The sequence below is a fragment of the Apodemus sylvaticus genome, chromosome X (assembly GCF_947179515.1).
Source record: "Apodemus sylvaticus chromosome X, mApoSyl1.1, whole genome shotgun sequence".
NCBI lineage: Eukaryota > Metazoa > Chordata > Mammalia > Rodentia > Muridae > Apodemus > Apodemus sylvaticus.
In genome coordinates this window covers 31313641-31601998 of record NC_067495.1, presented here as the reverse complement: position 1 = coordinate 31601998, position 288358 = coordinate 31313641, and the positions used below count along the sequence as shown (strand labels likewise).

The 288358-nt window shown below is 40.6% G+C and overlaps 2 protein-coding genes and 1 non-coding gene across 7 annotated transcripts; all 3 read left to right on the top strand.

Annotated features, from left to right (window-relative positions):
- The first annotated feature begins 56073 nt into the window (after positions 1-56073).
- On the top strand, positions 56074-56208 carry LOC127675894 (small nucleolar RNA SNORA3/SNORA45 family). The gene has a single exon (XR_007975575.1). It is a non-coding gene; the product is annotated as a small nucleolar RNA SNORA3/SNORA45 family (small nucleolar RNA).
- Positions 56209-84090: 27882 nt separating this feature from the next.
- Positions 84091-196626, top strand: Adgrg2 (adhesion G protein-coupled receptor G2). The gene is made up of 27 exons (XM_052171661.1): positions 84091-84153; positions 130751-130795; positions 138336-138454; positions 154589-154624; positions 159548-159586; positions 161529-161570; positions 163767-163820; positions 168167-168222; positions 169069-169124; positions 170668-170707; positions 171145-171182; positions 172756-172850; positions 173657-173723; positions 176631-177025; positions 178746-178911; positions 179743-179899; positions 180953-181096; positions 182007-182129; positions 182798-182843; positions 182950-183053; positions 183846-183967; positions 185293-185561; positions 187824-187923; positions 188750-189033; positions 191453-191554; positions 192532-192684; positions 196152-196626. Exons 3-27 carry the CDS (start codon positions 138337-138339, stop codon positions 196334-196336), a joined length of 2991 nt encoding a protein of 996 aa, XP_052027621.1. The 5' UTR covers positions 84091-84153; positions 130751-130795; position 138336; the 3' UTR covers positions 196337-196626.
- Positions 196627-202159: 5533 nt separating this feature from the next.
- Positions 202160-281767, top strand: Phka2 (phosphorylase kinase regulatory subunit alpha 2). 5 transcript variants are annotated; one of them, XM_052170599.1, is made up of 32 exons: positions 202160-202291; positions 202776-202933; positions 222722-222880; positions 229519-229566; positions 230793-230961; positions 231814-231896; positions 233132-233212; positions 234508-234606; positions 236689-236835; positions 239387-239440; positions 240018-240140; positions 243513-243608; positions 247151-247258; positions 248710-248788; positions 253431-253565; positions 254206-254315; positions 255508-255652; positions 255875-255953; positions 258428-258597; positions 259979-260152; positions 265915-266003; positions 267015-267151; positions 267827-267983; positions 268720-268799; positions 268988-269066; positions 269173-269302; positions 269842-269943; positions 272447-272565; positions 277256-277426; positions 279348-279401; positions 280082-280282; positions 280905-281767. In XM_052170599.1, exons 2-32 carry the CDS (start codon positions 202856-202858, stop codon positions 281073-281075), a joined length of 3627 nt encoding a protein of 1208 aa, XP_052026559.1. In that variant the 5' UTR covers positions 202160-202291; positions 202776-202855; the 3' UTR covers positions 281076-281767. The 5 variants fall into 5 exon arrangements, with proteins under 5 accessions (XP_052026559.1, XP_052026560.1, XP_052026558.1 ...); XM_052170600.1 differs by lacking the exon at positions 202160-202291 and adding an exon at positions 202457-202667; XM_052170598.1 differs by lacking the exon at positions 202160-202291 and having other exon boundaries at positions 202676-202933.
- The last annotated feature ends 6591 nt before the right edge of the window (positions 281768-288358 follow it).

Here is a 288358-nt window from a genome sequence, read left to right as displayed (position 1 = left end):
GAGTTAAGGTCTCTCTTTCATTTTTTAAAAAATTCATGGTACAATATTTAAATATCCAGTCCCACTTACAAGGAATTCTTTGGGAAATTTCCCACCACTGAAGTCATGTTAGGATGCTTTGCTTCAGTCCCACTAAGCCCTTGTGGGAAAGAAAAACTTCAGCTTATAAATGGAAAGAGAAGAAAATAGATGGGAGAGGTGCTGGAAGGAATGAGGGAGTAATAACTCTGATTCTGAAAATAGCTTCTAATTTAAAATTCAACTGGAAATAAGACCTGGAAGCAAATTCAGAAAAAAAAGGGTATGAACTATATGTAGCTTACTTGTAGAGCATGTGCTTAGCAGTGTGAAATGGACCACTGGGTTCCATCACAGAACAAGAGAGGGCTTGTTTCTTAAGCATGAGAGAGAGAGAGAGAGAGAGAGAGAGAGAGAGAGAGAGAGAGACGGAGAGAGACAGAGAGAGACAGAGACAGGGAGAGATGGAGAGACAGAGACAGAGACAGAAAGGGAGAACCGGAGGGACGAAGAGATGGAGAGAGAGAGAGAGGAAGAGAGGGAGAAAGGGAGAGGGAGATGGAAAGGGGGAGATGAGAGGGGCTAGGGAGATGGCTCAGTTGGTAAAGTGGTGCTCTGCAAATATTAGGACCTGAGATCTAGTCTCCAGCAGTCATATAAAAGCTAGGTGTGGTGATGCATGGTGCATGTCTATAGCCTCAGTAATGGTATAGGGGAGCTGAGAGACAGATAACCCCCCGGGGCCCATTGCTGGACAGCTTAACTGAATGGATGAGCATCAGGTTCTTGGCTATCAAAGAGCCTGCTTAAAAAAATAAGGTGGATGAAGAACTTCGGATGGCGGAGAAGCATCTTAAAAAATGCTCAACTTCATTAGTCATTAGGGAAATGCAAATCAAAACAACCTTAAGATTTCACCTTACACCAGTCAGAATGGCTAAGATTAAAAATTCAGGAGACAGCAGGTGTTGGAGAGGATGTGGAGAAAGAGGAACACTCCTCCACTGCTGGTGGGGTTGCAAATTGGTACAACCACTCTGGAAATCAGTCTGGTGGTTCCTCCGAAAACTGGGCACCTTACTTCCAGAAGATCCTGCTATACCACTCCTGGGCATATACCCAGAAGACTCCCCACCATGTAATAAGGATACATGTTCTACTATGTTCATAGCAGCCCTATTTATAATTGCCAGATGCTGGAAAGAACCCAGGTATCCCTCAACAGAAGAGTGGATGCAAAAAATGTGGTATATCTACACAATGGAGTACTAGTCAGCCATTAGAAACAATGAATTCATGAAATTCTTAGGCAAATGGATGGAGCTAGAGAACATCATACTAAGTGAGGTAACCCAGACTCAAAAGGTGAATCATGGTATGCACTCACTAATAAGTGGATATTAGCCTAGAAAACTGGAATACCCAAAACATAATCCACACATCAAATGAGATACAAGAAGAAAGGAGGAGTGGCCCCTGGTTCTGGAAAGACTCAGTGAAACAGTACTCAGCAAAACCAGAACGGGGAAGTGGGAAGGGGTGGATGGGCGGACAGGGGAAGAGAAGGGGGCTTACGGGACTTTCAGGGAGTGGGGGGGCTAGAAAAGGGGAAATCATTTGAAATGTAAATAAATTATATCGAATAAAAAAAAAAGAAAAAAAATAAGGTGGAGCACAATTGAAGAAGACACCTTATGTCGACCTCTCACCTACACACACATACACACACACATACACACACACATACACACACACACACACTCACACATGTACACACAACCAACATATGAGTATAATTATACTGGGGCAATTTAAGCATCAATATAAGGAAGCAGAATGAATTAAATCAACCCCCACAGGTCCCTTTTAATATAATTTCTCCTCTGAATCTAATCAGCTGAAATTTTAAAGAAGTAGTTTCCAAAGTTCTTTCATATTTAATTATAACACTTCTGTCCTATGCATAGGATAAGGAATGTAATCACTTTGACTTAATGGTTTCAACTGGCAATGCTGCCAGGAAAAACTGGGGAGCCACATTTTGCCTAAAACAGGTGAATTCTGTAGTTATTTGATTATAATTTTTGATCTGTATTCAAAAATCCCTGCCCTATGACTCACTTGAGAGAACTTGGCTGAAATCATCAAGGGTAACAAACTATTTGTGTGGGCATGATTCTTAAACAAACGAAAGTAACTTGCCCTGGCAAAGCATTGCCTTTATGACAGTCCATGGCTTTTCACCGTCCCTTGCCCCTCTTAACCTTTCTTCTCTGCCTTGGTTAGTAGTTGATTCTGCTGGTGCCTGGTACTGTGACTTGTTAGAGAAGGCAGCTACTTTCACTCCTTCCAGTGAAGGGTGGCTTATCTGCAACAGACTTCTGGTTGAGTTGCCTAAATTTCCTTCTTGAAACTTCTATGAAACAACTCCATCTTCAGCTTCTGTTCTTCTTCATACCCATGTGAATGGCTATTTTAGAAGCCATAAGAGTCAGAGAACCAAAATGTGCTGTTCTGTTACCTCCTACCAAGCATACTTTCATCCAAAAGGCATGCAACTGGCCCTAGACTTGCCTCTGACTGCAGCTGGGCACCCACAAACACATTGAGCGAAGCCATCTGCCTGGTGTGGACCATCGCTTTCAGTTAAGTCAAACAGCAACCTGCTGTTTGAATAGAAAATGAAAAACTGAGGAGAACGCCAGAAATAGTTATTTGAAGATATGTCTCTAGATTCTATGTGCATGCTTTTGTGTACATCAACCTGGATATGTATGCATATATATGCATATATAGCCATATGTATAAAAGATACATTTATCATTTAACTATTTCTAAGAATGGGGCTCATGAGCTAAGGTACCCCAATAAAATGAATACATGTAGCTCTTCAATCCTGGAATCTAATAACACTTTTACAAGGATGATCTAAGGGGACTTTGTTAGTTTGAAAAGTAAGGATGTGTTCAAAAAATTAAGGGCATCTGTCAGGAACTACTTTAAAAGGGGCTCCTGTGGATAAAATCTGGGACAATTTGAGCATCAAAATAAGGAAGCAGAATAATCAATAATAAACTACTGGATAAAGTTAAGGATTTGTGAGTTCATACTGATCAATTTGATAGGTGATATACAGGTAGACAGATGATTAAATAGAGCAGAGGAGAAAGCTTCTACTTATAATTGAATATCAAGAGCCTCCTATAGCAAATGCTCCTCTTGCTATCTCCTTCAGTCAGCATCATGTTACAGTTCCACCCATCTTGCTTTTCATAGTTATAGATTATTCATCCTCTCTGCTGCATCATGTTATAAACATAATATTTATAAAAATACATATAAAATAATCATGTTATAAACAAAATGATTTATTCATTTTTTGTGGATGAACATTTGAGTAATACCCAGCTTGATGTCGTTATGAGTAGTGCTACTGTAAACCTTCAAGTTCACATTTTTCATCAACATGTGTATCCATTCCTTGTGGGTAGCTGCCCAGGAATTACTAGGTCACCCAGTAGGTACATTTAGCTTTAGTAGATATTGCCAAGCAATAGGTTTGAAGCTGTACCAGTTTACATTCCCACCAAAAGTGATGGAAGTGCCCGTAGTTTCACATCATCTCCTAAATCTCACCTAAATAGGGCTCTCCCTACTGATGGATATGGTATATTCTATGGTTCAAAGTACAGATCCTGGAACCAACCTTCCTGGGCTCCATTTGGAGTTTTATTGTGTAACATGTATTTAATGTTGAATTTATTACTTAACTGCTCTGTGCCTTTTTAAAAATTCTTCTCTCATACAATACATCCTGATGGCAGCCTCCCCTCCCTCCACTCCTTCCAGTCTCTCCCCACTAACCTCCTCTCTCCTCAAGATCTACTGCTCCTCCATTTTCCTTCAGAACAGAGCAGGCCTCCCAGTGATGTCAACTGAACACTGCAAAACAAAATGCAGTAAGACTAGGCACAAACCCTCATGTCAAGGCTGGATGAGGCAAGCCCGGGTCTCAAGAGCAGGCAAAACAGTCGGAGACAGCCTGGACTGACACTCTTAGGAGTCCAAATGAGAAGACCAAGCCACACAACCATAACATACATACAGAGACTCTAGCTCAGACGCATACAGGATCTGTGATTGTCCCTTCAGTCTTTGTGAGCCTGTATGAGATCTGCTTAGTTGATTCTGTGAGCTGTGTACTCCTGTGCATCCTCAACGTTGGCTGGGGGTCTCTGCATATACTCCCATCAGCTGTTGGATGACGCCTCTCAATGAGCATTGGGCTAGGCACTGATCTACGTGTATAGCAGAATATCATTAGGAATCATTTTATTGACTTTTTTGGGGTCAGTTATACCTAGGTCTCTGAGTTATGTAGCTTCTGGTTCCTCACCATCCAAGCCTCAAGTTAGATCAGTCATTGGTTGGCCACCCCCATGAGGGCTGAGCTGTAAAGTGAGACAGCAATTATTGGCTTAAGGATTAAATGAATTGATGCACTAAGAATGGTGTTAGATTCATAGAAGACATTTCATAAAATTTACATTATTTCTACTCGATTTTCTTGAGATTATTTGCCAACAATATTGTTGATTAACTGAGAGTGGAGCACTTGCTATGAAAGAAACGGAGCTTCCATACCACCCAAGGAGGCGATCAGGCGGCTGGCACAATGCAGTCTGTCTGCAGTCCCATTGCCAGATGTCTGCTTGTGTAAATCAATGTCAATTATTAGACATTTGAATGTATAAATTAAAGCAGAATGCCAGTACTCCAAAACACTTTGGAGGTAAATAAGGACCAGGTATAAAAACAGATTTTAATTTCTAATTGAGTTTTTTCTTTGTTAGTGAAGCCAGTGGTCTTTTCATAAGCTAACATAAGAAGTACCTTACAAATGACTCAGCTTTCACAGTTTAGCCCTTGGCAAACACTGTGTGGGGAACCGACATAAGTTTGGATTTCAGAACATAAATGTGGACTCAGCAAAGAAGCCAATGGAAGAAAGGGATTTGGCAAAGAAGGAATGATCACAGCAGAGTCTATGGAAGAAGTTCAAAGCCACACAAGGTGGAGCCACCCCCCATTGCCAGGTGTGGGTTATTTAGTGAAATGGAGTTTTAATACTAAATGTCATTAAATCCGAGGTTTGTATCTCATCTTCTAATTTAGTGTAAGCCAACCTGTTATAATTACCTTTTGGTGGGGAGGGTCAGGGTTTCTCTGTGTAGCTATGGCTGTTGTAGAACTCATTCTGTAGACCAGACTTGCATCAAATTCAGAAATCCACCTGCCTCTGCCTCCCAGATGCTGGGATTAAAAGCATGAACCACCACACCTGGCTAACCTGGAGACTTTGAAAACAACAGATGCCCAGCATTACACCTTGAAATCCTTAATCAATTTGACCACATTGCCTTAGGGTTTCTTTCCCTTGAAGTTCCTGTGTGATCTACTGTGAAGAGTTGCAAGTTAGCATTCCTTCTGAGTATGACAGCTACAGTATTGATGATGCTACTCTGTGAGGGACGAGGAATGAGGTCCTTGGTAGACTATGGTATTGGTGTACTTTGATCAAGGAATCATCCAAACACTGGCTCGACTTGTTTTTATCTGGTACATTTTCTCTTATACCTATAACCACAAACTATTCAAGTCCATTTCAAGCCTTCCTGTGGTTTCCACAGTAAAATATTTTCCAAGCTGAGGACTTTACCACTGCAACTCTCATGGGCTATATGACTCAATCTAGAGTAGAGCTAAATAGGACTAAGTGCCCCAATGAGTAACTGTATATTTTCTTATTCATGAGATAAGGTACATAAACATGCCTTGAACTGTAAAACCCTTCAAAAAATAATGAGTTTTTTTTTTTTTAAATGACGGGTTGCTCTTGCTGTAATCTGGAATGCAAACTGCAGGAAGTTAGGAAATACCATGGAATAATTACCACATATGAACATGGGCATATATAAATTTGAATTTTCAGTCCAGCCACTTATTAGGTGTGGTTATTGCCCTTTCAGGGCTGATAGTTCATGAAAAATGAGAATTTTTACAGAAGGAAATGTTGTAAAGGAGCTAGTATAAATGGTGATTGGTGAAAAGTGAGTCTAGAGTCGGGGGCTGTTAACCTATGGCATTAGTTAGCTAATGTTATGAAGGTGCTGCATAACAAACGCTACCCAAACCTTGTGGGTTGCCCAAATAGTAATTGTACCACTCATAAGCTGATGGATTGTTTATAGCTCTGCTAACCATTTTGTTCAAATCATATTGAGGTATGTAGTACTTGTGTCTCATGTTAGAGTCAGAAGCTATGAAGACATGTTCTCATAGATGTCTCAGATGACAAGTACACTAGAGGGGTTTGGTAGACACTTTCACTGTAGCATCTTGGCTCAGAATTTATTTATTTATTTATTTTTTATTTTATTTTTTTTGTTTTTTTTGTCCTTTTTTTTATTCGATATATTTTTTATTTACATTTCAAATGATTTCCCCTTTTCTAGCCCCCCACTCCCCGAAAGTCCCATAAGCCCCCCTTTCTCCCCCTGTCCTCCCACCCACCCCTTCCCACTTCCCCATTCTGGTTTTGCCCTATACTGCTTCACTGAGTCTTTATAGAACAAGGGGACACTCCTCCTTTCTTCTTGTACCTCATTTGATGTGTGGATTATGTTTGGGGTATTCCAGTTTCCTAGGTTAATATCCACTTATTAGTGAGTGCATACCATGAGTCACCTTTTGAGTCTGGGTTACCTCACTTAGTATGATGTTTTCTAGCTCCATCCATTTGCCTAAGAATTTCATGAATTCATTGTTTCTAATGGCTGAATAGTACTCCATTGTGTAGATATACCACATTTTTTGCATCCACTCTTCTGTTGAGGGATACCTGGGTTCTTTCCAGCATCTGGCAATTATAAATAGGGCTGCTATGAACATAGTAGAGCATGTATCCTTATTACATGGTGGGGAATCCTCTGGGTATATGCCCAGGAGTGGTATAGCAGGATCTTCTGGAAGTGAGGTGCCCAGTTTTCGGAGGAACCACCAGACTGATTTCCAGAGTGGTTGTATCAATTTGCAACCCCACCAGCAGTGGAGGAGTGTTCCTCTTTCTCCACACCCTCTCCAACACCTGCTGTCTCCTGAATTTTTAATCTTTTGGCTCAGAATTTATATTGCTAACCTCAAAGTCAGTAGGAGAGACCAACAGTTTCTCTACTAATGGCACAGCAAAAAGAATAGAAGGAATAATTGTTATCATGTAATATACTACATTTCCCTTCTTTTCAGTGGGATCCCAACAATGAAGAGAAGAGGGAAGAAAGAAGGAAGGAAAACAGATTCCATAGGAGTTCTGCCTTGTACCTCATTTATAAGAGTTGGTCCTGTGCCCTTCATACAGATAGCCCCACTAATGCCAAAATGACCTAGGGATGTTTGATAAAATGCAGATTCTCAGATAGATTTCAGATTCATAATCTCTAGGATCTAAGAAGCTTCATTTTTTAAAAATGCACATTGAGGTTTCTGTACAACATCAAATACAGACAGACATTCTACACATCTTTGGTTCTAAATTTTCAATATGGAAAACCGTTAAGTTTTCATAATGAAAGATTATGAAATATCACCCCGTGATAAATACAACTGGAGTCCCATTTTTCTTATTATTAATGATGAACTTTTAAAAATAGTACAGGTATAAGTAATGAATTTTTTAATAAATTAGTCTATTTTCTCCCCTGATGTATAAATTTGATAAATAGTCTGCACTTCTTGGTGGTTTGTTGGCTGTACAGCCTTTGGTGACAGGTTCTCATGTAGTCTAGGTTGGTTTCAAAGTCACCATGTCGTCAAGGATGACCTTTAGCTCTTGATCCTCCTGCTTCTACCTCTCAAGCACTGAAATCATAGGTGTTTTAGGTGTACAGACTGTCTACAACAAAAATAGCTTAATTGTATAGGTTAGAATTCTTTTTCCCTTTTCACTTAATGTTTAAGGTAAATGTTGATATTTTTAGGGGCAGGGGACAATGGAAAGCATCCAGCTCTTCAGTAGATGGACTCCTACAAGGATGGTTTTTGAACCTTGATCTAGATAGGAAACAAGTGACAAGGAGCCGATCTACACACTTCCTTTTCCTTTGGCCACCTTATTGCACCTCCAGTTCACTATGTTAAGGTCCACAGTTTCCCATGCTCGAGTGCGGAAGGTGTTGAAAATATCAGAACATGAAGATGCAGAATGGTGTGAGGACATTTGTTTTTCGAACTAGGTTTGTTACCAGGATAACTTTTTAAAATATCATGGCCATTGTTGCACGTTTTATCCAATTAGTGAATATGGGTTACTTAAAAATGGTGGCAATCATTGCTAGGTGAGAGAAAATTCTAGAGGAGATATCCAAAAAGAGAATTTTCAATGCCATGAGGGTTGAAGAATAACTGAAGGCCAGCAGGAGAGGTATCCACACTGCCTGAGCATTGAGGCTTTGGAGGGCTTAGGCTCGGGATGTTTTTCATTCTCTTTTTAATGACAAGCGAGATTTTTTTAAGAGGCAAGGAAAAACTAATATTATCTCCAAAGTGATTTCAAGGGAAAAACAGATTTGCCTGTAAAACTAGCCAACTCTTCCCTGAGTAACGAGCTGAAATGTCATTTGTTTCAATTTCAATAGTTTTCCTGAACTATTTTCCCTTAATACATCTTCCAGCATTTTTCAGGGAGCTCAGGGGAAAGCCCTGGGGTTGAAGCCAACATTAATTTTTTGGTTCACAAACAGATCCTAATGGCAAAATTTGAATGTGTGGGAATCTAATTGCATGCTGATTCTATTTTCGTCTGGTAGCTCTTAATACTATAATACTAACATGAGCATAGGTGAAGTAATATTGAAATACCCAGACAGGTATCAAACTCTATTTATCCTGTGAATGATTTGGAAAACCGTTTTTAAGAAGCCATGCACCTTGGAAGTTCATTCTCATATACTTATGTGCATAGGATAATAAAGAGCATTATCTCCTGCAATAAATGTATGAAATGGAAGGATGGTTTTGAAAGCTGGAAGAAATATAGAAAACCAATGCTTAATTCACTGATGCATACTTAAACTTTCTCCAGCAGTCTCTCAATATGTTTGTAAAATGAAGCCAGGCATTTAAAATGGACTGATACGGATATTTTCTCTAATTGAAGAATGAAATTTTTCGTTTTACCTTGACACAATTCACTTTCATAAAGGCTAGTTATTGCCTGAAGGACTCTGAGCTTGGGTAATGACAATTGTGACTAGAATAAACAGGGCTTAATCCCTGGTATGCATAATATGTTCTCATTACGTGCTGAAAGAATAAGAAAGGGAAATATTTGCTTTATGCTAGGCTAGAGAGCAAATCTGTGTGCACATTCACATTCAGGTGCATGAGCACACACGCATCTCCTCAGCTACTGTTGAGGAGAACTAGAGGGGTTCTTGTTTTCTTTTTGTTTTTTAGGATATAAAGCTTATTTGCAAATACACATGAATCAGTTGCCATTTCGTGATAGAAATCCCTCATGACACCAAGTGTGCACTGGAACACCTCTGTCTTCCTAGGAAATTGTAGACATTTGCTCTCACCAATATAGACTTGCAAATCTTTGAGGGCAGCAGCTTTTATTTTCTGTCACCTCTGAGGCTTTAGTGCAGTAATGCAGAGCAGTGGGTCTGCTATAGCTTTGAATATTGGCTGAATTGTATGATACAAGGTTCTTAGAAAACCCAAACTGTTGTGGCTCCCAGTTTGAGGGCATTGGCCTTCTAGGTGGGGAAGCCATAGCAGGAAGAATGTATGGCAGCTGATTTCAGTTTAGCTACAATTAGGAAGGAAAGAGAGAGAGAGAGAAGAGAGAGAGAGAGAGAGAGAGAGAGAGAGAGAGAGAGAGAGATGAATACTAGTACAGGCCCCTAGCTCATGGGTTGGTAGCACCCGTATTTGGGGTGGGTCGTTCCTCCTCAGGGAAGCCCTCTAGAAACACTCTTACTGACAAGCTCAGAGGCGAGTCTATTTTCTGAATCCAGAAAGGTTGGTAACTGAAATTAATTACCATAGTAGATTATATTGAAATAGTACATACTGAGTACTTAGCAATTACTTATTGTGAATGGTGTTAAAATAACAGGTAACTTTATTGCTACTTCCTGTGTGCCATGTAATGTATTCTCTATGGAGGAGATAGCATTTATTATCCCATGTTTTTTTTTCCTCAGTAGTACTTTCTCTCTCTCTCAAACAAACATAGAAAACCCCCAAACAAAGCAAAGACACACAGACACACACACACAGACACACAGAAACGCACATCATACACATTTTTTTTTCAGATGAGGATACTAAGGGAAAGTGACTCAAGTGGCCTTAAATTAAGACCAAATAGCTAGTAATCAAACAATTTCAGGAATGGTGTGATTCCTGTCTTTTCAATCTAGGGCAACATGGTAAAAGATAGTTTTGATCTATTTGTACGACCATAACAAGGATCTATGCTGAGTTATTTATAAACAATGAGTATTTTTCACAGTTCTTGAGGTTAGAAATCCAAAATCAAGGTGCCAGCAGGCTCAGAGTTTAATGTGGGCCTAGTCTCTCTCTCTCTTATTCCAAACTGTCAACTTGTTACTGCATCCTTCACAGAGAACAAATATTGTGATCTTACATGGCAAAAGGACAAAAAAAAAAATGCAAAAGACCTAAACTCAAAATCGCTGTCCTAGCCAGAAGCTGGAAAGAACCCAGGTGTCCCTCAATGGAGGAATGGATACCGAAAAAGTGGTATATTTACACAATGGAATACTACTCAGCAATTAAAAACAATGAATTCATGAAATTCTTAGGCAAATGGTTGGAACTGGAAAATATCATCCTAAGTGAGGTAACCCAATTACAAAGGAACAGACATGGAATTCAGTCACTAATAAGTGGATATTAGCCCAGAAGCTCTGAATACCCAAGACACAATTCACATATCAAATCTTTCCCAAGAAGAAGGAAGGAGAGGGCCCTGGTCCTGGAAAGGCTTGATGCAGCAATATAGGGGATTATCAGGACAGAGAAGTGGGAGGGGGTTGATTGGGAAACAGGGGGAAGGAAGAGGGCTTATGGGACTTATGGGGAAGGGGGAACCTGGAAAGGAGAAATCATATGGAATGTAAACAAAGAATATAGAAAATAAAATAAAAAGAAAAAAAGACTGAGGTTCAATATAGATACTGGAAAGAATAAACATTGAAACTCCATGAGCTAGTAGTCACTGCCTTTTCATAAAAGTAATAGAAACTGTAAACCATGAAATTATAACCACAGGCAGTCACCTACACATATCTCTAAGTTATTAAATTAACAAAACAGAACTAAGGCCCTAGAAGTGTCAAGGCATGCTCACACTGGAACAATCTAGACAGACATTGTGAAATTGCATTAGTTCCATTGTGGGGACTGACAAAATCCTGGCAAGTGCACTTAATTCAGGGTTTGGGGTGGTGATTCTGTTGGTAAAGTTCTTGCTGCATAAGCACAAAACGCAGAATTCAACCTCTAGAACCCAAGTTAGAAAGATCAACACAGTGGAATGTATTGTAATTTCAGTACTGGAGAAGCAAAGATAGATCACATGGTTTTGCTGGCCAGCCAGCCTAGTCCAATCAGCAAGCTGTAAGCCAACAAGAGAGCCTGTCTCAAAAAACAAAATAGATGGCACCTGGGGCATGATATCTGAAGTTGACTTCTGAGCTTCATATGCATAGGCACATATGTGTACCCATGATCACAAGCACACACACACACAACACACACACACACACACACACACACACACACACACACACGAGAGAGAGAGAGAGAGAGAGAGAGAGAGAGAGAGAGAGAGAGAGAGAGAGGGGGGAGATTCAATGGGGTCTCTTGATAATACCTCTCTAAAACTCCACATTCTCAAGTAACAAGGAAGATCCCCTCAAATGCTCTTTGTTGTGCTACATAGAGGGTATTAAGTAATGATATGTCGTCTAGATTTGCCAGCAGTGCTCCCAGCGACAAAGAGAGGCTTCTAGCCTAGTGCTAGCTAGTCCTTTGCTACTGATGCTCCTGCCCCCCCCCAGTCTCTTAGTAAGTTTGTTTCTCAAAGATGGTGAAACAATCTTTAAAAGCCCTGGTGCTTCCATGCTGCTACTTGCAATTTTGATTTGAGTGAATGGATGTGGGGAGCTTTTTGGAATCTGCAAGACAGGAACTCAGTGAGAGATAAATACAAGTGAGAAGTTGATAAAACCAATGATGGACGATGTCCTTGAGAAAGTCCGGGCATTAGGAAGGCTTTTAAAAACCAATCACTAATTCAATGTGATTAATTATCTTCAAGTAGCTTGTAGAGTGTTTCCTGAGCAGTGCAGGTCATTTCAAATGAAGTAAATAAACCACAGCTAATGTGCTGACATTTTAAAGAGAAAAGGCAGTTGCTAAAAATGCCCATCCAATTTCCCCTACTTACTACAAGTCATTAGAAGCTAGCAATGGCCTCATCGATCTGAAGTGCCTCCAGTGCTATCTACTTGATTCAAACTGATTTAGCCAAAGAGAAATTGGAGATTTTTCCATGAGACAGACAAAAAGACCTTGAGCTGAGAAGCTGCTGTGTCCCACACCTAGAAAAGAAAAACTCAAGAAGAATAACTGAGTGTCTTTCACAGTCAATCAACAGAGTGACTTCAAGGACATCATAGGTCAGCATCATGTGCAAACTCATTAAAAGTGTAGAATCCACCCCATCAAAGAAAATGTTGTGGTAATTCATATGCACATTAGTATTTTAGAAGCACTGGTTTATGCTACCATTCTTCATTATTTAAGCATCCAATAGAAAAATAGTTGCTGGATAAGGAAGAAAGTGCTGATTGATAGAAGTATCTTTCTCCAAAGATGTATGGATGGGAATAAACCTTCCACTTTCCACTAGCCCAGCCTAAAAGCAAAAATTTCATTGCCCACTTGGCTACATAGCCCAATAGTTGAGCACAAAGTGAATCTGAGGTTTGTTGAGTGAGATCCAAAATGTCAATGTGAGACAAACTTCAAAGGACAACTGGTAATCTGATTATTACACAAAAATTCTTTAAAAGCGTTTTTTATAGTTATGCTTCCCAGCAAGCCAGAGCTTGCCAGGGTGGGATAATGATCTAAGGACTAAGATATGCCTTTGGTCTTGGATGTATGGAGTTTAGGAAAACTCAGCTAGAGCAAACCCAGAAGGCTGGCCAGCTGAGGCAAAGATGCCATGAGGGAAGACTGATGCAAAACATCTGGGCCAGGTTTGGCAGCCACCCTGAAAAACCATTTGGGGAGAAAGGCTATGTGAAAGTGCTCACACCCACAGTATAATTTTGGGAAATTTCTTTTGCATTATATTTGATACCAAAGTGAACAAATTTGATTTCCCTACTGGGATAGTTTGATTTCAAAGTTCTGTAAAAGCAAACTTTGTTGTCTCCATTTTTCCTCGTGAACAGCTATGGTTGTTAAATTGCTCATTCTGAGACTTTAGAAATAAAGGACTGAAAACAGACACACACCTGACTCATCAAATGGTCATATAGGTTTACCAGCTAGAGCAAAGCAGGATTTGGCAAATTTATCAGCAAGCAAAGCATTTGAATTTTCTTACTTTAACTTTTTTTAATGAAAAAAATGCATTTTAAAACCCAGAAATTGCCTCCCTTTCCTTCCTTTCATGATGTAAATCTTGGAAAACATTGACCACTTTCATGGGAAAAGATCTGGATCATAGTTATTCTTTTCTCGGAACAAGGTTTAAATAAAATGGCCCATCAGAACCCATTGCATCGTCTCTCCTCAAATTTGACCAGGGGAAAAGTTACTTAGTTGTATGATGGAGATGGAGTTGAGAAAAAAACAAACCTACTTTCATTCTAGTCAAGGTCCAGATGTTTGCTTCAACATGCACAAATAGTCAGGTGTGGGAAAAACGCACCTTTTTCATTGAAAAAATATTTTTTCATATAATATATTATTCTGATCAGTTTCCCCTCTCTCAACTCCTCTCAGACTTTTAATCCCAGCACTTGGGGAGATGGAAGAAGTAGAATCCATTCAAGGTTATCATTGGTAAGTATCAAGGGATGGTAGTAAGTTCAAAAACTCCCTGGAATGCAGAGGTTCCACCTCTTAAAAAATGGCTGACACTATTACTGATGCTATGATGTACTCGCAGACAGGAGCCTAGCATGGCTTCCCTCAGAGAGGCTCGATGTCAGATACAGTACCCAACCAATGGACAGAAGCTGGGACCCCTGTGGTTGAATTAGGAAAAGGCTAGAAGAAGCTGAGGAGAAGGGTGACCCTATCAGAAGACCAGCAGTCTCAATTAACCTGGACTCCCAAGATCTCTCAGACACTGAGCCACCAACCAGGCAGCATACGCCAGCTGTTATGATGCTCCTAAAATATATACAGCAGAGGACTACCTAGTCTAGCCTCAGTGAGAGAAAACGTACCTAACTTTCAAGAGACTGGAGGCCCCAGGGAGTGGGGAGGTCTAGTGGGGTGGGGGCATTGGGAACAACCTCTTGGAGATGGGGGAGGAGGAATGGGATGAGGAACAATTGGTGGGTGGACTGGGAGGTGGATAAAGACTGGAATGTAATAAAAAGATTAAAAATAAACAGGTGTCCTCACACTTATCATAACCCTACCCCTACTGCTCTTGGGCCAGTCATCTGCCACCTATAAACATCCTTAGAAAGAGGCTCCCACTGAGGCCTCTGGTCAATAACTATCTGAATAAGCTTGGTAGAGGGATTCTCTAGCTGCCCATCTTCTCAGATACCAGGAGTCTCAGCTGACATCCTAATGTTATGTTAGCCTTTCAACATAATCTGAGCCAGAACCATACAACCAGTTTCCCAGATTCTTCACTCACTGAAATTATGAGATAAGGACTCTGCACTGCTTTATGATGCTAATTTTAGGGGCAACTTACTACAAAGCAATAAATAATACAGAGGGATAGTAGGCTTCTTCTAGATTTATTCTCTCCTTATTTCAGAAGGTATTTATTGAAAAACTACTACATTCCAAGTTGCTCAAATGGGGGTTGATCATTTACTCAACCAGGAAACATTATTTGACCCTCTTTGTTCCTAAACCTATGTTTATAGCACAAAAATGAATGATTTTACATGTGGAACTTTACACTGGAAATGCAACATATCACCTATAGTCAGCAGCATTAGTTTATTATATACTAATGACTCAGTAAATATTTATAGATTGAATTCTTTTCCATGACATGTTTCCTACTTGTATATGAGAAAATGAAAATGATGGTATGTATTGATTTCCACTTTATTTAAAAAAAAAAAAAAAAAAAAAAAAAAAAAAAAAAAAAAGAAAAGGACAGGTCTCCTAGGATTGTCAACCAAACATGGCAGATCATGTTGCAATAAGACTAGACATCTCCTTTCGTATTAAATCAGTAGGAGGAAAAGGGTCCCAAACAGGTGCTGTTAGGAGTCCCACAAAAAGACCATGATACTCAATCGTAGCTTATGTGCAGAGGATCTAGGTCAGATGCATTGCAGGCTCCCTGATTGTTGGCTTAGTCTCTGTGAGTCCCCATGAGCCTAGGTCAGTTGATTCTGTGGGTTTTCTTGTGATGCCTTTGATCCCTCTGACTCCTTCAATCCTCTTCTCCCTCTTCTGCAAGGTTCCCAAGCTTTGCCTAATGTTTGGCTGTGTGTCTCTGCATCTGTTTCCATCAGTTGCTGGATGAAGCCTCTCTGATGATGATTATGCTAGGCTCCTGTCTATGACAAACTACAATTCTTAGTTCATTAAGTTAAGATGATATGAATAAATCTGATTATTTTATCGCGAAAAAAAAAAAAAAAAAAAAAAACAGGGTATCTCATTGAATCCAGAAGTCATTGTATATACTTGCTTGCCAGCAAGCTCCAGGGATCTTCCTGCAATCCCCCAGCACTGGGTTTTACAGATATACATGGGTGCTGGGGATATGAACTCAGGTCCTCATGCATTTGCAACAAGCTCTTCACTAACTAAGCTGTCTCTTGAGCTCCTTAAGATATTTTTCACCTTTTATTCTTCCATTATTACCTTTCTTTTAATCTAAGTCACTCTGTCATATTTTGGGGGTATTTCTATTTGCTTCCTTTCTTGATACTCTGCTTCCATTTGCACTGTGATCCTCCATTCTGTAAACAAGGGGATATTTAAGGTATGAGAATTCCATTCCAATTTCATTTTGTTTGTATCTCTCCATTGTTCTTACAGTGTTTGTCTGACTCTATGATAGATCTTGACCTACAAACCTATCCTTATTCTTCCAGTTCTCCTGTGGCCTTTTGTACTCCGGGAATATTGAATGGTTTATAATTTCCTGAACATGTTTATTAGGTACCAATGATTTCATGTATGCAGTTCCTCTTGCTTGGAAGACCTGCTTGCAATACTCTTGATTTTCCTATGTACAAGAATGGGCATCTCTTGCTGTAAACATCTGATATCTCTGCTGTTGTTGTACTGGATGGTTTTTGTGTCAGCTTGACACAGGCTGGAGTTATCACAAAGGAGCCTCCCTTGAGGAAGTGCCTCCATGAGATCCAGCTGTGGGGCATTTTCTCAATTAGTGATCAAGGGTGGGAGGTCCCTTGTGGGTAGTGCCATCTCTGGGCTGGTAGTCTTGGGTTCTATAAGAGAGCAGGCTGAGCAAGCCAGGGGAAGCAAGCCAGTAAGAAACATCCCTCCATGGCCTCTGCATCAGCTCCTGCTTCCTGACCTGCTTAAGTTCCAGTCCCGACCTCCTTTTCTGATAAACAGCAACATGGAAGTGTAAGCTGAATAAACCCTTTCCTCCCCAACTTGCTTCTTGGTCATGATGTTTGTGCAGGAATAGAAACCTCAATTAAGACAAACTGGTACCAGCATAGTGGGGTATTCCTGGGACAACCTGATCATGTTTTGGGGAGGACTGTGGAAGGATTTTGGAATTTTGAGCTAGAAGAGCCATTAGGATGTTAAGAACTCTGTGGATGCTGGTGGGGTTGCAAATTGGTACAACCACTCTGGAAATCAGTCTGGCGGTTCCTCTGAAAACTGGGCACCTCACTTCCAGAAGATCCTGCTATACCACTCCTGGGCATATACCCAGAGGATTCCCCACCATGTAATAAGGACACATGCTCCACTATGTTCATAGCAGCCCTATTTATAATTGCCAGAAGTTGGAAAGAACCCAGGTATCCCTCAACAGAAGAGTGGATGCAAAAAATGTGGTATATCTACACAATGGAGTGCTATTCAGCCATTAGAAACAATGAATTCATGAAATTCTTAGGCAAATGGATGGAGCTAGAGAACATCATACTAAGTGAGGTAACCCAGACTCAAAAGGTGAATCATGGTATGCACTCACTAATAAGTGGGTGTTAACCTAGAAAACTAGAATACCCAAAACATAATCCACACATCAAATGACAAGAAGAAAGGAGGAGTGGCCCCTTGTTCTGGAAAGACTCAGTGAAGTAGTATAGAACAAAATCAGAACGGGGAAGTGGGAAGGGGTGGGTGGGAGGACGGGGGAGAGAAGGGGGCTTACGGGACTTTCGGGGAGTGGGGGGCTAGAAAAGGGGAAATCATTTGAAATGTAAATAAAAAATATATCGAATAAAAAAAAGTCATCACTAAAAAAAAAAAAAAAAGAACTCTGTGGAATGTTCTGTAGGAGCTTGGAAGATAATGTTGAGAACAGTGAAGAAGATGGAGGCCTGGTTTGGGAAATTTCAGAGGAAAGATTAAAGACTCTTATCAGGACTGTTGCTGTTTTCATTGTGAAGATTCTGTGGCTATTTTTTTTAGGGCTGAAGAATCAGCTGTAGTTAACAAGATACCAGAACTATTAAAGTGAAACCTTTGCATTACTGAGATTTTGATGCTGGTTAACTGGAGCTAAGAAATTAGTGGTGATTAAGAAGAGACCAGCATCATCGAAGTGAAATCTGGAAAGTATTTTCTAAGATCACACAGAGGCTGTGTTCCAGATAACCAAGGTAGTACCTTGTGCTGTGGCTGGACTTGGTGATGTGTAAGAGTCACTCAGGTGGTACTGATTTTGAAAACATGAAGGGGTCATGAAGAGCAGCTGAGGCTTAGCACTGTGAGAGGCCACAGAAGGCCATTGATGAAGGTGCAGCCTCAGTTGCAATTGATGATCCAGGACCGAAGGGGTCATGTAGAGGAGTTGAGACTTGTCACCATGAAGAGAGCCTATGAGAGGCTATTGGTGAAGCCTAGTTGCAGCGGAAAACAACAGGGTTTGGGAGATGCCAGTGCCATGAGATGACCACCAAGAACAGCAGCAGCAGTGGAGTCCAGGCAGCTGGAGCCTAGAAGACAAGGTGTGTGCTACAAAGGGCAGAGCTGGAAAAGTGACTCAAGCCTTTGGAGGAGCCTAGAAGATCATGAGTAGATCCCAGACATTGGATGTTTGGAATTTGATTTTGTTTTTGATTGAGAATGTGCCCTGATATTTTTCCCTCTTGAAGTAAGAAAGTATTTTAGTGGAGCCCACAGTTAAGAGACTTCAAATTTTTAAAAAACTTTGAATTTTAAAAGATACTGGATATTTTAAAGGAACTGAACATTTTTATTAGATATATTCTTTATTTACATTTCAAATAATTTCCCCTTTCCTGGTTCCCCTCTCCCTGAAAGTCCCATAAACCCTCTCCCCTCCCCCTGTTCCCCAATCAACCCTCTCCTGCTTCCCTGTCCTGGCATTCCCCCACACTCCTGCACTAAGCCTTTCCAGGACCAGGGTCCTCTCCTTCCTTTGATGTCCAACATGGCCATCCTCTGCTGCCTTTGCATCTGGAACCATGGGTAACACCATGTGTACTATCTGGTTGATGGTTTTGTCCCTGGGAGCTCTGGGGGGTATTGGTTGGTTGATATTGTTGTTTCTCCTATGGCTCTGCAAACCCCTTCAGCTCCTTGGGTCCTTTCTCTAGCTCCCCCATTGGGGACCCTGTGCTCAGTTCAATGGCTGGCTGGGATTGAACTTTTAATATGTAAAGACTGTCTGTCTTTTAAAGTTATTTAGATCTTGGGGATGAATAAGAAAGTAAGGATTGAGGCATAATAGTGATGTGTTTGTGTGTCAAATTGACCAGGGGCCAATTTTACTGGCTGGTTTTTGTGTCAACTTGACACAAGCTGGAGTTATCTCAGAGAAAGGAGCTTCAGGTGAAGAAGTGCCTCCCTGAGATCCAGCTGTGGGGCATTTTCTCAATTAGTGATCAAGGGGAAAGGGCCCCTTGTGGGTGGTGCCATCACTGCAATGGTGGTCTTGGGTTCTATAAAAAAAACAAGCCAGGGGAAGCAAGTCAGTAAGAAACATCCCTTCATGGCCTCCTCTGCATCAGCTCCTGCTTCCTGACCTGCTTGAGTTCCAGTTCTGACTTTAGTGATGAACTGCAATGTGGAAGTGTAAGCTGAATAAACCCTTTCCTCACCAACTTGCTTCTTGGTCATGATGATTTGTGCAGGAATAGAAACCCTGATTAAGACAATTGTGGTCAGGAAGCAATGGCTTACCTGATTTAGTTTAGAAAGGAAGTTTAAGCTGACCCAGCTCAATGTGTCCATTTTTGGTGTTTAGGATGTTTTGTTCCACTTGGTAACTACTACTAGTGAGATACAGGAAGAAGTGCATTACTATTCTCAAAACTTACCTACTGGATGTTTGGTTATAATAAAAAGCCATTCTTAGACTAATGCCTAACAAGTATGTATCTGCAAATAGACATAAACACAGTCATGCAAATATGTTCTTGTACACTTGTGGAAATTCCACTTTCTGTTCTTGTGCATCTTAACAAATTCCTTAAATGAAAAACAAACCCCAAAATGAATTCAGTAAAATTCTGATGGCAGGACTGGCCAATCTTATAGTTAATCTCCAGCATTGTCCTTTATGATATGGCAGCTCTGGGACCAATGATTGTCTAGGGTCCTACTCCAAATATATTAGATTGCTCAAATGGCCAGATTCGAACAGTTCATTTGTGTAAAGGTGACTGGGCTGGTGAGAATCTTTCCAGCTTGTGATATACAGGTGGCTTTCTGTATCCATAGGTTCCAAATCTACAAATTCAATTAATCTTGGCCCAAAATTATTTTTAAATAGCATCTAAGAAGTTAATAACCAGTTATTGCAATCTAAATAACCCCCAATTGTTAATATCATGAATCAGCAATGTTACAAGAAGAAACAGCTTACTGCATTTCCTTTAGCTGACCATTAAAGAAAATTTTAGCCACTTAAACACTTAATGTTAAAGCCTTCCAAGTGACTAGAACTATGTAACTTGCTTAGAAATAATCAAACAATCGGTTGCTAGGGAAAAAATGTGCATCTGTGCTGAACATTTACAGATACTCCCTTGTTATTTCCCCCCTCTTAGTTTGTGTTCTATTGCTCCGAGGAGACACCATGACCATGGCAATTCGTATAAGGATAATATTTAACTGAAGCTGGCCTACCCAGTTTCAGAGATTCAGTTTGTTGTCGTCATGGTTGGAAGCATGGCAGCATGCAGGCAGACATGGTACTGGAGACCACCTCTTGGTGACACACTTCCTCCAACAAAGCCATACCTACTCCAGCAAGGCCATACCTCCTCATAGTGCCATGCCCCATTAACCTATGGGTGCCATTTTCTTTCAAACCACCACAATCCCTAAACAAAATAGTATCAGGACTATTTCCTCAGCATTTACATGGCATTAGATATTATAACTAACATATTATTTAAAGAATATAGGAGGATATGTAGAGGTACTATGAAATAATATGGCATTTTATGTAAAGTACTTCATGTCTGCTGATTGGTATTAGCAGAGTTTCCTCGAGCCAATCCACTACAGTAGATGTAGATACCAATAATTGTAGTTCTTAAACATCTCTGATATGGGATTTCTAACTAGGTATTTCAGATGTTGAACATCCAGGAGTGAATGTCCATTTATATGCGCATACACATTTATATCACACTGCTCTCATCACACAATGTTATCCAACCATGCATTGTTTAATCTATCATTTCTGGATGCGAGCTTTCCTCAGAGTCACCATTCTCTCCCACTGCTACAGAGGCAAGTTCTACCCCTTACAATGGGCAAAGTCTTCACTGGTCCAAGGATGCTGAGAAGGTGATTCATCCTAATTTGAGAGTTCATCATCGGGAAGCCCCACTTGTTAAGAAATACAAGCTGCAGTTTTTGATATCAACTATATCAGAGTAAAGATAATATTTTGATCTCTATGCCAACTTCCTGGTCATAATCATCATCATCATTATCATCATCTTAAGTAGGCAGCTGAAAATTCACTTGTTAGAATAACTCTTAAGACAATTAGCTTCCATCTTTGGTTTACCTGCATCATTTCTCTGCCACCATTTGTTTTTCTTAGCTAAAGCATACATTCATTTCTAGCACCATAAGTTTAGAGAATGAGAAATTATGAATGCTAGGCCCCAAGACTTGACACCCATTGTGGTATGTGGCTTCAAGTGAGACTTCCCACTTCTCTGAATTCTTGTCTCCATTATCTCATGAGTAAAAACCTCAGTGCTTGTGCATGGAGTTGTTCATTCAGTGATCCTTAGGCCTAGAGTAAGGCAACTAAAGCAAGGCTAAAGGAAGCATCACACAACCTTCACAAGGACACCGATGACATGGCTAGGTCCCTACAATCTTCAGACATCCATGTTGTTTATAAGTGCCTTCCTACCAAAAAGAAGAAAATTGCATTTTAATACACTATTTAAACAAACAAAAAAGATACCAAAAATTCCTGCTGAGCAAAATGTTAACATTTTAAATAAAGACAGGGTCACCATGAATTTTTCCCTTTTGACTCAGGCTCTGATATTTGGGTTTGGATTTTGATTGTTTAGAATTGCCTCGAAATACTGTTCATCATGTTTTGAGGTTTTCTTTATTGAGCCCCTCTCAGGTTCTCACTGGATGTCTTGCCTCCTCTGCCTTCCCTGAGCATTGGTCCTTTGATATAGCTAATGAGCATCAGTTCAGGCTAAGCACTGTAGAGCTTCCAGCCTTATATGGAAAGGCAGGCCAGTTTCACAGACATGAATTCTTAACACTGGGACAAGTTGAAATACAACTAAACATGGAGCTGATGATAGGAGATGTGACGTGTCTAAACAGCACACTGTTTCATCCTAAGGCAGTATTGTACAGCCAGTCATCAATATATGCCAGAGCTGGATGCTATGGGTCCAAGCACTGACTCTCCAAATTCTTGGCTTCTGCTATCTTGCTGAGTTACACCTTAACTTCTGAGCATTTTGAGATATAAACGTGAGAACAATAATCATCCTTACTCCATAGAGTTCTCAGCCTTAACTGAAGTAAGATGTAGCTTGTCCCAAGGATAAAGCTCAGGCTGTAGCAGAAGTTGGGAAATAGGATTTATAACTGGAAAAGCCTCATTCTCAAGCGAGGAAATGCTTGACTAGGTAAGATGAAAGCAAACACTCGTCTAAGCAAGCTGTTAGGAGTAGGAGATTTTTATCTTTCCCTGACTTGTCACTCTCTGTCCCAAGCCACTTTTCCTTAGTTCCAGTTGAGCAGGAAAAGCTGTTTCATCCTTGGCGGTTCTTCCAAATTCAACAGACTGTGACCAGATCATTTACAAAGTTAATGGACAATTCCTGGCTCATGTACAAATGTACAAAACCTCATCATTGTTTTTCCGGAGCCTTTGATATAAAGGAGGACAAGTGGACACTGTGGTAATGTTCCTCTTTAGAATGTACAAGGAGTTTTATTCATATTGTCTCACAGGAAGACCAATATGAGCCCTTTGAGGTGGGTAGATAATGTCCTTCCAGTACTGTCTACATCCTGATTAGCAGCACAGAGTAAAAACAGAATAAGTTTTCCTTTTTTTTTTTTATTACTGATGAAAGTCTAAGGGGGGGAGTTTTTCCTTTGTAGCTTAATAGGACTCCACATTACAGTCTGGGTCACCAGGATAGTCTTTGAAGGTCTGAAGATAATCTTTGCATCACTATCCTGGCAGAAGAGAAGAGATTTTAAAGAGAGACATTTATGCCATTGGCCTAGTGAAACAATGGACCCCAAAGGGAAAATTGTTCCTAAGAACCTTATGTTGGGGAATAGGGAAGGCCAAAGCCCTCAAACAGCCAAAGAAAGACCCTTACCTTCCATGGCATTTCACAATCCTGACTATCAGACCACTCTAAAGAACAGACTGGAGTAGAGACAACAATAACTTAATAAGGGGTGGGGCAACATTAATCTGGACTATTCAATTGTATATACCACTTGCCCTCTATTTAAGCCTAAAACTCATGTTAGAACCACAGACATGGATCTGGGGAGTTAATGGACACTTTTGGTTGTTCCATCTTCCAACATAGCCAAAGTGACAAAACCTCTGCTTGTCACCCAGATTGGCATATTGAGGATAGGAAATCCAGTCTAGGATTTTAGGGCTGGCACAGTTTACATTGACCTCAAAAACTCCAGTAACATTTCCTTAATTTATTCCAAGTCATTTTTCTCTGATGTAGTCAAAAAAGGGATTTCTAATGATGGAATCACCCCATCATTAGAAATATATCCTTATATTTCCACAATTATATATTATCTGAATTATATATTTTCCCAATTATTATATTTTTCTCTGGAAATTTAGATGTGGACTGAAATATATATATATATATATATATATATATATGTGTGTGTGTGTGTGTGTGTGTGTGTGTGTGTGTGTGTGTGTGTGTGTGTGAATTTTTGTTAATTGTTAAAATAAGCATTGTGACCATGCAAGAAAAATCATTCTTTTTCTCTCTCTTTCTCTGGTTCATTCTGAACAAAAGGTACTGACATGACAACAGAGATTTGCTTCGCAGGAGCAAAAGATACAGGATAGGGCTGACAGGGACTTGAAAAATCCAGAATGGCAAAGAAATGTATGGCAGTTGTTGAACCCACCTGATGGTGATGGAAAACTTGCTTATATTCTCTGCTTTTGTGTTCCAATTAAAAGTTTTAAAGGCACATTGTTCTTTTTGAGGCATTGGTTCTTTGTCTTGCCTTGGTACCTTGGACAACATAGTGGCATCATCCTTTTCTTCACTGTGTAAAGAGGCTTCTTTGCCAGAGGTGCTGGTGTGAGTGATAGGTATGGATTGCTGATGTGGCTGAAACAAAGGCCCCTTATGAGCCCTTGGAGCCACTAATGTGGATCTAAGACAAGGAATGGAGCTCAGAGTAACCAGAATTCTGGCACCAGTAGCCTCCAGCCATGAGCTGCCTCATCTCTGTCCCAGGGTGCTATTCTGCTAAGTAGTGCCCTACACCTTCAGTTTCTAAGCATTTTTTCAGGATAAACAGCTTGTAAAATTCCATGACTCCCCAAATCCATTTTTGAAGTGGCATGATCTATATTGTTCATGTGTTTGTGGTTGCATCTAGTAACAGACCTAGGGCCTCATGCATGATAAACCTGCTCTTTCTATCCTTGGGCTAGATCCCTAGCTCTGTCATTACTATTATTACTATTGTTTTTAATATCAGTGTGTATTATTGTTTAGAGTTTATTTTTTAATTGTGTGCATGTGCATGTGCATGTGCACACACACACTTGCACACACACATACACACACCTGTGATCACCTGGTTTGCTTTATAGGTGTTTATGAGCTACCATGTGGATGCTGGGAACCAAACATGTAGGTGCTGGGTCATCTGGAAGATGAGCAAATGAACTATCTGTGTTTCCAAAGAAACTGACAGCCATTTTTTGTCTCATTTTTAATTTTAAGGGAACTCAAACTATGATTCTAGAAAAAACGAGACCGGAGAAACATTCAGTAGTTTTGACAGTCAATTCCACTGTACCCTGAGTGAGAGAGTTCAAAGACTAGAGGGAAGGCAGCTGCATTGCAGGAAGAAAGAAAATGGACAGGCAATGGGCAAGGTAGCTTTTTTCTCCATATCTTTGAGGGCTTGCCATGTATAGAGTCCGAACCTCTAATCTAGATTAACACATAAAGAAAGAAGTCCTTGGCATTGTGGTTTACTCGTGTCAGTCCAAGGCTAGGGGAGCGGAAGCTGGGCTGGGATTGTAAGTTAGTTATGCATGTAAGCCTTTAATTCAAAGAAAAGGAAGGGGGCCAGTGAGATGACTCAGTGAGTCAAGGCTGGTAAAACCGCTCGACTTGCTGTCAAGCCTGATGCCCTGAGATCATTTCCTGGCACTCACAAGCTGGAGAGAACTGACAACTGTAAGTTGTCCTTTGCCCTCCACATATGAACCAGGCTCTCCCAAGCCTTCTCTCCCTGATCCTTTCAACCACACCCTCAGCTTCAGCATCCCTAGTCCCAAACTTACAGGTGTACACCACAATGCCAGGGATTGCTTTCTTACTTTATGTGTTAATCAAGATTATAAGTAGGGACTCTACATGTTGCAAGCCCTCAGTGCATGGCATGAACACATGCACTTGATCTCGCTCTCTCTCTCTCTCTCTCTCTCTCTCTCTCTCTCTCTCTCACACACACACACACACACACACACACACAGGATGGGGAAGAGAGAGAGAAATGCTGGAGAAAACATCTCACAAACAAATTTACTGATGTGCTAATATTTTTGGAAGGTTAATTTTTCTCCTGCTAGAGGAAAGAAGTGTCTACCTCTTTGGGTGGATATTAGTGGGACAGTTCCCTCACCTTGATGCAGGTGACCTACATGTGACCACAAACGAGGAGACTTTCTCTCTAGTTATAGAAGCCTGAGAGATATCATAGGGATGCGGATAAAGGGCCAGTTATCACAGGAGCCCTTGGCTCACGAGGTTCTCCCAAACCTCCTTCTCTCCCAAATCTGTTCAAGTCAACTCTGCCCCAAGATCACCAAAGTTCTTTGTGCACCCTAGAGTCCTGGTTAAGTTAAGATCTTACATGAAGGTTTAAAGATAATGCAGTGACATATTTCTGCCCAAAAAGTACTCCTGATTTTAAAAGTAACTTATACCCAATGCAGAAGACGGACAAAAACCAATGTAGAATAGTATTCAGAAGCAGGAGACCCAAAAGAGAAAAAAATGAACCTGATAACCCTATTACTCAAAGGCACATGGTATTTAGCTGAGATGTGAATTCAATTTAGCATCCAGTTTTTGGCATAGTGTTTTGGTTTTTAACTTAACATGACACCATACATCATTTCTTGGTTTTCAATAACAGCCTCTCAAATACAACTTTAATAATTCATAATGTTCTGACTTATGGATATACTTTGGTTCTCTAAAATTTCCAGCATCATTTCATATTCTAGCTCTCTCAAAATTCCCTGTACAGTAATGAGTATTATCTTGAACTTCTTTGTTCATAAATCTTGATTCTTTCTGTAAGCTTGATTCCCAGAAGTGTACTCATCATTTCAAAAGGAATAGACATTTAAAAAGCTCCAGAGACCTAGCGCTAGAATCATCTTTGCATAAGATTATGCCAACTTATATTCCATTGGTGTCCTTTTTAATCTTCATTTTTTCTAATCTATATTAATAGTACAGAATAATGGGTTTATTTGTACCATTTCATGCATACAATTAACCCATTCTGTTCTTACTCATTTCTGTTCCTCTGTGCTTTTGGTGGGGGTGGGGTGAGAGAGGGTTTCATGATGTAGCCTGGTTGGTCTTGGAGTGACTAAAATAGGTACATTGACTTTGAACTCACAGCACCCCTTCTTCCTCAGCCTCCCAAATGCTGAGACTTTGACAAGCATTTGCCACCACTCCTGGCTTTCCTGCCAATGTTTTTTTTTAAGGAGAAGGGGATTTCAAAAACGGTTAATGAAAAGAAAAATAGTTACCTCATTGCTCATCTGCTGAATTTCATTGAGCTACATTGAGTCAGTTTCCTGAATTCTGAATGTACTTTGGATTACTGTTTTCTCAGAGATTTATGCCAAGTCTTCATATATTAAAGATATTAATCTTGTATTATGTTAGATCAAGTTCTTAGCTTATTTAGCCATTAGCTTCACATAGCCTTTCTCATGTCAAATGCTTTTTAAATTTTTACATGCCTATAATCTTAGTGCTTAGGAAGTGGAGGCAGATCAAGAAGAGCTCAAGGTCAGGCTAACTGATACAACTATTTTGAGTCCAGCTGGGACACTTGAGATCTTTCCTGAAAACTGATAATACCCCCAAAATATTTTACATTGTTCGAAGCTTGTGAAGTCCTCCCTTCCCACTCCCATGTTAGACAATTATTCTTTTGGGACAGTGTTTTGCCTTCCAACTCTGTGTCTAATAATAGCACCGCAGTGCTTTCTTTTGCTGCCTTTAATTGATGTAGTTTAATTACATTCGTTTATTTGTGTGCACATGCACAGGAAGGGAGCACACGCCACAGCATGCCCCTGTGGAGGTCAGTTCTCTCTTTTCACTGTGTGGGTTCCAGGGATCAAGCTCAGACACTAGGCTTTGATTGATATATTTTTAAATCTCTCTTTAAATTTTATCTTTTGGTGTATTTTTTTTGTTTTGGATTTTTTATAGGTAGCACAAGAGCTGATTTATTTGTACTGTGTGTGTGGTATTTGCCTATTTCTTTTCTTTTTTAACTCACTGGTAATTTAGTAGAAGGTGTTTTTTTCATTTTGTGACTGTTTCCTCTTCCTTAAACCTTGTATTGATGTGGTTACCATTCAGTCTATGAAATGTAGCACTAAAATCTATATTTTTCTAGTTTTGAAATGAAGACTAAAAGCAGATTTTAAAAAATCTAACTAATGATTAGGTAGGTCTTATTTTTGTTTGTTCATATCCCACAGATTTCGCTTCTTAACTCCCAACTATGCCATTTGTAAAACTGGTTGGTTCTTCCTAGGGTGATAAATATAGACTGCCTGTAAAGGACTGGGCACAGTGAAAGAGTGAGCTCAATACAAATGTTTATAACTTGATTTGCATTTCCCTAATGACTAAGGATGGTGAACTTCTCAGCCATTCTGTATTCCTCAGTTGAGAATTCTTTGTTTAGCTCTTTACCCCATTTTAAAAAAATATTTTTATTTTCTATATTCTTTGTTTACATTCCAAATGATTTCTCCTTTCCCCGATCTCCCCTCCCCATATGTCCCATAAACCTTCTTCTCTCCATCCCTTCTCCAATCACCTCCCTCCTTTTTTTCTCTGTCCTTATATTCCCCTCCAATGCTAGGTCAATCCTTTCCAGGATCAGGACCTTCTCCATACTTCTTCATGGGAGTCATTTGTTATGCAATTTGTATCTTGTGTATTCAGGGCTTCTGGGCTAATTAATATCCACTTATCAGAGATTGCATTCCATGTGTATTCTTTTGTGATTGGGTTACCTCACTTAGGATGATAATTTCCAGATCAAACCATTTGCCTAAAAATTTTGTGAATTCATTGTTTCTAATTGCTGAGTAGTATTACATTGTGTAAATATACCACATTTTCTGTATCCATTCCTCCTTTGAGGGACATCTGAGTTCTTTCTAGCTTCTGGCTATTATAAATAAGGCTGCTATGAACATAATGGAGCATGTGTCTTTATTGCATGCCGGGGAATCCTTTGGATATATGCCCAGGAGAGGTATAGCAGGGTCCTCCGGAAGTGTCATGTCCAGTTCCAGACTGATTTCCAAAGTGGTTGTACCATCTTACAGCCCCACCAGCAATGGAGGAGTGTTCCTCTTTCTCCACATCCTTGCCAACACCTGCTGTCTCCTTAGCCATTCTGACTGGTGTGAGGTGAAATCTCAGGGTTGTTTTGATCTGCATTTCCCTAATGGCTAATGATGTTGAGCACTTCTTAAGGTGCCTCTCGGCCATCCGAATTTCTTCAGGTGAAAATTCTTTGTTTAGATCTGTACCCCATTTTTTAATAGGGTTATTTGGTTCCCTGGGGTCTAACTTCTTGAGTTCTTTGTATATATTGGATATTAGCCCTCTATCAGATGTAGGGTTGGTGAATATCCTTTCCCAATTTGATGGTTGCTGTTTTGTCCTTTTAACAGTGTCCTTTGCCTTACAGAAACTTTGTAATTTTATGAGGTCCCATTTGTTAATTCTTGATCCTAGAGCATAAGCTATTGGTGATCTTTTCAGGAACTTTTCCCCCATGCCCATGTCCTCTAGGGTCTTTCCCAGTTTCTTTTCTATTAGTTTCAGTGTGTCGGGTTTTACATGGAGGTCCTTGATCCACTTGGAGTGAAGTTTAGTACATGGAGATAAGAATGGATCAATTCGCATTCTTCTGCATGCTGACCTCCAATTGATCCAGCACCATTTGTTGAAAAGGCTATCTTTTTTTCCACTGGATGTTTTTGGCTCCTTTGTCGAAGATCAAGTGACCATAGGTGTGTGGATTCATTTCTGGATCTTCAATTATATTCCATTGGTCCATGGGCATCTCTCTCTTTAGGTTAGGGAAGTTTTCTTCCATAATTTTGTTGAAGATATTTGCTGTCCCTTTAAGTTGTTAATCTTCACTCTCATCAATGCCTATAATCCTTAGGTTTGGTCTTCTCATTGTGTCCTGGATTTCCCGGATATTTTGGGTTACAAGCTTTTTTCATTTTGCATTTTCTTTAACTGTTGAGTCCATGGTATCTATGGTATCTTCAGCATCTGAGATTCTTCTATCTCTTGTATTCTGTTGTTGATATTTGCATCTATGTCCCCTGATTTCTTCCCAAGGTTTTCTATCTCCAAAGTTGTCTCCCTTTGAGTTTTCTTAGTTGTTTCTACTTCTGATTTTAGATCCTGGATGGTTTTTCTTAGCTCCTTCACTTGCTTGTTTGTGCTTTCCTGTAATTCTTTAAAAGATTTTTGTGTTTCCTCTTTCATGACCTCAGGCTGTTTACCAAAGTTCTCCTGTATTTCTTTAAGTGATTTTTGCGTTTCCTTCTTATTGGCTTTTGTATTCTCCTGAATTTCTTTCCATGATTTCTGTGTTTCCCATGTAAGGAATTCTAACTTTTGATCTGTTTTCTCCTGAATTTCTTTAAGTATGTCCTTCATGTGTCCCTGTTCCAGCATCATGACCAGTGATTTTAATTTCAAATCTTGTTTTACTGGTGTGATAGGGTATCCACAACATGCTGTTAAAGGAGAATTGGGTTCAGATGCTGCCATATTGCCTTGATGTCTGTTAGTGATGTTCCTGCGTTTGCCTTTTGCTATCTAGTTTTCACTGGTGTTAGTTGGTCTTGTCAATGCTGGAATCACCAGTGCAAGCTGCCTCTTCCCAGGTGGCCTCTGGTGCACAGCTGATCTCTTTCACTGCCTGGAGACAGGGTGCTGTGGCCCAGGCTGTTCAGATCCTGAAGCAGACACCTGAAGGCTCCCGCAGGGGCCTGCTGGACTCACCAGAGCATACTGACTCCTCCCAGCCGGCCTCCCGGATGCCCCTCTTGCCTCTTCCAGGACCTGGAAATGTGGTGTTGCAGCCCAGGCTGTTCTGGATACCGAAGCGGAGATCTGAGGGCTCCCGCCAGAGGCCTCAGGACTGGAACCTAAGCTCTGTGCCGCTGGAGCAAGCCTCTTTATTCCATTTTTAATAGGGTCATTTGGTTCTCTGCAGTCAAACTTCTTGTATATATATTGGATATTAGTCCTCTATTGGATGTAGGATTGGTAAAGATCCTTTCCCAATATGTTGGTTGCCATCTTGTCCTTTGCCTTTCAGAAATCACATGACAGCAGATATTGGCGTGGATGTGGACAAGGAGGAACATTCCTCCACTGCTGGTGGGATTGCAAGCTGGTAAAACCACTCTGGAAATCAGTTTGGTGGTTCCTCAGAAAATTGGACATAGCATTACTTGAGGACCCAGCTATACCACTCCTGGGCATATATCAAGAAGATGCTCCAACATGTAATAAAGACACAAGGCTCCACTATAGCAGCCTTATTTATAATAGCCAGAAGCTGGAAAGAACCCAGATGTCCCTCAACAGAGGAATGGATACAGAAACTGTGGTACATTTATATAATGGAGTACTACTCAGCTATTAAAAACAATGCATTCATGAAATTCTTAGGCAAATGAATGGAACTAGAAAATATCATCCTGAGTGAGGTAACCTAATCACAAAAGAACACACATAGTATGTACTTGCTGAAAAGTGGATATTAGCTCAAAGGCTCAGAATACCCAAGATACAATTCGCAGACCACATGAAGCTCAAGAAGAAGGAAGACCAAAGTGTGGAAACTTTGCTCTTTCTTAGAAGCGGAATCAAAATACCCCTGGGAGGAAATACAGAGACAAAGTATGGAGCAGAGACTAAAGAAAAGACCATCTAGAAACTGCCCCACTTGGAGATCCATCCAATATACAGTTTCAAAACCCAGACACTATTGTGGATGCAAACAAGTGCTTGCTGACAGGAGCCTGATATAGCTGTCTACTGAGAGGCTCTGCCACTGCCTGACAAATACAAAGGTAGGTGCTCTCAACCAACCAATGGACTGAGCACAAGGTTTCCAATGGAGGAGCTAGAGAAAGGACCCAAGGAGCTGAAGGGGTTTACAGTCCCATAGGAGGAACAACAATATGAGCCAACCAGTACCCACAGAGACCCCTGGGGCTTAACCACCAACCAAAGAGTGCACATGGAGGGACCCATGGCTCCAGCTTCATATGCAGCAAAGGACGACCTTGTTGGACATCAAAGGGAGGAGAGGCCCTTGGTCCTGTGAAGACTTGATGTCCCAGTGTAGGGGAATACCAGGTTAGAGAAGCAGGAGTGGGTGGGTTAGTGAGCAGGGAGAGGGGGGATGGGATAGGGGTTTACAGAAGGGAAACAAGGAAAGGGGATAACATTTGAAATGTAAATAAAGAAAATATCTAGTGGAAAATGGAAAACTGTTTGTAATTACTACTATACGGTTTGTATCTTTTGCTGTGGGACTTCCTCTTTCATGATATTCTGACTTTACTTTTTTGTGTTTTCTTTTTTTTAATTTATTGATATATTTATTTACATTTCAAATGATTTCCCCTTTTCTGGACCCCCACTCCCCAAAAGTCCCATCAGTCACCTTCCCTCCCCCTGTTTTCCCACCCAACCCTTCCCACTTCCCTGTTATGATTTTGTTCTATACTGCTTCACTGAGTCTTTCCAGAACAAGGAGCCACTCCTCCGTTCTTCTTGTACCCCATTTGATGTGTGGATTATGTTTTGGGTATTCCAGTTTTCTAGGTTAATATCCATTTATTAGTGAGTGCATACCATGATTCATCTTTTGAGTCTGGGTTACCTCATTTAGTATGATGTTCTCTAGCTCCATCCATTTGCCTAAGAAGTTCATGAATTCATTGTTTCTAATGGCTGAATAGTACTCCATTGTGTATATATACCACATTTTTTGCATCCACTCTTCTGTTGAGGGATACCTGGGTTCTTTCCAACTTCTGGCAATTATAAATAGGGCTGCTATGAACATAGTGGAGCATGTGTCCTTATTACATGGTGGGGAATCCTCTGGGTATATGCCCAGGAGTGGTATAGCAGGATCTTCTGGAAGTGAGGTGCCTAGTTTTTGGAGGAACCACCAGACTGATTTCCAGAGTGGTTGTACCAATTTGCAGCCCCACCAGCAGTGGAGGAGTGTTCCTCTTTCTCCACACCCTCTCCAACACCTGCTGTCTCCTGAATTTTTAATCTTAGCCATTCTGACTGGTGTAAGGTGAAATCTCAGGGTTGTTTTGATTTGCATTTCCCTAATGACTAATGAAGTTGAGCATTTTTTAAGATGCTTCTCCGCCATCCGAAGTTCTTCAGGTGAGAATTCTTTGTTTAACTCTGTACCCCATTTTTTAATAGGGTTGTTTGGTTTTCTGGAGTCTAACTTCTTGAGTTCTTTATATATATTGGGTATTAGGCCTCTATCTTATGTAGGATTGGTGAAGATCTTTTCCCAATTTGTTGGTTGCCGATCTGTCCTTTTGATGGTGTCCTTTGCCTTACAGAAACTTTGTAATTTTATGAGGTCCCATTTGTCAATTCTTGATCTTAGAGCATATGCTATTGGTGTTCTGTTCAGAAACTTTCTCCCTGTACCGATGTCCTCAAGGGTCTTCCCCAGTTTCTTTTCTATTACCTTCAGAGTATCTGGCTTTATGTGGAAGTCCTTGATCCATTTGGATTTGAGCTTAGTACAAGGAGACAAGGATGGATCCGAAACCAAGATGGAGGTGAGTCTCTCCTGACTAGGAGGCCGAGTTCTGAAGTGGCTTCTGTGCGGTGAAAGTCACCGTAAATCCGCAGCTGCTTGCAGCCTGGCTGGCCAGCGAAGGTCAGTGGTCGTGGGCACAGGGCCTAACTGGACCCTGTGTCACCTTGGTTCCACTGCTGATGGCCCTTCGGCTGGACCAGCCACTGCTGCACTGCCGCCACTGCCGCCGCCGCCGAAAGCGTAATGTGTTTTCTTAATTAGTCCTGACTTTACTTTTTGCTCTTGAAATAAGCAAAGGAACTCATTTCCTCCAAAGGAACTTGTTAGCCAGTATTTTAGCAAGCGCTGCTACCCAGTAGAACTTTGTACAATTATGGTAATGTTTTATAGTACAGAACATGTAACCCCCACTGCCACCATCTAGATGATGGCAATGGAGTTTTTAACTTTAAAGAATTTAAATTTAAGCTGCCATATGTGACTAGTGGCTACCATATTGGATGGCACAGCTCCACAATGTCTGTTTCCTGCTTCAAAACATGTAAAATTAATTGCATATTAGAAAGGAGAAAATTCAGTTAACTTTTGGGTTCCTACTTGAACTTTAGATATAATTTCATATTTTTTATGTTCAGATACAATTTAAGTTTGTTATTTCTTCTGAAAATGAATACCTTTAAATCAGCCCAATGAAGGTCAGGATGAACCAGGTTCTTTGCTTGAGGCATATTTAATAATATCTATTCTGGGGTAAACTTCATTTTGTTTGTTAAACCTGTCGAATTTCTTTTTTACTTTTCTTTTTGGTAGAGAAGCAGAACACCCAGCAGGAGTTAAGTGCGTGTTGAACCTTGCGTGGGGCAGAATCAAAGTAATTAGGGAGCTGGGCAGAGACCATGCTTGGAGTCCAAACAGGCTGCTGGCTTTATGTTTCCATCTCCATTATTGAAAGCATGAAATCCAACTTACAATATGATAAAATACACTTATATTATCCATATGCACACACACACACACACACACACACACACACACACACACACATATATATATAATGGAAATAAAGATTCACAAGAGTGAAATTCTCTATTTTACTATACCATCTTCTGTGTATTTGGTTATATTTCATTCACCTCCATTTTAATATACTACACTTGTCAAGATTCACTAAGTAAACTGACTTCACAACCCGTTATGATGGAAACACGAAGGTTTCAGAAACAGAAATATTGAAGAGGGTTAACACGGGAGTCATAAGCTCCCTATTCCCAGAGGGAATTAGTGTGTTATGGACATCACAGCAAAATGCTAACAAGCTGGATGGCTTGAGAAATAGAAGAACATGCAGAGGTTGTTCTAGAGGGTGTTTCTGGAGGTTGGAGGTCCAAGATGTGGGTGCCAGCAAGATTAGTTTCTTCTGTGGATGGCTACCCTTTGTAGTGCTCCTGGATGTACTAAGGCCTGCTGTAATGTCTTTATTTTAATTTAGTCATCTCCATAAATTCCTTATTCCTAAATATGACTTATTATGAGCTATTGGGGGTTAGAATTTCAGTATATGAGCTTATTAGATATGAGGGGAACCCCCCCAACAATTTGTAAAGCAGATCACGAGGATATAGATATAAACGTTGAGAGGTGGCTTTTGCTAGAGGGATCTAAAGGGACTTCTCTCCCACCCTTGGAGCTTTGAAGCCCCATACTCACCCTCAACTTGCAGTATCTGGTTGCCATTTTAATCTGTAACCGTTTTGTTTTAGTGTTGCTTTGAGACAGTAGAGATATAAATCTGCTTACACTCTAGAGTTAACATCTGGTGGAAGATTTGGTTTTTGTTGTTGTTGTGGTGGTTTTTTCCCCCTTTTATTAAATTACTCTTCTTGAGAGCTGGGAATGAAGCTCAGTTGGTAGAATGCTTGTCTGGCATACACAAAGCCCTAGGTTTGATCTCCAAAATTTATAAAGAACTCAGGAGTTAGACACCAACAACCCAAATGACCCAATTAAAAATGGGGTACAGAGCTTGACAGAGAATTCTCAATAGAGGAATCTTGAAGAGCTGAGAAGCACTTAAAGAAATGTTCAAAGTCCTTAATCATCAGGGAAATGAAAATCAAAACAACCCTGACATTCCATTTTACACCTGTCAGAATGGCTAAGATCAAAAACTGAAGTGATAGCACATGCTGGCAACGATGTGGAGTAATTTCTCTATTGCTGGTGGTAATGGTGGAGTTGGGATATCAGCAACTGCTCTGGTAGTAGGTGCTAAGGTATCAGCCACTACACTTGCGTGTACTATGTTCTTGCCTTCCACTTCCAGCACTCTTTGCACTGTGTGTAATATAAACAAATCTTCCTGGCTGTATTATTTTGACTTTCTGGCTTTGCAGAACTAGTCATATAGTCCTTAGGAACTTTTGAGGGTCTGACAGGTTCCTAAGGTTTTTTAAAAATAATTAATTTTTACACTCTATATTTTATTCCCTTCCTATTCCACCCTCCAACTATTTCACATCCCATACCTCCTCCCACCCCCTGTCTCCACGTGGAGGTCCCCATCCCCTGCCTCACCAGACCTCTAAACTCCCTGGGGCCTCCAGTCTCTTGAGGATTAGGTGCATCATCTCTGCACCCTCTACTGGATGTGTGTTGGGGGCCTCATATCAGCTGGTGTGTGCTGCCTGTTTGGTGGTCCAATGTTTGAGAGATCTCGGGGTCCAGATTGATTGAGACTGCTGGTCCTCCTACAGGGTCTCCCTTCTCCTCAGCTTCTTTCAGCCTTCCCTAATTCAACAACAGGGATCAGCTGCTTTTGTCCATTGGTTGGGTGCAAATATCTGCATCTGACTCTTTCAGCTGCTTATAGGGTCTTCTGGAGTGCGATCACAATTCTTGAGTTTTATTAGGAATATTCTATCCTTGAGGACTTGGTGGTTTCTAGGTAGGAAGATTTGTTCTTAGCAGTGTGCCAATTCTTTCAGGATTATCATTTCCATGCTTAACTCCATGGTCCATATCATTTACAGGTGTGTAGTTGATAGGTTTTGGGATATGACATACAGGGTGCTCTATATCTTCAGGTGCTATTCTCTTGTGAGTTCTTGATATATTCTTATTTATTGTCAAAATATCCATCTCTCTTCAAGACAATTTCTTTTCACAAACATTCATGATCTGTGAGGTATGACAGAATACTTCATTTGCAAATGCTAAGAGACTTTGGATGTCCAGCAACAGGAGTACACTCTTGGCCAATGCATATTTTTCAGTAAAGCAACAGTAGCTATAGATTGAGTTGTATATGCTTTGGTCTATTCTAAACTTTTCTTTTGTTCATAGTCTTTACGTAGGTGTTTTCATGGTAGCCCGTTGTCTGGTCATTTTCTGATAACTCAGAGCCCTCTTGCCCAATGTATCTCCTACTCTCTAGCAGCACCTGCAGCAATGCCCTTTTCTACCTATCTGCACTGCTTCTTCCTGTGTTAAAGAGAGACAGTAAGGTCCACTGAGGCTAGTTCTTATATTTCAGCCAGCAGATACAGTGTCTGGTTAATACTGCGTGTAGGCAGAGAAGAAGAAGCAGGTATAATTAATATCATCATTCCAGTAGTAGTGGAAGGAAAATGGATATATCATTTTAAACTTCATACAGAGAAACAATGCAAAACTTTATTCATCAACATTGATGGTTTTCAGACTAAAAGGACAATGAAAGCAGAAATATCACTATAAAGAAATTCCTGCCATTTGAATAAAAAGAAAAGGTTCTAGTAGCAAATTCTGACTTTGAAATATAAATGTATATTTATATGTAAGTTAAATGAAGTTTTACATTAAATGTAAGTTAATGTAAGTTAAAATGAAACAAAACCCCTTATGATCACATTTGGCTTACTGATTAATGTTGGACTCAAGGTTCACCTACCATAAATGAGAACCAGAGGTACTTTTGCAATTGAAGTGGGATGCTGGCTAGTGTTGATGTACTAGCTTTTGAGAACTCATGAAGAACAGACAGCATTTTCTGTGCAAACATTAACTTACCACATCTTATAAAAGTATTCTCTTCAGGCGCCTATATCAGGATAGCACCATCTCAGTTTTGCAGGTACAGAGTGGCTCACTTCTCTGTCCAAGGCTGTATAAAAACTCCAGCAATTAAAACTAAGGCTAACTTAAGAAATCTACTGATTTTGATCCAATGCAGCTAAACCAGATGGATGGCATTCACAATATCCAAGCCAATTCCACCTGTTTTCCATCCCAAATTTAACAGATGTGTGCAAAGCATGCCTTTTTCACTTGTTAGCCTAAGGAAGAAGAAAAGGTGTATATTTTGGTTCGCCCCTTTTCTAAGTGTGAAATAATGCTTTCCAGTTCATAAGGGTAAAACATTAAGTAAAAATGAAATAAGTCATGCATATCCCCATTACCCAACTTAAGGCTTTATAGCATATGTCTTTCTTATATTTTCTTCTGATGTTACCAACACATGTGATTATGAAAAGCATGCTATTTCTATGCAGAATTTTAAAATCTTGGATTCCTGTTTAAGACAATAACCACCCTACTGACAACTCCAAATATGCATTATTTATTTTATTGCTATGACATTTTTCTTTTCATGTGTCTAGAGGAAGAACAAAACTGGCCATGTGCGGTGTAACCAAAGCCTCATCCATGAGAGTAGTCTAAAACCCTGCTAAGGGCAGATGAGTGATGTAGAAAAGGTGGCCAGCAGCCCAAGAGGAGCTCCAAAGCTCTGGGCTGCTGAGCTGCCAGGTGGAATGTTGGGAGGAGAGAGCATGTTTCAAAAGATTAAATATATCAGAAAAGAGTGGACAAAATGTGCCATATGAGCTAAAAATCTGGAGCCAGGCCTGGTGGCATACCTCTGAAATCCCAGCACTCAGGAGCCTGAGGCAGGAGGGTCACAAATTCAAGCCAGCCTGGGATACACAGCAGGGAACTAGATAGAAAAAAAAAGAACTAGCTAAAAGAAGAAAAGGGAGAGACAGCAGGGGAAGATAGAGGAGAAGAGGAAGAAGATAGAAACCCCAAATCCCAGGCCATGTAGTTCATGGTACTGATAAAAATATCTATAACATGAATACATATATTGCATATATTTTGAGGTCCATTTAGAAATTCTAGTCCCCTGTGATGTCTCTTGAGTATTTAGAAGAAAAACATAGGGGTTATGGGACTGTTTAGATGGTTTATCTGATCCTGATTTAACTTTGTATTTGGTATCTGTCTAGAAAATTGTTCATTTTATCCAGATTTTTCAGTTGTGTTGGCAATAGGCTTTTGTAGTGGGATCTGATGATTTTTTGAATTTCCTCAGTTTATGTTGTTATAGCTCCCTTTCCATTTCTGATTTTGTTAATTTGGATACTGTCTCTGTGCCCTCTGGTTAGTCTGGCTAAGGGTTGTTGATTTTTCTCAAAGAACCAGATCCTGGTTTAGTTGATTCTGTGTATAGTTCTTTGGCTGATTTCAGCCCTGAGTTTAATTATTTCCTGCCATGTCTACAAAGACCAGATGGGTTTAGTGCAGAATTCTATCAGACCTCCAAAGAACACCTAATACCAATACTCTTCAAACTATTCCATAAAATAGAAACAGAAGGAACACTATCCATCCAATTAATTCTATGAAGCCACAGTTCCACTGATACCAAAACCTCACAAAGACCCAACAAAGAAAGAGAATTTCAGACAAATTTCCCTTATGAATATCAATGCAAAAATACTCAATAAAATTCTCACAAATGGAATCAAAGAACACATCAAAACAATCATTCACCACAATCAAGTAGGCTTCATTCCAGGGATGCAGGGATGGTTCAATATATGGAAATCCATCAATGTAATCCACGACATAAACAAACTCAAAGAAAAAAAAACCACATGATCATTTCATTACATGCTGAAAAAGCATTTGACAAAATTCAACATTCTTTCCTGTTAGTAGCCTTGGAAAGATCATGAATCAAACATACCTATACCTAAACATAGTAAAAGCAATATACAGCAAACCAGTAGCCAACATCAAACTAAATGGAGAGAAACTTGAAACAATCCCATTAAAACCAGGGACCAGACAAGGCTGCCCTCTCTCCCTATCTATTCAATATAGTACTGGAAGTTCTAGCCAGACCAATTAGACAACACAAGGAGGCCAAAGGGATACAAATTGGAAAGGAAGAAGTCAAAATGTCACTATTTGCAGATGATACGATAGTATACTTAAACGACCCAAAAACTCCACCATAGAAATCCTAGATCTGACAAACAACTTCATCAAAGCAGCCAGATATAAAACTAACTCAAACAAAGCAGTAGCCTTCATATACTCAAAGTATAAAAGGATGAGAAAGAAATTAGAGAAATGACACCCTTCACAATAGCCATGAACAATATAAAGTATCTTGGTGTGTCTCTAACCAAACAAGTAAAAGATGTGCATGACTAGATCTTCAAGTCTCTGAAGAAAGAAATCCAAGAAGACCTCAGAAGATAGAACGATCTCCCATGCTCATGGATTGGCAGGATTAATATAGTAAAAGTGGCAATCTTGCCAAAAGCAATATACAGATTCAATGAAATCTTCATCAAAATTCCAACTCTATTCTTCATAGAGTTAGAAAGAGCAATTCTCAATTTCATCTGGAATAACAAAAAACCTAGAACAGTGAAAAACATTCTCAACAATAAAAGAACGTCTGGGGGAATCAGCATCCTGGAACACAGGCTGTAGTACAGAGCAATAGTGATAAAAACTGCCTGGTATTGTTACAGTGACAGGCAGGTAGATTAATGGAATAGGATTGAAGACTGAGAAATGAACCCACACACCTATGGTCACTTGATCTTTGACAAAGGAGCTAAAACCATCCAGTAGAAAAAAAGAGCCTTTTCAAAAAAAAAAAATGGTGCTGGTTCAACTGGCAGTTACCATGCAGAATACAAATCAATCCATTCTTACCTCCTTGTACTAAGCTTAAGTCCAAGTGGGTCAAGGACCTCCACATAAAACCAGGTACACTGGAACTAGTAGGAAAGTGGGGAAGAGCCTCGAGCACATGGATACAAGGGAAAATTTCCTCAACAGAACACCAATAGCTTATGCTATTGACAAGTGGAACCTCATAAAATTACAAAGCTTCTGTAAGGGAAAGGACACTTCCAGTAGGACAAAACAGCAACCAACAATTTGGAAAAAGAGCTTTACCAACCCTACATCTGACAGAGAGCTAATATCCAATATATACAAAGAACTCAAGAAGGTAGACTCCAGAGAACCAAATAACCCTATTTGAAAATGGAGTACAGAGCTAAATAAAGAATTTTCAACTGAGGAATATCGAATGGCTAAGAAGTACCTAAAGAAATGTTCAACGTCCTTAGTCATCAGGGAAATGCAAATCAAAACAACCCTGAGATTTCATCTCACACCAGTCAGAATGGCTAAGATAAAAAACTCAGGTGACAGCAGGTGCTGACATGGACATGGAGAAAGAGGAACACTCCTCCATTGTTGGTGGGATTGCAAGATGGTAAAACCACTCTGGAAATCATTTTGGTGGTTCCTCAGAAAACTGGACATAGTACTACCTGATGACCCAGCTATACCACTCCTGGGCATATACCCAGAAGATGCTCCAACATGTAATAAGGACACATGCTCCACTATGTTCATAGCAGCCTTATTTATAATAGCCAGAAGCTGGGAAGAACCCAGGTATCCCTCAACAGAAGAATGGATACAGAAAATGTGATATAGTTACACAATGGAGTACTACTTAGCTATTAAAAACAGTGACCTCGTGAAATTCACAGGCAAATGGATAGATCTAGAAAATATCATTCTGAGTGAGGTAACTCAGTTACAAAAGAACAAACACTGTACTCACTGATAAGTGGATATTAGCCCAAAAGTTCGGAATACCCAAGATTCAATTCACAGACCATATGAAGTCTAAGAAGAAGGAAGACCAAAGTATCCATACTCTGGTCCTTCTTAGAAGGAGGAGCAAAATACCCATGGGAGGAAATACAGAGACAAAGTGTGGAGCAGAGACTGAAGGAAAGACTATCCAGAGACTGCCCCACCTGGGGATCCATCCCATATAGTCACCAAACCCAGACACTAATGTGGATGCCAACAAGCACTTGCTGACAGGAGCCTGATCTGATCTAGCTGTCTCCTGAGAGGCTCTACCAGTACCTGATAAATACAGAGGCAGATGCTCACAACCAACCATTGGACTGAGCACTGGGTCTCCAATGGAGTAGCTATAGGACGGACTGAAGGACCTGAAGGGGTTTGCAACCTCATAGGAAGAAAAACAATATGAACCAACTAGTACCCCCAAAGCTCTCAGGGACTAAACCACCAACCAAAGAATACACGGTGGAGGAACCCATGGCTCCAGCTGCATATGTAGCAGAGGATAGCCTTTTCAGGCGTCAATGAGAGGAGAGGTCCTTGGTCCTTTGAATGCTCAATAGATGCCCTAGTGTAGGGGAATTGAGGGCAGGGAGACAGGAGTGGGTTGGTGGGTGGAGGAATACCCTCATAAAAGCAGGGTGAGGGGGCATGGGATAGGGGGTTTCTGGGAGGGGGAGAAACCCGGTAAGGGGATAATACTTGAATTGTAAATAAATTGAGAGAGAGAGAGAGAGAGAGAGAGAGAGAGAAAGAGAGAGAGAAGCAGCATAGGGTACTTTATGTGTTTGCAGTCACCAGTTTGGCCCACAGTCCTCTGTTGGTTTCTGTAACTCCGCATTCTCTCACAGGCTTAGTTAGCCCTCTTTGGGAAGGATCTCTGCTTCACTCAGCCTCTATGTACAGAAGATAAAATTCTAAGAGAGTCATTGTGGCCAATCCTTAACATCCTTAATCACCCTGCAGCCTATTCTTGCTTGATACATTTTGTACTGGGCTATGTATTGGTTACATTTCTCTTTGTTGGGATACAACACTTGACATTCTGGCTTACCATTTGGAGTACAGTGCATCATGATGGGGCAATCACAGAATTATAAAAGCCTAAGGCAGTTGGATACATTAAATCTACAGTTAGGAAGCATTGATGAATATTGGTGCTCAACTTTCTTTCTACCTTTTATTCAGTCCAGGACCCCAACCCATGGAATGGTGCTACTTATATTTAGTGTGGTGGGGTCTTGCCACCTAAATTTACCTAAACTAGGAATGCTTTCACAGACATGTCCAGTCTGTTAGTCTCCTTGGTGAGTCTATATCAGTTAAATTGGTAATCAATATCAACTAGCATAAGCTTCTTTCTGCTGCATATTCCTTTAGAGGATGAGATACCACAGCAAAGTCCTCCATCCAGACATTAGAGAGGCAGCTCTCTGCATTCACAAACACCATCTTTCAATCATTAGTGCATTATGCTGTACCGGTTGTTTCTCTTAGAATCTCAAACTGTATGCTAAATCAACTTCACCACTCCCAATCTCTTCTTTTCTCTGATTAATTCTCCCTGTCTGCAAATCCACTTGCTGTGTAATCAATCAACCTGCCTGATATATCTGTATGTATTGTTTAAAGATTTATTTTTACTTCCTCTGCATGAGTGTTTTTACCTGAGAAGATATATGTGTGCACCACTTGCAGGCCAGGTGCTTCTGGAGGCCAGAAGATGGCGGAGCCCCTAGCCTTGGAGTTACAGACAACTAGCCACTATGTGGATTCTGAGACCTGAACCCAGGAACTCTGCATGCACAGCAAGTGCTCTGCGCCACTGAGCCATCTCCCCAGATCCCGTAGTATCGATTTTGAATAGATCTCACACTGTGAGCTTAAGTTGAAGCTTTTATTACTTCAGGGTCCATGTGACAGGTATTTCACCTCTCTGCTCAGTGGGTGGAAATGCACAACACATTAAGTCTCAGTGCTCGCATGACTGGGCCTGTGCTGTACTGATGAGGCCAGTTCCCTGCGGAGTGGGCTGGCTATGCAGCTGTTCACTCTCCTATTATTCTAACAGTAAGCATATTTTGCATAAATGTCTAGCAATCATTTGTGCCTCTGGTAGTATTTTCTGGAAGAGTCATAAAAGTAAAATAGTCGTCACAAGATAAAAATGTTCAAAGGGGTCTATGCATTATTTTTTACAAGGGTAGTTCCAACTTTCAGTTCTGTCTACCACAAAGCACAATAGAAACTGCACATTCTAGCAACATTCTTGAGTTTCTGAGGGTATGAGGGTGATGCCTGCACTGATTACTTGAGCTGGAGCCAGGCGGCCTAGCTCTAAACTCTGCTTTGAGACTGTGTGACTGGAATGGATCACCGAGCTCTTCCCACCTCTCTTTTCTTCTCCTTGCTTCTTCTCTTCTCCTCTCTTCTTCCATCCTCTTTTCTCTGCCCCCGTCCTCTCCCCTCCATGTTCCTCCTCTTTCCTATCTCTAGCTTGGCAAGCTCTTACCCTGCAGTCAAGGTTGGCTTCAAGATTGGAGCAATCCTTTTGTTTTACCCTATTAAGTGCTTGAATTAGAGGCATCACCCTTCATGCTCAGGTCACTTTTCAAAAATCTAGTTTCTTCACATGTGTAATGGGATTGAAGATATTTTTCTTAACAGAAGTGCTGGAGCAAATATGTAAGACACGTACCTTACAGGCAAATATGTAAGACACATACCTTACATGCAAATATGTAAGACACGTACCTTACATGCAAATATGTAAGACACGTACCTTACATGCAAATATGTAAGACACGTACCTTACAGGCAAATATGTAAGACACGTACCTTACAAGGGTTTACGTGCATCCCATTTGAGTGCTGCGGAAGGACCAGGTGGTTTTGGAGCCAAATTAGAGTTTACATTTTAATGACCAACAATGGTCTGATAGGCAGCTCTGCCAGGCACCCTTCCCTGGTGCTAGCTGAGTGAGAATAATCTTTTCTTTTTGCTCTTTTCTCCATTTCTGGGCCCATTCCCCTTTCCCCTCCCTGCTCCTTCCCCTTTGCTTTTCTCTGTGGCTGATGAAGCATAAAGGCTATGTATTGGTGGAGGTATTCCAGAAACCCTGGGAGCACACCACATCAGGCTTCAGCAAGGTAAAAGCCGTGTGGAGAATGTAAAGCTTTGGGCTCGCATTGCTCTTTTACAGATGGTTCCCCACTGTGGAAGTCAGCTGACTGCCATACTTGCCAACAACAGCAACAGCAAGAATACAATTCAGCACCCCATTAATACCAATATTATTACATGTGTGGTTTTCATTTCACATTTACTATTTATTTTTCTCAGGAGGAGGCCAGGACTAAATTAAGCATGTTAGAGTCATCCAGAAGTAATGTCAGGAAGGTACTGGAGGATGGGGAGAGGCCAGGATTTCTGCAAGAAGAAGCAGGGACTGTGTGGCTGAACTCAGCTTATGCCCTTATGCTCAAATGGGAAAGGTATCCTGGCAGTCAGGATTCAAGGAATATCACAATGTCACACTGCAGAACAAACCTCACACAAGAGATTTATGGGGAAAGGCACAAGAGAGTGGCTGCCTCTCTACTCTGGAGAGAAACAGCTGGGAACTGAGCAGGAGGCAGGCTTTATAGAGGGTTTCTTGTGTGTGTGTGTGTGTGTGTGTGTGTGTGTGTGTGTGTGTGTGTATGTTTGTTGAGGGGGGAGGTTCCAGGGTGGCCTGGTACTGGAGGGATTTGTTGACTTGATATTGGGGCAAGCTCAAGGTTGGTGGAATTTTCTGGTCGGATCTTGGGGGTGTTTTGTTTTGTTTTCCTGTAGGGAGGTACTACTTGGCTATTCTCCCTCTTCCAGGGCCTGGGAAACACCTTTTAGGCCCTTATGTAAGTCTGAGGTTGGGGAGCAGGGCCTAACTGCTTGTTTTTCAGGGTCTTCTATTCACTGACTATCACTGGGGACCTTAAAGATTCAGTGGGCTTTGGACTGATTGAATTCAAACTGTGGGATGGATGCACACACCGATATTGATTTGCTCACTTAGTCATTCTGAGGCAATGACCCCTTCCCGTGACTAAACTAAAACCATGGTGTGAATGCACATGTTTGCATTGCTCTGCCCACCAGCAGCTGCCCCCCTCTAGCCAGAGTAAAAGATCTTTAGAAACAGTCTACTTGCTTCACAGATGAGAAAAACTGAAACTCAGCAAAGTTAAACAACTTGGTCATTGTCATTTGCCCTATTCTGAATAGACCCAGAGCATTGCTGAGGTTTCTCTTGTTGTTCAGTCCAAGGCAGGAGAGATACTGTCTCCTTCCCTTTCTTGTGCATTTGTGATGTGTTTATCATGACAGTGCCTATTGGCTTCCCTTAAACACAATTGAAACCCACTGGAAAAATCAGTGGTTTAATTCCTTCCTGGGATTAAAGTTGTGTGCTAGAAACTATAGGAGGACATTCATATGTGGAATTTTGTTCTAATTGGACTGATAAGAAGTTTATCTTTGGAATGAAAGACCTGGGGAGGCAAAGCTGTTTCTAATCTATTTCCAGTAAATTTGAAAGGGCAGTGAAGTACTTTGAACTTCTCTTCAGTAGGATAAACACAAAAGTCTAATGCCCACATGATTTTTCCTCCTCCTCCTCCTCTTCCTCCTCCTCCTCTTCTTCCTCCTCTTCTTCCTCCTCCTTCTCCCTTAATTTCTTTTAGTCTGTAGATTTGCAGTAGCTGGGACCAGGCACCATGTTCAAGGATGTCAGGAGCCAAGGGCTAAAAGCATTCTGAGCCCATGATTACCAGAGTTTGGGATTTTGTTCTCACTTAGACTCAGACAACACTAAATGATTCTGAACAGGGAGAATGACACATCTGCATCGTTCTGTAGCAGGAAGAATGAGCTGCGAACCATGCCTGATAAAAAGAAAAGCTCAAATTGGAGTCCGGCAGACCAGTCAGAAAACATAACAAATCATTGCAGAGGCTGGCAATGTATCTTAGCAGTAGATCACTCGCATAGTTATGTGCGGAGCCCTTGGTTTGAGTCTCAGTCTGCTCCCATAAGTCATCAACAATAGAGATTTTGTTGTTGTTGTTGTTTAAGAAGGCCTGAGATAGGGTTTCAGAGCTATGGATTATTTTAATTTGAGTGGCCTTAGAAGCAGGCTTTCCAACAAAGGATTCAGGTGCAAGTGGTGTTTGGGGGAGATGACCCTAGGATCACTGGCTAAGGACAAGGAAAGTGAGAAGGACAGAAAAAAATACTAATAGGCAAGGCTTAGGATTGGGGTTTGGGCTTGTATTAGGGAAAGGCAAGTTTCTTACTGAGGCCACACTGGAGCTGCTTCCAGACCCACTAACTACTTTTAATTTTTTTTTGAAAGTTTCATACATTTATATACTGCCTTTTAGTTCCTTTCACCCCATCCCTCTCCTTTATCCTCCAGTATCCCCCACTGAACCACTTCTTTCCAACAAGTTCTCCTCCTGTTTCCCTGTTTTCTCTGTGTGTGGGACACATAGAGTTTAACTAAAGTTTCTTTCCTGACCTTGGCTAGGAGGTTTTTTACTGGAGCAAAGACAATTTATCAGTGGCTACACCACTGAGGAAAATGACACTCTCACCTCTAAGAACCTTTAACTGTCAATAGTCCTTTAGGGAGAGGTGGGGCCTCTTAGGTCCTATCAGTGATGAAATGTTGATAGACCCAGTCTTGTCTTCTGCAGATAACCATGGCTGCCGTGAATTCTCAAATGCAGTGGCCGTAAAGGCATGTCCAGAAAACATCTTTTGGCTTCTCATCTCCCCATCCTGTGACTCTGACATTATTTCTGTCTCCTCTTCTGAGATGTTCGGTGTGACATGGGAAGGGATATCTAGCCGTCCCATTCAAGGCCAGGGAGTCTATCATCAAGTATTCTCGGCAGTTTGGCCATTTATCGGTTTTCTACATTGCCCACCACCTGTGCAGTAAGATATTTCTCTGATGAAAGGTTGTGGAAAATGGTAATTTATGGGTACAAATGTGGATATTTAGCAGGCAGTGTGTGACTAGAAAGTTTGATGTGAACATTTAGCAAATAAAAAAAAGTAGTGGTAGGGTAGTTCCCTCTTCTAGGACCTAGGACCTCCTTAACTGGGAGCTCTCGACCAGGTTTATAGAACCAGGGCTGTGTCCCCTTCTGTGGACTGACCCTCAAATCTAGGTTTACAGGATTGGGCATGAGTTCCTTTCTATAGAGAGGGCCTCAAATCCAACAAATCAGTAGTTGGTTAGCCCCATACCAGTCAACTCACTATTGCACTAGAGGGCCAAACACATAGTTCTTCATTACTCAAGGTTTGGCATACCTGGAGGGACAGAGGTACTCCAACAAAAGTGCCCTTACGAAGATGGTGGAAGTTTCCAACAATAAACAGCCTTAGGAATAAAGAAATGAATGTCAAGAGGAATGAATAAAAAAAATGATGTCAATATTGGTAGAGGGCAAACCGTATTTGATTTTGATGCTTATTTCTCCCTGATGATACTTGAACAGTTTTGAATTTTGTTAATACAATTTATCTCTGGGAGTCTTACAGTAGGAAGACTTCTAATTAACATTCTTCTATTAATTCTATAATTCATTTACTTCCAAAAATAGCCCAATTCTATGAGCACACATTACATTCTTGCTTATATTTAATTCTAACTTTTATGGCTGTTTCAAGAAGTGTGACCCTGGGCCTCATACACACTAAGCAAGCACTCTATCATAAAGTTATACTCCCAGCCCCAACCATCACATTTAATATACACTCCTTTTAAAAATTACACCCTGTAGTATAAATTTACTTAAGGAACTTGCCATTAATGTTGTGCATATATTATAGAATCCTAGTTTTTAAATACCTTATAATCAGATTGAAGAATATTGAAAATTAGTAATGAAGGTAATAACTAGGCACTAGACACACAAGGTAGGAAAGAAAATCATATTAAAAGAACTTGCTATGATATAATATACTTGAGTGATGCTGGCAACAAGCAAGCTCTCCATCTCCAACACTTATTAGAATTTATTCAAAGTCCAGCTTTGAACATAGTTAGTTGCCAGGACTTCACACTGGAAAACATTCAATATTCAAACCAGCACGACAGATTTTCTCTTCAGAAGCATGCACCTCAAAATTTAAGAAATTTGAGGAATTTCTGGAAAATTGCATAGTAGGCCAATGGCAATGCCAATGAGCTAGATGTGATCTTTGGGGGAGGAAACTAAATTGCCTGGCATCTATGAACCTTAAAAGTAATCTCCTCTATTCTCTTTTCATTTGTTTATTAAGTTGGTACAGAGTAGGAAAGCACTAACCTTTCCCAGGATGGATTTTTGAGCACTGATGTACGTACAGTGAACTTCAGAGCCACGTAACCAGCCCCTGAAAATCTGTTGAAAAGTTAAAGAGAATCTGTGTGAATGTAAGGCCATGAATAAACATGTGGCACCCCTGAGTGAGGCAGCATCTACTTGATTATTGTGTGTAGGCCTTTCCTTTGATGGCAGCCTATGTAGCCCCTAAGGAGTTGGTCTGAAAGACTCCTGTTTCTTTTATGCTAATCACATTGGCCCCAAGGGCTGAGCCCAATCCCAGTGAACACATTCATATTGGCCCAGCGGATATTTATTAAGGACCTGATGAGTGCAAGGCACTGAAGTCAAACTCTAGGCAGCTTGTGAAGGCACGTTTGCCCCAGAGGACTCCAGAAATCAGTGGGCAAGCTAATCCACATTTAGAAAGTCTCAAATAAAGTAAAAAAAAAAAGAAAAGAAAAGAAAAATGTTCCTCTGCACCATAAGCCTAAGCTCTTTTTAGTCCCATGACTGTTAAGATAATCACAAAAACAATAATAGAAAGCCACTGATAAACACTTTAAGGGGGTATAGGTCATATGAGGTAATAACAATGAGGCACTTGTTCAAGTTCATAAAAGTAATGAGTAGGAGAGGTGGGGTTCAAATCTAAGCAGTAGGACTGGGGATGTAGTGTGCTTGCCCAATAGACACACGGCCCTGGCTTCAAGCTCCAGAATAAAACAAACAAGGGAAACAAAACCCTAATTCAAGTTGTCAGAAGCCATACTCTTTTATTTGGAGGGATTATAATATAATTACATCTTTTCCCCTTCCCTTCCCTTTCCTCCCTCCAATCTCTCCTATATATACCTTCTAGCTCTCTTTCAAATTCATAGCCTCTACTTTTCATTACTTCTTGTTATAAGAATATACATATATATGTATATATACATGCATATATATATATTCCTAAATACATAAATACTGTTCAGTATGTGTAATGTTCCCTTGTTATGTATGTATGTTGGATATGTATGATTTCAGGACCAACCGTGTAATAAAAGGTAACTAATTATTGTGTTTCTCCCTGAGGAAGACCATTTCTCCCCCATTCAATATTTTCTACTTGTCTGTAGATTTTGTGTAAGATTAAGACATTGTGGTCTCCGTGTCCACTTTGACATGTCTCTTGGTGTTAGCCATGTTCACTTCAGAGTTGGGCAGTCATATTGGTGAGACTTTATGGGTTTACTTTCTGATATTGCTAGGAGACGGTCTCAGAGCAAATTCCCTGATCCTCTGGCTCTTATGATCTGCCTGCGCCCCCCCCCCCCTTGTACAATGTTTCTTAAGTCTTGGGTACTGGAGTAGTTTTGTAGATGATGTATCCATTGGGACTGGGCTTCACAACTCTGCATTTTGATTGGTTGAGGGTTTTCTGCAAAGGTTTCCATATATCCATAACTTCACTAACAATAGGTAGTTGACTAGGTCTTCCATACCAGGCAAAAATTCTCTCTTCTTGAGTGCATCTCAAGTCAAGTTAGAGACCTCTTGGTTAGCACCAAGGTATCTATGCCAGTACTGCACCCTTAGGCGATGTGATGGTTTGAATATGTTTTGCACAGAGAGTGGCAGTGTTAGGAGGTATGGCCTTGTTGGAGGAGGTGTGTCATTATGGGCATGGGCTGAAAAATATTCAGTCTTCTAGCAGCCTTCAGATGAAGATGTAGAACTCTCAGCTCCTCCTGCACCATGCCTGCCTGCACACTGCCATGTTTCTGCCTTGGTGATAATGGAGTGAACCTCTGAACCTGTAAGCCAGTCCCAATTAAATATTGTCCTTATAAGAGTTGCCTTGGTCATGGTGTCTGTTCACAGCAGTAAAACCCTAACTAAGATAGGCAGACACCATACATACTCTTAACATTATACTATCTACCACACAGCTTTAAAAAATGAACTTGGAAGTTTTATTTCTTTTATTGGTTTTAAAAGTTCAAGGCACTATTGATTTTTGTATGTATGTACATATATTTGTGAATATTTGTGTGCAAGTTGGTGCACATGTATAAGTGGGAACACATGTAGAGGTGAGAGAACAATCTCTGGTATCATCCTCAGGACCACCATCCATGTCCTTTGAGATATGGTCTATCATTAGCCTATAGCTCACCAATCAAGATAGGCTTGTTGGCTAGTAAACTTCTGGGACCTGCATGTTTTCAGTTTTGGATTGGGTTGGGTGACATATTAAAAACATATGTCACCAGGCCTGGTATTTGTGTGTGTGTGGGGGGGGTGGGATTTCTGAGGATTCCAGCTAGACTCTCATGTTTCCAGCAGCTGTCTCTCAAGCCTAATTTATTTATTTTACTTGTATGGTGCTCACATCCAGAGCCTCAAACATGCTATATAAGAGCTCTGATGCTGAACACAATCACAGCTACACACAATATATATTTTTTTAATATTAGGTCCCATGTCAGTAGTTCTCAGCCTTCCTAATGCTTAGACTCTTTAATACAGTTCCTCATGTTGTAGTGACCCCCCAACCAAAAAATGCTACTTTTCATTGCTACTTCATAACTGAAATTTCACTGTTGTGAATCATAATGTAAAATGTTTGCTATGCAGGATATCTGGTATGCAACACTCAAAGGGGTTGAGACCCACCGGTTGAGAACAGCTGTTTTATGTGAATAAAGCTTTTGTTACTTTGGAAATTTCTTTGAGGTACAGGATTTGCACTTTGATTTTTGAATTCTAACACTTGGAACAGAGCCGTATTCCAAAGGATTCTTGATAAATGTTAATTAAATGAATGAACAAATGATTTCAAAGCACCAGTGAAACTCTTTATCTGTTTAGAAAATTAAACATGTATTCACCAACATGAGGGAAGGGTGCAGTGAAGAGGTGACATCTGGCTTGAGTCCTGCCTGATGCTAAGGAAACAGATAGGAATGAGCATATGTCAGTGTTGCTTTCCATCACTGTGATAAAACAACTACCAAAACCAACTTGGGTAGGAAAGATTTTATTTAGATCACCTGTCCAAATCACAGTCCATCATGGAGGCAAGTCAGGGTAAGAACTCAAGGCAGGAACCCAGAGGTAGGGACTGAATCGAAGGCCATGGAGGAGTGTTGTTTACTGGCTTGTTCAGTGCTTGCAGCTGGGTTCCTCAGTGGCTGAGTAGTTGACCAGTCTTCCAGGCTGGGTATCCCAGCAGTCCTAATCTGGAACCGAAGGTTCCTGAGGTGCTCCTATTCTGGAGTCCATAAAGGCCAGTTCTGCTATAGGCACATGAATCAGCAATAAAGTAAATCAACCCCGTGGATATAGCAAGCAAGCAGGCCAGATAGTGGACTGCTATCAGAAAGTGCCTCCCACAACTGGGGTGGGTCTTCCTGCATCAATTAAGGCAGTCGGGACAGTGGTTCAAGGGAGGTTTCCTACTTAGATGAACTAACTTATGGAAAATAGACATTTAAACCAACCATAATAACACATATTAGCTTCTTTCTTTCCTTCCTTCTTTCCTTCCCTCCTTACTTCCTTTTTTATTTTTCATTCATTCATTAGCATGTGTGTGTATGTGTGTGTTTATGTGTGGGGTGTGTGTGTGTGTGTGAAGATAAATATGCATGGCATGCATGTGGAAGTAATAGGACAACTCTGTGCAGCTGGTTCTTTCCTTACACCTTTATGTGGGATCAAACTCTGGTCATCAGGCTTACATGCCAAGCCCTTTACTCACTGGGCCACCCAGCAGACATGACATCTTTCTATTCTACACTGCACTGAGTTTGTCTCTTCGGAAGAAAATGCTTGGTTGGAGGGCCTATATGCTATTACTTGGAGAACCAGCTGACTGAAACAAATACACATCTCATTGCCAAATGCCTAGAGAGCTATGTGACCTATATGCCTCCTGAGGCTGAGAGAATGTTGGGGACAGAGGGAGGAGGAACATGTTATACAAATGCCTGCACCCCAAATGTTTGAGAGGCTGAGGAGTTTGAGGCTTCCCTGCTTGAGATGAGTTGGTTAGGCTAGGTCCAATCCTGGAAGTCAGGACTCACATGTAACTAGAGAGGAGGGCATGCTGTCCTGGAGCATGAGCACAGGGGAATTGGTCAACAGGCCACTTCTAGCACTGCCCAGATTTGAGGGGCTGCTGCTATTGAGAAGCACCCATCAGAGTAAATCTTCTGGGTGGAACTGTCTGGAAAGCTTGGTGGCATGGCTTATAGAACCCATCTCCTGACAAGGGCAGGAACTGCTTATGGTAGCAAAGAAGGCTATTGGCAGATTGAGAAAATCTGGGCAGCATGAAAGCCTGAGATGAAAGATTGTTCCTCTGAAGAAGATCATATCCACTGGGATTTGCTAAGTGTTTGAGGGATTGAACTTGGGACAGCAACTTTAGAGATTTAAATTTAGGGGCAATTAATATCTTAAAAAGGGAAAAAGCATAGGATACCTTTAGAGAATTTAGTGATATTCTAAGGCTATGAGGAAAGGGTTCCTAGAGTTGGTAACTTGATTGTGTAAGCTCTATTGACAAACAGCCCAAGTAGAATGGTTTAGGGTTTCATGATGTTGTAAGGTTGGTGGAAGGCTTCCTGGGCTCCTCTTAGCATCTATACTGGCTCTATCCTTAATTCAGACCTTTTAAACACCCATGCACTCCACTCTTATATAGTTACTCTGAAGGAAATAACATTAAATGGAAGGAGAAAATCCTGAGCACAAAATATACTCTGCACAGTCTTAATTTGCTACTTAATGGCATCACAGCTTGGCAAAAGCTAGGGCAGCATAGTTGGATAGAACTAGTTAAAAGTACTGGTCCATAACATTAGAATCTTTAGCTCTACAGTCTCAAACTCAGCGACCATATCCTCTTTTTCCACTGTCCAGAGCAACTGCTCAAGTTTTCAAACACAGGTAAGCCCTTTTCTTCCAAGATGTCACCTCCTCACACTACACTGAGAACATAAGCCAGATAGAAAGCCCTGCCCTTCGTGTTCCAGGGTTTCCAGACAGACGGATTCCTTCTCCATCCTATCCTCAGTCTTTCCTTCTCTTCTGGGGAGTGTCCAATTTCCTATCACATGGGCATTTGGGTTCCCCCCTTCTGGTTCCTCCTGCACCTTTAACCCTAGTCTCCCTTATGGCTTTTCTTCAGCTGGGATGCCAAGCTTTCACATCAAGTTCTCTCTCCCTTCATGACACAGACATTGTCCTCAGTGGAGCATTAGGCAAACAGGGTCTCACAGGGTTCAGGCTGGCTTTGAACTTACCTAGTAGCAGAAGATGGCCTTGAAATTCCTGTTCTTCCCGCTTCTACCTCCCAAGTATTAGGATTTAAGGTGTGTATCTGTGTGCCCAACTTAAGGATATTTTAATGAGAATGTCAAAGGAAAAATAATATTGTTATGAATGAGCACATCCATGCAACCTAGAGTTACGGTTTTCCTTACCTGGAAACTTATCTAGGAAAGACTATGGATGTTGATAGAGTGCTTGCCTAACATGCATGAAGCACTAGATCTCCATGTACTACATAAACCGAATATGGTGAATATCTATCACTCCAGAAGGTAAAGGTGGAAGAAGCAGAAGTTCAAGGGCATCCTCCACTATAGTGAATTTCAGTCCAGCCTGGGTACAAGATATATTGTTTCAAAAGCAAAAGGAAAAAAATGTATCTGGCAAAATGAGGAAATAATTTTTAGAAAAGCATTTGGAAAACAGAAAAAATTAAGTGATTAGCAAAAGTATTCAAACTATCTCATGTAAAACTATTTTTATTTATTTTTTTCTGCTGGGCATAGTGGTACCTTTAATCCCAGCACTGCAGGGGCAGAGACAGAGGGAGAGGCAGAGGGAGAGGCACAGGCATGGAGAGGCACAGGCGCGGAGGCAGAGAGGCAGAGAGGCAGAGAGGCAGAGAGGCAGAGAGGCAGAGACGCAGAGAGGCAGAGGCAGAGAGGCAGAGAGGCAGAGAGGCAGAGAGGCAGAGAGGCAGAGAGGCAGAGGCAGAGGCAGAGAGGCAGAGAGGCAGAGAGGCAGAGAGGCAGAGACGCAGAGACGCAGAGACGCAGAGACGCAGAGACGCAGAGAGGCAGAGGCAGAGGCAGAGAGGCAGAGACAGAGGCAGAGAGGCAGAGAGGCAGAGGCAGAGAGGCAGAGAGGCAGAGGCAGAGGCAGAGGCAGAGAGGCAGAGACAGAGGCAGAGAGGCAGAGAGGCAGAGAGGCAGAGGCAGAGGCAGAGGCAGAGGCAGAGAGGCAGAGGCAGGTGGACCTCAGTGAGTTTGAGGCCAGCCTGGTCTACAAAGAAGGTTCCAAGGATAGCCAGGGCTATTAAACATAGAAACCTTATCTCAAAGGAAAAATATCCTCCAAAAACAACAACAAAATGCAAAACCTTATCTTTCATTTTTAATTGGTGCATAATACTATACATATAATTTTCCATATGTGTGTGTGTGCGTGCGTGCGTGCGTGCGTGCGTGTGTGTGTGTGTGTGTGTGTGTGTGTGTGTGGTGTATGTCTAATGACCAAATCAGAGTAGTTACAATTCTTGTCTCTTCTAATATAATGTTATTTTGATTATGAAATTTCAGACTGAATATAGTTTAATGAGTTTGGGGAATATAATAAAAACAAAAAAGGCATAGTTTAGTATGCTAAAACTTATTTGAGAGAAATATTTTCAGAAAAACTTTATTACCTATTAAAATAATAGTGCTTTAGGTAACATTTTAGAAAGGTTTATGGATAGTCTAATTTGGAAATAAAGCACTGTATTCAATTCTTGTCAGATGATGTAATAAAATAATAAATTAGGCAAAACAGAGATTGCTCCCTTGGCATAAGGGGCAACTCTGGCCTACTCTTTAATTTTGCTTAGCTGATGAAGTGAAAAAGAATAATATTTTCACCTGTGGAAATGATCTAAAATTCAAATTCCAGGATTGACAAATTAAATGTTGCACTGGCACATCTCCACACCCACTCATGTCTAGTTTGTCACTGTTTTTGCCCACGGCAACAGAATGTCTGCCTGAAAAAAATCCTAAAAGAGTTTACTCTCTAGATGCTAGGGATTTAGCTCAGGTGGTGGAGTATTTGCTTGATATGCACAAAGTCCAGAGTTCCATCCCCAGCAACTCTGAAACTGGAAATGGAGGTGCACATCTGTCATACAAGCACAAGGGAGGTGGAAGCAGGAAGGTCATAAGTTCAAGGTCACCCTTGCTAAATAGAAAGTTCAAGGTCATCTTAGACTAAGTGAGACTGTTTCAAAACACTAAAAACTGAGTTTACCTTTGGTCCTATTACAAATAAGTTTAACAACACCTGGAATTCTTAAAGTATAGTATTTGCTCTTTAAATTATTTAATTTGCTCCTGGTGTGCTAGAGTTCTTGAGGAGAATCTGCTGGTCTTGATTCACTGGTAGGGGCCTTCAATGTTCCTGTTAGTGCCAAGATCAGAAACATGGCCAATCTGGGGTGGCACATGCTGGGCTCCCAGAACTATGGAAGTGCTGTTGGTGGATCTCTTTGATGCCATATTGATCTACATTTGAGTTAAAGGCCAGCCTTTACATAGACAATCTGAAAGGGGGGAAAATAAGTCAAATTCTACCTGAATCTTGGGGTGTTGTGCATCTGATGTAGTATAAAAAATAAAGAAAAATTATTCAATTTGCTATATTTGAATTTTGTAGAAGTTGGGCTCACCAAAATACTATTGTATATAAAATATATCTTAAGAAAAACTAAAGAATCTTACAGAACATTTCGCTAAAATGGGCAATACCAAAGTCAAATGTCTTTCTCGGTAGGTTTCAGTATATACTAGCATACAAAAATCATAAGAATTAAGTAAAGCATCCGTGGACTGGATTGGATAGTTCAAGGAGGGGATGTGTGCTTAACATACACAAGATCTGGGTTTAGTAACCAGCACTGGAAGGCAGATAGACAGAGACAGGCAGACAAATAGAACATTTGGAAATCAAGAAAATGGGGAAAGGCCTTCTGGTTCCCACCTGTGTCAGGAACAGAGCCCCAGCACTGGACCTGATTCCACACAGTTCACACCCCAGTCCCAGCTCAACTTCACAAGTGAGACCCCAAAACCTGGGCCAATACCTAGTGTACTGGGATTCCTGTGACCTGGGGACTCAGATTCACTGCCCAGCCAGAGATCTGTGCCTTCTGGTTCCCACCCGTGCTGGGAACAGAGCCCGAGCACTGGACCACATCCCACACAGCCCACACCCTAGTGGCAACTCTCCAGGATCACAGCATCATAGGCTCACAGGAGGGGCAGGCTCCAGTTAGAGACAGGAGGCCAAATAACACCAGAAACAACCAGATGTCAAGAGGCAAGCATAAGAACATAAGCAACAGAAACCAATTTGACTTGGCAACATCAGAACCCAGTTCTCCCACCACAGCAAGCCTAGGACACCCCAACACACCAGAAAAGCAAGATTCATATTTAAACTCATTTCATGAAGATGATAGAGGACTTTAAGAAGGACATAAATAACTCCCTTAAAGAAATAAAGGAGAACAAAAGAGAACAAGTAGAAGCTTTTAAAGAGGAAACATATAAATCCCTTAAAGAAATACAAGAGAACACAATTAAAGAGGCAAAGGAATTGAACAAAACCATCCAGGATCTAAAAATGGAAATAGAATCATTAAAGAAAACTCAGACTGAAACAGCTCTGGAGATGGAAAACCTAGGAAAGAGAACAGGAGTCATAGATGCAAGCATCACTTATAGAATATAAGAGATAGAAGAGGGAACCTCAGAGGTAGAAGATACAGTAGAAGACATCAATACAACAGTCAAGGAAAATACAAAAAGCAAAAAAACTCCTATCTCAACTTATTCAGGAAATCCAGGACATAATGAAAAAAACCAACCTGAGAATAATAGGTATAGAAGAGAGTGAAGATTCCCAACTCAAAGGGCCAGCAAATAACTTCAACAAAATTATAGAAGAAAACTTCCCTAACCTAAAGAAAGAGGTGCCCATAAAAGAAATGTACAGGACACCAAAAAGATAGGACCAGAACAGAAATTCCTCTCATCACATAATAATTAAAACACCAAATACACAGAACAAAGAAAGCATATTGAAAGCAGTAAGGGAGAAAAGGTCAAGTAACACATAAAGGCAGACCTATCAGATTTACACCAGACTTCTCACCAGAAACTATGAAACCTAGAAGATTCTGGGCAGATCTCATACAGACCCTGAGAGAAAAAAATGTCAGCCCAGACTACTATACCCAGCAAAACTCACAATTACCATAGATGGAAAAACCAAGGTATTCCATGACAAAACCCAAATTATACAATATCTTTCCACAAACCCAAAAGAAGATAACCACACAAACATTATTCCACATGTAACAACAAAAATAACAGGAACCAACAATCATCGGCCCCTAATATCTCTCAACATCAATGGACTCAATCCCCCAATAAAAAGACATAGGCTAACAGACTGCATACATAACCAGGATTCAGCATTTTGCTGCATACAGGAAACACATCTCAGAGACAAAGACAGACATTACCTCAAAGTAAAAGGATGGAAAAAATTTCCAAGCAAATGGTCCCAAGAAACAAGCTGGAGTAGCATTCTAATATCTAAAAATATATACTTTCAATGAAAAGTTATAAAAAACTCAGTGGGCCCATGCCCACTGAGGCGCCTCCTTCCCCCTGAGAGATCAGCCACACAATAGTGTAGTGTAGTGTAGTGTAGTGTAGTGTAGTATAGTATAGTATAGTATAGTATAGTATAGTATAGTATAGTATAGTATAGAATAGAGTTTATTCAGGGCTTGGGATGGGAGTTAGGGTGGTAGTAGAGACAGAGAAAGGCAGAGAGAGGGAGAAAGTAGAGACCACAGGGTGAGAGGGGGGAGGGGAGGAGGAAGGGGGAAGGGAAGAGCCAAAGAGGGCAAGAGAGAAGCAAGCAGGACTCAGGAGAGAGAGAGAGAGAGAGAGAGAGAGAGAGAGAGAGAGAGAGAGAGAGAGAGAGAGAGAGAGAGAGAGAGAAGGGGCAAGCAGCCCCTTTTATAGTGGGCCAGGCCCACCTGGCTGTTGCCAGGTAACTGTGGGGAGGGGCATTCTTGGCTGTTGCCAGGTAATTGTGAGGTGGAGCTTAGACAGAATCCTAACAGAGACACAGTGAAACTAAAAGAAGTTATACAAACTCAAAGAAAAAAACCATATGATCATTTCATTAGATGCTGAAAAGGCATTTGACAAAATTCAGCATCCTTTCATGCTAAAAGTCTTGAAAAGAACAGGAATTCAAGGCCCATACCTAAACATAGTTAAAGCAATATACAGCAAACCGGTAGCCAACATCAAACGAAATGGAGAGAAACTTGAAGCAATCCCACTAAAATCAGGGACTAGACAAGGCTGACCTCTCTATATATATCTTTTCAATATAGTACTTGAAGTTCCAGCTAGAGCAATTAGACAACATAAGGAGGTCAAAGGGATACAAATTGGAAAGGAGGAAGTCAAATTATCACTATTTGCCGATGACATGATAGTCTACTTAAGTGACCTGAAAACCTCCACCAGAGAACTTCTACAGCTGATAAACAACTTCAGCAAAGTGGCTGGTTATAAAATTAACTCAAGCAAATCAGTTGCCTTCCTATACTCAAAGGATAAGCAGGCTGAGAAAGAAGTTAGGGAAATGACACCCTTCACAATAAACACAAACAATATAAAGTATCTTGGTGTGACTCTAACCAAACAAGTGAAAGATCTATACAAGATCTTCAGGTCTCTGAAGGAGGAAATCGAAGAAGACCTCAGAAAATGGAAAAATCTTCCATGCTCATGGATTGGTAGGATTAATATAGTTAAAATGGCCATCTTGCCAAAAGCAATCTACAGATTCAACGCAATCCCCATCAAAATCCCAACTCAATTCTTCACAGAGTTAGAAAAAGCAATTCTCAAATTCATCTGGAATAACAAAAAACCCAGGATAGCTAAAACTATTCTCAACAGTAAAAGAACTTCTGGCGGAATCAGTATCCCAGACCTCAAGCAATACTACAGAGCAATAGTGTTAAAAACTGCATGGTATTGGCACAGTGACAGACAAGTGGACCAATGGAATAGAACTGAAGACCCAGGAATGAATCCACACACCTATGGTCACTTGATTTTTGACAAAGGAGCCAAAAACACATCCAGTGGAAAAAAGATAGCCTTTTCAACAAATGGTGCTGGTTCAATTGGAGGTCAGCATGCAGAAGAATACGAACTGATCCATTATTATCTCCTTGTACTAAACTTCACTCCAAGTGGACCAAGGACCTCCACATATAAATGAGACACACTGAAACTAATAGAAAAGAAACTGGGTAAAACCCTTGAGGACATGGGCACAGGGGAAAAGTTACTGAACAGAACACCAATAGCTTATGCTCTAAGATCAAGAATTGACAAAATGGGACCTCATAAATTTACAAAGTTTCTTTTTAAGCAAAGGACACTGTCAAAAGGACAAAACGGCAACCAACTAATTGGGAAAAGATTTTCACCAACCCTACATCTGATAGAGGGCTGATATCCAATATATACAAAGAACTCAAGTAGTTAGACCCCAGGGAACCAAATAACCCTATTAAAAATGGGGTACAGATCTAAACAAAGAATTTTCACCTGAAGAACTTCGGATGGCCAAGAGGCACCTTAAGAAGTGCTCAACATCATTAGTCATTAGGGAAATTCAAATCAAAACAACCCTGAGATTTCACCTTACACCAGTCAGAATGGCTAAGGTCAAAAACTCAGGAGACAGCAGGTGTTTGCGAGGCTGTGGAGAAAGAGAAACACTCCTCCACTGCTGGTGGGGCTGTAAGATGGTGCAACCACTTTGGAAATCAGTCTGGCGGTTCCTCAGAAAACTGGACATGACACTTCCGGAGGACCCTGCTATACCTCTCCTGGGCATATACCCAAAGGATTCCCCGGCATGCAATAAAGACACATGCTCCATTATGTTCATAGCAGCCTTATTTATAATAGCCAGAAGCTGGAAAGAACCCAGATGTCCCTCAAAGGAGGAATGGATACAGAAAATGTGGTATATTTATACTATGGAATACTACTCAGCAATTAGAAACAATTAATTCACAAAATTTTTAGGCAAATGGTTTGATCTGGAAAATATCATCCTAAGTGAGGTAACCCAATCACAAAAGAATACACAAGGAATGCAATCTCTAATAAGTGGATATTAATTAGACCAGAATTACCCAAGGCACTATTAGCATAACAAATGACTCCCATGAAGAAGTAAGGAGAGGGTCCTGATCCTGGAAAGGCTTGATCTAGCATTGGAGGAGAGTACCAGGACAGAGAAAAAGGAGGGAAGTGATTGGAGAATGGGTGGAGAGAAGAAGGTTTATGGGGCATATGGGGAGGGGGAAACTGGGAAAGGGGAAATGATTTGGAATGTAAACAAAGAATATAGAAAATAAAAATATATAAGAAAAAAAGAAAAAAAGAAGTTATGAACCAAATGGTTTTAACAGATATTTACAGAACATTTCACACACACAAAAAAGAATATACCTTCTCAGCATCTCATGGTAACTTCTCAAAAATTGACCATATAGTCAGACACAAAACAAACTTCAACAGACACAAGAACACTGAAGAAATCCCATGTATTCTATTGAGAATCCCATGCATTCTATACTGAGACTTGTCTTAAATTGCAACAAAAACAACAGAAAGCCCACATACACATGGGAGGTGAACAACTCTCTATTCAGTGATAACTTGTCAGGGAGGAAATAAAGAAGTTAAAGACTTTTAAGAATTCAATGAAAATGAAGGCACAGCATAAGCAAACTGCCCTCTCCATAGCTATTCAATATAGTACTTGTAGTTCTAGCTAGAACAATTAGACAACATAAGAAGGTCAAAGGGGTACAAATTAGAAAGGAAGAAATCAAATTATCACTATTTGCAGATGATATGATAGTATACTTAAGTGACCCCAAAAGCTCTACCAGAGAACTCCTAAAGCTGATGAACAACTTCATCAAAGTGGCAGGATATAAAATTAACTCAAACAAATCAGTAGCCTTCTTATACTCAAAGGATAAACAAGCTGAGGAAGAAATTACTGAAACGACACCCTTCACAATCACCAAAAACAATATAAAGTATCTTGGTGTGATTCTCACCAAACAAGTGAAAGATCTGTATGACAAGAACTTCAAGTCTCTGAAGAAAGAAATTGAGCAAGACCTCAGAAGATGGAAAGATTTCCCATGCTCATGGACTGGCAGAATTAATACAGTAAAAATGGCCAACTTGCTGAAAACAATACACAGAATCAATGTAATCCCCATCAAAATTCCAACTTAATTTTTTCGTAGAGCTAGAAGAAGCAATTCGCAAATTTGTTTGGTATAACATAAAATCCAGGATAGCTAAAACTATTCTCAATAATAAAAGAACTTCTCAGGGAATCAGCATCCCTGACCTCAAGCTGTATCACAGAGCAATTGTGTTAAAAAAAAAAAAAAAAAAAAAAACAAAACAAAACAGCATGGTATTGGTACAGTGACAGACAGGTAGATCAGTGGAAAAGAATTGAAGACCCAGAAATGAACCCACACACCTATGGTCAGTTGATCTTTGACAAAGGAGCTAAAACCATCCAGTGGAAAAACAACCTTTTCAACAAATGGTCCTGGTTCAACTGGCAGTCAGCATGTAGAAAAATGCAAATCGACCCATTCTTATCTCCCTGTACAAAAGTCAAGTCCAAGTGGATCAAGGACCTCCACATAAAACTAGATACACTGAAACTAATAGAAAAGAAAGTGGGGAAGAGCCAGCCTTGAATACTTGGTCATAGTGGAAAAGTGCCTGAACAGAACACCAATGGCTTATGCTCTAAGATCAAGAATCGACAAATGGGTCCTCAGAAAATTGAAAAGCTTCTGTAAGTCAAAGGACACTGTCAATAGGACAAAACAGTAACCCACAGATTGGGAAAAGATGTTCACCAACCCTTCATCTGACAGAGGGCTAATGTCCAATACATACAAAGAACTCAAGAAGTTAGACTCCAGAGAACCAAATAGCCCTATTTAAAATGGGGTACTGAGTTAAACAGAGAATTCTCAACTGGGGGAATATGGAATGGCCAAGAAGCACCTAAAGAAATGTTCAGCATCCTTAGTCATCAGGGGAATGCAAATCATAATGACCCTGAGATTCTACCTCACACCAGTCAGAATGGCTAAGATCAAAAACTCAGGTGACAGTAGATGCAGGTGAGGATGTAGAGAAAGAGGAACACTCCTCCTCCATTGTTGGTGGGTCTACAAACTGGTACAGCCACTCTGGAAATCAGTCTGGTGGTTTCTCAGAAAATTGGACATAGTATTACCTGAGGACCCAGCTATATCACTCCTGGGCATATACCCAGAGGATGCTCCAACATGTGATAAGGACACATGCTCCACTATGTTCATAGCAACCCTATTGATAACAGCCAGAAGATGGAAAGAACTCAAATGTCCCTCAACAGAGGAATGGATACAGAAAATGTACATTTCCACAATGGGATACTACTCAGCAATTAAAAACAATGAATTCATGAACTTCTTAGGCAAATGGATGGAACTAGAAAATATCATCTTGAGTGAGGTAACTCAATCACAAAGAACACACTTATATCCACTCACTGATAAGTGGATATAAGCCCCAAAGCTCCAAATACCCAAGGTACAATTCACAGACCATATGAAGCTCAAGAAGAAGGAAGACCAAAGTGTGGGTGCTTTTGGTCCTTCTTAGAAAGGGAAACAAAATACTCATGGGAAAAATATGGAGACAAAGTACAGAGCAGAGACAGAAAGGCCATCCAGAGACTGTCCCACTTGGGAATTCATCTCATATACAGTCACCAAACTCCAACACTATTGTAGATGCTAAGAAAGGCTTGCTGACAGGAGCCTGATATAGTTGTCTCCTGAGAGGCCCTGCCAGAGCCTGACTCATACAGAGGTAGGTGCCCGCAGCCAACCATTGCGCTGCAGCTATGGACAGAGGACTAGTTATAATTGTAACTCAATTGTTAGTTCCAGCTCTTAAGGGAAGCTCATAATGTAGTTTGTTTTTTTTTTCCCCCTCTTCCCCTTTCGGCATTAGGAAAGCAAGTGTTACCTATGTTCCTGGGTACTCTGATATGCCAAGCCTGCCCACACCTCCATCTAGGGTTTCCTTGATCAGTGGTCATCACAGACTTCAGCTGAGGATGCATTCTATTTCTGGTTGAGATCCTACCCAGTACGGTAATATTTGGTCCTGAAACTATTCACTACAGATCCTAGCCATACAAATTCCTACCTACTTCCATCTTCTAGAGTTTTTGTATGTTTTAAATTTTTTGGCTTTGTCTGAGAGAAGCTGATGCTACCCAGAAAGTTGCCTAGTTTCCAGGTATTGACTATTTTAATTCTGGCTCCAGGACCATTTACTTTGGCTGTATATACACACTCACAAACACTGAGTTGGTCCATGGGATTACTGCTTCTTATTCATTAATGCGCAGTAAGAAAGACTCAAGGGCTGGTATTCAGTTTGACACAAGCACACATTATAGTAACCAGCAAGCAATTTTTATCCCTTTAAACCAAAATAAATATTTGGGGGCAATTCTGGAAAATGTGATGAGGCAACTTTCAGTGAGAAGCTGCCCATGGCGTTTGCAATGCCTGTGAAGGAGAATTCCCCATCCACCCCCACCCCCACCCCCATTGGTAGTTCTAGGTGTTTGGCAGCTCAAATGCACTCTTTGGAAAACTTGAATATTTAGGATGCATTTTTATAGATGGACAAATGATCTTGTGTTCAGGTAAATTAACATGAGTTTGAAATGAGAGCAGAGATTAGAAATCCAGTCTTGAATTACAGCTTCACATTGGCTCCCATGTTTTTAGAAGCTTAGTAATAAAACTTATTTAACTGCTTGTTCCGGGAGGCTTTATCTCTAGACGTAACTCAGTATCAAATGATGTGTAAGGCACCCACACATATATTTTTTAAAGAATATCATATAAATTTAATCCAGTTTCCCTTTTCCAGTCCTCATGATTCATATTTTCTTAGCCACTGGAATGCTTACATATAGTTTCCAAGTTGATAGGGTTGATGTTTTTCAGCTCTGTGACTAAGCAGTGATAGCTTCTTGTTAGAGCTACAATGCTCCAGGCACTGGTTTGCCTCCTGTATTACATTCTACTGTGAACATGTGTATGTTAAGATAATTGTGGCTTATCAAAGCCCACTTCTAGATTTTTATTCTCTTAGCAGAGGAACCAAACAAACAGAAATACAGATGATAACAGTGCCTAAACACAGGCTGGAGTCATAGCTCAATTGGAGAAGTTTGTGTTTTCTTGTAATTCCTTAAGGGATTTTTGTGTTTGAGGGCTTCGACCTATTTACCTGTGCTCTCCTGTATTTCTTTAAGGGAGTTGTTTATGTCCTTCTTAAAGTCCTCTATCGTCATTATGAGAAGTGATTTTAGATCTGAATCTTGCTTTTCTGGTGTGATGGTGTATCCAGGACTTGCTATGGTGGAAGAGTTGGGTTCTGCTGATGCCAAGTAACCTTGGTTTCTGTTGCTTATGTTCTTAAGCTTGCCTCCTGCCATCTGGCTATCTCTAGTGCTCCCTGCCCTCACTGTATTTGACTGGAGCCTGTCCTTCCTGTGATCCTGGTTGGGTCAGAACTCCTCAGAGTCAAGCTGTCACTGTGATCCTGTGATTCTGGGATCCCGAGATCTTGAAATCCTGGGTATATCTAAGCTCCTAGGAATCAAGCTGCTTCTGGGACCCTGAGATACTGATGTGACCAAGCTTCTGTGATCCTGTGATCCTGGCATCCTATGATCCTGGGTTTGTAAAAGCACCCGGTAGTGGAGCTTCCTCTGGGTGTTGTGGGACTGGCTGCCAGTTCTCCCTTTTCTTCTAAGAGCTTTATACTTACAACATTTAATTCCTACATCTAATTTTTTGATCCATTTGCAGTTACATGGTATAAATTAAGGATCCAACTTAATTATTTTGTATGTTCATATTCAGTCCTTTCAATACAACTGTTTTTTTTTTTAAGATTACTCTTGCCTATGGAATTATTTTGCCTCCTTTCCTAAAAATCAACTGACCCTAAGTGTAGGGATTTCCTTCTAGTCTATAAATTAATTTCTACTGATTCATTTTGTCTTTGTGCCACTACCAAACTGTGTTGGTTAATATAACTTTGTAATAGTTTTGAAATTATAAAATTTAAGTTCAAATTTGCTATTTTATTGAAGATTCTTTCATGGAGTATATACTGGGTCATTTACATTTCTATATGAGTCTTAGGTTCAATTTCTGTATAGTCTAGATTTTGATAGAGACAGCATTTTTATCTATGTGACAATTTGAGGGTCATTGCCACCTTAACATTAATTCTTCCAGCTCATTGACATGGTGTGACCATTTATTTAATTTCTTTCAGTAATATTTTGTTGTTTTAAGAGTATGTGATTTATTTTTATTGCTTTACTTTTATTTGTTTGTTACAACTTTAAGTGTAATTTGAGAGGATGCTGAAACAGGATTTCATAGAGTCCAGGCTGGCCTCAAACTTTCTATGTAATCAAGCATGGCCTTGATCTCCTGATCCTCCTGTTTTTACTTCTCCACTGCTGCAATTATAGAAGTGTGCAAGTGTATCTGGTTAATTTTAAAATTTTCATTTTTGGATTGTTCATTGCAAATGTAGAAAAATATAAGACCATTTAAAAATAAAATTTGCTCAAAGAAAACTCTTAATCTGAGGAAAAAGTAACTGAAAAATCCACAGCTGACATCGTTATCAGATTTAAAAAAAATTCTAATTACCTATTCTGTAACCTTTCTGGACTTATTAGCTCTATTTGTTCTGCACGTGTTTCTTCTGACATTGTCTTCTACTCCAATCACACTCCATGGCCTAAAAAGAAGTATTTACAAGCCATTGTCTCTTCTGTGGACCAAGTAGATTTTGTCTTAGGCTGTCATATGCTCTCTAAGTCCACCAAATACCCTAAAAATAATTTACTATCGTTCTAAAATTTGTTCATAATCCCCATTGGTTCCCTGAAAATTGGTGAGAGTAGATGATCAACTTATTGTGATTTCCCCTGTACTTTAATTGTTCCCTTTTGCACATTAATAAATTTGTATGTCTTTTCCTCTACTTATTCATTGTTCATTTATTTTCAGCAAATAAAAAGTAGAAGGGAAATGTCCCTTTCACCCCAAAGCCTATGCACCACAGGCTATTTAGTAGCATACTATTAAATGCCAGGAGTTCTCTTCCTTCAACTTGCTCATAACACCAAAAATATATCCAGACATTTCCCGATGTACCCTGAAAGGCAAAATTATACTCTGCTTGGAACCTCTACTTTATTTTTTTATTTTTATTAGATATTTGCTTTATTTACATTTCAAATGTCATCCTTCTTTCATCATTACCCCTCCAAAAATACCTATCCATTCCTCCTTCCCCTGCTCACCAACACCCCCTCCCACTTTCCTGACCGTCTGGCATTCCCCTATTCTGGGGCATCAAGGCCTCACAGGACCAAGGGCCTCTCCTCCCTTTGATGTCCAACAAGGCCATCCTCTGCTGCTGCCTATGTATCTGGAGCCATGGGTAACTACATGTATATTCTTTGGTTTGTGGTTTAGTCTCTGGGAGCTCTGGGGGTACTGGTTAGTACATATTATTGTTCCTCCTATGTGGCTGCAAACCCCTTCAGCTCCTTGGGTCCTTTCTATAATTCCTCACTGGGGACCCTGTGTTCAGTTCACTGGTTGTCTGTGAGCCATGGGTATATTGATCCCCCTTCTAAGAAGGACCAAATTATCCACACTTCGTTCTTCCTTCTTCTTGAGCTTCATGGGGTCTGCGAATTGTATCTTGGGTATTCCGAGCTTCTGGGCTAATATCCACTTATCAGTGAGTACATACCATGTCTGTTCTTTTGTGACTGGATTACCTCACTCAGAATGATATTTTCAAGTTCCATCTATTTGCCTAAGAATTTCATGAATTCATTGTTTTTAATAATAGCTGAATATTACTCCATTGGGTAAATGTACCACATTTTCTGTATCCATTCCTCTGTTGAGGAACATCTGGGGAACCTGTACTTTAATACAAAGAATATATGCAGTTAAGTATAGAGCTTTGAAACTATATCAGATGGATAGTATTTCCAATTTTGCATTGCATGTGTTTGTGTTTATTTGCTCTAATGTCTAATTTTAACTATCTGGTTATCCAACTGATTAGTCTTATACTCCTAATTGAAGATGTGTATGTGAGCAATTTTTAGGTTTACAATAAGCAGTATATCATTGCTTGCCAACAATATTAGAACTTCCAAAAGAACTTATCTAGGGATCTATTTACTAGTTTTATTAGAGTCAGTGACATTCTTTAGGAGGTTGTTTGGAAACAATGGATGTACTTAGAAAATCAAGGATACGACAGGTAAAAGTGTGGTTTAAATTGTTTTTTAAAACTTAACTAATTATAAAAGTCCCTGTAAATTTTTTGATAAATCCAACTGTATTTATAAGGCAAATAGTAGAATTAACAAGTTGAACTTAAAAATTTAAGAAAGATCTAAGCTTTAAAATTTGTTGATTTAATTTGATTTAATACTATTTCCAAGAACAAAATTAACCTCTGAATAATATTTTCTTTGTACAAAAGCCATGGTTGAGGACACAAAGGAACTTCACAGTGACAAAGAGAAGCTTGTTGCTTCAGAAGGGGTGTAACCAATGCTTGGACACACTGTCCCCAGGGGCTCCAAGGAACAGCCTTAATCCTCTAATTTCACAAACTCACTTTTTGGAATGATGAATAAAGGGTATGACTTAAAATGAGAAAATCAAGTGTGTAGGAATGAGTATTTCCCCCGAATTTGCGAAAATGAGAAATATTTAAGCTGTGGAAGTCTTAAGAATTCATTTTAAGGGGCTGGAGATGTAGCTCCATTGATAGAGTGCTTGCATGGCATGCATACTGCCTTGAGCTTGACCTTTGATTACATAGCAAGTTTGAGGTCAGCCTGAGAAAAATGGGATGCTAGACTAGAACCTGAAATTACACATTTCTAACTATCCCACAGGAGCTGGCTCTAGTACCACACTTAAAGTAGCAAGAAGTCCAAAGTTCAGACATTTTTGTTGTTGTTGTTTGTTTGTTTGTTTGTTTTTAGGTACTCCAGCCTAGGCTGAAGTGGAATTTGCTTTGTGTCCCAGGTTGACCCTGAACTACTGCTGATGGTCTCATCTCAGCATCCCTTGTGTTGGGATTAGAGGCATGAACAAGATCTATTCTTAATAATCATAAGCTAATATCAACAGAATTTCTGCTCTTATAAAAGGAGATGAAGGGCTAAGGAGGACCTTAGTTGCTGATATTTGGTACTCATTATCACGGGTTGTAGAAAAAGCTTCCATCCACAGGGAGCTGAATAGGGCAGCTGGTAAATAATAACTCTATTGATGTCAAGATTCTTAGATCTTCATGATGGTGATGAAGGATTTGGACTGTTGCAAAAACACCAAGAAATTTCTAAAGATTCCTGGTCAGTTTTTAAAAGCTGTCAATATTCTATGTCACAAAAAAAAAGAAAGAAAAAGCAAATTTGTAACACTCTCCAGAAAACAACTTTCTCAGTAGCTCATGAGATGGATTTGGTGAATATGAAAGTAGATGCTACATTTAGAGAGCTTGGAGTTTAGGGTTATGTTGATTTCTTGAAAAACATAAGCATCTGTTCCCTTTGGTATCACTGGGAGTTCACAGGCTGTCAGGTTTTATTTGAAGATAGTTTTTTCCAAAGTGAAGGCATAATAATCTCATTTGAAACAAAAATGAACAAAAACACACTAATGATATTTTCATTATCAGAACTAGCTTTGCCTCTAAATAAAATATATCAACATAAACATCCTGGTGAGGTAAAATACAGGTTTTCCCCCTCAAGTTTAACCATACCTCTGAGGGGTGCATTAAATATGAGCAATGTAGAAATAGATCCTATTTCAGGGGTGACAAGAGAGAGAATTGTGTGACTATGATTAAAACACATTATATACATTTATGAAGAGGTCAGTGTATTAGTTTGGGTTCTCTAGAGTCACAGAATGTATGGATAGTCTTTATATAGTTAGGGAATTTGTCAATGACTTACAGTCTATAGTCCAACTCCCCAACAATGATCAGCAGCAGCTGTGGATGGAAGTCCAAGGATCTAGCAGTTTCTCAGTCCCACGAGGCAAGCAGTCAAGGAAGAGTGAGAATCTTCCTTCTTCCAATGTCCTTATATATCTCCAGCAGAGGGTGTGGCCCAGATTTAAGGTGTGTGCATCCATGCCTTTAATCCCAAATGATCTTGAACTCGGAGATCTCCTTGTTTTAGCCACTATGCTTCAAGGTCTCCATGCCAAGATCCAGGTCAGAAACTTATATCTCTGAGCCTCCAAATTAGGATCATAGGTGAGCCTTCCAATTCTAGACTGTAGTTCATTCCAAATATAGTCAAGTTGACAACTAGGAATAGCCACTACAGTCAGTAATGCCCGCTACCTTGTATAATCAATATATGCAAATAAGAAAGAAGGAAATCCTACTTAATTTACTCAAACAAAACAGAACTTGGTGATGGTGAATTTTCCATTATAATTAAAACGTATTTGTACTTCTCACGTTGAGTAATGAATAACTTTGGGAATAAATTTTTATTTTAGCAAATAAATGATCCAAAGAATAAAATATTAATTCTGAGTCTAGAAACAATTTCTAGGCAGGGATAGAAATACAATGATTTACCTTGAAATGTATTCCATGAAATTAGTAATGAGTAACATCAATTGAATAGTTGTGCAGAGCAATCTACTAAATCCTAACACAAATGCTGAGATTGTGGTTTGCCTAAACTATCTGGAGCATGGAAGTAGAATGAACTATTAGGAGGAGGAGAGGGAGAACAGAGGAGAGGCAGTGTCTGTTTATGTGTATGTGCACAAGGATGCAGGTGCCTAGGGAGGCCAGACGGATTGGAGTTGGAGTCACAGGCACTTGAGAGCCACCTAACATCAGTATTGGGAATTGAACTCAGGCCCTCTGCAAGTGGTTAAGTAAATGCTCTTAACCTGAGATGTCTTTCCATGCCCACAAAGAAGAAAATTTAAAGAAAGGGTCACGTGACAATTTTATTAAAAAGCACATTTTGCGTTTCTATCAAGCACCCAGGTAATGCAATTACTACTTGTGATCACAAAAAGAGAAAGAGGTTAGAGAATGTGGTATGTGGTGGTGTGGGGGGAAGGGCATGTCTCAGCGGGCCCATGCTGAGGCATCCCTTCCCCCGAGGGACCAGACACACTCAGACATGGTATAGAATAGAGTTTATTCAGGGCATGGGATGGGAGTTAAGGGGGTAATGGAGGCAGAGAGAGGGAGAGAGCAGAGAAGCAGAGGCTGCCCATGACCATGTGGAGAGAGGGGGAGGGGAGGAGAGCCCAAGAGGGGGCCAGAGAGAAGCTGAAAGTGAGAGAGGTAAGAGAGAGAGGAGGGGGTGAGCAGCCCCCTTTATAGTAGGCTAGGCCTACATGTCTGTTGCCAGGAAACTGTAGGGAGGGGCATACCTGGCTGTTGCTAGGTAACTGTGAGGTGGAGCTTAGACAGAATTCTAACACTACTGAGTTGGAAACCATACTCTGACAGCAAGGTTCCAATGGATCATTACTTTTCATTCTCACAATAACCTTAAGTACTATTAATATCTCTATGTTACAAGTAGGGAAGCCATTAGAAGGGAGAGTAAGTGATTTGCCTGAGCACTGAAGCTGCTTCCAGAACTCTGTGTTGAAGTTACATTTATCTACTTAGTAGTTCTAATTACCTGGAGAGCTTTAAGAATGGAGATACTCCCCAGCACAGCAAAAGATTCTCTGAGGATGGGCTCAAGCATCAGTGTTTAAGTTTCCCAGTTCAGCCCAGTGTTTAAGTCTAGGTACCACTTATGTAGGTCATTCCCGTTCTTTAACAAGTAAGAAAATAAATAGAAGTTCCCCAAGACTAAGCACTTACTATAAAGAACCCAGGCTTCCTACACAAGATCGGGCCCTCTCATTATCCTGTTATTGAGCAGGAAGATACTTAACCATCTCCATCCTTTGCTATGAATCTATAAGGTAGCAACAGCAACGTTGTTGGAGGATGGAGAGAGATATTCTTCAGCAGTGTAACCTGATGCTCTTGTAAACAATACTAATGAAACTCAATGGTTTTTAAGATGGGACAGGAACGTAGAAAGGGGATGCCTCTCAGGATGAGGAAGGGAATCAGGAAGAGTGGAAAAGGGACAAGAGAGGTAATGAGGGTAGATCTGATCAAAACATGTTGTGTACTTGAAATAAAATCTATCATGATTAATATATACTAACGATAATAAAACAACAGTAGCAGCAGCAACAACAACAAAGATCACAGGTCTCATTGAGGACTGTGGTGATAATAAGTCATTTTGTACTGCAGACTAAGGTTGGAGAGAAATATTTATCTTTCTTTTAAAACAAAAGAGTATAATTCTTATGGAATGATCAACTCTCTGAAGTGTATGCTACTATTCTAATTTGTCTTCTCTTGCTTGGTGTAATAATACACAGAGCAATGACAACTTACCTGTTCATATCACAGTCTATCATTGAGAGAAGCCAGGAAAGGAACTCAAGCAGGAGCAGAGTTTTATGTAGGAAATATGTTTACTGGCTTGCTTTCAAGTCTATGTTTTATATATCCCAGGCACTTCTGCCCAGGGATGGTGCTGGCTACAGAGAGCTATATCCTTCTATATCGATCAGCAATTAAGAAAATGTCCCACAAGCTTGCAGCCCCATAGGAGAAACAACAATATCAACCAACCAGTATCTCCCAGAGCTCCCAGGGACTAAACCACCAACCAAAGAGTACACATGGAGGGACCCATGGCTCCAGCCACATATGTAGCAGAGGATGGCCTTGTTGGACATCAAAGGGAAGAGAGGCCCTTGGTCCTATATAGGCTTGATGTGCCAGTGTAGGGGAATACCAGGACAGGGAAGTGAGAGTGAGTGGGTTGGTGGGAGGGGGGGGATGGGATAGGGTTTTTCAGAGGGGAAACCAGGAAAGGGAATAACATTTGAAATGTAAATAAAGAAAATATCTAATAAAAATAAAGATTGATAATGCTATTTTGAATTTAAAAAAATGCCCACAGACATGTACACAGGACATTCTGATTAAAGCAATCCCACAACTAAGGCTGTCTTTTCCCAGGTGTGTTCCACTAACAAGGAAGATAAGCCATCTCAGGAACACTCAGTGAAAAATATTAAACAATATTTAACTTGAAACCAAGTTTATATTACTTTGAGAGAAGAAAAAAAAGTGCATGCTTGTGTTTTCAGAGACCCCCTCCAAAAAAAAAAAGGATTGTAATGAGCTTTGTAATCTCACAAGAATATTAAGAGATGGGAGATATGATGATGACTTTTAGCACAACATTCATCTGGAGCATAGACAAAACGGAAAAAGAAAAGAGCAATGGATAAGACATAGATATAGAGGTTATAGTCTGAAAAGAATGCTGTGTATTATTACCTGGCAGTACTCAGATGCAGAAAAAGTGTGTGTCCTCAGCTTAGCCAAAGCTTTTAGATCCTTCACCCTTGTCCTGGGAAGGTGGATCAGAATCAGAATCTGTCCCTGGGACACAGAATCAGGGTTCTCTTTCTTTTCTGAGGTTCCCGTCTGGGATAATATAAGGTGAAGATATTTGCAGCTATACCTTATGGTACTTCGTACAGAAGAAGCCTTGGCATGGAAAGATGTGCGAATGGGGTAGGTGGGGGTGGGGGGAGGAGGGGAATGAAAAAGAAAGTGAAAGAAATCCAATTACCTAATTTGAATTCCTGTATCAGAATCCTTCCAACCTATGTCATTCCGAGACATTTGAGCTGATAAATTCCCTTTCTTACTTAACCTAGTTGAGTCAAGTTTCTGTCACTTGCACCCAAAGAGCCCTGACTCAGACTTATTATAAAACTCACTGAAAGAATACACTACAAAAATCTCTAGGTACACCTAATACATGGCTTCTAGAGTAGTCTCTGAAACCAGTAGCCTAGATCTTACTTGGAAACTTGTTAGAGGTGCAGATCCTGGGATCCATCCTAAACCTACTAAATTGGAAAGGGGTGGAGTCTAGCCCTTAGGTTTGACAAGTAGTCCAAATGATTTTGATATATGTTAACATTGGAAAGGCATTCTAATATGTATTTTACCTGACATATGAAACCAGAGATCTAGAAACTAAGAGTTAACTTATGAAAGGTCGCTGAGCTACTGAGCGGTGGCCCTTGGCCCCAGGACCCTCTTAGTGAGTCAACAGCTGCAGGCCTGAGAAAGGAGGCTCCCTTGGAGCTCTGAGGGAAGTAACACATGGGTTGGCAAATAACAGGGGGAAAATATTTTAGGTCAAATAATACAGTATGGTTGGAAACACTTGCTGTGTGTTTCCACAGGAGTTTGGAGACTACTTTACTCATCTTGTTTCCCCAGCTGAGCCAACAACAATGTGTTAAAGCTCCTTGGCCAATGGCAGGAATCCAGAAGAGTCCATTTATGTGCCAGCAAAGAGGAATTTCTTAGAAAAGCTACAGAAATTATGCGACTATCCCATTTTACTCCATGCAGTGACGAGCCAGGAGAATGCAGTATAAACCAGGGCATGGAAGCTATTCCTGAGGGCCCCTCTTGTGTTGCAAGAGGAGGGGGGTTACTGTTTCTTTTTCAGGGCAGCAGGCCTCTAGAAGAGGACATGGGGCACCTAGCCTGGTGACTTGGAGACTAACTTGTGATTTTAAGCTTTCTCTTTTCATGTGGAGGGACAAGAGCAGTGTCCCTGGAAACTATTTGGTCGTCTGCTTTCCAATGAGTTGCTCAGACTTCACTGGGCACCATGTCTACCAAGAGACAGATAAGACTCAAGAGAAAAGTTTCTGGCACCAGTATAGTTCTCTCGTCTTAGTCTATTATATACAGATAATCATAGGAGAACAAAGAAAGTTCAACTTCAGAGAAAGTCAGTTTTGGGCAGTCAGCATACATGTTTGCTTTGAGCAGCTACTCAAGCAAGGCCAAATGTCATCCACGAATGCACCTGGTTAAAAGAAAAGCAATAAACTGAAGCCCTGCCATGCCTCCTATGAACCCACAATTCACATGTTTAGTTATTCAGCAGCTATTTCTGTTTTGTCCTATCCTATTCTTTTTTTCCCTGTGGCTAGTCCTCATTTAACTCAGTCTAGCTTCAACTTTCTATGTAGCCAAGAATGATCTTGAACTCCTGATCCTCCTGTGTCTACCACCCAAATACTAGGGTTGCAGGCACTTGTTGCCAGACTTGGCTTCATTTGTCAGTTATATGCTAAATGTCAAATATGCACCAAGTACACAATTAGACACTGGGGACAAGGGAACAAAAAAATTAATTTTCAAAACTTAGCCCTCATGAAACTTAGCTTCTTATTCTGGCTGGGGACAGACAATAAATAAAACAAGTAAACTAAATGTGTTGTGGGAAATTTGTGCAGTAAAAGGAAGCTGAGGATGGAGAGGGAGGGGTTGAAAGTATAAATCAGGAACAATGTCTACTGTAGCCCTGGTCATCCATTCTTTGTTTGTTTGTTTGTTTTGAGATAGGGTTTCCCTGTGTAGCCCTGGCTGTCCTGGAACTCACTTTGTAGACCAAGTTGGCCTCCAACTCATAAATCCACCTGCCTCTGCCTCCCAAGTGCTAGGATTAAAAGCATGTGTCACCACTGCCTGGCCTTGGCCATCCACTCTTGCAAAAGATCTAATACAGCTATAGAAGGCTTGGAGAAAGAGACTTGAACTAACTAACTGAAAATTAAATGGCTTTTTGATCAATAACTATGGATCTATTGTTATATTGGGATTTGTGGTATAGTACATACCAGTTACTCTACATTTACCTGCCTTCCTTGCATCAAAGTTGGAGGTTCCCCAGACTTCCTTGCAGTGAAATTGGAGACATGAAACTATTATGGGTCCATCAATTATGAGATGTGTGTTGCTTCAGGCTCTCAGCATTTGAAAACAATGTTTCTACTTTTCTCCTCCCTGCCTCAGCCATGTTGGAAGTGTGAGTTCCTTTGATTTAGGGGATGTTATCCTGTTTTACATCAGCCTTCATCTCGGGAGGAATAGGTCTTCATACAGCTGGCATTGGATTTTAGAGTTGTCACTAAAGTCTACTCAGACTTTGCTTGTCAAACACAACTGCTCTGTCCAGAAACAGGCATGAACACCATAGGGAGCAGAGCAAGCTACAGGTCTTGCTCTCTGTGCACTTAGGTTCTAGTAGAAGACTGAAATTACAAGGTCATGAATGAAAGGTACAGACAAATTAGGGCTATGGGAATTTGTGGGCAGAAAAGAGCTTTGATTGCTGTTTGGCATCCTGGGATGGTCACACAGTGCAGAGTTTACAGAGCAGGGATAGAAGGGCATTTGAAGCAAAGGCAGATTTTTGAGTTTACCCTTGAGAAATGTGCGAGATTCAAAAATTAAATGGCTTTTTCAAAGGCAAAGATGTCAAGCAAGGAGCAGAGCAAACATAAAAAATAAAGCCATTGGAATGGGTAGGCATAATCTAGAAAGAGTGTATCAAGATGCCAAGTGGAACTGAGGATTCACATGGGGGCCCAAGTTGATGACAGCTTCCCACTGGGCTATGAATGCCACGAGTATGGGCTGGATCCTGCAGATAAGAGGTAATGCTGTGGGATGATCTGGGGAGGTCAATGATACTGTTCACAATTGAGAGACTGAGGGGTACATTAGGAGGCTGCTTCCACAGATAACAATGGCATGTGCAAGTCTAAAGCAGGGTAGTGCAGTACCTCCTACAGAAGAGCAAGGAGCATGGACTAGGAGCACCAACCAGCATTGCATGGCAGAAATGAAGAATTTCAAGCACTATTCCAAACCCACTGAAGCAAAATACACGAATGCCCTAGTGCTTGGCATTGAACTCAGGGAGTGTGAATGCATACAGATGAGCTACCAGTGAGCAAATCCCTAGCCTTAACAAGACTCCTGGATGATTCACAAACACTTTAAAAGAAGACACATTTGAGAAGAGCTAGTTGGGTAGTCAGAGGTTGATGGCTCTCTTAGGTCACTAGGGCTAAGAAATCTTAGACTGGATACTTCTAAATGATAAATTTATTTCCCACAGTCCTGAATGCTAGAAACCATGACATTGGCAGCTTTGGAATTGGTGAGGCCCTGTTTTCTGATTCATGGGCACTGTATTAGGGTTTCATTGCTGTGAAGAGGCACTAGACCACCAGAGACTTCCTGGGTACCACTGTTTAGGCTCTCTCGTCTCTTTAGAGAGAGACTGGTTTAATCTGGTTCATTAGCAGAGCAAATGTCCCCCTGCAGTTAGTGATTGGGAGTTGTGATTCTAATACAAGGCTGCCTTAACTAGGGTTTTATTGCTGTGAACAGATACCATGACCATGGCAACTCATAAAGGACAACATTTAATTGGGGCTGTTCAGTCCATTATCATAGCAGGAAACATGGCAGTGTGCAGGCAGACATGGTGCTGGAGAAGGAGCTGGCAGCCAGGAAGAGAATGTCTTCTGCAGGCAGCCAGGAGGAGGAGCTTTTCCACACTGGGCAGAGCTTGAGCACTAGGACACCTCAAAGCCCGCCTACACATTCCTCCAACAAGGCCACATATCCTAAGAGCTCCACTTCCTGTGGGTCAAGCATATTTAAACCACCACAATCAGCTATTTTCTAGCTATCTCTTCACATAGTAGAAGAGGAAAGGGTATTTGAGTTCTCTTTTAGAAGAACAATCTTAGGGTTTCTATTGCTGCAACAAAACACCATGACCAAAGCAACTTGAGGAGGACAGTATTTTGCTTACTTTTCCACAGCACTGTTCATCATTGAAGGAAGTCAGGACATGAACTCAAACAGGGCAGGAACCTGGAAGCAGGAGGTGATGCAGAGGCCATGGAGGGGATACTGCTTACTGGTTTGCTCATCCTGCTTTTTTATAGAACACAGATCCACTAGCCCTTCCCCATTGATCACTAATTAAGAAAATGCCCTACAGGCCTGCCTACAACCCCGATTTATAGAGGCATCTTCTCAATAGGGCTGCCCTCTTCTCAGATAACTTTAGCTTGTGTTAAGTTGACATAAAATTATCCAGCCCAAACACGAACCTTATTTACATAGGAAAGTGAATTGAAGGAAGTAACAAAGTCACAATAAGATTTGTTGTGAGCAAGATCTGGTGGGAGGAGGGCTAAGGTAAAACAGAATATTTGAATGGTCTCATAGTATCTTTCTCTGGGGGAAACTAGAGTAGTATGGGGAGTCTTTCTCCAGATGTTTCCCTCTGAAATGAACTCTATTTCAAATGGGTTTCTTTTTTTCCCATTGGTACATTTGTTATAATTTTTATTTTCTATATTCTTTGTTTACATTCCAAATGATTTCCCTTTCCCAGTTCCCCCCTCCCCATATATTCCCTAAGCCCTCTTCCCTCTGCCCATTCTCCAATCAACCCCCTCCTACTTCTCTGTCCTGGTAATCCCCTACAATGCTGGAACAAGCCTTTCCAGGACCAGGGACCTCTCCTTCCTTTTTCTTGGGAATGATTTGATATGTGAATTGTGTCTTGGGTATTCAGAGTTTCTGAGCTAATATACACTTATCAGTGACTGTATTCCATGTGTGTTCTTTCAAAAGATAAGAAAACCCACTTAAAATCCCGTGATCAGGATACCATAGATTACCACCATCACCAGCCCCCCACCCACAACCAAAAAAGGCTATTTAGAGTTCTTGTATTAACACTGATCTGAATATGTTCTGAGCCCATAAACTATCTTCTTTCTCAACAACTGGAAAGGCTCCTCATCCTACCCCACCCCAAACCCATGGCCTTGCCATTGCTCATTGCCAACCAGGGTGGTGGTGACTTTCACCAGCTAATCCTAGTGTGCAGATTGACTGGGTTGCCTTTTGCTTCCTCTGGATTTTCTAATTATTTGTATTGGCCAAGGGCCATATTCAGCCCTTTCCAAACTGGAACACATTCTCAGAAAGGGTTGGTCCCACCATCCTCGTCTTGGTTTATGCCAAAGTCTGGTTTCATTTTTCATTAAACTGCCATTTGTAACTTTCATTGAACAGAATGACAGCATGCCCAACTGCCTTCATTCAGTGATATTTTTTTTTAACAAAAAAAAGGCCTTCTTGCCTCTCAGGAGAATGCATGATTTATTTATCTCCTCCATTGTGCAATCAGCTCACCACCATTACAGCTAACACAATGTTCTAGAGAAAAATGTTTCTGTATCACACGGTGACTTCACCCAAGAAGGCAGTGACTAATTTCTCACCTAGATCTACCAACGCCTATACCAAAAAGGGAGAAGTTTATCACTGGAGATGAGACTGCTTGGCTTGGACTAGGGGTGAATACCTAGAGGACCAAGGCCACCTCTTGTTCTTCTTTTCTGCCCAGGGTCTGGAACTTAGCAGGTGTGGTAATCATCACGGGTGTTCTCCAAGTATCTCCAACTCTTCTCTTCCTGGACTTCCATAGGCATGGATCTTCTAGCACTCTGTGCCTAGGTAAACATGTCAGTTAGTAAGTCAGAGCAGGAATGGTACACATCAATTCTAAACTGGGCATCTAAGCTACTTTTGATCCAGAATGCTTCTCTTCTCTCCTGCAAACTCTGAGTTCATATTTTTATATAGAGTCCCTACTTCAATGATAAACACATACCATGAGAAGTAAACCCTTGCTGTGTTAACCTCTGCTGTTCTGAGTGCTGTTTGTTACTTCAGCATAACCCAGGCTTTCCTTCACTATATGTGTAAAATAATATTTGTAATAATATTTGTAAGAATTTTGTTTGTTTTGGTTTTCTTAATATTGTGACATCTTTCCTTTTAAAAAATTGAGGTTATAACTTGATTATAATATTTATCCTTTTCTTTCATCCCTCTTCTTCCTCCCATATACTCCTCCCTACTCCCCTTGAAATTTGGGCTCTCTTTTTTTCACTAATTGTTATTGTATATCTATGTATTTATATAATACATATATTTTAAATATAACTTGTCAATCTGTATAACGTTACTGGCATGTTTGTATTCAGGGCTGATTATTTGGCATTGGGCAACTAATTGGTGTCCTGATCCCCAGGGAAGGCCACCTCTCTGGCTTCTAGCTTTCCTCAGTTGTCTATAGAGTTGAAGTCTCATGGCCATTTTTGGTTGGTTGTTTTTTGAGACACCATAGTACATAGCCCAAACTGGCCTCCTACTGTCTATGTAGCCAATGAGGATCTTGAACTCATGATTTTTTTTGCCTCACCTCCCAGGTTCTAGAATTACAGGTGCGCTCATACATGCAGACATGCATGCACACACACACACACACACACACCACTATGTAAATCAGGTTGAGCTGTAACTCACAACTCACGATCTTTCTTCTTTAACCTCCCAAACACCAGGATTTCAGGTGTGCACTGCTATACCCAGATAAAATAAATGCCTTAATGTATGGCTGGATGAAATCAGATAAGACGTCTGAGTAGGGTTTTGTAATAAGATATCTATAAGGAAGATCTGAAGATGTGTTCATCTGATTGTGTGTATATGCCAATTTAGAACCATCTTAGCTAGGGGTGTTTTCTTGTCTTATTTGTATAAGTACCCTATCTTTTTTAATGCCTTTTACTTGTGATCTGGGGGTATTGGTAGAGACAAAAGGAATGCCTAAATCACCCAAATCAACCAACCCTTGTTACTACCAATGTAGTTCCAATTGCCTTCATTACTTCCTTTGCATTTTATAAATGGGCAACTAAGACACAGATTATTTAAGTAAAAATATCAATTACTTAATGGCCAAACTGGTAGACCACCACCAATTTCCTGAATCTGTATCAGGTAGTTTTGCTATGGTATTGTTCTCTTTCCTGTGCAGCTGTTAAGAACACAGGGGTCCAGGAGTCATGCCCTACTGATGACAGTCTGGACTCTATCGCTTACTAGCCAGGGATGTTTTTTTTTTTTTTTTCACCTCCACATCTCACCATGAGTTTCCCTGAGGATTTAGTGGATATATAAATATGTGAAAATCTAAAAATGTTGGTTGCTCATTTTGATTGTTCATATTCTGTACTACCAGCCCTCTCTCTTCACTTGTGCCTGACCCTCATGCTCCTGTGGCACTCTACTACCTTTGGGAAATAATGAATCTGTTTTAGAACATCATATGTTTGTCTGTGCACTGTTTGGCCACAGGTCAATTATATCTAAAGTTCTAAGGAGTACAGTAATGCTGCTCTCCTAGGCTTCTTCTCTTGACCCAAACCACGGGGTCCTCCAGTAAGAGGATAAAAGAGGACCTACCCTCTCTCCTCAGCCTCTGCCATGCTTGTTAACTGTCTTGTGTCTGGTGATCAAACTCCGCCATCAGCTCAATGAATCTGTTGGGAAATGACCCAAGTTACCCACTCTCTGGTTACTTTGGATAAACATTTATGCAGGAAATTTGACCACCCACAATTTTCCTTTATATCATCAGATAGTACCTGGGTAGGAGGCAGGTAGTCAGAACTGCTTCCTGGGAAGGACAAAGCTCTCTCTCTCTCTCTCTCTGCCTCTGGCTGGAGGGGTCAGGCCCTAGCCACTTTTCTTTTCCTTAGGTGTTGTCATAGTTATGTTGATTTATGAGTCAAGAAGAGAATGTAGGAGGCTGGAAGTGGATCAAAATATGAATTTTTAATTTTAGGGTAAGGACTGACTCATGTTTGTTTTTGAGGCATATTTCCTTAAAGTAAGTGTGTGTGTGTGTGTGTGTGTGTGTGTGTGTCTGTGTGTGCATGTGTATGCTATAGTTAGTTGTTTAAAGGGAAAGCATGCTTATTCTGGTATCTTTCTTTTAACAACGTAAGCAATTTTAAATATGAGAAACTCACATTTTACCTTTTTTAAATTGAAGTGTGACCTGTATCTAGTAAGTGTTCATATCATAGGTGAGCAGTTCAAAGAGTTTCATAAATGTAACAAGGAAATCCACGTGAGCAACACCCAGGTCAAGATCAATAAATATCTGTACCCTGCCAATCCTCCTTATTCTCTGCTAGAAACTCCCCTCTAGCTCACCAGTGACCATTAGCCTGACTCCTGACAGCATGTATCAGTGGTGAGCAGAACCAACACATATGGCTGTTTGGCTTCCTTCACTTCCGTTCTTTATGAGTTCCAACCATGCCCAACACAGCAGTGGTTCATACATTCTCAGTGGCAGCCTGATATCCTAGTTTGTGGTGATACCACTACTAGTACCACCACCACATTTCAGCCTCCCCCCTTTTTTCAGTGGTGGGGATTGAATTTGGGCCCTCACACAAACTATGCAAGTGCTAATACCACTAGATGACATCTTCAGTCCTCTTTTTACTTTTTCTTTGGAGGGAGCTCTCACTAAGTTGCCCATACTGTCCTTGAGCTCACTCTGTAGCCCATACTGGCCTTTTCTTGAATCCACTATTCTCCTGCCCCAGTTTCCAGGATAGCTGGGTTTATACTACCAGGCTGACCCTCAGTCTGTTCTATGGCTAATGGACATTTGGGCATTTTCTAATTAGCACAGATACTGTGGTGTGGTACCCTAACTCATCTCTCTTGGTAAACATACAACGTTTCTGTTGAGGTTGAATCTAAGGGGGAATTGCTCCTCATACCATAGTGGTACTCAGTTTAGATACATCCTGCCAGAGCTCCAACGTGCTAGAAGCAATTTACATCCAACTAGCTTTGTATAAGAATTCTTGTGGCTCTATACAGTTTGAAGTCTGTTTTATAGTAAGGCAAACAGAACCATTTTAACCCTTTGGAATGCCATGCAATCTGTTTATTAAGTACACTCCCACTTCCAGCCACAACTTCTGGCTTGTTCTGTCACCTGAATGAGCTTCCTGCTCTGCCATCAACTCTCCCTTAATCCATCCAGGCAAAGGTCTCTCTGAAAACATTGTCCATTCATCTCTCCAGCTAGAGTGTTGTGAGTGTTAATAACTTGGTGTTTGTAAAACAAATTCAACCCATCGTGCCAGGCAGAATGTATACCCTGAGCCTCATTCAATGGGGCTGATGGAGTAGACTCAGGCACCCTGCTCTGCATATCCACCCTTTGTAAATATCAGATCCCCAGGATTGTGAATACAAATCGAAATTTAATTTTGGGCATAAAAAATGCTCTATAAGTTTTAAGAAATCAGAACTGTGCTTTCCTATTGTTAAGCACTTTGCAACTATAGGCATTACTTGACTGGAAAGACCCAGGAAGGGAATTCAGACAGCTTAGATTTTTCTCCTGGTCTCTTCTTGAGATTCAATACTGTGGAAGCCTTATTCCAGAATTCTGTCTGTTAAATGAGGGCACTTCGGTAAGTTGTGTAAGTGCTCTGTGTTTTACAGACTAGTTTTTATTCTATGAAGGTGGAGATGCTGACCATAAGAAAAGGTACAGGAAGCCAAAACAAGGTTCTATAGTGCCACACTGCCCCCAGTATTCCCCTGGCCCAAGCAGGCAGAGGAACAATGAGGACCCCTAGTTTCTCCTACCCAGTGAACTAAGCAGTTTCTTTCAGAAACCACTGAGCATGGTCCTTTATCAGGATGTTTCCTTTTTACCCTATACCTCTGGGGGGAGGTCTGGTTTCTGCATTCAGGAATATTCTGGCAAAGGGCGAGGGTTTCCACCTATCAGGAGCTTAGGACACTCAAAGTAGCCTAGGCCAGGCCTTTGGGGATCAAGGAGACCCCTTAAGGTGAGCTGGGTGGAGGCTGGGATGGGGAAGCGCACCAGGCTAGCCGCCCAGCATCCTAGGGGTTTCCCTCTGCCTAGGCTGAAGCTCACTGCGGGGCTGCTTCCCGGTGTCAGCGCCCCGCCCGCTCCCCACCTCCACGCCCAGTCCCGCCACGCTGAGTGCTCGCAGCGCCACGCCGGGCCGGGCAGCTGCAGAGCGGGCGGGTAAGTGGTCCGGGAGCGGCGGGGGCGGCGCCCAGCCGGCGGGAGGGAGGAGGAGGGACACGGCCCGACAGAAAGGGGAAAAGGAGGGCCCGAGGGCGCCAGCAGCCAGCCGGTCACCGGGACCCGCAGGTGAGTGTGGCGCTGAGAAAGGGGATCTGAACCCCTCGGGGTCCTAAGACCTAAGCCTCTGAGCCAATGAAAGGCGACGGCCCTGGCGGGCTCTATGATTGGGAGGGTGACTGGTGTGGCTCCCTGGGTTGGCAGCTCTGAGCTGGAGCTCTTGGGCCGTCTGGAAAAGCAGAGGCAAAGCTTGGAGCCCAGTTCCGTAGCGGGAAAGTGCGTGCAGTGGGAAAGTAACCAAGCTATCCCTGAGAGGGAACCTGCAAATCGCAAAGTTCTAAATGATCTCAGACCCTCCCCCACTGTTCTGGGCAAAGGAACCAAGAGCTTTACTCTGGAGGGCAGTCTGCTTATAAGCGACTCCCTAGGACTCTGTTCACCTCTTCTGGGGAGTAAGATGGAAAGGTATAGATGTGCCTTTGACCCAGGACGAATGGGCACAGCCCCCACGTGCAGGGCCCAGAACAGGTGGCCCATGGCACAAGGAGATGGACTAGCATCCCAGAACCAAGGGATGATCCGAGTCTGAAAGGGGCTAGCAGTCTTGGGATGTACGAGTTTCCACCTGAGCTTCGGTTTCAAAATTCCAAGATCTTGTATAAAGAGAGGGGAAGAGAGCTAACCCGCCTCACATGAGGCACAGGAAGCATGACACCGAAGTCTCCCATGGTTGGTTCTACAGGAACACTTCTAGTCTGGCCTGGTACAAATGTATGAATCCCGTGGGGAGCTTGTTAAAATGAGGCTCTGATTCAGTAGGTCTGGGGTGGGACCCAAGAGTCTGCACTTCTGTTCAAGTTTTCAGATGGTACTGCAGCCTCATGGACCACACTCTGTGGTCGGCTCTACAGAGCTGCCTTTTGTCCAACAGGCTGGAAAAGCTTGAGAAAAAAAATGGGAGGTCAGGAGACAAAACTCTAAGAAAGACTTCTCTACCCCATCTCTAATCTGGACACACTACACTCTGAAACAGATTAATCAGTTGCTACTCATTTAATAGTGAAATATTTTTGCTTTCTTACCCATTTTCCAGCCACAAGAGGCTCTGATAACAAAGCCAGCTGCCTTCACCGGGCTTGCTGCCTTCACTTGGTGTAATGCTGGGACAACTCCTTCTCCTACTCCTCCTTCTCCTTCTCCTTCTCCTCCTTCTCCTCCTTCTTCTCTTTCTCCTTCTCCTTCTCCTTCTCCTCCTCCTCCTCCTCCTCCCCCTCCCCCTCCTCTTCCTCTTCTTCCTCCTCCTCCTCACCCTCCTCTCCCTCTTCCTCCTCCTCCTCCTCCTTCTTCCTCTTCTTCTTCAAGAAAAGGATCTGGTTTTGTTCTGGGATCTAGTGGGTCCTGTCTTGTGTCAGAACTGTGTCTGAGCTGCTTAGGTGTCAGCTTGCTGGGGGACGGTGGGAAAAGGATTCATAGCTTAGCTTCTGCAGTTATTCTCATATTTCTGAACTTCTTCTTGGCTATCTTAAGCTTATGGAATCCTAATCATGCATAGTCTGGCAGAATTTGTTGCTTTTGTATTAATATTAATATTAATGATTACTGATGTAGTAAGAGCATCATTAGTTTTGCTCTTGGCAGGACAGCCATTTTTACTATATTAACCCTGCCAATCCATGAGCATAAGAGATCTTTCCATCTTCTGAGATCTTCCTCAATTTCTTTCTTCAAAGACTTGAAGTTCTTGAGCATCACTATTTTTAAAGGAGCTTAATTATGGAGGGTGTGGTGGTGCCCATCTATAACACCAGCTCTGAGTAAGTTGAGGCCAGAGGATCAGGAATTCAAGGTCATCTTTGGCTATGTAGTGTATGTAAGGCCAGCTTTGGTTACGTGAGACCTTGTCTCAAAAAAACAAAAACAAAAAAAGACAAAAAACAAAAAATACACACAAAAAACATTTTTAAGAGATTGTTAATACATGACACATTTAAGTTTGGTGTCAAAATAATCTGTAAACCACCTGAAAAGGTGTGTACTATTTCCAGATTACTTGCAGAGTCTTTAGTGGCTCCTAAGATTTTGCTTAGGTGAGATCTAGAATAACCTGAACATTACTCTGTTTGGCTGCTCGTATGGGTCAAATGCAAAGCTGGAGGATAAAAAGCGGCCAAATTTTGTAGCTATTCAGGGATATTGTTTCCCATGCCTCAGCACCATGCCAGCCCTGATCAGATTCCCACATCCCTGCAAGGTGACTTTCATTAAATGGGAGATAAAGCAAGTCTAGCAACTGCAAGACATTGAGGAAATGCAGGGTCAGCATCAGTGTTGTGTGTGGGAATCATTCTTGCCCTAACCTTTGAAGATTGCAGGTGTGTGTACTTTTCTACAGAAAAAAAATTGTCAGAAATACATAAAAGTGGAAAAATGCCGCTCTAATCATGGATGTGGGTCTGCTCAGCAGAGGGGTAAAAAGACTGAGAAATGGAATTTCGTTGGTGGGTTTGGCCAGGAAATCTACTGTTTTTAGTACCATGATGCAGTTTCCAGAAATGGCAAAGTAAGTTTGCTCAGGTGTTATGGAAAACCAGCAAAAGAAGTGGATTTTCTGTGGCCCATGTAGTCATTCTAGGGACTCCAGGGGGTGAGGGATGTCACGACATGTGTCTAACTTCAGTAGAAGTCTGGGAAAGGCGCCTATGTCAAGAGCAAGTGTTCTTTTAAAAATGTTTATGGTTTCAAAACCACATGGATGTTTAATCTTTGTGGAACTTACTCTGGGGGGGGGTTGGTGGGAGGCGGTGGAGTTGAAAAATTTGGGGAAAATAATCATAAAGTAAAGTCTCTAAAATATTCTGTTGAACACTTGCATTTTATAAATCCATTTTGTTCTTGAGTCTATTTTGTGTTTTTTTAATTGAATATAATTTATTTACAAAAATCACCCTTTTTAATGTAAGATTCTAAAAACACATGTAGTCATGTAACTACCACCATATCAAAATACAACTTCACCACCTCTAAAACTTCTCTATTGATTCAGTGTATTCAACCTCTCCCCACACTCTCAGTCCCTATCATTTTGTGTCTTCCAGTCTGGCCCATGAATGAAATCATGTGCTACATAGCCTTCTCGGTCTAGTTTCTATGACCTAAGACAATACCTTTGAGATCTTATATCTGTTGCCTAATATTCCCATTATTCTTATTATTGCTGAGTAGTATTCCATACTTTATCCACTCATCAGCTCTTGATGGTTATGAATAAAACCAATATTAACATCCACAGATAGTGTGTTATATAAACATACATTTTCATTTCACTTGGTTTAATATTTAAAAGTAAGGCTGCTGTTTTGAATGGCAACTTAAGTTTATTTTTAAAAACCCCTTAAACTTTTCCAGCGTGGTTATATAAATTTGTCTGTTTGTTGCTTTGGTTTGTGGCACTTGGGATTAGACCCAGGTCCTCACACATGCTAAGCCAGTGCTCTGTCTGTCACTCCCATCCCCAGCCTTGGTTGTCCAATTTGGCTTTCCTGCCACTGATGAATGTGAAGTCCAGGTGCTTGGCACTTGGTATTGTTGGTTTGTTTTTTTTTTGTTGTTGGTGGTGGTGGTGTTCACTTTTTAATTGTATAATGAAAGCGCCACTATCTCACCTCATTCTCAATTACAAGGGCTTGCCAATGCTCCAGTTTTGTTTTGTTTTGTTTTGTTTTTTGTTTTGCCTTTCAGAGAAACAGCTGGGCTGCTCCACCTTATTTTACTTATGTTGTGTTTTGAGTGAATCACTGTGTCTTTCCTAGTCATTACATACACACACACACACACAGAGAGAGAGAGGGGGGGGGGAGAGAGAGAGAGAGAATATACATCACAGCCCACTAGCAACGTCATTGTATACTTATGATCAAAACACTACAAAATGACTTTTGTATATATCCTTAATGGTTTTTGCTTTTGTTTTTAGCCATTTTCATGGGCCTATAATAGCATCTACTTGGGGCTTTAGTTTGCTGTGCCTTATATTCTTTGATCATAGGTGTATAACCTGTGAAGTCTGCACTTTTTATCCCCTCAGAGTGTTTGGTTCTTGAAGCATGGGTTCTGCACCTAAATAAGATATAATTTGACATATATGTGACAAATAGCTTCACTGAATCTGTGGCCTACCTTTTAATTTTCCTAATGATTTTACTTTGAAGAGCATAACTTTTTAATGTTGATAAAGTCTAATTCCTCAAGTTGTTTTTTATGGATAATATTTCAGTAGCCAGCCTAATAATATTTGTCTATCCTAAAACTACTAAGATTTTCTCCTGTGTTTTCTTCTACATATTTTATTATTGCTTGATCTCCCTCCCCCACACGTATATATGTATATAATATGAAATAATAATTAAGGTTTGCTTTTTACATATAAATATCCAATTCCAACATCAAACTACCACCATATCAAAATATACAACTTCACCACCTCTAAAACTTCTCTATTGATTCAGTGTATTCAACCTCTCCCTCCACTCTCAGTCCCTATCATTTTGTGTCTTCCAGTCTGGCCCATGAATGAAATCATGTGCTACATAGCCTTCCTATGGCTCTTTCTCTCCAATCTATCCTCTTGATGCCATTATTACATTTGGACATTTGGGGTTGATTTTGATTCCTCTATTGTATCCTATTTATCTATGTGGCTCTGTGGTACTAATACTATACTGAAGGTCTTTTAATTATTTTCTTTTAAGATTGAGTCTCACATATCCAAGGCTGCCCTCAAACTTGAACTCAATATGTAGCTATGTATAATCTTGAACTGCTGATCATCCTCCTGCCTCTACCTCCCAAGTGCTGAGATTACTACACTGGGTTTATAATAGTGCTGGGGACAGAACCAAGCCTCTCAGTTGTACAGATTCTCTCATGTGATGCAAACACTCTACTAACTGAACAGTAGCCTCAACTGTATTGTGCATTCTTTATATTAATATCTACATTATTTAGGGGTATGTAATATCTGTTGCTTTTAGGAATTTTGCTGTATATTCCCCCAGCCATTTTTTCAGCTCCCAATTTTTATACTGTTGAATAGGAAGGCTATTTATTTTTAAAGAGATGTATCCTACATTCAGGTCATCTTGCTATAATTCATCTTTTGATAGTTTTTCAGTTGCTTTTCCTAGATTTTTCAAGGTGCACAGTCAAATTACCTTTGAATGGTGTAGTAGAGGAATCTCCTAAAGTTCTAACCTCACTTTACTTGGCTTTAGTGGCCTGGCTTCCTTCTAAGAAAATGTTGGGTAGCTGTTTCTGACTTGAGTGGAAAATCTTCTAAATGTAATCTTTGTTGTAAAGTTTAGGTGGCTGCTCTTATCTTTAGAACATTTTTTAACATTTTTAGCTTGTTAAAAGTCTCACGTTTTCACATTTAATTTGATATTTTGTTGTTGTGCTTGCAATTATTTTATTCTTTGAAGACCTAACGGGTTTGTGGCCAGTTAGTCTTTCTGGTTCAATATTGATTTTCTTGAAGAAGTTCATGTGGAATTAATGCAGGTGGTTTTATTTAGACAGATTATGAAGAAACCATCTATGGAGAATTTTAATAATGTTCTCCTGGATGTATGGGAGGGAGGAAATAAAGAGGCTATTCTTACCATATATATGTATGAATACAATCATTTTATAGTATTTTTCAAACTTTCTTGGCCACCATTTTCAGTGAAAATGTATTTTATATTTCATTCCTGTTTAAGCATATATGTATATAATTGGAACAAAAATCTCTCAACATATATGAATTATATTCTGATATTTTCCATACTCCCCAGTCTGTCTTCTTTCACTTCAACATGATGATGCTTTTCTAAGTTGGTTTGATCATGCTTTCATACGATTTCCTGGCACGGTTTATAAAGCTGTTCAGGGCCAGCAAGATTGCTCATCAAGTAAAGATGATTGCTGTGCAAGTCTAATGTCCTGAATTTGATTCCTGCAGCCCATGGTGGAAGGAGAGAATCCAGTTCAGGCAGTTATCCTCTGACTGCTACACGTGTACCACTGCACACATGAATGCAGTGATCCCCTCTCAATCTCTATCTCTGACTGTCTGCTTCCCTCACCAACACCACCACACCTAGGGGGAAACACACAAAATAATAATAGAGGAAAAACATTCTAACTTAGTTTTAAAATTTTAATAATTCTCTGGATTCCACTGGTTTGTATCCACAACACATTTTTCTATTAGATTATGCTACTGTAATTTTACTACTGATATGAATTGTAATGTAAATATCTGATATGCAAGATATCTGGTATGTGACCCTTGTGGGAGCTGTTCTCAAACTAAGAGCCAATGCCCTAGAGCATATACAGTACTTAACCTGAAACAATCCACACACAACGTGAGCTATCCAGAGATAACAACTCATTTTCCTTTCTCTAATTGTCATGTAATTGCTAAACCATTCTTGACTCCACAGACTAGCCAGTAAAGGCTAGCACAAAACTTTCTCATGACCTCCAACCACAGTTAGGATCGATCTCTAGATGCCCACTGCAGCCTCCTTTATCTATTTTCTTCTCACACTTCTGTAAGCACACCAGCCTCCACAGTTTCTCATCAAAACCATACATTTGCCTGCCTTTGAATATGCTGTGCTTCCTGTCTGGAATGCCATTTGATCAGATAACACCATACCTTGTTTCCTGGTTTCACTAATGTCCTCCAAATCCTTCCTTCTAAGTATAAATCTCACCTAACACTGGAGAACTCCTTGCTCTTGTCCCACTTTGGCTTTCAGTGATGGTATTATTTATTACCTGTAACTCTATTATTACATTACTTTGTCTACTGATTTCACACTTTTTCCCTAGATAGACAATAAGTACCAAAAGGACAAAAACTTTGTATATTTTTCTCAACATGTCAAGATTTTGTCAAGATCTAGAGTATTAGTGGGCCACAGGAGGTACTCCTAAAATATGTGTTGAATATTGAATAACTGCACAGGCTTCAGAATCATGCCTAGGATCTTTAAGAAAGCAGATAGAAATCATAAGAGAAACTCAATATGCTCTACCTTTCTGAGCAATTTGAGTTGGATTGTTTTAGGTTAAGTATTGAATATACTCTAGGGCATTAGCTCTTAGTTGAATGGTCACAACTCCCCACAAGGGTCACATATCAAATATCTTGCATATCAGATATTTGCATTATAATTCATATCAGTAGCAAAATTACTGTTATGAAGTAGCAATGGAAATAATTTTCTGGTTGTGGGGGTCACCATCACATGAGGAACTGTGTTAAACGGTTGCAGCATTAGAAAGGGTGAGAAACTCTGCTTTAGGACAAGCGGTTCATTAATTAGAAGATACCCTCTGATAGCCACTGCATTTCTGCATTTCAGTAACAATGATAGCTGATAGCTGCTGTTTTCCCAGTGGGTACATTCTTTCTGCTTCATGTGTTTGAGCTCATTTAATCTACCCAACCACCAGAGGCAAGAATCTTATTACTTTACAGAAGAGGAAACTAAGGACCAAAGAAGTTTTGTACCTTGCCTATGGTCATACAGAAGTAGTAGATCTGAGCTTTGATTCTTAAGCTTCTGTAATTTAACATACACCTAGCAAAAGTCATAGTTCTCAGCAAGTAAAGGTGCTTGGTGGGCAAGCCTGGTGACCTGAGTTCAGTCCCTGGAACCCATGGTGGAAAGAGAGAACAATCCTAGCCTTTTATTTATTTATATCTTTTTATATCTTTTTTAATATCTTTGTCCTTATAATGTAGGGATTCTCAACTATTTCTGGCAATGTCTGGAGACATTTTTGTTATCCTAACTGGCATCTAATGGGTAGAAGCTATAGATGCTGCAGAACATGCTAGGATGTACAGGGTACCCCTCCTTTCATAAAGAATGTTCTTTGCCAATATATTAAGAGTAGAGAAACTGCCTTAGCACAGAGCTTCTGTAAGCTGTCTGTTTGTTAGAATCATGTGAAGAATTTAAAAACTAAATACCAATGTCTAGGGCCAATTTCGATCTTAGCAATCCTCAGTGAGTCCCTAATTGACTAGTAATCCTGCTATGCACTGGTTTTGCTTCCTAGTGCTCCAGAAGAACTGTTTTACAGCTTCTTTTACTTCCTTTGCATTTGACTTGAGCTCATTACACAGGAATCTTTTCATATTGGCACCATCCAAAACTTCTGACACACTCATATTGTCACTGTGAAACTGTGGATGAGATGCCCCTGTTGTGTCACAGCAATGTCTTCTCTGGGCTCTGGACCTCTGGTTCTCTCTGTCTTCCCAAGAATGTATTCCCCCACCCCACCAGTTTCTTACTTATAAATAACTTTACATGCAAATTGTAGAAAATGAAAACAGGAAAAGGAATGTCAATATACCCTTTGTCTAGATTTTAAAAAGCTAACATTTCACCCCATTTCCCCTATCTTCTACATGCTTAGTCCTGCACACACTATTATTTCTGAACCACTAGAAAATAAGTTACAGACGTTGTGACCCTTTACTCCCAACAAGTATGAGTTTCCTAACAATACGAACATTCACTTACATTACTACACTCCTGATATCAATTAAGTAAATTTAACATTGATAAGATACTTTTATCTAATCTACTGTTTCTATTCTATTGATGAGGCCATATACAGCACCTCTATCTTCTAGTACAGTATCTGGTTTAGGACTGCAATTGCTTTTTTTTTTTTTTAATTTTTTTTTAAGATTTATTTTATTCATATGAGTACACTGTTGCTGTCTTCAGACACACCAGAAGAGGGCATCAGATCCTGTAACAGATGGCTGTGAGCCACCATGTGGTTGCTGGGAATTGAACTCAGGACCTCTGGATGAGTAGTCAGAACTCTTAACCACTGAGCCATCTCTCCAGCCCTGCAATTGCTTTTATTTGTCCTGTCTCTTAGTCTTTTTTAGTCTGGATTCTTTTTGAAGTCTTACTTTTCTTACCTCCTTCTTTTTCTCCCTCCCAAACTTCCTTACCCTTTCTACAGCCCCCTTCTTTTCTAAAGACAGAGTAGACTTGGATGGCCTGGAACTCACAGAGATTTGCCTCCCAAGTGTTGTAGTTAAAGGGTGTATCATCATAATCAACCTTTTTATATCTTGTAAAGCACATTGATGAGACCACTCTCTCATATTATTTAGTTGCTTATTTATGGGTCATGTATATCCAAGTGTCCTAGAACTTATGACGTTGCTAAAGAAGACCTTGAACTTCTCATCTTTCTGCCTTCATTTCCTAGGTGTTGAGATTACAAGTATCACCAGCACATCCGGTTTATGCACTACTGGGTATTGAACCCAGAGATTTGTACATGCTAGGCAAGCACTCTCGAATTGAGCTATCTCCCCAGATCTGTCTTTTTAGAGTTAAAATACTTTTCATTGATGCTTGTCTAATGTTTCTTGTGGTCAACTTAGCTTATAAATTTGGAGCCAGAATATTGTACAGAAGATGATGTGTCCTCAGAGCATGGCATCTTGGAGACTCTTGATGCCCATCTCCTGCTTGTTGCTGATAACTGTGACTACCTGATGAAGGTGTTGTAACATTTCCTCACTGGATAGTCATAGCTATTGTCTTTTCCTTTAAAATCAGAAAGCTTTGGGAAGACACAGATATTCTGCTCATCATTAATACTTCCCTCTAGCTTTAGTGATGATTTTTGCCTGATCAATCTTTAATGTGATGGTTGAAAATAATGATTTTTCTAACTCTAGCTAGTCTAGGCAAGAGCCATGCTGTCTCCCCTATTTATTTATTTATATATTCATTTATTTATTATTGATAGAATCTCATGAATTCCTATGTTTTTAATGCTTTATAATTTATTAACATACATACTTAGTTTGCCCAATTGTAATAGGCCTTTTTTCTAGTACTGGAGCATGAACTTAGTGCTTTATATATGTTAGGCAAATGATCTACTACTGAGCTATATCCCCAGCCCTTAGACTTAGTTCTTTGCTCTCTTTGATTCTATCTTTAATGAAACCCTTTTTGTGAGCCATTCCTGTAAGCTTATCCTCACATTCTAATATCTACTCTCTCCCATAGTTCCACATTTCCTCTTCATCTGGTCATTCTCAGAGGAAACCTTCAAAGGATGCTTATACCGAACTGTTCTACATTTTCCAGTCATTGGATCCAGCTGGGATTGTGAGGCTGTCCTCAATCCCTGATGAACTCTATGTTGTCAAATATAGCCATCACCTCTCCCAATTTACCATGCTAGACTTTGAAGAACATTTTTTCACTTTTTAATTGAAATTAAATTCTTTTGTCATACAATATATCCTGATTATTTTTCCCCTCCCTCTGCTCATCTCAGCTCCTTCTCCCCTCCCTTCCTCTCTGAATCTACTCCCTTTCTGTCTCTGATTACAAAAGAAAAGGCTTCTACTAAGAGATAACAACCAAACGTGGCAAAATAAAATATAATAAGATGAAGCAAAAATTTTCATATCAAAGTTGGACGTGTCAATCCAATAGAAGGAAAAGAGCCCCAAGAGCAGACACAAATATCAGAGACCTACTTGTTCACACACTCCCATAAAATACTAAGCTAATAGATGTGCCACCATTACCCAAAGAAATCCATCAGGCAGAACAGATTACAAGTCAAAGGTTTTGTGGCTGGGATGATGTTTTCCTTCTTGTAGCCTGCAGTGTACCTTTCTATACCAAAGAGACTAGAATGCAGGTATGAAGGCTCCACGTAGTCAGTCATTTGGAGATTTCCATGGAACCCCCTTGACCAACAACTCAATTGAATGTAACCTGTTCCCTCCACTAGAAACTTTGCCTAGCTATAAGACTCTGTGTCCTCCATTATTAGGAATCCTCATTAGGATCACCTTCATAGATTCTAGGAAGTTTCCATTGCTGCACTAGGGCTCCATACTACCCCCAAACGACTCACAATTCCAGCCACCTCTCTTTACACTATCTCCCTCCCCCTGACCCAATCCGTTCTGCTCCCTTCCTCAACTGCCTCCAGTCCATCTGCAAAATCTATACTATTTCTCCTTCCCAGGATGATCCATGTATCCCCCACTACATTCCTCCTTTTACCTAACCTCTCTGGGTCTGTGGATTGTAGCATGATTATCACTTACTTAACAACTAACTAATGTCCACTTATAAATGAGTACATACCATTATTGTCCTTCGGGGTCTGGGTTACCTCACTCAGGATGATTTTTTTCTAGTTCCATCCATTTGCCTGCAAATTTCATGATGCCATTTTTTAAACAGCTGAGCAATACTTCATCATGTAAATGAACCCTATTTTATTTATCTATTGTTCTGTTGAGGGAAATGTAAGTTGTTCCCTGTTTCTGGCTAATATGAATAAAGCTTCAGTAAACATGTTTGAGCAAGTGTCCTTTGGGTATATCCCCAAGCGTGGTATAGCTGGATCTTGAGCTAGAACTATTCCCACTTTTCTGAGAAACCACCAAATTAATTTCCAACGTGGTTGTACGACCAGGACTGGAGCACTATTCCCTTTGCTCCACATCCTTGCCAGCATAAACTGTCACTTGTATTATTGATCTTAGCCATTCTGACAGATGTAAGATGGAATCCCACAGTCATTTTGATTTGCATTTCCCTGAGGACTTTAAATGTTTTAAAGCCATTTGATATTCCTCTATTGAGAATTCTCTGTTTAAGTCTTTACCCCGTTTTTAATTGAGTTAGTTGGTTTTTGTTGATATCTAGTTTCTTGAGCTATTTATGTATTTTGAATATTAGCCCTTTGTCAGAGGTGGAGTTGGTGAAAATCTTTTCCCACCTGTATCCTGCTTCTTTGTCCATTTGACGATGTTCTTTGCCTTATAGAAGCTTTTCAGATTCATGAGGCCCCATATATTGATTGTGTTCTTAGTGCCTCCACTAGTGGTATTCTGTTCAAAAAGTTTCCTGAGACAGTAAGTTCAAGGTCATTCTCTACTTTCTCTTCTAAGTATCTGGTATATTCTATGTAGCTCTTCAGTGTATCTGGTTTGAAGTGGATGTTTTTGATCCACTTGGACTTGAGCAGGGTGACAGGTATTTGCATTCTTCTACATGCAGACATCAGTTTGACCAGCACCATTTTTTGAGGATGTTTTCCATTGTGTATTTCTGTCTTCTTTATAAAAAAAAACAAAAACAAAAATAGGAGTGCAAATTTACATCTGGCTCTTTTGATTTCATTGATCAGCCTATCTGTGTTCTATGCCAATACCATTTGGTTTCTATTACTATAGCTCTGTAGTGTAGCTTGAAATTGGGGTTGGCACTTCTTCTGGATGTCCTTTTATTGTATATGATTGTTTTGGCCATTCTATTTTTTGTTTGTTTTATCACATTACGTTGAGAACTTTTTTTTTTAAGGTCTGTAAGGAATTTTGTTGGAATTTTGTTGGGAATTGCATTAAATCTGTAGATTGCATTTGGTAAGATGACATTTTTACTATGTTAATCATAAATCCATGAGCATGGGAGCTCTTTCCATTTTCTGATATCTTCTTTAATTTCTTTCTTCAAAGACTTGAAATTTTATTATACAAGTTTCTCACATGCCCCAATATATCCAAAGGGTTTTATATTATTTGTGGCACTTGTGATAGATGTTGTTTCCTTAATTTCTTTCTCAGTCTGTAATTTGTATAGAGGAGGGCTACTGATTTTTGTTTAGTTAATTTTTATCCAGCAACTTTATTGAAGGTATTTATCAGCGGTAGGAGTTTCCTGCTGGATTTTAAGGGTAACATATTTATACTATTATAACATCTGAAAATATCAATACTCCAACTTCTTCATTTCTAAATTGTATCCCCCTTGATCTCCTTTAGTTGTCTTATTGCTCTAGCTAGAACTTCAAGCACTGTTAGATATGGAGAAAGTAGACAGCCTTGTTTTGTTCCTGATTTTAGTGGGATTTCTTTGAGTTTCTCTCCATTTCATTCAATTTTAGCTATATGCTTGCTGTTAATTGCGTCTATTATGTTTAGGTATGTCCCTTGTATCTCTATTCTCCAAGCCTTTTATCATGGATTTGTGTGTTAGATTTTGTCAAAGGTTTTTTCAGCATCTATTGAGATGACCATGTGGGTTGTTTTTTCTTTCCCTTTGTTTATAGGGTGGATTACATTGACAGATTTCAATCTTTTGAACTATTCCTTGCATCTCTGGGATGAAGCATGTTTGATAATGGTTGATAATCTTTTTGATGTGTTCTTGGATTTGGGTTGCAAGGATTTTATTTTTGCATCAATCTTCATGAGGGAATTTGGTCTGCAATTCTTTTTCTTTGTGGAAACTTTGGGTGGTATCAGTGTGACTCTGTCATAAAATGAATTTGGCAACATTCCTTCTATTTCTGTTTTGTGGAATAATTTGGTATTGTGGTATTGTCATTACCTCTTTTTTGAAAGTCTTATATAATTCTGTGCTAAAGCTGTCTGTCCCTGAGCTTGCTTTATTTATTTATTTTTAATTTTTAAAAATGTTTCATTTTTTTGTTTGGAGACTTAATAATTGCCTCTATTTTCTTTGGCGTGTTAGGTCTAGTTATATTGTTTACCTGAACTTGATTTAACTTTGGTAAGTGATATCTATCAAGAAAATATCCATGTTTTTAAAATTTTCTAATATGTTGGAGTACATGTTTTAAAAAATATGTCTTTATGATTTTCTGGGTTTCCTCAGTGTCTGTTGTTAAGTCCCCCTTTTGCTTCAGATTTTTTTTTTTTATTTTGGATGTCATCTCTTCCTCTTTTAGTTAGCTTGGATAAAGGTTTGTCTATCTTGTTGATTTTCCCTAATAATTAATTGTTTAATTGATTCTTTGTATTGTTGTATTCTTTTCTATTTTATTGATTTCAGCCCTCAGTTTGGTTATTTACTGCCATCTACTCTTCTTGGGTGCCTTTGCTTCTTTTTGTTCTAGAGTGTGAGAGTCAGTGTATGATTAAAACTATCATAGTGTTTCTTTTACAAACGTGGGTGCCTTTGTGTTTAGGCATAGGTTTTCTGAATTAAGAGGTCACCTAGGTGGATTTTTCCCTTGATGAGTATGCAGTGTCCTTTCCCATCTCTCTTGATTAGTTTTGGTTTGAAGTCTATTTTGTTAGATATTAAAATAGCTACACCAGCTTGCTTCTTAGGTCCATTTGTATGGTATATCTTTTTTCCAATTCTTTACCTAGAGGTAATATCTATCCTTGATGTTGAGGTATGTTTCTTGGATGCAGCAGAAGATGGCTTTCTGGATTTGAATTCATTCAGTTAGTCTGTCTTTTTATTAGGGAATTGAGACCATCGATATTGAGAGATATCAATGACTAATGATTTCTCATTCTTGTTATTTTGGTGGTGGTGGTGGTGGTAAGGTAGTATGTTTTCTTTCTTTTAGTTTTGCTGATGTGAAGTTAACGTCCTTAGGTTTTAGTTTTCCTTCTAAGACATTCTATAGGAATGTATTTGTAGATAGATACTGTATAAATGTGACTTCATCAAGAATATTTTATTTTCTTCATCTATATTGATTAAAAGTTTTGCTGGGTGCAGTGGTCTGGGTTGGCATCTGTGGGTTTCTTCAGAGTTTGAAGCACATCTGTCCAGGCCCTTCAGGCTTTTCAAGTCTTCATTGAAAAGTCAGATGTAATTCTAATAGGTCTGCCTTTTTATGTTACTTGTTCTTTTCCCCTTTCAGCATTTAATGTTCGTTTTTTTGTTTTGTATGTTTTGATTATTATGTGGTGAATACTTTTTTTCTGGTACAATCTATTTAGTGTTCTGTATGTTTCTTGTAATTTTATAGGCATCTCCTTCATTAGGTTAGAACATTTTGTTCTATGATTTTGTTGAAAATATTTTTGGGTTGTTGAGCTGAGATTCTTCTATTCCTATTATGTTTGGTCTTTTCATAGTGTCCCAGATTTTTCTGAGTGTTTTGTGTCAGAATTTTTTTGATTTGTATGGTTTGAAAAAAATGTTCACAAACTGGACATAGCCATGTTACTAACCTCCAAATTTAGAACCAGAACATGAACATTCCTCAGAAGCCCTCTTAATGATCCTTTAGCAAATACCAGTATCCTATCTCAAACACCATATATTCTACATATTAGTTTTACCTGTTCTTACATTTCATGTGCGTGGCAGTAGATGGAAGCTCTCACTTCTTCCACTAGATATTGTTCCACAATGTTATGTAGTCGTAGTTGGCTTGTCCCCGATACTGTTGAGTGTGGTATCATCTGATTTCCACAGTTCATTATTTCTGCTGGTGATATGCCATTAGTTATTCTTTACTTACTGTCTTTTAGACATAGTACTGTGGGGATATTCTTACATATATTTTGGGGAACACAAATATACTACCAGGACATTTGGGTAAAAATGTTTTCAAAATATTTTTCACAGTTGTCAATTACTTTTTTCCCTTAAGTTCATTTAGGGTTTGTTATAACTTTGGACATAACTGATACATCTACATCCACATACAACTTGAACCTTTTCTTTATAACTTAGGTTTTAGCATATATTATTGTTTCCTTTTCCTTTACTTTTTATTCATTCATCTATTTATTTATTTGTTTATTGAAAAGGGAAAAGGGGGAAGTAAAAACATTTTAAGATAAAATTAAAGATTTACATGGAAAAGGTTTCAGATAAACACGTTAAAATTGACAATTTTCACGGAAAATTAAAGAGTAAATTGGTAGACATAAAACACTGGTAAATAAATTGAAATATGGGATAGAAACAGTTTATGATAGAATTGAAGATTTACATAGAAAATATTTCTGATAAAATTGTACAAAAATGTATAAAAATGTTAGAATTGAAGATTATCATGGAAATTTTTATATAGATATAATAATGGTAGGCATAAAAGTATTCCTAAGTTGATTGAAAGTGGAATTATAAACATTTTCTAATAAACTTGAAGATTTACATGGAAAATATTTCTGATAAAATTGAAGAAATATATAGAAAAAACATGTTAAAATTAAAGATTATCATGGAAATTATACAGATAAAATGATAGGCATAAAGATAATTCTAAGTTGATTAAAGAGGGAATTATAAATATTTTCAGATAAAATTGAACATTTACATGGAAAATATTCTGGTAAAATTCAAGAAATATATAGACAAACACATTAAAATTGACAATTTCATGGAAAATTTTACATATAAAATGATAGATATAAAAACTCTTTCTAAATTAATTGAAGGTGGAATTAAGAACATTTGTGATAAAATCAAAGGTTTAATTAGAAACATTTCTGATAAAATAGAGGAAGTATATAGAAAGACATTAAAATTGAAGATTATCATGAAAAGTAATGCAGATAAAATGGTAGACATAAAAACATTACTAAAGGGGGAATTACAAAAATTTTCTGATAAAATTGAAGATTTACATGAGAAAGATTTCATTAGCCTATGTCTTTTTATTGGGGAGTTGAGTCCATTGTTGTTAAGAGATATTAAGGAATAGTGATTGTTACTTCCTGTTATTTTTGATGTTATTTTTATGTTTGTGTGGGTAACTTTTTTTGGGTTTGTTGGAAGATTACTTCCTTGCTTTTTCTAGGGTGTAGTTTCCCTCATTGTGTTGGCATTTTCCATCGATTATCCTTTGTAGGGCTGAATTTGTGGTCCGATATTGTGTAAATTTGTTTTTATCATAGAATCTCTTGGTTTCTCCATCTATGATGATTGAGAGTTTTGCTGGGTATAGTAGCCTGGGCTGGCATTTGTGTTCTCTTAGGGTCTGTATGAAATCTGCTCAGGATCTTCTAGCTTTCATAGTCTCTGGTGAGAAGTCTGGTGTGATTCTGATACATCTGCCTTTATAAGTTACTTGCCCTTTTTCCCTTACTGCTTTTAATATTCTTTCTTTGTTTAGTGAATTTGGTTTTTTGTTCATTATGTGCCAGGAGGACATTCTGTTCTGGTCCAGTCTGTTTGGAGTTCTGAAGGCTTCTTGTATGTTCATAGGCATCTCTTTCTCTAGGTTAGGGAAGTTTTCTTCTACAATTTTGTTGAAGATATTTATTGGGCCTTTAAGATGTAAATCCTCATTCTTGTCTATACCTATAATCCTTAGGTTTGGTCTTCTCATTGTGTCCTGGAGTTCCTGGATGTTTTGGGTTACAAGCTTTATGAATTTTGCATTTTCTTTTGACTGTTGAGTCAATGTTTTCTATGATGTCTTCAGCACCTGAGGTTCTTTCTTCTATCTCTTGTATTCTGTTGTTGATGCTTCCTGATTCTATGATTCCTGAATTCTTTCCAAGGTTTTCTATCTCCAGAGATGTCTCACTTTGTGATTTCTTTATTGTTTCTACTTCTACTTTTAGATCCTGGATGGTTTTGTTCAGTTCCTTCACTTGATTGTTTGTGTTTTCCTGTAATTCTTTAAGGGATTTTTGTGTTTCTTATTTAAGAGCTTCTGCCTGTTGACCCATGATCTCCTGTATTTCTTTAAGGGATTTTTGTGTTTTCTCTTTAAGGACCTTTACCATGATGTTCTCCTGTATATTTTTTTAAGGGAGTTAATTAAGTCTTTCTTGAAGCCCTCTATCAGCATCATGAGATATAATTTTAAATCCAACTCTTGCTTTTCCAGTGTGTTGGGGTATCCAGGACTTGCTGTGGTGGGAAAACTGGGTTCTGATGTTGCCATGTAGCCTTGGTTTCTGTTGGTAGGGTTCTTGTGCTTGCCTTTAGCCATCTGGTGCTAGTTGCTATTGTTGTCTCTGGCTGGAGTTTGTTCCTCCTGTGGGCCTGTAAGCCTGTGTCCTTATTCCTCTGAGCTCAGAAGTGAAAGCACTGCTGGGAGATCGCTCCCTCCTGGTGGGCTATGCACAGAAGGCTGTGGAGTTTCCTGGCTCCCTGGTACAAATGGCTGCAGGAAGACTTCCATCCCAGCCGCTCCACTGATCTTCTGATCTTATGCCCTGTGTGCTCCCAGGTGTTTCCCTACAGAGAGGAGGTGGAGATCTCACCTCTGCTCTGCACTCAGAAGTGAAAGCACTGCTGGGAGATCACTCTCTCCTGGTAGGCTATGCACAGAAGGCTGTGGAGTCTCCTGGCTCCCTGGTGCGAATGGTGGTGGGAAGACTTCCGTCCCAGCTGCTCCACTGATCTTAGGCCCTGTGTGCTCCTAGCTGGGTCCCCTCCAGAGAGAAGGTGGAGATCTCACCTCTGCTCTCAGAAGTGAAATCACTGCTGGGAGATCGCTCCCTCCTGGTGGGCTGTGCACAGAAGGCTGTGGAGTCTCCTGGCTCCCTGGTGCAAATGACAGCAGGAAGACTTCCATCCCAGCTGCTACACTGATCACAAAAGGCTGTGGAGTCTCCTGGCTCCCTGGTGCAAATGGTGGTGGGAAGACTTCAGTCCCAGCTGCTCCACTGATCTTATGCCCTGTGTGCTCCTAGCTCTATGCTCAGAAGTGAAAGCCTGCTGGGAGATCACTCTCTCCTGGAGGGCTATGCAGAGAAGGCTGTGGAGTCTCCTGGCTCCCTGGTGCAAATGGCCTCCTTTTCCTTTTCAAATAATCTATCTTTTTTAAATGCTTTTTCATTCCTTTACAACCATCTATATCAAGACATCAGTTTTAAAAATCTTGAGAATTTTGAGTGGTTCTTTCTTTTCCTAAAATCTTTCTCTGTTATCTGCCTTTTTATCCCCTATTTCCTTTGAAAAAAAAGAAAAAAGAAGAAAATGAAACAACAATCGCATCAACAAGACCTTCCTGGCACTGTTGAGTGTGTTCTGCATAGGTTCATCACCTGAGTGGCTTTAGAATGGTTCAGACTTCCTAGGCACAGTTGCAAAGGTTGTCAATGAAAGGAACAAAGGAAAAACAGGGGAATAAAGGAGCTGACAGTCAAACCAAGCATCACAGAAATATAGAAAGGAGATTTTGGGAAGCTAAACTATGCCTTCTTTTGTTGTGATTACACCTAGGCCAGTAGGTTGACACTTTTTCTTTTCCTTCAGCAAATCTTTTCCCCCACCATGTGCAACTGAACAAAAACATTGTTTTTAGTCTGAGATATGGTCCCTCTGGGTACTTACCATACAGAAGAAACAATTATCAAACACGATCATCAATAATGGTTCTTTTCAAATTCTAGTGTGCATGATTTTCACCTTGGAGTCTTATTAAAATGGAGGTGACAATTCAGTAGCTTTAGGCGGGGCCCCAAGACCCATGTGTTTCAGCTCCTTAGTAATGTAGATGCTGCTGACAGGGGACCATGATTTGAGTAGTGAAGTCTTGGGACTCAGATAGAAATTGCATGGGACACTTATTTGCCCTTTGCTCATTCATGCTGATAAACACCAGCCCAAGAACCTGAGACAAAGAAGAAGACCATGTGCTGTGTGCATTGCCACACCAGACATATCCCTGTGCACTTTGAGCAGTTCTTTTAACTTCAAGTAGCTTTCAAAGGTCCCTCACTTGGGTTCTCCTCAAATGAATTAAAGATGTGAAGGGAAGCCACTGAATTCCTCAAGCATGCACCAAAACACACAACTATCTCCACCCTCCCTCCCTCCAGCTTCCCTCCCAGTGTGTGTGTGTGTGTGTGTGTGTGCGCGCGCGTGCCCTATGTCTGTCTGTCTGTGACTCGTTCCTCGTACACACTAAAGTAAAGAAAGGAAGGGGCCAGGGAGGCATGAAACCATCCCCTTCTCTAGGTTTAGATAACCCAGGTCCTTTGCTTACAGGTGGCCTAACTCCCAGAATTCTCCAAACTGCACTCCAGGGACTCCAGTGGTCACTAACTTGAAAATTTCCTGTTTCAATGGCCTTTCTGCTCCTTTTCCATGTCCCCAATCTCCATCTGTGTCTCTTGAGAACACACACCCTAAATGAGGCATTTGCTCTCAAATCAGAGCCTTCAAGTTATCAGCTGAAGGGACCAAAAACTAAGTCAGGTTTCTATAATGCCATTGAATCAGGAAATGCTTTTGTTCATTTTTTTATGTACTCCCATTTCAAGAAAACCAGTTTCACCAGCATTTACTTCATTAGTATGACACTATACTTTCAGATGACTGAAAATAAGACCAGTGATGAAGAAAAATTCTTCCATGTTATCTGGCTGCTTAGGAATCATGTCTGCTTGTTTGATTTCCTGGATGTGCATCACAGTGGGCTCTGAAGCTTTTCTCCTCTCCCCAAGGTGCTCTCTGACTTTTCCCTCTGAATTTGGCCATATCTTGGCTGCCTCCTGTTTTCATACTCTCTGTAGGTTTCTTCTTTGGCTTTCTCTCCTGTTCATTCTGCTTAGATCACTGGTTATCAATCTGTGGGTTCCAATGTCTTTGTGGGTAAAATGGGGTCATTTCATCGGGGTCATTTATCAACTTATCAGATATCTTGCATATCTGGTTATTTACATCATGATTTGTAACAGTAGCAAAATTACAGTTATGAAGTAGCAGCAACATTTTTATAGTTAGGTGTCACCACAATATGAGGAACTGTTTTTAAGCGGTCAACATTAGCAAGGTTGACAACCATTGGCCTAGATCCCTGGGATGAGGAGACTTTCTTGGACCCACCCATGACATTTTATTTCAAGTCTGTACCAGCACCTGTCTTCTCAAGCGGCATATGAATAGTCATCTCTCCTCCTTGCCATGTTTCTCGCTATGCTTTCCTTGTCCAGGCAGAAAGTAGGTTTGAATGTTGACATTTGTCTCTGAGTGCTTTTTAAGGGATTTGGGGCTGCCTTGCCTTGTCCTTTCTTCTATTCTCGTAAGTGTGATGAGACAACCCTTTTCCCCCTTCAAGAATCGGGACTGGAAAGCCCCCTTTCTGTGATTTCTCCCATGTTTGGCATTCTGTACAGAATTGCTCATAGAGATGATGTGGACCTCTGCCAGGCAGTGATGCCCTGCAGAGGAAGTAGTCATATCTCTGAGTTTCTCGGGAGACCTAATTAAGAGAACCTTAGCCCTTTGGACTTGGTATGTGAGAATACAGGTTACATCAAGAGGTCTGCTTTTAATGTAAACAACTGAAAACATCAAGAATGGATGGCTAGTTTCTCTATAATTTTAGAAACCTAAGAATACAGCTTTTTAAGTTATCCATCAGAAAAAAATATCATAGGCTGGATGGCTTAACTAACGAATTTATTTACCACATAGGTCTGGGGGCTGATCAAGGTAAAGATGCTAGCACAATTCTAGTGAGATGTCTCATCCTGGCTTTTAGATAGCTTAGCTAATGTCTCATAGTGTTTTCACTTGAGGGAAGACAGAGAGAGGGAGGGAGGCAGAAGATGAGGAGGGCAAGGCAGCAAGCTTGTTCCCACTTCTCATAATGCCATAGTTCTACTGGAGTAAGTCCCCACCCAGATGACCTCATTTAACCTGAATTTCCTCCTAAACCATATCTCCAAATGTGATCACATTGAGAGTCAGGGCTTCAGCATACAAATGATGTTGGGCCCCAATTCAGTCCTTTGTAGCAGTGGACCCAGCTCTGTAGTTTACCACAGTTCCCACCAGGATCTTACCTGTCTGTATCCACCAGACAGATTCATTTGTTTAAATGTAAATTGGCACAGAATCTGGCTGATGTGTCTCAGCAGGCCCTACCTCCACACAGGCAACTGGGGTTCAAACTGTATGATGTCACCAAATACCTACAGGTTGGGACCAGCCCCGCCTGGAGGATACAATGGGTACTACAGACAGACTCAATTTTTCTGGGGGTATCTGTTAACTTTTGGTAAGAACTATACTAGTTAATCTTCAGATTGATTTTCTTATCAGTTCCTGCAAAAGAGCCTTTGAAATAAAATAATTTAGTACTTTGCATGCTTGGATATATTAGAAAGATTTGAGGGACATTGTGTTTTAATGAGGCATCATACTGACTCCATGCAAAGAGTTCAAAAGAGTTCATCCAGTCCTCTACAAACTAGAATTATTCATCAACCAGTAAATTGTGTGTAATGACAACTTATATCTGTGTAATGGTGCTGTGGACTACTTGAACTTAAAGTGTTTTTTTGAAATGTCAAAGATTAATTATGTGTGGGATAATTTTCATATCAAGTATGATTGTGTGAAACTCATGGTGTTCCTAAACAACAATCTTTATCAACTACAGTATTTTGCTTTGGTAATTTTTCCCCTGCTAGAATCACAATTGACCCAAAGTACAGTAAACTATGTCATCTTGTGGCCATTGTTGCTGGAATCAGCTACTTGACAGTCCATGAAGGCAATCAGAATAACATATCTCTGTCAAGCACCTGGCTCATCCACTGATATGGGCTTTGCTGACTCGGAGTCTGTTGATGCTGAATCAGTGCTTGATCAGTATCTACTAAACAAAACATATCTGGAATTCTATTCCCCTTGAGGTTGTTGCAATTACCCTGGCTTGCATCCTTTCATATAGGGATCCTAGATATTAACACACACACACACACACACACACACACACACACACACATACACACACACACACACACACACACATACACACAGGGTCACTCAGTCATACACATACGTAGGCAACTTACCAGTGTCTACATCTCAGGAGAAAACTGACTCTCCTTCCCTCAGCAACCATCAGTTAGTGGTAGAGCTTCAGGGGATCCTCCTCCATTTGTGCATGGCAAGCTTTAGATTGATGTCATCCCCGATTTGTTTCTTTTGCTGTGATAAAAAACACCCTGACAAAAAGCAACTTTGAGGAGAGAGGTTTCATTTTTGCTCACAATGCCAGGTTAGAGTTCATAACTGAGAGGAAGTCACAGCAGCAAGCTCTGCAGACAGCTGCTCGAGTTCCATCTACAGTCAAGAGCAAAGATACGAATGGATGTGCTTGCTTGCTTGCTTGCTTGCTTGTATTCAGCTCGATTTCTCCACTTTTATACAGTGCAAAACACCCTGCCCACGGACTGATGTCATCCAGGGTGGCCTGGGGCTTCTCATCGATTAACATAATTCGGACAGTCACCAACAGCCATCCCCATAGGCTCACCCCATTTTGGCAGTCCTTTATTGTTTGACCTGATTCTAGGTTGCATGGAGTTGGCCAAGTGTACCATCACACGATCTTTTTGACTGTATTCTACAACTTTTAATTCATTCAAGATCGTTTTTTAGTCTCATTGCTAGATATAGTTCCAGTTTATTTCTTTGTCCCTGACACACTCCTACTGAACAGCCAAGCCCACTTCTGGCAGGGTAAGAAAGAGGAGTTATTGCTCATGTAAATGCACACACACACACACACACACACACCACCACCACCACAACCACACCACCACCACCACCACCACCACACCACTGTTTATTTTTAATTTCATTTAATCTTGTTTTACACTCCAGATTTTCTCCCACCTCCCGGTCGACCACATCCCATACCTCTTTCCCCTCCTATCTCCATGAGGATGTCCCTACTCGCCTAGCTCCCCAGACTTCCCTACTCCCTGGAGCCTCCAGTCTCTTGAGGGTTAGGTGCATCTTCTCTCACTGAGGCCAGACCTGGCAGTCTTCTGCTGTATATGTGTCAGGGGCTTCATATCAGCTGGTGTATGCGGCCTGGTTGGTGGTTCACTGTCTGAGAGATCTCATGGTCTGGGTTAATTGAGACTGCTGGTCTTCCTATGGAGCCACCCTCCTCCTTAGCTTCTTCCAGCTTTCCTCTAATTCAACCACAGGGGTTTCAGACTTCAGTCCATTGACTGGGTGTAAATATCTGCATCTGACTCTTTCATCTGCTTATTGGGTCTTTCGGAGTGCAGTCATGCTAGGTCCCTTTTTGTGAGCACTCCATAGCCTCAGTAACAGTGTCAGGCCTTGGGACCTCCCCTTGAGCTGGATCCTACTTTGGACCTGTCGCTGGACTTTCTGTTCCTAGTGCTCTTCTCCATTTTTGTCCCTGCAGTTTTTTTTCAGACAGGAACAATTATGGGTCAGAGTTGTGACTGTGGGATGGCAACCCCATCCCTCACTTGATGCCCTGTCTTCCTGCTGGAGGTGGGCTCTACAGAGTTCCCTCTCTCCCCTGTATGGCATTTCATCTAAGGTCCCTCCCTCGAGTCCTGAAGAGTGTCTCACTCCCAGGTCTCTGGTACATTCTGGAGGGTCCCCCCCACCTCCTACCTCCCAAGGTTACCTGTTTCCTTTCTTTCTGCTGGCTCTCAGGGCTTCAGGACTCCCCCCAATACCTGATCATGCTCCCCTCTTCCCCTCCCTGTCCCCTTTCCAACCTAGGTCACTCCCCACCCCTTGTGGTTGTTTTCTTCTCCTTCCCAAGTGGAATTGAGGTGTCCTCACTTCAGCTTGTTAAACTTTTTGAGTTCTGTAGAGTGTATCCTGGGCATTCTGTACTTTTTTTTGGCTAATATCCACTTATCAGTGAGTACATACCAGGCATGTCCTTTTGGCTCTGAGTTACCTCACTCAGGATGACATTTTCTAGTTCCATCCATTTGCCTGCAAAACTCAGGATATCCTCGTTCTTAATAGCTGAGTAGTATTCCATTGTGTAAATGAACCACATTTTCTGTATCCATTCTTCTGTTGTGGAACATCTGGGTTGTTTCCAGCTTCTGGCTATCACAAATAAGGTCACTATGAACATCATGGAACACGTGCCCCCGTGGCATGGTTGGGCATCTTTTGGGTATATTCCCAAGAGTAAACACACCAGTATTAAGAGAAATAATTCTCTTAATGAAAACTGAATCAAGACAATCATTCATTTAGCATTTAACTGGTTACTTTGGAAATTTTCCAAGTTTTAGTTCTTCCATGTCCTCACAATCCACAAAACTGATTTGGAAATATCCTTCTTTCTCCTTTAGCAAACAAGAAATAGCAAAACTGATTGTACTTTTATTTGTAGTAATGGTCTCTGTGTCATTGTTCTTAATAGGCTTTGCCCAATTTTGTTTTCCTCTCCCAAGAAGATCCCGTTTCTTTAGTTTCTTGACCCATTCATGCCTGCATTCTTTCCAGCCATTGATAAAGCTCCTATTATGTGCCAACCACCCTTATCAGTCAGCTCTTACTATGTGTCAGTGTCAAACACTGGGACCTCTGCAGTGAGCTAAGCAGGGGGAAGCCATGCCTAAACAATATGGAAGGAGACGATAATAGTTTAATGAGGTACACAGTGTGTTGGATGACAAGGCATTCTGTCTCATTAGGAAAACAAATTCAGAAATGAAGTACAGAGAGTGTTGAGACATTGTGCTTGACCAGAGCATTTCTCTAGGCCAGAGGTTAGCAAGCTCTGTCCTGGGGAACTCCACTTCTTTCTGTAAATAGAGTTTGGTTGGCACACAGACAGATTATTCATTTACAGATTGCCTCTGGTGCTTTGATGATATCCCCACAGAATTCAGTGGACATAGCCTACACTGTATGAACCACAAAGTTGTTACTCTGTTGATGGGAGATACTATAGAATCCTTTTGCAGAGAAATGCATAGTTTTGCATTAGGTAGCTATAGGGAACAATTACCTGTGTGATGCTGTTTAGTTTCCGAGGCACTGTCCCAAGCATGGACTGCGGAACTGTTGTGAGGCAGGTCTCAGTAACTTTGTTTCCCAGGTGATGGAACCGAGGCTCTATCTAGGCTAACATTGCTTGTCCAGGGTTACTTGTGTTGTAGAGTGGTAGTGTTTACTTCCAAATATTGTTATTTTTCCAGCTCCAGCTCCTACTCCTCAGGGGTAAACATAGCCTGGGTTTTACCCAGAGTAGATTCCTAGCCTATGAAACACAAAAGGCTAATAACTCATGAGCACTGACTCTGAAGCTCTGATGTCCAAGGTGAAGTTCACACTCTGGCACTTGTAACTCAGTGATATCAGGCAAGTTCTTTAACCTCTCTGAACCTTTCAGTTTCTTGGTCTACAAAGTGGTATCTTGGTTTTCTTTGTGGTATCTTAGTACACTCGCTAGAGAGGATGGTGATGGTGATGTGACCTGATGTGATAACGACAACCTTGATGTCTGTCTGCATTTGCCTCATTTTGACTCTAGTTTGCACATTCAGTTATAGGAAAGGCCTGACTAGGCTCATTGCAGACACTGAGTGCATTAGTTCATATGAAGCCAAGGCCTGGCTCTGTTTGGGGTCTTGTTTTACTTTGCTTTGCTTTGTGTTATAAACATCATGTTAGCCCATCACTCAATTTTCTTTTGGCCTGTTCATGGGTTCCATGGAATCAAATCTGATTAATAAAGTGATTGCACTTGTATGCGCCACAGGTCATTGAGGAACCCTCTTCCACTTTGAAGAGCCTTTGCCAGAACCATTTGGCCCCTCATGTTTCCTGGCACACCCTTAACCTACTGCTCTTGGTTCCCATGTCATTTGCCCACCAAGATTATTTTTTTTGTGTTTGTTGTTCCACCCCAACTCAATGCTCCATATCCACTTCCCTGCATTATATTTTATCTTTAAAAGCAGAGATTTGTTTGTTTTTATTTTATGTGTATGGGTGTTTTGCCTGAATGTATATCTATATACCATATAGGTACTATGACCATGGAAATCAGGAGAGGATGTCAGATCCCTTAGATCTGGCGTTAAAGACAGTTGTGAGTCACCATGAAGGTACTAGGAACCAAGCCAGAGTCCTCTGTAAGAGTAGTAACAAGTGCTCTTCGCCTCACTGTGTTCTCTGTCCTGCCCCACAGCTACTTTATTCTGCTTCCTACTTTCTGATTCACACATAGGTTTTACCAAGTTCTTACTCTAGCTTCATTGCACTGTTATGTGCATAAGAAAAAAACCTTATGTTTTGTCTGTAAGATCCATTATTGTTATTGTTGTTTTCAGAAATGATGTCATTATTACTACAATTCTGGAAATTATAGAAAAAAACAACAAAACAACAAATGTATCAGCAGACAATGGAATCTTACTGTACACCAAATGGACAGCAAGACAGTAGTCACACACATTCCCACCCCCTACTTTAAAGAGAGTGGATTAGCAATTAGGCTAATTGTTAACTAGTTCAGCTGCCTAACCAAAACCACTTCTTAATGTTTTCTAAGCACACACTGAACCACTCTCATCTGATTATCTAAGGTCCAAAATGACTTCAAAGTCTGAAGGGTTTGTTTGTTTGTTTATTTGTTTTTTGAGTGCCTACTCAAAGTTCAAAGTGTTAGAGCTTTTGAAGCATTTCAGATTTGGGGGTCTACAAATGCTCAATAGGTAAAATCTATGCAAATAAAGTCAATTCAAAATAACTTTAACAAATGATACACTTCTAGTACCAAGAATGCCAGATAAGAGATGTTCAACCCATATTGTAATTTTGGATTTTGGGGCTAGGGGGGAGAATAAAAAACATTCTTCTACATACTTGTATCTAAAACTTAATGTGGAAAAACTTGAGAGACACTTATGTGAGAGAAAAACTAGAGCAAAACAATATAATGAGGGGGCAAAACTTGATGAGAGAAAACATCGTCTGAGCCTAGCCTAGTCTAGAGTGAGGGCAATCAGGAAGAGCACATGGGGAAACAGAATGTTCTCCAGCTTAGAGAATGTTTCTGGTACATCGGCAAAATGTTAATCTGACTCCCTCCAAATTGTGTCTTAATAGGAATGATCATATGTGCCACACTTTGTTTGCTAACTTTGTTTGTACTAATAAGCACTGTGCTGTCTGTATCATGGCTTCCTCTAATACTATAATTTAGCCTCTATGTGTTCACTTCATGGCCATCTTGCAGATTTGTCTCCATTTACATTGCAATTTGTTTGACAGCCTGCCTGTGTCGGCTGTCCAGAGAAGGCACAGTTGTGTCCTTCAACAGTGTGCTCCTGGTACCTCACATAGTGCCTGATATATAGCATTTACTCAACAAATATCTATTGGCTGGGAATGAGCCCAAGCATGACAGAACTTGCCTTCCATGCAATGGTGGAGTCCAGCTGTCAGGTTCAGATTGGGAGTGACCTTGTTGAGATCCCTCACAGTATGAGAAAATGAACCTCTTTTTCAGTCCCCAAATTCCTTATAAAAAAGATAAACTTAGTAATTCAACCATCTGAGTTGTTTTGATAGCCTTTTGTGATAGGGTTTTCACAGTAGGGATAAATCACAGAGATTACCTGGTTAATCAATAAGGTGGGAGTGGGAAAATTGGGTATGAGAAAGGTGGTCCACATACTGCACAAGGCAGGCTGGCCAAGAAGGAAAAGGAGCAGAAAGCTGGTAGCATGGTAGACACAGTCATTTCTAGATTAGCACAGTTTCACCCACAGGGTATAAGCCAGTGTGAAATGATCGGAAAGGTGTCTGGTTTACCTAAGCAGGCAACGATGATGATACTGACAGCTATAGACTATCCACCAATGCTGGGCTGAACACTTTTCCTTTACTGACTGACTCCCTCCACAGACCAGCTTTGTGGATGCAAAGATGGCAATGATATCCATTTCGAATGGGTAAAGAATGAGAGGCAAAAAGGGAGCAAATAGAAGTAATCCCTTTATCCTGTAACATGTGATGGGCTCAAGTTAAATATCAGTTGTTATTGTTATGACTTGGCACAGAAATCAGATTGCATCTCTCCATCCTTCTTGTTTTCTGTAATATTGTATGTAAAAAGGCCTTAGAAATCTTCTCAATGAATGAGCATCTTTGCATGGGGGATACAGCTGATTGGTAGACACATGCTTTGCGTACATGAGGCCCTGGGTTCAGTCCTCAGCACCACACAACAGCAGCAACAGCAGCAGCAACAATGTAGCATTATTTTATAGAATAATTAAAGGCAGTCTATATTACTTATGGAAAGTAAGTTTTAAAAGTGGACATTTTGAGATATTACAATGAGGTATTTGGTTTTACTTGTAGGTGCATATTACATGCTAGTCAAGCAGAACTACTTTCATAGGAAGTAATATTGTCAATGTCTTTCTAAGTACAAAACTGATCATTGCTACGTTGAGCATTTACTATGTGCCAGGGATTATCTATATGTTTTAAATGTAGTGTGATACATGTGTATGTCAGCACAGTCAAGAGACAGAAACTTGTTATATATTATCCTCATTTTGTAAATGGAGAAATTGAGGCACATTTTGTAGACAAGAAACCCAGTTATTCACCTGAGGTTTAGGGGCAGCAAATAGCAAAGTCAAAATTGAAATTGAGGGGCTTTTTTATGCTTCTTCAAGTGTTTTGCCTTCACTTCATGTACAGCCACAGAGATCTAGCTTTCCTGTGGTTAGTACTTAGTGGCACTCACAAGGATCGATGAAGTTATTGAATACTCCTTCCTGAGAACTGCACCAGCTGTAGGTTGGCATTCCTGTTTTGATCTGTGGCTTTGGCTTGTGTTGTTTCAGAAGGCTTTTTAAACATTCTATGCTTATTTTTATGTATATGTACGTGCCTGCTTGTCAGTCTCCACACTATTTAGTGAGTGTACTGCCTCACTAACATAAGGGTCAAAAGAGGCATGGGAAGCTTCCACCTCTCTGAGGAGACAGGACAGGAGTAATGGGGGGGAATGGCATCTGAAGATGGGACTGGAAGGAGAGGAGGGAGGAGGTCTGTGATCCAGATGATAGATATTTAGATATTTAGATAGATATTTAGATAGATAGATAGATAGATAGATAGATGATAGATAGATAGATGATAGATAGATAGATAGATAGATAGATAGATAGATAGATAGATAGACACACAGACACACAGATATAGAGACAGACAGATAGATACACATATACAGACAGGCAGACAGACAGACAGACATACAGATATACAGACAGGCAGACAGACACACACACACAGATATACAGACAGGCAGGCACACACACACACACACACACACACACACACATATACAGGCAGGCAGACAGGCAGGCAGACAGACGGACAGACAGACAGGAAGGTGTCAGATATCCTGGACCTTGAGCTACAGGCTGCTGTGAGCTGTGACCATGTCGGTGATGGATGGCAACTGTCTCCAGGTTCTCTGCAAGAACATCAAGTGCTCCTAACTGATGAGCCATCTCTCTGGCTCCTGAGACAACATTTTTGAGGCAGAGTGTCACTATGTAGGGCATGCCAGCCTTGAACTTACAACATTATCCCTGCCTCAGTCTTCTAAGTGCTGAGATGACAGAAGTGTCTCGCCATCTCTGCAATTGCTCTTTTGAAGCCTCTCAGTGCTACAGCTTTGCTCATGTCAGACAAACTCTGTGCCATGCGCTGGACCCCTAGTTCAAGCCCACACTTCCCAAAGAGAACCTGGAAGACGATAGGAACATTTTGTTTCATACGCATGCTATACTTTTCTTTTGCTGTAAAATTTTTCATCTGTCCCCGAGACTAACCTGTATGTGTGACAACTGTGATTATTATGTTCTCAGCATTCTGATTTATTATTTGAATTCTAGTTTTACCAGTAAAACACCTTTGCCATTCCATACACTGAGTAGGCAAGTGTGGCTTGGTAAGCAGGTGTGGGGTCAGAAGGACTATTGTTATGAGCTACCTCTAGAGAGTGGCCTTCCTGCTGTGATGCTTACACTTCAACTAAGGCACACAAATGCCACCTTACTTCCCCTGCAGACTATTCAAGGGAGTTACAACCCTTGGCACCAGTGGACTTCCCAGTTCATGCAGACTTTAGGGTATGGGCTGAATGATTTGCTTGGTGAAAAACTCAAATTCATGCAGCTGGCCTCTGTTTTCTCAAAGTATCTAAGGAGTCAGTCTTTTACTGCAAGAGGAAAAAAAAAGTTCCACACCAGTTGGAACACCTCAGTTTTGGAAAGACCATTTATAAAAGTGCTGCAAAGCCACCCATGCTGCACCAGTGCTGGGGGTCATTTAGGAAAACTCAGCGTCCAGACACTTGTGGGTGGTAGGAATTTTATGGTCTGTTTGTGAGTCCAGTTTTGCAATCTTCAGAGGACTCTGTTTGGGCTGTCAATGAGAGCCATTGAACCTGACAAGTTGCTGTTTGCCAGGTCTCCTGGCAAAACACACTGACAAATCTCAGTGCTGGGCGGGTCAAAGAGGATAGTACTAAAAAAAGAAGAAAATGGATGGCCCTGCTTTGGTGTGAGGCCAGAGCTTGATGCTACAGCCAAGTTCCCTGGTGATAGAGGAGTTTCCACTGCTGGAGGCTTCCCGTTCTGGCTTTCCCCACCCAACCTTACACCATCCAGCATTAAAAATAACTCCACTTCCGGTGTAGCCACACAAGATAAGTTGAATGCCTTGTAAGCAAAAGGAGCAGGTAGTGTTGATGCTTTAGGAGAGCCTGTCCTTGATGACAGAGGAAGAAAACTAAAACTAAGGGATGACCAAGCCACAGTTGGGAGGTTTGCCTGGATGGGTGAGCTGAAGAAAATGGTGCCGCCTTCCACCCAATTCCCCACTGCATTCTCTGCTCCAACCAAGTTCAGCATTGACTGCCAACTGTGCCAATTTTGGAATATTGATACTTGCTTTATTTTTGAGTTGTTTCCTGTAAGTTAGTGTGAAGGGCAAAACCTGGAAGGTGACATTAACTGTTGGGAAACTATGCGATTATGAAGGCCAAGAATATGTTGAGGCAGTATCCCATATAACCTATTCTGAATAACCTGGAAATCATGGAACATTGGGACACTAAGGGGGCAATGATTTGTAGGGTCGATGATTAGGTTGATAGAGCAGCAGAGGGTGTGGTGGAAACTTTGTTGGACTGGACTCTAATGCAGACCTCACTACTAGGTTCCCCTGAGCCTCTCTTGGATCAGGTGAAGTCTAGGCAATGCCCACACCCATCTTTAACATCACTTAGTTGTTTTAATTATTTCTGTGGCCAAAATATCTGATTCAAAGTGATTGGAAGGAGGATTGGATTGGATTGGAAAGGTTTGTGTGGGCTCAGAGGCTAGAGCCCATCCTGACAGGAAAAGTGCAGTAGCCTGAGTGGCTCAGAACAGTGCTGATGGGCATACTGATCATTTCTGGGAGATCAGGAAACCGAGAAAGAAGAATGTCAGTTCTCAGCCTGCCTTTTCCTTGTTTGCCTTTATTCAGTACGAGACCTGATTCAAGGGGATAATGCCACCTACACACAGAATGGGCCTTTCCCCTCAGTTCTCTCTGGAAAAGCTCTCACACTAAAACCTGTCCCTCATAGATGCACTAAGGTGTTTCTTAATTCAATCAATTTGGCAATTGAAATTAGCCATCACAGCATCCAACCCAGACCCAAGTCCCATCCAGCTCCTTCCTCATAACTCATCATCATCACCACAACTGTCTAAGCTGTCATTGTCGCTTACCATCAATACCATCATTATATCCTCCATGGTATAGAGCAGGGCAAGCTATTGCCTATAGGCCAAATCCTGAGAACTACCCATTTCTGTAAATCACCTTTCACTGGAGTATAGCTATATCCATTCATTTACAGATTGTGGCAGTTGTGTACTACAATGTCAGGTTGCATCAGAAAGACCACAGCTCACAAACCTGGAAATATTTATCCTCTGATCTTTTAAAGGAAAGCCTTTTCATCCCTGATACAGAGAGAATCCTTAAATATATAATTATTTTAAACCCTAACACTATCCTGAACTGTAGTTCCCATGATGTTTCAGATATTTATATTACTTAGCCAAATCTGAGTCTCTTTTTCTAGATAATACTCCTGCCTTGGGATTGTTGCTTTATTGGATTGCTTAGACTTGCTTCTACCTGTTTGATAATGGAGCCCACAAAGTCCAAGCTGTATTCCCACTTCTTCTATAGTCTCTGCCCATTCACTTACCATGCAATAACTAAAATGATCTTGTCAAAACGAGGAGCTGAACAGATTACCCACTACAAAAAAAAAAAAAAAAAAATTCCTTCAGTGACTCTGCCATTCTGCAGAAAACAAAGCATTCATATTTATCTTAGCCATCAAGTACCAGCTTACATGGGAGCTAGTACTTTCCTGCCTCTTCAATGTCATCTTTTACAGTTTCATCTCCCCTGGCCTACGAGTGTCTTGCCCACTCTGGCCTATATTTTCTTCCTTACACAAGCGTTACTCCCTTTCATCACAGTGCCTTTGTACATGCTTCTTCTACTGTCATAGCTTTTCCCTGCCTCTGGATGGGGCTAATTCTATTCACTTACCTTGCAGGTCTTCCATGTCGTTCCATGAACTCATAGGTCATAAACTTCTGTCCTGATCCAGAGTTTTAGATGATATTAACTGTAATCCATATCTCAGTTGCAGTATTGCATTTCTTGGTGTTAGTTTTTCATTATATTGTTTAAAAGATTCATTTATTTATTTATTTATTATGTATGCTATACACTGTCACTCTCTTCAGACACACCAGAAGAAGGCATCAAATCCCAGATGGTTGTGGGCCACCATGTGGTTACAGGGAATTGAACTCAGGACATCTGGAAGAGCAGCCAGTACTCTTAACTGCTGAGCCATCTCTCCAGGCTCTCATTGTTTTTGTTTGTTTGTTTGTTTGTTTATTTGTTTTGTTTGGCTTCTCACTAAGGCCCCACTTACCTTGCACTCCAGTGGAGCCCTAGTCCCTAGTCCCTAGCATGGGGCTGTGAATTTGCCTCCCAACTACTCTGTAAACATGAGTCAATCTAATAACGTATCTCATATATAAGTGTTTTCTCTATTCAGAGTCACTGTATAACTGGAAGAGATTATCACTATTACATACAGATGAGACAAATGAGGTGCTGCACATCTGTAATCTTAGCAATTGGAAAGCTGAGACAGGAAAATTGTGAAATTGAGGCTAGCATGGACTATACAGTGAGTTCCAGGTCAGTCTTGGCTATATATAAGGCTATGCATCAGAAAACCAAAATATAAAACAAAACTAATGAAGAAAAATAATTCCCCTTTAAAGGACACGTTCTATAGACTGTCAGATGATAGACATAGGAGAGAAGGTATTGGAAGATGCTTGAAGCAATGGCTCCTTCCTCTGATCATTCAGAACATGATACAGGGGCTGGAGAGATGGCTCAGCGGTTAGGAGCATTGACTGCTTTTCCAGAGGTCCTGAGTTCAAATCCCAGCAACCACACGGTGGCTCACAACCATCTGTAATGAGATCTGACGCCCTCTTCTAGAGTGTCTGAAGCCAGCTACAGTGTAGTTTCATATAAATAAATCTTTTTTTAAAAGTTCTCGATAGAGCAATTAGACAACATAAGGAGGTCAAAGGGATACAAATTGGAAAGGAAGAAGTCAAACTATCATTATTTGCAGATGATAGGATAGTCTACCTAAGTGACCCAAAAAACTCCACTAGAGAACTCCTTCAGCTGATAAACAACTTCAGCAAAGTGGCAGGTTATAAAATCAACTCAAGCAAATCAGAAACCTTCCTATACTCAAAGGATAAACAGGCTGAGAAAGAAGTTAGGAAAATGACACCCTTCACAACAGCCGCAAACAATATAAAGTATCTTGGTGTGACTCTAACCAAACATATAAAAGATCTGTATGAGAACTTCAGGTCTCTGAAGAAGGAAGTCGAAGAAGACCTCAGAAAATGGAAAAATCTGCCATGCTCGTGGATTGGCAGGATTAATATAGTTAAAATGGCCATCTTGCCAAAAGCAATCTACATATTCAATGCAATTCCCATCAAAATCCCAACTCAGTTCTTCACAGAGTTAGAAAAAGCAATTCTCAAATTCATCTGGAATAACAAAAAACCCAGGATAGCTAAAACTATTCTCAACAACAAAAGAAATTCTGGGGCAATCAGTATCCCTGACTTCAAGAAATACTACAGAGCAATAGTATTAAAAACTGCATGGTATTGGCACAGTGACAGACAAGTGGACCAATGGAATAGAATTGAAGATCCAGAAATGAATCCACACACCTATGGTCACTTGATCTTCGACAAAGGAGCAGAAAACATCCAGTGCAAAAAAGATAGCCTTTTCAACAAATGGTGCTGGTTTAACTGGAGGTCAGCAGGCAGAAGATTGCGAATTGATCCCTTCTTATCTCCTTGTACTAAGCTCAACTCCAAGTGGATCAAGGACCTCCATGTAAAACCAGACACACTGAAACTAATAGAAAAGAAACTGGGAAGACCCTAGAGGACATGGGCACGGGGGAAAAGTTCCTGAACAGAACACCAATAGCTTATGCTCTAAGATCAAGAATTGACAAATGGGACCTCATAAAATTACAAAGTTTCTGTAAGGCAAAGGACACTGTCAAAAGGACAAAATGGCAACAAACAAATTGGGAAAAGATCTTCACCAACCCTACATCTGATAGAGGGCTAATATCCAATATATACAAAGAACTCAAGAAGTTAGACCCCAGGGAACCAAATAACCCTATTAAAAAGGGGGTGCAGATCTAAACAAAGAATTTTCACCTGAAGAAATTCGAATGGCTGAGAAGCACCTTAAGAAATGCTCATCATCATTAGTCATTAGGGAAATGCAAATCAAAACAACCCTAAGATCTCACCTCACACCAGTCAGAATGGCTAAGGTTAAAGACTCAGGAGACAACAGGTGTTGGCAAGGATGTGGAGAAAGAGGAACACTCCTCCACTGCTGGTGGGATTGCAAGCTGGTACAACCACTCTGGAAATCAGTCTGGAGGTTCCTCAGAAAACTGAACGTGACACTACTGGACGACCCGGCTATACCACTCCTGAACATATACCCAGAGGATTCCCCGGTATGTAATAAGGACACATGCTCCATTATGTTCATAGCAGCCTTTTTTTTTATAATAGTCAGAAGCTGGAAAGAACCCAGATGCCCCTCAGTGGAGGAATGGATACAGAAAATGTGTTATATTTACACAATGGAATACTACTCAGCAATTAAAAACAATGAACTCATGAAATTTGTAGGCAAATGGTTGGAACTGGAAAATATCATCCTAAGTGAGGTAACCCAATCACAAAAGAATATACATGGAATGCAATCACTGATAAATGGATATTAACTAGCCCAGAGGCTCCGAATACCCAAGACACAAGTAGCATATCAAATGACTCCCATGGAGAAGTAAGGAGAGGGCCCTGATCCTGGAAAGGCCTGATCCAGCATTGTAGGGGAGTACCAGGACAGAGAAAAAGGAGGGAGGTGATTGGAGTATGGGTGTAGAGAAGGCTTATGGGTCATATGGTGAGGGGGGAACTGGGAAAGGGGAAAGCATTTTGGAATGTAAACAAAGAATTTAGAAAATTAAAAAAAAAAAAAAGGAAAGAAAAAAAAAAGAACATGATATGGTGATGTCAAGCCCTGGAAATGTGTTGCTGAGAGTTTACCTCCTATTTGTATTACCTGATAGGAACCATAACATACCTATTTGCCGAATATTTTGATGATTATTATAGAAACAAATGCAGCTAGATAAGTGGATTTCAACTTGTGGGTTGCAACCCACTTGAAGGTCAAAGGACCGGTTCACAGGAGCCACATGTCAGATATCCTGCATATAAGATACTTACAACACAATTCATATCAGTAGCAAAATTATGAAGTTATGAAGCAGCAATGAAAATAATTTCATGGTTGGGGGTCACCACAACATGAGGAACTGTATTAAAGGGGCTGCAGCTTTAGGAAGGCTGAGAACTACTGCTCTAGAGAAGATAATGCCTTCAGGGAATTTTGAGGGAGAAAAAGATCCCATTCATAGTATCATCAAAAGAAACTATATATATTTATCCAAAGGCTGGCATCTCACTTGACCTTTCTAAGCATTAATGTCATAACCACAAACAAATAGTATGTTCCAAGACACTGAGGGAAAGTAAGCTTTTCAAAAAGTCTGAGAAAACATCATTCAGGAGGGGGAAAGAAAACCAAGTTGGAGTGGAAATAAAGCACAGACTGTAAATGTGGTAAAGGGAAGAAAAGCATGTGAAGAAATGACCCTTTTTTTGGCTTCTAAGTTGCACTGAGTGGTTTGATGTCATTAGCCAGATGATCCTATTGATTTTCTTTTATTGCTTGAGTAAACAAATAGAAATCTAAGCATTTTCCCCACTCAAAGTGTGCTGTTTCCTAGAGTTATAAATACAGTGTCTGTTCTCTTAGCCTGGGCTGCCACATAAGGAAGTCGACAGTTTTAGATATATGCTCCTTAACCCTTGGGTATCTGACTTGCAACTGCATTTTCTTATATTTCTCCTCCGATGGCTAGGAGTAATGAGTAGAAGAAAGGTATTGAACACATTCAACAGATTCAATGGCAACGATTCTTCTAGGGAGGCTATCACCAGAACATGCCCAGAGATGACCTGCAGACTGCCATCTTCCACACTACAGTCTGCTGGCCCCAGATGTTTCTCACTGCAGTCCACGCTTAGGGCCCTTCTACCGCACAATGACAGCAGCATTCCAGGGCATAGTAATCTGTTTCCTGCAGCTATAATCAAATATATATGTGGCTTTGTACTGGACCCTGAACTACAACCTCTCCTAACCGATAGAATCACAATCACAAGGATTCGTGTGAGATGGAGACATTACAAAAGACAAAGATGCTGGGATATACTTTTTAATGACTTCCTCACCAGAACTAACTCATAGGTCCATCAAGAACTACCTTGATGTCCTCTGAGGACTTAAAGGCTCCCCACTAGGCTCCAACTCTTAAATATCCCATCTGCTCTTATCATCATCAAACTGAATACTAAGCTTCCAATACATGATTCCTGGAGGGACATGTGTTAACCATATTCAAACTACAGCATCAAGGAAAGGCTTTCAAAGTAAACGAGGCTTGCTTGGAACTAGAAGCAGCCAAGCCACCATTTCAAACGCAGTAGTCCTTTCCCTGTAGTACTTACAGAAAGCCTAAAAAGAAGATAAGAAAAGGAGGGAGGTAGTAAAAGAATGAGGAAGAAGGAAATGAGAAGAAGAGATACAAGTTAGCTTTTTTTCTATGCAACAAAGCACTTTTGTATTGGTTACATTTCTCATTCTTGTGACCAAATAAATAATTGGCAAGAAGTGACTTAAGGGAGGAAGGCTTGATTTGGCCTCACAGTTTAAGAGGACACTCCTCTGATGGTGGGGAAAGGATGGCAATAGGTGGTTCCTTGGTAGTGGGCGTGTGCAACTGAAATGTCTCAGCTTCTTACATCTAGGCAGAACGGGAAGTAGACAGACTGGTTCCATAAGTAGGCTTGGAACCAAAGCCTGTCCTCCTTTTCCCATCACTCATTTCTTCCAGGCAGTCCCCTAGAAGTTCCACAACTTACCAAAATAATGCCACCAGCTAGGGATCACATATAGGACATTTGAGTGGGTGTGTACTTCCTATTCAGACCAGAACAAGTTCAAACTTGACAGCTTCCAGCAACAGCCATTTTGTCAGTTCAGCATTGGAACACACATTTTTGGCTGAGTTCAGCGGGACAGTCCTTCTGCTGGTCACAGTTGGGACCACTCATGCATGTGCAATCAACTGTAAGTTAGCTCAATGACCCTTCCTGGGGATCAGCTGGCTGCTGGAGCACTGGAGTGACCCAGCATGTGGCTTTCATCATCTGGCAGGCTAGCCTAGGCATGTTTCCATGCTTCTGTTTGCATCCCATTTGAATGGACCCATGGGACAAAGCAAGGACAAGGTCAGTGCATGCTTAAGGAATGGACAGACAGACTTCAGATTTTGGTAGGAGGATCTGTAGCGTTACATTGTAAATGGACAGGCACACTGGCACATGAACTGTTGTTTTGCAGTTTAGCAAAGAAGTAGTTACCCATTTCTTTTGCTAGCAAAGGCACAGCAATACTAAGGTTCAGTTTGAAGTTTTCATGCTGAACTTCAAAAAAGATAGCAGTGTTACTAGTGTCCTACCTTCCACAGTTTTATCTTTCAAATTAGGGCCAAATGATAACATAACTTCTTACTTATTCCTAGCGGGAACAATAACGCTTTCTGAGTAAGTGTTTCCTCATCTTCTACCCTCTAGGATTGTATTAAGGCAGTCAAGAGCTTAGTGCATATCACATAGCAAATATATTTGGAAATAGAATTTTAACAAACTGGTCTTCATTTCAACTTATGACGTTAAAAAAATAGGCCTAAATATGGTAAATGGAGGAAGCATTCATATGTGTGGTCTTGGTTTTATTTTTAGGGTCCATTCTATGTGTTCAATTGGTTCTTCATTTCTCAACTGTGTATTGTGTCATCTTATCTCTTCTCATTACTGAAAACAAAGCATCAAAACACAGCTTAAATTTAGAGGAAAGTGCTCATTGTTTCCTAGTGGAAAGAGAAACTTGCAGTTAATTAGGACGTGCCAGTCATAACAATCAGGGTTGATTACAGGTATTTGTCTATATTCCTAGTGAGATGTTTTCATGTAAATGAAAGAAAGTTCATTTGAAGCTAATTTTATATGGCTACAGCCTAATGTGAAACTTGCATTTAAGAAATCAGTATGTCTTTTTTTGTGTGTGTGAAATGGTAAGGTTCTATTTTTGTGAAATGGCTAACTGGTGAATCATTGTAGATGATTTTACCTGTAAGATGACAATTGCTATAAACAAAAGAGAATCATGACCTGTTCTGAAATCAGCATTTTTTTGATATTAGCATTTCTCAGTGCGATCATACTGTTGCAGGCGACAGTTGCCTCATCCAGGACAATAGGACCAAAGGTCAGGGAGTCATTTGGAGGTGAGCCTCTTACCTTGTGACTTTTCCTTTTCTCTTCTTCCCTGCCTCCCTTAAAACAGTGTCTTGTGTAGAACAGGCTGATCTTAAACTAGTTAATAGAGCTAAAGATAGCCTTGAACTCTTGATGCTACTGATATCACCTCTTGAATGGCAGGCAGGGTTTTCAGGTGTCCACCTCCATGCCCTCTTTTATGCTGTGGTACTGGGGAGCAAACCCAGGGCTTCTTGAATGCTAGACAAGTACTTCCCCAACTGTACTACAAACCCAGCCTCCTCTCCTCTTCCTTTTTCCCCAGCCCCTCCCCCACCCCTCCCCTTTCCTCCCCCCTCCCTCTCTTATTTTGTCTTTTCCCTTCCACTTCTTTCTTCTGTGCTGGGCATTACGAGGGACTATTCATTCTAAGGACTCTCACTGAGTTGCACCCTCAGCCATTATCATGGGCTTTTTATCCCTCTTCTCTAGCTTGGGCAGAAGTAGCCAGCCATATTCCATTCACTAGAATACACCTGGTCAGCTACAGGCTAGAGAAGGAAAGTGAAATAAAAAGAGAGAAAATACAGGACAAAGGAAAATACAGGAGGATGGAAGGGGAAAGAGAAAGAGGGAGAAAACTAGGGAGCAAAGAATGCTCTCAGTGCTGCAGAAAAATCCCATAGTGGCAGCAGTTTCAAGAGGTCCACCAGCCATGTCCAGGCCGGGCCATTCCATCTTACCTCTCACATACTTTCCCCATGGGCTAAGAGGTCATCTTTTGAGATGGCCCAGAAGATGATTCCAGCAACTCTCTAGGTCTTCTGATGGCACTTTTCTTCCCTTTCTAAGTACTTTGGCCCTGTGTTTAAGCGATTTCCTCTCTTTTAGAACGATCTTTTCTGTGTCTGTACATGGAGAGAGCTGTGCATTCTCTGGGTCATTGCCCTTCAGAGGTAGTTTGCCTAGATCCATTTCCTTATTCTGGATTAAGGCACCTTTCTTCAGTGCTCTAGTTACTGCCTGCAGCTAGTTCATACGGTACCCACAGAAGTCACAGTATGCTGGATTCAGGAACCATTAGTCCCACTAACTAGGGGGCTTGGATATGGTACAGCCTACTTAAAACATACATGTAGGCATTTGGGGGTATATTTATTGAATGAATTGTATTTAGACCTTTCAAAAGCCAACTCACATATAATCTCTTTTGAATAGGCTGTATCCAGAACCAAATAAGGCAGTCTGTCGAGACAAGGTCTTGTAGAGAAGGATTGGAAAATAAATGACCATAAGGTTCTAATCTGGAACCACTTGTGTTCCTCAATGACATTATAAACCAACTTAAAGCACAGCCTGGTCCTGGACATGCCCCCTAGACCCCACTGTCACCATCATCACCATGCTTGTTAGTTGTTTCCCCTGTCTGTGTGGGGAATGTTCTCTTCACTTATTACTGGCCCCATTTCTAATTGCCAGGGCCCTCTGCTCTTTTCTCCAAGACGGTTAGTGTCATTGTCAGGGATTGTGAGCCAATCTCTGGTCGTCAGTCTGGGTCACTAATTAATCATTACATTCTAGGAAGGACTGGGCCTTTCAGGATGCTGCATGTCACCATTTTTTTTTTTTTTTTGTTCTTTGACCAGGGTCAAATTGCTTCAGAGTATAGTAAAATAGCTGCTCAAGGCTGTTGTCACCTGTGTACTTTACCCCTGGATTACCAAGTACCCTCAAGATGCATAGTCCAAGGACCAGGTACCCAGGGCAAGACTTCTAAGTTTTGGAGGCAAACTCCCTGAAGGTTTTCTTCTGCTCTGGAGCAGGGTCCTAGATACACCCAAAGAGAGATTTCCTCCCACTCAAGCCATTTGTAGAGGCTGCTTGCCTTTATTTTCCTTCTTGTTACACTGACTTTAGCCTGGGTTTTAGCCAGCCTGATAAATAGAGGAAGTTGGATACATCCCCAAACTCCTGATGTCATGCTTTGGGGTACTCTGCAACTGTGGGAGTTTTCAGTTAATCCTAGCAGTTGGTGAGTTAGCTGTTCTTCTCCGAGAAACTTCTCTTTTCTGTGCCATGTCTTACATAAGTTGATAGGGCTTCTTTTGTGACTTGCCCTTTCCTTTTAATGATGTAAGTGCTCCAAACATTGGCAGCCACTATGTTTTGTTACTGAAGTGCTGGTGTGGATGGGATTCTTCTTCCTATTTAGTAGCTCTTTGAGAGGAGGGCTTATAAGAATGTGGTGTCCATAAAGGTCAATTTGGATCCACAGACAGGAGGATGGGAAGCTTTTAAGTTAAGTTTAGGACTCAGCGTCCATCAGGCAAGTTCACAGCATTTCTTTCACTATCATTATCAGAGATTGGCTCAAGTGAATACCTACTTTCTGGGAGAGAAACTGGTTTCTTGGGTCTGAGATCAGAAGCCTTCAGTGCTCCAAAGTAAGGGGAAGGTGACAATGAAAAGAAAAACTGATAGCATTCCCTTCCAGCGATCCTGCCCTAGAGCTTCCTTTCTGAGCTCTGTTTAATCCTCACGCTTTCAGTTTTCTTCACTAAAAGAAACAGGCTTACTTGTAGCAATAGGACATGAAGTCATTGATGTGTTTTGTCGACTTCAGGTGGGTTTCACCCTCCATGTACCAGTCCTGTCTGTCAAAGACTTGGTGGGTTTTCTTTTATGATTTTTCTATATGAGCTGACACATGTCATTATACAAGCTAACATACACATATACAGCTTGGATTTTTTCTTAACGTGTGTGTGTGTGTGTGTGTGTGTGTGTGTGTGTGTGTTTGAAGAGCTTGCTTTTTTTCACCTGAGTTACATGTGCTGGCAGTCTCTATAATGTTGGGCCATCTAAATCAACTGTACGTTCAGCCATTAAATCATATTGGATAATATGGCTGTGCGATCATTTAAATATTCATCTCCTGGGATAGTGAGAATTCCTCCCTCACCTCACACAAGGCTATAAGAATGTTGCTTTTCTTGATGTATCTGTGGATGTCGGTATACTTCTGTATTTAAAAATCTCTGCACATTTTTTAGTGTTTTAAGGTAACATCTTCAAAATAAATTATTGCATATGCAAAAATGTATCAATATTTATACAATGTTGCTTATGTATATATGATTTCAGCACTAACTAGTTAGAATTAGATAACCAGTTAGGGTACTCATCCCTGGAAGAGACTAATTCAACCTCTCTCAGTAGTCCTTAGTTGCCTGTAGTTCTTTGTGAAGTACATAGAAAGACTTTGAGGGGGAAAAAGGGAAAGAGGAAAGCGAAGTAATTTTATGTTAATTAAAAAACAATTATGAGTAAAATCTAAAAGTAAAGAATATACAATTCAAAAATCGAAACTTCTAAGTTTTGATTCCCAGCAGTGGTGCACGCAAGTGTGTATATGCCCCGTGCTCTCCAGCTTTGGGTATTATTAGCATGCCTTTTCATCTCCTGGGAAAAACAAATGTCATTGTTGTTTGCTCTACTTTTCTACCTAAAAATGTTCCAAAGGAGCAAACAGAGCCTCCTGTTGTTCATTAATCAGCTGTATTACCAGGAATAATTAACTGTGCTTTATTGCGGTTGTCAATAAGGTTTTTGAAAACACCGTGTGCTTGAATCGTGAAATGGCATCAAAATATTATTTGAAATCCCTATGTAGAAAATAAGTTTTACAAATGTTGAATAAAATTATTTCCACTCTCAAGTCACAATTAATTTGTTTCCATTTGCTAATGTTTTTGGTGCCAATCATACATCCATTCCATATTAAGGAGTGAGGTAGGTTTTGTAATCCATTCATTCTAGGACAGAACAACATGTTAGCCTTCTTTATTCTTGCCTTTTTAAAACATTACTTAATGGGTGATTTGGCACGTTAGGTTTTAATTCATTCATACATTCAATTTTCTTCTTGAAGAACCTACTATGATCAATAGGATCTCACTATGGTCACTTACTTCTTTGCATCCGTATCCTGGAATCCTCCCTGAACATCAACTTCTGTCCTAGCAGTGAGTTGACAACAGGCGGAAGTAGGCTCCAAGAGGATATGGTGGATTGTTTCTTTATTGAATACCCTGATTTCAAAAGTAATTTTTCTGTTTCACACGAGATGATGTCATTAATGCGAAGAGACTGCCATCTTTGAGCTAGAAGTGATAATGAAGTGATGTGTGATGGAATATTCCAAAAGATGCAAGCTAGGGACTCAGCAATGCTGTCTGCTTTAAGTAGAGAGCTTCTTCTCTCTAGTATGCTTCTGTCTTCCTCTCAGTTGTGCGGTAATGAATGACTCCATCTCCCTTTTTCAGCTCAGGGCCAAATGTATTAGTCAGCCAATAGTCATTTACTCAACCTTCCTAAGAGAAAATAATTTGCCTTTACCTTTGGAAACATCTTTCTTTTTTATCAGAAAAAGATAACAGAATATGAAATGATACATAACCAATATTGTCTCTAGAAGAGTCTGCCCCACCCCAGATCTACCCTGATCACCTCACCATCTTTATGTTATGTTTTCCTGTTGTGGTTGGGAAAATACCCCGACAAAAAGCAACTTAAGGAAGGAACAGTTTATTTTGGCTCAGTGCAAGGATCCAGTCCACCATGACAGTGAAGTGCAGGCATCTGGAGCTTGAAGTGCCTGTTTACATGGCATCCATCGTCAGAAAGAAGAGAGTGACTGGTGTTTATTCTCAGCCAGCTCTCTCCCTGTTATACAGTTTAGGAACCAATTCCTGCGAATGATGCCACCCAGTTTTTATGTGGATTTTCCCATATCATTTAACAAAGAATTCAAGAAGTTCGACTCCAGGGAACCAAATAACCCTATTAAAAATGGGGTACAGAGCTAAACAAAGGATTTTCAACTGAGGAATATCGAATGACTGAAAAGCACCTAAAGAAATGTTCAACATCCTTAGTTATCAGGGAAATGCAAATCAAAACAACCCTGAGATTTCACCTCACACCAGTCAGAATGGCTAAGATCAAAAACTCAGGAGACAGCAGGAGGCAAGGATGTGGAGAAAGAGGAACACTCCTCCATTGCTGGTGGGATTACAAGATGATAAAACCACTCTGGAAATCAGTTTGGTGGTTCCTCAGAAAATTGGGCATAATATTACTGGAGGACCTCATTATACCACTCCTGGGCATATACCCAGAGGATTCTCCAGCATGTAATAAGGACACATGCTCCACTATGTTCATAGCAGCCCTATTTATAATAGCCAGAAACTGGAAAGAACTCAGATGTCCCTCAACAGAGGAACTGAAACAGAAAATGTGGTACATTTACACAATGGAATACTACTCAGCTACTAAAAACAATGAATTCATGAAATTTTTAAGCAAATGGATGGAACTAGAAAATATCATCCTGAGTGAGGTAACCCAATTACAAAAGAATACACATGGTATGCAGTCACTAATAAGTGGATATTAGCCCAGAGGCTTGGAATACCCAAGACACAATTCACAGACCAAATGAAACTCAAGAAGAAGGAAGAACAAAGTATGAATACTCTGGTCCTTAGAAGGGGGGAAAATACCCATGGGAGGAGATACAGACAAAGTGTGGAACAGAGATTGAGGGGAAGACCATCCCAGAGTCTGCCCCTCCTAGGGATGCATCCCATATACAGTTACCAAACCCAGACACTATTGTGGATGCCAGCAAGTGCTTGCTGACCGGAGCCTGATATAGCTGTCACCTGGGAGGCTCTGCCAGTGCATGACATATACAGAGGGGGACAGTCTAAGCCAGCCATTGAACTGAGCACAGGGTCCACAATGGGGGAGCTAGAGAAAGGACCCAAGAAGCTGAAGCGCCATAGGAGGAACAATGATGTGACCCACCCAGTACTCCCAGAGCTCACAGGGACAAAACTATATGCAACCAAGGACCCATGGCTCCAGATGCATGTGCAGCAGAGCATGGCCTTGTTGGACATTAAAGGAAGGAGAGGCCCTTGGACCTGAGAAGGCTAGATGCCCTAGTGTAGGGGAATGCCAGGACAGGGAAGCAGGAGTGGGTGGATTGGTGAGCAGGGGGAGCGGGGACAGTTGAGGGGATTTTTGCGGGGAGGACCAGGAAAGGGGACAACATTTGAAATGTAAATAAAGAATATATCTAATTTTAAAAAAGAATAAACTTTGGGCACTCACAGTTTCTAGCTGCAAAACTTAGTTCAAATATGTTACAGGTAAAACAGGGCAGCAGTAAAATAAAGACATGAAGGGACCAGCAGGACTGGAAGGTTTTCTAAAAGTAAACTCTTACACATATGCTCAACTGATTTTCAGTATAAGTGTCAAGTACATTAAATAGAGAAAGGGCCATCTTGTTATAGAATTATGCAGGAAAAATAGGTATTTTATGCAAAGAAATAGTTGTAACATGTAAATAGCATTAAAATGGATTTAAAATTTAAAAAACCCTGGCTATAAAACTTAAAACAAACACTAGGTAAAATTTAGTGCATTAGATGTTTCGATGCTTTTTTGCTGGTTAAAATATCAACAGCAACAATAAAATAAAGTAAAATAAAATAAATAGATAATCCCTCCCAGGCACAGCCAGAGGCTAACTCAATCAAAATAACTCCTCACAGGTGTGCTGCGAAGCTTGTCTCCTAGGCAATTCCACATTCTGTCACCTCTACAATCAGCACTAACCCTTATACCATCCAGCATACCTATTAATTAATGCTGATTTAGGCTGGGTGGTAATGGATGACGTTACCCCATCACCACCACCACCCAAACTGGCTTTTGGTTTGTTCCTGTCATTGCTCATTTCTTTTGTAACTCTGTCACTGTTAAGACGCAGCCACGATGTGCAGTATTGATGCCTTCTGGCACCATGCAGATCCACTTTGCATTGGCCTAATTTTCTGTTCTTTTTTTTCCCCCCGCTTTCAGATGTACCCGGAGTTTTCTCCCTCATTTCTCTGAACTTCCTGTCAGGTGAGTCAGGATAATTCTACCTAATAGTATTGTAAGAAGTTGTGAACATATTTGGCTTGGTTTTCTTCTTTCCGTATTTTACAGCCTTCTTCATTCCAGATCCCCATTTTCATCACGACCTCATATTTTCCTGTGTGTTTGGTTTGTAACTCTTCACTTCCACTTGGAGCTCTCTTCTTTTTCTTACAGAAAGGCCCTTGTTGAACCTTTCTTCCTGGTAACCTTGGTAACAAAAGCCAGTTGTTTTTGATTAGGCTTTTTTCTGGGGAGGGGAGGTGGCATTTTGGAGTGGGAGTAGACATTGAAATGACATGGTGTAATGAAAGCTGAAGAAGGAGTCTAATTACCTACAGAGGTGGTTTTGGACTGTTGTCTAACTGGTTCCCCTGTCTTGCCCCTTGGTCTGGCTTCCCCTGGCTCTAACAGTTTTGTCATGTTTTGAAATAGGTGATGATGTGTTTTCCTGGTCATCTGAAGTACTGTGTACCTGCAATTTCCAGAGTACCTCCCAAACACATTTCTGCATAACTTCCTTCTAGACAAATTGTGAAGCCACTACCGACTTTCATCCTTTCCTTTCTGTCCCTTCCTTTTCTTTTGCAGTACTTGGGGTCAAATCCTGGCACCTTGTGTGTATTAAGCAAGTCCTCTGCCTCACCCAGCATTATTACGTTTCCTTTCTTTTGAGACTCAAATAGTGATTGTTTCTGGGCTTTATTTGATGTAAATTGTCAAAATTTTATGAATAACATAAATATTTGTTTTAACAATTTAAATTAGAAGAGTCCTATAATGATTTACAGAATAAATAATACATACAATTAAAATAGATACTCATAAGTTACTGTTAGAAATAAGGTTTAAATGTCCAATAGGGTTACAAAGATAGGAGATATGTAAGCTGTGATTTAAAGTAGGAGTTGATATGGTATAATAACAAAAACAAAAAGGGGCCACAATATTGGTTTGGGAAGGGGGGTGACTTTCCCAAGAATCCGTCTTCCTCTGTAGCATGATCTCCTGAGACATCCATATCATGTGCTCTGACTAACTCCCACTTCGACCCCCAGTGCAGGTCAATGTCCAAAAGGATGCATTTATCCAGAATCTCTGTTCTAGTTTTATTTCTGTTGTTGTGATAAGTCCTGCTTATTTTCTCTACTCTTATAGAGTTCAGGATTCCCTACCTAGGGCATGGTGTCACCCACGGTGGAACAGTTTTGTCATCTCATCACAATCAACATACCCTCCTACAGACTAACCTGCTCTGAATAATCCCTCCTTGTGGCTCTCTTCCCAAGTGGTTCTAGACTGGGCCAAATTGACAATTTTAAACCACCACAGTTTCCTCTCCCAATTCCCCCCTCTATATAGTCATAGAATTATTTTGTAGCAACGGATTCTGTACCAAATCTATTTAAAAGTCTTTTATGAGTGGTTGTTGCAGGGATGGCAGTGAGGTGATCTCTAATTCTCAATAGAAGATCATATTGTATTGTAGTGCTTTTTTTTTTCTTGTTTTAAGTCAACCTGAACCTCATCAGCAATGAAAATAAAGTTCTTTTTAAATTTACCAGGTTTGAAAAACATTACAATTTATCTAACCATACCAACAGCTACTGAAAGTAAGTAACTATTAACCCTCAAGGGTAAGACAAATTTATTGAACAATCAGGAGCCTCTAGCATGGGATCTTGTATATAAGAGAACCTCAGAAAATATATGAAAACTAAAGGATAAATGAAAGAAATTATTCCAAAAATATGTTCAAACTCAGCATTAGAGTGCACTGTAAACTTTATATTCTGACTGCTTATAATCGCAGCTAAGGCTTTGACTCTGTGATGTTCAATATATTACCTCATTTAATTCCTTTAGAACCCTATGAAGCTGGCCTTGTTGTTACTTCCATTTCTTCAGCTGCAAGGTTTACATAAGTTAATGGACAGCTCAAGGTTATACTTGTAGGAGGTGGAACTGGGATGCCACAGTTTGCTCGCCCCAGCATGCTCTCTTAACTCCATGTTTGCTGGTTTGTGCATGTTCAACACATATGTACTGTGAACTTTGGGGGAAGACCCTGAAGGGTGAGAGGAAAGAGATGAAGTGGACTTTCCCCTTACCTCTAGTAATTCAAATGGACACTCAGAAGTGTGGTGGGGCAGTGAGGAAGTGTGCAAGGGAGCTGAAAATCAATTCTTTCTCTCCAGTTTCTGAGTATGTGTTTGCTTGCATAATTGACTTCCAATTCTGCACTCTGGTATCAATTCTCCTTTTAAAAATAAGAGTTTCTTTTTTCTGCCTCAGAAAGCTCTTAAGGCTTATCAAGAGCATAATTTTCTACTGTGTAGACTAAACACATCATTTTCATTCCATTTGCTCCTAGGGACATGAAGCCTTCACATACATACTGGCTTGAATATGTGTCACGGTAAATATTACACACAGCTGCCATTCTGGAACCACGCTCACACCAGCAGTTAACCCAGCTTCTGTCATCCCTATGCAATTGATTGCGGGTTTTTTTTTTTTCCTTTTAGAATATGTGCTGTTTCTTTGACTACAGAAATCCCGGCTTTAGTTCCTGGTGACTTTATCTTCAAAAAAGAAATTTGTCCTATATTCTGTTTACTTCAATGTATAAGATTTGCGATTGTTGTTATGCATTTCTGTAACAGAAAGTTCTATCAATTACTCTTTGCGTTTGTGTGTGTTTGTCTGTGTGTATGTGCACACACACATGCATACGTGTATACATATATGAGACAAAAACATGAAGAATTTCCCTTGATGCTGTGAAAATGAATTAAGATATGCTCTACTTTTTTCTTTTGCCTCTTTGAATTTTTGTGAGACTAAAACTTTTGTTTCCTAAATAAATTTTCTTTGTGGGAAGATTTTTGAGACTTAATAGTTGTACATCTTCAGATTTAATCATTCTTGTTCTTCCAGCTCCCTCCAGGAATTTGCCCATTTTGTGTAAAATTTTTTTAAACCATTGAATGAAATTGTCATTGAGATCCTTTCATCTGTTGTTTTGTGTCTATAGCATTGGCATGATATTGCTGTCTGGCTCTCTTAATTAGTTGTTCCTTCCATCTGCATTTCCTTTTACTCTGGCTCTTGATTTTACCAGTGTTGTCTTCTCAGAAAATAGCTTGATCTTATTAATTCTTTACTTGCTGCTTTTTTCTTAGTCATCATTATATGCTTTTATATTATCATTACTTTTTTCTTAGGATTCTTATTGTTATTTTCCAACTTTGTTAACAGGGACCTTAATTTATTAACTTTAAACCTTATGTATAGCTAAAATGTCTGTGTGGCTATATCCTCGACTATACCCCATGTTTTGATACACAGTGTTTATATTATTGATCAGGTTAAATTGGGAAGGAACTGTCTTGTTTATAAAGTGATGTTTTTGTTTCAAAGGATAATTTTTCTGATATCAATATAACTATAGTATTTATTTATTTTTCTGAGACAGTGTTTCATATATCCCAGACTAGACTCAAAGTTGAGCTTGTGATCTTCCTGCTTCTACTTCTCAGTTGCTGGAAATTCAGGCCTAGACCACCATGTTTGGCAAAATAATCATTTATTGTCAGTACTGGGTATTGAGGCCAAAGCCTCATACACACTAAGCAAACGCTCCTCCCCTGAAATGTATCCCTAGTATTACTTTCCCTTGGACCAATGTTGCCTTAGATTGTTCCCATCTTTCACTCTCAGGCTTTTAGTAACAAGTTCTAGTTGTGCCTTGGCAGTAGCACAGAGCTGGTGGTCGGGTTATGGTTTTTTTTTTTTACCTATATATGCTTGCCTTTTTTTTCCTTGGTTTTTTGGATTTGGTTTTTTTGAGACAGGGTTTCTCTGTATAGCCCTGGCTATCCTGGAACTCACTCTGTAGACCAGGCTGGCCTCGAACTCCGAAATCCGCCTGCCTCTGCCTCCCAGAGTGCTGGGATTACTGGTGTGTGCCACCACCGCAGGGCTTAGGCTTACCTTTTAATGGAATTGTTTTGTTCATTTATATACAATGAATCATTGAAGTGATCATGTATTTAAATTTATCGTACTCTATTATTTTTCTAACTATTCCTAAGTCTCTTTCCCCTCTTTGTGTGTCTTTCAAATTGACTATTTAAACACTATTTTTTTTCCCTCTTTACTCTTTAGGAAGCTTGATGTATCATTTCCAGTTTCTTTTCCCCCGTTCTCCTTTCCTGCCATAACCATACAGGGAACTGAAAATCCAGGCTCTATTCTATCACTGAAGTGAATCCCCCAACCCCTGCCATTTCTATTCTTTAATAACTTATATAGTTACTGTAGTGCTTTGATAGCTGAGCATGCTCTCTCTTATTATAGCTACTTGGAAGACCGAGGCAGGATGATCATTTGACTTCAGGAGCTCATCATCAGTCTAGGCAACATAGCAAGACCTAGTACTCATCCCTAAAACATGCAACATATCAATTCAACCTCTCCATATTTAAAGATAACTACTACCTTTAGCCTCATCTAGGATGAATGCGAGGTCCTTTGAAGACTTTAGTTAATTTTAAATTCTTACTTTTTGTCTCTACATTATTTTATGTTTCTTATATATTTGGTAGATACATGCATAGATACATATCTATACATATATATCTCCAGTACTAAAAATAAGTTACACACACACACACACACACACACACACACACACACACGATATGGGCTTTTATAGGGTTTTTTTTTTTTTTTTTTTTTTTGAGACAGGGTCCCATAAAACCCAGGAAAGCCGTAAGCTCACTATGTCACCATGTAGCCAAGGATGACCTTGAACTTCTGATTCTCCTCCCTCCAGCCTGCAAGTGCTGACATTACACTTGTATTTTATCATGCCCATATCTTCGGAGTGTATACTAACCACCTTCTTTACGTGTCTGTTTCTTCTTGCATCTCAAGTCTAATGTTTTCTTCCTGGATATGTATTTTTTTCTGAATATGTATTTTAAGATTGATTGTAAGTGAGGACTCCTTTTTGGTGGAAAGCAAACAAAGAAACAGAAAAACAGTTTTTGACTATTTGAAAATGTCTTCATTTTGTTCCCATTCACAAAAGGTATTTTCACTGGGAATAAAATGATCTTTCACACAGTGCAGGCAATATTACACTGTCTGGTTGCTTCTGAGAACAGAGTTGCCAATGTAACAGTTGCTCCTTTGAAATGTAATGACCTTATTTTCTCAAGTAATTGTCAAGATGTTTTTTGAAAATCTTGTTTTCTCCAGTTTCATTATGCAGTGGCTAAGTGTAGCTCTCTTTTTATTTGCTTATTGTAATTGCAATTCTGTGGGCTTCTTGAATCTGCATTAATGTTTTTCTACCAGTTTGGTTCAAATATTGAATTCCCCTCTCCTCTCTTTGTTGACTTTTATCAAGTCTATTTTGGCCTTCCGGTTCTCTTCTCCATAACTCTGTACTTTTCTTTCAAACTTCCCATCTGAAACCCAAGTTTGCCTCACTCGACCTTGCTATTTACATTACGTTCCTGGTTCCTACTGAATCTTCCATTTTGGCTAGACATCTTTAGTATTTTATTCATGGTTTTAAGTTGTTTTTGGCAGTGTAAATAACCTAGCTTAGCCTATTCCTTTGATGCAGGAGATATTTGGATGGGTTTTACAAGAGCTTTGTCAGATAATGTTCTTTTATCAGAATTAAGATAGAAATTGAATTGTGCTATCTATCACTCATAATTTCCTGGTTCCTTTTTTTTCTGACTCCTTTGGAAATTGATCGACCTAAATCAGTCATATTTCCCCTGCATGTGCTTGCTTTGTCTACAATAAGGACCTCTTCACTAGCTTCCTTTTAAATGTCTTCTTGTGCTAGTCGTCTAAGCCAACACTTAGGACTTGGGGTAAATATCTTAAAGGAATGGGGTTTTCTAGAAGATACTTGTTATATTTTGTTACACAGGGCAAAATATTACTCACTGCATATCCCTTGCTGTTGTGCTATAATTAAATTAAGACAGTTAATTGGGAATTTCAGAATAGTCCTCACTCAGGCCTGCCATATAGTACTTCTCTTTAATTCTTTACCTACATGAAAATAAAATTTCCACGCTAAACCATACAATGTATGGATTTTTTAAATGTAATCCTCTTTTGAAGGCAGTCACTTCATGATCTAAGAAATTATCAGGCCATATCAAGGAAAGACTCCTTGTCCTGGTACTGTTGTAAGTAGTAAATGACAGGATTCTATTTTTGCCCCTTTGGTTTTTCAAGACAGGGTTTCTCTGTGGAGCTCTGGCTGTCCTGGAACTCACTGTAGACCAGGCTGGCCTCAAACTCAAAGATTCGCCCTGCACTACCTGACCTTGCACATACTAGAAAAATATAAAATGATTTGCTGAATGATTGGGTAAATAAAAGAATGAGAAGTATAGCCAACATTTGCAGAGTAGTCTTAGTACCAGAGATCTCTCCATTACTCATCGGAGTAGTTCTATCAGGTTGATACTATTATCCCAGTTTGCTAAATGACACATGTGACTATTGGAAGTGCCTTGTCCAGTGACCCTGACATGACATGGCAGAACTGGGAGCTTTGAACTCATTTTCACCATGGCATGTGCACACATAATCTCTAGTTTGTAGAGTTGTTGTAGTGCCTAGATTCCTTGGGTACCTTGACCAAGAGTTCTGCTAGCTGGGACTATGAAGCCTGGTCATAGTAACTTCCCATCTGGTTGTATAGGAGTGCCTTCACTGGGTCTCACTGTCTCTTTTTTGTTCCTTCTTCCTCTCTCAGTTTCCCTTGTCAGTCTCAGCAGGGTGACATAGTTTTAGCACTTTTAGTTCTCCCCATGTGCTGAGCTCTCCCCAAGTCTGAGCCCTGTCTCCACCACACATATTGTTCCTGGTTACCTCCAATTCAGTCTTGATGTCTTAATTGGCACATATTGGTTCTCGATTGGGAATAAGTAAGTGAATGGTACATGACTCTTTTAAATTAGAATCAGATATAAACTTTGCATTTGAAAATGTTGCCATATTGACATTAGAAATATAAACAATGACAAGGTAATAAGTCATTGTAAGGAAGAAATGCAGTGTAGTTTTTGTTTGATAGTATAAGAAATAAAAGAGGTAGATCATTTAGAGGTGTCTGTGATGCCTGCTTGTCAACATTGTCTGTAACCAGCTTTATATAGTGGTCATTTATGTATGAGATATTTTAGTTGTTAATTTAGTCTTTTGATATTCTGCATGCATTTTCCTATAAGTCTACAAGGACTGCCATGTTTATCATTTTAAATATAACATCTTAATGGGTGAGCCTCCCTGGATAACCTGGGTTTTCTTTTTCTTAGCCAGTGCTCACCTGACATTGCTACCTCTCTGCAGGCACACTACAGTTTGAATTATGGCACTACTAAGAAGGCAGCCTGGAAGTGGTCTCATTTAAGGAATGACCTTTGAGTCATTGTTAGGATTATGACAGCTGTGATGATCTGTTGTCCCTCTTATTTTGTTCCAGGATGCTTTTCTCTGGTGGGCAGTACAGCCCTGTTGGCAGACCTGAAGAGGTTTTACTGATATACAAGATATTCCTTGTCATCGTTTGTTTTCATGTCATTCTCGTTACATCTCTCAAAGGTAAGGTGTCAGTTTTCCTACCTTCCTTCACACAATTATTATGGTTGTGTGTGTGCTTATGATGGATGGCAGTATATGTCATAACACATGTTGGAAAGTTAGAGAAAAACTTTATGGTTCCTTCCATCTCTATGCAGGTTTTAGGGATCAAACTCAGGTCATGTTGCTCACAAGGCAAATGCCTTTACCCACTGAGCCATCTATCTCTCTGACCTTTCCTTTATTTTTTTATGTCTATCTTTTTTGTATGTACGTTTTGTGTGTTTTCATAAAGTTTAGCATAGTAGTATATATGTATATAATAGTTATCATCCTTTACATTTGTCTGTTTGTGTGTGTGCCTGTATGTTTGTGTGCATTCAGAGGACAACTTATTTGATATGAGAACTTGTTCTCTCTTTCCACCATGTGAGTTCCAGAGACTGAACTCAGGTTGTAAGACTTGCCTTTACTTGCCAGCCCCAGCAGTTACCACTTTTAAAAAGACTTTGTTGGTATTAAGTACAATTATAGTTTTGGTGCAACTATCACCAATATCCATTTCCAGGATATTTTCGTCATCCAAGTTACTATGGGTTTACCCGGACTATAATATCTATTATTTTAGTTTCTATGAATTTGATTCTTCCAGGTACCTCACATAAGTGGAAACATAGAATATTTATCCCTTTGTGTTTGATTGATTTCATTTAACAGCTTTTCAATGACCATCTATGTTATATATAGAGAGAGATAGATATAGATATGGATATCGATATAGATATATATCAGGATTTCATTCATTTTTAAAGGCTACATATATTCTATTGTATGTATATATGCCATGTTTGTTTATTCATTCATCTGTTCTTGAATATTTTGCTTGTTTGTCATTTAGTTGCTGTAAATAATGCTGCTGTGAGCCTAGGCAAGCAACTATCTGACTCCCTCTCATTTCTTTGGGGTGTATGTATACCTAGGGTTAGCACTGCAGGGTTCGTTTGCATTCTTTGAGGACCTGCCAGCCTGCTTTTTTGTAGTGGCTATACAATCACATTCCTACAAGCAAAGCACATGGATCCCAGTTCCTCCACAGCCTTGACAACACTTACTGTTTTCTTTTGTTTGGGTGGTAAGAATGAAGTAACATCTTACTGTGGTTTTGATTTGTATTTGCTTAGTGATTAGTGAGCTGAGCATCTTTGGAGAAGGGTACTTATTAGCCATTTTATCTTTACTTGGAGAAATATCTATTCGTATCATTTCCCATTTTTAAAAAATGTATTTTTAAGTTGTTGGCTTTTAGCGATTTTTTATATGCTATGGTTATTAATCCTTAGTAAGATTTGCAAATACCTTCTATTTTCATTCTCCATGGTATTCTTTCATGAATATAAGATTTTAATCCTGATGAGGTCTAATTAACATATTTTACCTTTATTGTCTATAATTTAGTATCAAATCCAAGAAATTCCCTTTGCCAAATCTAAAGTCAGGAAGATTCCCTACTATGTTTTCTTCTAAGAATTTTATAGCCTTAACTCATATTTAAACCAACTTTGATTCACTGAAAGTTATCTTTGTGCCTATAGCTAGCCCATTTTCCTATCATCATTTTTTGAAAAGTTGTCTTTTTTTTCCCTTGAACAGTCTTAGCATCATCTTTGTCCAAAATCATGTGATCAAACATGAGGATTTATTTTGGTGTTTGTCTTGAATAGTATCAACTAGAAGGGATTTCCATATAGAAATTAAAAAACAATGCAGTCAAATGAAGTACAAATTTTTTTTTTCAAAAAGGGGGTGTCTTTGGAAGCTTATGAAAAATGGTGGCCATCATCCTGGCCAGTATTTAACAAATTTTGTTTCAAATTTGGCTTATGGTGGGGGCAGAATCATGATTCAAACTCATGTCCTATAACCACAAAGTTTCTATGTGTACTCTGTATACAACATTTCTTTCTATACTGCATCAAACTTACTGTGTTGCCAAAACTGACTCCTGATTTTCTGGCATCTACCTCCCAAGTGGATGCCAGATTACAGCTGTGTACTCCCATGCCTGGCTTGTCTACAGCCATCTTAAACCCTCTGCTGTCTGAGACTCTTCCTTGCTTGCCACATGTGCATCTGTACAGTAAAAATAAATAGCAGTAGAGCCTGTAATGATGAGAGTCCCTGAATATAGGTTGGTTCAGATTACCCAGATACCTCAGAGCCACATCTCCCATTAAAGAATTGAGACAGAGGGATGAGAAGTTAAAGGCCACCCAGAGTTATATAGGACCCTGCTGTCCCCAAAAAAGAAACTTGTGTTTTCCTCATCCCTTGACAGCACAGCATTCATCATTGTCTCCTAAAGTTCCCCAGTTGGATTATGGACTCATGCCCATAGTAGTCATTTGCTCCTTAATGTCTACATTTTTTTTGCTCCCCTCCCTGTTTCACTCAAATGCTCCCTCCCTTAACTTATCCAGGTCACCTTCTCAGGTCTGCTTAGAAACACATTCCCCTCCAACATTCAGCCAAATACTCCTTCCTCTATCAAGCTGAAAAAGAGATTTCACAAATCTCTTTCTCTGGTGTTCCCTTCTCTCTTTCTCCCTCCTGATCGGTGCCACCTAGGATTGTGTTGACCGTGAACTTGTGGTGCACTCTTGGCCTTTTGGTGCATGTTCAGTGCCAGGTGGGAAAGGAGAGTGAAGGGATAAGAGGTTGATGAATGTAGGGAAAACTAATGCAGACTTGGAGCCTACTCTGAGCCAAACCTTCCTAGTGCTTTGTAAACATTATCTCATTTATCTCTCATCCAAACTCTTCATGGTAGGTAGCTTTTTCACCCCCGTTTATGGATGGAAAAATTGAGCATCTAAGAAATTAAGTAATTGGAGATTTGCCATCAGATTCTGGAGCTGATAGCATGTACCCTTAGCCAGGCTGCCTCGGGTAGTCAGTGTTTGAGGCTAGAGTTAAATGTGTCACTAGGACCTGGAGAGGAAGAAAGGGAACACTGGGGTTACTAGAAAGGAGTGGCTCCCCAGCTCTAGGATGCAAACACAGTAGCTTCACCCTGGAAGCCTGAGAGATGACTCATTAGCTTTGGTCAGCAGGGAGAGGTGGGTCTGGCACTCTTGTGAGGCCACCAGCCAGCCAAGAGAATCCTCAGAGTTTAACACATCCGGTTGTCTAAGATGACACTTGCAAGAGCCATTTCAGTCTATTAGAAGCCCAAATCAGTTCTGGTGGTTCACTACTCATCTCCATTCCCTGGTTCTCTAATCCTGGGCTAATGCCTTGCTTCGTTTTGGTTTTTTAAAGGAGGTTCTCCTTTTAGGTACAACTGTTCTATTTTCCAGAGGGTGGATGACATAATAGTGGAAGATGGTTATAATTTCATTCCTGCCAAATTGTCTTGGAAACAATTACACATTTGAAACAGCTTGGTGATCTCATAAGCTATAATCCCCAACTTTCTCTGGGCTGGGTCTAGAGATCTCCCAGTGCTGCAGATATTTCCAGTGATAAGTTGCTTTACAATTCCCCTTCTCCAGGCTTTGCTGTTTTTCCTCTCACTCTCTTACACTTGATTCTCCAGTGTCCTTTCTTCTTGTAAGAAAGATGGTAATGAAGCAGTAGGTGGGCTGAAACAATGGTCCCTGTCTTCTTTGGAATGGTCCTCGACTATCAAAAGCAATGCCAAGCTCCTTACTCTATCTCTACCTTCTGCTTATAAAACTGAAATTATAAATTTCACTATGGCATTGATCAGGTAGATGGTCAGCTAATTTAACAACTCCCCCAAGTCCCTAGCCCTGTACTCAGGCATGAAGTAACTTCTGTTGGGCTCTGATTCTCCCTAGAAGGTAAAATGATGACAAGGAATTCTAGTGCTTCTGAATAGATTATAGGGAGCTCTGATAGCAGAGGGCACTCTACCCCACTATTCACATAAATTCCTGTAGGGACTCCTTGAAGGGCTTATATGATAAGCCTCCAACAACTGGAGTGGGGGCTGCCCCAACTCTGTTGCCCCTAACTGAGCTGTCTTGTCTGCCTTCAGTGGGATAGGATGTGCCTGATCCTTCAGTGACTTGATGTGCCAGGGTAGGTTGGTACCAGCAGGGGGCCTCCTCCTTTTCACAGAAGGGGAGCAGAGGATGGGAGGGAGGAGGGGGGCTATGTGTGTGGAGGGGACTGGGAAGAGAAGTGGGTTGTGGTCAGGATGTAAAGTGAATAAATAAGTTCACAAAAAACAAAACACAGGACAAGTATAGAAATGAGGAGAGGAGGAACTGAATTTAGACAAAAGGGAAGCTCAGAGGTGCTTTCACTAAGTCTCTCTCAGCTCTTGTGTTGTGGGAAGGAATTCTAAATGGCCCTTGTGCTCCAAGCAGGCAGCTATATTGAAAGCCACAGACAGGGACAGGACAGCAAAGATTATGGCATGAAGATCCTAGACAGACACCAGCTGAAGGATGTAATAGATCCTTGGTGATTAGAGCTAAGTGAACTTAACCAAGGTTAGGTAAGATTCTAAGTAAAAAGGCCATGGACTCATTAGGTGTGGCTTTCAGCACTAGGTGCCAATTAGATACTGAGGGTGAGCGTGATAGTTATGTTTTAATTGCTGTGACAAAATATGAGAAAGAAAGAGGACTAGATTTTTTTCTTTTTCATTTTTTGGGTTGGTTTGCTTTTGTTTTTGATTTCTGACTCATAGTTGCAGGATATAGTCCATTATGGCAGAGAAGTTATGGCAGTAGGACGTTAGACAGCTGGTCACATTGCACCCATAGTCAAGAAACCACAATGATTGCTACTGTTTAGCTTCCTTTCTCCTTTTTATTTACTCTAAGACCCTGATCTCTGAAATGGTGTTGGCTACATGTAAGGTGGCTCTTCCTACCCCCAGTTAACCTCAGACTTCTGGTTCCAAGGAGATTGTAGATTTTATCAAGATGACATTCAAGATAACCATCTCAGGGAGGAACCCTCCAGGATGAGAGAGATCTCTGCAGAGGCCACTGAGAACTCCAAGCTGAGCAGTAGATGAACTCACAGGTTCACACCCCTTTTCCTTTAGAAAAGAATAGGCCTTCCAGAGTTATCAACCAAACATGGCATAACAAGTTACAAAAAGATTAGGCACAAACCCAAATAGAATCTTTTTACAGTTTTTTTGAGACAGGGTTTCTCTGTAGTTCTGGCTGTCCTGGAACTCACTCATAGACCAGGCTGCCCTTGAAATCAGAAATCCATCTGCCTGTACCTCCTGAGTGCTGGGATTAAAGGTGTGTGCCATTGCTCAGCTAGCTTAGAGATATTCTAAAGCATGGGCCTTTCCTCACAACTCATGTATCATCAGTGTTATAGTCTAATCCACTGAATTTCACTAGAACACATGCTACCTCGCCAAACTTATATAGACTTCAGTGAGGAAGTGGTACATTGGCAAGGAGACCTATTGATAGATATGATTTCCCTCCACATAGGATGCATGAGTTCACCTCATGGTCCATTGAAATTAAGTCTGTCATTCTTTGAGTTTATCTGCCCAGTCTTTAGATGCTCAGCTCCCTAATTCATTGTCCTTAGGTTCTGCCTTGGACACAATGTCATTCTGAGAATTATATGTGCTATCTGTGTTGCTTATTATCTAACACAGGTTCTCAAACTTGGCTATTCCATGGAATCACTACCACTGCTCTGTGTCCCCAGCCCCAAAGTCATAGAATGTTTTTGTTTTGTTTTGCTTTGTTTAAATTAACATGTGTAAATTTTAAAGGTGGTTAAAGTTACAATGAATCTCACAAATCTCTTACCTTCAGACTTGGTAAAATTTTAGTGTGGCTTGTGCTGGCTGGTAAAGGCCTGGCCCTTAATAGAAGTTTCAGTGTCTATAGAATCTATTAGTAATAGCTCATAGTCTAAATGTTGACAACAGTAGCAGGAACAACATGACTGCATTCTTCTAAGTCTTCATGATTTACAAAATACCTTGCTATATGCTATCTCACTGAGGTAGAGAGACTTTTATTAATCTTCACTTTGAAAGTGGAAAGATGGGGGTTGGAGCTTAAGCAAAGAAGCAACTGGGTAGGTTATCTTGAAATCAACAATACCAAGATCTAGAAAGTAGTGCCCCAGAACTCTGTGTGTGCTAGATGGCCAGAAGTGTTTATTTGGACCTGGGACAATTTGAGTCACTTCCAAGTTCATACAGCTATAGAGTGGATGTGCTAGGACTCTAAAACTTGTTTTCTTAACTGCTTCCCCAGTGTTTAGTCACGGAGGCACATGAACATAGTTCTTATATGACTTTGTAATGATTCATTCTGGGATGGGTTTATAGCCCTCCTCCCCCAAAGCACTGGGTAAAGATTAAGAGAGGCCCAAAGGAATGAAAGCCATAGTATCACTGATTTTAGTTACCAGGGATTAGGCTAATGTTCCAGGGGAGTGTGTCAGTAAAATATACCTTGATAGTGGTACACCCTTAGTTCATTTAGCAAACGATCTCATGTGAATAAGATCATAAGCCCATGAAAGCAGCCCACCAAGGTATGTTATAGATGCTTTCACAATGATGTTATGGCCGTCATGTTTAGTCATGTTCATGGTGTCTTGTTTGGTCCACAAACCTTCGTCTGCTTTTCTTTTAGAAATTCAGCATTCTGTCATGGGACTATAATATTCAGTAATGTATCAAATTACATTTTTAATTCAAGGAGAACAATGAAAATATAAGATACTACTCTTGCTTCAAGAAGTAAATTTAAATGGCTTGTGATGGTATTACTAATTGGATAGATAAGAATTGGCCACACAGCTTCATTGCCTTCCAACTACATGGACATTTTTGGTTGTTGTTAATATGAAATATGCTTTGTTATTAATCAAAGCCAGATCAACAGTACCACTAACAAGTTCTGTGTTGGAGGGGTACGAGCAGAAGACAATGAGTTTGAAACTGAGGCCAGAGAATTTGCTTTGTTTTGTGCTATAACTTCAGCACCTGACACAAGTAGGCCTTCAAAGTTTAGTATTAAAAATAAACCAGTAGGACATATCTGCTATTTCTTCAACTTGAATTAGGTAGAGTTCTTATGGATATTCTCACTAACTGAACATTAGAGAATAGAGAGGCAGATGCTTGCAGCCAACCATTGGACTGAGCTTGGGGTTCCCAATGGAAGAGTTAGAGAAAGGACTGAAGGAGCTGAAGTGGTTTGCAGCCCCATAGGAATGAGACATAACCATGAGTGAGTCAGTTTTCCTGGAACACCAAGTCTCTCAGTCACACTGGTATGCTCATTCATATCCTGGGAAGACATGGTACTGGGCACTTTAATCACACAGGATTATCAAGCCAGAGTTACAGACTCTTAAAATTGAAGAGTTTCAGATTGGATATTCAAAGTGGACAAGAAGTGCCATTAAAATAATAACAAAACAAAACAGACAAAATACCAAGCACTTGGGAGGCAAAGGCAGGAGGATCTCTGAGTTTGCGGCCAGCCTGTTCTATAGAGTGAGTTCCAGGATAGCCGGGGCTACACAGAGAAACCTTGCCTCAACACACACACACCCTCAAAAAACGCCAAGGTAAACTAAATTATGGATGAATTTGCAATGATTTTGTGGCATTCGTGTTTAGATTTTTGCACGGTGTCCTTTTGGACCATAGGAAAAGTCATTAGGACAGAAACCACCAATTTGCAAAGGCCAGAGGCCTGATAAAGGTGTTCCACCCATAAGTACAGCAGCAAGAGTTAAGGGTTAAATGTGGCATCAAAACAAAGGCTACTATAAAAATCCATCTCTTCCAACAAAGTAGGCTTTTTTCTCTCTCTTAAGCAAGACTATCCATAATTTCGGCCTTTTTAGTGGTTTTTACCAGCACAGAGTTGTTAACAGATCTGGCTCATTATATGGTAGCCCTGCTCTGGAGGGGCCATAGTTTGGTTGCTTGCTGGCAACAAAGCTGAGAGGGTGAATCACAAAGAAAAGGAAATTCATATTCAGGCTGAAAATGGAAAGGACTCCTTCTATTCACATTGATTGCTTGAGCTTGTCACTGTCTTGACAAAGAATAAGAGAGAAATGATGGTTTGGGACAATGATTTTGCCATTAACCTTATCCCATCAGTAGTTTAATGGGTATTGATTATTGATTGGTACCCTCTTTAGATGTTTTAAAAAAAATACTTTAAAGGAGGAAGGGGAGGGGTTGGGGCTCTTAGGGGAGGGGGCATATCGGGAAAGGTTTTATCATTGGCAAGTAAATGAAGAAGATATTCAATAAAAATAAATAAATTAAAAAAGTATTAATAAAGGGAAAAATACTTTAATTGAAATAAAATTACTTCACTTTCTCCTCTCCCTTTCCTCCATCCAGCCCCTTCTATGCTCCCTACTTTCAAGTTGATAACCTCTTTTTCTTTGGTTGTTATTGTTACATATATATGTAACAATACACATATGAACATATATGCACAAATATATAAATACACCATACCCCTTCTTGAGTCTCTTCTTACTAACTGTATATGATTTCCCAGGCAGGCCCCTCTGCATTGAACAATAAAGGAATTCGCCCCTGCAGGGAGGCTAATTCACTTTCTCTCAGTACTTGTTAGTTACCTGTAGTCCATTGTCTAAGGGTGGGACCCACAATTACCCCTTCCACATTAGTATGTCCATTGATATTGCTGTTCTAGTCTTGTTTATGCAGCAGTTTCTAGGAGAGACCATCTCACAGAAGACACCAGAGTTTCTGGTATTCTGAATCTCAGGATCTTTCTGCCCCTTCTTCCTCAAAGTCCCCTGAGCCATAGATATAGGATTGTAATGTAGATGTATCAATTGGGGCTGAACTTCACATAATCTCTTGATCTCTATTTAGTGTCCAGTGTAGTTTTCTGTGGTCTCCATTTGCTGCAAATAGGGTTTTTTTAGGTGAGGGGTGATAGCTACACTTACCTGTGGGTATCAGGATGAGATTTAGAATGTAGTTAGGAATTATGCTATTCCAGCAGAGTAGTGGTAGTAATTCTAATGGCTATGGCCTCATGAGCCTCAGTAAGCTGCCTAGGTTTCTAGTACCAGGCATGATTTCCTTCCTGTTGAGTGGGCCTTAAGTTCATCAGACAGCTGCTGGTCACCACCAGCATGTGAGTGTCAATTACTGCACCTTTATGCGTATCTTCCCATTGCTGGTCACTGTTGTGGTTCACAGGCATTGCAGCTGGGCAGGACTGTATAATAGCCTCCTTCCCTTAGCAGCCTACAAAGTATTTTCTGGTACCATGGAAACTAGACCACAGGAAGGGGGCTTTCATGTCAGACCCACCTTGAACAATTCCTGTATTGTAACTGTGTAGTGTCTTCAACAAAAAGGACCCACCTTTAAACCTTGAGAGTCAACCAAGGCCTGCATCAGTAATCTATATTGTTTAGGGAGTCACCTGACCAACCATTTGGAAGGAAGTTTCTCATGCCTGGTATGGGGGCTTTGTTAAAGTGGGTTAACTTCCTTTTAAGATACCACTTTCCCTGGGCAGTGGCACACACCTTTAATCATAGTGCTTGGGAGGCAGAGAGGCAGGGGGATCTCTGTGAATTCAAGGCCAGCCTGGTCTATGGAATGAGTTTCTGGACAGCCTAATGCTATGCAGAGAAATCCTGTATTGAGAAACCAGAAACAAAAACAAACAATAAAAGATACCACTCTCTTTTCCTGATTGTCCCCTAGATGGTGCTATCCACAGCAAATTTGGACTCTTCACACTGAAGAAAGCAGGTCATTCAGCAGTCTTGGTCCCCTGAACAATGAATGCCCTTTCCCAGACTCTTCCACCCTCAGCTCTCTACTTGAGGTTGCTCATTTGATTTTATAAATGGAACATAAACTTCTTTTTCTTTAAGCCCCTCACTCGCTCTGCACTGAAGGGAAGACAGGCTTCCCTTCCTCCGCGGGATTATATAAAAACCCAAGTTCATATGCCCTAAGGAAAGTGTGTCATGTGTTAGGATCGTTACTGATATACCCATTATCTGAACTAGAGCTGTTTGAGTGTGGGAAGCTTCAGCAAAGCCAACTACTTTTTTTTTTTTTGTACCAAGCCAGGTCTACAGTGTGACGGTTAATCTAGGTTAGCAAAGTGTTTAAACCTTGTGTTTGAGTTTCCTTTTCTGTAAAGGGGCAGTAACTATCTCAGAGCTTTGTGACTTAATACATAGCAAACATGCCTGTAATGTACCTGACTTGTGAGTAAATATATGCCATTCGTACTACAGGCCAGCACTCAGCACTGTCAGCTAGAAATCTTTTAGTGATGAAGTATTGTATACCTGTTGGATCGAACCTGTTACATACCTGCTCAATGCTGTAGCCACCAGCCACATGTGACTGCTGTGTACTTCAACCTTGACTAGGGCTGTGGAGGATTTTTTTTTTATTTAATTAGTTTAAATTGCTTTCAGAAAAAATATACAAGTTTATTTGGTACACTACAGACAGAACAGGGGACATGGCCACAACCAAAGTACTACTTGCCTAATTAATTTAAATATAAGTTGTCACATGAAGCTAGTGGCTGCCATCTTGGGTGGCACAATTATAAAAAATGTAGTCTAATTGTCTTAGAAGTTTTCTGTTTCAAACAGTATAAGCCAGTGTTAAATCACATAGGACAGCTAAGCCAGACATCCTCCTTCATACTCTCTCCTGCACTCTCCCTTTCCCAAGGACTTTGCTACAGGGATTTGACTGAATTAACTGTGTGTGTGTGGGGGGGAGGGTTGAAACTTTGTGATGCGCTCTCCTCACAGCTGGCACATGAACCAAATATTTAATAGAGTAAGCAATTTGGAAGGAAGAATGAATGTACGACAAGAGAACAAGACCAACTGGAAGCCATGGGACCAATTGTACATGGGAACCAGATGAACCTCAAGTTGATCTGTGTTGTCTTTACCCTGGTAGTATGGATGTCCCACAGAAATTAGACTGTTCATCACAAAATTAAACACACATATGGCCAAGGAGCTGCACATCTGAAGGACCCAGGGGAAAGTGAAGCAACTGTAGGCCCAGGAGGTCCCTCATAGTAACCATGAGGCCAACGATACTTGTCAGTGTGTGGTAGCTAACAGAAGAGCTGATGTCTCATGTCTGCTTAGTTCTGGAGGATAAAGGACGAAGCAGGTGGGCTAGTTATACGTGATGCTGGAGGCAGAGCAAGAGTTGGGCCCTAGAGGATTGAGAAAGCATTTCACCTTCTTTCTATCGTGGTGAAAGCCCACCTAGAATGACTGTTCTCTCCTCAGGAAGTGCCATCAGCTAAGAGCTAGAGTTTTCTTCGGCTATGTCATTATTAATCTTTTTAATAAATATGTTATATAAGAGTCCTTATTGAGCAGCGAGATGTGAGACAGTCATGGTTCAAGTTAACAAGCTTTGGATGTGCCAAATTAGAAATGCTTTTATTCATCTTTCTGCTTATGTCGTAAGTCTGGAAAGGTGCTTTCTGGAAGAGTGTTTGTTGTCTCAATTTCTGAAAAGCTGATATAATCACAAAGTATTGTTTGTTTAGGGTTCCCATATAATAGTGCCCAAGCATGGTGGCTTGTTTTTAACCATCTCTCTCTATGAAATAGTAATTCAATCTGGAGAAGTTTCAGTTGGGTAAAAAGTACTCACACAAGTGGACCTAGCTGTATATTTTTATAGTTACTTCTGGAAGAGAAAGACTTGTTCCCACCCAACTTAAGGGATTGTGTGTTGGAAGACTCACTGGCATTGCCACAGCTTTAAGACCACCATTTTACATTTGAAACCTTAACCTCTACCCCACTGAACACTTCAGCAGCACCAAGATATGGCCTCTCATGATTTGGGTTCAGGTTTATTTGTAAAGTAGTGTCAGGGAGCAGAGAGGGGACATTAAGCAAAGAGGAATAATCAATTGTGGTGTTTTATTGAGGCAGTTGGGGTTCATAATTGTGGGCTTTTAACACTGTTTTGGCATTAATTTGGAAGGACAGTTCAGCACACACTTGTAAGATCCATTACATGATCACTTTGTTATGATTCTTAGACATAATTACTACTCTACACATCACATACTGAGTAATAGTTATCCAAGAAGTATTCTCAAGTCTTATACAGACTCTGTCTAGATCACTTTCCCCCATTCTCAGATTCACTCTCCATTCTCCCCCTCTGATCATTTGCAACTGCCTTCCAGCTAGGTTTAGCCAATGTATATGTAAACAACAAAACTGGAGTATAAAAGGAAAAGAACGTGTGAGGGGGTATGTGTATGCATGTGTGTGGGCACAAATGAGTGTTCGTTTCCTTCTCTGATTGACTTACCCATATCTCTAATAGTGGCTGTGCTCCTCCATGGTTCCCTTGTCACTGGAAAACCTCCATTTCTACATGGTTTCCACCTCTGCGTCGTGTCTCTTCCTCCAATTCTAGAAGATTGTTTTAGACCTCTACCTTTCTGCTGTTTGTCTGAGTTAATTTTCTCCACTTGATCTACCTGTCGTAAGCTCATAACTTTATTTCCCAAGTGATAGGGATTTATTTTGCAGTTATGTATGTCTGTATGTTTGCATGTAAGTATTTTGGTGCTAAGAATCAAACCCGGGGCCCTGAACTTGGTAGGCAAGTACTCTATTATGATAGAGATTTCTTAATGATTTTGTCAGTCAAAACAAAGGTTTCTTTGAATAGTTATATCCATGACACTGGCCTGGAAGATAACTGATAAAACATCAAGCTGGTTAGCATCTAATGGGAAAATAAGAGCTATCCTATGCAATGGTTAGAATCTGTATCTCCCCCCACCCACACTAAAACCCTCATGTAGACATTTGCTTGCCTTTGTGATATTACTGAGAGGTGGGGCATTTGAAAGCTGATTAAGTCATTATTTAATGTAACATTGTCATTCTCACAGGAGTTACCATTCTTGTCTTGTGAGCCCATTTGCCTTTTTTCCAGGTATGACACGGCAGGAGGACCCTCACCAGATGAAGTCTTTTTGATTTTGTACTTCTCAGACCCCAGAACTATGAATTAAATAAAACATTTTATAAATACTTATTCATTTTATTTCATGTGAGAATGTTTTGATTGTATATATGTATATGCACCATGTGTACACTCGGTGTCCACAGATGATAGGCACAATACTACTGAACTGCAGTTCCCGATGTTTATGAACATCCAGCACACGGGAGCTAGAAATTAAACCCAGGTCCTCTGCAAGAACAACAAATGCTCTTAATCACTAAGTCTGAATCAAAGCAACTTTCATTGTTTACAATTTTTCCAGCCTCAGACCCAGTGAAAATGTTCATGAACATGTCCAAATGCCAAGTGCATGATGTTGCCAATGAATGTTTTAAGTTATAAAGAGGAGCCAGTCTTCTCCATCAGTTTCTGTAGCCAAGGAATATTTTAGATGGCCAGAGAGTTGGCAGAAAGGTGTTGTCTTCTAAAACTTCCAGTTTTAAAAGGTAAGGTTCAAGTTTACATGGTGGAAAGGACATTGCAGATGGAATTAGCATTGAAGACCATGAGATATGGAGACTATCATAGATTGCCTGGATAAACCTAGTCAAATCCTGTGAGTTTTTAAGCAACACAATGATGGCAGATGAGAGCTTCCATACTCTATCGTGTCATCTCTGGCTTTGAAGACAGACAAATGAGCCAATAGCCAGGAAACATGACTCTGAATCTTAGAATTGCCCTTAGTCTATAGCCAATAAGAAAATGAGAACTTCAGTCCTACAACTACAAGGAACCACAGTTTGCAAAGAATTCAAGTAAGTAGGAAATGAATTCCTCTCTAGAGCTTCCAGATAGGACTGTAGCTTGTCATGAACTTGACGTTCAAAGATCTGTAGGGTATTTCTGATCTCTAGAAGTCTAGGTTAACAAATTCATATTGTAAGCCACTACTGATAATCTGTTGCAGCATTAACATGAGAACCAATACAACTAAAAAAAATTTCAACTTGAATTTCTTAGCCATTGATAGTATCAGTCCTATTCAATTCAAGAATAGGTCAAATGTCGAAATGATATGGGGTGAAGAAAGCTGAGTTCTTGGATACATTGACTTGGAGAGGCAATGACAGTAGCACAATCATGCGGCATCACTGACACCGTGCTAGAATATTTGACACTAGAGTTTGGGACATTGTGGCAATAATGTTGAGGAAAAGTGCTAAGGAGTTAATTTAGGGAAGGAGTCTCCACCCATGGAGCTATTTTCTTGAGGTTCCCATTCTTCAGGCTCTAATAAGCTTCCTTCCATTATAAAACTATTCTCTCCATAATTGGGAATATGTGGACTTTATCTTTTTAAACCATCAGAAAAATTTGTCAGAGAGTCATACTAAGTAAATTTTATAGACAGATTCCAATAATTTTATTTATGGGTTTAAATCAATACTTTAACAAATTAATAATAGTTTAAGATTTGTTTTGTAGGTTTCCAAAGAAAAATCTGAAAAAAAACAATATATTCCTTTATTTGCTTATGAATTCTTATGACAATAGAAATATCTTATCTCCTATGAGTGGCATGGAATTCAAATATATGACTCATTAGGAGTGACAGCCCTGTTGTTTCTGTGAGTGGGAAGTGAATGGGGAAAACCTCAAAGAATCCCAGGCTAGTGTTTAGAAGGCAAAAGGCATGTGAGATATGTGAGGAGTTGGCTATGTTCAACGAGGAATGGTGATACAGAGAGTATTGAGAGTTTGAGACAGAGAAAATGTAAGCCAATATCCAAAGGGGAAATCATGCCAAAAGGAAAAAGAAAAGAATAACACATTTTAAATGTCTAACTTACATATGGACTGAAGAGATGGCTGCTCTTCCAAAAGACCTGGGTTTAATTCCTAGAAGCCATATGTGTGCTCATAACCACCTGTAACTCCAGTTTAGGGCATCTAACACCCTTTTCTTGCCTCCATAGGCTCATTGTTTTGGCTAAGCTGGAAGGCCAGTGAGCTTCTAGGTTTTATCTACCTGTTTCTGCCCTGCAACAACACTGGGGTTACAGGTATTTTATAACCATGCTAGAGTATTTTTATAGGTGCTGGGAATTGAATGTGGGTCCAGTAGAACAGCAAGTGCTGTTAACCACTGAGTCATTTCTCCAGCCTCAGGCATGTATTCTTTTCCTGAACAGGAAAAAAGTGTTTTTTTAAAGGGATCTGAGCATTTTCCCCAAATAACTTAACAGTTCTTGTAATGTCTTTGCCCTAAAGTAGCTGACCTAGTTCAACTCAGAAGGAGGTGTCATAATAAGCCAAATGTTTGTGTTAAAAAAAAAAAAAAGGAAAGTTAGTGAAATATAATTTGTGTAGACATGCACAGTTTTCTACATATTTAATGAACATTAACCAACAGCTTAAAGTCTTAGCTATCTCTTTAGTTTGAAGTGTATGTACATTGCACATTTAAACAACACAACATATAGAGAATCATTATTAGTTAAAAATTGAGGACCTGGGGAGATGGCTCATTGTTTAGTAGTACTTGCTGTGAAAGCAAGAGGACCTGAGTTCCCAGAACGCACATCAAAATCCCCAGAACCTACATAAAAATCCTGCATGGTTGCATGTGCCTCTAAGCCCAGCATTGGAGAGCAGAGACAAGTAGATCCCAGGAGCTCCCTGGCTAGTCAGCCCAGCCCAAACAATGAGTTTCAGATTCAGTGAAAGACCCTGTCTCAAAACAATACAAGACAAAACAACAAAGGTAAACTGGAATGAGATAGAGGATGACACCTGATATTCTCTTCTGGCTCCTATATACACATGGATGGGTACTTACATGCACATGTGTACATTCAACACACACACACACACACACACACACACACACACACGAACAAAAACGAGTTAGAGACTGGAAGGCTTGCTTCACTAGGAAGCTGTCCTTTTAGAGAACTGAAAAGAAACACTGACCAGGGTGTGAAAAGCAAGAGTGAAATCGCATGCTGCCCTCTTTTGGTAGCCATTTGCAGCTCAATTTACGATGATTGCCATTAAAAATGTTAATGTCTTTCAAATATGTGATCAAACTAAACTAATGCTAAATCACCTTTTTTCCTTGACAGAAAATGCTGGTAATTCCAGTTTGTTATCACCATCTGGTAAGAGTTATTTCATGATTTTGGGGAGTCACACTAAAGCATTACTCTGAAGTTTTCTGTGCAGTATGACTAGGGTCAGATATGGCAAAACTATTTTCCTCTAAGAAGCTGATTGTCTTTAAACAAGCACCTACAAAACCAATAAGAGAAGTTTTATTCATCCTTCCATATTGCCTGACAAAGCTGGGGAATAACTCTCTAGGGACTAGACTGTGGATATCATTGGGTGCTTCAGCTATGTTTGATATTCTTTCTAGCTTACAAGTCTAAACAGCATCAGGAACTTAAACACGCCCAGATTTATTGTATTTACAAAGTGAGGTGTTCTCTTTCAGTACCTTCACTTACAGAATATCTTCATAGATGCTTCTAAGAGCTTAGCACACATGACAATGAGAAGGCAAATAAACCAAAGGGAACTTTAGAACTAGAATCCATAGGAACTGAGAACAATACTCAATGTGAGTCTGGCAGCTGGACACTAGCATCCTAGCATCTTATGGTGAGGCAACAAAGCCTAAGGCCGCTGAATAATTAGTATAAGATCTCACAGCTCCTTGTCCCACATCACACATGGTTTCTTTGTGTCAAACCTGTCTTCTTTTAGATATACCACATATCCTAGAAGGGTTGTGAGTCAGCTGGTCTCTCTCTGTCTCTCTGTCTCTGTCTCTGTCTCTGTCTCTGTCTCTCTCTCTCTCTCTCTCCCTCTCTCTGTTTTTTTGGAGACAGGGTTTCTTTGTGTAGCCCTGGCTGTCCTGGAACTCACTCTGTAGACCAGGCTGGCATCAAATTCCGAAATCTGCCTGCCTCTGCCTCCCAAGTGCTGGGATTAAAGGTGTGCGCCACCACCACTGGGCTACAGCAGCCATCTCTTATGCATGTACTATTGTGCCCGGAAGTCTTCAGACATCGTATTCCTCTCCATCTTGCAGAATAGGAATCCTTATGTTCATGCTATAGATGTGGAAACAGGCTCAGTGGTGGGAATCTTAAATCACTTGACACAGTCTCTGGAGCCAATCTGTCTCTTGGGGTTAGAACTAAGCCACCACCGTCCCACCTCCACTACTAGCTCAGATTTGGAGCAAGTTCCTTAACTTTTCTGTGCCTCAGTTTCTTCCTCTGTAAACTGAGAACAAAAGTATCTGCTTCATGGATTATTTGAAGATGAACTAAGAGACCACGTGTACCTGCTATAGGATAAATAAATGACTGTCATGAGCATGAGATGGGGTGAAGATTCAAACCCTGAACCTCAAGCCATCAGAGCACAACTTCTTTTGCCCATGTCTCTATGCCCCCTAGCGTTTGAGCTTCTAAGGTTCAGCATGCTATTGCGTTTTTCTTTCGCTTTTGCCAAACTTAATTATATAAAGTCTGCAAAACCCTGTTTTTAAAGAATGGAGAGCAGTGTTTCTGGAGTTCTAGTTGTAACCTGGCTTCTGGGTACCATGAGGCTGCACAAACCAGATGGTAGGACCCAGTGTAGTGTCAAAGGAGGAAGGCAGCTATATCCACAGACCTGTCTTTGAATTGTGTCACCATTCATTAACATCCAAAAGAATTAATAGTCATTCATTTAAAACTGGCTGTGGCCAATTATTTTGCCGCACACTTTGACTTGAATTGCGTAGGACCAATCTTATTCCTTAAGAAAGATCTTGGCAATTGTTTTAAAAAGAATAAATATAGTAAATGACAAAATATGAAAGCAATAATTTGGGACAGACAGGGTGTGTGTGTATTTAGCCAGCTCATGAGCAGTCTGAAAAAGGCCAGACAAGTGATTTGACACACCCAGATTTTGTCCATACCAGCTGAAATACCAAGCTCTGTACTCCAAAACTCTAAGATTTTTGTTGTGAAGTGTTTGTGATTTCTCATGTGTTTAGGTAAAGATCAAACCACTAAATCTCTTAAATATTTAAACATGTGGAATGTGTGCAGTAGATGCCTTCCTAGGATAAGTGGAGTCATTCTACAAGAAATCTATAACTTGATTGACTGTCTTAATAGCAGGTATATTTTAAATGGGCTACCAAGAAATGGGTTAGATACCATAATATTGAATGGTATATAATATTGAATGGTATAAGATATATATGACATATGTAAATTTATATACTATACTCTAAATTTATATGTACATAATATATAATATGGATATTATATGAATAGGTTATATGAAGAATGAGTATGTATATGTTTTAAATTTACCATTGGAAGAATTGGCAGTTGGCAGGCATTATTATAGCAGAATGGAGTCAATGTGTCAATATATTCATGACTATAGTTCAATGAGTGATTTTAAATGTTTTCTAAATCTCTCTTGGCTGGAAAAATAGTGAAACTATTATTTACTTTATTCCAAATGTGGTTCCTAACTTATTGCCACAACAGGTACAGTAGACCTTATGATTATGAGTCTCATGACACTTTTTCTATTTTTTATAATTTTGTCACAAGAGTTCTGACTTCTTAAAATTTCATAAAGAACCATTTCAAGGCAGAGCTATATGTTGAGACCTTGGCTCTAAAGGAATATATTTGTTTCAAAATATTCACTTTTTTTTCTCTCTGCAGCTGAATCATCTCTTGTCAGTCTTGTCCCCTACTCCAATGGTACACCAGGCAAGATTTTGAAAATATTTAAGCCTAGATGTAGTCCAATTTGTTAAAGTTCTCTTTTAATTATACCTTTGTCTTCCTCTCATTGGGGAAAAAAAGAGGTAGAAAGCACATGCCTCAATGGTAAAAATGTCTCTTAAGCAAGTGAAAATTCATATCCCTTCATAAGAATGGAAGCATAATGAGTCATAGCAATGAAGATTTCTATCTCTAAATTATATCTGGATACACTGAGTGATTCCATGTAGTTCAATACTCCAAAACTTAAAACATTTGGAAGTAACCATACTGTTTAATTGATATAGTTTCTGTGATCATAGAAGAAGAAGAAAAATTTCCCTCTGCCACTATAAATATTTCAGAAAATACTAGAAACCTCGATCACACCTTAAAGTACTCCATTTCACTGTTTTCTAACACCTCGCCAGCAAACTTGACATGAGAGATTATTTAACTGTGGGAAGCATGTCTAGTGACTTCAATGTGATTCAGCACAAATTTGAAGGTACAGAGTGTCCAAAGACAGTCTCTTTATGGGTGATTTTTATCAGTTTTAAATAGCATGAAATGGTGGGGGGAAACCTGGCTTAGAGAAAAGGACAAAGAGCTTCATGATATCCCAGGGAGGAAGGTGGGGCAGCACATTCTGTTCTCTCCCCTCTGAGGGGAACCAGATTTCTATTTTATTTCAATCAAACCTCATCAGTTCTCAGACTCTCTGGGTCAAAATAAAATTCCGCCATGTGGGTGGTGGTTGAGTTAAATAATCATAGATGTATCTTATACTGATCGAAGCTGATTAAATTCATAAATGGTCTAATGGGAAGACCATTGTCTTTTTTGTGTGAAATTATTTTGTACATTGAAAGAGATTATTTTCCGTTTAGCTATGGCAGCAGTGATTTTTTTTTTAATTCTGTTGTGTATTGTGTGGGATATATGTGGGAGCATTTTAAACATGACAATGCATTGTGTTTACTTAGATGTTTGTTTGCTTGTTTTTTTGAGAAACTCACAATTGTTTGACCTTGGCCTCCCAATTGCTAAGATACAGGCATGTGACACTGTAGGTGCATTATTCCATTTTTCCTAAAATTTCAACTCTAAAATAGATTCTAGAATTCTTTCATTTGAAGAAATACCAGTAGGATCAATTTGAATGGGATTTTATATCAAATAGGATTGAAACAAACATTTCCTAAATTAATAATGCTTAAGAACTTTAAACTTAAATTAGCATCATTTGACTTCAAATGTGACTAATGTGAAAGCTGCTCAAGCACCCAGAGCTACTAAAGTTGTTCTTCGTGTAAATTTCATATCCATGAAGGATTTCCCAGTAGCATAGGAAGAGAAGGACATTTTTTTTTCTTTTGTAACATTGTTGTTGTTGTTGTTTTGAAACAGGGTTCCTCTGTGGAACCAGGAGAGCCTTAGCTGTCCTGAACCTCACTTTGTAGACCAGACTGGCCTCAAACTCACAGAGATCCATCTGCCTCTGCCTCCCTAGTGCTGGGGTTAAAAGCGAGCACCACCTCTGCCTGGCCATTTTTATGAATTTTGGGAGAATTTCATACAATGTTTTTGTTCAGAGTCACCCTCCACTCTTATTGCTAGCTCCTTCCAGGTCCACCTTTACCCCTCTACCCACCCCCAACTTCGTGTCCTTTTTTAAAAATCAGTTAATAACCTGCCAATTCCAATTTGTACCACCAATTATACTCTTGAGGGTGGAGACATCAGCTGAAGGGTGGCCAGCCTTTAACAAATGTTGACTCTCTCCACCCCAGAAGCATCAGCTGTCCATGGCTCCTTGGCTTGGGGTAGGAGGAGCTCACCAACCCCTTCTCCCTTCATGCTAGAATGTTAACTGGGCAGATCTTGTGCAGGCAACCACAGCTGTTGTGAGTTCCTGAGAGCAGGAGTCCTGTCATGTCAGAATATACTGGTTTACTCCTGTCTTCCTCATTACCTGACTCTTTCAATCTTTCCATCCCCCTTTCTGCAATGGGACAAAATATTAAATAACATAAATGTTATGTCTAATAAATATTGGTGTTACATGTTTCACACATTATAGACATTCAGAAAATCACATTCTGATAGAATGAATGTGTACTCAAGTTCATTTTGGGGCTGAAAAAAGAGAATGGGATGGTGCCTTGGCTAGTACCAGTTAGCTTTTGCAAAACTCTAAATTCTAGATTTAGGGGAAATTGAAGTGTTTAAGGAAGCTTGGAAGAGTCACATTTTTTAACTAAACCAGTCATTACACTCTTGTTATTATTTCAGATGCTGCTTCAGAAGTATTGTCGACTTTAAACAAAACAGGTAATTTTCAGTTATTTCTAAATGCCATAGCTTGTCTTCTGTGGATTCTTGAGTTTTTTTTTTTCATAGGTAGGGTCTAATGGATTAGCAGAGGCACAAGTTTCTGTTGTTCCTTTGTTTCCATAGGTGTTCAACCTTTGCTGCTCTTTGACTCTGTCATTGAACTATCATTCCATTGTCACTACACTCCTAAACTTCCTATTACAGCCATGGCACTCTAGTTAAAGATAACATTTGTTATGTTTGAATATTATAGCAATACAGATTAGTTCATAAAATGAAGAATATAGGGACATATGAAAAAGAAAATTTAATCTTCTTTACTATTACTTTACTAAAACTATTATTAGTAGTAATTTGGTACAATTTCATTTGTAATCATATATATGTATATATATACATATACACATACATGTATATAGTTTTTTGCAAAATAGTCATAATTTACACAGATTTTATGCTTCTCTTTTAATTTAATATTAAATTGTAAGCATCCCCCATTGCTCTTGCTATTAATGACTTGATATTCCATTGTGTGCCATATGTTAAACATTAAAGTTGTTTATATTTTTAATAGAAGTTATTGCAGTGACTTCTTGATGGCACTATCTTTGCATTCATCACTGATTTTATATGAATTATTCCAAGAATTGGACATAATGGGTCAGCAGTACAAATATTTTAAGGCCTCTGAGAACTATTGCCTATTTACCTTCTAGAAAAATTGTACCCTACAACATTTTGCCAGTAGTGGATGAGAATGGCCTTGTTGCTTACTGTAATTTTGCTGAGTCTAATTATATATTATTAAATCTTGTTTTTTTCCTTAGGTTATTTCATTTTTGATTATTAGTAAAGTTGAGTATTTTCATAAATTTAGCTACCAAAATACAAGCTCATTTTACAGCTGTGTTTCACTTGCTATGGAGAGAAAAATAGCGAGGCAAACAAAATAATGTATAAAGGATTATTAATGACAGCACAAAACGGTATCCACCTCAAAAATTACCACCAACCATTGTTCATGAATCACACACCCAAGTGAGCTCATCAGTAACACGCATACAAAGGTTTCTGAAATTGTATAATACTGTTATTCTTCAGTGTATCTCCGAGCTCTGAACTTAGTCTTTCCTTCAAATTTGCCTATCTGTTGTAAAGAGACAGTATTTTTCTGCAAATTTGTACCCTGAATGCAGCCTCTTATAATTGGCAACCCTTCTTATACAAGGCTTTTTGAACCAGATTCTCCATCATCTGGGGCATGAGCCTGGGACTTTGTCTCCGAATGTCTTTGGGAAGATATTCCTAAGGCTTGCCTTTTTAGAGCACATTAATACTTGCCCATGAATCTCTAACTTAAGTAGTTGTGGTTCTACTGTGAAATTGTTATGCAACAGTTGTTGGCTGGTCTTGACTTCTCTCAGACCAATTTTATCTCCCAGTACAATGAGGAGAGTATCTTATTAACCTTAAAGAAGAAAGCAGGATTCTTGATTGTAAATTATAGTAGCAATATTTTTAATTCAGTAGGCCTTGATTCACACTGACTTTCCATCTGAATCACGTGTTCTTTATAACCTGTCATCTGAAGGCACTGTTTATAACTGAGTTCTACCCACCTGCATTGTAAATTCATATTTATGGGTCTACCGGTAGTGTCTGGAAACTGAAGTAGAATTACACAAGCAGAGGGATGTGTAATGGGTGTGATCTAACTGGGTAAACATGTGACTCCAATTCTCGGACCCACCCTGGGCCAATGCTGCATGTTCTGTGAATGAGAGTCCCATTCATTCTGCTGCTAAGATGACCAATGGTATCTTCAAGATCTCAACAGTGTGCTTTTCTTAGCACTTCACTGAAAAAAAAAACAATACTCATGGCAAATTGTTTTTTAAGCAACAAATTCTGCTCTAATATTTAAATTGCTTCTTTGCAGAAAAATCTAAAATCACTATAGTAAAAACCTTCAATGCACCAGGTATGACTTATTATCAATATCAAGACTTTCTTTTTATAACTAAAGTAAATCTAAAGAAATGGCTGGTGTTTATGATTTCTTTGTCTTCTTTTCCTACTTTTAAAAATAAAAATCTGTTCTTAATGAATAGATATATATTTATTGGCTACCTGAAACTGTACTAGGTGTTTTGGTCTGTGTAATAGTAATCAGCCTGTGCCTGCCCTTAAGAATCTTTTAGTCTAAGGGGAGACAGGATAAACATGACATGCGTGCCTGCAGGAGGATTCTACTAGTTTGTTTGTTTAGGTGCTGAGAATTGAACACAGGCCCTGTCACATGTGAAGTGTGCACCCTATCACCAAAACTACACCCTCATATCCACAGATATTTCTAACATGATTAATAAGATACATGGACAACACAGGGCTGATAGTAATGGGTAAGAATGTAATTAACAAAAGAACTAAAGAGTCAAACCTTTTTAAAATGAAGAGGTGATGTATTTTTAAGTGCCTAGTGCGAGCCCTGGCCCACAAGACATGTCTAACAATCATGTTTTTCATTGATTTCAATAGGAAAATCTGGTTTACTGCCTGTTTCTGTAAATAGAATTTATTGAAACACTGCCCTGTCTATTTGTTTAAATTTATTTTCTGTGGCTACTTTTCTGCTACATAAAATTGAGTTGTTGCAGCAGAAAACACCTATCTCACAAAACCTAAAATATTATCACTCTCAGCTGAAGTTGTTGTCAGTCAGGATATAAAGAATTGTCTGTGGTCATGTACTCAGGGAGGGGTGGGAATTATAGATAATAGTCCTAGAAATGGGAAAGAAAATTCTCATTGTAAAAGAGCAGCAAAAGATACACTTCCCTGGAAATGCAAGTGCACGTGGAATGTAGAGGAGAATAGCAAGCTTAGCAAGCAAGAGAGCAGTGATTTAAAGGCCGCTGTAAGCCTTACTACATATCATCTCTGCATATTATAGAGGCATGCTATTTTGCATAGTGTAAAATTCAGTTTGTTCACAGAATCTAAATTTAGCTGACATATGACACTCACATGCCAGTAAATCATTCTAGCAGAAACCAGATCATGTGCACCCAAGTCAAATTATAATTTTCTTTTACATCCAAACAAATTTCTCACAGGTTGTTCCTCATAATATCCAATGGACATAGGCTTGCCTTTTGGACATCGCATATATAATTCTGACAAAGACAACATATCAAGGAGACTAAATGTTGCATAATATAATAATGTTCTGAATGATCTTTTCCCTTCATTAGTTTACATAGTACCTCATCAGCCTATCCCACCCTCCTGTTTTCTATGGATTTCTTACACAGCAACAACTAAATGGAACTTTGAACTTTTTTCAAATAAAAACAGATGCACTTCTTTCACAAAGGAGAAACTGTTTCTCAGGTTGAGCTGCATTAAAATTTTCTTTTCCTTAATAGGGATTAATCTCCCATTCATTTGTTCCGCCTTTGTGTGTTTGTATGGCCTGATGTCCCGTCCATCACTGAACCTTTTTATTTCTTTGCTAGTATCAGCCACTAGATTGTAAGCACCATCACACAACCCTTTTATTTCCTGACTGGTATCGCCCACCAGAGTGTAAGCTCTTTAAGATTAGGGCCTGTATGTGGGACAGCTCAAGACCCAGAAATTATAGTGAGTACTCAGCAAATATGCTTGAATTTTGTAATGTTTATTTATGGAGTGAAATCATGACATTACTATTATTTTGAATGTGCATTTGTTGAGTACACTATGTGAGTTTAGACTAACGTTAGCGTCTTCTAAGATTTTCCTACTTTGGAAGGAAAGGCTAGTCTATGAGTCAGAACTAGACCACTTAAATTCTCCATACATAATTCGTTTCCATTGTTCTCTATATAAGACAGGAGCAGGATTAATTAGGAAGTGAACAAAGAAATTTCAGAGAAGAATTGAAGGTTAGACAGTGATATGGCAAAGAGTCCCATAGCTGCTCGTCTAAGTATTCCTTTATTCTTTGTGCAATTTATCCAGCCAATTCTGTTCAGCTATTTAATATTGTTGGTTTACATTTGCTGCGTTCATTTGCAAATTTTCTTGACAGTGCAATATATATATATATATATATATATATATATACACACACACACACACACACACACACAGTTATTATCATGTTTAACCAGCTGGGTTTCTTTTCTTTCAGGAGTCAAATCCCAGAGAAATATCTACAATTTGTCATCTATTTGCAGTGACTCAGGTTAGTTCTAATGTGCATTACACAACTACACATTTCCAGATAAGTTTGCTCCACAGAAAGAAGTGATTTTTCTCCTGTTGTGTCTGTACATGGCTTTCTGATCTGTCCCCTCTTCATAAAACCAGGCTACTACGAAGTCCCTAATAAAAAACAAAAGCAAATTTTAGACCTGACTGAAATTACCTTTCCATTTTCTAATCAGAGAAGATAGATAAGCTTCCACAAGGATTTTCACTTGAGCATTAAATCCACACTAATTCTAGAAGCCTTAGAATTAATTCATGAGGTGCACGGCAGGTCTCACCTGTGCTGATTGTATTCTCTGTGCTGATGGGTGGTTAGCTACCTTCCTGAGCCACGGGGCTTAGACCCAGTCTTTCTTTGCTGTTATTATAAACAGATCTGAGATATTTAAACCTGTAAGTTTATGGCCAAATAGAAAAGTCATGGCTCTGAGTTTATTGTTAGGGTGTTTTCAAGATTTTAATCAGAAACAGCTGAGAGTAGTTAACGGACAATAGTCCAGATTACTTTACAAAGATAGTTGGTTTTCAAAAATGTCAGAATTCCACAGAATGTGACATTTAATGTTATTTATTCACTTGTTGCTGAGGCATATCTGCTCCTAACAGTTCCCCATTCATGGACTCAGAGAAGCAGCTGAGCATCTCTACCCCCAGGTGAAGCTGTATGTTGTGGCTAGGTGGCCACTGGGTAGAAAGTGCCAATCTCTCCTGCAGACCTGTACTGTCCTTGAGAGGACACACGTTACAGGTTAGGACAACTTAGTTCTGCTGAGACAGAATAGGCTAGTCCTTAATAATCCCTGTTTTTCAAAGAACAGAATATTCTAGGCCTAAAGGCTGAAGAATGATGCTTCAACTTCCTGACTTACTGGGGCTGTTTAGGTAGGCAGCTGTCTCTACAAATTGGCTAAGTTCTAGAAGCTGTGTGAGACTTCCTATATTTTCAGGTATTATTAGTCATTTTTGGAGTTCTGATGGGGTTGGAAAATTACATAATCTCCTATGCAACCCAAGCTTTTTACTCTGTTATGATAGTCTTCAGATGACATCCGACCTAAAGCCAGGACATAAGTCAGGTACAGAACTATAGTCTTTTAGGATAGAGGACTGTTCAAATTTATAGACAAAAATGTTGGACTAGATTTTAGGTCTATCTTATATCTTATAATTTTCAAAATGGTAATAGTTGTGCTCTATTTATATTTTGACAGAAAGTCTTTTTTTTTTTTTAATTAGACAGAAAGGGTGAAATGTCGCTGGATATTTCCTGTCCAATCATATTGGGGCAGTAGAAAGCCTGTGATTGGACAGGAAAGGGAAGGCAGAGCTAGGAGTTGGGGAGACAGACAGAGGAAGCAGGAGGAGGAGAAGGAAGGGTGAATGAAGATGGCCTCAGACATGGACCTGTGTGGTATTTACTAGCCACAAATAGCTAAATTCTTATAAGGTTAGAAATCTTGAGATAAAGCTTTTATCATTATCAATTGGTTCTTAAATCACTGTATTGGCATCTTGCAAATTGTGATATTATTAATACATAAATCTAGTTAAAAAAATAATTAATCCATGAATAAAGTTAATAATAAAATTATTATTGATTATTGGACGTTATTTCTTATAAGTAAATCCCTCAAGCTTTTTCATATGTATTATGACTCAAAAACAAAGTATTGTCTTTTGCTAAGAGTAAAACAAACCAGACTTTTAGAATGTTTCATACATACCTAGTTTAATTAAATGCTGATTCCATTACTGTCTGTAATGTTTTGCCATCTCTAACACTGTTCACAGTGTTTTAAAAATTGAGATGGAAATCTCTTGGGAACATGCTATTTTTGAAATAGGAATAGTTTTCCTTCTGCCATGGGCCAGAGGCATGAAACAGCCTCTTTACTCCCATTGATTTGGCTCTCTGGGCTTTCTTCCTTATTAAGACCAATGAAAGCAAATGTGAAAAACAGAAAAATATGCTGTGGCAGGTCAGAACTGGATTGGAGATCATGGGTAGAGAGAAGAGGAAAACAATAATGTATTTTATTACATAAAGTCTTGCTATCAATTCCAGTAATAATCAATAGAAGAATCTTTACCTTTGATGTTTTGTTCCTATTTATGTTATACTTTATCTGAAAAATATAGATAACAGTCCAAGTAAATATACAATTGGGTAGATTAACAAAGAAGAAAATTTCCTATTTAAATACTTCAGGAATGGAGAGCTATCTCCAGGTTTAAGAGAAAATATTGCTCTTGCCGAGGACTGAAGTTTGGTTCCTAGCAACTGTGGGACAATTTACAACTACTTATAACTGCAGTTTCGGGGGAGTCCTACACCCTCTTTTGGTCTCCGTAGATACTATACTCACATGCACACACCACATGCATATGCACACAATTAATAATCAAATCTAAAAAATTAATATTTTGCAAATACATCCTACTATGTGAGTATGAGAGTTGCTCATGTGGATTTTCTGCTGATGTGTTCCAGGAACACTATATGAGGGAACTGTTAGCTTGTTGTTGTTTTTTTTAATGGGCTAAGGGTGTAGCTCAATGGTGGTGCATTTGCCTAATCTGTACGAGTCTATGGGTTCAGTCCCTACCACCACAAAAAGTATACATTTTATTTTCACATATTTGTATATCTTTCTCTTACTTTTTCCTCTTTCCCTCTACCCTCTCTTATCATTCTCTTTACTTTATACTTATAATATCATTATTTGGTGGCATCACCTATGTATTGGGCTGTGACTAATGTCTAGTTCTGTTTTGTCTAAATCATATTTGATAACTGAAAATCAAAATGTGTTTTAAAATGGTCATTTTGAATAACAGATGCCAGGAAGCTGGTTGGAGTAATGTCTTCCCTAATTAAGTGACTGAATTGACCATTTGTCGTAGTGACTGGTAAAAACAACTTCATCAGGGAACCCACTCTTCTGGCACCAGAAATCCCACGACATCCTGCCAAAAACTAGAAACCTCTGCTTCTTTCAGGTTTCCAGTCTGGGTCCATTAAAGATCTATGAATAAGCTGAGTACTTTCTGGCCAGGACGAATTAGGTTGAGAGTCAAAAGGTGGTAGCTTTTTCATTGTTCCATGCAACCAGAACTTTTGTGTTCCCTCTACACTTATAAAACTCATAACGCACTCAACAAGAACGTGAGCGAGACAAATTCTCTCTCTCTCTCTCTCTCTCTCTCTCTCTCTCACACACACACACACACACACACACACAGAGGTGGGGAAGGAGACTCTAAACAAGCTTTCAAAAGTTTGATTTTTAAAACAACATATATGTATACACACACACACACACACACACACACACACACACAAACATATGCTTTATCTTCATACACACCAGAAGAGGACATTATATCCCATCACAGATGGTTGTGAGCCACCATCCGGTTGCTGGAAATTGAACTCGGGTCATCTGGAGGAAGGGCCCAGTGCTGTTAATCACTGAGCCATCTCTCTAACCTCCTTAATATGTTTTTAAAGTGTATAATTTTATACTGATTTGAAGTGTCTTTGTTTTTAATAATTATGAATTATATTATTTGAAATTTCTGTGTCAATATAAACTTTTAAATGTATTAAATGAATTCAGCAGACGATATTTCTAAATTCATGTGTGTGTATGTGTGTGTGTATGTGTGTGTGTGTGTGTGTGTGTGTGTATGTGTAACAGTAACAGAGAATAAGAGGCCACGAATATAAGATCAGATAGAGATTTAGAAGGAGAGGAGGATGTAAATGGTGTAAATGAAATACTAGTATATATGAAATTCTCAAAAATCAAATTTAAAAACTGATGAAGAATTGACTTCCTTAAGGCTGCTGCTTAGCTGCTAAGGAACACCTCTCTCTCTCTCTCTCTCTCTCTCTCTCTCTCTCTCTCTCTCTCTGTCTCTGTCTCTCTCTCTCTCTCTCTCTCTCTCTCTCTCTCTCTCTCTCTCATATCTATGCCACTGTAACTCCAACTCTAAAAGATGTTATTTGAAAGGTCACATTGGAACGTTAGTCCCAAGTTATCCTAAGTGAAAATGTTTCAGCTGGAAGAAATGAACACATCTTGGGCAGCGGGTGGCATTCTCTCTTACTGAATTCCTCCATCAAAGTTGTAGCTCCTATCTTCTGAAACCTCTATTGACAAGCAATGACCAGCCATCGATAGAGGAGCAGGACTCAAAACAAAGGATATGGTTAAACTGTTTATAAAATAATTTAATAACCTTGTAATGTTTTATATTAATCCTCAAACTGTAAGAACACAAGTCTCAAATTTCTTTCTGAAAATTTATTTTTAGTGTTTTTTAGAGGCGAGATAGTGTTTCAACATGATGATGACCACAATGTTACCCAGGTAGGCTTTCAAGATTTTCTTTAACTGCAGTCTTTCAAAGTAAATTTTCATATATCTAAAGATTCAGATAATTTGTGATACTTGGTATATTTGATTTATGAACAAATTTAAGTAAAATATGTCTCCTCAGTTTTCTAGCTGTGTACTTAAGGGCTTGAATTCTTAGTATTCATGTTATTATTCTAATAGTACTATTTTAGTTTTTACTGGGTTTGTTGCTGAGTAAGAATGGTAATATTGTGCAGTCCTATTACGAGTTAAACGTATCAAATTGTTTTAGAAATTCCTAAGAACAACAACAACAAATATGTTTATTGAGTTTAGTAAGAATCTTCCAGATGTGGTTGTTTGTCACACTTGGGGAATTCAAATACACTGATCTCCACCTTCCGGGCACCCAGAGGGTCTAGACCAAACCTGATTCTCATTCATTGACTGTCTCCCAAATGCCTACTACATGCCAGTCCGTGATCTGAGTGCTAGAAATACAGCCATGGTCCTGTCAAACTTCTGTTTTTACGCAGATGTATCTTAACTCTGAAACCTGCCATGAGGAGAATTTTAATAGCACTGTTTGGGAGGAACCCTTGAATGGAAGGAATACAGAACTGACTGACTCTGACACTTTAAAAAATAAATAAAGCCAAATTAGCTCATCCAATATTGATTCACTCTTGAGTGGCCCATCATCTGTGTATCCAAAATCTGGTCATCTGTATTTTATGGAGTTATGATTCACTCTTTAGGGCATAATTCTTTGGATGGCTGAAAATGAAAATTCTTGTCAAAGAATGTGTTTAAACATGATATTTTGCTATTTTCTTAATGAGTTCTCACCTCCAACAGAATCAAGATATAGTCAATGGCACCTTCGCTGGAGTCCTGTCTCTAAGTGAACTGAAGTAAGTAATCTCGCATTTTCTTTAAAATTTCATATATACCATCTGAAAAGATACACACTGAGTTATTTTTGCATTTGGAGACTACAAATAGGACACGGAGACACAAAGGATACAGAGAAAATTAGTTCTTGCCTGCTTTGCAAACTAAACATGGCTATCTGTTAACTTATATCTCAACTAACACTGTCCTGAGGATGTTCCCTCTGGTGTACTGAAATTAAACAACTGCTTCATCTGAGCTGGTATTTGAATTTTAATACAATTCATTATCCAGTATTATTGTCAGACAAGCTCAAGTCCAGACTTCTTCAACCTATGGCCAGCATGCCACATGCAGCTGAGGAGAGATATAAAAGAGGCCCAACACAAAATTGTAAACAGCCTTAAAACATTATTAAGTGTTTTTTGGAGGGAAGGTAACTCAGTTTCTTGGGTTCTTAATATGAACTTTTCAGATGAAAACATTGTGTCACAATGTCAAAGAATGGGACACACTTTACTATATACCATTTGTTTATATTGTCATGAAATATCGGGGATTTAAGAGTCAGCAAGGGAACACTGACTGGGCTTTGTAGCACATGCCTTTAATCCAAGCACTTGGAAGGCAAAGGCAGGTGAATCTCTTGATTTTAAGACTAGTGTTGTCTATGTAACAAGTTCTGGAACAGTTAGAACTACATAGAAAGACCCTGCCCCCCCAAAAAGTCAAAGGTCAGATCTTTTCCAGATCTTACTTAAAGTTACCTAGAACTGTTGTCCATTCCTCAGAGCAGGGCATTCTCAACCTCAGCATTGTTGCCCTCTGGGGACCGATAGTTCACTGTCATGGGAACCTGTTCTATACATTGTAGGATATTTAGCAGCATCCCTAGCCTCACCCCCCAACCAGATACCAGCAGCAGCCTCCTCAGTGTAACAATGAGAAATGGTTCCAGACAGATGTCTCCTGGAGGGCAGTCACCTTTGTTGAGAAGAGTGACTTCTTTAGCTAGAATTCTTTCTTCTGAACTTCAGTGAAAGTCTGCCAAATTGAAGAAATGGAAATATTGTAGAAGCAGAAATGGAGGTGAGGAATGAGAAAAATTCCCATGAGGATGTTGGATGAGAGGGAGACAGGGTTGGGATCATAGAGAGAGAAAGCTGTGTCCATTGAAGGTAGGTGAGGTACTAATCAGAAGCCCAGGATGAGTGGCTTACCATTCTCAGAAATCTTTGCCCTGGGCCAGCTACTCCATTGGCTGCCTGCCAGAAGAAGATGCCTTGGGGTTTGCAGTAGCCTAATGAATAACACGATTGTTCAACCATAATTTATATCTTCTTGCTCTTAGCTAGGACTGATCCATCTCCCATCTGGTTAGTTTTCCTTGTCTTATAAATAATTGATTTTCCCCACAGAGCAATCTCTTATTATGCCCCATGTCTCTTCAGAGTAAGCAGTACATGCCACATGCCTGATCTAATTGCTTTAAAAGATACCTTGTTTTGAATTTCACATCACTAATGGTCTCCTTCATGTTAATTTCTCTCATTCTATTCGCAGGCGATCAGAGCTCAACAAAACTCTACAGACCTTAAGTGAGGTAACCATAGAATGCCCTATGCCTTGCTAATCATTATTATTATTCAGGGGAAGTGTATGAAATTCTGTGGGAGATACATATTCAGATTTTCCCAAATCTGTCATGCTAAAAGAGTGACTGAACCTGTTGCATTGTTCCAAAACTCAGTAGTAGGAGCTATAGGTGGGCACTGTGAGGAATTGGGTTACTGTTGTGTGAGGACAAAGGTTTCTTCAAATAAAACCTCTGGGAGATTGAGCTACCTTGTGTCTAAGAGATGCTGACACTGGGAGCCTCCATACAAAGCTCGTGTGGCCTGAAAGTCTTTGTGCTATGTTAAGAACTCAAGAGATTGTATAGAATAGCTCTAGTGGTTCTTGTCATTCTGTGATTAGCCCTGCATTGTCTTTTCTAACATTTCTAACTGTTAAAATAATATATATGTTTATTTATTTCAGACTTACTTTATAGTGTGTGCTACAGCAGAGGCCCAAAGGTAATCCATGTTTAAGTTTTATAGATATCTTCTCATGTATGGAAAGAAAGTATGAACGCTTAGTTAAATTGTCAATTCAAAGATTTTCCTATAACATAAAGAAATATTGGTAGTATTTTATTATATTTTTATGACTATAAATCATTCTGTTAACCTCTTTCTTCTCAGTTCTTTGGACCATCAGTGTCCTTAACTCTGAAATGGCTCACATTAGGCCAAGCAAGGTAAATGCCAGATAGAAAGGAAGACCTACAAACAGGAGCTTGGGAAACAAGATATGGGGATATGGGGATATGGGGACAGAAACACATAACGTGAAAAAGAGAAGATAAAAACATATCTGCAGGAGCAAAGCAATTATTGGGAACTGTACAGATAATTATTTTAAGTTCTGTCCTGTGGTCAACCTGGTTGCTAAGTCAATGGCTTATAAAGTGGTAAACTCTCTACAAGAACCCTGAGCATTGGAAGCCAGTTTGAATGACAATTTTTACTCATTGACTTTTCACTGATGCAAATCATGGCAAGTCTTACATGAAATTGTACATTGGGTCCCCACATAATATTGATGTCTATCTTATTTTTACTCTCTATCTCTCTCCAATATTTGCAGCATTAATTTCTTTCCACTTACATCATTAGTAATGGAGAGAACATTATATCTAGATATCTTATATCTAGATTGAATTTGGAGGAGATTTGGGATTTATGAGACTTTTATATTTAGCTACATTAGTTTATAGAAAGGTTTTTATGTTGGAATTTGAAATGACACCAGGAAAATAGTCAGGGTTTTGTTTTTGTTTTGAGAGGTGGTAAAATTTTTTAATGTAGATGCTAGTCTTCGTAGCCAAGTTGAATGCCTATGAAACAAACCAGAAGCCAAGTGTGAACAGAAGGTCTCTGCCTTTGAATGTGAACCTGATGTCTCTTATATTAAACTTTTGAAGGTAAAGTACAGACCACATGTATTATTAAGGTTCTCAAGAGAAACATAACTTATAGAATATATATACATATATACACATATTGTGTATATATTTGTACCTATAACAAGGGGAATTATTAGAATAACTTGCTGGCTATGGTCCAACTAATACAACAATGTTTATCTACCAAGAGAAGGTCTAAGTATCTAGTAGTTGTTAGTTTACAATGCTGGATGCCTCAGCTGGTTTCCATTATACTCTAGAATCCCAAAGAAGTAGGCTTTAATGCCAGTGAAGGAATGGACTTGCTATCAAGAGTGAAAGCAAGCAGGCAGAAAGCTTCCTACTTCAAGTCAGCAGGTGTGGCCCAGATTAAAAGTAGATCTGGATGTGTATCTTCTCATTTCAAGTGAAGAAAACCTCCTTTAATTCCAGATGTAGTCAAGTTGGCAACCAAAAATAGCCATGAGACTCTATAATATGGGTGTTTGTAAGGCTAATGGGATAATACAGCAAAGCAAACACTATCAGTATCCCTTTCCTCACTCTTGAGTTTGAAAAGATAATTACAAAGCATAGGCAGATTTCTAATATATACTATACATACATACTAGGATCCTGGCTGAATGTGTTTCTCTTTGCAGCACGGTAAACTGTACATTCACAATAAAACTGAATGAGACCCTGAATGTGTGTGTCATGATGGTTACTTTCCAAAGTGTACAGATTCGGCCAATGGGTAAGATGTCTCTGTGACTGCACTCTTTGTCACACGAATTTTGATGGAAGGATCTGTGTAGAGTTTTCATTCAATGGCTTGTTGCTAGGCCTTGTCTGATTCATTTTTAATTAACCAGTAAGCTATATGTATGTATGTGTACACTGATGTTTTGATGTACATTGTAGAATATCTAGGGCATGCTATTTAGCATGTGCATTACCTCACATACTTACATTTTTTTCTTTTTGTGATGAGGACACTTACATTTTACTCTCAATAATTTTCAAGTATATAATATATGAACTATAGTCACCATGTCACAAAATAGGTCTCTTGAAGTCTGACTGAATTTTGTGTCCTTTAGCCAAAAATTCACCAGTTTTATCATTTTGTTTTATCTGGTAACCCCCATTTCATTCTCTGTTTCTATGAGTTAGACCTTTGTAGATTCCACAAGTGAGTAAGATAATGTGGTGTTTGTTTTCTATACCTGGCCTATTTCACTTAAGCTAATTTTCTTCAGGATTTATTTACTTCTTAACCCTTCTTTGGGGTTTCTAAGGAGACATTGATCTTGCAAGCACATAACCAAAGAGAAAAAAATTCAGTAAATAATTTAGCAAGTATATATATATATATATATATATATATATATATATATATATACATACATATATATATGCCAATATCAAAGACAGCCAACAAATTTTGCCACTGATTCTAGACAATTACTCTTTAAAATCATAGCTTGTCAATCTGGGCTTCTATTTTTCTTTATTCTTGACCCTGCATTTTCTTCTTCTCTTTCCTTTTGTTTCCTTTAGAGCAGTGCTGCTGTTCCCCCAGGACTCCCTGCCCTTCCTCACCAGAAGAGTTAGAAAAACTACAGTGGTATGTAACAAATTTGCTGAGCTTCTCATAAATAAATTAGTAGCAAAAACGAATCAATCTATCAAAGCAAATGTGGAAATAAAATGATATGTATATATAACACTTAATCCCCATGCTAGCCAAAGATAGAATTTTCAGGCTTTCAGTTTTAGAAAAAAATTGTTTTGTTTTCTGTGGAGCTTCCATTCAGAATGCTATCTTCAAACTGTTTCTGAATCTTGGCTACACACTGGAATGACTAGGTGAGCCTTAAAGATTTTTATAGCTGGGTATGGTATACTTTTGTGGTGTGCTAAATGTTGATAAGCATTTGGGTCTCATTCTGGATGTCGCAAGTGAACATTGGGAAAAGCTGAATGAAGGACATGTGGAACACTGTTGTTTTGCTGCCTTTCTATAAGCCATGGATTAGCTAAAATTTTAGTTTTTAGAAACACTGATTCCCAATCACCACCCTCAGAGATCTGGGGCAGAATGGTCTGAGATATACTGTAAATATTTCATTTTTTTAATGCCCTTTTCTCAAAAGGTTGAGGCAGGAAACTCACCTTGAGAATGAGGCCAACCTGAGCTACATAATGTAATTGAATTTTAGCCGAGTTAAAAAAAAAAAGTAAATAAAAGTGGAAAAGACAGTTTAGGTGGTTTTAACAATTAAAATTGAGAATCACTTCACAGAGTTAGAAAAAGCAATTCTCAAATTCATCTGGAATAACAAAAAACCCAGGATAGCTAAAACTATTCTCAACAACAAAAGAAATTCTGGGGGAATCAGTATCCCTGACTTCAAGCAATACTACAGAGCAATGGTGTTAAAAACTGCATGCTATTGGCACAGTGACAGACAAGTGGACCAATGGAATAGAATTGAAAATACAGAAATGAACCCACACACCTATGGTCACTTGATCTTCGACAAAGGAGCCAAAAACATCCAGTGGAAAAAAGATAGCCTTTTCAACAAATGGTACTGGTTCAATTGGAGGTCAGCATGCAGAAGAATGCGAATTGATCCATTCCCATCTCCATGTACTAAACTTCACTCCAAGTGGATCAAGGACCTCCATGTAAAACCAGACACACTAAAACTAATAGAAAAGAAACTGGGGAGGACCCTTGAGGGCATGGGCAAGGGGGAAAAGTTCCTGAACAGATCGCCAATAGCTTATGCTCTAAGATCAAGAATTGACAAATGGGACCTCATAAAATTACAAAGTTTCTGTAAGGCAAAGGACACTGTTAAAAGGACAAAACTGCAACCATCAAATTGGGAAAGGATATTCACCAACCCTACATCTGATAGAGGGCTAATATCCAATATATACAAAGAACTCAAGAAGTTAGACCCCAGGGAACCAAATAACCCTATTAAAAATGGGGTATAGATCTAAACAAAGAATTTTCACCTGAAGAAATTCGGATGGCCGAGAGGCACCTTAAGAAGTGCTCAACATCATTAATCATTAGGGAAATGCAGATCAAAAAAAAAAACCCCTGAGATTTCACCTTACACCAATCAGAATGGCTAAGGTCAAAAACTCAGGAGACAGCAGGTGTTGGTGAGGATGTGGAGAAAGAGGAACACTCTTCCACTGCTGGTGGGGCTGTAAGATGGTACAACCACTTTGGAAATCAGTCTGGCAGTTCCTCAGAAAACTGGACATGACACTTCAGGAGGACCCTGCTATACCTCTCCTGGGCATATACCCAAAGGATTCCTCGGCATACAATAAAGACACATGCTCCATTATGTTCATAGCAGCCTTATTTATAATAGCCAGAAGCTGGAAAGAACCCAGATGCCCCTCCAAGGAGGAATGGATCCAGAAAATGTGGTATATTTACACAATGGAATACTACTCAGCAATTAGAAACAATGAATTCACGAAATTTTTAGGCAAATAGTTTGATCTGGAAAATATCATCTTAAGTGAGGTAACCCAATCACAAAAGAATACACATGGAATGCAATCTCTGATAAGTGGATATTAATTAGCCCAGAAGCCCTGAATACCCAAGGCACAAATCACATAACAAATGACTCCCATGAAGAAGTATGGAGAGGGTCCTGATCCTGGAAAGGATTGACCTAGCATTGGAGGGTAATAAAAGGACAGAGAAAAAGGAGGGAGGTGATCGGAGAATGGATGGAGAGAAGAAGGTTTATGGGACATATGGGGAGGGGGGATCCGGGAAAGGGGAAATCATTTGGAATGTAAACAAAGAATATGGAAAATAAAAATATTTAAAAAAATTGAGAATCACAGACTAGGTGGTGGTGGAATATGTTTTTTTTAATTCCAGCACTCAGGAGGCATGAGGCAGGAGGATATCTGTGTGTTTGAGGCCAGTCTTCTCTACAAATACGTTTTAGAGATACACAGAGAAACCCTGTTTCAATACAAACAAGAGAGAGGGGGGTAGTTGACTTACAAGTCAGGGATTATCTCTTTGGACCCAGTTTGATTCATGTTTTCGTCCAAATAATTTCTTGATCACTTACTATGTTCTAATGACCACTATACCTGGATATAATGCTATGAAATGAGTTAAGACACATTTCTAGTATGATGAAACCAGTTGAGTTATGGAACTTTTAGTATGTCTTTCCTCCAGGAACACAGGGAAAGTTACAAAATCCTAGATTACGTGTTGCATAGAGTTCTAGAGCATTGATAACTCAGTGAACCAGAACTGGGGTTTATAAAACCATGCTAATATCTCTCCATGGAAGTATGAAGGGGGCAGGGGCAGAAGCCAGCGCCAGAAGCACACAGAATGTAAAGTAGACAGTCTTTTAGAGTAAAACTCTGTTAAGTTGGTGGTAGTAGACAGCTGCTGGGGCTGAGGCCTCAGTCTCTGTACCTTACTGGTATTTCATATGTATTTTTCTGGTTTCTCCATTAGTGATCTGCAGGAACCCATTTGTTTTGCTGATCAACCGCATGGTCCGTCGTTGTCGTCTTCCAGCAAGCCTGTGCCAGCTGTACCTCAGGCCACCGTTTTATCCCACGTTGCTAGTGACTTCTCTTTAGTTGAACCCCTTGATCATGCCCTTATGACCCCAACACCCTCTCTGGCACAAGAGAGTCGCCTTCCCTCTCCCCAGCCTACAATGACTCTGGCTTCCAGTCCTGCCACTGACTTGTCTGTTCAACCTATAGTGGCCTCTTCCTCTTTGCCTCAAACTGATCTTTCCCACACCCTGTCACCTGTGCAGTCTTCCATTCCCTCTCCTACCACACCAGCCCCATCTGTTCCAGAAAAAGTGGCCACCATCAGCACACCTCCTGGTGAGACAGGTAAATATGAGAAGCAAAGCTGATTATGGAGGATGTTGGAATTCGGGCATCCTAAAAAGCTTTCAAATCAAAGATACACAATAAGTCTTCATTAAGCCTTCTGAACCACTTGGAAGATCCAGGCTTAACATCACATCTGGAAAGAGCTACAACAAACAGTTCAGCGCCTCCTCGCCTATTCTATGTGGGAATGGATCAGTCACACTAGGCTTACTTGGCTAGGAATAGTATAAATGGGAAAGCCGTGGGAACTACAAAGTGTTCCCACAAGCCCTGTAGACTTAAGGTCTAGGAATAAAGGACAGAGGGAAAGGAGCAGAGAGTATTCCAGACTCTGAACTTTAGCTCTTTGAATATGAAACAAGTTTAGTTTCTTTTAGAAACCAGAGGATGGGAGACAGCCTAGCTTGATGTGTTAATAGTTCAGAGCTCAGGCTATGGCTTCTGCTTCCTCTGCCTTCATGCCAGTGTCCCCAGAGAGTTTTGCAGCTTCTTCCAAGTGACTTACTATTTCTCTTAATAAGCATTACTCTCAAATTATCTTAAAATAAATGTATAAATTTTAGGCAGAATTATGGAATCATAATATAAAATAAGGTTTAATGGCTGGATAAAAAGTATTATTAGAATTCATTGTCCTGGGCCTACAGTGATTATTTTTCCATAGCTATTCCCATTGACCCTTTGAAACAATCTTAAAGGCTACCCCAAAATCTATCAAGGAGACCCTGAACCTAGATTTCTACTCTTAAGGCAACAGAAGTGAAGCAACATATGCATGTAAGATACACATCACAGCATAACCTAGTAGCTAAAAAGTAGATAAACTTATTGGCTCTGTAGAGAGGAGTGATTATATAAGACATGCTACCTCAACACAATGTCTTTTGCTCAATGATATGGGCCATTAGAATAGCTATACAAAAATCTGGGGACACTTTCACATCTTGATGTGAAGAGGTAAAGGCCAAACAACAGCTAGTTAAAAAATATTCCATTTTCATAATAGTATAGATGTGTATAAAATAGACCAGAAGGAAAATGCAAAATAAGAATTCAGATATTAGTAATAAAATTAAGAGGGCTGGGCAGTGGTGGCGCACGCAGGCCTGTAATCCCAGTACTTGGGAGGCAGAGGCAGGTGGATTTCTGAGATCCAGGCCAGCCTGGTCTACAGAGTGTACCCCAGAACAGTCAAGGCTACACAGAGAAAGCCTGTCTCAAGAAACCAAAAAAAAAATATTAAGAGACATTTTTATATTTTAAAACTGGGTGTGGCCACCACTGATATGTGATCTATTTCCCTGTAGTTTCAACATCCAAAGCATGTCATATGACGAGAATTATATAGGATGTATCCTTTTGAGTTTGGATAATTTTCAATTAACATAATGTATTGGACAACTGGAAAACCACCCTGTTGTGGAAAGCATTGGTAGTAATTTCTTTTTGTCACTAAATAATGTTCCACTATGGACACACCACAGTTCATCCATTTTCCAGTTCATGGACATTTGTATTATTTCTCATTTAGAACTATTATAGAAAAGGATACTATGAAAAATCACAACTAAGTCTTCTAACTACATATACCTTCTTCTTTTGGATGAATACCCAGGAATGAGTTGACCACATCATGGGGTCTGTTTATCTTCAGAAATGCCTTTTGCATCATGCATTGCATAACATGACTTGTTTTTTGTTTTTTTTTCTAATACAGTTGTCAACACGAGCAGTGTTTCTGATGACCTGGAAGCCCAAGTATCCCAAATGGAGAAAGCTTTGTCTTTGGGCAGCTTAGAGCCTAATCTTGCAGGCGAAATGGTAAACCGAGTCAGCAAACTCCTGCACTCTCCACCTGCCTTGCTAGCCCCTCTAGCTCAAAGGTATGTATCCGCAAACAGAAGGGTGTGTTCTGTGTGCTTCAGAGATAAGCTATGCTCCCTGAGCTTTCCGTTTTGAATAAGTGAGTTTATTGAGGATGTAAATAGCAAAAGAATAAGTGTTGAGTAGCAGATAGGGAGAAGCAACAGATAATAAAACGTTGTTAAATTGGGGGCTCAGAACATCCATTGGAGACAACTGACTGAAGTAGCCCAATTAAGAAAGCAAACAAAAGGTGACATTTTCAAATTGGGGGCTTACAAACAAACACCTAGCAGAAACCAACTGAGGCAGCCAACTAGATTTCTCAGTTGAGGGGGTCAGGGAAGACGGTCCTCTTTGTCATCTACATAGATGAACTTCCAACCTCCAGTTCTTGCTATAGGCACTTTTATATTATAGGATAAGCAATGGGAACCTGGATTGGGAATAGCTCACCATTGAGCTCTTCTCAAGGACACGATGCTTCTAATACCCTTAGCTACGTGATTTTTCTTTTCTCCCTGTTACAGCGTTAGAGAGGCAGCCTCAGCCTATCCCAGGAAAGGGTACTAAATAACATTGCTGGAGTCTAGAACAGGAGGGCCGTCCTGCTTCAAGAGTTCCCCTTCAACAATGTTTAGTGAACACATGACAACATACCTATATAGTGTATATTACAGGATGTTAGGTGGATCCATCCAGATGTTAAAGATACTTGATTCTGTGACTAGTGATAGACACAGTATTTGTCCCAAGGACTAGGTTCATAATGATATCCACTTGATATTCTATATTAGAATGGGGGAGAAAGAACGAGAGGACTAAATTAAAACTGCCAACTGTCTTTACAGGTTGCTAAAAGTGGTAGATGCCATTGGCTTACAGCTGAATTTTTCATCTCCAACTATCAGTCTAACATCACCTTCTTTGGCTCTTGCTGTGATTAGAGTGAATGCCAGTAATTTCAATACAACGACCTTTGCCGCCCAAGACCCAGCAAATCTCCAGGTATAACAATCTAATTTCTTATAGAAACAACATTTTCTTGTACATGATTGGAGCCCCTGCTGTGCTTCCTGATGGAGGCAATTACTGTTGATTATCAGGAGTGATATTTACTATTCAAAAGATTTAATATCTGACTCCTTTAAATCTAGCACTCAGGAGGTGATGACAGGTAGAAATCTTTGAGTTCCAACACCAGCCTGGTATACAGAGTGAGGTACCACAGAATAAAAAAATGAGATTGCTTTTAGGAGCTGAAATGGAACTCAGTGGAATAGGGCATGTTTTATGTGCATGAGGCCCTGGATTGTGTGTGTGTGTGTGTGTGTGTGTTTGGTATATGGCAGGGAGTGGTATTTTCATGAAGAAATACTAGGCAATTGGGGAGCCTATGCATGGAGATGAATTTCAACATTTTAAATTTTTATAACTATGTGTATAACAATGCTGAAAATCAATCCTGTTTCTAGTGCTTTCTATCTACCCTTTAGCAGTGGTCTCAACCTTCCTAATTAAATACCCTTTAATACAGTTCCTCATGGTGTAGTGACCCCCAACCATAAAATTATTTTCATTGCTGCTGAATAACTGTGATTTTGCTACTGTTATGAATTATAATGTTAATATCTGATGTGCAGTATATGTGAAACGCAACCCTTAAAGGGGTCAAGGCCAACAGGTTGAGCACCGATGCTTTAGAGGGACTGGGGGCTAAAAACACTAAAGTCCAACAAAGTCTTGCTTTTTACAGTCTTCATTGATTAAGCACACTGCACAGACTCTCGTGATGACTGCCCTAGCACTTGCTTACTGATTGGTGAATGAACTGCTGTGGTCTCCTGAACCCTGCAAATAGCTCACTCTTTGACCATTTCTATGCGTCCTTAAAATGTTTCCTTTCCTGCTTGGGGGCATCACTCAACCAGAGACATAGAGGCAGAGTTGCTTTCTGGAGAAATCTAGATCAAGGCCCTTCAGGCCCGTCCACATTGAGCTGTGTTTTGCTCACCTCATAGTATCACCTCTGACACATTTACTCTCTTACTTGATCTCCAGGTTTCTCTGGAAACCCAGGCTCCTGAGAATAGTATTGGTGCCATTACTCTGCCCTCATCACTGATGAGTAATTTGCCAGCTAATGAAGTAGAATTGGCTTCAAGAGTTCAGTTCAATTTCTTTGAAACCCCTGCCTTGTTTCAGGTAAAGTTGCTACTTACTGGTTTTGATTTGGGTTTGGTTTGGAGGTGGGTGACTTAATTCTCCTTAGTCATCACATATTCTTAAGCCTGCCACAAATCAAATGGAGTGCTGAAACCCTGCAGTTAATTTGTATCCATACCCTGTTCTTCCTGAGGATAACTAGCAGTTACCAACACATTCATAGTACTTGCAAATGGCTATGCAAACTCACAAGTGGTGACTCTGATCCTGTCCAGGGAGGAAGGAACCTACTGTTACTCCATTTTACAGATTAGGTAATAGAGACATGGGGAGATTCAGAGCTTGCTCAAGGACACAAGCTTTAAATGGTTCATGTTGTGTCCCCTTTAATACTAAGTGAGGTAATCCAGACTCAAAAGGTGACTCATGGTATGCACTCACTAATAAGTGGATATTAACCTAGAAAACTGGAATACCCAAAACATAATCCACACATCAAATGAGGTACAAGGAGAACAGAGGAGTGGCCCCTTGTTCTGGAAAGACTCAGTGAAGCAGTATTCGGCAAAACCAGAACGGGGAAGTGGGAAGGGGTGGGTGGGAGGACAGGGGGAGAGAAGGAGGCTTACAGGACTTTCGGGGAGTGGGGGGCTAGAAAAGGGGAAATCATTTGAAATGTAAATAAAAAATTATATCGAATAAAACAAAAAGAATTCATGAGGTCCTATTGTGTCAGCTGTACACTTCAACTTAGTGTTTAGAGCCCTGAGGTAGAATAAGCCCTACTTCTGGTTGTTGTCTCTTGGAAAAGCTACCTTGCTACATCACAATTTCTGACCTACATTGAAAGCAATGTGAAATCAAATAGTTCTTAGTGTCCTTCTAGCCATAAATCAGCCTCATCATATTTCATTTCCGTTTTCGTCTTGCTGCTTCTTTGTGGTGCTAGGACCCCTCCCTGGAGAACCTCACTCTAATAAGCTATGTCATATCATCAAGTGTCACAAACATGACCATCAAGAACTTGACAAGAAACGTGACAGTCGCACTGAAGCACATCAACCCGAGTCAGGTGAGGAGATGCCTGTCTCCTTGTACAGACTGCGCAGGTAGGGCAAGGCTGGAGACAAGCAATATGCGTAAGACCACAAATTGATTGTTGCTCTACAGAATTTTGACCTCCCAAATCATTTCGGTTTTGACCATGTAGCTTCTGAGGCAGACCAGTGCAAAAGCAAGTTCATAGCCACTGCTGAGTTTCACTGTGGGAAGAGCTGTGGCTGCAGATTTGCCTCTCATTTCCAGACACCTCATCTCTTATGGAGTTTCAACTACAACCTCCCTTCTCAGAGTGTGCTCTTCAGACTTGCAACATCAGTGTCACCTGAGAGTTGACTAGACTTACAAAGGCTCAGGTCCCACTCTGGACCCACTGAGCAGAATGTATCCCCTGATCCCTGAGCTGGGGATTGAACTCATGCCCTCACCAACTAGGCAAGTGCTCTACCACAAAGTGGAGTGTGTGTATATTTTTAAAACAAGTCCCTAAGGCAATGTCTATGAATAATTGATATTTTAAGAAGCACTGACCTATACAGGGCTTATTTGACTCTTAAGAATCACATAGAATAAGTCTCTAAAACACAAGCATAAGATTATGAAGTTAAAAATATCATTGACTTTCCCAATTGCTTTTCAGTTCAGTAAAATAATTAGCTATGACTTATCTTTCTGCTACAGGATGACTTACCTGTGAAATGTGTATTCTGGGACTTGGGCAGAAATGGTAGGTTTCGATTGTTAGCCCTTTCAAGGTCTTAGTGAGGGAGTGGGGAAGTTGGTAAGTCACTGTGCCTTGCTGATAGGACAGACACTGCTCTTGATGCCAACAGGTGGCAGAGGAGGTTGGTCATCTGATGGCTGTTCCGTCAAAGACAAGAGGATGAATGAAACTATCTGTACCTGTAGCCACCTTACAAGTTTTGGCATCCTATTGGTAACATTCCCATATTCAGTGGCCTTAGATTCTGGGTTTAAGGGCTAGCTGGACATTATTATCAGAATATCCACTCTACTTGATTACTAGACAGATAAGCAGAAAAAAAATAATATTGAGACATAGTTATTCACCAAAGAAACCACTCTTTTAATAACCAATATTTGAATGTAGACGTATTTTTTTACATTCTATTCTTCACATTTGCATTTTTCTCCTTTCAATAGCAAGAGATTCCTATTAGAATGGGCAATACAAGTTATTAGCCTTTCAATGCACTTAAAATGTTTATAAAATACTCTGACATAAATTATCGTTATTATTATTTTGTGCATGCTATGTATATGCTCTACCACTTAGCCACACCCCCATCCTTAAGTGATCTCATTTAATCGTCCCAGCATTCCTTTAACACGGGTCATTTTGTTGCAATTAGAATTAAGCCTCGTGGTAATTGTTCATAATCATAAGACTAAGAAATATAAGAGCCAGAAGCCAAACATCAATCTTTAGGCTCCTAATCCAGGGCTTCCCCCAGTGCACTATGATGCAGTGAGCTCTGGAGTTGGGCAAACCTGAATTTAAATTCTGCTTCCTTCACTTTCTAGCTAGGATCACAGGAAGGTTACTGGAACTCCTTATTTTTACCAGATGGTGATTATGCCTATCTTATAGATTGGTTGAACAGACTGTGAAACTATTAATGGATACTTAGTATATTCAACAAACTTAATAGTGGTTCTTATGTATTTAAAATTGTTTGATCACTGAAAGCAATATTTTATTTCCTAGGACCTATCTCGGACATCATTACCACCAAGTCAAATGATGGCTCTGACATTTATCACATACATTGGCTGTGGGCTTTCATCAATTTTTCTGTCAGTTACTCTTGTAACCTACATAGCATTTGAGTGAGTATCTACAACTGGAAATTTGGTTTATAAGATGCAGCTCTCACCTTCAACATCAAAATGTATTATTTAAAAACCTTTTCTTCATCCCGCCCTGTCCTTCAGAATGTCTGGGTATGAAATGTCCTGAGGTTTTGGTGTCTGTGCTTCTGCCTTCCATTAGTTGATGAGCTCACGAGGGACTGTGTCATGACCATCTTTGTACCCCAAATGGGTGCCTAGTACATCATCAGCAGTAGTGGGAGGGAAAAAGAGACAGTGACTGAGATCCAAGAGGTTACAGTTTGAAAGGGATCAGAGCACCATGCACAGAAAAAAAAAGATGCATAAATTAAGTTTATAAATAATACTGAACTAATGTGGAAGACTATTATAGTAACTGGTATAGGAATGAAAAAGATGAGTGTAAAATGAACTGAAAAAAGTCACTGAGTGTGACTTTGTAAATGAAAGCAAAGAATGGCACTTTAAATGACATCGCCTGCTTCTTGGCTCACTGGAAGGGCTCCTCTTACCATTTTTAGGGGGGAATCCTAGCAGATAAATTAGCTGCATTTTCCTGCGACATTACATTTAGCAATAATTTAAACTCTTCTTTCCATGATCTCAGTTTAAGTAATAACATGAGATCATATGGGAATCTGACCATATATCTGAAGATTTGAATGTAGCAGCCTATCATGTGAGAAGAACAAGCAACACTTCAAGAAGTTGTTCAGGAGAAATGAGGTGACCCCTTCTTAGTGTCAATTACATACTGTTTGAAACTGTGTATCTATAGTCCGTGTGTAAAAGATCCTTCAGAAATTGAGACACATTTTCCATATGATTGTCTCCTTAGTAGCTTCTCCTGTTGCGGCTATTGAACAGTTTGAAGGTTCTCTCCATTTTAACAGGGACATAGGGATGTCATAGCAGCAGGAACTGAGTGTTGAATGTGGGTACTCAGACTACTTTCTCCTTTTTATTCAGTCTAAGGCCCAACTCATGGAATAGTGATACCCATATTCAAGGTGGATCTTCCCACCTTAGTTAATCTACCCCCACCCTCACAGCAGTGTCCGATGCTCATCTCCTAGGTGATTCTAGGTTTTTCTTTTTGAACTTGATGATCAATATTAATTCTCAAAATGTTTCCAGTTTAGATTTTTCCTTGGTTGTTGGTTTTAATGTCCCCTGTACACTCACCCACTCTGAGAGGAAATCTATGCATATCAGCATATGCTAATAAATAATTCACTTAAAACTCTGAGACAGCTGAGGAGTATTCTTATTCAAAGTTTGGCAGGCTATAATGCTAACTGGTTTGTGTCCTTCCATTTTAGAAAGATCCGGAGAGATTACCCTTCCAAAATCCTCATCCAGCTGTGTGCCGCCCTGCTTCTGCTCAACCTGGTCTTCCTCCTAGACTCCTGGATTGCGCTGTATAATACCCGAGGTTTCTGCATCTCCGTGGCTGTATTTCTTCACTATTTTCTCTTGGTCTCATTCACATGGATGGGCTTAGAAGCATTCCACATGTACCTAGCACTGGTCAAGGTGTTTAATACTTACATCCGAAAGTACATCCTTAAATTCTGCATCATTGGCTGGGGTATGTATAAATTTGCTTGAATGTTACCTAGATCCTCCCCACCACACACACACCCAGTATTCTGACTTTTAATCATGTAGAGACTTGGATTCCACTTGGCAACTCTCTAAAGGAGCTTTGGACTCCTCACAGGCTACACTGTCTCTAGAAGAATCTCACTGAGTCAGCAAATAGATCCTTTCCAAAACTTTACATTCTCCTTTCCATTAAGTTCATGGCTCTTAGTGGCACTTAACAAAGAACTTGGTTCTGGTCTCTTCAGTGAAAAAGAGTAAGCTGGTGCCTCTTCCTCCTAAGAGTCCTCTAGACAATCCACAAGTATGTAGTGCCCTGTTTTTTATGTAGTTTCACACTTCACTGAAGACAAGCCAATGAGGCTAGTAAGGCAGTTATCAGCAGTACCCAGGAAAGACCCTGGCTCTAAGTCATGGTGTAGCATACCCCTATTTTGCAAGGGTAGAAAACAGCCCAGCCTGACTTTCTTACTCATTATGCATTTCCTTTTCACTGGATTGCAATAATCAATACTCCCAAACCCCCTCTTCTTCAGTCTCAACAGTTCCTCCTGCACAACAGGACTGTAAGCCTTTCCTTACTTGTCCGCCTGTCTGTCATTACATCTTTATAAAAAAATAACAAAACACACAATTTCCTTCATTTGTTCCAAAAAGGAAGTTATAGCTCCAGGTATTTGGGCAGGAATTTTATCTTCTTTAGAGAAAGCTGAAATGCCAGGTATCTTTGTTGTGATCATAAAAAGAGAAATGGGTAAAGAATATGTTCTATGGGGTGTGTTGTGAGGTGTGGGGGAAGGGGTGTCTCAGCAGGCCCATGCTGAGGCATCCCTTCCCCCTGTGGGACCACACACACACACACACACACACACACACACGTTGGTATAGTATAGAATAGAGTTTATTCAGGGCATGGAGAGAGGAGTTAAGAGGGTAGTAGAGGTAGAGAAAGGCAGAAAGAAGGAGAGAATAGAGAAGTAGAGGTGGGCCATGACCACATGGAGAGAGGGGGGAGGGGAGGGAGAAGGGAAGAGCTAAAGAGAACAAGGAGGACAAGAGGGGGAGGAGGGGCTGGAGCAGCCCCTTTTATAATGGGCCAGACCGACCTGACTATTGCCAGGTAACTGTGGGGAGGGGCATACCTGGCTGTTGCCAGGCAACTGTGAGGTGGAGCTTAGACAGAATCCTAACAATCCTGGTCAAGGACAGTTTCCTCCACCTCCATAACTTACATATGTCTTTGACCCTGAGGATCTAACCCAGGGCCATGAACATGATAGGTAACCACAATAGTCTACAACTTCAGTCTCCAGTATTCTATACTTTAAAACATGTCTCATTAGGAAACCATCACGTCACTATCATTAGAGATACAAATGAATTAAAATAAAGAATGCATTTGAATGTTTCAGATACCCCTGCCAATCTATAAAAGGAGTTGTTATCATCATCATTGTTATTGTTTTATTTACTAGAGCAGTAATACTGACTGACTGGTCTGTGTGCCGTGTGGGTAGCATCACAGGGTTGGAGAGTGGTAGCATGGACATCTTCGAGGCACCTTTTCCTGGCTGAAAAGCATTTCAAACTGTCAGGAGCCCTCTTTTGCTGTGCCTCCTTTTATCAGAAGTCCAAATGGATCCCTGAGAAAGCCAATATCATAGCCGTCACCAGCTGGGAGTCAGTGAACACAGGTTTTTCCATTCATCATTAGGTTCCAAATAATCAGTTGAGGAATTGTAGTTTTCTAATGAAAGATTTGCTGGGAGCTGCTTACTCTTAAATTGACAGTGCAGTCATGAGTGAGTTCATGGTGGTGCTAGCTGCTCCAGGAGAGGAGCCCTGCGATCTCAGCCCATCATTCCCCACTCCTCTGTGTCCAGGGTGAAGGGAAGGAAGGCATCTCTTTGGTTCTTCATGAGCCTCAGTAGATGGAGACCCCGAGATTGCTCTGGATTTCAGGGGAAAGAGAATGGAGAACATTGCAGGTAGTTTTTGAGGGACAGGACCACAGTGGAATAAATCACTTCTGCTTATATCCTACTAGCCAAAATTTTGTTCTGGCTGCTAATGATGGTAGAAGCATCCATCCATGTGCCAAAAAGAAAAAAAATGAATAGAAACTGATTTGGTGACTAGTTAATCAGTCTCTGCCATGCCAACAGGAGGGAAAATATAATGATCTCCAGGTGTTTTCTTTACCTCCTTTGTAGTCAGAACTGTGTGACTGATGTTTCTCGTGTTCCAGGGATACCAGCTGTGGTTGTGTCCATCGTCCTGACTATATCCCCAGATAATTATGGGATTGGATCTTATGGGAAATTCCCCAGTGGCACACCAGATGACTTGTGAGTACAAATTCTTCTTAGGGAATGCCCAGGGAAAATTAAATTCCTCAAGAAAATGGAGGATCAGATCAGTATGTGGGGCTACATCTATCATCTTAATACAATTTTAAATCATTTTTAACAGGAGCTGTCATCATCATGTGTAATGAGATTAGCTAGTTAAAAATACCACATTACTATTAAGTAACAAATTAGGAGGAATTATTCTGAAGAAGTATACAAATTAGGGTAGAATATATTAAGATTCCTAACCACTGATAAAAAAAAAAAAGAAATGCTCATGACATTATGTTAATAAATATATGCAGTTTGGAATAACTATAATTTACACAGATGAAGGTCTGAATGTTTTAAAAATGGTTTTAAGCCAGGTAGTGGTGGCACACTCAAGAGGCAGAGTAAGGCAGATGAGTTCGAGGTCTACAAAATGAATTCCAGGATAGCCAGGCCTACACAGAACAACTCTTTCTGGAATCACCAAAAATATTATTTTTAAATATTTATTTCATTTATATCTATATATGTGTGCCACATGTGTATTTGGAGGCCAGAAGTTACAGGTAATTGTAAACTTGGGTCCTCTAGAAAAAGTACCAATTGCTCTTAACCACTGAACTATCTCAAGTAACAAGTGTCCTAAGATAAACTACTAGATTCTATTCCCCAGAGATATAAATGATTGTGGAGAAATGAAGTTTATCTTTGTTTTTTAATTTTTTACTTGAAGGGGAAAATGTTTTCATCAAAACTTTACAGATTCAGTTCACCACTTGGAGCAAGCATATTTTTACCATTATGTTTTCCTCCTCTCTTATTCCTTATCCAGTTGCTGGATCAACAGCAATGCAGTGTTCTATATCACGGTTGTGGGATATTTCTGTGTGATATTTCTACTGAATGTCAGCATGTTCATTGTGGTCCTGGTTCAGCTCTGTCGAATTAAAAAAAAGAAGCAACTGGGAGCCCAGCGCAAAACTAGTATTCAAGACCTCAGGAGTATTGCTGGCCTCACATTTTTACTGGGAATTACTTGGGGCTTTGCTTTCTTTGCCTGGGGACCAGTTAATGTCACCTTCATGTATCTCTTTGCCATCTTTAACACCTTACAAGGTAAGTGCCACAACATTAAATATGAACCCAAAGAGCTCAGTGGAAAATAAAAATATCACTACTAAGAAAGTACATGAAAAGTGCCCTATTTAGTGACTGAAGGTGTTCTCCTTTCTGAATCAATTTATTGCTGAGAATAGGAGCTTTAAGGTCCTTAAAAGAAGAGCATTTTACTAATTTTGAGCAATGGTAATTTTTCCTTTTATCCATCTTCATCTCCTTGGAGAACGTGTATTGAGAGAATCTGCCAATTACTCAGCCTTTTCTTGCTTCCTTCCTTTTTATTTTTTAAAACTAATTTATGAAAGCAGAACCTGCATACAGGAAAAACCCAGATACTATGTTACTATGAGTGTTCACTACTTGGACCTTGGGCTTAGGTTTGGGGTTTTGATTTAGAAACATAAAATGATAATGGGAAGATAATCAACAGACCCACGTGGCAGTAATCTTGGCCATGGGCTAATCCCTAGAAGTTACCAAGCTGCCCTGAGCATGCCTGGGACAGGCTTAGAGGGTCTCATTCTGGGACTGGAACAGTTGTATTATTTAGAAGGGCCAAATGACTAACTCCTTTTGGAGCAATGACATAAAAGTCTTGTCAGCTGTTAATTTTTAATGGAAGTGCTTTGGCATTAAAAGCCCAGCAGGCTAATAGATTTACATTACAGAAACAATAAAGAATTGTCCCTTGGCTTCCTCTTCTTCCAACTCCTTTCCATTACATTCTTCTCTGCTTGTTTTCACATTGCTTTTGGCTCCCATACTGCCCTCCTGAGGTTCCATCAGGAAATAGATGATTTTGCTGGTTTTCAATGAAATCCCTCCCACAAGTGTAATTCTAGTACTTAACTTGGCCATAGGTTCCTAATTTATTTGAACACACACACATACACACACACCTACATATGACTGTTATTTTTATCTACAACATACCAGTCCCTAAATTGTTTTATCCAGGTGTTATGCTATGTGGTATTAAATATAAAACAAAAGAAGATAAAAAATTATGTCAAGGGTTTTTGTTTTGTTTTGGGTTTTGTTTAGGAGGTGCTTTCAGGCACAGTGCCTCCTGCATGAATCTATGCAACCATGGCTGGTATGAGAGTTTCCAGATTGGCATCAGATACACAGAGATCCTATCTCTGCTAATCCAGTGCTAGAATTATATAGGCATGTGTCACAACCTTTAGCTCAAGAAAGGTTGTATATGCAGGGCAGTGGTGGCACACGCCATCCCAGTACTCTGGGAGGCAGAGGCAGGCGGATTTCTGAGTTTGAGGCCAGCCTGGTCTACAGAGTAAGTTCCAGGACAGCCAGGGCTATACAGAGAAACCCTGTCTCGAAAAAGCCAAATCCAAAAAACCAAGGAAAAAAAGAAAGAAAGAAAGAAAGAAAGAAAGAAAGAAAGAAAGAAAGAAAGGTTTATATCCTAATATTAAAGGTAGTAGATAACTTTAATAGAAAAAACGTGGTTTAAGACTCTAGCAAACTTGCCTCTTTTTTGTCTCAATTTCCACAGAATATCTTATTAGAATATAAACGACTAGAAGTAATACACTGCTTCTGTTAAAGGGCGCAAAGGCCTAAAGATGGGCTGTGTGTATTTTTGGTTCTGGTGCATATACCTATCCCTCCCTCCCTCACACACATTGTTTCTCCCTTCATGCAATCAAGGGAGCCTTCCAGGGTGGCATTGAGCAAAGCTGTGCCATGGCCACCAACCCTCGAGGCTTCCTCATATAGATCCCATAAGAAGCAAATGAAGATAAGTAAGCCTTGGGGGGGGGGGCGTGTATTCAGAACTCATCCATATGGTCCACAAATATTTATTAGCAAAAGCTTTGGGGGGGGGTCTTAGCAGTGACAGTGCTGCATAAGTATCTCTGGGGACAGTGGTAGGCAGGAAGTAATCCCAAAGGCCTGCTCACATCTGTAGCTCGCTTTCTGTGCTGTAATACCTTTGGGCCTTGAAGAGAGGCAGGAAGATGGTGGATACATAAACCCAAACACTCTGCAGACTTGATGATCAGAGCAGAAGGCCCCAAGGCCCCAAGCAAGAAACTTTACATAGGAAAGAGGTACCCCAAAACCAGGGGATCCAAGTGGTGGGAGATGAGGTTTCAGCCAGGACCCTGAGAAGATGGCTTTTGCTACCTGGGCAGGAAAGAATGAGAACAAGACTTGGAACAAGAGATGGTGAATTTAGCTGTGGAAACGCAGTTCCATTTATAAACCCTCTATCTTCCAAAGATCTTCACTTAAAGCTTTGGATTTTAGATATTTTATTCAATTTATAAAATTTTACTTTGTCCATAACTGCCAAAGATGTCTTCTTTTGTGCAAAATATATCCCCAGAGATTCAGGTTTTATGTGGAATTCACTGTATAATGGTTTGGATTTTTTCTCTCCCTTTAGGGTTTTTCATATTCATCTTTTACTGTGCAGCAAAAGAGAATGTCAGAAAACAGTGGAGGCGGTATCTTTGTTGTGGAAAATTACGGCTGGCTGAAAATTCTGGTAAAGATTTGCTTTCATTTTTTTCTTCTCTTAAATCTCAAGAAAATAAATATGTACATTAAGATGAAAGCAATCACTGCCAAGGAGTTGTCAGATCTGGAAAGTAGGGGAACACAACATGCACAACAGAAAATGCTGTTCAACATTACTGGAGGAGAGAGAGAAAGAATTCTTGCTACCTGGGAATTTTGTGAGCAAGAGAGTTAGTTGACTGCTTCTTCAATGAAGTGACGGTGACATTTTTAGCGTTTGTTTCCTATTGAGTGCATGGTTTTCATTTCCCAAAGTAATTTTTAATATTTTCCTTCATAACATTTTAAGGCTTGACTCACTCCTTTCTCCACAGGTCCAGGTTGTCAGTGGCTTTATTTGTTAGCTGGCCAGACTTTGTATAGAAGCTTTGGCATGCATTTGGTTATTTTGAAGTTCTTTTCACATATTCCCGGTTGGCTAGCAGAGCAACGAGCTCATTTCTTTTTTCTTTTTCCTTTCTCTTAAAAACAATAACAACAATAAAGTCCTGTTTGAAAAGCTAGCTTCCTTCTGCATGAATGCAACCTTTCAGTACCTGATAGGTACTGCAGTCTGTATTTAGAAAATGGCAGTGTGTGTGTACATCCGTTATTTGTGTGGATTCAAGAACAATTACCACAGCAGAGTTGACTTGTGTTCTTGTGAGGGCAGAGGGAGAGGCTCTGGGACAGATAGTCAGTGGCTATTTTCAGACAATCCAGTTAGCTTTACCCTTAGTTCCAGGAGGACACCAGGTCTTCTTAATGAGGCAGTCATTTGCAAGGTAAATCCTTGCAGTGGAGGTGAAGGTGCACTTTAGAAAGACAGCTTGTGAAATGTGTGAGTTCTCTACAAGATCTTGAAGTGAGAATTCAATTGCTAGAACTTGTTACACTGTGACCTGTCTCTTGCATTTGAGCTTCAACATACTGCCCTGTTTTTCTGTAATGCTTATTCTGCTGTAGACTGGAGTAAAACTGCTACTAATGGTTTAAAGAAGCAGACTGTAAACCAAGGAGTATCCAGCTCTTCAAATTCCTTACAGTCAAGCTGTAACTCCACTAACTCCACCACACTCCTAGTGAATAGTGATTGCTCAGTGCACGCAAGCGGGAATGGTATGTATGTCTGTCTCCGTATAGTGTTTTTTAAGCCAGTGGTTTTTTTTTTTTTTTTGAGGTAGTTCTTTTTGCAGAGCAAACTGGAAGATTACATCTATGACTAGTAAATCAAAATAGAGTTTTCAGTAACAGCCAGAACATATTTACAAATCCAAATGTATTTCTTTTAGAGCAAATAACAGAATGACTTTTTAAAAAGAATTAGTTTTCCATCGTGAGAATTGACCATAACCTAAAAAAGGTTTTCTTATGTTCAAATCCTAATTTAAATATTGCCCTAAGGTTTCAGTACTGCACTATTTCTGTAAGAGCAGTGCCTAAATTACCAAGTAATATAATTTTTTAAAGAAAAGTCATATCTATTAGCCATGTATAGCTTTAACACTTTGAAACCTTCCTGTTTTTCTCTTGTCATGTTTGTTAACCCTTTCCCACAATGTGGCTGCCTTGTGACAGCACTGAAGTCCCCATGAATATATCAAATGCTGGAAGATGAATTGTGAGCAATATTGGCCACTATCTGTGTCACTCATACATCAACAGATGACTGCAGCTGTGCTTCTTTTACTCATTAAGTCTAGAATTTCTAGAATTTCTAACTAAAACTTCATTACATTTTCTCTCTCCAAGACTGGGCTGTTCATTACTCATAAAGCTTATCTTATTTATTTTGCTTCTTCTGCTTCATAATATATCTTTTGCATTTTATTTTAAAAAAAAACTTGTGTGATGTGCCATTACATTTTTCCTTCCAATGAACAGTTGGCCTTTATCCATTGTTTTAAGATTTTAGTTCTTTCCATTACTAATTCAGATCAGTTTGTGAGAAGTTTCATGTCTCAACCAAATAGTTTTTCAGTCTCATAAAGATGAGGGCTTCTGATAGTTTGAGTTTCAAGAATACAATTGGGGGTTGGCTAGGGAGATGGCTCAGGGGGTGCTGCCCAAGGATAAGGGCCAGATCTCCAGAACACACTTAAAAGCCTGAAGGGTGTGGTGACCCTGCTGTAATCCTAGCACGTAAGAGGCAGATGGAGATGGGAAACTGCCAAGCAAACTGGCTAGTGAGACCAACTGAACTGGTGATCTGGAGATTCAGTGAGAAACCATGCTTCAACAGAGAGAGTGGAGAGTAATCCAGGAAGACACTCTCCATCAATCCCAGGCTTCTGCGTGCATGCACAGGACCATTGCTTGTGCATTCGTGCACTCACATAAGCTTATATGCATGCTAGCATGCGCATATATGCATACTACATAGGACATTTTACATAAAGAAGATACAACAGGAGTCCTTGACATCCAGACCTTTCAATCTCAAGCACAGGTGACATATGGGACTTTTTAGAGAATTGCAAGATGTTGAATAGAATCCTTAGCTTCTCTGCCAAGTAGAACCAGCAGTGTCCTGCCCCAAGTTGCAGCAAGCAAAAATGCCCCTAGACAATGTCCTCAATGGGAACAGGTAATAAATTCTTCTTCTTTGTGAACCACTGCAGTAAAAGATAAGAACTTGCTGCCTGGTGCTGGAGAGATGACTCCATGGTTAAAAGCACTGACCATCCTTCCAGAGGAACGAGAATCAAATCCCAGCACCCACATAGCAGCTCATAAATGTCTGTAACCCCAAGATCTGACACCCTCATACAGACATACACATTTGGGCTAAACACTGATGCACACACATAAAATGAAAAAAATTAATTAATTAACATTTAAAAAAGAAATTGAGGCCATGTGGCCTTATATCCTCACTGTCAATACCAAGATTAAAGTTCTGGGCACTATGCCAACTTGCCATATGAGGAATGATTCATTGTAGGTCCCTGGAATAAAGACAGGGAGATGAAGGGTGGTTACTAAGAGTGAGAGAACAAGTTGAAAGGTATGTGATTAAAGGATTGAGCTGGATCATCCAGAAGACTTAGACTCGTGTGTGTTTGGGGGTGGGGTGAGTGGGGGACTCTTAATCCATAACTAAAGTTTTCCATCTTCTGAAAAAGGGCTTGGAGGTGATGCTTCACCTGCCTAGCATTACCAAAAAATTCTGTCATTCTTTGGGGAATCGTTTTGTAGAAGCAGGTCCATTTTGGCACTGCTGTTTGACACAGCTAGTTTTGATATCTGACAGTAAGTAGGGGGCACGTTTCAGTCAACAGAATGGCTAAGTGTTTTTAAAAAAAGATAATGTGCCTGTCAGATGAACATCTCTGACATGTCAGCCCTCACACCAAATGAGGAATGGCACTGAGAATTTTAAAAAACGAAACTGGCAGCTGAGTGCTTTATTATACTGGGACAAATTGTTCCTGCAACCAAAACGTCCTCAAACCAAAATGCCTAAGTCAGAACAGCTGCCTCAGACAGGCTCACACCCTGTTTGAGCTGTGGCACAGATGGAGCTGCGTTAGCCTCATCCAGTGCCTCTTTTGCATAAATGTGACATATATTTCAGTTCCTAGCTGTCTTACAGCCATTCAAATTTAGTACACAGGGCCATGAGCTAACACTTTGGAAGCAACCTCAAGTCTTCCATCCATCACTTTTGAGCTATAGTTTAGGCAGAGCATTTAATTCCTACATTTGTCTTAACATCTGTGAAATGGGGCCATAAATAGCACCTGTCCCTTAGCATTAACTATAAGTGAGACTATGTATGATGTGTTCAGTGCTGTTTTCATCATTATTATGCTTGTATCATGAAATAACCAATAGGCTTATTATCCAGCTTTGTACATGGCCTTTCAAAGCTTTAATGATCAAAAAGATGGTGCTAAGTAACAATAAAGCTAAAAGATGCTGTGTCCTGAGGTTCTGAGGCTGCTAATGATACGGAGGTCTAGGTCTAAATCATGGTGGGTACCACCGGATACCCAGCTGTCCCCCTCTTAGGTTGGAATCAATGGCTTCCTCATGGGAAGCTGTGCTATTGGGATTGTAAAAAGACAGATTTAGAAATGGCTATAGAGAGATGACGTCATCTTGCCATGACTGTAGCTAGTTGCTTTGAGCTTATCTTCTAGTACAAAAATTCATTTCACAGGAATCATAGGGAACCAGAAGCCTGTGTGGGTCTCTACAGGATCTCTGCTAATCTTAAATATTATTGTATATTATCTTTTACACAGTTTAATTCAATGTGTTCAATTGGAGTTAGGAAATGGGACCTTGAAAATAAAAAGTACCTTGCTTTGCTCTCTATTTTGACTGCTTCAGTTTTTAAAAACTGTCACAGGAATTTTGTTTCTGATCAAACTCCAACTTGCTGTGCTTACCATCACTGACCTTAGGGAAGGAATAAAAATAAAATATGAAAACATAGGGTGGGTGTTTTTAAAAGATTCCTTTCTGGCATGCCTATTTAACATTCATGTGAAGATGATAATTGCTTGGTCTTGAATACTATCAATACTGTGGATACTATGGATACTTCTTGAAACCGATTTTGATATTCTCCTATCTAGGCAATGCATCTACCGAGAGGAATGGGGTTTCTTTCAGTGTTCAGAATGGAGACGTGTGCCTTCATGATCTCACTGGGAAACAGCACATGTTTAGTGACAAAGAGGATGTCTGCAATGGTAAAAGCCGGATAGCCCTCAGAAGGACTTCAAAGCGGGGAAGCTTACACTTTATTGAGCAAATGTGATTCGCTTCGTGTAAAATCCAAGCATGATGTTGACGGTGTGAAGTGTTCAGTTTTCCTTTTACACAATGTGAGATGTATGAACATTGCTGGTTTTCTGCTCAGCAGCCTCGAAAGGAACATAAGCTAATTGAGGGTGACATTTACTATCAGAAGAAACCATGACATGATTATGGTTTCTAGACATTTGCAGTTTGGTTTCTTATCTCTCATTGGCGAGGGGATTGGTGTAAAAACCACAGAATAAGATCCAGGAAAAGAAAAATGAAAGTTTATTTCCAGTCACATTTTAAAGAGGCTGTTATCCTTGATAACATCCTTTAAAAAAAGAAAGAAAGAAAGAAAGAAAGAAAGAAAGAAAGAAAGAAAGAAAGAAAGAAAGAAAGAAAGAAAGAAAGGAAGGAAGGAAGGAAGGAAGAAAGAAAGAAAGAGAAAGAGAAAGAATGATGTTTCCTTCAGCCTGTTGGTGAATTTAGTTGTGCATGCCTTTGTTGTATATAAGCTAAATTCTAGTGACCCATGTCAAAAATCTTATCTCTACCTTTTTTATATTTATTTTCTACTGTGTAAATTTATTCTTTTGTAGAATCATGGTTGCATCGTCTTCTCTAATGTGATAACTTACCAGTGACTTCTAAACCTCCTTTCCAAGATCATATAGGATGTGAAATTCAGAAACTTCTCTGAAATCAAGAAATAATGATAAAGGCAGACTGAACAATTATAAATAGACAGTGCCACAATTAGCTCAGAAAGTGCCTTTGAGCAATCAAGAAAAGGTACCCCCACTGGGCAGACACAGCCTTATGAGTTTATGGTTTGGGAAACAGTGGGGCCACATTTTAGCCCTGATGATCCTCTTGGGTACCTTATGCGGGGTCCTTATGCAGGGAATGACTTGTATGACTATGTTTGACATTAAATGGTAATAGCAATGGCCAGACTTCATCCCTAATGATCAGATTATAGAATCTCTACATCATGGTTGTTAGAGGATAAAACTGTAATCTAAACTATGTTGGGAAGATTGTGAATGTGGAAAAGATATACACTGCCACTTCTCAAATATCCAGAGCCTTTCAAAAGAGGGGACCAGAGAAGGATTATTTTCCAGAGTGTATATATGGCAAACAAATTAGGTCTTTAAAAGACAACTGCATGGTACGTTATTGTTGTAACTGTTACATTCTGGCTCAGTCATACTTGTATGTATTTTTTAAAAACATGTCAAATTTTGAAGAGTGTATAGTGACAAGGGGGAGCAGCTACTAGGAAGAGTGAACTATCTGTGATATTGTTGTTTGTATGTAATAGTATATATCCAACTCTGATTGTTCCTACTTCTAAAGGGCCTACCCTATTTCTCACCTATACCCAGTTGAGTGGTGCCTCAAGCCGTGTGTTTATTAGGAATATTTCAAACTCTTTTAGTTAGGTCTTTCACTAAGGCTCCCTTGCATATATTTCAAGTAAATGTTGTATCCTAGACTAACCACAGTAGTAACATCTGTTTCTGTGTGTGTTCATTTGTCTTTGCACAATTTCTTCTCCAAATTATTTAATTATTTTGTATTTATATGTTATGATCGACAGAACTGTTTAAAAAATCAATAAAATCAATTTGCAGTTAAGTCCTTTCAGTTTGGTTTACATTCTCCCCCCCCCCCACTCCCCGACAGCGTGGCATGGAAGGGTAAGAAGGATATTCCTTCTGAAGGTATGGACTGTGGAATTAGAAAATGGCTTGCCCTGCTTCATGAGAGTGGTTTCCAAGGGCTCTTGCCTATCTTTTCTTACTCTTTCAAGAGCTACTCTTTGACGTGTGTTGCCACTGACCGGTAGGAAATGTATGAAACTCAGTTCAGACCCCATCCAAATGTCTGCTTCCTCAGTCTTCAGCAGTGGGATATCAGGAGAGTGAAACGCTTTGTATATAATGATATATACCCAACTCTGATTGCTCCTAGTCCTAGAGGGCCTATATTGTTTCTCGTGGTGCCTCAAGCACAGTATGTTTATTAGGAACATTTCAAAATCTTTTAGTTAGGTTTTAACTAACTGCCATCATCTGCTAGTTAGCGTGTAGAAGCCGCAACTGGGGAAAGCAGCCTTTCCCCAGATGAGAACTGTCTGAGCAATCTCTCTTTTCCAACTCCTCAGTGCCCACAAAGAAGCCATTGATTGGGAAGGTGATGAGACACTCTTGATTTGAAGGTGGGGGTAAAGGGGGAAGGGATGAGACCTTGGCAATCAATCTCCCAAAGTAATGTATATACCAGAGTACACCTAAGAAGCACAAAGTCAAACGGCCTTCAGTTCCCACCAACCTTACTTTTTTTGTATTATATTCCATGTCTGGTCCTTAAGCTAAATAAATTCTCTTGGTTATTTGTTAGTTTGTAAAATCAGAGAAATAATAGGATGAGACAGAGACAGAATGTTCCTGAGGAGTAGCCTCCTCTGGTTTTTAAAATTGGAGATTGTTTTAAGGGAGACAGAGGAACTACTATTGTTCAGGGAATGTCAAACAGTGCCCTATATCTGAAGTGTTTCCTCAGTGCATTGGAGAAATTTTCCCCAGAATTCATTGGAATCATTGATGTTACCGTGGAACTCTTGTCTTTAATGAGCTGTGCCTTTAATGAAATGATGAAAACCGGTCCACTCGGTGAGCTGGCTTGTATCTAAAGAGGTTGCCTTGGAGGAAGATATGTTATTTGAAGGGGATTTCAATGGAGAGTTAATTTTCTGAATGGCATGCTCACCAAGCACACTTGTTTGGTGTGACTTTTGTCTTCATAATAGCAATAAAAGATGATTTAGTTAATCTCTATCGAATCTCCTCCTTGGAGTCCGGGGTACAAAAACCGGGAAAAGTTGAGTGAGTACAATAAAAATATACGATTGGGACCAGAGAGATGGATCAGAAGTTAAGAGCACTTGTTGCTCTTGCAGAGGACCTGGGTTTGGTTTCCAGGACCCACATGGTAGCTCACAACCATCTATAATTCAAATTCCAGGGGATCTGACAACCTCTTTTGACTTCCACAGGCCCCCGCCAGATAGGATATATGCAGGCAAAATACTCATGTACATAAAAATGAATATGTTTTTTAAAAGGAACAAAATTGGGTCAAGAATTCTTAGGAATATATTCATTTATTTCTCACTTCAGTTTCCAGATATAACATCAAGAAGTCAGAACAGCTAAAAATTAAATATATATATATTTATATGTGGCCTTTAAAGTAATATTTTTATTATTTGAGAAATTTTTATTTGATATATTCTTTATTTATATTTCAAGTGATTTCCCCTTTCCTGGCTCCCCCCTCCCTGAAAGTCCCATAAGCCCTCTTCCCTCCCCCTGTTCCCCAATCCACCCCTTCCCACTTCCCTGTCCTGGTATTGCCCTACACTGCTGCACGAGCCTTTCTAGGACCAGGGCCCTCTCCTTCCTTCTTCTTGGGCATCATTTGATATGTGAATTGTGTCTTGGATATTCCAAGCTTCTAGACTAATATCCACTTATCAGTGACTGCATACCGTGAGTGTTCTTTTGTGATTGGGTTACCTCACTTAGGATGATATTCTCCAGTGCCATTCATTTGTCAAAGAATTTCATGAATTCATTGTTTTTAATGGCTGAATAGTACTCCATTGTATATATATACCACATTTTCTGTATCCATTCCTCCATTAAGGGACATCTGGGTTTTTTCCAGCTTCTTTTATACAATGTCTTTTTATCATGTTTACCTATATAACCATATAGCGTTGTAGCCCTGGCTGGCTTGCCTCAAATTCAGGCTTTTCTGATTCAGTATCCACAAAGCTGGGATTACAAGTGTGTATTGCCATTCCTAGCTTTAAAATATATGATTTTAAAATGTATTTAAAAGATATGTCCTTCACTGTGAAGAAACCCTTATAGTCCCTGTTGTGTCCTCTCCTTGACTCGCAATCTTATATAGCTGCAAGAAGCTGTAACAGAGACAAATTTAACATTCTTTTACACTATTGTAATGGGAAAGCAAAATGATTCCAGGTCAGCTAAACTAAATTGTTACAGAAATAGTTTAATTTGGCTAATTGGTTAGTTTCCACAAGTTGATTAAGAATGGACCATTTCTATTCAGAAATAGGGTACTTTAGGGTCAAAAGACATGATATCTCCACTTTGGATGCTGCCCTCTAAGACAGTCTTAAGCTTCCAATGAAAACACAAGCCATCCTAAAAATAAGCAATGCTGCCAGCTTTTACATACAGAAGAATATATGAAATCTCCAGTAAAGGTGCATATCAAGATTACTAAAGGGATTCATTATGATAATTGAATGCTTAATCTTACTTACTCCCTGGACCACAGAAAATCCTACATGGAAGTACATTGTGCACTGCTTCATAACTCAAGTGCCATTATTAAAACAAATAAGAGTTGAGAAAAGAACGGTAAGAATGTATGAGGGGAACTGCTCAACGTAAAACATACATTTACCAAGGCTTGAAAAGAATGTTTAAAAGTATGCAACTTGGGCGTGGTGGCACATCCTCTGAATCCCAACACTCTGGATGCCGAGGAAAGAAGTATTGCTATGAGTTGAGGAACAGTTTTGGATACATAATATAGTTGAGAACAGCCTAGACCATCCTAGGCTACAGACAAGACTACTGACAAGACTCTGTCTCAGAGAAAAAGTATGTGAGCTGATAGCGGGTTGGGTGCTTTAGTTAAAGGCTAACCATAAGGGGATTCAAATAAGCAGGAGTAATTTTCATTCAATCAACTTTGAGTCCTAAACACATGTAAAATCAACTCTATGCCAGGCATGGTGGGAGATACCTAGCTATTTCAGTAAGCAAGTCATAATCCAGTTAGAAAAATATGCCTCAATTTGAATGTAACTAATACACTATTTCAAAATGGTGTTGAAAATAGCTATGATTTAAGTGCCATTCTGAGTCAAGTATGTGCTAAATGCACTTGACCTCACCACATTACAAGGTATCAGGTTTATCCCAAAAGATAAAAACAGTAAAAGTCAAATAACTGAAACAGAAACACAAATATCTGTATAAATCAGAAATGGAATAAAGTGCAGTTTGAACTAACTCGCAGTCCCATCTTTACTGAGGAAATTGCTATAGGAATCTAGAAAATGGGAACACTACTAAGAGAGGGGCTGGGCTATTCTTTAAGGCAACAGTTAAGTTTCAAACAATGAAATGGGCCAAAATGGAGAATAACAAAGTGCTGTGGAAGCAATTACATTAGAACAGCTGCCCAGTCAAATTTATATGTGGGTCAGATTTCAATGGACAATGAAAACTAGATCAAAGAATACGGCCTGTAGTTAGCATCCTTGACAACTAAAGGATGCCAAATTTCAAAATAAACTACTATAAATGAACTGCACAACTCTCCCGGGACTAAGGCCAGGAGCCACGGGTGCCAGGAGTGTATGTAGGGGACACAGTATTCAGGCCTCCCTTTCTTGCTTTCGGGGCTGAGCTCCACCTTGGGGATTCTGTCCTCAGGTGAGGCCTGGGACAGGGCGTGGCTCGGACGGTGGGTCATCTGAAGGATGCCCAGGCGGCCCAGCCTCCCTCTAGTCTCGGGTGGGTTTGGCGGCTCCGCTCAGACGACTTTGTTACTGCAGACCCAGAAAGCCGACTTGTTCTCTGCTTAGATCCAAGTTCCCCATACTCCTGCGGGCTGCCCCATCTTCCTTCCCTGTATGGCCCTGACAAGGAGGGCTCCAACCCACTGCGGAGGCGGACCCGGGGCGGAGCAGCGAGCAGATCCGTACCGCCCCGCACCGCGCGCCTTCCGGGCGGTACTGCATGGGTTCCGCTTCGTGGTGCGAGCTGGCCTGAGGGGTGGTCTCCGCATCCAGGGGGCAGCGATCAAACGACTCTGCTCCTTTAGCCTCAGCTGTGATTGGAGGCAGGTTAAGGTAGGAGCAAAGTTAATGAAAAAACAGTGAATTTCTGTTCAGAGCCCAGCTCCCCGCCGCTTCTACGAGCCTTCCTCTTTAGAAGGTCTCCCCTTCAGCGGAGACTTGGAGAGTTCCGCTCCACGCGGGGGGGGGGGGGGGGGGGGGCGGAGCCTAGCAGCGCTTGGGTGAGCTCCGGGGCAACTCGGACCCACCTCCCAAAACAAAGGGGTACTGCAAAGGCCTTTCTCTAGTCGAGGGTTCTGTCTCGGTCCTGTCGTGCGTGGCGGTGGGGTTAGAAACTGTCAGGGCAGGGCTGCTCGCCTGGAAGGGGCAGGGCCGCCATAGCGCCACCCCCGTCTCCTCCCCCCGCACCGCCCAGCGGCGCGAAACTCAGGTTGGCTCGCCTTGCAAGTCATACTTTGGTTCTCTGATTTTGAAAACTCTTGACCTCCTCCCCGCTCGGCCCCGTTTGAAGAACTCATTGAAGCTGAGTGTCTTTTAGGACCAGGCCAGCTTGGAGGCGGCAACTTTGGTGGACACCACCAGGCAGGTCCGGCTCGGTGGCCCGTGAGCTGGGGCAAGATGCGGAGCAGGAGCAATTCTGGGGTCCGTCTGGACGGGTACGCGAGGCTGGTGCAGCAAACCATCCTGTGTTACCAGGTAAATGGAGACCAGCCCAGAGAACGTTCTCAACTGCCCACTGATATAACTCATTCTCCCCGAGACCTCTCGATGTCACTCTTGAGAGTGAGACCTGAGAACTTGCATTTAGTTAAGAGGTTTCTGACTTTAATCCAGTCCTTGCTAGCCAGTTATCCATCACCCTCCTCCCTTATTGATACTTTGTTCACTTTAATCACAAGTCAGGCATTCTGGTTTCTAACAACTGCTGTGGCTGCTTTGTAGAATTCTTGGAGCTTTTTATTTTCCTTGTCTTCCCCCTCCTCCTTCTCCCCTCCCCCCCATCGGAAAGCCCTCGTAGATGTACTTCCTGACTGCCTCTTTTGGATGAAAGAAGTATGTTAGGTTGAACAAGAGTACGCTGAATGAGAACAGTGAACTCTACTCTGGGAACAGTAGACAGGAGTGAAAAACTCCCAAGGCTTGCAACTGACTGGAGTGTGGACAGCTGTTACTGCCACTCCCTTGTTAGAAATCCACCAGAGCGGACCCTATGACCCACTGTGGTTGCTACTTTACAGCCAACAAAACTTCTGAGCACATAGCATCAGCATCAAGGGGTCCTGTGAAACTGTGCGTATAATCTCAGGTATGGATGAATATGCCTGCTATGCTTAGTACTTGACAAAAGTTATGTGTGAGTCCCCAGTGTGAGACCACTGAGCTATTTTTGTTCAGAGCAAAGGCATCAGCTATATTGCTTGCCTTCAATCAGCAGCAGCTATTTTTAGGACTTTCAGAGTCAGAGAAAGAAGTAGCAGTTGGTGACAGACCCATGGCTCATGACAGACCTATGGCCATTTCCAAACCATTAACCTTTTTGTTGTTGTTGTTTTGTTTCTTAGCTAAATTTTCAGCCTTGGCCCCTCACTCAGGAAGAATCTATGGTGTGTCTTTTCTATGCAAGGCAGCATACAAACTGTGGTACCCACATTAAATGAATAAATTGAGCTGCTGGTGGTATGGCTTAGTAGTAGTTTACCAGGTATCCTCAACGCCATGGATTGAATTGCCAGCCTTGTAAAAGAAAAACCATGTTCATAGCACAGTGAATTTTATGAATAAAGTATATAATAAGTTCAGCGTTTCTTGTTTGAAACACTTCTGGGCCAAATGTGGCTTGTAAGCCAAAAACATGTGGATTTTAAAAATCATATGCATACTCTAATAGCCACAGTAGTGCAAGCAGTAAATATCCCTTAGTTCCATCCACTATTCTTTCTGCATTGGAATATGAACATTCACACTAAGCGATAAGACACCCCTTCCCCACCCCTCCCCCACACTGTCAAGCCATAGATGGCAAGGAAGGAGTTCTGCAAGATAGGACATTCCAGTGGAGAGTTGAAAAGGGACTAAACTGAGAGGTTCCTCTTTGCTTTTATTTTTAGAATGTAATTACAACTATAAAACATTTAAAAAATCCCAGTTGAAAACGTTTCTATGCGTTACTATGATAGAAAGAGCTGTAAAGAGAACTGTAAAGAGGCCGAGCTGGCCTAGAACTCACTGTGTAGAGCAAGCCGGCCTCAAACTGACAGATCCCTAGCTGCTTTAGCCTCCTGCAGGTTGGGATTAAAGGTGTCCACCATTATACGCACGCAGAGTTTTCTGTGTATCCTTTCTGAGTCAACACCTTCATCCGTGGAATGGGAATTGGTCATCATTTTAAATAATGAATGTCTGGTGTACTTTTGGGGCGCATTATGTGCAGTCAGTATGCAGTGGGTGCTTTTGATAGAGTCCACATGTTGTTACTCCGTCCTTTCATGAGCATTCTGGCCCAGGATGCTCCCATTCCTGGAAGGTTGATACTGCTACTTATTGTTTTCTGGACTTTGGACATAATTATGTGTTCCATTGCTGTAGTCCGATCCCAAGTACAGGGACTTTGGCGCTTCTTTCCTATTTGTCAAGCAGTGTCTCAGGCTCATTGTAGTATCCTTCAGTCCTTGTTGGAAAAGTGCTTCCTGTGGATTCTGTGCCACCTTAAAGGCACAGCTATTGGTCCAGGCTTGCCTTTGCTCAGGAGCAAAACAACCAAGGCTACAGTTGGTTGGACTTTCCTCCCCAACATTTTAATGATTAAAGAGCAGTTGTATTTATTTTGGGGGTAGGTAGTCAGTGGAAAGGCCCTCATATTTTCTCTCTTTTCCTCTGGATAACCAGAATACTCCAGATCTGGGAAAGTCTGTGGATCTGCAAGCAGACAATGCGTGCCTCCTCATGCGGTACTCCCCGGCACCTATTCTGCTGCAACAACTATTCAGTTGTAGAGGCCTGATTTGCTTAGGGCCTTGTCATCTTTTCTGAGTGATATTAGGTAGGTTGCTTGTGTTCCGTGTTTTCTTTTAATCATAAAAAAATGGATGAGCTAGGTTTCTGCAGTTTCTGCTATATTGTGTCATCTTTTCTAGGTATACGCATGTTTCTGACATATTTTCAAGTCAATTCTTGTAAGCTCGGAAGTCCCTGTTTATTTGGTTTTTAAGTTGATATTACACTATATTGGTTTCAGAGGTTACACATCATTGCATAAGGATGCAAAGCTGTTCACTCTTCTTCCTATAAATCAGTAGTTTATTCACATCATCTAGCATGTCCACTAATCTGTTCCTGTATCTGTAAAAGAGAAGAACATTGTCTCTGTTACTTGCCAAATATAGAATACTTGGCTACTATACATTATTTGAATTTTAAATACATTATTTGAATTTTTAAGGTAAAAAAGGAAAGACCTATATCTATAAAATAGTCATTTAGCAAGTTTAATTTTATGAATGTACATTCTGAGGAGTCTTCAGAAATGTATTGACAGTTAGAAAGAATTTTTTATATTTTTTCACCTAGATTAAAAAATGTTGATTTTTAATATTTCTTCAGTAATAGGTCTGTTTGAAGGCTTCTTAACATGTGTGAAGTATGAAATAGTGGCAAGAGAATATGAACCAGATAATAGCCAACTTTGTGTTCATAGTAATTAGAAATTATTGAGTATGGTAATTTAGAAAAGACACTAGGGCAAAAACTACATTGAGATTAGTAACAGTGGAATTTAAACTGAAAACAATAACATAACTACAACATGGTATATGGAATAAATAGCAGTAGTAAAGACTAACTGTAGAAGAGTTAAAAATAATAGATTAAGTCTAGGAAGTAGTATGACAGGAGACTGGGAAAAGACGGGTGTTAAAGTGTTGTGAGCCCTTTATTGCCTTAGAAGAGAGGGTAAAGGAATTGCCATGTCTTTTAAGTCAAAAGCTTAAGAATTACCATTAAAATAATATAAACAAAGGGCTGAAACATAGGGCAGGTGATAAGGTTCTTGCCGTGCAATCATGAGGGCCCCAGTTCATTTGTTAGCACTCATGTAAAAGCCAGATGTGGTGATACATACTTATAACCCCAATACTGGGAAGGTGGAAATAGGAAGATGATGGGGGCTTGCTAGCCAAGTTACCCTAGCCTGATCAGTGAGCTTCAGGTCCCAGTGAAAGGTCTTGTTTCAGAAATCAAGGTGAGCACTAGAAAGAGGCACTAGAAAGAGGACCTCTGTCCTCCATTTGCACCTGCATATGTGTAAATGCACACACACAAGTTTGCTCATGCACCTACCTGCAAATATAATAATAATAATAATGGAATATAAACCTATGTGTCTGTTTGCCTACCCTATATCTTTTTTCTTTTATTTTTGGAGATTGTAATTTTTCTTCCAGTCCCTCTCCTATACCTCTGCTGTTTTGTTTTGAGATTGGATTTCATGATACCTAGGCTGGTCTCATGCTCTAGGTAATTGTCTTAGGGTTTTTATTGCTTCAACAAAACACTATGATCAAAAAGTAAGTTAGGGAGAAAATTGTTTATTTGGCTCGCACTTCCATATTACTGTTCACCATTGAAGGTGGTCTGGACAGAACCTCAAAGAGGAAAGGACCTGATGTAGAAGCAGTGGAGAGGCGCTGCTTACTGGCTTGCTCCTCAAAGCTTGTTCCTTGTAGAACCCTGGATGGGCTGGGCCCTCCCCCATCAGTCACTAATGTAGAAAATGCCTTGCAGCTGGGACTCATAGAGGCATTTCCTCTCTGATTACTATAGATTGTGTCAAGCTGACACAAAACCAGCCAGTAGAGTAGTCAAAAATGACCTTGAACTCCTGATCCTCCTATCTCTGCCTCATAAATGTTGGGATTATAGGCATGTACTCCACCATCCTTGACTGAAAATGAAACTATAATGGAAATGATGAAATAGCACTGAATAATAGTAAAAAAAAAAAAAAAAACCACGGAATAAAAATGTATCGGGTTAAGTTAAAATGGAGTTTGAGCCATAAATACATATTAGAAAAGTTTAAATCCTTAAGTATGTATAATAGAAAACAGGCAAAAGTTAAGATTGAGAAAAGAACAGCAAGGTATATCCAAGAAGACAGAATAAATGATAAAGACTGAAAGGAGGATAGAAAGAGGCTAGGGATATGGCTAAGTTGGTGGAGTTCTTGCCTAGCATACACGAAGCTCAGGGTTCAATCCCAGTACTGCATAAAGTGGGTATGGTAAATTAATAGGCGTGGTAAGAGTACTCTAGAAAGCACCTTTGATTCCTTCTGTTTTCTCATCCCACCTTCGATGGAGAACATTTTCTAATGAGCTCTCCTCCTGATCGGTTCCCTGTTCCCCCTCTTGGCCTATTAAGGGTCATACCAGGAGCTAAAGAGATGGTTCAGTGGTGGAAGTACTTGGTGCACAACTATGAGAACCAGACTTTGAATCCTCAGAACACATGTGGGCATAGCAGTCTGTTTGTGGTTCTTTTGTTTGTTTTGTTTTGTTTTCAGACAGGGTTTCTCTGTGTAGCCCTGGCTGTCCTGGAACTCACTCTAGACCAAGCTGGTCTCAAATTCAGAGATACGCCTGCTTCTGCCTCCCAAGTGCTGTGACTAAAGGGGTTTATCACCTCTGCCTATCCTATTTGTAATTCTCATGTTCAAAAGATAGAGTTGGGATTAGTCAGGGTTCTAAAGTCACAAAACTTATGGACTGTCTCTATATATTTATAGAAATTGTTGAAATGACTTACAGTCTGCAGTCAAACTAACCCAACAATGGGCATCTGTGAATGGTAAGCCCAAGAATGTAGTAGTTGTTCAGTCCCACAAGGCTAGGTATTCAGTTGGTCTTCTGTATAAGCTGGAATCTTGAAGTAGGTTCCAACAGATGCACTGGCAAGTAAGTACAAGCAGGCAAAAAAAAGAAGAAAACCTTCCCTCTTCCAGTGTTCTTATGTAGGCCTCCGGCAGTGGGTATGGCCCAGATTAAAGGAGAGGACCACCATGCTTGGACCCATATATGCTCTTCTTTACTTGGAACTTGCTCTATCCCAAGCTGGCCTTGAACTCAGAGATCTACTCGCCCCTGTCTCCTGGAATTAAAGATGTGAACCACCTTGCCTGGGTCTAAGTTTTTCATGGCCTCATAAGGATCCAAAATAGCATCTGGTCATCTCTCTCATCTCACAGAGAAAGAACCACAGTTGACATGATCAACATCATCCTTCTTGTGAGCTGACAGCCATCATAAGTACTCTGCACCAAGTTTCTTAGGACCAAGCTAGGGGTGTGCAGTTTAAGTACATCAGATTGCTGAAAATAACAAGTGAAAACAAGTGTTCCCTGTGTGTGTTAAAATGTGAAACATAAATTAGCTGTTCCTTTAACTATTTCACCAAGTTTTGCCTTGTTGTTCTTATCATTTGTGTGTATATTTTAAATAATTTAAGGAACTGTAAGACTTGGGGTATCACTATGTTGCCTAGGCTGGTCTGAAACTCCTAAGCTCAAGTGTTCTCCTGACTTAACATCACTCCTAGCTGGAGTTCTGTAGGTACATGCCACTATGCCTAGCTTGTCGCTTATGTTTAAATGTGACTATTAGTAGTAATATGACATAAAGAGATTACCATTAATGTTCATAAAAGGCATGTAAAAAAGTGGATATAGAACCATTGAATATTTTGTGAAGGAAAATGGTATACAGTGTCTCTGTCCATTGAATGCAAAACTGAAATTTAAGACATAAAAAATCGGTTTTGCAAATGCAAGGATCAAACAATGGATGGTATCTACATTTTTTCTATTCTGGTAGAACTTTGCTGGATCTGTATCTAGTAATCCATGACTACCGGAGACTTCATGTATCAACACAGGGTAGTTAATATCTCCCTTGAGTGTGAATGTGTTACATAAGTTAACACAACACCAAACTGAATATTGACATCTCAGTAAACCCCCATTCTTACTACAGTGACTGATGAGAGAGTAGCAAAGAAATTAAAATCTCCTAAGAGAGTGATTAGTCATTTGATAGAAGTTAAGTGACCTGGCACAGTTCCTGTACATTTGGAGGCATCTAAGATGAGTAATGGGATCTGGAATGAAGCAGCCGCCTGAAGCACAAAGCTCCTGACTCATGTTTGTAAAACTAGAGGGGGAGGAACTAAATAAGCACAAAAAGGAAAAAAATGAAGATTGCATACCTCTGATCTGTTGGGTAACATAAGAGGCAGTTACATGCAACAGCTCTATGTCTGTCTGTCTCTCTCTCAGAGACACACAAAACAACCAACAAAAAAAAACCCTAATTTATTTTTAATGTATAAGAATGTTTTTGTTTGAATGTATTTATGTGCACTAAATGTGTGCCTGGTACCTGAGGAGACCAGAAGAGGATGTCAATCCCCTGGAGTGACAGCATGTGCTGGGAATTGAACCTGGGTCCTCTGGAAGAATAACCAGTATTAATTGCTGTATCATCTCTCTGGCCCTAATAATTCACATTTTCAGTGATATTCTCTGACTCACTTGAAGTTTAGGTATTAAATTTTACAAAAGCTGGTATATAGTGAGAATTTTGGTTTCTTGAAACAAAAAAAAAAAAACAAATACAAGATTTTTTTTTTAATTTTAGTCCCAGGTGTGGGGATATGAGGCTGTTTCAAAGCAGCTGACTATGATTTGCCTCATGCTCTAGCAGGGGCATGGTGTTGCCAGCTGCAGATCATATTTTTGAGTGTTTAATATTTGGAGGATTTCTCAGAGGCTATAGAAATGCTAGAGCCTCGATAGAAGGGGCTGGTTGGAAGCTGTTGGTTTTGGTTTGTTAAGTAGTCATGTGCAAAGTGATAAAGAGAAGAAATTAGATATCCTAACTTTGGAAGATCAAACTTGCCCTAAGGAACTTGACATTCCCACGTAGTGTAAGAACATCATTGCCCCCTTTGCCCTCTATTTTTCTCTCCTACCTAATATTAGGGGGTTAAAAGAGTGGGAAGAGGGATGGAGAACGGTGGAAGAAAAAGTGCCACGGTCCAGCCTCTGCATGGAGAGGGGTTCTGAGGTAGGGGTATCTGGGAGCTGCAGAACAAATGACTCAAAGTCAAATCATGGGTCCAAGCTGGCGGTCTGTGTTCTGCTCTCTCTGGAGATCTCCAGACAGCTCTCTATATTCTGTTTGTGCCAGTTTGCCAAGCACTTCTCTTTTTTAGTCTAAAAAAAATTCTCGGGATAGCTCATTTCTTGTGGATCATAAGCCCAGGCTCTCATTTTACTTATCAAGCCAGTCATTTACTCTTGGTTCCCTTTTGGTTATCCTGAATCAGCATCTTATGATTCCCGCCCTTTGGTTCTTAGGAGACAGCAAGCACTTTAAAAAAAAAAAAAAAAAAAAAAAAAAAAAACCTTTATGAAAGAACTCAGAGATCTGCCTACCTGTTAAGCACAGACCTTAAACTAGCTGGGTGGAACCCTGTCCTGAAATTTCTACCACTACCATTTCTACCACTCTGGGGCCTAACCTTGCTCTGCCCCAGGCCAACCCTGAACTCAGGAATCTGTCTGCCTTTGTAAGCAGAGAAAAACTTAGCTGGGTGGGATCTCCTGCAATCACCCTTCCCTAGATCTATCTCTTTATCTCCTTCCTTAGTATCTTTCTGACAAGTTGGCTCACAGTGCAGCTGCTTTTGTTCCTTTAGATTCAGGAAGCCTCTCATAATTCTTATTGCATCCCTATTTTTTTTGAGAAATTGTATCTTTTTGAACCCGTGTTTTTAGTTATTTTCCGCAGCATTAAGGGCTGTCCTGGAGGTCCCAGAATTTACCGTTTTGTTGAGACATTAGCCACACCTTTGCCTCCTGGACTCATGCTGTCTCTAATTATTGTGGAGTCAGTAAAATGTTAACAGGGAGGACATTCCTTGGTACATTTTTATACCAACAAGCCTTATGCCCACAGCAGCCATCGACACTCATGGAGGCTCAGACCTACTGGCCCTGGCCCTGGGGCAGGAACCAAGTTATTCTGTCCCTACCAAGGCCATGTTGGATCCAGCAAAAAAGGAACGCACAAAAAAGTGAAAGGTCTGGTAGTCTTAATTATAGATACAATTATTTTAAATATCATGTTAAAATATATCTAGGGATTGACAAGAAGGCTCAGTGGGACAAGGTTGCTTGCCACCAAGCCTAACAACATGAGTTAGCTCCCCCAGACCCAAATGGTATAAGGAGAGAATAGATTCTTTCAAGTTGTCCTCTAACTTTTATGAGCATTCTAATGTACATGCAGTCCTATGCATGCACATATACACATAAATACATCTTCAGTCCAAAACATTGTTCCTCACCACTCCCTTTTAATATTTTTAAAGGTGATCACTGGGATAAAATTCTAGCACAAGGAATGAACTTAATGAGTTTTGAGAATTTTGTGATAGGATTTTCCACTTTTACTTGTTTTCTTTACCAGCATGTATAATAATGATAAGTCATGTATTTTCAGCATTTATTCTAGTCCCTTCTTAGTATTTGAACTATACTTTCTTCCCTCAGAACTGAGCAAGACAGACACCCATGCACATGCACACAGTGAGTCCTAAGCCAAAGGGAAAATGCCAAAGATAGATTTATTGAAGCCTCCAGCATCCTTGGGGAAAGGGAACTGATAGTTTTGCAGTCAAGGAAGTCTCCACAGGGAAGAGAGTATGAACATGTGCATAGGCCCTAAAGTTCCAGGAGTACCTGTGGATTTATGGGGAAGCTAAAGAGTGAGTGCCAGGGAATTGAAAGAGCTAATATGTGGCCTCCCCTTTCTCCCTGGAGGCTGTTGGCCACCAGCCTGAGGTGACAAAGGGGGCAGCGGAGGAGGGCAACATTGGGTTGCAGTGAGTAGGATGGAATGACCTCCAGAGACTGCTGCGGGGACATGAGGCTATTTTCTTCTTTCAGGGATAGGGTATATAATGGCTTTTGGGGGTATCTGTGGAAAGGGCTAATTGGTCACAACATCAATCGAGTGAGAAGGGCTGATTGGCTATAATATAGCACCTAATTATGATACAGGTAGGGAGCCAGAGCAGTACAAGGTCACTTTTCAGACAAGGACAGCCAGTTGTGTTCAGGAACACTCTCTCCAGACAAAGATGGGCAGAGACAGGGAAGCCCCACCAACAAAGGGAGTCCCCCATTTTGTGCCAAGCTCAGAAAGCCATCTAGTCATGGGGGACTGCTACCTTAATAATGAGGTTCCCCAACATCTCCCTCTGTTTTATTTTATAATGAAGAGCTGTCATCGTGGACTTCAAATGCCTTATAACCTGTATCAGAGGGGTCCAGGGTCTGATAGTGGACCATAGCTTAGTAGGTGGTGATTCTAGCAATGGTGGTGACCTGCTGTCAGAGAAATTGTATAAGGTAGGGAGGATCAAGCATCGGAATAAAACCTAGTATAAGGGCTAATGAGGGATAACTGCTAAGAAAGCAAGGGGTTATTAAAGGAACTTAATTGTTCGGTGGATTGAAACCTTGAGAGCAGGTATTTATGGAGTTGTTTTTGAGGGGGGTAACATTGGTCTGCATTTGATTCATTCACATAAAAGCAACATTCGTTCCCAATATCAAGCACGTTCCCTCGTGTTCATCAGTTATTATATTGAGTGCTCTCTTGTTTTCAAGCACAACCCCAGCAAGAGAGTTCATCTGTTACTGGAAAGATTCAAGGCTGTCAGTTGTAGATGCCATCACCTGATCAAACTTGTCTCAAGAGTCTCCAGCCAGGTGATGTGTCTGGACAATGGCAGCTGTTACTGCTCCAGCAGATCTAAGGGAGGTGGCAAGTCCTAGTCCTGCTGGCAAGGGGATGAATGTCCCTTGTTTCTGTCTGATTTGTAGCAGTAGTGCTACCTTCTCTTCCTCAAAGAGATAAACCTGTGGAATAATCACAACAGGGGTGCAAAATCCTGGCAGGGGAATGTTTATGTAGGGGGTTTATCTTTTTGTTACACCAAAGGAAGAAAGGGGGTGATATAGAAGTCAGGCTGGTGACAGTCTGATTGGCAGCACTTTGGTGGTCTGTGGGTTGTAGGCCTAGAAGATAGACAGATAGGTAGCGTAGATATCCCTTTTGATCAAAAGGGAAAAGTCATGAAGGTCTTGACAAGCGTCCTGTCTCTTGGTTGGATTTATCACAGAAGTGTTTATGGGTACTGCACCAAGCAGAGGGTGAGCACTAGAGGCAAAAAGAAATGGAGGCATTTGGGTATGTGGTAAACAGGAGGAAGTCAACAACATATTGCATGTGTCGACTCTACAATGCTATTGTTTTTGTTGTTGTTGTTGTTGTTCCTTCCCTTTTGTTTCCTGTAGAAGAGTGTTATAATGAGTTAATATGGCCTCAGCTGTGAGTACAAGCTGTCAGTAGATATGAAGTTCAGCAGAGGTGTTGATATCAAAGGGAGCTTAAAGCTTACCCATCACCCCATTTCCCACCATTCATTCCAAGGTTCTTCAATGTTTATCCAAATGTGGTTAACATTAAGATCTTTAGAGTGGTGTATATCTATAGTGTGGGATGTTCCATGCTTGCCTATTTCTAACTTACAGGACCAATAGGAACAACCCCACATAGCTGATAACATCCTTAAAATATGTCAGATTGTCAGAAAAGCAAGCAAAGGAAGGAAAAGGAGCCAAGCAGTCCTCAAGTGGGGGAATGGTCAGGCAAAAGTATGGCTGTCCTTTAGAGGAGATACAAACTTCTCATGTCTTGGGAGTCGCTGTTTGGGTGCCGATATCACCCAAGTTTGGTGTGACAGTATAAGTGATTTTAACTCTGTCTGTAGACACTGGAGAATTTTGAGTAGAGTAGCAAAGTCAAAATTTTAGGTCTTTCTGTGACTACTTTTTATGGAGGTTGGATCATAAAGAACTAGTAGTATAAGCAGGGACAATACCTAATAAAGAGCTTTGTTAGTTTTGAATAGGTAGAAGAAAGAGAATGTGTATTGTCCATGCCATAGCTCTTGTGTAGATGTTGACATTCATCTGCGTGCCTTCACTTAGTGGAATGCAGACTGTTACACGTTACTGTCAGGCACATGTATATTCTGCCTAACTGTTGGCTCAGTTTTGTGTTGACTTTGAGACAGTTGTGCTGCTTTGTATTGAGCCCCTCTTAACTGATCTCATCTCGCCTCAACATATCATCAAATAAAGTTGTTATGGTGTCTAGTTCATTATGTAGACATTTGTTGTATTTGTCAGGGTTTTTTCTGTTGCAGATGACAGAAGCTCACCTCAAATAGCCTTATAACACAAATGAGAGTATATTGCCCAAGTAATTAAAAAGTGCAAGAAGTTGTTCAGGATTCAGGCATGGCTAGATTCCAGAGCTTAAGGGATAAATTTTACATTGCATGGCTTTGTTTGCCTTTGAATGGATTTTATTCTCTTAATCAGTCTTAGATTAGCTATCTCTGTCGTTGTGGTATATTGGGAAACTTAAATGTTAAAAAAGGATTCTTTTGACCCTAGTTTCAGAAATTCCAACCCTGTAGTCATAGCCCCATTGCTGAGGGCCTGTAACAGCATAGTGCACCATGGTAGGAACATATAGCAGTGGAGCTGTTCACCTCATGACTAAGAATCAGGAAAAGGAGAAGAGAGAGGCTCATGTTCTAATATCTCCTTCAAGGTCTTTACCTCAAGGACCTAACTGCCATTCATTAAGCCCTACCTTTTAAAGGTTCTACCTTCTCACAGTAATGCCACAGATGATGTTTTTGTTTTGTGATAAAAAAAAAAACCCTCTGGCAAAAAGCAGCTAAGGGAGAAACCATTTTATTTTAGGTCACAAAGCCAGGTTACAGTCTATGATAGCAGGGAAGTAAGTCAAAGTAGCAAGATCTTGGAATGCTTAGTCGTATCACATCCACAGTAAAAAGCAGAGAAAAAAAATAGATGTATTCAAGCTCACTTGTGCTTACTCAAATTTCTCTACTCTTAAAAACAGCTTAGGAGCTTCTGCCTATGGAAAGATGTATCCACAGACTAACCCAGTGCAGACAGTCCCTCACTGAGAGTCTCTCCTCAGGTAATTCTAGATTGTGGCCACTTGGCAAGGATAACCATCCTGGAAACTGAACTAGCCAGTGTGAGTCTCCTAATTCTGGAAGCTACTATGTTTGAGGAAGGGAATGGGAGTTGTAGGGAATCTAACCTAGGGCTATACGTATACTAAGGAGGTGTTCTACCACTGTGCCACACCCTGCCCTTCTGTTAAAACAGCATTAGCTTTGTGGTATTGGCACTCCCCCCAGTTAGTTGGTTGCCCTTAAAAGCTGTTTTACAGTTAAGTGTTCTTATATATAATTATGAGAGCAGGCTATGTCTCTGGGTCACAGGGTAGCTCCTGGAGTAGGGAGCAATTTGGAAGAGAGGGAGGCTTTGTGTAAAGATTCGTTGGGATCCTGAGGGTGGGAGTATATGTGTAAAGGGAGCTGAATCATTTCAAATGTGGGAGTGATCGGTAATAAAATTAGTTCAGCAAGCTTTATTAAACACAGGAGCCCAATAAATAAATCCTGGTTGAATTCCATCTAGTTTGGTTTAGTTTCTGGTCCAAGTTCATAAGTGTTCTGCTGTTCTAGTGTTAGCTCAGCATCCATAATTACAGGCCTTTCCTGCCCCTCCCTTCACTCATATACCCTCTGAAGAGCAGAGTATGTCACTGTTTCAGCATCTCAGTTCTCTTAAGTTGTTAAACTATTCAGTCCCTGGCTTTTGAGAATCATTGTGGGATTGCCAGTAGCCAAGAAGACTGTGTAAACATTGTTTCTTAGCTTAGGTGAGGATTTTATCTTTTACCAGAATGAAAACATAGTATTGAATATGTTTTAAGAGTATATGTACTAATCTAGATAATCATGTACCCTGGCATCTCTGGTCACCTTTCAGCATTGTATCCTGACCCCCAGTTAAATTTCCTGCCACCTCAACCTCAGCTTCTGACCTGCAAAGGTACTAGTTTCTGTGTCTGAACTCTCAGGTGAGCAATAAGCTGTATCTTACATTTAAAGCAGCTCCCTGCTTACCTACATTTCTACTTCTAAAGCAAAACCTAATTTTTCTCAGTTGAATCATTCCCAAAGTTTATGCTCTGCGTGTCTGACTGGCTTCTTCTTCGAGGTCCTAGAAACTCAGCAGAAGAACAGGCATGCTAATGAAACAATCTCTAGTCAATGGTAAGCATGTAGTGTTAGCTGGGCATATTACAGGTATTTGTAGAAATAGTATGTGTACTTTAAGTATCTTTGGAAAATATTTTTTTTTCTATAAGTCAGTAAGGCCAACACATTCATTGTATATTTATTCAGTATCTAAATGGGCTAGGGTTTCACTAGAGTAGTAACTTTATCTTTAGGATACTTAATAGTTTGGGGATTGACGTATAAGATAGTATCAGAAAGCTAACCAATATGCATGGTCAGAATATTCAATATAGTTGAGAAGGCAAACTAGTCTGCCATTATGAGATTTCAATTGAAGTCCATTTGTGCCCGTTGTTTAAAAGGGCTTTCCCTTCTCGTATGAACTATTTTTAGATCTTTGTCAAGATTCCGTTGGCTATAGTCCCATGGTCTTGTTTCTGAAGTCTGTCCTGTTCCATCCATCTGTGTATCTATTCCTCTACCTTTTGTTAGATTCACACATATTTAGGATTGTTACACCTTTATGGAGAACTATTGTGGGTAGATATCTGTCTGCCCCAGTGCCACGAGACTGGACAATATTTTAGACACAGGCTGCTCAGTATCCTGGGTTCCTAGAAGAAAACAGTGATATCACATCTAACCAAGGGTAGATACAAAGCATTTACGAGAAAGAAATATTTGGCATTTAGAAGCCAGTGAAATTTTGGTACTGTTTATTACCAGAGCATAAGGGGGTCAAGCCCTGGGATTAATGCAGTCTAAACCTTTGAGCTTTGTTCTTTTTTTTTCTCAAATTTCCATTTCAAAAGAAACGGAAACTATAAAAGAGGCAAATAAATGACTTGGTGCAAGGCTGGACATTCTTTATGCAAGGTACACAGAGTTTGGTAAAGAAGATAGTTTTCTCTGAGTGAGCACAACTTCCTGTGAACACAAAGCTTGGGGTCTGGGGCTGAGGCAGGTGCTGCTGAGTTCTAGACCAGCTTCAGCTACCAGGGAGACTCGGTCTCATCTTTTTCTTTTTAATTAGCAGTATTGTCAGGAATGATAAAAGGGAGTACCCCGCAGACCTTCTTTTTAAAACTACAATAGTGGTTACATGGTACTCACTGTGAGTTCTTCTCCTGGTATCTTTATCTATTACTTCAAATTATGAGTCCATAAAAAAGAAATAACATGAATAAAGGCTGTTTCTTTCACTAACATTAATCAGTTATTGTTCACATATATCAGAAATATTCACAGTGCTTAATACATTCTAATTTATTTAATCTTCACAAACAGCCTCTTGAGGTAGAGGTGTTGGTATAATCTCCACTTTACAGAGAGATACTGAAGTAATTTATTCAAGGTCACATCTCTTTTGTGGTAGAGTTTTGAGCAGGCTGTCTAGATCCTGTGCTCTTAACATGATACATGGAATGTTTTGTTAATATTGCCTCACTGAAAAGTAACGGGAAGTTAACCAATGGAAGAGCAAATCTAGTGCCCCTCCCAAAAGACAGAGAAATAAAATAAACCTAAGAGTGGCAGTGTGATGTGAGTTTACACCCACTAAACTAACAAGAAGTTGAAGATGTTAAAAAAGTTATTTACAGGAGCATTGTTTATTTTAAAAATACAGATGCATATAGAACCTGTTGATAGCCATTATTATTTTTAGAGTTACTTGCAAATATTATACTGAATGTTGAGATACAGAGCTGAAATTGGTTCTCTTTAAGATGTTAGCATGCTAGGTGTGAATTAAATTGATGCTGAAAACAACCATCATTCTGAACATCAATCAAAAGCCAATATTATTATAAGATTTGTGCTCTTCACTCTCTAAATGTATCTATATACATCAGTATGCAGAGTCTTTAAGAAGGTAATTCTGATTCAAGGTAAATTAGGCCACAATGGTGGATTCTGATTATAGATTTGATCTGGAAAGTAACCTGCAAATTCATGCATGAAATCTTTTAAGAAGCACTGTTTTGTGGCTATCTTTAGGTTATTGAGGGATTTCTCCTTGAAGTCCCTTCACTTTTATTGTTGTTTTTCTCTGGCTACAAAGTGATTTGTATAATATGCTTAAACCATTAGCCCCATTGTAAGGGTACATCTTACAATGTCTGGGGCGTCATCAAATTGTGACGAGGAAGCCTGTTTGGATAAAATTCATCAGTGTGTAAAAGACAAAAAACCCACTGTTGAAAACATTTGCTTTAAGGACTTTACTGCTGTACTTTTGAAGTGGTAATAAAATCCCTGAACTGTAAATGGATATCATAAGGGTAGATCCCTAGATGCTTTATTGAGTGTATCTACCATAAAATGGTTTGCAGCTCCAAGCTCTTAATTTATTTCAGATGATTACAGGGAAATCTCATCAGGTTCTGTTGAATGTGAAATTCCAGGTGAGCAGTGGTCCTATGATTCCTGTCATTAAAATCCGACACCCTCTAAAAAATGTCTGTGTGTAAGCAAGAATTTATACCGAAACATATACATATGTATCCTTTTATTGTAATATTTAATATATAATAGCCAGCTTAATAGCACAAAGAAAAAAGGAAAAATATATACAGGGTTGTTACATGGTCTGGGTTTATCCAATTGGTAACATGAACAGAAAGCAGCACACCAAAAAGAGAAGAGGAAAAGCTGATATAGCCATAGGAATATATAGCTACATATTTCTATGCTGTTATATGAGGGTTTAGTTATAATGAAATAGTTTTTATTTGACATTAGTTTTTATTGACATTAGAGTTTTCATACAATATATTCTGATTATTCTTTCTTCTTGCTCAACCCCTCTGAGGTCCTCCCCACCTCCCCACACACCCCAATTTAACTGGAAATCAGCATAGAGTTAAAATGATCATATCATAAATGTAAGCTCGGCCTAGACAAATCTACTCCTCACCTCCTTGTAATGTGCATTTGGCTTTGTCTGGCAGATTAATGTCAAATACCCCCACATTTGCATACCAGTGTCATACAGGGAACCCAGACCTCTAAAGAACTGGACCCATTTTGGGTTGCTCACAGGACTCAGTGGGTGGAAATGCAGGTGATATGGAACAGACCATTCCCAAGTAGGGAAAGAATATAAAGACAAAACTTCAAGAACATCTTTATTAGAAAAGACAGCAGAACCTGGTACAACAGAATATCTCTGGACATCTCAGCTTCACGCTGAATGGAAATTCCCAAATGTTCTTACACAATGCATCATGTTTTATAGATTTAAAGCAATGAACAAATCAGAAAGTATTCTTTTTGTTGAGTGCAGTAAACAATTTTCCATGGATTCTGTGTCTAGTTTTGACTGTGAGGATCCCCTAAACCACCCAGTCTGTTTGTCTGTAGTTGATTGAGTGGCACAGGCCATCTAGCCTTAATTGAAGATGAACTAAGGTGGGGATTAACAAAGCAGAATAAGACATGACAGTTAACAGGACAGTGATGTTTTAATAATCTAAACCGCACTTGACACTGTGAAAGCTCTCACTCCTTAGACTCAAAGTTGGTGGGCATGCCAGGAAGAGGGTGATTTCTTACTTCGAATTTCCAGATGTCTTCCTGTCACAAGCTTACCTAACAGGCCTCACAACAAATAAAACTGCATATGTTATGCATATAATGTTGGTGATTCTAACAAATAGTGATTCTTTTAGATTCAGTAGTCCACTATTGGAATAATACTTGCACTTTCAACCCTTCAAGGCTATTGCTATCATTGACTTTGAAGCCATTAGAATTGTCAGCTGGAGAGCTATTTTAGTGCATTGAATGTTGTTGGTCCTACAGGTAGTATCTGTCAAGCTTTAGATATTTTCATACAAGGTATAAATCGGTTAAAAGTATTTAATTTCTTGAGTCAGACTGTGTGAAGCACTGCCATTTTATGTGTGTGTGTGCGTGTGTGTGTGTGTGCGCGCACACACACACACACACACACACACACAAAACCTAATACTTAGGCAGTATCTTTTCAAAATTACCCAGTAGAAATTTTCATGAACTTTCCTATAAATGATATAGTATCCTCTGAATAATGGTTGTTGTTTTGTTTTATGCTTCAGTTGAACCCCAGGCTTCATGTGCATGCTAGGCAACGTACTCCTGAGCTGTCGGTTTCGTTTAACTCTACTTGCACACTGTACTGGCTGGTTTTGTGTATCACCTTGGCACAAGCTACAGTCATCAGAGAGAAAGGAGCCTCAGCTGAGGAAATGCCTCCATGCTGTAAGGCATTTTCTCAATTAGTGACCAGTGGTGGAAGGCCCAGCCTATTGTGGATGGTGCCTGGATTCTATAAGAAAGCAGGCTGAGAAAGCCCTGTAGAGCAAGCCAGTAAGCAGCACCCCTCCATGGCCTCTGCATCAGCTCCTGCCTCCAGGTTCCTGCCCTGCTTGAGTTCTTGTCCTGACTTCCTCCATTGATGGACTATGATCTGGTTATGTAACTTGAATAAACCTTCCCTTCCCAACTTGTTTTTTTGGTCATGGTGTTTTTTGTTGAAGCAATAGAACTCTAACTAAAACACATGCTAATGGCAAGCAAAGATCTTCCCCCCCCAGACATCTAAAGATATAGATCCATTTTGGTGGCTCACAAAAAACAGTGGGTAGGAGTACAGCTAATATATTAAGCTGACAAGTAAGACATATTTTTTAAGATGGCAAGGTTCTAATTGTAAAAGTGTCTTTTATTACATACATATTTCTTTGTATATTTTCAGAAGTCAGCTGCCTTCATGTGACTCATTTCTTAACCATTTTATTTGTGGGTTCAGAGTTTTTTTCTTTAATTAGGGTTGGCTTTAAAAATATTGGACTGGTATTTGAAATGTAAATAAAGAAAACATCCAATAAAAAAAACCTAACATTATATGCTAATTAAAATAAAATAAATCACTGAGCTTAAACCCTCAAAAAAACCCATATTGGACTGGGAGGACTGCCTGTTCTGGCTTCAGTGAGAGAAGAAGCACTTAACCCTTGAGAGTTGAGGTCCCAGGGAGTGGGAGGCCTGGTGGGGTGTGGGGGGGGCATCCTCTTGGAGACTGGGGGGTATGGGATAGGGAACTGTCAGAGGGTGGACTAGGAGGGGCATAATGACTGGACTGTAAAAACAGATTAAAGAATAATAATACAAATTTGCACTGGGCATGTAGCTCAGTGATAGAATATTTGCCTAACATATACAATGCTCCAGGTTCAATCCCTAGTACCCCCAAATATAAATAGCTTCATTGACATAATTTAGTTACTATACAATTTGTTTATTTAAAGTGCACAACTGGTTTTTAGAATAATCATGGCTTTGTACGTCTTTTGCCACAATTAACTTTAATCTCCTTTATAAAGAAAAGAGAAAACCAGGCCTGAGAGCTTTCTTAGTGGTTAAGAGTACTTGTTCTTGTAGAGGACCCAGGTTCTGTTCCTAGTACCCAAATGGTTTAACTCCATTTCTAGGGAATTTATCACTCTCTAGGCATACACATACACAAATGTATATGCATATATGCAGACAAAATATTCATATACATAAAATAATTTTTTTAAAGAAAGGGAAATGTTTTATTCATTCATTAGTTGATAGATACATGTTTCTACTTTTTATCATTTATGAATAATTCTGCTACAAAAATTTATGTATAACTTTGCTTGGGAAGGTCCAAACATTTTGTTGGTTCTACTGCATTTGTAGAACACATCAGTGATACCACAGCTAATGAGGGTTCCCTTTTGAATAGCCTCTTTTTTTCAGATGTGTGAAGTGTCTGGATTGCAGACATGGTAGCTGGAGTCCAGACAGGCTTGGTAGCTTTTCTGCACATACAGAGTTAGGAGGTGAATCAGGGCCTTGAATACAGCTATCTTACTCCTAGGTTCAGTACTTTACCAACATGAAGGCCAGACAGACCTGAAGCTTGTAATACACAGATTGGTAAAGCCTAGTAGACCTTTTTTGTTTGGGCTTTTTTCTCTTTTATCAATTATGACAGTGTGGTCTGGTTGGAAGTCTTAAAAGAAGAACATAAGAAGTAGAAAGTTTCTTATTATATGAGTTAGACATCTATCTGAGGTGCAGAGAAAAGAAACTTAGGTCTGTCTGTGCTCTTTGCTCTCCAGTCCTCCTTTACCTCTATAGGTAAACACTAATTGTATGAGAGCTTTATGAAGGATGCTGCTAAGCATTTTTGTGTTTCTTCTCTAATAGAACCCAGTCACTGGGCTGTTATCAGCCAGCCATGACCAGAAGGATGCCTGGGTACGGGACAACATCTATAGCATATTGGCTGTTTGGGGCCTGGGCATGGCCTACCGCAAGAACGCTGACCGCGATGAGGATAAAGCCAAGGCCTATGAGTTGGAACAGGTAATAGCGATTGACACCAGTGTCTTGTCTGCTCAACTAGAGAACACATGAGGAAATCATTGTATGTGTAGAACAATTAGGGTGCAGGCCCATCCTTCATTTCTGTTACAGAATGCTCTGTGAAGGCATGGTTAGATCACACATTTATCTTTGTGTTTGAGATAATGCAATGATAAAATCACCAACCGCATTAAATGGAAAACATACAAATTTTTACCCCCAACATGTTAATATGCCTAAGTAGTTACATTTATATATATAATTGTAAATTAATGTGATTGTTTATGAAAAGTTGATGTATGGCCATCTATATATACTAACTCCTCTCCTTGGGTACCAAATAGAAAAAAAGAAAGAAAAACAGCAGATGTATCAGAGCTAGATATCCCAAAGCATGTGCTTTTCAGAATAGCAACATTCCAAAGACTATTTATCTGAATGTTGTTGCCACTGCTTAAAGCAATTTTGAAATTTCCTTTAAAAAATGCCTTTCTGTTATGAAATATAATGGGGCAAGGGGGGTTATTTGGAGAAAGGGAGGGGCATGAGGATCTAGAGTAAGGGTGGAGGCAGACAACCAAACAGGTAGATAGACCACTCAGGAGTAGAGCCATGGGGGTAGAAAAGAGGATGGACACAGAGAAAGGCAGAAAGGGGGAGGACACTTGGGAACCAAGAGCGAGCTGGGGTGGCAAGCAGAGCAGACCCTTTATATGCCACCTGCACCTGGTTGTGGCAGGTAATAGTGGCAGGTGATGTCATAAGCCATTGCTAGGTCCCTGGGAGGAACATAGTGTAATCACCTGTAAGCTAACAGTTCCTAGTTTGCATCATTCTATGAAATCAGTTTTATTAATTTATATTCACCTTTAGATTTGAGCCAAATTGGTCAAATTTTTATTTAATTTTTGTGCCTGTGTTATTTGCCATATAGCTCAATGAAGGTATACTACTAAGGCTTCCAATGTCAGGGGATGGATGTAACTCAGTGGTAAAATGCTTGTCTTGCATGCTAGAGCCCCTGGGTTCAATCCCCAGTACAGGAAAAATAACTTGCAAAATTAGAAATCATGATACCTAACAAAACAATTACTGCAGTAAATATTCTACTCTGAGAACAGGAGATATTTTCAAATGTTCTGAGTAATAGTGTTCAGGTAAGTGATAGGTTATTTCTTCACTGCTGGTGAAATGAACCAGTTCAAGACAGATTCGATTATATTAAAGGCCTGTTTATTGGGAAGCTGCTCTTGGGTGAGTTCCAGAGATTGAGGCTAGAGGAGTAGCCATAGGGAAAAGGGGGTGGAGAAAAGAGAGAAAGGGAGGAGGGGGGAGGGGAAGGGAGAGGGAAAGGAGGAGGAGGAGGAGTGGGAGTGAGAGTGGGAGTGGGAGAGAGACTACAGAGTCTGGGAAGCTGTCAGGAGCCATAAAGGGACAAGCTAAATACTAGCAGGTAATCATCCTGAAATGGCCTGCTTCAGATTATTATATAATCTGCAACAGGTAAGCCCTTATTAAGCAAGGCTGTAAAGGGCTCATTTTAGGAAAGATTCCTGCTATTAATATGCTTTTCTTGTTATTATTCTACATTTATAATAATCACTAAGTAGTAGCACACCCCTTTGGAGCAGATCTCTGCAGATCCTTGAAGATGTACTGTCTTAGAGTGATGTTATGTAGACAAATAGATGACTTACATTTTAATGATGATCCTATAAGAATTCCTAAAATTATATCTGTGATTATTAAGCTCTTTTATAGTGGGATTGCTATTAGGTCCTTTTCTGATAGTCAAAACTGCAATGAGAACCTCTGCCAGTCTCCCAACTGTCACTAGCTAATTGCTCTTAGATGGCAACCAGACTTTCTCCTACTCAGAGCACATTCCAAGAGGTTGTAAAACTATTAACCAAAGAACATAAAAAGGGAACTAACAATTTATTTATTTATTAGGTGCTAGGACAGAAGATAAAATATTGACTGTGTTTATCTGTACAAAACTTCACTAATAACTTAGTTATGGTTTTTAAACCTTCAGTGAACCTGTGGCGCTGAGACAGGTGATGGATGTTTAGCTAGATAATTACTCCGAATGGATATGCATGTAAACATTCTCTGTTGTAAACTTCTACTTCAATTTATGATTTGATTTTTTGTGTGAACTTGTGATGAACTTTGTAACGTGATCATGTGTTCTGAACGATGTTTAATGGCTGAGGACAAAGGGTCAGAACTGAGGAACTGAGGTAAGAGGAACTGAATTGAGAACTGAGCTGAAAGAGGAACTTAACTGAGAAGTTTTTAGTCAGAATACCTTTTAGACAGACCTGAACTCAAGAAGAACTTAGAAGTATAGGCAGAGCTTTCAGAGAAAGGCATTGAGAGTAAGAGCATCTTTGGGACTTCAGAGCAGGAGGAGAGAACAAGATTAGAAGGAGAATGCAAAGTAAAATAACTTACAAACTATAGGTAACATAAAAAAATCTAAGAGAGCAGTGTGCAGAATGCAGAGGGAAAGAGGAAAAAGGAAGACTGCTGCAGAGAGCAGAAGGAGCAGGCAGGCTTCTCCTTACCATGGGACAGATCAGGTCCCATGTTAAGGACAAGGCAGGTTTAGTCTTATTAAAAGGAACAAAGTTTAATGCACTTAGCATTAAAAGGGTGGAAGCCTTTCCTTAGTTCTCTATGCAATAAAGATTGGAGCTCATTTTCCATCCAGAATGAGTGAGTTCTTTCTGCACTGGTGCTTGGTCTTTTGCTCCATATGCATATTTAAGTATGGATGTGTGTGTAAGTATGTAATTGTGAGAATGTATAGATGTGTGTATGTAAGAATATAATTGTGAGAATTTATGGATTTGTATGGAAATGTATAAATGAGAACTCTGCATGCATGAAGCTGTGTATGAACTTATATGAGATTATGCATATTTGCATATGTAAAAGTTTTTCTTTCTGCTAGTGTTATTCTCCTCCTGGTTCAATAGAAGTTGATTGCTCCAAACTTCCCCCTAGCTGGACAAGCAAGAGGCATCTGGACAGTAGGGAAAAGGCTCTAACAACTAATCCTCTACTTAATCTTCTGCTGTTTTAAGATGAGGTGCTAAGTGCCTGAGACTACAGTCTCTGGCCTCAGAGGAACACAGAAGGTAGGTCACCTATAGTAGCATAGTAACTTAGACTTAGATAAGTAAAGCTTTTTATTATACAGCAACCCTAAATATCTCGTAAGACATAGTCTTACCTCTGAATCTCATAAAACAGAGTCTTACTCTGGAATCTCGCAAGACAAAGTCTTACCCCAGAATTTTGTAAGATCAAGTCTTACCTCCACCCCCACTCCCCTCCCCACCACCCCTGCTGACGCTCTTCCCCCTCCTGCTGTCTTAAGAAGAGTAAGTGAGGTAACCCAGACTCAAAAGATCAATCATGGTATGCACTCACTAATAAGTGGATATTAACCTAGAAAATTGGAATACCCAAAACATAATCCACACATCAAATGAGGTACAAGAAGAAAGGAAGAGTGGCCCCTTGTTCTGGAAAGACTCAATGAAGCAGTATTTGGCAAAACCAGAACGGGGAATTGGGAAGGGGTGGGTGGGAGGACAGGGGGAGAGAAGGGGGCTTACGGGACTTTCGGGGAGTGGGGGGCTAGAAAAGGGGAAATCATTTAAAATGTAAATAAAAATATATCAAATTAAAAAAAAAAAAGAAGCAGAGGCAAAAAAAAAAGAAAGAAAGAAAGAAAGAAAGAAGAGCCAGGGCTAGCCTCTGGCAGGCAGCGTTGCCCCTGGGCTGGAAAGTTCAAGGGTCAGGGCTGGGTATGCTAGTAGGGACTGAGGGGTGCTGGGAGAACCTGGAGGCCAGGTCTGGTTTTGTATGTAAAATATGCACCTCAGTCACTTGTCCCCAGGTCTAAAACCAAACAGTAAGGAGCACTGAAATATAAAACTATAATGACCTTGGCATGAGAATATTTGAGATTTATCTTTATAAAGATGGAATATAGGGGATGGTAATTAGAACTCATAGCCTCACACAAGATAAGCACACACTGTACCAGCTGAGTACCTTGGGCCTGGGATTTATCAATCCATATATTCCTGGAATCTGTTCTTAGCTACTGGATGATTGGACCAGAAAAAGTTCTTACAACCTAGTGTTGCTTGGTTATAGTGACCAGAATGGGCATGAGTGATAAGCAGCGTGCAGGAAATTTGACAACTGTGGGACAGCTCAGAAAGGAAGTTCATCTGTGTGTGGGGACAAAGATTAGATTTGACTAAGGCTTGTTAACTGAGGTGATAAAATCACTTATTTTTTGAAGAATATAAAAGTTTTATTAAAGATTGCAAATAAAAAGCACTGAATGCTCATCCAGAAAGTTGGATGGATGGATGGATGGATGGATGGATGGATGGATGGATGGATGAGTGAATTAATTATTTGCTGGTATAATAATTTGATGTCAAGTGTCTTATAGATCCCACCCCCTTGTTGGGATGAATCACAAATACTGTATTTTCTGAGTATGAAAAGTGTGTCCTTGTCAATTGCCCTATGTCAATTGTTATTTGGAACCTGCAGAGCCAAGCTAACAGGATCTGTTAATGTCACTTTAAAAGAAAGGCAAACTACCATGGGGAAGGTGACCTTCTACAAGTAGACCCCAAAGCCAACTGGTTGAGTAAGGAATGTGGCTTTTTGCATAAGAGCAGGCAGCTGGAACTGGGCCAGAAACACTAGCAGAAAAGCAGAAGGACCTGGATGAAGCTGGGAAGGAAGCAGGCAGTGAGAACTACGCGGAGAGATAGAATGGGGGACAAGTCGGGTTAAGTTAGAGACTAGCTGAGAGACAATCTCATCAAAAAAGGCCAACAGCCATAAACTATACAGATGTCTCCATGTCTTAATTATTAAACCTGAAGCAGGATCATGAAAACCCCACAATTCATTCATTCATTCATTCTCTCTCTCTCTCTCTCTCTCTCTCTCTCTCTCTCTCTCTCACACACACACACACACACACACAAAGGTTGACTAAATATTCTATTCCTGAACTGAAACCCAAACAGACCACAGTGTTTCATATTTCATGTCTTTTCCTATTTGATATGTAGTTAATAAACTAAAAGATGGGACCAGGCATAGTAGTATATACCTTTAATCCCACTACTCAGGAGGCAGAGGCAGATATACCTCTGTGAGTTCTAAGCCAGCTTGGTCTACATAATGAGTTCTTGAACATCGAGGGCTGCATAGTAATACTGTGTCACAATAAATAACAAACATTAATGGAAACATTACCCTTTATTATGGAAAATAATAATCACTGGGCATTGTCAAGTAATATTTAGTTAGGGGCACTTGGGGCTTGATGAACATAGTCTTTCATTGTGTGATAGTAGCTCATGCATTTGGGGACATTTAGGGACTTGGGTCTAGATCCTTAAGTTCCAATATTCTTCACCTCTGTCATTGTTCTTAGTAGAATACCCCTAGCCCACATTTCCAGATGTTTCCCCACTACAGGGGATTGGCAGTATCAGTCTAAGTTGGAAAGCATTGCATTTCTTCTCATGGGAAATAGGGATTTTTTTTGTTTGAGGGGAAGTCAGTTGACAATTTTGTACATTGTCTACACTGTAAGAATTATAACAGTGATACGTTTACCTTTTCTGCGTCAACATAATTTATAACAAAAAATGGAATTATATCTGAGAATCCTAGTACTTTAAAGGAGGAAGGGTCTAACTTGCAAACTTTTTACTGACCAAGAACTTTCAGGCTCTGCTGTCCCCTAGAAGGCATGGTATGTGCCCCGATACACCCATGCCTGTAAGTAGAAACTTTTAGTCCATGATGTCTGATTATCTAGGCTTTCTTTGCCCCTTGTCATCACAGAAAATTAAGAAATGTTACTTCATCTCCCTCAGGCGCAGGTTCCTCATCTAGATACTGGGGTAAAAATACTACCCAATTCATAAGGCTGGTGCTGGAATTCAAAATAATAGACATTAAGTGTTTTTCAGTGTCTGGATGTGATGGCTAATTAATGAATGTAGTATTATTATGATTAATAATGATGATGATGGTGATAGTAATAAGTTGCCATATTATTAATAATCACATCATTAAAAAAACCTTGGATACCACTTGTATTTTGTAAGACCTTTGCTCTTGGTCCAATAATGGTGTCACAAATGGCTCTTTTGGCAAAATAGCATTACTTTTGGACAGACGTGGCAGGCTTAATTGGTCCTTATTATAACAAAAATAAATTACTAAGAAATGCAACATAGAGTTCCAGAATACTAAGTTTATAAGAATGTCATTTGGGAGGCATTGAATTTCAGATCCCAAAGATGCATCTGATCCAACCCTTTTATTTGAGATAAATCATTTTGTTAAAATACTTATTTTGTGATGGAGTAGAAAAGTCTCAATAACGTGAATAATCAGAATATTTATGTAGAGTTGGGAATCTATCTTTTGTGGAACATTGCCAGACAACACTGACTTATTGGCCATGTCGGAGTAATTGTTTGTTTTTTTTTGTTTTTGTTTTTTGTTTTTTTTTTTGAAGCAAGAAACCTACGCCTTCTTACTGATGCTATACTATCTTCTTTCTACAGAACGTAGTGAAGCTGATGCGAGGTCTTCTCCAGTGTATGATGAGGCAGGTAGGTGAAATGTGACAAACTTGGACCTACAGAACATTAAAGTATACATTTGGGTCATTTTCATTGGGATAGCATGCATGTTACATTTGGAACTTCCTCAAGAAGAAAACCAGAAATATTTTGCTTATTTTCTCGTTTTAAAATTATCCTCAATATTTTTTTTTTTTTTTTGGTTTTTCGAGACAGGGTTTCTCTGTGTAGCCCTGGCTGTCCTGGAACTCACTCTGTAGACCAGGCTGGCCTCGAACTCAGAAATCAGCCTGCCTCTGCCTCCCAAGTGCTGGGATTAAAGGCGTGCGCCACCACTGCCCGGCTAATATTTTTTATGCTATAGAACCATAGTCTCATAGGACTATTTCTTTCAAAGACCCTCTTTCAAAGATGTATGTGGATAAAAGAGAACGTGTCTTTTTTTAAATTAAGAAAAACAATATTAAAACCACTCAGAAAGCCATGCACTACTTCTCTTTATTCTGTGTGATTTACTTCAGATTGAGATCTTGAACTTTTAAAGCATATCATTATTGGGAATGAGTTAGTGAGTGATGGCACCCATTACCAAGCTTTAAGTTCAGTGCTAAGACCCACATGCTCAACAGAGAGAAACAGTCTCCACAAGTTGTTCTCTAGTTTCACATGTACACCCACACAATGCATGTGTAGACACAAAAAGATAAATAAATGTAAATCACTTTTTTAAAATTGACATTATATTATCATTTGCTGATATCTTCAGTGTAGGGTAAATGAAACAGTTCATTGCAGGACTATACATAGAACCTTATACTAGACTCTTGCACTGGTTGAGAGATACGTGTGACGCCATGCCAGCCTTAGTTGGAATATCCAAAGACATTGCGATCTTTTCTTTAGCATGTTAAGAAAAGAGAAGTTGAAATTTAAACAGGTTCTTTTTCTCCTCTTCCTGTGTCCTTGACAACCTACCATGTACTCCTGCTGGGAGTCTGTAGACAAGGATCCCTTTTGAGCTCGCCTATGTAGAGCTTTCTAAAAACTCTGTGAGCTGAGATAATTCCATTAAATAAGTAGGAAGAATCTGCATCATGGCACCTGTGTGTAGTGGGCATTAGCAGCTTCTTCCCTTCCTCCTGGCTCCCAGAAATCACAGGTAAGAAGTCTAGTAGATCCAGCCATTATCCCCAGATATGACTTGTGCCAGCTGGGAACCCGTGGATCGTGTGGACCCAGGTTTTTTTCTTCTTCAGGTGGACAAAGTGGAGAAGTTCAAGCACACTCAGAGTACGAAGGACAGTCTACATGCCAAGTACAACACTGCCACATGCAGCACTGTAGTGGGTGATGACCAGTGGGGCCACCTCCAGGTGGATGCCACCTCTCTCTTCCTCCTGTTCCTGGCGCAGATGACTGCTTCAGGTGAGCCAGGGCCATTTGAGTGACAAATGAGAAAGTGAAGGGGGACATGTGCATTGTAATATGATAACAAAATACCAAGACTGAGAAATTTAAACAGCATGGAAGTTTCTTTCCTTATAACTATAGAGGCTGAAAATTCCAAGATCTCAAATTCAGCTGTCTGTGAGAGCTGCCTCCTCTGAAGATGTAGAAAGCCCTGTCTTTGCATGGCAGATGAATTGAGAACTGAATGCTTTGTGAAGCCTCCTTCATAAGGGTCATAAGACATCGATCAGGGAGGACCATCAGGGCCAAAACTCATATAGGCTCCCCCCCTTTCACATTAGCAACACTGAACTTCAGAGAGACACATTCAGAACACACCAATATTAGGTTACTACAAATATAGAATTAGTAGTAGGTTATGTAGAGGAAAAGCATGCTTCCCTCTGTGCATCTGTGTCTGTGATATGGCAGAAAATGCAGGGGACCAGTCTGAGACCTGCAGGCAGAAATTGGCCTCTACCTGGACATATGTACAGTTTTTGCTTTGACAGTGCCACTGATACTTCTGAGCTAAAAACCTTTGCTTTGTTAGTATCTTCTCTGCATAACATACCCTGTTCCAGAGGCGCATGCCTTATCTCTGAGTCTTGGCTTAGACACGCCTGCAAGAGTGGGGCTACACCCCTTCCTGTCTTTCCTTTTACTTCCCTTCTTTCTGAGATTAGATATCAACCATAGGACTTACTTGAGAGTTAACTGTTGATGGCCAATAAGAAAAGTAAAGATGTGATTTAAAAAATTTGTTAGCAAAATAATTGTTTTATATGTAACTATTGTATCACTTCATAACCTCATTGCTTTTATTAGGTTTGCGTATTATTTTCACCCTCGACGAAGTGGCCTTTATACAGAATCTTGTCTTCTACATAGAAGCTGCATATAAAGTTGCTGTAAGTTTCCATGCTGAAGACTGGTAATTTTGGCATCAACCCCATTTTTGTTTTTGTTTTTGTTTTTTTTTTTTTTGAGATCATACTATAATTACATCATTTCCTACATGCCTTTTCTCCTTCAAACCTTCCCATATACTATCTATCTATCTTTCTTTCTTTCATTCTTTCTTTCTCTCTTTCTTTCTTTCTTTCTTTCTTTCCTTCAAATTCATGGCCTTTTTTCTTTAATTGTTCACACACACGCTCACACACACACACTAATATATATATATATATATATATATATATATATACATACATATACATATATATATATATACATACATATATATACATACATACATACATATATATATATTCATATCCTACCCAATCTGTATAATGTTATTTGTATGTATATTTTCAGGACTGACCATTTCATATTGGATAACCAATTGGTGTGTTCTTCGCTGCGGAAGACTATTTCTTCCACTGTCAGTATTCCTTAGTTGTCTGTAGTTTTTTGTGGTCGAGGCTTCCTGAGCCTTTCCCCTTCCATGTTAGCATGCCTACTGGTGTCTATTGGTGCCTTATTTGCTCAGGTCATGTTTAGGTAGCCATATTGGTTCTTGTTGTATTTTCCCTTTCAGTTGTGTATGTACCATCTTTGAAACAATATGTGATACTGGGGTTTTTTAATAAAAGGATGGATCACCAAAATTTAGGTTTACATATATTGAGTCTTCTGTGTGACAGTATTCTAAATTAATTCATGTGAATGGATCTTTAATTCTATGTGTGTTCAGTGTGTCGCTTTTGACCTTGGCCTCAGATCCTTGCTAAACATTTTTTTTTTTACATAAGAGGTAATGCTAAAAATAGTTTTTGAAATTATTTTAAAAATGTCCAAAGGCATTGGTCAACTAGAGGGGTAGCCCTTGTGATTTTAAGAAAAGTAAAATATTTTGTTCACTGTAAACTAAGTTGGTTACAAATTAGTTCCATTTGTAAATAAGCCTTCGGAGTGTTTTTGCTTGTTTTATTCCACTTGAATATTTTTTCTAAACTTCTGTACAGAGACTACCTAAGCTGAAATTGAGCAAGAACAGAGTGTGAGTATGTAAAGCTACAAAGCTGAGAGCCTTTCAGAAGCCACATTCGTGTTTCATTGTATGTGTGCTAACATAAACTGCCTTCCCATAGTATTTCTCAACTTCTCCTCCACATCTGATAGCTGCCCTTTTCTCCCCCAGGATTATGGAATGTGGGAACGTGGAGATAAGACCAATCAGGGCATTCCAGAACTGAATGCAAGCTCAGTGGGAATGGCCAAGGTGACAGTCCTGTTTGCTTCTCTCCTCTGTGTGTTTACTATGTGTTTGCCTGGTTCTCTTCTTTAGGAATTTGGATTTATTAGGGTTAGTACTTCTTTTTTCAAAAGTCAGCAGCAAATATATGAAATTGTAATAGCACCTGTATCCCAGCCAAGTGAAATTATAGGTCAAGAAAAATAGGTTTCCAAATCTGCATGTGACAGAAAAATAAGTGTGTTCTGCCCTTACTATTTGATATATCACTCATGGGTCCAAGCTCTTGCTATTAAGCTGATGGACAGTCTCCTTTCTGGGTCATAATTGAATATTAAAGAATATGAGCATTTTGTAGGCAAGGTGCATTATCTTCAAGTCTACAAGGTCAAATAAGTAACAGAAGTCAGTGAAGCTAGCCAGATAGAATGCTAGCGGGGCAAAAGGGAGATACTGAGAACCCTGGGAACTTTCCCTGAAAGTATTTCAACTTAAAATCATTTAGAAAAATGATCTTCTAGCCAGCATTGTAATATGTGACTCTAATCACAGCTCCCGGAGTACTGAAACAGGATGGTGACTTGAACCCAGGATTCTGGGGCCAACCTGAACAGTACAGTGAGTCCCTGTTCCAAAAATGAAGGGGAAAGATGAGACAAGGCAGGAAAGTGCTGGAGACAAGAATGGAAACAGAGGGAAAAAGGAAGGAGAGGGACAGGAGAAGATTCTTAAAGACAAACACAGTATACCCATGGGCACATTCAGCCTGTAAGCCACTGGTGCGAACCTCTTGCTATAGACATTTAGTGTACCTCCTCCTACTTCCTTCTCAACACAGGCATGAACTACTTAGACAGCATGAGGGCTCCAGAGCACAGTTTTAAAAGGAACAGTGAATATGTTCTGTCATAACAAACTGTCAGAAAATGTACTTTTTATCAAATCCAAACTAACGTTCTCAATTTACCATGCAGTAAGTTAGCCGCTAAAATAGGTGGAAAAAAAGCCAGTTCTGAACTAACTTTAGTGCCCTACACATATTGTTATATAGACTTGTTAATATTCCTTCTGTTGGTAGAATATTAATTTCATATGAGGATATGCTTTCCTTCTTATTCACAGAATGAGTAGTGTCATACTGGAAAGACCTGAGCTACTGAAAATGAAGAGAGGCCATGACAATAGGCCATGCTAGATTTTAAAGACATTCGTCATTGCCATTAGGAGAAATGTGTATGTTAGATTGCTAAATGAAAACGAGTGCCACATTGGCATGCATGTGTGTTTATTAAAAAGAAAATAATTCTTACCAATTTTTGTAGGCAGCACTTGAGGCGATTGATGAACTAGATCTTTTTGGAGCCCATGGAGGACGCAAATCGGTGATCCATGTCCTGCCTGATGAAGTCGAGCACTGCCAGGTAAGCAGTCAGCTCAGAAAGTAAGGAAGCTGAATCCTGGCCGGGGAAAGGGTTGGGCTCCCCTGCCGTTACTGCTTTGATTTCTTGGGCTCCCCTGCCGTTACTACTTTGATTTCTTTGTGATTCAGCTTCCCCATTCATAGAGCGGACATTTACACAGGCACCTTCTCTCCTGCCTTACAGAGTAACTGTAAGGATCAAAGGACATGAACCTGGGCAACTTGTACAACTACTTTGTAGCCAGAAAGTACTATGTAGACATAAGCCATAATGATTCTGTGTGTGGAGCTAACAGCCAAAGAAAGCATCTTGGTTTTGCTAATAGCAAAATCTGTCATCTTTTGTTGTTGTTGTTGTTGTTGTTGTTGTTACTACATAAGTGGATTTCTCACAGATTCATTTCCTGGGAGCTCTCTCATTGGGAGCACTGCTCCTAAATGGAGTGGCTCACTAGTGGTATTTCCCATGAGGTGAGGAGGCATGGTGTACAGAGTGAGTGGGAAAGATGACATGAGACTGAGAGAGATGGCAAATTCATAGAGCTTCTTTGAAATACAGATAGATCACAGAGAAGAAGAATTGGGACAGTGTAGGAGATACCAATAAGCAGAGTCCTTATCTGGTGGCATATGCTGAAACTTAGTGTGGACATACTATACACTGCGAGTACAGTGAGTCAGATACATAGCTGGTAAATAACAAATCGTGTGTGATGGTGCATCCTAGGAGGGACAGGCAGGAGGTTCAAGCTTATCTTCAGCTACATAGAGAATTACTAAATTCAAGGCTAGCTTAAGCTACATGAGACCCTATCTCCGAACTAAACCCAATACATTTATAAATAGCTTCAAGTAGGAATTTGTGTTTCTAGGCTGAGAAACCCTGATAAGGAGTGATTATAGCCATATACTTAATAGTTACACTTGGTTCAATGAAGAATGGCATATACTATAGTATCAGAGTGTATGTTGTCTCTCATTGACTAAAATGTACATACAGCCTATGTGTGTAGTAGGCTATGTGTTTGTAAGTGTATTCTATGATATTTATACAACAATGAAGTCACCTCATATTTTATTTGTCAGATTATACCATTCATTATTAAGGGATTCATGATTATAGTTAAAGAACTGAGGCAAGAATTGATTAACTCTAAAAAAGTTTTATTCTGAAGCTGAAGGGTTCTAGCTCATTCCATTTCTCCCACTAAGTATAGTCCTTAATGAGGTATCAGGTGTTTTCTTAGATTTACATGAATAAAGGAATACTGATATGTGTCTTAATAGATATATAGTCTAGTGGGAAAGGAGAAGCTGGGCTAGAATCCTAGCTTAATCATATCCTGACTATATGACCTTGGACATGAATCCTGTAACTCAGAGTCCTTTTGTATTAATTTGGCATAATATCTTATCTCTGTCTTCATATGGAAGATTTAATGAGTTGGTGTTTGCAGGAGTCTAGCCTATGTTTATACATATACTGGATCTCAAAATTAGCTCCTTTACTTTCCCCAATGTTTCCTTATAATTTTAACCTCCTTCTAATTTTATAGTTCTTGATCTAACTGTTGTTGAGGCCATTATCTTAGTACCTTTGATAACCTGATGAAGATTCTGGGAATAAACTAATTCTCAGTATTCTGCCTGACTACTCATGAAATCTGAATTTTACTCCTCCTTAAAGCACTAACTTACATAATTCATCTGGGCCCATTCCTCTGTCCTGATCCTATATGAGTGTCCCTGTCTGGTTTCTGTCTTCATTGCCAAAACACCTTGACTGCTGACACAAAGAGCCCTGAGTTCCTCCCGATCGGTGGACATGGAAAGAAGGGAGATGAGCAGTTCTTAATGAGACCATATCATGCTCTCTTCAACTCCCCTCCTCTCTTAAGGAAGAGCGAGCATTGGCTGGGTAGCTAGGTAAGGAACGGTGGCCAGCACATGTCATGTTGTTTAGACTAAATAGGAAAACCCATCTGAATGTTTTCTTGAGGGAGAGGTAATAAATGATCCCTAGAAACTGTATCTAAGTAGTCATGTTTCTCTAGCTTAAACCACCTCTTTGTTTTCTATACAGTCAATTCTTTTCTCCATGTTGCCAAGAGCATCCACATCTAAAGAAATCGATGCTGGACTTCTTTCTATTATTTCTTTCCCAGCCTTTGCAGTAGAAGATGTGAACCTTGTGAATGTGACTAAAAATGAAATTATTTCCAAGCTTCAGGTAAACATTGGCCATGGTTTTTTTAAATATTTATTTTTATGTATATGAGTACACTGTAGCTGTACAGATGGTTGTGAGCCTTCCTGTGGTTCATGGGAATTGAATTTAGGACCTCTGTTCGCTCCGGTCAGCCCCGCTCCCTCCAGTTAACCTTGCTCAAATCAGTCCCTGCTTGCTCTGGCACAAAGATTTATTTATTATTATAAATAAGTACACTGTAGCTGTCTTTAGATGCACCAGAAGAGGGTGTCAGATCTCATTACGGATGGTTGTGAGCCACCATGTGGTTGCTGGGATTTGAACTCAGGACCTTCGGAAGAGCAGTCAACCGCTCTTAACCACTGAGCCATCTCTCCAGCCCAGCAGTGGCCATGTTAATGCCCTCTGTTCAGCATTAAATGCCACATTCAGGTAATGATATGAGCAGGTCATTCTAGAATGACTCATAGAATATGTCCAAAGTAGAGTCTAAAGGCAAATAAAAAACAAAAACAAACAAAACAAGTCTGAGTGATTAAGTAACTTGATTTTCTTCTAAAATAGCAGAATTTGCAACCAAGCAGCTTCCTTTGAACTGCTTTGAGTCCTTATCTTTGCTGTATCTCTAAGACTGGGCAATACTTGGATAATTAACCCTTTAGAGGTTATAGGAAGACTCTTTGAGAAACTCCTGAAAGGGTAGACCCTACCAGAACAAAATGACATCAAGTGCTTGCTGTGCAAGCAGGAGGACCTGAGGTCAGATTCCCAGCACTCATTTAAAAATCCAGACACAGCAGGACACATCCATAATTCCAGCAGTTGGGAGGGAGAAATGGGTGGATCCCTAAAGTTTGCTGGCCAGCCTGACTATCGGAATTGGTCAATTCCAGGTCAGTTAGAGACCCTATGTCAAAAAAAAATAAGGTGGACAAGGATTGAGGAAAATGGCTGAACATCAACCACTAGCTTGCATACACACATGGATATACATGCATAGACTTGAATACATAGACATAGACATATACACACAAAAGAATAATACAGAAATCCCTGTTCTGATTAATGGGTAAAGAAAATATGATGTGCATGCACACACACCCCCACACACACACACTGGAGTTTTATTAATCTATAAGAAAAATAAGTATGTCATTTGCAGGAACATCGATAGAGCTGAAGATCATCATGTTAGAAAAAACATGTCAGAAACCAGCAAAGGGAGAGAGGAATAAGTTAACAAGGAGAAGAAAGATGAGTATTGCATGTTTTTTGATAACATGGAATACACACACACACCACATAAAAGGAGAAAGGTTGACTTTGAAGAAAAGAAACCAATGGATGGAAGAGGGATGATAGATAGAAATAATAGGTAAATAAGAGCAAAGAATTATGACAATGCCATAAAACATAAAATATTTTGAAATATTTTATTATGAAATATAATGAAACATTTTTGTATGCTAATAAAATTTTGAATGGTGAAAATCTATTACTACATTCAGTGAAATATAGTAACATCACTAAGCTGAAATAATATTACATTCTCAGAAAGTAGAAATCTATAAAATTATCCAAGAATTTAATTTTCCTAAGTCAAAGCTTACATGCTGATTGTCCCACATATATTCTATAAGAAATGCCTTTGTCCCTTGGAAATCAAGCAATTGAAGAGTCTCCAATCATATTCTCAAAAGAAAGCAACTGGGAGAGTCAGGCTGTGTAGAGAAAACGGAATGATTTAGGTAGCTACAGTTGAAAGGGCAGTTGTAATATGCTTAAAGGACATTGCATCTGCATCGAGTCCCCTGGGATGATTCCCAGAACCACACAGAACTTGGACAGACCCCCAGGACAAGTAATAGCCAAGCCTGCCAGGGCAGCACTACGCCCAGGGGAAACAGAAATAGGCTTCCAAAATTGCCATCCAGGGATTAGGACAGCAGAGAAGACACCATTGCACCCAGCCTTCTTTCTTGGCAATAAGGAAGCTGGAGAGGAACCTGGCATATGCAGCCAGTGAACCAGCTACCACTTAATGAGTGCAGGAAGCCCTTCTTCCACACCTCCTCATAACCCCTTCCCCCTCCTCCAAGCCTTGTCAGACCTCTAAAATAGACCCTCTTCAATATGCACAGCTCATGCGCAGTGAGTCTGCAGAGTATCCTTTTAGCTTCCCAGGTATACACGCAGGAGTGAGCCATTCCAAATGGCCTCTTCATTCAGTGGCTTCTTCACCTAATGAGGATATCTTCACATCTATATCTGATATTATAAAGCATATGGAAAGAATGGCCGGTCATTAAATTCTTGATAATCATACTTGTAGCCCCTCCCCCAATGCTGATGGAATGCTTCTTTATTGTCTTCTGAGTGCTAGCAAGTCTGAATTTGCTTTGCTTGGTATTTTAAAAAGAGCTCTTTATATTAAAGCAAAGAACACTGGTCTATATTTCCTTCTTGAAAGACTCATGGGAAAGAGGTAGAATGACTGACTTGAGTTGAAATAAAAAGGCAAAGAAAATTCTTTTGATTTCATCAGCTCTACTATTTTTCTTCACCTTACCAGGGGCGTTATGGATGCTGTCGCTTCCTTCGGGATGGTTATAAAACCCCAAGAGAGGTTGTATTTAAATATTGTTTCTTATGTTCCTTACCTGCTCTATATCTACTTGCCACAGTGTCATTCTCCCTCTACTGATTATAATTATATGTTGAATGTTGGAAAGGAAAGTATTAATTTTAGAGTCAGAAAGCCTAAAATTATATAGAAAAGAATGATCATCAGGTCAAGCAGTAATGTAAAATCAGCTGGTAAATCAAGGACGAGTAAGCATAGTGTACATGTTATTTTTTAAAGAATATTTGTAGCTGTCTCCTTGGGTTTTATTGCCCAGTGACTAATATAATGATATAAATGAAACAGCTGGATCATCTGCCAAGCTTTGTGATAGGCAAACTGCTATTTCTTAGAGAGGGAACTTTAATGTAATAAACCACGGAGGAATCCTATGTGTATTTCTGATTTAGTTTCTAAAATTTTTCTCAAGCTAGCATTTCCCCATGATAATAAACTCCTAATAATAACAGCCTGTAACCTGTATTGACTAAGACAGGCAAGGGAAACCCAGTAAGGCACAGTGGTATTGTGTATGAAATCTAGCATTCTTTTCTAAAAGTTTTGATGTGTTTGGTTCTAGGACCCACACCGATTGCATTATGACCCTGCTGAACTTAAGCTCTTTGAAAACATTGAATGTGAATGGCCTGTGTTCTGGACTTATTTAATCATAGATGGCATCTTCAATGGTGATGCTGTTCAGGTGAGAAAATGCTCAGCATTTTAGTCATAAGCCTTTTCATCCCGCTGGTAGGCTGATCACTAGTAGCATAGAGCCATTCAAGAATTCATTTCCTTGTTTCAGTTACCTGTTGTTATTTTCAAACCTTTCCAAAGCCTAGTGAATTAAAGCAACAGCTGTTTTATTGATTTGTTTATAATCTGTTATTTGGGCAGAGCCACTAAGGACAGATGGCCCCTGCTTCTCCCCTTGTCACCTGGGATAGTTCATAGGGCTAAAGGACGCCCTATTAATAAGAGCCCCACTCACATGGCTAGCGGATGAAATCTGGCTGCCTGCTAAGGCCACATGCTCAGCTGAACTGTAGTGGTAACTTGGTTCTTCTCTTTGTGCCTCACTTGGGCTTCTCACAGCAGTAGAATCTCTGGGTTATTAGACTTGATACTGTAATCTTTATGTGAAAAGAGTGACTCAGGCTGACAGTAATGTTAGGAGAAGGGAGACACCACTGCCTTCATTTATGACTTTGTTTCTTCTATAAAAACATAAAAAAGTTAATGAGACTGTTTCTATGTTGGAACATGGAGCTCAGGGTAACCTAAATCTGTGTTCTTGGATCATGGACACTTAAAATGGTGTTTTGCACTTCCTGCAAAGGGTTTGCATTCCTGCATAAACATCATGACCAAGAAGCAAGTTGTGGAGGAAAGGGTTTATTCAGCTTACAATTCCACACTGCTGTTCATCACCAAAGGAAGTCAGGACTGGAACTCAAGCAGGTCAGGAAGCAGGAGCTGATGCAGAGGCCATGGAGGGATGTTTCTTACCGGCTTGCTTCCCCTGGCTTGCTCATCCTGCTTTCTTATAGAACCCAAGAGCACCAGCCCAAAGGTGGAACCACCCACAAGGGGCCCTCCCCACTTGATCACTAATTGAGAAAATGCCCCACAGCTGAATCTCATGGAGGCACTTCCCCAACTGAAGCTCCTTTCTCAGTGATAACCCCAGCTTGTGTCAAGTTGACACACAAAACCAACCAGTACAAATGGTTATAGAATAAAGACTCTTATTTCCTTAAAAAATATAATGTATAGTAATTTTAATCTCCTTAGCTTCCCCCATCCCCTTGATCATTGCTAAGTCTGGTTTTCAGTGAAATTCCAAGTCATTCATTCATGGAGCTTCCAACACTAAGAGTAAAAGACAAGAAAGCCCAAGGTAAACTCTAACATAAGAACAAATGATGAAAGGACCTTAACCTTTTAAGCTTACTGTCTATGTTCCTGAGCACTGGGCTTTCAAAAGCCAAAATGCACAAAACTGACCTCTCCTCCAGACCGGGGATGTGATCAGAATGATCTCCGAGAAGCCAGACTTAGCTCCTGGTAACAGTGGCACTACTGAGTGATAGTGGAGACTAGCAGATACAGCCTATCTGAAGAAAGTAAGTCATCAGGGTTTTACCCTTGCAAAAGTGTACTGGGACCCTAGCTTCTTACCTAGCTCACACCCTGGTGTTTTCTTTCTTTTTTTGGCTGACATGAAATAGTTTGCTTCTGCTATAGGATACATAACATAATACCTACTAGAGGATCAAAAGAGATGAGGCCAAAACCAACCAGGAGCTGAAACCCTCTGAAATAGTGAGGCAAAAGGAATTCTTCCTCCTCTTAACTTATCTCAGATACTTTGTCCCAGCAATAGAAAGGTGATTACAGAGCAGCACATAATCTAACTTTGTCTTTCGATGAAATCCCTACGGCTCGGGTATAGATAATGTAAAGAACAGAGTAACACCAGAACATAGAGGACAGTTAAGTGGTTGATATACTAAACAAGATGTTATCTGAGAGTATCACTAACAGCAGCAAAGTACCTGACTGATCTGAAAGGAATGAAAGGAATAGCTATCTCAGATGGACGGGAACTAATGTCCCTGTCCAGTTCCCCTGACCCCCACTCTTGAATATGTGATAGCCATTTAACTGACCAGGTGAAGGAGAGACTTTGCCAGTTCTATAATAGACTTAAGAAAACTTGGCAGCCGATGCTTTTGCATTCTTGGGGGAAAGACACACAATGTTTATTGGTTAGGAAATATTTTCTGGGGTTGGTACTGTGGTTTGGTGGTAGTGGCTGCCTATAATGCAAGGTCCAGTAGTGTACACACACACACACACACACACACACAGGGGAGCAAGAAAGATTGATTCGTTACAATAATTGAATGTGAGACACAAAGAAAATGCATGTACTATGCTCCATCTACAGCAGTTGTAAGGATGCAGCACTCATTATAATGACAGCTTTTGAAGCAAACATTCCCATTACACTGAAAAGGCAGTGATAAAAACCAACATTAGGAAAGCGGAAAGAAGTAGGACAGAAAATGTCACCAGCCACCAGCTATTTAAGCATGGCTTTTTGGAGAGCTCAGTCAATTATACTTCCAGATCTCATTTTCTGATCATTTTAAATTTATGGATGGCAAAGTATGACCACAGTTATAACATTTTAAAATGTCAACAAGGAAGGGAAACTGCTCATAGAGGCTTTTAGGTCAGATCCAGCTCAAGTCATCCAAGTTCTGTGTCCTAAGTGTGGGGTATCTTCAACAATAGAGGCTTGCCTCAACTTCGAGAGGAAAGCAAGAGCTCCATCAATAAACAGTCTATGTTTCATTGGGAGCTGCTTGGACTCTGGCTAATCATTTGAAAGGAGGTTTCTCATCTCTGGTACTGGGGTTTTCATTAGTCTATAGTTCTTCTGGGGAGCACTGTCAGCTCAAGTAGCTTAACACACACGCGCGCGCACGCACGCGAAGTAAAGTATTTGCTTTGCATGCAAACCCAGGACTTGGGTTTGATCCCTTATAGTGCCAAAAAAATCTAAATATGACAAGAAGAGAGAGCATAACTGGGGAGCATTATAAAACAAGATATATTAATGAATTAGCAAAAGATATTTTATCTTTTCATTTGAGCATGATTTTTTGTTTTGGCTGCTTAGTTACCCTTACCTTACTCAAAACTAGTATTAAAAGATTTTCCACTGTCTTTATAAATATAGTTTTTCCACTGTCTATACATATATAAACATACATATACTCACACATATACATACATACACTCATTATTCAGCGTAATTTAGAGAGAGGGAGGGAAAAAGGGAGGGAGAGGGAGAAAGAGGGGGGAGAGAGAGCAAGCAAACAAGGGGGGAAGGCAGTGGTGTCTTCCTTCTCCTAACATTTCTGTCAGCCAGAGTCACTCTTCTTCTACAGCAAGCATTGGTAGACCAGGGGCCTATTTTGCTACTGTTTTCTAAGCTGTACTGCCATTGCATTATTAACTGCCAGACCTCTGTCACACTAAAGATGCTGGGGCTGTTTTTCAGGTCCAAGAATACAGAGAAGCCCTGGAGGGAATATTAATCAGAGGCAAAGATGGGATCCACTTGGTGCCAGAACTCTATGCCATCCCACCAGACAAGGTAACCAGGTGGCACCAAGCCCTTGTGGGGCTCATCTAGACTGAGTGAGTTAGGGCTTGGCCTTTTTGGTATTCTCTACCCACATTTTAGGCCACATGACCTCTTTTTCTGTTTAGAAATCAGAAATGGTTTCTAAAAGCTAGCTTTCCTGTTTGTCATAAGGAATTATAGCTTTGAGGAACATATGGAACATATTCGACCATGGGTGTCCTAGGGAGGCAACAGTTTTGGAGCATATCTGTCCCTGATATGTGTTTGAATCAGGCCCCCACACACATGATCAAAGGAAATGAAAGCCCCTGGAACCTATCCAATCTAGGATTCCACCTAGAGACAAGACCCCAGGTTCTGGGCCTTCACACAAAGCCACACCACTTCCTAATGGGTAGTAAACATTACAGTTAGAAGTGTCTACACATTGGATGCCCTATTGGACCTTTGAAGGTAGTGATATAGTAGATTTTTCTTTTAATTTCATGTTGAACATACATTTTGATGAGCAATGACACATGTAATTTCACCCTCCAAATATGTGAAGCAGAAGGATCACTAATTTTTTTATCTTTTTAATTGAATATATTCTTCATTTACATTTCAAATGTTATACCCTTTTGCGGTTTTCCCCTCCCAGAAAACCCCCAACCCATCCTCCCTCCCCCTGCCTCCAAGAAGATGCCCTTCCACCCAACCCACCCCCACCTACCCTCTCCTCAATTTCCCCACGCTGGGGCATCTATCAAGCCTTCATAGGACCAAGGACCTCTCCTCCCACTGAAGCCCAACAATTGCGGCTGGAACCATGTGTACCCCTTGGTTGATGGCTTAGTCCCTGGGAGCCATCCACCCCAGGGATCTAGTTGGCCAACATCATAGTTCTTTCCATGGGGCTATAAACCCCTTCAGCTCTTCCAATCCTCTCTCCAACTCCTCCATTGGGGACCCTGTGCTCAGTCCAATGGTTGGCTGCTAGCATCTGCCTCTGTATCTGTAAGGCTTTGGCTTAGCCGCTCAGGAGACAGCCATAACAGGCTTCTTTCTACAAGCACTTCTTGTCATCTACAATAGTGTCAGGGTTTGGTGACTGTTTATAGAATAAATCCCCAGGTAGGACAGTCTCTGGATGGCCTTTCCTTTAGTCTTTGCCCAACACTTTGTCTCCATAATTGCTCTTATGAGTATTTTGTTCCCTTTCTCAGAAAAACCAAAGCACCCACACTTTGGTCATCCTTCTTCTTGAGCTTCATGTGGTCTGTGAGTTGTATCTTCTTTATTCTAAGCTTTTGGGCTAATATCCACTTATCAGCGAGTGCATATCATGTGTGTTCTTTTGTGATTGGGTTATCTCACTCAGGATGACACTTTCTAGTTCCATCCATTTCCCTAAGAATTTCATGAATTCATTGTTTTTAATAGCTGAGTGTAAATATACCATATTTTCTATATCCATTCCTCTGTTGAAGGACATCTGGATTCTTTCCAACGTCTGGCTATTATAAATAAGGCCGCTATAAATATAGGGGAACATGTGCCCATATTACATGTTGGAGCATCTTCTGGGTATATGCCCAGGAGTGGTATGTAGCTGTGTCCTCAGATAGTACTATGTCTAATTTTCTGAGGAACTGCCAAACTGATTTCCAGAGTGGTTGTACCAGAGGGCACAGAGAATTTTATTGAGTATTTTTACATCAATGTTCATAAGGGAAATTGGTCTGAAGTTCTCTTTCCTTGTTTGGTCTTTGTTTGGTTTAAGTATAAGCGTTATTGTGGCTTCATAGAATGAATTGGGTAGTGTTCTTTGTGTTTATATTTTGTGGAATAGTTTGAAGAGTATTGCTATTAGGTCTTTGAAGATCTGATGGAATTCCCCCACTAAACCCACTAGATCCTGGGCTATTTATTTATTTATTTATTTATTTATTTATTTATTTTGGTTGGGAGACTGTTAATGACTGCTTCTATTTCCTCATGGTTTATGGGACTATTTAGCTGGTTTATCTGATCCTGTTTTAACATTGGCACCTAATATGTATCTAGAAAATTGTCCATTTCATCCAGATTTTCCAATTTTGTCCAGTATAAGCTTTTGTAGTAGGATATGACGATTTTTTTTTTAATTTTCACAGTTTCTGTCATGTCTTCCTTTTCATTTCTGATTTTTATTAATTTGGGTAGTGCCTCTGTGCCCTCTGGTTAGTCTGGCTAATGGTTTTTCTATCTTGTTGATTTTCTTAAAGAACAAGCTCCTGGTTTGTTGATTCTTTGTATAGTTCTTTTTGTTTCTATTTGGTTGATTTGGGCCCTGTGTTTGATTATTTCCTGCTGTCTACTCCTCTTGGGTGTATTTGCTTCTTTTTGTTCTAGAACTTTCAGGTGTGTTGTCAAGCTGCTAGTGTATGCTCTCTCCAGTTTCTTTTTGGAGGCACTCAAAAAGGCACAGAGCTGTGAGTTTTCCTCTTAGCACTGCTTTCATGTGTCCCATAAGTTTTGGTATGATGTGTCTTCATTTTCATTAAATTCTAAAAAGTCTTTAATTTCTTTATTTCTTCCTTGACCAAGCTATCATTGAGTAGAACATTGTTCAAAGTCCATGTGTATGTGTGTTTCCGCTGTTTTTGTTTGAACTTAAGACTACTCTTACTCCATAATGATCTGATAGGGTTCATGGAGTTAATTCAGTCTACTTGTATTTGTTGAGGTGTGTTTTGTGAACAATTATACGGTCAGTTTTGGAGAAGGTACCATGAGGTGCTGAGAAGAAGGTATATTCTTTTGCTTTAGGATGAAATGTTCTATAAATATCTGTTAGATCCATTTGATCCATAACTTCTGTTTGTTTCACTGTGTCTCTGTTTAGTTTCTGTTTCCATGATCTGTCCATTGCTGAGAGTAGGGTGTTGAAGTCTCCCCCTATTATTGCAATGTGTGCTTTGAGCTTTAGTAGCAAGGAGGCATAGAAGCTTACATTGTTGGGACTGAAAGAAATAAAGGCTCAAAAGCTTAGGTTGAGAAGTTAAAGCTCCCAGGAAATTCCACTTTTTAAAGGATGTGGGCTGGGAGTGGTAACGATTATATACATACATACATACATACATACATACATACATACATACATACATATATTGATGCCTCATTGCACAGTGCCACCTTCTGGTAGTTTGTTTGTTTGGTTTGTTCTTTTTTTTTTTTTTTTTTTTTTTTTTTATGAGAACAGCCATCTGTAAGCATGAGCTGTGGAGCTTCCTGCTGCCCTGAGCTCTGGGTATAGAGCAGACACACCTAGCTTGCAGCGCCTGGGGTCCCAGTTGTGCTATGGAAGGAACACTGGCCTAAGACCAGGCCGAGATTTGAAATCCCCTTCTGGTGCTTACAGCCATGGGGCACTGAGAGAGGAACATTTTGCCTCTGAGTCCATCATTCTATATTGAACAGAATTGGTCTGGAGGCTGAGGACTATTTTCAATGTGTTCCTCAAGTGTAAGATATTGCTGGTCTTTGTATCCTCTGACATTCTGACCTTGAACATTTCATTTTTTTGCCAGGTGGATGAAGAGTATAAGAATCCACACACAGTAGACCGAATTCCGCTGGGGAAGCTGCCCCATCTTTGGGGACAGTCCTTGTACATCCTCAGCTCACTGCTAGCAGAGGTAGGCTTTCTGATCAGAGGTAGACCCATCTGATTAGAGGTACAGGAAACCAGGAAGAGCAACTTCATTATCTTCAAGGTTACCTGGGCTGTATTGGGCACCAGGCTTTTCTCAGGCCCTGCATAGCTGCATTTACAGTATGCCAGTTCAGATCGGCTACATGCAATACGCCCTGCCTTCCTCTCGTCAGAATCTCTGGTATGTAGTTAGAATCTGCTCGAGTTGTTGCTCAGCAGACATGGGAAACATCTCAGCCAAGATTAGCACAGCTGATCCTGGAAGAGATAGGCATTAGGAGGTTAGTAGATGGACTAGAAGTTCTCCCAGCCCAAGACATAGGAAGCAGAGTGGCTCTTCAGATCTCTCCATAGAGAGAGACAGCAAGTAGTCCTTAAGACACCAAAGCCACACCAACACACCTCCTGACCCTCTTGCTCTCAGGCTTCTGTTGAAAAAGCTTTAAAATGAATCTCCCAGTGTTAGGTGAGAAACTTCAGCTGGAATTTTGGTGTGGGAAAGGAAGGAGCCTAAAGAAGAAAGGGACTGCCCTCCAGAGGCTGGCCAGCCTGTGTGCTTTGCCACCTCTAAAACTGGGGAAGGGAACAGTGCATCCGAATATTACTGGGTTACTGGTGTGGGAGAGACTGATGAGAGCTAGCACAGCGACCACTACACCCAGGTATGTTTAATCTTCCAGTTTCATGGTCATATCTTCATATATCTTTTTGAAAGTCAGTCCTATACCCAGCTAGCTCAGGGACTTTTTGGCAGGTCTCTTAATCTCTCTGAACCTCAATTGCTTCACCTGTAATGTGACAAAACTAGGCTTAATTGTCTAATGCATTTCAGCTCTGATTTCAGTAAATGTGAGGTGGGAAATAAGTAACTCCACTCCTCTGAGACCCCCCTCTCCAATATAAAAAAAAAAAGCCTTCCTTTGGGCCCAGCAGTAGCCCCCACTCCAGATCACCTTCATTCTCTTGGGAAGCTTGGATCAATTCTAGAAAGTGAAAGAAGATGCAATTTTAAAGAGCACACTTAACAAGATGGGGAATGTTTTCTATTTCACAGCAGTCAGTCCTGGACCAGAGTCTCTCGGCCTCTTTCTAGAAGCACTTTCACCTCAGCATCCTCACATGCAGAATAGCGATGGACATAGGAGACTCCAGTGTGACATGCAGGGACTTGGCTAGCACTAGTAATAGCTTTCTTTTCACTCACAGAATGTGGGGGTACATTTGAGTAACCCTCAGAGCTAAGCACCAAACAACGTAATACATTTCTCAGTAGCATTCTGCGTAGCGTATTGTGTTATAGAGAGAGATTCAACAAATGAGAATAAAAGGCTTTTGAGTATTTGAGCCCCCAAATATGCCACTTTCAAGTGTAGGAGCAAGGTGAAGTCTTCGTTAAAGCAGTGTTTCCTAGTGTTAATGCTCCTCTCTTCGTAGGGATTCCTTGCCACTGGTGAAATTGATCCCTTAAATAGAAGATTTTCTACTTCAGTCAAACCTGATGTTGTAGTACAAGGTTTGTGAGCTTGTTTACTATATCCATCTGTAATGCATAAAATCAATGTTATTTTTTCATTCACATTGCTCCTTACTTAATGATTTTTTTTAAAGTGTATTTAGCCAGATTCTAGCAGTGCAAACTGGTAATCCTGGTACTTGGGTGTCTGAGGCAGGAAGCTCAGGAGTTCAAAGCCAGGCAGAGGAGGTAACTCAGTTGGTAAAGTGCTTAACTAGCATGCATGAGGCCCTGGGCTCAATTTTCAGCACTATATAAATTGGGCGTGTTGGCCTGCATCTGTAACTCCAGAATGAGAAAAGTAAGAGCAATGGAATCAGAAGTGCAAGGTCTCCTTTGATTTCAAAGAGAGCTTGAGGCCAGTCTAGCCTACATAGTAAGACATTGACACAGAGCAAAGGGTGGACAGGGTATGTCTGTTTGTGATCCATTATGCAATAAGGAAGTATCTATGTGAAACCTTGTATAACCCAGGCAGGCTCGCAAAGCAACAGGATTCCTTCCACCCACAAATTTACTTCCTACAAAGTAATAGTTTTCTGGACTCTAAACCTTGTTGTCATTGGTGCACACATAACTGTCACTCTGAAAAGTGGAGGCTGAGCCTGGTGAAAACAAAACCCAGTGAAGTTCTTTTATCCCATGGCGGTCTCAGTCCTTACCACCTGCTTCAACCACCCCTTCCTTCATCTTTAGCCAGCTCCTCTTCCAAAAACATAAGAAGCTCAATAGGACTGCCTCTCCCAGAATACCCCCACGGGCCATGTCTTAGGGCTGCTGGAACTTTTGTTCTTCTCCAAGAGATCCTGAAAACAATGGAGATAGCTACAGAGGAAGCTGTCAATCTAAGTCTGGCCCATAATATGCACTCAGAATCGCAATCCCTCCTGTTTCCTCTCCCAAGTCCCCCTGGCAGCTCTGGTTTTGAGTGCCTATATAACACATTGCCCCTAAAATAAGCCTTATACCTTTGTTTGTTTTGTGTATTGTTTTGGGTCCTTTAAACCAGTCTTACTTTGTAAATCTGGCTGGCCTTGAACTCACTATATAGCCAAAGCTGGGCTTGCATTCACAGAAGTCCTGCCTCAGTCTCCCAAGTGCTGAGATTATAGGCATGAACCTTGCCTGGCTTAAGCTGTATACTTCTTAAGACTAAGACTTGCATTCTGTGTATCGACATCTGTGTACCCACACGCTGCAAATAATGATTGACCAAATAGAAAGCATTCCTCTTTGAGCCACTGACCCATTTTAATGAGCACGGCCACAGTGCAATCAGAGGAGCTGCAAGTTGTATCAATAGTGTATGCAGAGCACACCTAACCACCACAACATTCTGATTAGGTAACATTTACAACATTGCTCATCTCCATGAAGCTTAGTTAGAGGTTAGCTTCTTCACGCAGGGACTTGAGTTGACAGACAGCTGGAAGTGGGAGCCTGTTGCTGATATCCTGGGCTGATCCAGCTTCATCCCTAACATACTTGAACGGCGCATTCTGCTTATTTGTCTCTTAAATCTACAATAGTTCTCTTTCAGCTGTGGGCCAGGACATAGTAATAGATCTCAACCAGTTTTTTTCTTAATCTATAGGTTTTATTTTTAATTATGAATATGCGTGTGTGCATGTGAGTATGAATGCACTTATGCAGTGCCAAGGAGAATAGAAGGTGTTTCAGTCTCTGGAGCCGACTGATGTGAGTGCTGGCAATCAACTGCTCAGCTCCCTCTTCATCTTTTTTCAGTGTAGTAGAACGAGAGGATTATACTACAAGCAGCATTACCGGAGGATCTGGCATGGAGTAGGTTAGGGGCTGTTCAGAAACTCACACAGGTTCAGTAAGATGCCTCAACAGATACTAGCCTTTTGCCACCAAGCCTAACAGCCTGAATTCAGTCTCCAAAGTGTACGTAGTAAAGCAAGAGAATTGACTCTTGCAGACTGTTCTTTTACCTCTACACACACATGCTGTGACACATCCATGCCCCCCAAGTGGAGGGCCGAACTCTTGTAGTTGCATCAGATCGTGATGCTCTCCGGTCTTGGTTACAACCACTTCCTGAGAGAGGCAGTCATAGGAGAGTGCCATGTGACTTTGATAACTTTGGAATTCTGGTTGTCAGTGAAAAATTCAGAAGGGATAAGTGTTGAGGAAACCCCACAGATGGTCCTGCACAGTCCAGCAATCTCATTTATTGGAGGCCTGGGAAAGCGGAGGATGTTGTGGGGATTCAGTTCCAGTCCTGGCTCAGCTATTGTGACCTACTGTGTAATTAGGAGTTCTCGTGGCTTCTTTTAAGGATTCACTGTGACTGTGACACCACTGGTATCAAACTGCTTTTCAAAAACCTCAGGTGGGCCCAAAAGCTCTGAATACCCAAGACACAATTCACATATCAAATGATTCCCAAGAAGAAGGAAGGAGAGGGTCCTGGTCCTGGAAAGGCTTGATGCAGCATTGTAGGGGAGTACTGGATCAGAGAAGTGGGAGGGAGTTGATTGGGGAATGGGCGGAGGGAAGAGGGCTTATGGGACTTATGGGGAGGGGGAACCGGGAAAGGGAAAATCATATGGAATATAAACAAAGAATATGGAAAATAATGATGATGATGATGGAAAATCATATGGAATATAAACAAAGAATATAGAAAATAATGATGATGATGATAATAAAACCCCTCAGGTGATATGTGTTAGTAATGTTCAACTCTCAAAGGCATTTCTTTTTTTTAATTCTTTTTTTTTATTCGATATACTTTTTATTTACATTTCAAATGATTTCCCCTTTTTCTGACCCCCTATTCCCCAAAAGTCACATAAGCTCCCTTCCCTCCCCCTGTTCTCCCATCCACCCCTCCCCACTTCCTGTTCTGGTTTTGCCCTATACTGCTACACTGAGTCTTTCCAGAACCAGGGGCCACTCCTCCATTCTTCTTGTACCTCATTTGATGTGTGGATTATGTTTTGGGTATTCCAGATTTCCAGGCTAATATCCACTTATTAGTGAGTGCATACCATGATTCATCTTTTGAGTCTGGGTTACCTCACTTAGTATGATGTTCTCCAGCTCCATCCATTTGTCTAAGAATTTCATGAATTCATTGTTTCTAATGGCTGAATAGTACTCCATTGTGTATATACCACATTTTTTTGCATCCATTCTTCTGTTGAGGGATACCTGGGTTCTTTCCAGCTGACTTTCGGGGAGTGGGGGTCTAGAAAAGGGGAAATCATTTGAAATGTAATTAAAAAATATATCTAAATAAATAAATAAATAAATAAATAAATAAATAAATAAATAAGGCTGCTATGAACATAGTGGAGCACGTATCCTTATTACATGCTGGGGAATCTTCTGGGTATATGCCTAGGAGTGGTATAGCAGGATCCTTCGGAAGTGAAGTGCCTAGTTTTCTGAGGAACCGCCAGACTGATTTCCAGAGTGGTTGCACCATCTTACAATCCCACCAGCAGTGGAGGAGTGTTCCTCTTTCTCCACATCCTCGCCAACACCTGCTGTCTCCTGAATTTTTAATCTTAGCCATTCTGACTGGTGAGAGGTGAAATCTCAGGGTTGTTTTGATTTGCATTTCCCTGATGACTAGTGAAGTCGAGCATTTTTTAAGATGCTTCTCAGCCATCAAAGGCATTTCTATGTATTGCATGTTCAATACTTCCCAGTCTATGGATACAATGTTAAGATTGGGGAAGATACTCTTAACAGTAGCTAGCATATGTTCTCTGGCCTGAGGCACTCTAGTTTCCAAAAGGCTCTGCTGCAGCTGGGCAAGGTACCAGCTTCTCTCTGTGACTGTCCTCTTCTGCACCTGTCCAGACTCCATCTCTTTGCCAACACACTGCTTTCTCATAAAGACAGGCAGTACTGGTATGATAGATAACCGTCTAGCCATCCCTGATGTGGCCCTAAACAAAGACAAATTTTTGCATATACTACCAGCACCCAGACACTTGGAGGTCCCTGCCAGCCAGAGCCAAGGGTGCAAATATCTGGGATGGGTGCTCTTTCTCATCTGTGGGATTTTGTGCTGTGCTTCTAAGTGGGCCAGAGAGTCCCACTTTTACCAGGCTCTACTCTAAGAGGCCTGCTTTCTTTTCTGGGGAAAAGAAAACTGTCCTCTCCTATCTCTTAAGCTAAAGCATTCCTGTTAGCAGACTCTGTCTGGCATCCCCTAAGGGAGCTGTTTCCACTCCTAACCCTATGTGAAAATGACACAAGGATGTTTACATAAATGCAGACCCAGAGGGAGGTAAGGCATTATTTCTGATATGGTAAGTTAACACTTACATACCACCTGACACCTGATGCTTTTTAAAGCATTTTAATACCAATGATATCATATTCACAGCGAATCCTTAAAAGAAGCCACAAGAACATCTAATTAGCCCACAGTAGATGAGTCAGTACTAGAGCCTATTGAAGACCCTTTCTGTAAGTTCTCAGACCATCCTACACAGTGAGGGCACTTGACAGATATGCATTGTGTATGCTGAGGTACAGTGACGAGAGGGAAAGGCTGGAAGTGCAATAAAGCAATCACCAAAGCCAACCATGGAGAATGGGCTGACATGCCAAGATACCAAACACAGATCCAATGCTAAGTCTTTGTTCTTGTTTGCAGTTGCTGTTTTGGCAGAAAACAGTCACATTAAGGAGCTATTGAAGCAACATGGAGTAAATGTCCAGAGCATTGCTGATGTGCATCCAATTCGAGTCCAGCCAGGCCGGATTCTTAGTCACATATATGCCAATCTTGGTAGGTCAGGGGAATGAATATTGGGGTATATTTGGCAAAGAAGGGCTTCCCAGGTTTTAGGTTTGGGTGTGAGGGAAACTTGGTTATAAGGTCTAAAGAAGGCCTGGGCAGAACACTAAAGAGGTCAACCAGTAGTCCACTTCATTGTGAAGAAGAGTGGGCAGGCAAGCATATTTCCCTCAGCTGGGTCAGTCCTGCTGCCATAGGAGCAGACATGTTGGAGAATAAGCAACCCCCTTTGAAATGTCACAGTTGAAAGGGCCACTGGTATCTTGCTATAACTTCTAATTGTTACCTGTGGTGCCCTATAATACTCATTTAACCCATTAAAAGTGGGAAGCAGTTCTCTTTTCTTAGAATCTGAATTCATTTAGTTTATGACTGACTACTAAATAAATTCAAAGTCCGTATTATTATTCTCAATAGAGATCAAACTGGCATTACTCATATCCATGCATGAAGAGAGGGGTAGGATTTGTTTCTCCATTCACCTTTGTTCCACTTTTCAAAGGTATTAGGAAAACAAGACCCCAGAGTATATTGTCTGGCATAAAAGTATGTCCCAGTCTTAACCTAGGTCACTAGGAATAGCTGTTACCTTATTTTCTCTAACTCCATTTTTCCTTCATATTTTAAATAGGACGAAATAACAATATGAAATTGAGTGGTCGACCATATCGTCACATTGGTGTCCTTGGCACCTCTAAACTCTATGTGATTAGGAATCACATCTTCACTTTTACACCCCAGGTAAAAAGAACAGGCATGGTGGTCCATGTTGGTATGCGCCTTTAATTTAAGCACTGTGGAGGCAATGACTGGGGGAACTCCATGAGTTCAAGGCCAGCCTGGTCTACATGAGTTTCAGACCAGCTGGAACTATACAGTGAGACCCTGCCTCAAAAAAAAGTGCAGGCAAGTAGAAAACCAATCAGCATCTTCTCATTAGTTTCTCTTTTCTATCTGGTAAGCATTTCTATGTCAAAACATGGAAGAATTTTGTATGCATAGGATCAGATGGAGGTATAGAAAATGTTTACAATAGGTATTCAATTAATGCTACTTGAATCAAATTGGGTATGTCATCACTTCCAGACATGAATGTTAATAAGATTCACATTGCTTTATAATATGATTTGTCACTTGGCTCATATCACCTTAACTTAATACTCTCTGACCCTTGTGAAAGTTGTCATAGGACACTCAGTATGACAAACAACTGGAATGGTTTTCAGGTCCCAAACCCTATTGAGATTCAGAATATGTTAACTATGGAACTTGTCTTCAGAATGCTTGTTCTTAAAGAAAACTAACTATACAGAAACACTCACTGATTTTTTTTTTTTATCCATTTGAACAGCTAGAAACATAAACAGTGTGGTCACTTTACCAGTGTAGGACATAGCATGGACTCCTGCCCACCTGCCTCAGTAGCTGCCACTTTGAACATTGCAAACCTTGGTACCAAATTCCAAATGCAGAGCTGAGCGCACACTAGAACAGAGGTCAGGAGACCAATTGGATTTTCATCATTATGTGGCAGTCCTCTGATTCTCATTAAGCAGGCATCCATCAGATGACAGTTCCCAGCTCTTTCTCACCTTGAAGGTGTGAACCGAGGATCCCCAGAAGGTGTAGCAATTACAAGGCTTTTGATAGGCCCTTGGTGAACAAGGCACTTGCATCCACTATGGGAGGAGTTAAAGGCAGGTCTAGCAACATACCTTTCCTTTCATACCTGTGTAGCTTCATTTCATGGGCAGGTAAATACATTGTTATGTCTCATCTCAGAAAAAGTGGTTCCCTGCTCAGGGGATTGAGACCAATATAGAATATCTTCCTAGGCAACAGATTCGGGATTAGTACAGACAGTCCTTGATGACAAGTGTTGTGTGGGAAAAAATAAAGGGTGGCCCTTGACTTGGCCTGTTCTGCCTTTCAGTTCACTGACCAGCATCACTTCTACCTGGCCCTGGACAATGAGATGATTGTGGAGATGCTGAGGATTGAACTGGCCTATCTGTGCACCTGCTGGCGGATGACCGGCCGCCCCACTCTCACCTTCCCTGTCACACACACCATGCTCAGTAATTTCATGAACTTCATCTGTTGGGTCATGGGCTCTTACCTAAATGTTTAGGACAGTTCCCATGGACATCACCAAGTCCTGAAGGGGGATCCTTAGCAGTCTGACATCTTTGTCTAAGGAATCTTGTACCATAAACATTTTGATGGGTTGGTGTTGGTGAGAACATTTCAGGGCACTGTGCTCCCAGATAAAGAAACTCAGTCATTATTCTTTTTCTTAGCAAATGATGGATCAGACATTCATCCTGCAGTTCTTTCTACAATTAGAAAACTAGAAGATGGCTATTTTGGAGGTGCTAGGTAAGTCAGGATTTCTTTTCATTAAATAAGGATAACGTTGACCTTTCTAAAAGTCTTCTGTTCTTTCCCTGCCTTTCACATCAATTTTCTAAACCTAAACACACAGATTTTTTTTTGAGTAAAAAGGAAATCAAAACTAATCTGATTTCATCTCCCATGGAAAGCTTAAATCCGATCTAAAGCAATATTTGCTTGTTAAACTTTCCTGGGCACTGAAAGACCACCTGCATAGAGAAGTGAGCATAGCAGTCTCAGAAGTGTTGTCTTTCCTGGGAAGCATGGATTGCTGTGTGTTTTTCCTAGAGACGCGGAAGAAAACAGCAAGCACCCAGGGAGGGGCCAGCAAGTGCACAATAAAAGCCAACTTGAGTACACTGTCACCTTGAGAAGAATAAGTCCCACAACTTTACAGATTTCTCAGTGGCCCTCAGAAGCAAAGCATCTGATTAAGCCTACATAAGTTGTTGTCTACCATATTTAGTAGTATAAGATATATTTGGGTTTGTTGTCCTAAAGTATGTCTCTCCTGCGTATGATCCTTAGACCTTAATTGAATAGGGTTGGTGGCTCTACAGGAATCTCCTTTTATTTTATACTCTGCGTGACCCAAGGTAGGTGATTTTTCTTTTTCTGTAGTCTATATCTTCATCTCCATGAGTCTCTTGGAGTGAGTCAAAAGTTAAGTGACCCCCTTCCTGCATCCTCCTACCTGTTGCCACAGGAAAAGCATGTTTTTAAAAATTTCTGGTCAAATATGTCTTGCCAAACTACTTATACGTTACCTTTGTATGCAGCTCAGTGTGCCAAGAACATTTCCATCATGTAAGACAGATCTCCAGAACATTTTCCATCTTTCAGAATTCAAACCCCATATGCAAGAAGCAACTCCCTGCTATCTGCTTTATGGGACACAAAGTCTGGTTTTAGGCCAGACAACTTGTTCAATGTAAGGTCTTTTTGTTATTGGCTCATTTCACTACCTCGCTGTTGTCTTTCAAGATGCACTCAATTGTCTTTCTAAGGCTGGCCTCAAGTGATTATTTTCCAGCTTCTAAGGTTGACACCTGTGCCTTGTAGCTTCCTGTAGGCCCTGCTGTTGTCCAGAAGTGGATTCTCATACAGGCTGCCCTTGGTCTCTTGGAAGTATCAGTCAGACAGTCCCCAGTGTGATGTTGTGTACATATGCAGGGCTAATATTACAACTACCATCAACATCTACTTCTGAGCAGTTTGGCTCCAGCCTGGATAAGTTGCCACCTAGTATAGAGCATCATGACCAAAAGAAAATATCCTAGGCCTTTGATGGAGTCTCATGCTCCCAAAAGCTTTTGAAGTGACTGCCTTGCTTTGTGTTCTCTTTAGCCTCAGAAAACCCACACTTTCACCTTCATCAGAGAAAATGCCCCCATTGCATTTTGGTTTTCTGGTCCATCTCCCAACTCTAGGGCAAAACAAATGAAGTCTTAGACCTGTGTCTTGGCTCTCTAGTTTTGTTCAGTGAAGGACAGGCTTTTCTTTCCTAACTGTTGTTTTGCCATAAGCCTTCTGCCAGCTGAAATTCAGCCACCTGCAAAGGTGGTTATATTGCATACTCTGATTTACTCTGTAAACAATTCTGTTCTGGGTTCTTAGGTTCTCACACATATTAACTAAATTCTGATCTCATGCTGCTAGCTCAAAGGGAGGTCCTGTTGTCTTCCACTTCAGTATCTGACATTTCCGTAGGGCAGAAACTACATGGCCTCCCACTAGTATCTCGAGTGTTGATCCCTCTTTAGCATGACCCCAGGCTGCCTGTTTTCATTGGACTGTTTCTCAGCCCAATGTAGTAGGGCCCATGCAGGGTGAACTGGTATCAATCTGTGGACGGTAGGTCAATCCAATGACTTCCTTCTAGAGAGAACCTTAACTCTGATGCATGTGTCTTTCATCATAAGCCCCCTGTATCCATCTCACCATGTTTCATGCAGGGACAAGCACATGAGGAGAATTACTGCTTCCGATCCAGTTGTTAGAGATTAGAAAACTCAAGAGGTTGACTCCAACTAAAACTGGTTTACTCTGTTTATTTTGTAAAATTGTTAGCTAATCAGGAAAATAAGCTTGTATTTGTTAGGTTTGGCAACAAAAATTAGGCATGAAATCTATTGACTTTTAAATGTTACGTGTCTTTACCTCACATTTGTGAATAAAACTTTAGAGGTATGGTCTTATATTGCCCAGGCTGGCTTCAAACTTTCTATGAAGCTGAAGATGGCCCCAACCTTCTGATCCTCCTGTTCCTGTTTCTCAAATGCTCACATTCCAGGCGTTCCTACCATGCCCAACTTTGCTATTGAATTTTTTGGGTTTGTTTTTTGACTGATAGAAGGCCAGTATATTTATTGACTCCTGCAGAAGTGCTAGCTAGCTATCTAAGAGTTTCATAGTCATTCATAGTCTGTCTGCACCCCACCTGTATCCCCTTTTGACAGAGTAAAACTAGGAAACCTGGCAGAGTTCCTTACTACCTCATTCTACACATACCTGACCTTCCTGGATCCAGACTGTGATGAGAAGTTGTTTGGTGACATCAGTGATGGGAGCTTTAGTCCTGACAGTGAGCCAGACCTGGGAGGATACCTGGAAGACAGTGGTCATCAAGGTACCTTATGGCAAGCATCTTTGAATTATTGATTGCATTTCTTCAAACCTTGGCACTAAGTTGCCTAAGACCTAAATACAGTAAATAATTGACAAGTAAACTAAAAACAAATGAACAGATACAAGGCTTCTGAAGATTCTGTTCACTAAAATGAGTAAAGTGCTAATTTAAGAACCTGATTTACTAGGGCTAGAGATGGCTCAGCGGTTAAGAGCACTGACTGCTCTTCCAGAGGTCCTGAGTTCAATTCCCAGCAACCACATGGTGGCTCACAACCATCTTTAATGAGAGCTAACGCCCTCTTCTGGTGTGTCTGAGGACAGCTACGGTACACTCATATAAATTAAATAAATAAATAAATATCTTTTAAAACAATAACCTAAATTACACTATTGCCCTTGAAAGCAGACCTTTATAAGCCTTGTAGGAAAGTCTTAGTTACAGGCTGTTCATAAATTGATTTTTAAAAAATGTTTCCCATTTATTTACTGTATTGTGTGTGCACACGTGAGAGAGAGAGAGAGAGAGAGAGAGAGAGAGAGAGAGAGAGAGAGAGAGAGAGAGAGATACTATGATACCATGATATAGACATAGAGATAGAGATAACATAGAGAGAGAGGTCAGAGACAACTTTTGGGAGTTGATTCTCTCCCTCCATGTGGATTCCGAAGATTGAACTGTGGTTGTTAAGCTCGGCAGCAGTCCTCATTGCCCGCTGGACCATCACACCCAGTCCTCTGTGTCATTTGTTTTAAGATAGTCCATTTGCCCCTCAGACCTCTGTGAGTTCAGTTTGCACCAGCTGCTCCTTGTGCTCCTTACAGGGATTTTCACAGCTATTTAAATTCTGACCTGAGAGTGAACCCAAAACTTCACACATGCTTATACTGCTGAGCTGCACCCTGAAGCCCTTACAGTGGACATTCTTAAAGGAGAAACATATTACTTGACTATTAAAGGGAATGGTAAAATGACCTAGTTTTGATTAGATGTGAGTGGAGAAACCCCACACATATATAACATGTCTTGATCTGAACATGATATTGGGTCAGTGTGACCTGTCTTTTCCTTTTAGATAACATTTGTAAATGGTACAAAAAGCTCCATAAGGCTTAGCTCACAAGACAGAATGTCAGCTAGTATTCTTCAGGTTTTCATATTCTACAGCTCACCTTGGGATGTTGTTACTTAGACGCTCATTCTAGATTTCTTTGATATAGAATGAAGATTTTTTTCAAGCAATAAATTTGTACACACATATGGTGTACCTGTCACTAACTTTATCCTTGTGAGTGGAGGGAGGTAAAAATATATGTTGCTAAATGTTGTTTACTCAATAGCTTGTTTTCATTTATTTGTTTCCTTGGTTGTCCAATTGCAGAAAGCCAAGATGAGCTTGACCAGTATATCAGCCACCTTCTTCAAAGCACATCCTTGAAGTGCTACCTGCCCCCTCTGTGTAAGAAGGCAGAAGACAGCCATGTTTTCAGTGCAATCCACTCCACTCGGGACATACTTTCTGTGATGGCCAAAGCAAAGGGTTTGGAAACTACATGTATGTTATTAAACTCTTCTGTCCATTAAGTTACATTCTTTTATCAGAGCATTGTATAAATATAATTTAAGTCAGTCCCAAAAGACAAGATGTGCCCCCTCCTCCAACCTTCTACTTAGATGTGACCACTTTCAGATCTTCTAGACGTTTCTTCTGGCATTTCCATATCTCCATATTTCTAAAATAGTATGTGTTTACTTCTGTCCTTGAGGCATCAGTTTGATGTACAGTGTTCTAGTATGTGGAGAAGGATTTAGCGGTCTTAAGTTACCATTTTTCTATTTCGTTCCCTAACCTACTAAAGGAATTGTCTAAAAAGTTTAGTTAAATCAGTCTTCACATTTACAGTATACATACAGATAGCATTTTTAATTGAACATTATAGTGTAGTATGATTATTTTCCAGTTTTTATGTCTTGATTTTCCTGAAATTAACATTGTCATTTTGTTTGCTTTTCTTCTAAATCCCAGTGCCCTTACAATACAAATTTTCACATGAGTTATATTAGTGAGTCTCTTGAGTGTGTTTCTTAAGAGTTTGCAAAGTCTCTTTTCTAGGCCAGTTGCGCTTGAGGCTCCTTGACTTTCTTCTTGGTTGTACTGTATTCTTCTCTTTGTTGGTGTTATTTAGTTCATGTGCACATACTCTTGCCTGGGTACTTGTGTGTATGTCTTTCTCACTCCTCCCCTCTCTCTGACAGTGACTACTTGGGTGTTCCTCAACAAAAGTGGTTCCTACCTTGTTATATTTATTTTGTTTGCATTTTTGAGATAGGGTCTCTCACTGGCCTCAGGACTCACTCATTACGCTGGCCAGCAAGCCTTAGGGATCTTTCTGTCTCTCCCTCCAAAGTACTGGAATTACAAGTGCATATATCCAGATTTTTATATAGGCACTGGGAATTAAACCCTGGTCCTCATACTTGCACTGAAAACACTTTACTGATGGAATTCTCTTCATTTCCTTGTTATATCCTTAGTGTTGGCCTCAGATTTAGAATCCACAGCCTGCAAATAAATAAACAAAAAACATAGAAAATGTTACATAAATATAAACAAGAAGGTTCTCTCTGGATAATATGTTTCTTTTTTGATGTTCTCACTTGCTTCTACAAAATGTTGCCTTAAGTATATAAATATTTTTAAATGAGTTATTTATTAAATATATTTATATTTAATCATATTTATTTTTGTTTTATGTAGGTGTGGATGTGGGTGCACATGTGGTTGTCAGAGGACAGCTTTTAGGAATTGGTTCTTCTTGCATCATGTGGGTTCCCAGGATTGGTCTCAGGTTATCAGGCTTGGCAGTAAGCACCTTTGCCCACTGAGTCATCTCGCTGACCTACATATATTTTGGTCAAATTATTCCTTTTATTTGGCGGATTATAATATATTACATCATTTCCTACTCCTATGTCCAAACTCTACTATATATCCCTCTTTGCTCTCTTTGAAATCATGGCCTCCTTTTTTTTCTTTAATTGTTCTTATATGTGGGCCAGGCAGTGTTGACACATACCTTTAATCCCAGCATTTAGGGGGCAGAGGCGGGTGGATTTCTGAGTTCAAGGCCAGCCTGGTCTACAGAGTGAGTTCCAGGACAGCCAGGGCTACACAGAGAAATCCTGTCTTGAAAAACCAAAGAGCAGTTGTTCTTATATGCATGTATATTTTTATCCTAGAGAACAATACCCTCAGCTTCATTAATATATCCCTTCTCTACTCCCAGGCAATCATTAATCCTCTGTCTCTTTTTTGTCTATAGTCACTTTGGATACATATAATAAACTGACTCATACCATATGTGGTCTTTAATGATTGTCTTTATTTATATTTATATTATATATATATATTAAATATATATTTCTAAATATAACTTGCTTAATCTGTATAATGTTACTTGCATGTCTGTTTTTAAGGCTAACCATTTGGTATTAGACAACTAGTTACGCTTTTCCCTAGAGAAGCTATTCTACAATTCTCAGGATTCTTTAGTTGCCTGTAGGTTTGGGGGTTTTTTTGATTTGGTTTGGTTTGGGGTGTGTGTGTGTGTGTGTGTGTGTGTGTGTGTGTGTGTAGGTGTATGATTGAGACCTCAGTCTTTCTTTTGTCTATCTTGGTATATCTGTTAGTGTTGTCCTTATTCATCTCGTTTATGTAGTCTTGTTAATGAGACTTTGTAGGTGTAGCTTCTGACATTACTAAGAAACAGTCTCACAGCAAACTCCATGATTTTCTAGCTATTAAGAGTCTTTCTGCCTCCTTCCATAATGGTCTCTGAGCATTAGGTGTGGGAGTGTTTTATAGATACTGTACTGGGGCTGAGCTCCACAATTCTGCATTTTGATTAGTACTGATTCTCTACATAAGTCTCTGTTGCAAATAGAAGTTTCCTTGAAAAGGGTTGAGGACTATATTTATCTGTGGATATAAAGCCAAATGTTTAGATTGTTGCTACAGATTATGCTGGTTTACTAAAGAGGTGGTTGATTGTAGGTTCTCCTCCAAGATCCATGATTTCTCTAGCACCAAGGGGTTCTCTAGTTTTCCAGTGCCAAGCATGGTTTCCTTCTTGTTGAATGGATCCGAAATCCAATTAGAAAGCTGTTGGTTACTATCACAGGAAGCAAGCTACTAAAGTATCTACTCTTACAGTTATTATGCCATGCTGACTTTTGATATGGTTCATAGGCATCATAGCTGGATAGGACTGTTGGTTGCTTCCCCCTTTAGAAATTTGTACAGTGCCTTCTGGTACCATGAAAGATATTCCTCAGGGAGGAGACATTCAGGTCAATTCCAGCTTATGGTATTTATACTGTGGAAGGTTTTTCTTTTGCTTTCAATTATAGTGGATACTTTTACTGGGTATATTAGTCTAGGCTGACCATCAAGGTCTTTTAGAATTCATAATGTATTGCTCCAGGCTCTTCTGGTTTTCAAAGTTTCTCATGGGTTTTCTTTTATTTGTAACTTGTGTTTTTTCTATGTTATACCATGGAGAGTTTCTTTTCTAGTCTTTTCTGATTGGTGTTCTGTGTGCTTTTTGTACTTGTATGGGTGTGTCTACTTATATTGAGAAAGTTTCTTCTATTATCTTGTTGAAAATCTGGTCTATGCCACTGACTTTTGATTCTTCTCCCTCATCCATGCCTATAATTCAAAGATTGGTCTTTTCATGATATTGTAAAGTTTCTGTATTCTTCCTTTTGTGTGTGTGTTTGTGTGTGTGTGTATGTGTGTGTGTGTTCGTTCTGTTCCTTTTACTTGGTCTATATCCTCTACTTTATCTTGGAGTCCTGATAGTCTGTATTATTTGATTCATTCTACTTGTAAGGATTCCCTTTGAGTTTTCTAGTCTAATTGGGTTGGGTTTTTCAATTTCATCTTCAATTCAGCTTGAGTCCTCCTCAATGTTTCTATCTCCTTACTGAATTCTGCTCTCCAATCCTGGATTCTTTTTTACCATTTCCACTAGCCTTATGTTTGTGTTGTGTTGGACATTGCTTAGACATTTATTCTTTTTTTAAGCTCTTTAATTTTATTGAGCTATTTCTTTGTATTTTCTCTAAACGCCTTGAATACCTTGATGACATTTATGATTGTTCTTTTAAATTCTGTGCACTGTGGTTCATCTAGGTAACTATTATTGGAAAACATTTGTATAGGACTTGTAGACTTGGAAAAGAAAGTACTACATGGATCTTTCCATATTGCATTTTTTGTGTGGTGTGTGTGTGTGTATGAGAGAGAGGGGGGGAGAGAGGGGGGGGAGAGAGGGGGGGAGAGAAATGAGATGAAATTTGGGCATGTAGAGTTCTTTTGTGAGTTCTAATGTTAGTCTGATATGAATAGGAACAGCTTGGGACAAGAAAAGATATGTGGGCAAGTTTTTACCTAGAGGTTGGAAATGGCTTGGGTAGAATGAAGTCAGATGAACAGGATATATAGGGCTTTCATATAAGATGTGTGTCTCCTTGTGTCTCCTACACACCAAGCCTGGGGTGTAGGTATAGGTCTAGCTAGGCAGAAAGATTAGATTTGGCGTGGAAGTGGACTCTGGATTGGGGGGGGGGGTATATAGGGTACATCCTGGAGGAAAGCTAAAGATCAAATGTAATATAGGCAGGGGTGGCCAGGCTAGGCTCAGAAACTGGATGTGCAATCTGAGCCAGGTCTGGTGGAATGGTCAAGGATGGTCAGATGGGCTCACTGGGTAGACTCTGAAGAAAGATGTGGGAGATCTGGCTGGGTGTACAGGTTCTTATATTGATTTTTGATCTTTAAGATATTAGCTGGTTTTGGAAAGTTTTAAGATCTGTTCACAGGTTCTGAAATTTCAGTGATATATACAATGGATGAAAACATTCCATCCATTATATGCTGAGTGGGTCTTTTGATCTAGAAATGTATGGGTTTATTTTCAATCCTGTAAAGGTTTTCTGAATACTTTGGCTCATTTTCTTCTTCAAATTGTTCCTATACTTTCTTTTCCTATATATTTTATTAACTTCTTAGAGAAATTTTTATCACTTTTGTTTTGTTTTCCATATTTCTAATCTGTTATGAATGCAATTGCTCAACTTTTTGTAACCCCTTCAATTGATTTTTTTTCATTTTTGCTATTATGTTTTAATCTTTATTTCCCAAATTCCATCTGTTCTTGTATTATACATGCAATAGAATTTCTTATTATTCTAAATAAAAAAAGTAGAGGCAGGGCTTTTTACTCTTTGTGTTTATACTTTCTTTTCCCTGAATAGTTTCCATTCCCAAGTCACCTTTTCCTTTTAGTAAAGGCTTCGCCTTTTTACTTTGGAGTACCTCTTTCAGTGCAGGTCTGGTTACCTGCTACTGCAGAAGAACCCCCCGAGGCCCCTAGAGCTTATGGCCTTGGAGCTATGAGGTGGGGGCTGAATCTTACTGCCTCCCATTCTATTCTCCTACTTCAAGGCTAAAGAATGCTTGCCTGGATCTCTAGTCACTGTCTCTCTAAGGAATGTACTCAGAACTTCAGATGTGTAACCAGTCAGTGCCTAGACATCCTCTCTCTTTCATTCTCTTCAGAGAGTCCTTTATTCTTCTGTCCTCCTGAAAGAGTAGAACATCTAGGGAGCTCACTACATCTTGCATACTGTCTCTTCAGTCTTCTTTACTTTTGTCCCCTTGAAATTCTCACCAGTTTCAAAAGTACCCAGCACAGCAAATTCCTGAGACTTCTGAGGATTCTCTTAAGGCAGACCTGACTGATTCCTTGATTTCTCCATTGTTCTTGTGTCTTCTCAACCGCTTATCCTTCAACCTTTGTTTCCCTACTCCTGAAACTGTTGCTAGTATTTTCTTTCCTGTGTTTACCCATTCTTGAGGACTTGTCTTTTTTGTTTGGTTTTACCAAGGTGCTCTTTTTGGTTTGGGGTTTTGATGGTAATATCTTGTTATGTGGTCCAGGCTGGCCAGGAACTCAGTGACATAGTCCAAGCTGACTTAAAACTTGTCATCTTCCTGCAGGGTACTGGGCTTAAATATGTGAACCACTTGAGCTTGATTTATATGTTTCTTTTAAATATGAATTACAGAGGGAGCTAGAGAGATGGCTTAGTGGGTAAAGAGCATGTTGAACTAGTGTGATGATCTGAGTTTATATGCCCAGTTTATATACCCTTGTAAAATCCAGGCAGAGCCACCCCCCATATCTACAAAAGAGGGCTTTATTACTGTTCTTCCTCACAATAGCTTTCTTAATTAACTTTCTTTCCCAGTTTTTCCCATGATTTTGCCAACTAAAGTCCTAAGTGGACACCGTAAGTCACTGAATCTTGTTGACTCCCCTCAGCCACTCCTAAAGAAGGTAAAAGTATTTTTGTTTGTTTGTTTTTAATGTAATACTTGATAATACTGGGTTAGTCCCAAGAACTATCTCAAATGGTGGAGCTTAAAGAGCATATTTTTTATACCCAGAATTTCAGTTTGGATACGCTACATGTTAATGTGAATCTAGGCACTGAGTTGTCTAGTTTGCATCATTGTATACTCCAGGTTGGTACAGAATACCTTTGTGTTTTGCTTGGAGGAAAAGGCCTCTTATAGCATATCTCCCTGATCATCAGAACACATAAAATCTCAAGGGGTTGGTCCTTATAATTTCTTCCCTGGTTTTATCCCATATGAATCAAAATATCCAATGCCTATTGGAGAATATTTTAATCTAACTTTACTTTTAGGTAGTTTTAAACACACATTTTTATGTTGTTTTGTATTCTAAAGCATCACCGGAAACCAGGTGTGATAGTATATGATTGTAATTCACATTATAGAGGAAGGAGGGAAAAAGACCGCAAATTTTCAGTCAACTTGAGCTATATAGCAAGTTCTAGGGAAGCCTGGGCTATATGATAAGACATTATTATATATAGACACAAAAGTGTCCTCACGAGTGCAGTGACTGAGTCAATATACATTTATCATCGGTCATTTTCTCTGCCTCCTCCTAGTTATTCCCACGCCAAAGTCCAAAGATAACTGCTTGGGCCTGGAGGTGTGGCTCAGTCATAGACTATTTATCTTGAAAGGCCCTAGGTTTCCTAGTACATGGTAGGAGGAGCACTGCTGTCACAGTTTGTAGCAGAAGAAATTGGTGGTGTCTATTTTTGAACTTTGAATAAATAAAACTTATATATGTTTTAACCTGTTCTCTCTAGTTCCTTACAAATGTCAAATGTAGTAAAGGTGCATAACTAATACAGTACAAAAGATTTTCTGAAAAAATAAATAATGCATTCAGAAACAAAGTTGGCATTCTGTCATCTGAACGTTCCCATTCTTAATCCCTTTCCCTCCTTTTTGGCTTTTATGTGGCCAGACTCCTGAATATGACTACCAGTGGCCCAGAGAAGATGACCATGATGAAATGGACTGTGAGAAGCTAGTTGAGCAACTGAAAGACTGCTCAAACCTACAGGACCAAGCAGACATTCTGTACATTCTTTATGTAATAAAGTAAGTGCCTTAATCTCTTTGGGCTGCTATAGCAACAGATCAGCTGGCATCATACAAACATAAGTGTTATCTTACAGTTCTAGAAGCTGGAAGTCTAAGATACAATGTCTGGTGATGGCCTACTTTCTTATGGATGGTGCCTTTCACCCTATTCTTACGTGGTAGAAGGGAGGGACAAGCTTTCTGGGGCTTCTCATGTAAGGTACTGCTATCTGATAGATTCTGAGGGATCTTACATCATGGCTTAGTCACTTTCCAAGAGCTCCATATCCCAATACCATCACTCTAGGGTTAGAATTTTAGTATAGGAATTTGGTGGGGACACAAACAATCAAGCCATAGCAATACTTTTTATGGTCTTCACCATGTTAAGTCTTTTTTCCTGGTCTCTTGGAATTCCAGCAATGCCAGGCCATGATCACATTCACTCAAATCCCTTTCTCTGCCTCTTTCCATTAAAAGTCTGGGCAAGGCCAAGATATCATAGTGATGTGTGAACACTAAGCTTTTGTTTCAGAAGACATGGTATAGACATATTTGGTTGGACTGAACCCTCTTGGTGAGGCCCAGAGTTACTAGGACTGTTCAAACACTTGGCAAAATGTACAGCAATCCATGGCTCACCCAGTTTTGACATTCTGACCTTTATCTTTGTATTTTTCTGCCTCTGGCCAGGGGTCCCCGCTGGGATACCAATTTGTTTGGGCAGCATGGAGTCACTGTTCACAGTCTTCTCAGCGAGCTCTATGGAAAAGCTGGCCTGAACCAAGAATGGAGTTTGATTCGCTACATTTCAGGCCTGCTCAGGAAGAAAGTGGAGGTCCTGGCTGAGGTAAGAATAAGCACGCCTGCCTGGTTGTCCATTTGCTCTCTCTAGCCTCATGCTTTCTTCTTCTAGTCATCTAGTTATGGAAGGTCTCAGGCACGTGTCTCTTAGCAATAAATGGACACAGGGAATGTAACCCAGCACCAGGCAGGCCCTCTCCTGACATTTTACTGCTCTGGATAGAGAGGGGGAAGGAAGAAATTCTCAAATTCATTACTTTGGTTCTTTTTTAACTACAGAAAGGCTTACCAAGCAATCAATGAAACCAAAGAACTCATTTCTACATCATGTCGTAGTACAGAGGTCATTAATATTTATATTCCTGAGACCCTACAAAATCCAGAACCCCTTCCTATAATGTTAAGGAAGTATTCTGGTAAGATTGCTAGTCATTGTTACATGTGAATACTGAGGAACTCATAGGCTTGAAACACAATGTGCCTAGTAACTGTAACTAAACTGAAGCTTCATCCCTGCCTTGTCTGAATATAGTAGGAAATCCAGGATGGTTGCTGTAGTGAATGGGCCAGGCCTAGGACCATACCTGGGAAACACAAAGATCATACGGATTCAGCTCTATATTAGTTGCTCAGCCTAAGTTTTAAGTTTCTCAGAAAGGCCATGTGCATGGAATATAAAGTTCATAAAGGTAAATTTCTGATGCTGTTAGCATTTAACCTTCTCATTTAGTTCTGTTTAATCTATTTTCCTTTATACCCTTTCCCCCCCAAAAAATATGCAGGCCTGCGCAGATCTGCTGTCCCACCAGAAGCAACTTACAGTGGGCCTGCCCCCTGAGCCCCGGGAGAAGACTATATCTACGTATGTCCTTACTGGAGGGCCTCCAGACTGTAGAGGAACACTGAGAGGGCATTGCGCTATTGTAGAAGGGTGGCAGTGGCTTTGAGAAGACACTGTGTCATGTGGGTGCTTTGAGCAGGGAACTTCCACTGAGCAAGAAGGCCCTGCTCTGAGGTACCTGTTGTGAGTGATCTGCTGCTCTTTCCTAGGCCTCTTCCCCCAGAGGAGCTCACAGAACTCATATATGAAGCCAGTGGACAGGACATCAGCATTGCTGTCCTCACACAGGTCAGGTGCTGATGCAGGAAGGGCAAGTTGGGCCTTAGCTTTCCTTGGAGTGCCAAAAGGCCACCCAGGTTCTCTGAAGCCCTGTTCCCATGTGTATCTGTACCAGGAGATCGTGGTTTACCTGGCCATGTATGTCCGGGCCCAGCCTAGCCTCTTTGCAGAGATGCTCAGACTCCGGATTGGATTGATCATCCAGGTGATGGCCACAGAGCTGGCTCGGAGCCTGAACTGCTCAGGTAAAAGGCCATGGCTTGCCACTCATGCCAACTCAGCCTACCTCAAGGCCTTGCTGCACACTTCCGAACAGGCTTCCAGGCTGGGTAAGATTAATCTCTCCCAGGTTCCTTTCTGAGAGGTGGCTGCTGTCAGGCCACATAGCACAGCAACACTCTTCACTAGGGCAGGCAAAGCAGCCATGTTTACATGAGAATCCTTGTTGTACCTGACAGCTAAGCTACAGCGATGTCCTTACTGTAAGATGTCTCCTTCCACTTAATAAACCTTCACTGGGAGAAATACAAACATTTGCAAAACACATTTCAACATCAGGGATCAGTGCAGTGTGAAAAAAAATGCTATGTCTGGGAAGTGAATGCACTTGTACTGACCTGAACAGAAAGATTTGCATTCCCCAAGGACCAGTGTCCTTCAGGCCTGCAGCACCAAATGAAGGAATCCTGAACAAGGAGACCTGTCACTGCCTTTTATATCTCCCTCTTGCACCCCGAGCCACCCACCACCAGCCCATGTCTGGGTCTCTTATGTTTGTCTTCAGGAGAAGAAGCTTCAGAGAGCTTGATGAACCTCAGTCCTTTCGACATGAAGAGCCTTCTGCATCATATCCTGAGTGGGAAGGAGTTCGGTGTGGAGAGAAGTGGTGAGTCAGTGCAGAGTACTTCATGGGGACCCACGTGCAGATCAGCACCACTGGCAGCAGCTCCCTTCCCTATTAGGAAGGGACCACAACGCCTCCTCTCTCAGTGGGATGAACAGAGGCTTGGGATCAAGGTCCCTGCTTTTAGGGATGAGCAGTAGCATCAAAGAACTGCATTTCTCTGCAGCTCATAGTGGTACATAGGCAGAGAGAACTGTGTACCTTGTCTCCTGGGGCCCTAAGTGTTAGGACAGGAGGGGACTCTAAATGTCAGGATCCCAGGGCTGCCCTTACAGATCACCCTTTTTGGCCCCCTCCATGGACCAGGGGCCAGCGCTCTATGATGCGTGTGGGCCAGTCTACTTGCTTCATCCCAGCATTACTGACTTACTAGCTGTCTTGGAAATCTGCTCACAGTGCTAAGAAATCTAATCACCAAAGTCCTGGTGTGATTCTTGTTCCCAAATGTTCCCTAATTATAATTGAAGCAATTATCATTTCTCCTCCTCATAAAAAAAGCTAAATGATTCGTAGACACATTGGTGAATTTATTTCATTGAGCCAAAGAAACACACTGTGGGCTATCATTCCTTTTATTTAATAAGAAGGACATTTGGTACTTTGTATTTTCCTGAGCGTGCGCCTCAGACAAAGCTGCGTGGGGCAATCAGCTGTCTATTGGAGGCCTTCTCCTTTCTGAGGAAGCGTGCTGGCAGTTCCAACCCAAAAGTAATTTACAGTTATTTCAAGTACACAGTCCTTGAAATGTAAATGGAAAAGATAAATATTTAATGTGTTCTGCTCTTCATAATAGTGTACATGGCTTGACAGATAATTGTCATTCAATATAAAGCTATATAGATGCTTAACAAAATCAAGAACTGAGGAATGTCATTTGAATGCCTTGACATGTCTAAAATCATACACAAGGACAGAAGATGGATTATCTTTTTCAAACATAGCATTTCTTCATTGTCTTATAACTGTTCAGGTTTTATAAGCTGGGAAGCTAGTGGTGAGCTTAAATGCTGACTAAATCCTAAATTTACTATTTCTAACAAACACTTTCCCCCAAACACACTGTCCTGGAGCATCCCACACCCACTTGGCTTGTTTTCTATTTCTTTGGAACCACTCCTCCCTCTTGAACCATCACTGGATCTCGTTGGTAGTTTCCTTCCTCCTTCTTGGCTTTAGAAAGTTCTATAGCAAGTAACCTTTGCCTTGTGCCTACAAAAAGAGCAGTGGAGTGGGAGAGGAATGCATGCATGTGCCCACATGGGGCATCCATTAGGAGGGCTTCCTGTGGCACCAAAAAGATTGTTCAGGCTTCATTCTGAAGACAGATTTAGATCCAGGCGAATTCCAATTGAGCAATGATATGATCACATTTGCCGTTTAGTATAATCATTTATGACCATTGTCTTAGAGACCATACACATAGGGAGAAAAACTGGGGACAGGTGTTAAGCCCCTAGGTTGATGGGATATTATAGAAGGTGTGCCTGGTGCAGTGGGAAGATCCTCCGTGCCAAATTCCATAGTAGCATTCCCTGTGTGCCTGGCTTTGGCAACACTTTCTATCTCACCCCCAGCTCTCTAGCCAGCTCAACCCCTGTTTCTTCCCAAAGGCCTGGCTTGAGATCTTCTCCCTGCCTTGAGTTCTGTCAGTCCTGAATGGCAGTACATGTCTACTTGCACCCGTATCCAGACAAGGCCTGAGGAGGGTACCTTATCAGTGGGCTCACAGCCATAAGTACCTAAGTTCTAAGCCCTTCAATAGAGAATGCAACAGTTTTGCCATTTCACCAAGGACAGTTGGCATTACAGAGCTTGGCAAGGTCACCATGGAGCCTACACATTAGTCAAGACGAACCCTTTAGAAAGTCACAAAGAGAATTGGATATTAGTCATTCTGAGATCCAATGTCATACAGTTATTAAACATGTGAGACAATATGTAATGCTGTAGAAAAACACTCACAAAGTGTTACATACAGAAACAACTGATCATGCTTACATATGGACATGCCATGTGTATAATGCAGAGTTCCTCTTTGTGCATATATTTGATATTGATGTTGTAAAAACATGTATTCATAGAGGAAAACTGGCAGAATAATGACTGAAATGTTGACAGATGTTACTTCTGGCTTCCTTAGATGCTTTCAGTTTTCCACAGAGAAAATGTGTTTGGTATAAGTTAAAAGAAAAGTTTTTAAAATCAATTCCATCAGCCAGCAGTTTGTTGGCACTCTGATCTGTCCCTGCTGTTTCAGTAGTCCCCACACTTTCACACCACCTTCCAGGCCTCCTGAGGTGAGCCTGTGCTACCATCAGCACTCTAAGCCCAAGCCTGCCTGGGGCAGGGAAGGTCATTCTCTCATCAAGTTTACATTCAAGCATGGAAGAGAAGCGGATCTCAGAAACATGTTGCCCATGTTGCCTCTCTCAAGGCAGATGCAATAGATTCCCCAAAAAGCAACATGCATGCATTTTCCTTCCAGTGCGCCCAATACACTCCTCCATGTCCAGCCCTGCCATCTCCATCCACGAGGTGGGTCATACTGGAGCCACCAAAACTGAGAGGAGCGGGATCACCAGACTGAGGAGTGAGATGAAACAGGTAAGAAGGCCTTAGCATGGCAGCCACATGGGGCGTGTAAATGGTTCTTGTGCCATGGCTCAGCTCTGAAAAGCAAGGGCATGAAGCTTTGGCCTGCCCTCTGTAGAAGTCGTGGGGTCCAAAGATAGCCCTGTAGCCCAGGTAGGTACCCCAAAGCCATTTGCACTCACCAATGTCTAGCCTTCATGTGATGTTACAAGTACATACATCCTGGAATACTCCCTTGTCCATATGTGTTTCTGTGTTATTTAAAAAGTAGAGTGCTGGGGCTTGAGGGATGGATCAGGAGTTCGAACCCCTGGCTGCTTTTGGAGAAGACTTGAGTTCAGTTCCTAGCACGAGCATGACAACTAGCTGTCTGTGACTCAAGTTCCAGGGGATCTGATGCCCTCCTCTGCTCTCTGCAGACACCAGGTACACAGGTGGTGCACATATAACACATGTAGGCAAATACATATACCATGAAATAAAAATAATTTGTTAAAGTAGAATAATGTCAGAAGAGAGAACTATTTCTCCATCAAATGTGTTCTTCATCTGAAATAGCAAGGGAGATGTGGAAATAGACTGGAATAATTATACCTGTATTTACCACCAGCCACAGTTGTCTCTTCGTTTTTCACCCTAATTTAACTCACAGTAGAAATCCTTTTGAGCTGACTGTCACAGGTCTGCAACTCAACACCTTTTCAGTCTTGACGCATCTAATGCTGTGTTAGGACATGACCGTGACCTATGCTGAGAAAATCTATTTATATACCAATCATGCTGCCTCACTTGCTTGGGTCTGTGACAGGGAGTGGCCAGCCCCTGAGGTGCGATCAGCATGCTCTGGCTTATCAGAGTGTGAGAGAAGCAGCGGGGCATTCTTAACTTGAGGTGGGTTTTTACTTTCTGATGTTTTTACTTTCAGATGAATAGGCAAGCTAGTGCTGATGAGCAGGTGAAGTGCCTTGCTTTGTTTCTCTGTCTCTGTGTTAGCTGTACACTCTTTCTGGCTTGAACATGGAAATCGAGGCTGTAAATATAGAGTGCGGATGTGGGTGCGATGGCACAGTAACTCAGGTAGCCCCAGAGCAGGAGAAGCAGATAAGAAGGTGGAAGAGAGGGCCTTGCCCTTTGCCTTCCGGTTAGGATGGCCAGTTAGCTCATTTAGTGCAGAGTGCTGATCACAAGAATTGCATTTATCAAACTCGGCTTTTGTAAGGGTTCTTTGTGAAAGAGAAAGATGGTCCAGGCTCTGGCTCCATCACCATTTCTGTTCAAAAAGAGGGGAATGTGGTCAGTGATATCATCAGTAGAGAGAATAAGACAATGCTACCAGTTCTGCCCTCAGCCAAACCTGGGAGATTGAAGCCTGGAAAGGAAAGTGTCAGGGCACACTGTACAACACCTCATGACATACTCCTTCCCTTGAGAAGGAAGTAGATGTGCTTTTTACTTTTATATATATTGAGATGGGGATCTCCATGCTGCCCTGGCTGTCCCCAAACTTCGGGCTCCAGGAATCCTCATTCCTCAGCTTGTTGAGTAGCTGTGAGTACAGATGCACACTCCCACATCTGGTTTTTGGATTCGTATTTCTAAGGCTGTGATGTCTCTGTGACCAGGAAAGAGTAAACCGTGTGATGGCAGGTGATGCAGAGTGTAGACCATACAGAGTCTCTCCTCTATGCTCCTTCCGAGGAAGTGATTTTCCAAACATCTTCCTTTGTCAGCCACTCGGTGGCACCGTCCCTCTGGTTACCCACAGCTCAAAGGCCTGATCCTGGGTGAACATGGATGGCTTCTTCTTGCCTGTGACAGGGATGATATGATTACCTTTCTTTTCTGTTGTGTTTATAACCAGTCAGCCAGTGCCAGCTTTGTAGTTGCCTACTCGTGTCAAGAAAATGTTCTCTGGCCAAAATTTAATGGGTGTCAATGGTATAACTTTCTACTCTACTCTGTTTGCAAGCATACCACAGACACAGAACAGTATGAAAATTGAGGGTGCCATCGAGAATCTTAGATGAGGAAAGATATATATGGCCAATAGTCATCAGTATGGTCTATTGTTTACATTTAAGAATAATCTGTGGGATTCCTGTTGGATGGCTAAAGTTAGCTAAAGTAGCTAAAGTTAGGGGTCTTTTGATCTCTATAGATGTTTACAGCACAGCATAAAATGTTCACATGGCATGACTGTGACTTTGGAACCTGTGTTCTACTTTGATTAGGCCTGCTCGACAAAGGAAAAGAACCTGGCAGCACTTAATCTCTAAAGCCAAACCAGGCTGCAAGGGAGCAGTGGGTCTGCCCACGTCACTGCTGTGCAGTGAGAAGTCCTCTAGGTCTCCTCACTGCCTTCAGTCTCTGTTTTTCATGCTGCTCTGTTCCTTCTCAACTACTGGTGTGTCTTGGTGTCACTGCATGTGACCCAGTCTATTCTTTTTCTTTTGTACTTCTTCCCTTTGGGCCAGGCTGTGTCCAACAGTTGCATTCTATCAAGTCTGTGGTAAATTTGGGTTGGCATCTCACTCCTCCATGCCTTACTCCTAGCCTTACCCATGCTCCCACCTCAGCCACACTTATGTTTACGGTGCATGTATGCGTGTACACATGTAGTTTTGGCCGTGGAACTGAGGTCCTCACATGTTCTAAGCATTCTAAGCAAACATTCCAGCCCTGAACTTCAGCACACCCCTCATCCCTGATTTGTGATGGTTTGAGTAAAGGTTAAGGCAGTGGTTCTCAACCTGTGTGTTGCAACCCCTTTAGGGGTTCAACTGGCCCTTTCATGGGAGTCACCTACAACTATCTGCATATCAGATATTTATATGATTCCTAACAGGAGCAAAATTACAGTTATGATGTAACAATGAAAAAAACTTTTATGGTTCACAACATGAGGAACTGTATGAAATGATCACAGCATTAGGAAGGCTGAGAGACAGACACTGGGTTAAGGCTATTCAGTTAATGGTGGAGGTATTTTCCAACTATAAGTTTGAGAAAATTCTAGAAAAGTCTAGATATTCTTGAACTAAACTTTATTTTCTATCTCATGCTCTTAGATCTTGGCTTGTCAAACCCCTCAATACAGTGTGGGTGAGGTGTGCTTACCTTATCAACTCCTAGGAGTTTCCAGAGTTTTGAAAACACTGGTTCCACCCATTTCTCATTTGTTTTGCAGTGCTGAGGATGGAAGTCAGGGATTTGCACATCTAGACAGGCACTCCATCACTGACCCCATTCCCAGCCCAGATGCTTTTTTATTGAGTGTTGAGCTCCTGCTCCTCCCACCCCAGGCTAACCACCACTTTCTACTCTCCTGTCCCAGCTGAACACGTGGCCCTAGCTCATGTGGAGGCCCAGGAAATGTTCTAATTGCAGAGGCGAGTCTGAATCTGCCTCCCAAAACCAGAAGGAGAAAATCAGCTGAGTCACTGATGAGTGTGGCTGTAATTACTTTTATTTGTAGCTAATTGTTGCCTTATTTAAATGGCAGTAATGAGCCCAGCAGAATAACCCAGCCTAACTGCCTTTTCAAAATAAGATCTGTTGAAGTCAAAATGAGTTCAGAGAGAAGAATCCCACCCCCTACCCTGCTACTGTGCTTAATATTTGGATTTTATTTTTAAACCTTTAAATTTGATGTTGCACATTGTGAAATGAAAGTGCCAAATAGTCCAAACCAAAACATCCGTAAAGATGCATGCGAGCTCTGCTCCTGAGTGCTCGGCAGCCCTGCAGCACTTGTCTTGTGGAGTCTAGAGAAGTCGCCTCCCATGAGGAAATGGAAAGAAGATATTACCCTGAAACCATGGTCAACAAGTTCAAAGTGAAGGCTACCATAGCCTAGCCTTAGAAGAAAACTCAGGATCAAGAGCAAGACAGCAGAAATCAAGACTGAAAAGCATAGGCAAAGAACAAAAAAACCAAAGACCCCCAGTGCTGAGTATGAATTCTTAGTTGATCCTTTCTTTCTCATTGTATATATATGGCACTCTCTGTGGTATTTATCCTCTGGGTAAGTGACAGTCACTTCTCTGTGGCGCTGCTGAAGTAAAGCAGGCCCTCAGACATTAGTCTCTGCCCCAGGTTGTCCTTCCTATCCACCTCCCTTTGTCTGAGACCACCTCTCCAAGCTCTTAGAGCTTGTTTCCCTTAGACAGGCTTTTCCTGCCTGGCTAGTGGCCTTTATGGTGACAGCTGCCCCCTGAGCATTCGTCACAAGTGACGGGACTCTCAGGCTCAGGCATTTCTGTGTCTTCACCAAATGAATGGCTACCGACAGCACCCCCAGGGAGGTTATGTCCCTAATCATGTACAACTGGAACAACAAGTGGTGCTAGCATAGGGCACAGGCAGCCCAAACCTGGGTGCTGTGGTAGCTGCTCTCGAGCTTGGCTCCAACAGCCGAATGGCAAAGCCCACACTTGTGCCTGTTTGGTCTCTGTCCTGTGAGCTCAGGGTCCCCTGGTGTTATACTGTTTCTTAGGTCTTGAGACGAATTAAGCTACCAAGAAAGCATGGAAAATTAAACCCACCATCAAGTAGCTGACAAAGAGAAGTCAAGAACCCCTATGCCCTTGGCTGGGTAACATGTGGAGGGAGATAATGATGAATTTGCTGATCTGGCCTTCCAAGTGGCCAACTTTCCTCTGGGGCACCTGCTACTGAAGGCCATTTGGTGTCTGTTTTGCAGAGGTCCAGCACCCCATCCTCCCCGACAGGCACATCATCTACAGACTCTGGAGGGCACCACCTGGGCTGGGGAGAGCAGCAGGGCCAGTGGCTGCGCCGGAGAAGGTTGGATGGGGCCATCAACAGGGTCCCCGTGGGATTCTACCAGAAAGTGTGGAAGATCCTTCAGAAGGTGAGGTGGATGCTGAGGGGACAGAGACTCTGGGGACAATGAGCCTGACCCTGCCTACCTTCAGAAAGCACAGTGGCCCTGCCAAGTACCAGGGAGCAGATGGCTATAGGACACACAGCTCCAACGTTGAATGGCTCTGCCTTGACACTATGGCGTCTAGGGCTAGGTGGCTCTATAATAGTAATGTCTTATGCACTGTTGCTTAGGAAGCAGTGTCTGCCTACTGGTTGTCAGTAGCATCTCTTCTCCTAGACATGACACCAAAAAATAATTTCAAGCATTGCCAAATGGCCCTGCAAAGCACAACAAAGTAGCATTCGTGGTTGTGTGCAACCAACTTTGACATAGTTTAGGATCATAGAAAGCTAAAGATAGACAAAAAACAGAGGGTAGGGAAAAGTTTGAACAAAAATGCCACAGAGGACCCGCAGCATTATCTGGGTCTGGATTGGCTGGCTACCAAACTGACAGCTCCTCAAGCTGTCAGCTTGAGCCTGACAGACATGATATCTGAATCATTCGGGGACATGATGGAGGCCCTTCTACCTGCTAAGTGTTCAGGGGTACAAAGAAACAAAATATTATAGCCTGGCCCCAGAAGCCATGTGCCCTGAAGATACTCCCTCCTGCCCATAACTGGAAGATAGAGACCCTAGAGCCCCCACCCCTTAACCAACTGCCCATCACTCCAATAGCAGTGAAATGGGGCCGCGCTTCCCATCTGCCTAGGGGCTGTTAAATTGGAGTTTGTAGTTTGAAACTGACAGGAAATGACACATCCACAGACGGCAGCACACTGCACACCTGAGTACAGGAGCCCTGTCTAAAACACCTGCTGCTAAAGTGGGGGAGCGTGGGAAGACAGGGCCACTTTGTTCTCAACGCCCCACAATCCATCTTCTCCCACATTCATACTCTAGAGTATTCACACACTCCCAGGGCCCCACCAGGGCTTGTCCTGCCTCCCCCGTGGAGGGACAGTGTGCCTCATTGAAAAGCTTTGCAAAGCAAGACAAATTTCCTTTTTCTCTGAACCATTCCTTTTTAGCTCGTTTCACAGTAGGAGAGAACTGCAGTAATCCCGAGTGAGAGCATACTCCAGCTCCTTTGTGAAGTCACACAGCCTGCTGTCTTCTTTCTGCAGCAAGTGCCCAGAGCCCATGCTCTGTGGCCCAAGGCCTTGCTCAGGACAGCTGCCTGTAGAGGCCCGAGGTCCACCCTTCTAGACTTTTGTGTGGAGCCCTTGAACCAGCCAGTGTGAAGGCAGGGCAGCTGCTGCCAACTGGAGGGTAAAAGGTGGCCAGTTAGGATAGGCTCAACTATTCCTCGAAAATCTCCTCAGTCTGTCTGGGGCATTATACATTTCTGGCCAGGCTTCTGCTGGCCCAATACTGAGATGCTTTTATTATGAAAAAGCAGTATTTTATATTGCACCCTGTTGGTATTTATATACATGGGTGTGCGTGTGTGTACATGTGCTCCAGCCTTTTGTGATTGGTGCTTATTATAGAAATCTCGAAAATAGATAGCTGCAAAGAGATGGGAGCATTACTTCACCAGTGGGAGCCATGAAAATCTCCCTTCATTATGGTACCGAAGTGGGTCTGGCAGGCACCAGGGTCCAGTTGGAAAGTACAATGCAGAGCCTCTAGGGAGGAGGACCCAGCAGCTCCCTAGGACAGTGTTCCTGCACCCATCTCAAAGATGCCTGCTGGCTTCCCTAGAATTGTTCCATCGAAAACACAGCCTGTGGGCAGTGAGAACAAGGCTCTAAAAATAACTCTGACAGTCTGGCATGTTCCAGCCCTCGTGCAGATTTCCAGGGCAAGAAAAGTTGTGAGTGTGTATGTGTGAGTGTATGAGCAAGCACACACTTGTGGTGGTCTGGAGTCTGACTGAAATGTCTGTCTTCTGCTTCTAGTGCCATGGTCTGTCCATCGATGGCTATGTCCTCCCATCCTCAGCAACCCAAGAGGTAAAGCGAGAAGACGAGAGCAGCCCAGCCATGGGCTCGCCTCATGGCTGTTGCACTGTGCCTTTCAGCGTTAGTCTATGGAGCGGGCCATCTGTAGGTCTGATCACTTTAACTGTCTCACCCTCAAATTGTGCAAAGTTCCTTCTCCCCTTATTCCCCTCAGCAATAGCATTTATAAACTCTCTGGGCCCTTAAAGCCACACCCAAGCCCTGCTGAGCATGCCCTAGAACCACTCGGGGCCCCTTCAAGCCCAAGCAGCCTTTCCTTTGGTGTATTTGCCCTCCTTGCATTGTGGGGTATCCTTAGCCTTTCAAGCATGAGACACCGTATTAGGCACTTTTAAAAAACAGATTTGTTTACTCTCTCTTTTTTTTTTTAATTTTCCCTGCCTAAGGTACCATTCTTTATACCATAGGGAATTTCTTTAAGAAATAAGAAATGGCCCCTGCTCCCCAAAAGTCACAGTCAAAAGACAGACAAAAGGAACTAGAACAAGCTCAGCTGGCCCTCAGGAAAAAGCAGTCACCCTCTGCTCCGGAGGGCTGCTGGGATAAAATGAAGACAGTGTCCAGGAGGAAGGCAGCCTTTGAGCTGAGCTCCAACAGTGCTAGGGCAGTACTGAAGCTAGGGCTCTGTCCGCCCCATCTTTCACACTGGCAACCTGCTGATCATTTGGTAGATGACCCCTTGTGAGATCAAGTTTGCTGTCCATGTGGAGTCAGTGCTCAACCGTGTGTCCCAGCCCGAGTATCGGCAGCTACTGGTAGAAGCCATCATGGTACTGACTCTGCTCTCAGATACTGAAATGGACAGCATCGGGGGCATCATCCATGTGGACCAGATAGTGCAGCTGGCCAATCAGCTGTTCCTGCAGGACCAGGTGGGTGTGACTGGACCAGAGGTGGGGCAGTCAGTTTGCTATTTCTCCCTGTACATACTGGAGTTTGTATCTAATTGGAAGACATATACTCAAACCAAGAAAATGTCATCACAGATGGTAAATGTGTGTGTGTGTGTGTGTGTGTACAGATAAATAGATATGCAGATAAATAGATTAGATAGATAGATAGATAGATAGATAGATAGATAGATAGATAGATATTGATCGATCATTGGGTTAGGAAATGGTAAAGTTGGCGACTTGGGAAATCTAACAACCTTAGAGAAAGCTGATCTTTATTGCTATAGGTCTTAATCCAGATGCTGCATACCTGGCTCTTGGTAAACTACTTACTCTGTACACAAAATTGAGACAGTAAAAGAAGCGCTCATCTCCAAGAATCAGAACTGAACAGCAAAAAGAGGGCTGTGGATACTTTACCATGCACCCTGTGTCATTGTCATCATGTCACCTGCATTGTGGCTCTGAGCTCCTGCCATGAGGCCTAGCCTGCAGCTCCCAGCCCCTCCTGTAGCCCAGCAGACCACCTCCAACATGCTGAGTCCTTTGTGAGGGGAAAAAGTAGATTCTACTCACTTCTCCCTGCTTTTTCTGGCTGCAGGTGTCATTTGGAGCCACAGACATCCTGGAAAAAGACCAAGCCACAGGAATTTGCCACCTCTTTTATGACAGTGCTCCTAGTGGCGCTTATGGTACAATGACCTACCTAACTAAAGCAGTAGCTTCGCATTCGCAGGAACTCCTGCCCAGTTCAGGCTGCCAGATGCAGTAGGGCTTTACCCATAAACGTGTCCACCCTCTGAATCTGCCATTTGTAGCCTCATTGGGAACTTTCGTCTGCCTTCCCCCAGAGCCCCTGTTGTGTCACCAAAGCATGCCCCACCAGAAAGCCTCACGGGGAGAGATGACAGCAGTCAGGCTGCAAGCAGGATGTTTAAGCCATAGATAGTGCTGATGAATCTGCTGCTCCCCTGAGAAGCGCCCTGGGATCGTTTTTTAGGTTCATTTCCCTGGAACATTTGTCACAGCATCTGCTCTCATGGACTCCAAAAAGGAACTGGAAATTGGTCTCTGAGTGCAGAGTGAACTGAGAAGCAGCTTAAATTGCCTCTCACCAAACCTCACAGAATAGGCTCGATGAACTAGTGACACATCTTGAAGGTGGAAAGATGCTTCCAGCAACAGTAGCCAGGCAGGCAGACCCTGATGGACACATCTTAACAGATCCAAGCTGTTTACCAAGCTGAAGTAGTCTGCCTTTCTGAAATTTTTTTTTAATGCCCCAGTCTACTCCGGTCACGTAATTCTTCTTTGCCAAAATGGACTAAATTTGCCCTAGTTAACTTTGGCTTACAGTCTTCAGAGGAGCTTGTCCTGACTGTTCAAACTTAAGGGTGTCTTCTCCTACCTTAAGAAAATCCCTTATCTTGCGGAATCCAGAAAACAATAACAACAGAAAAAGTATCTGACTTTTCTGATAGGCAGACAAAGCCTTGTTTTAGGATTGTAGCAGGTAGGGAGTCCCATGGAAAGGCCTGTGTCCCTGCTCCCCCTGAGAGCACTGCCACGCATGCTCAGAGCATGAGTCAGCATTTGCCAAAGACATGAGTGGTGAGTTCCTGCAGAAACAATGCTCCCTTCTTTTGACAGAAGCACTAGCAGGTAGGTATGGTCAGGGCACTATGGCAGAGAAGGCTCAGGCCCGACAAGTCTGCTAAATCTCTCACCAGTGTCCTGGTGAATGGAAGTTCTTTTTAAGCCTTGTCTTCCCTGTGTTCGGACAGGGATGAACAACTAAAAGAATAGTTTCTGTGAGTAATCAGCCCTGAAAGACAACATCCCTGGTGCCCAAGTGTCATGTTCCCATTTGGTTGATAGGTTACAATTTGCAGTGACCTTTCACCTCAGAAATGGAAACAACGCTGTTCCCTCAGCTTCTCAAAGTGTATGTGGAGATGAAAGGAGGATGGTGCTGGAGGTGTCCGGATCCCTCAGAGTGCAGATGCAGGGGATGGCACTTTGTTCTCAAAGCAGAAGATGGCAGGGACAAAAAACATGTATTTATCTGTTTTTTGTGTGCATGCGTGCGTGTGTGCGTGCCACCTGTGTAGGGGTCCCTGAGGAAGCCAGAAGGAAGCACCAGATCCCCAGGGGCTGGAGCTATTGGTACTTTTGAGCCACCTTGACATGGATTCTGAGAACCAAACTCAGGTCCTCTGGAGAGCAGCAAGCACTCTGAACTGCTGAGCCATCTCTCCCATCCTCTTGTATCTTTCAGACATTTTCAACATAATCCAGGCTCAGAGTCAGGTGATTGGCTAACAGGTTCCCTGGTAGAGAATTTTGAACATACAGTAAAAAAGATGCAGGCATAAAATAGTGCCCAGGGCTGCCTGAGAGACGTTGTGGAAGAACTAGAGTCTTCAGACTGGGCCCAGGGCTGACTCCAACACACAGCCTACCCGGGTGTGGCTGTGACGGGAGAAGCAGCAGCTGCTGTTTGGGCTCAAGATGAGACTCTGGCCAAGGAGACGAGCCACAAAAAGCAACTCGCTGCAGCTTCCCAGCCATTCTTTGAAATCTCTTTCAAATGAAGGCCTGAAATAGGACTGCATCTCCACAGGCAGCAAGCTGCCAGCTTCAAAGGAGGAGAGCAGGCTTCTGAGACTATCCCGTTAGCGAGCAGCCGAGACCATGCCCCAAGGCAGGCAGATGTTTGAGAGGATGGGAACAGGCCCACCCTTGCCTCACCCTACTGGTGGGGAGAAGGCCACACAGGCCCAGTGGACTTGGTCTTTGTTGACTGTTCCCTAGCTCCCAACTCCCAGGGCCATGAGAGGGAGGCTTTTTCCTATTTTCTCTCCCATACCTGGAAAGCCACGGGTTTTTTTTTTGTTGTTGTTGTTGTTGTTTTGTTTTCTGATTTGGGGGTTGGTTTTGGTTTTGGTTTTACCTTTGCAGGGGACTATAGTGTGGTTTCAGAGGACAGACACATCTGTAAATCCAGGAGTTTATACTACTTTTAACATATTCAGCTGAAAGGTCCTGTGGTTTTGCCATTAAGTTGGCTAACAGGTTCCCTAGTAGAGTCCTAGTACTGACACCAGTACCTGATGTTGGGCAAGCAAATTGACCTCTGTGTGCCTTGGTTTACCCATTTGCAAAGAAGAGTAAGAAGCCCCCTGACTAGTACAGAAATTTCCCTTGGCAGTTGGGTAGGTGACCAGATAAACCCTAGGACAACAGCAGCCCATGTGAAATGAGATAAGAATGGACGTGCCCGTTAGTCAGCCAGTGTTCAAGAAAACAGTGGTGTTGAGGCCTCAGCTTCCCAGATAGAATGCTGGACCAAAAGGAGAGCCCACCAATCAGGAGCCAAGAGAAACACTTTGCCGGTTGATTGATGCCAGTCATTTGCGGACAAGATGACAGGCTTGGCCTCCCTTTCTGTAAATTACAGTGGAGTCATCTCTGTTCTGTTGACTTGTGCACAAGTCTGGCAAGTCACCTTTGTCTTTTTGCTTCCTCGTTGTCAAAGGTGACAACACTCTCCTCTCTCTCTCTCTCTCTCTCTCTCTCTCTCTCTCTCTCTCTCTCTCTCTCTCTGCCACTCTTCTTGTTCAAGGTGACTTCGGCTGTTGAAGTCCCTGCCGTATGCTGTGTGTCGCTCTGTACTTTGCAGGGTGGAAGAACACCATGTTCCCAGTATTTCTTCTGTCCCCATACATGGCCATTGATAGTTCTGCCTGTGAAGAAAGCAAGCAGTACTTGGCACTCTCAGAGCCTCATAGACCTCATCTGTCCATCAGAAAGTCACTCAGGAAAAGCCATAACCTTGAGTCACTGAGTGAATTACCAGAGGAATGAAAAGACCAGACATTAAGACTGATCTCCAATTTTATGCTGTGTGCCTGACTGATGTTAGAAAAAAATTCCATCAGAAAATTGTTTTAAGAGGGTCTATGTGCATTTTAAGGGACTATAATGCTTCTTAAAGGAACTGGAATCAATAGAAGCAATGACCTCTGAACTTGTATGACTTTCCCCTTGCCGTACCACAGTACATAACTCTTCTAAAAAATGAACAAACGAGTCCAAAGGCCTTTGCAGCATGCCTTCCCTGGCCAGGCTTCAGTAAGTAAGCACACAGGAGCGTGGGCATGCACGATGGCTGATAACGAGCAGCCTGCTCCTCTCCGAAGCCCTAGGAGGGAAGGACATTGACCAGGCTGCTGATGGGGAGTTCATGCTGATCTGTTGACATTCACATCTCCGTTCTAAATCTGCTGGCTGCCGAAGCCTTCCACCTCCAGCGAGTGTGGGTAAGGTGTCAAGCTTAGCAAAGGACAGGCTTTGGGTTGACTAAACTGTGTCTTCATTGCGCATGGGATAACTGATATCATAGCTTCTCTTAAAGGGAGGGGGTAGGGTACAGAGGTGTGTATCACACCTGTGCACACTTAGAGGCTAGAGGAAGACACCGGGCGTCCTGGTCTAATTGTGACCGTGAAGACCCTTGAAGCAGGGTCTCACTGACTCTGAACTTAAGCTAGAAGCCAGCAGGCCTGTCTCTACTCTCCCATGTGCCCCCACTTGTGTGCACATGCATCCACGTATGTAGATGGGGCTGTAGTTTGGGGCACAAGTGTGGCTACACGTGACCTTTTGTATGAGTTTTGGGGGTTTAAACTCAGGTCCTTCTGCTTACATAGCACTCACTCTTACCTGCTGGGCCCTAGCCTCATATCTCCTTTTTGAAGGATTTTCCCAGCAACTAACTCTGGATGGACTTGCCAAGGAGAAATACCAGTAATTGGCTCTAGACTCTCATCACTGTCATGCCACTTTTGACCAAATGTTGCAGTGTTTGTTTGCAAGTAAGTCAAATAAACCCTAGCTGGGTAAATATGGAAGATAATCCAAAAAGAAAATTGGATAAGTCACATATCAGAACCAAGTCTCCAGATTGCTCCCAGCCTCATAGATGCCCCTGATGCAGGATATTGCCACCAAAGCCATTACCTCTGCCCTTCTGGAAACTTAATGTAGGGACTGCCACCTGTCACTAGCATGGACTGCAAATAGCCACAAGCTGCCAGTGCAAGGTCGTAGGAATGCAGCGGCAGCTGGAGGCAGAGGTGGCCTCAGTCTCACAGTGTATGGATAACGAATAGTGTGGAGATCAACCATCCTAAACCAGTGTTATTCCAGCCAGGTGCCTAGCTTTTGTTCCTTTGTTCAAAAGAGAAGGGCCAGTTTTCTCCCTCTCCCAGGTGTCTAATCAGGACAACTTGGCCATCAAACTCTTGTAGCAGGAGTGAAGGGAGCGCATGGGTCTGTCCACCCCGACTGGAGGAAGGACAGTTGTTATGTTTGTTCTTTTTGGAAGTGCAGTTGCTGAGCCACAGTTGTCAGATCGCCACTGGTGTCCAGGGACAGCTCCACCCTGCCTCACCACAGTCTTGAGCTTCCACGGAGCTGTCATAAAGTACAGCAAAGCTGGGGGGGAGGGTGGCTGCTGATGGGCCACACATTCCTCGTGACCACAAACCCAGCCCCATTAGGCTCTCTGGACCCTGAGTGACAGCCCATCTGGAACAAGATGCAAATGATTGTCACATCGTTCCTTCTAAGCCTCTAGCCAGCTGGGGGATTTAAAAATAAAGAATTGGAACAGAGTCATGGTATAAGCCTCTCTCCTGACAGTGTGAATAATTCTCCCCAGCTGTCACCAGGACCTGCTCCTGCATTCTTGTGAGCATAGGAAGCCCGCCCCTAGGCTAGAGGGAGGCACAGGCATCTCGGGGAGGCTTCCCCTCCCCCAGCTCCCTCTCCTTGTCCTCTGGAGAGGCAGGCAAGCACTCCCCTGCATTTCTTTCCTCATTATGCACAAGCTGCTGAGCTCCATTGCAGGCAGGCTGGGAGGCTTGGAGAGGACTCTACATCAGGGGAGGAGCGCTGGCTGGCACTGAGTGGGCCTTGTCACCCAGAACCATTGGGCTCTTGGGGCCCCGAATCTCTCCTTCCCAAGACCTGGAAGACCTCCTCTGCTGAGTGCAGAGGGAGGGGGATGGCACCAGCTGGCCATCAGCTTGGCGCTGGCAGCACACATGTACACTGGTGCCAGAATCGACAGGCTGGAGGTCAGAGGCCCCGTGTCTAGTAAAGACACAAATTAGACATCAGTATTGGAGGGGTCATCAGGGTGGGGTTAAAGGGAGTCAGTGGGCACTCTGTCAGTGCAAGCAATGCTAGAACTACACAGTGTGAGCCTATGAGGGGTCTGTGAAGAGCAGAAGAAACAGGAACAGAAGCTGCAAGTCAGTCTGGTAGCTGCCAGCCTGGAGCCAAGGAGATGCACAGGTTTCTGGAGGCGTGCCCTCTGTCACTCAATGCCAGCATCCCACTCCTGGGCACAGACCCGGGCAGCCATGTTTGCTCAGCAATTCAAGAGGACCACTGGCAGTGCTAGGAAGTGTTTACATGGTATCGGGTATGCCACTTCTGACAAACCCTCCCCCATGGGATGGGCACAACTCTGTAAGAGAAAGATTAGTAAAGCACATGCAGCAAAATGGGACTCTAGAGCCTAGAGATAGTACAGCTGGGTGAGGTCAGGCCATCTCTGTCTCCTGTAGTGTAACCAGGGGCTGGGGAGCCAATCCCAACTCCTTTCTTTCTGCTCCCACCCCAAGAGATGAAGGAATGAGTAATTAGATGTATCAGAATGGGACAGGCCAGGCAAGGATAGAGCAGAGGTGCAGGGGCGAGACTTGTATGGGAGGCATGGGTTGGAGAGGCTCTACTGAGGCAAGCCTTGATTGGACCTAAAAGAAGTGAGGACCTGAGCCAGGCAATGGGTGGGAAAAGAGTATTAGAGCAATCAACCAGTGCAAAGGTCCTGAGGCAGAAGACCACCTAAAATGTTCAAGGAGGCCAGGGGTAGGGTAGCATCTGCTCTGTTTTTTTGTCACAACCCACTGGGAAATTTTGAGCAGAGACATGACTTTTCCAAATGTTTCCCTGAGAGATTTGCTTTAAGGAGAACCAGGGCAATGAGACTAGCTAGAGACAGAAGGAAAAAAGGTCTTCTTTATACAACACTGGGAGGGATTATGTCTGTGAGAAGGTAAGGAAGGGGTAGGAGCCCAGTGTGGTTGAACTTGACCGAGTGTGAGGTTTCTACAGTTTCCAGAAGCAGTTGCTCTGGCTTGGCTGCTGTTTTGGGTAAGATTCTGACAACTGGAAATGGCACTGAGTAGCTGAAACCAGAGAGTGGGTGGAGTCCTTCCAACGTGCTTCATCTTCCTAACGATCCCAGTGCTCCTTAGAACCTTCCAGGCCAGCGTACCCATACGTGTGCACACATGCTTGCGTACACAGGAGTATATAGACATATGCCTAGTCCGTGCCCTTCAGGGAGAGCTGCAGTCGCTATACAGTAGAGGCAGCAAAGGATACAATGGCTGGGAACATTCACTGGGACACTGTAAACTTCTGTCCCCATCTGCCCTTTCAAGATATTTTCCTGTTATACACACCTGATAGACTTCAGATCTCTGATGGCCCCAAGCCCCTGTGGGCCCTTCAGGTAAGGAAGCAGGAGTTACAAGCCTCGCAGCTGAGGTCTTCGAAAGTTGTAAAGGTTTTGCGTTCTGCAAGTTGTTCAAAGGCTGCTTCTCCTGCACTTAAAATAGACGTGCTGGGCTGAGTTTTAAATTTGATGATTTTTTTTTCCCCAAAAAGGAGGCATAATCAAAAAAAGAGAGAGAGCAAGCAAGAAATGTAGTGAGTCACTCACTGAAAAAAGGGAGGCCCTCCCTGAGGAAAGGCAGTCATAGGGAACATTCCAGAAGGTTAGCCAGGAGCATGTACCTTGAAGGGCAGAAGTGGAAGTGAGCAGAAAGTCTGGAACGGAGGACTGGCTCTGAGGAGGCCCTGGAGTAAGTAGCCCAGTCCTGTGTGGTATTTGCCTGGAAGGGGGGGGCAGCAGAGCTGAAGTGTCATACATGGTACGCAAATACCACCACATCCTATACTCTAAAGCCAGCCTGG

Excerpts from the sequence above, each read along its gene's own strand:
- Adgrg2 (XM_052171661.1), top strand. The coding sequence starts at position 138,337 with ATGCTTTTCTCTGGTGGGCAGTACAGCCCTGTTGGCAGACCTGAAGAG. Across the intron at positions 168,223-169,068 it reads ATGACCACAATGTTACCCAG|AATCAAGATATAGTCAATGG; the intron begins GTAGGCTTTCAA and ends CACCTCCAACAG. Across the intron at positions 191,555-192,531 it reads ACGGCTGGCTGAAAATTCTG|ACTGGAGTAAAACTGCTACT; the intron begins GTAAAGATTTGC and ends ATTCTGCTGTAG.
- Phka2 (XM_052170599.1), top strand. The coding sequence starts at position 202,856 with ATGCGGAGCAGGAGCAATTCTGGGGTCCGTCTGGACGGGTACGCGAGG. Across the intron at positions 231,897-233,131 it reads AAGCTGCATATAAAGTTGCT|GATTATGGAATGTGGGAACG; the intron begins GTAAGTTTCCAT and ends TTTCTCCCCCAG. Across the intron at positions 268,800-268,987 it reads CGGGAGAAGACTATATCTAC|GCCTCTTCCCCCAGAGGAGC; the intron begins GTATGTCCTTAC and ends GCTCTTTCCTAG.